Source organism: Rhinopithecus roxellana, chromosome 12 (genome assembly GCF_007565055.1).
Source record: "Rhinopithecus roxellana isolate Shanxi Qingling chromosome 12, ASM756505v1, whole genome shotgun sequence".
Taxonomy (NCBI): domain Eukaryota; kingdom Metazoa; phylum Chordata; class Mammalia; order Primates; family Cercopithecidae; genus Rhinopithecus; species Rhinopithecus roxellana.
In genome coordinates this window covers 4536101-4824458 of record NC_044560.1, presented here as the reverse complement: position 1 = coordinate 4824458, position 288358 = coordinate 4536101, and the positions used below count along the sequence as shown (strand labels likewise).

At 43.6% G+C, this 288358-nt stretch overlaps 2 protein-coding genes and 1 non-coding gene across 12 annotated transcripts in view; all 3 read left to right on the top strand.

The window, feature by feature from the left end:
* UBE4B (ubiquitination factor E4B) overlaps positions 1–74000 on the top strand; it is a 150915-nt gene extending 76915 nt beyond the window's left edge. For 2 of the 4 annotated variants that reach the window (XM_030942311.1, XM_030942309.1), the window contains 21 exons: positions 7453–7594; positions 9486–9586; positions 11956–12070; positions 16933–17016; positions 19541–19597; positions 20659–20775; positions 20873–20971; positions 22540–22653; positions 25112–25310; positions 27474–27612; positions 35971–36070; positions 37983–38110; positions 40647–40745; positions 42478–42713; positions 50619–50745; positions 53426–53570; positions 61034–61168; positions 64266–64457; positions 71410–71584; positions 72179–72325; positions 72658–74000. In XM_030942311.1, coding sequence (XP_030798171.1) covers positions 7453–7594; positions 9486–9586; positions 11956–12070; positions 16933–17016; positions 19541–19597; positions 20659–20775; positions 20873–20971; positions 22540–22653; positions 25112–25310; positions 27474–27612; positions 35971–36070; positions 37983–38110; positions 40647–40745; positions 42478–42713; positions 50619–50745; positions 53426–53570; positions 61034–61168; positions 64266–64457; positions 71410–71584; positions 72179–72325; positions 72658–72719 — 2713 coding nt within the window. In that variant the 3' untranslated portion in view covers positions 72720–74000. The remainder of the gene's footprint in view (positions 1–7452; positions 7595–9485; positions 9587–11955; positions 12071–16932; positions 17017–19540; positions 19598–20658; positions 20776–20872; positions 20972–22539; positions 22654–25111; positions 25311–27473; positions 27613–35970; positions 36071–37982; positions 38111–40646; positions 40746–42477; positions 42714–50618; positions 50746–53425; positions 53571–61033; positions 61169–64265; positions 64458–71409; positions 71585–72178; positions 72326–72657) is intronic. The other 2 variants (XM_030942312.1, XM_030942310.1) reach the window with 2 other exon arrangements.
* LOC115892483 lies at positions 55841–55947 on the top strand. The gene has a single exon (XR_004052363.1). It is a non-coding gene; the product is annotated as a U6 spliceosomal RNA (small nuclear RNA).
* Positions 74001–107109: 33109 nt separating the features above from the next.
* KIF1B (kinesin family member 1B) lies at positions 107110–287491 on the top strand. 7 transcript variants are annotated; one of them, XM_030912835.1, is made up of 47 exons: positions 107110–107442; positions 130776–130956; positions 155754–155830; positions 157990–158169; positions 161078–161143; positions 166809–166987; positions 167578–167689; positions 170945–171022; positions 171717–171782; positions 175103–175178; positions 176003–176081; positions 177700–177842; positions 178798–178839; positions 181996–182207; positions 192912–192991; positions 193712–193787; positions 196731–196810; positions 197308–197414; positions 198229–198312; positions 198849–199029; positions 199151–199223; positions 222546–222639; positions 224572–224720; positions 226888–227066; positions 228106–228243; positions 236892–237010; positions 239028–239113; positions 239442–239571; positions 239739–239901; positions 242781–242871; positions 245056–245174; positions 246819–246874; positions 249757–249865; positions 251695–251761; positions 252603–252687; positions 256032–256137; positions 265217–265331; positions 266319–266452; positions 268266–268327; positions 271625–271770; positions 271934–272173; positions 275497–275568; positions 277318–277439; positions 280236–280385; positions 280750–280942; positions 281154–281272; positions 282435–287491. In XM_030912835.1, exons 2-47 carry the CDS (start codon positions 130851–130853, stop codon positions 282475–282477), a joined length of 5184 nt encoding a protein of 1727 aa, XP_030768695.1. In that variant the 5' UTR covers positions 107110–107442; positions 130776–130850; the 3' UTR covers positions 282478–287491. The 7 variants fall into 7 exon arrangements, with proteins under 7 accessions (XP_030768695.1, XP_030768697.1, XP_030768698.1 ...); XM_030912837.1 differs by having other exon boundaries at positions 107270–107442; positions 182074–182207; XM_010364168.2 differs by lacking the exon at positions 107110–107442 and adding an exon at positions 229758–230006 and having other exon boundaries at positions 130822–130956.
* The last annotated feature ends 867 nt before the right edge of the window (positions 287492–288358 follow it).

Below are 288358 nucleotides of genomic sequence, written 5' to 3'. Positions count from 1 at the left end.
CCCTGCTAGGAGGAATAAAATTTACCAAGTGTATAAAAATAGCTGCAAATAGCTTATGGAGCAGTGTGAGCCAGATATGGTGTCAGCACTGGCCATGCATCAGCCCCTTTACTCCTCGCTATAGCCTGCTGTGAGGAAGTGGCGGGGGGTGGGGGGGATGGGGGATGGGCAGGGGAGAATGGGCGGTGTGGGTGGGGACGGACAAGAGGGTCAGAGTCACAGAAATACATTCAGACTTGAGCATCCTGAATCCAGACTCACGTTCTGCACCACCACACCGTGCTGACACCCACTTTTCCATTTTCACCCAAACACATCTTGTTTGTTCTTGTTCCTTACTACTGTTTTTGCTTCCGAGAGTCTGTGCATCTACTCGGTTCCCTTGGCGAGGAAGTGTCGGCATTTCGCTCCTTAATTACAAAATGCCATCCCAGTCAGTTGGTATGTCCCTTGTTGGCTGTTACAATGAACTGTGATCATCCAGATTTTGGCAACTTACTGGTTCTTAGTTGATATAAAAAAGAATGCCAAAGCATGGGTAAAAATACGTAACAACTATGTAAACAAATAGAAGAACTTAGGGTTCTTCTAAGTAGGAGCAGAGCCAAGGAGAGCTAGTAAAAAACCTTGTTACTTTTTTTTTTTTTTTTTTGAGACAGAATCTCGCTTTGTCACCCAAACTGGAGTGCAGTGGAGCGATCTCGGCTCACTGCAGCCTCCACCTCCTGGATTTAAGCGATTCTCCTGTCTCAGCCTCCCGAGTAGCTGGGATTACAGGCACATGCCACCACACCTGGCTAATTTTTGTATTTTTAGTAGAGACAGGGTTTTACCATGTTGGCCAGGGTGGTCTCAAACTCCAGACCTCAGGTTAAACTGCCCACCTCGGCCTCCCAAAGTCTCCAACTCCTGACTTCAGGTGATCTGCCTGCCTCGGCCTCCCAAAGTGCTGGGATTACAGGCGTGAGCCACTGCGTCCGGCCAAAACCATGTTACTTTGAGCAGTCAGCAAATAAATAGTATTTTCCTTCCCCCTTTCTAATTGATCTTCCCAGAATTTTGTTTACTCTGAAGTAAGCAATTTTAACACTCCCTTCTTGCCTGGTAAGACTGATGTCACAGAAGAAAGAATCATCAGGGGTTGGATCACTCTCTCCATCCACTGGCCCAGTGCATTCGATGTCTTACAAATGTTTTTGGAAGTAGTTGGGACATACACTTATATGTTAAGTATTTATAAGGGTGATGATAAGGATTAATTTTAAAAAGGTAAAACATTCCTTCTGTAATGTTTTGCAGACTTCTGAGAAAAGAACTGTTTGAGTTATAAGGAACTGCTTTTTGCGGGAGTGGCATAAGGGAGTGAAGTGAGAATTACCGTCTGTGAAGAGATAACTGTTGGGCGCTGGGCTTAATGCATGGGTGATGAAATAATCTGTACAGCAAGCCTCCTTAACAGGAATTTAACTGTGTAACAAACCTTCATATGTACCCCCAAACCTAAAATGAAAGTTAATAAAAATCAATAAACAAAACCTGGAAGTTGATCTGAAAAAAAAAAAAAAAAAGAATTTCCCTGTGATAAAGATACCATAGAAGTTATCCTGAGGAAAATGTTTCTAATTGTTTCTTAGGAAGTTGATGACTAGAAAGAAATTTGGTGGTTTTGTGTTTGTTTTTTAACTGTAGATATTTCAGTGAAGGAGGTCAAATCTTGAATGTCATGAGCCTTATATGAGCAGAGAAAGGGAAAATTAGTGAATAGCGAAAAACGTTGACATTCACCCTCCTGTTTTTGCTGATCGTCACTGCTTGGGGTTGAAACATAGAAACAGTGGAAAAGAAATCTTTCTGGCTGGGCACAGTGGCAAGCACAGGTAATCCTATCACTTTGGAGGCTGAGGTGGGAGGCTTGCCTGAGCCCAGGAGTTAGAGGCTGCAGTGAGTAATGATCATGCCACTGCACTCCAGCCTGGGTGATAAGAGTGAAACCCTATCTCTCTCTTTCTTTCTCTCTCTCTCTCACACACACACACACACGATCTTTCCACCATGTCTATCCCTAAGATCCCCCAGTGATTTCCCTTCTCACACAGAGTAAAATCCAAAGCCTCTGACCATGGTCTACAAAGCCCTGCATCTCATGTACACTCCACATACTACACACACACACACACACACAACACACTACACACACACCCCCACATCTAGCACACATGCACATACATGCCCCATTCTAACTTAATCTCCCTCTACTCACCTACTTCCCCTAGTTCGTATACTGGACTCCTGTTTTTTGCACATAATACTCCCTCCTGCCTTAGGCTTTTGTACTTGTTTCTCCCCTTCGGACCACTCTCCTGCTAGATAGCTGTATGGCCAGTTCCCTCACTCTCCTCAGGTCTATAGGGGGTGGCCACTGACCTCATTGTCTCAAACATTATATAGAACACACACGCACCCACGCACGCATGCCATCGCTCTTCATCTGCCTGGTTCCATGCGCTATTCCAGGACCTACAGCAGTGCGTAGAACACAGGACGTCCATTAGCAACATTTGTTAAATGAATTTATGGTGCTTAAATTTGCACAACTCTGACTTTGCCTTGCTACTAGAAAATGCAAGGCTAGGCATGGTGGCTCACACCTGTAATCCCAGCACTTTGGGGGGCCGAGGTGGGTGGATCACTTGAGGTCAGGAGGCTAGAGAGGCTGAGGCAGGAGAATTCACTTGAACCCGGGAGGCAGAGGTTGCAGTGAGCCAAGATCACACCACTGCACTCCAGCCTGGGTGACAGAGCAAGACTCTGTCTCAAAAAAAAAAAAAAAAGAAAGAAAATGCAAATTCCAAAGCCCGCATTTGAGAAGTCAGTAAATGGGAGGGTAATTATAGAAGAAACTGAAACAAAGTCCCTTTAAGAGCAAGTTTTATTGGTGCATTTAAAATGGGATTCAGTCTACACAGATCTGATGCACGTGTAATCCCTAGGCACATTTTCATTGTGTTTTCAGAAGGATGCAGCTCTGTTTCTATTATGTGAAGTAATTACTTGGTTACATTGGACTGCTAATGTAGTTATCAGAAAATGGTTTGCATATTCTCCCAGAGGGAAGTATAATTTTCTAGATGCTCTTAGGACTTAAATATGACATATTTCCAAGATTTTAGGATGTCACAGTTGTAAAAGCATCATGAATTTTGTAACAGCTGAGGGAAAATATGAAATACTACTTTAAACATTTAGAAATATTTATTTTTTGTTTTGTTTTGTTTTAGACAGAGTCTCACTCTGTCTCCCAGGCTGGAGTGCAGTGGCGTGATCTCAGCTCATTGCAACCTCTATCTCCTGGGTTCAAGTGATTCACCTGCCTCAGCCTCCCAAGTAGCTGGGATTATAGGCACCTGCCACCACGCCCAGCTAATTTTTGCATTTTTAGTAGAGATGGGGTTTCACCACATTGGCCAGGCTGGTCTCGAACTCCTGACCTCAAGTGGTCTGCCTACCTGAGCCTCCCAAAGTATAGAAATATTTCTTCATAGCATAAATTTATGCATGTACGATATACTGCTTTCTCCTTCAATGTCACACTCAAAATATGAATCTACCTCTTTCAGTTTGAATCTAAAAATTCTTGTAAATCAGTTTTTGACCATTGATACTTATGCTTGTGTTAGTGAAACTGGCCAGTTTTTCTTGTGATCATGATTTACTCTGGCACCTTTAGGATTAATATTATAATTGTGACACATATTGACAAATACTGAGGTTGATGCTACATTTCCTGTTTGGTTGAAGCTTTGTTTCACTCCCCTCCCCCCTCCCTGCCGCCGCCACACCTCTCCTCTTGAAAGTCAGCTTGTTTGGTGCCTGGCTGGTGATCACTGTGTTAGTCCGTTTGCATTGCCATATAGAAAGGGTAATTTATAACGAAAAGAGGTTTAATTGGCTCACGATACCTCAGGCTGTTCAAGAAGCATGACACCAGCATTGGCTTCTTGTGAGGGTCTCAGAAAGCTTTCACTCACGGCAGGAGGTGAAAGGGGAGGAGGCAGGTCACATGGCGAAAACAGGAACAACAGAGAGGAGGAGGAGGATGTCCCAGACTCTTAAACAACCAGATCTCATGTGAACTCACTGAGTGAGAACTCACTCATCACCAAGGGGATGGTGCTAAGCCATTCGTGAGGGATCTGCCCCCATGATCCAGTCACCTCCCCCTAGGCCCTGCTCCAACACTGGGGACTACATTTCAACATGAGATTTGGAGGGGACAGACATCCCAACCATATCAATCACCAAAACCAGTCACCTCCCCCTAGGCCCTGCCCCAACACTGGGGACTACATTTCAACATGAGATTTGGAGGGGACAGACATCGCAACCATATCAATCACCAAAACCAGTCACCTCCCGCTAGGCCCTGCCCCAACACTGGGGACTGCGTTTCAGCATGAGATTTGGAGGGGACAGACATCCCAACCATATCAATCACCAAAACACACTGACCTCTTTTGAAAATTCTCTGATATATCCTGAGTGCCTTTCCTTGCATTGCCTGGCACAAGAAAAGCAATCGTCTACATAGTCTTCTACATACATTGTCACTTTTCATGTGTTAGTGAACGGTTTGTGAAAATATTTCAAGTGGCAGTGAGGGTTTCACATTTAAGTTAAAATGAAGTAGGACGTATTGCCAGGAATGGGAATAATTTCAGTGGCAGTTACATGAGCCAGCACCATCTAAGCATACTGAGTTCACGTGCACGCTCACATGCTGGCTGTGGGTGCTGCATCAGACTGAGGCCTGGCAGCTGGTAAGGACCTATTGACATCAAACATAAGATGCTTTGCAGCCGGATATGGTGGTTCTTGCCTGTAATCCCAGCACTTTGGGAGGCCAAAGTGGGTGGATCACGAGGTAGGAGATTGAGACCATCTTGGCCAACATGGTGAAACCCTGTCTCTATTAAAAATACAAAAATTAGCCAGGCATGGTGGCAGGCGCCTGCAGTCCCAGCTACTTGGGAGGCTGAGGCAGGAGAATGGCGGGAACCTGGGAGGCGGAGCTTGCAGTGAGCCAAGATGGCGCCACTACACTCCAGCCTGGGCGACAGACTGAGACTCCATTTCAAAAAAAAAAAAAAAAAGTGCTGGGATTACAGGCATGAGCCACCATGCCCAGCCAATGTCATAGTTGCTCTCTTGCCCAGGCTGGAGTGCAGTGGTGCGATCTCAGCTTACTACAGCCTCCGCCTCCCGGGTTCAAGAGATTCTCCTGCCTCAGCCTCCCAAGTAGCTGAAATTACAGGCACGCGCCACCACGCCCGGCTAAGTTTTTTGTATTTTTAGTAGAGATAGGGTTTCACCATGTTGGTCAGGCTGGTCTTGAACTCCTGTACCTCAAGTGATCCACCTGCCTCAGCCTCCCAAAGTGCTGGGATTACAGGCATCAGCCACCATGCTTGGCCAATAGCATGCCTTTATTCCAAGGTCAATTATGTATATCTTTCCAAAAGTCTAAGGACAATGATGTCCATATAGACATGTGTCCCTTAATGACAGGAATACATTCTGAGAAATGCATCATTAGGCGGATTGGTCATTGTGTGAACAGCATAGAATATACTTACACAAACCTAGATCACACAGCCTACTACACACCTAGGCATTATATATAGCCTGTTTCTCTTAGGCCATAAACCTGTACAGCATGTTAGTGTACTGAACACTGTAGGCAATTCGATGATTATGCCAATTATGGTGAGTATTTGTGTATCTAAGCATATCTAAACATAGAAAAGATACAGTCAAAATATGGCATTATAACCTTGTGGGACCACTATGGTATATTTGGTCCATGATAGAGTGAAATGTTGTTATGTGGCGCTAGTGTTCCAAATATGTTCCAAAATTAGTTATGCATATCTATCTGTCTGTAAAACGTATCAATTCCTCTTGGTCCTGTTAGTTTCTAGACATTAATTGTGTGTCCTGGGTTTAAGTAGGGATGTGTCTCTCACATTCCTGATGTTCCCATACTTTTCTTCTTTTTTTTTTTTAGGATAGCGTCTCTCTCTGTCACCCAGGCAGGAGTGCAGTGGCATGATCTTGGATCACTGCAACAGCCTTCACCCACGTTCAAGTGATTCTTGTGCCTCAGTCTCCTAAGTGACTGGGATTATAGACATGTGCCACCACGCCCAACAAATTTTTGTATTTTTAGTAGAAACAGGGTTTCGCCCTGTTGGTCAGGCTGGTCTTGAACTCCTGGCCTCAAGTGATCCACCTGCCTTGGCCTCTGAAAGTGCTGGGATTACAGGCATGAGTCACCATGCCCGGCCATATTCTCATCCTTTATCATCTTCTGTGTGTAGTTTTTTTGCTCAGTTTATGTTTCCTCATTTTCTTCATTTCAGTACTCCTTACTTTTTCCTGTCGTAATTAATCCCTGTGTGTCTTTTATGTATATCAAATCAGTTTGTGAATTAAACACCAGATTTGTTATGTGGCCTGTCAATGGTTGATTTTAACTTTGTTTAATTTCCTCAAATTTAACTCTTGTGATTATGTTTGTTTTTTGTCTCAGAGGATAGTTATTACTAACATAACAGTGCTTCACAGTGTATACTGCTGATATTTTACAGAGTACCTCCACTTTATTTCATTAAAACCCCACTGCAAAAGAGATAGAGGTTCTAGGTTCAGGTAACAAGTAAGCAGTGGGGTTGAGACTGGAACCTACGTATGGTTACTCCTAATACAATATTTTTGTTTTGTCTTTTATTCTGCTACTTTACCTTTTTCACTGATAGTTTTGGAGTTTTTATGTTGATAGCAAATATGTTCATGTCTCCTCCTAACTGGAGAGTTTTTTAACCTCTGGTTCTGTTGCCAAATGTTAGGTGAGGGCTTTTGAGATCCACGGTGGAAGTCACAAAGAGGAGGGCTGTTTTGTTAGTCCCTTATAACTTCTCCCTGAAAGAGTTCGATTACAGCAGTAGCATAGTCTGGCTTTACCTACAGGTCTCTGAGTGATGCCATTCTTTTTGGTTAAAGGACCTGTGATGTCCCTTCCAATGTTCAACATTTGGTACCAGTTCTTAGTGCTTCTGGTTTTATAAGTTGCCACCCCCTAACACTTGGTACCAGTTCTTAGTGCTTCTGGTTTTATAAGTTAACACTTGGTACCAGTTCTTAGTGCTTCTGGTTTTATAATTGCCACCTGCAGTAAGAAGCAACCCTTCTTAGGTCCCTAAAATGTTACTAAAACTTACTGTTGTTGGCTTTGGAGCAGGTAAAACGAGCAGTCAGGGTGGATCTTGGCAGCATGGGTGTTTGTGCTTTGTTATGTGTGCAGGGATCCTAACAGGCTTTCTGCTGCAGAAATGCAAACCGTGCCAAAAATATTCAAGAGATAAGAATCATAATTTCTTTTTATCTTCTCTAAAGTTTGGGAGCCTCTGGTGGAGCAAGTAATTGGGATTCCTACAGTGACCATTTCACCATTGAAACCTGCAAAGAGACAGATATGCTGAACTACCTCATCGAGTGTTTCGACCGAGTTGGAATAGAGGAAAAAAAAGCACCAAAGGTAATATGAAATGCATTAACTTAAAAAAAAAAAAAAAAAAAAAAAGCCTAGTTATTTGTTTATCCCCACGCCTGGAGCATTCATTCATTTATTCAATCAGTAAAGTAATTATCGAGCATTTGCCATGTGCCAGGCACAGTACTAGGAACTTAGGATGTGTCAATGAACAAAACAGAGCTTCCTGCCCTCGTGGAACTCACATTCTAGTGGAGACAGGGCCAAGGTGTGAATCTAGATGGCCTGGCTTCAGAGTCCTCTCTTGACCACACTGTAGCTGGGTACCGCCAGTGACTCATATGGCCCTGATAATTCTGCTGGTTGGTTATAATAACCAACATTATGGCGTCTCTGTAGATTGCCAAGGACTGTGCCAGGTCAACATTAGCTTGTATCCTCACAGTTGCTCTGTTAGTGCAGTGGAACCCAGTATGACATAGGCATTCTTTTTCCAAGGTATGACTAAGCAAATAACTCTCAGAGAGATTAAATACTTGTCCAGAATCACATAAATAATAAGTTGCAAGGCTGGGCCTAAACTCAGTAAGCTACCCTTTTCCCATCATTTCTCTTGACTGGCTTCATTGTTTTATCATTTTATTCCTATTTCATTTTCTGATTTTAGTTTTACATTAGAAACGAACCTGTTGTCCACTGGTTAGTTTCATATTTGTAAAGGGCCTTCTTTGGGCTTTGCTGTACTTAACCTTAGCGGAAGCAAAATGAGTGGGCATGTCTTCAAGGTTTTTTGTTTTTTTGTGTTTTGAGAGGGAGTCTTGCTCTGTCACCCAGGCTGGAGTGCAGTGGCGTTATCTCAGCTCACTCATCCTCCACCTCCTGGGTTCAAGCAGTTCTCCTGCCTCCCCTCCCCGGTAGCTGGGATTACAGGCACCTGCCACCACCCCCAGCTAATTTTTTTTTTTTTTTTTTGAGACAGAGTTTCACTCTTGCTGCCCAGCCTGGAGTACAATGGTACAATCTTGGCTCACTGCAACCTCCACCTCCCAGGTTCAAGCGATTCTCCTGCCTCAAGCCTCCCGAGTAGCTGGGATTACAGGCATGAGCCACCATGCCCGGCTAATTTTGTATTTTTAGTAGAGATGGGGTTTCTCCATGTTAGTGAGGCTGGTCTCGAACTCCTGACCTCAAGTGATCCTCCCACCTTGGCCTCTCAAAGTGCTGTGATTACAAGCGTGAACCACCCCGCCCGGCACACCTAGCTAATTGTTATATTTTTTTAGTAGAGATGGGGTTTTACCATGTTGGCCAGGTTGTGTTTTTTTTTGAGATGGAGCCTTGCTCTGTCGCCAGGCTGGAGTGCAGTGTCACAATCTCAGCTCACTGCAATCTCTGCCTCCTGGGTTCAAGTGATTCCCCTCCCTCAGCCTCTCAAGTAGCTGGGACTATAGGCGTGCATCACCATGTCTGGCTAATTTTTTGTCTTTTAGTAGAGACGAGGTTTCACCATGTTGGCCAGGATGACGTCGATCTCCTGACCTCGTGATCTGCCTGTCTCGGCCTCTCAAAGTGCCGGGATTACAGGCGTGAGCCACACGCCTGGCCCAGGCTAGTCTTACACTTCTGACATCAAGTGATCTGCTCGCCTTGGCCTCCAAAGTGCTGGAATTACAGGTGTGAGACACCGCGCCCGGCCTCCAAGCTTCTTAAGTATAAATTTGATCACCTCAAACTTACACTTCTTTCTTCTCTGACATCAATTTCTGCAGAGGCAGTACACTTGGAAGGTACAGTTACTGTAGTTCGTTCACTAAGAATAAAGGAAGAGGAAAGCATGCTGTTTACTGATGGTCCCTCCCTTTTAACTCTTGTTTTTAATAGCATGAAATTGTATTGTTTGTTTCTTGTTGTCCTCACTTCCACCTTTCCTTTTCAGATGTGCAGCCAGCCAGCAGTCAGCCAGCTTCTGAGCAACATCCGCTCACAGTGCATATCCCATACTGCTTTAGTACTACAAGGCTCCCTAACACAGCCCAGGTATGAAGACCCGTGACGTGCTTGACATTAGCTGGCAGAAGGCCCTAGCCATCAGTGGACATCAGGCTCTCCGGCCATTCTTGCACCACCTTGGATAACTCCCTTCCTCACCTGTAAAATGAAGATCCCTTTCCTTCTCTAAAATACCATGAAAATAAACGCTCCTTTTTTCCTCATCTTCTAAAGTAGTACAAAGCATATTTTAAAAAGAAATGAGTTATGTTTTAAGAATTCTGCCTGCTTTTTGAAATAGACCATTGTTGAAATATGTGGACAAACAAGGCAGAAAATTAGTAACTGACTGTACAGCAACTGCCTGAAGTTGGTGGAAGTATTTGATAAATGTGTGGATCATCACCTTCCATGTATAACATGGTCAATTTCTGTTATTGAGTGATAAAGGATAGTAATGGATTGGATAGTTTAGGAATCAACCGAAGTGCTACATTGTTTGTTTCTGAGGAGTCTATAAAGGTTGCAAATTTTTTGTTTTTATTTGGTTTTTTAAAATTTTTTTCTTTGTCTCTCATTCTTCTAAAGGTAGCAAGTTTTTAAAAAGGATGTATATTTCATTTCTTTTATATAAAAAAAATCTAAAGGAAAAAGTTTACATTTAAAAGTTTTGGCCAGGTGTGGTGACTCACACCTGTAATCCCAGCACTTTGGGAGGCCGAGGCCGGCGGATCACCTGAGATCAGGAATTTGAGACTGGCCTGGCCAACATGGTGAAGTTCCGTCTCTACTAAATATACAAAAACCTTAGCTGGGTGTTGTGGCGCATGCTTGTAATCCCAGCTACCTGGGAGGCTGAGGCCAGAGAATCGTTTGAACCCAGAAGGTGGAGGTTGCAGTAAGCCGAGATCATGCCACTACACTGCAGCCTGAGTGATAGAACAGAACTCTGTCTCAAAAAATAAAAATTAAAAAAAAAAGAAATTAAAAGTTTACACTGCAGGCTCACGCCTGTAATCCTAGCACTTTGGGAGGCTGAGGCAGACAGATTGCCTGAGCTCAGGACTTCAGGACCAGCCTGGGCAACATGATGAAACCCTGTCTCTACTAAAAATACAAAAAATTATCTGGGCATGGTGGCACGCACCTGTAATCCCAACTACTGGGGAGGCTCAGGCACGAGAATCACTTGAACCTGGGAGGTGGAGCTTGCAGTGAGCCGAGATTGTGCCACTTAACTCCAGCCTGGGTAACAGAGCAAGACTGTCTCAAAAACTAATAATAATAATAAATAAAATAAAAGTTCACAAACACAGCGTTACATTTTATTTATACTAGGTGTTCTTAATGTTGTTTTGTACACCATAACCATATATTTTTGAAACTTTTCAAAAAGAGGGAAAATTATATACATGTACCAAAACTTTAAAAAATGTTCCTTGATTAAAATTAATAAGTCCTCAGCCACTACTAATCTTTTTTCCCCCAATTTAGATGAGGCATAAAGAAGTAAAAGAAACATATAATGCGGCCAGGTGTGGGGGCTCATACCTGTAATCCCAGCACTTTGGGAGGCTGAGGCAGGTGGATCACCTGAGGTCAGGAGTTTGGGACGAACACGGTGAAACCCCTTCTCTACTAAAAATACAAAAATTAGCTGGGTGTGGTGGCGGGCACCTGTAGTCCCAGCTACTCGGGAGGCTGAGGCAGGAGATCACTTGAACCTGGGAGGTGGAGGTTGCAGTGAGCCAAGATCACACCACTGCACTGCAGCCTGGGCAGCAGAGCGAGACTCTGTCTCTTAAAAAAAACCAACAACAACAAAAAAAGGTATAAAACTTATTTTTTATTTATTTATTTTTATGATGATTATTATTTTTTTAAGAGACAGGACCTCACTCTCTTGCCTAGACTGGAGTGTTCACTATAACCTCAAACTCCTGGGCTCAGGCAGTCCTCCTGCCTCAGCCTTCCAAGTCGCCAGGACTCCAGGCACACACCATCTTGTTCAGTTGATATTTTCATTTTTTGTAGAGACAGAGTCTTCCTGTGTTGCCCAGACTGGTCTTCAACTCCGGGCCTCAAGTGATCCTCCCACCTCGGCCTCCCAAAGTGCTGGGATTGCAGGCATGAGCCACCGTGCCTGGCCATGCTTCCTTTTTTGAGTGCTTCATTTTTAAAGGGCTCTGTGTAGGAAAAGATGAATTCTTTGAAACTTCCCATAGTTTCTCATGAAAAAGACCAAAAAGTGATTACTATTGGTAAGAAGGGTTAGCTTTTGCCTGAAACTATTTTGCAGAATATATGGGAGATGTTAAGTTTGACTTTTGACTGGGCAGTTGTTGCTGACATGACATTTCACGTGCCTCTGTAGTGAGTTGACTTCATCACCGTCCCTAATGTTCATGGGTCCACAGGTCCTTGCAGCAGCCGTCCTTCCTAGTGCCGTATATGCTGTGTAGGAATCTCCCATATGGCTTCATTCAGGAACTGGTGAGAACCACTCACCAGGATGAAGAAGTGTTCAAGCAGGTACGGTCGTATGAGTTTGCTCTTGCAAATTTTAGCCTGAGAGCCTCTATGCCGAGGCTAATTTCTGAATACACCATACATTGAAAATTCTTGCCTGAATTCGAATATCCATGTGTTACTTGCTTAGAGAGAAGGCCTACCCCATAGTCTTTTGAGGAAATCGGATTGACAGCTGCATTGTTCAAATCATGTGCCCGTTTCAACACATCAGTCAAACATCTATCTTTTAAACAAGGTCTATGCTAGGTGCTTCGGGCAATATGAAAAAAATATTTAAGGCCCCATTCCTGATTTCAAGGAGCTTTTGAAACAAGAATACCCAGAGACAGCATAAGGCATGATGTGCTTTGCCAGATAAGTAGTGTCAAAAATTCGTTCTCTGAGTTTGTAAGGTTTACAACTTAGTGACCATATTAGCTCATTGGCAGCCTGCACGCCATATAGAATCTTTGTCTTCTTCCCACTAGGAAAGATGTCTCATATCTTCCTAATTGTTTCATTTAGTGTTTATACATTGTTTTGGTATCTCATTGTGTAAAGCCAAGTGAAAATGCGGGTATGTAGTGCTTAAAAATAAAGCTGTGTGCGTAGTCTTGAAGGTTTCTTCCGAGGTGAAACTTTGTCGTTAACATTACTGTTGGAAGGACCTGTTTGGGAAAGTAAGCCCTTTGCCTTGGCAGCTTTCACACAAGTTTTTTCCCCGATGAAAGGGTTTCTATCAAATTTTCTTACAGTTTGCTGTATCATCACTTCCTTTTTTGTGACTACAGAGAATAACAGAGGCAATAGCTATAATTGGTATGATTCCTTTCACTCTGTTTTATACCTTAGATTATTTATAACGGTTAATTTTAAAACCTTTGAATTCTTGAGAATTGTGTTTTCAGCAGGGTTCAAAATATTTGTAAAAGAAGCAGCCAGGATCCAAGAATAAAAATTCCAATTAGTGTTGTGTACTCTGTCTGGAATTCACTGACTGTTTATCTTAAATGATAATGTTACTGACTAATGGAAATATGAATGGCAGCATAGTGAGCTTTTCTTCTCTAGAAGGATAAGTGAACTCTAAGGAAAATAAATCACTGTCAACCGGGCACGGTGGCTCATGCCTGTAATCCCAGCACTTTGGGAGGCTGAGGCAGGTGGATCGCCTGAGGTCAGGAGTTCAAGACCAGCCTGGCCAATGTGGTGAAACCCTGTCCCTACTAAAAATGCAAAAATTAGCTGGGCATGGTGACAGGCTCCTGTAATCCCAGCTACTTGGGAGGCTGAGGTGGGAGAATTGCTTGAACCCAGGAGACGAGGTTACAGTGAGCCGAGATGATGCCACTGCTTTCCAGCCTGGGCGACAGAGCAAGACTCTGTCTCCAAAAAAAAAAAAAAATTACTGTCTTGGAAGGTTTAATTGATGCACTACATTAGAGAGGTAATGGGTAGTAATTAGAATACTTTTCCTGTTCAAGAAGCTATCATTTGAGGAATCGAGTAGTTCTCTCTATATAAAATCAGCCCAGTGACCAGCTGAAAGGGGTATATTGAGCCTACTTGATTCTAAACAGACTTACACAAGAGGAGATGACCTCTGTGTGTGAAAGTTTCGTTTGCTTGTTTCCCCATCACCAGCTTTGGGCAGAGAAGTCCCGCGTTTGTGAAATTCATATAACATCAAACCACCTTTTTTTTTTTTGAGACGGAGTTTTGCTCTTGTTGCCCAGGCTGGAGTGCAATGGCGCGATCTCGGCTCACAGCAACCTCCGCCTCCCGGGTTCAAGCGATTCTCCTGCCTCAGCCTCTTGAGTAGCTGGGATTACAGGTACCCGCTACCACATCTGGTTAGTTTTTTGTATTTTTAGTAGAGAGGGGGTTTCACCATGTTGGCCAGACTGGTCTTGAATTCCTGATGTCAGGTGATCTGTCCGCCTCAGCCTCCCAGAGTGCTGGGATTGCAGGTATGAGCCAGCACACCCGGTCTCAAACCACCATTTTGAAGTGTACAATTCAGTGACATTTACTACATTCACAGTGTTATATGACCACCACAGACCTGTTTATTTGATTAAATAATTAATTAATTTTGAGGCAGAGTCTTTCTCTGTTACCCAGGCTGGAGTACAGTAACACAGTTTCAGCTCACTGCAACCTCCGCCTCCTGGGTTCGAGCGATTCTCCTGCCTCAGCCTCCCAAGTAGCTGGGATTACAAGTGTATACCACCATGCCCGGCTAATTTTTGTATTTTTAGTAGAGATGGGATTTTGTCATGTTGGCCAGGCTGGTCTTGAACTCTTGGCCTCAAGTGATCTGCCCATCTTGGCCTCCCAAAGTGCTGGGATTACAAGTGTGAGCCATAGCGCCTGGCCCCAGACCTGTTTATTTTTAATCCCAGAATTCTGCTGACTTTTCAGCCACTCAGTGTTGAAGATGGAGCTGTTGAACTGAAAAACAGCAACTTACCTTTTTGTCTTAAAAGAGTGGCAAATGTGAATTATTAAATCTTTGACTGAAATATCTACCTCCTTTTAATATTTGAGAAATATTCACAGATAAACAGCCGCTGGAATTTAGGACTGGAGGTGGACACTTAACAGTATTTTTAAATCAGTGCTGGGAAGTATTCATTTGAAAATTAAAGAATTATTTATAATATCTGGGTCAGGCCAGGCATGGTGGCTCACGCCTGTAATCCTAGCACTTTGGGAGGCTGAGGCAGGTGGATTGCCTGAGCTCAGGAGTTCGAGACCAGGTTGATGCAACATGGCAAAACCCCATCTCTATTCAAAATATAAAAAATTAGCTGGGCACAGTAGTGCATGCCTGTAGTCCCGGCTACTTGAGAGGCTGAGGCGGGAGAATCTCTTGAACCCGGGTAGTGGAGGCTACATTTAGCCGAGATCATGCCACTGGACTCCAGCCTGTGCAACAGAGTGAAACTATCTGGAAAAAAAGAAAAAGATTATGCATAGTAATATTTTGCCTATCATATTTGTTTTTGTTTTTTTGTTTTTTGAGATGGAGTCTCTCTCTGTTGCCCAGGCTGGAGTGCAGTGGTGCAATCTCGGCTCACTGCAAGCTCCCCCTCCCAGGTTCACACCATTCTCCTTCCTCAGCCTCCCGAGTAGCTGGGACTAGAGGCGCCTGCCACCACGCTCGACTAATTTTTTTTTTTTTTTTGTATTTTTAGTAGAGACGGGGTTTCACAGTGTTAGCCAGGATGGTCTCGATCTCCTGACCTCGTGATCTGCCTGCCTCGGCCTCCCAAAGCGCTGTGATTACAGGCGTGAGCCGCCGCGCCTGGCTATTTTGCCTATTGTAAATGAAGCCCTGATTGTACAAAAGGATAACTATACGAGAAAGTATAATTATATTTTACTTGTAGCCTTCCTGAAAAAATTTTGGAGATTTTTCAGGATGACCAATTATGAAGCTAATTTTTGGTGATTCTGGAACTTCTGTTTGTCTTTTCTTCTTGATTACAATGTTGGCATTCCCCAGTGACACACCTGAGTGTTACTTCTCCATTTTTATCTGGCTTATGAGAGCGAGTTACTTCTACCCTGATTGTTGGAATTACAAAAACCATAGTATGATCTCTTCCAGAGCTGTGTTGATATCTCACAACACTCCACAGACACTTTGTCATCCAGGGCACCTGTTTTTTATACTGTGCTCTTTAAACTATTAAGGTGCTCAGTATCATGGAATGAAATTAGTACGAAAGGGAATTTTTCACGTTTTCTAGTGGCTACATAGTATACTCCTATTACAACTTGTTGGCATTCAGATTGTCAGCTGCTGTTTACAACATTTTCTCTTTAATGTTACTAGCCTTGAATCCCAACCAGCTTACTAAATGTGTTGATCACTGAGTGCATTGTGAAATATGAAGATGAGCTAGGCTGAGTAAATCTTGCATGGTGCTACCCGGTATTAATCATAAATGTATAAAGGCAGATTTGAGTTCCTTTAAGTGCCAATAGCAGGTTAATGTACTAATTACACTATATGAAGAAGTAAGGCTTTTTAACTAAAGCTTTCTTTGTCAGTTTCAACCTTCACCAACTAGCTCTTTGCTCTAACTTAATTAAGTTTAATGTAATAATAATATTCGTTGTTGGCCTGTTTATCTTGTTTTCCTCAAAATAAATGGGGAAAGGCTTTTAAAAAATATTGGTAGAGGGCTGGGTGCGGTGGCTCCCGCCTGTAATCCCAGCACTTTGGGAGGCTGAGGCGGGTGGATCACGAGGTCAGGAGTTCAAAACCAGCGTGGCCAACAAAGTGAAACTCCGTCTCTACTAAAAATGCAAAAATTAGGTGGGTGTGGTGGCAGGCACCTGTAATCCCAGCTACTCGGGAGGCTGAGGCAGGAGAATCACTTGAACCCCAGAGGCAGAGGTTGTAGTGAGCTGAGACTGTACCATTGCACTCCAGTCTGGACAACAGAGCGAGACTCTGTCTCAAAAAACATAGATAGATAGATAGATAGATAGATAGATAGATAGATAGAGGAACATATTAGTTGCCGAGATATGCAGCATTTAATTGAGTAGAGCAACGACCCCTGGGGAGTCCTTCAACAGGCTCCAAATGTATGGGTTTTGTTGAATTACGGGGGTCCTATCAGAGTATCAGAGTTCACCAAAATCCTCTTACTTCTGGAGAATTCAGCTGTATTACTTTATGGTTAGCCTTGTCAAAGAACAGGTCAACACTCTGGCTGGATTCTAGACTTTTATATGCAAAAAACCTTTTCCCTGGGGAAGGAAGGAAATTGCCTGGACACTCAGTTCTAGCACCTTATTTGACATACTTCCCATTCTTAGATTCTCTTAAACTTATATTTCTGATTTTGTTTTTTTTCTTATAGATATTTATCCCCATTTTACAAGGCCTGGCTCTTGCTGCCAAAGAGTGCTCCCTCGATAGTGACTACTTTAAATACCCCCTCATGGTAAAAATTTGTTCTTTTTCTTTAACTCATTCAATAGATGTTTTTCTTTCAGATTATTTTGACATATACTTTTCTTTCAGGTCCATGAGATCAACCTTGTTTTCAGATTTAAAACATGAAATCACTGTGTTGGCCATGCAGAGTGTTTGGTGTGCAGTGAGATGCATCAGTGAAGACAGTTAGCAGCCTGGTACATCTTCCACCTGTCCAAGTCCTAGACAGGAGTTACTGATGCACTTATTACAATGTACTTTGTATAGCTTATGAAAAAGATAACTGTCTCCTAGCAATGAGCATACCATAGTTGGGATGAAATTTTGTTACTTAAAAACTATTAAAAATGCAAATAAAAAAGGCAAAGCTGTACATGCTAAGAAAATGAATACAATTTTATCTTTATGTGTTTACTTTGTGCAGAAAATCTTAGGGTAGCTCTCTTGTTTACGCCACCCCCCCCCCCCCCCACCCCGTTTCCTAAGGTCATACACTTCATCTGCAGGCTTTACTTGGGAAGCAGACATCTGCTTAGCTCTTTAGGGCACTCACAGCAGGCATACATAGTGGACAGAAGCTTCAGCTAGATTCCCATGGGGAGTCTTGAATGTTGTAAAAATACTGAAACTAGAATGAAAATTAGAAGCTCTTTTCTGTTCTGAATTCGCTTATTTGAAATTTTGGGAGAAAAATATTTTGAAGCATTACTGAATATTTTCATTGCAGAAGTATAAAGGAAAAAATATCAAAATGAAATTCACTTGTTCTGTGTATAAATTAAGTCTTATGTAAATTGAGACCATGGTTGTTTTTCTTACTGTATTTATTTCTTTTACTCATTCCACTGATTGGATTCCATTATACCATGAATTCATTACTGACGATCTGTTCTGTGCTAGACACTGGGGATACAGCAGCTAGGAAGACAAGGTCCCTCTCCTCAAGGCACTTATAATCTGCGAAAATAAGAGCTGCAGCACAACAGTTGAACAGATACTGTGATAAATGTTAAAACAGAGCTGTACACAAAGGGTGCATTTATCTATTAAAAAAATTCAAACCTATCATGACACTAAAAGGCTACAAGAATGCTGGGAAATTAGAAGGTGAAACAGAATTCCTACTTTAAAAAATAATTTTAAGTGGATTTATGCCAGAGCTCTTTCCATTGTACGTGTTATTAGGGCTCCTGATAAAATTCTTTGAATCTTTATGTGTTGTTCTGCCTTAGGCAGGTAAAAGGAAGTGAAATAATCTGATTGTTTGAGTTCAGTGATGAAATATTTTAGTGAACACTAATTATCACTGTATTATGTAGATGTTCCTTCATGGGATTGTTGGCTTTTGGGTTGTGATGTGAATTAGCTTGATGTTTCAGTGAGGAGCTTTTAGCATCTGATATCAACAAAATGTCCTTTTGGTCAAAAGACAGAGGCCTCCATTGTGGTAGACAGTGATTTCATTTTGTGCCATTATTGATGCTTGTATAATAACGAGGGTGCAGTGAGTGAGAGGGTACAATAATGAGAGGCAGGAAGAGGAAGACTGTTGAAGCTGAAATCAGAAATAATTGTGATCATTCTCTAGGTCAGTGGATGCTGCTGTGCCATACCTTGGAGTCAGCTGGGGATCTTTAAAGGTGTTTCTGCCTGGCTCCCCGCCTCAGACCTCGTGATTTAATTCACCAGCGGTGTGGCATGGCATTGGGGTTTCCAAAGGCTTCCCATGTGATCCTAATATGCAGCCAGGTTTGTGAACTCCTGCCCTAGGCAGTGAGAATGCTTCCTTCTGAGTCGGCTGCCTGAACCTCAGAGGCATCTCAACGTTGTGTCAGTGCCTAAATGGACTCTTCGGCTTGTAGCAACTTCTAGAGCTGTGTCCGAATCACAGAGGAAATTAACTGTTTAAAATAAAGTTTGATTGAGTTACCGTGGGTCTGTTAAATTATGTTTATGTCCCTAAAAAGTGTTTTTCATCGTTCTCTAATGTTAGGATGGTTGGAGCTCTGAAGGAAAGTGTTGGAATTCTTAAAAGTACTAGATATCTTGAAACCAAGTTATTAAACCAAAACATATTAAAACCAAGCTTTTAAATATGTTTTGAATTTGATAGCTTACTAAATTGTAATTATTTATAGTCATGTTTAACACTGGCAAGAGGAGCCATCTAAAGTTTATGAAATAAATATTTTTGACATGGAAAGATATGAAGTGGAAAACCTTTTTTTTGTAAAAAATATAGATAGATACAGTACACAAAAATATATCTGGAAAACTGTTGCTCAAAATATCAGTAGAGGTTATCTTTGAGGGTAAAGCTTGAGTAATTTTGAGTTTCATTTTATATTTCTGTTTTATTTCCAGTTTTTCACATTGCATGTGTATTAGTTTATTAATCAGAAAAGGTAGTAAAGCTGCTGCCATTTTAGAGGGAATGCATTTATAGCAGCAGTTAAAGCTGTTTCTTGATGCTACAAATGACAGTCAGTTTAAGATGAAATGCATTCAAATGACTCTGATCTTATTTCTAGGCACTAGGTGAGCTCTGTGAAACCAAGTTTGGAAAGACACACCCTGTGTGCAATTTGGTAAGCACTCACCTGATGGGCTTGCACGTTTTCAGTGAATATATCGTAACCCAGAAGGCATTCCTCCAGTGAGATGACCTGGAAAACTCTTGAAGGACATTTAGGTGTAGGCGGAGGTCACGTGTCTGGGAGGCTCTCAACTGTTACATTGTTGTTAGACACGTTATTTCCTGCCTTACCGTGTTCGTTTCTATGATTTTTTTCCGTTTTTTTCCCCCAAGAATCTTGCTCTATCACCCAGGCTGGATGGAGTGCAATGGTGCGATCTTGGCCCACTGCAGCCTCCACCTCCTGGGTTCAAGTGAGTCTCGTGCCTCAGCCTCCCAAGTAGTTGGGAATACAGGCACGCATCACCATGCCAGGCTAATTTTTTTGTATTTTTAGTAGAGATGGGGTTTTACCATGTTGGCCAGGCTGGTCTCGAACTACTGACCTCAGGTGATCCCCCCTGCCTCGGCCTCCCAAATTATTGGGTTACAGGCGTGAGCCACTGCACCGGGCCTGTTTTTTTTCCTTGACAAGTATTGTACAACTAAAGTAACAAGTGCTATGGAAAAGTTATTCTAGTCCTTTGGTGGTATAAGTAAGAAGAGTTCATTTGAACTTCATCAAATAGTATCCTGAAACTTTAAAATTCTTTTTTTTTTTTTCTGTCACCCAGGCTGGAGTGCAGTGGCACAATCTTAGCCCACTGCAACCTCTGCCTCCTGGGTTCAAGCAATTCTCTTGCCTTAGCCTCCCTAGTAGCTGGGAATACAGGAGCACACCACCATGCCCCGCTAATTTTTGTATTTTTCGTAGAGATGGGGTTTCTCCATATTGGCCAGGGTTTCTCCATATTGGCCAGGATTGTCTCGGACTCCTGACCTCAGGTGACCCACTCCCACCCGCATTGGCCTCCCAAAGTGCTGGGATTACAGGTGTGAGCCACCGTGCCTGGCTGAAACATAAAAGTTTTAATAATATCTTGTGAAAATATAGAGGAGCTGGAGGGTTTTCATTACATTTTTACTTCATCGGCCTGTTGAGTGGCTGACTGGCCTCTTCCATCTTCTGCCTAGGTTGCTTCTTTGCCGTTGTGGTTGCCGAAATCCTTAAGTCCTGGCTGTGGGCGGGAGCTGCAGAGACTCTCTTACTTGGGGGCTTTCTTTAGCTTCTCAGTCTTTGCAGAAGATGATGTAAGTATAGTGGCTACTTGCACTTTGCCGCCCTTCTATTCAGATTCCTTCCCAAATGTACATTATATGTTGATTGCATTTTTCCTTCTCTTTCCAGGTTAAAGTGGTTGAAAAATACTTCTCAGGGCCTGCCATTACCCTGGAAAACACTCGTGTGGTTAGCCAATCATTGCAGCATTACTTAGAGCTCGGAAGGGTAAGCGTTCAGAGAACAAACCCAGAGGAAGTAGCAAAGATGAACTCCAGATAGGGAGCTTTTATTTTGTAGACTGGACGATGCCCAGTAGACAAACGGCTAACAAAAGCCAATTCAATCTTACATAAAAAAGATAAACTATAAGTAAATAACCTATGTCTTGAATAACAGGTTGTAACAACAGCAGTATGCTGCCTTTGTATGTAGCATCACTGGGAACTGGTCCTAAGCTTAGTGACCCGGCTCTTCCTCCAGCTGGCCCTTAGGCATTTGCACTGTGAGGGTGAGCAAGGGCTGTTAGTTTGCACACACCTTCACTGACTTGCTTATCCCAAATCCTGATTAATATGTCTTCAGTTCTCAAACTTAAAGGCAGAGAAGGGCCGGGTGTGATGGCTCACACCTGTAATCCCAACACTTTGGGAGGCTGAGGTGGGTGGATCACCTGAGGTCAGGAGTTTGAGACCAGCCTGGCCAACATGATGAAACCCATCTCTACTAACAATACAAAAATTAGCCAGGTGTGGCAGCACGTGCCTGTAATCCCAGCTACCCAGCTACTCGGGAGGCTGAGGCACAATGATCGCTTGAACCCAGGAGGTGGGGGTTGCAGTGAGCCGAGATCATGCCACTGCATGCTGTCAGCCTGGGCGACAGAGCAAGACTCCATCTCAAAAAAAGAAAAAAGGCAAAGAAGTTACAGGCTTGGGTATCTAAGGTAATTTTGATCATGGGAAGGAAGTAACAAAGGCTATTTTATTAAAACTCTAACTGCCGGCTGGGTTCGTTGGCTCACGCCTATAATCCCAACACTTTGGGAGGCCAATGTGGGTGGATCTCGAGGTCAGGAGGTAGAGACTATCATGGCCAACACGGTGAAACCTCGTCACTACTAAAAATACAAAAATTGGCCGAGGTAGGTGGATCACGAGGTCAGCAGTTCAAGACCAGCCTTACCAACATGGTGAAACCCCATCTCTACTAAAATACAAAAAAAAAATTAGCTGGGCATGGTGGCAGGTGCCTATAATCCCAGCAACTTGGGAGGCTAAGGCAGGAGAATCGCTTGAAACCGGAAGGCAGAGGTTGCAATGAGCCGAGATGTGCCACTGCACTCTAGCCTGGGCAATAAGAGCAAAACTCTGTCTCAAAAAAAAAAAAAAAAAAAAAAAATTAGCTGGGCATGGCAGCATGTGCCTGTAATCCCAGCTACTCGGGAGGCTGAGGCAGGAGAATCGCTTGAACCTGGAAGGGGCAGGTTGCAGTGAGCCGAGATTGCACCTCTGCACTCCAGCCTGGCAACAGAGCTAGACTCAGTCTCAAAAAAAAAAAAACAAAAAACTGTAACTGCCTACCTCCCCCACTCCATATTCTGCTTTCATGCTGATTACCTTGACATAGTTGAATATGGATGTTTCTTATATTCTTCTTTCACTCAGTATTGTCTGAAATGAGTAGAAGTGGGAGAGGAGAGAACGTGGGAAGTAGGCTAGCTGTTCGTGAAGTCAAAAAGGAATCGTGTGCAAAATAGTTTTAATTTGTTTCTTCTTTTTAAAAATAAATTTCAGCAAGAGCTTTTTAAGATTCTGCATAGTATTTTGTTAAATGGCGAAACCCGTGAGGCTGCTCTCAGTTACATGGCGGCTGTCGTCAATGCCAATATGAAGAAAGCACAGATGCAGGTAGGATTCCTACAGACTGCTTTTCACTGTTCGTCACATTCATTCATCTGACCCAGATTTAGTCAGCACCTACCAGGCACTGTTCTAGGAATGGGGGAACAGTATTGAACAAGGTAGACAAGCTTCCTGCTTTTGTGGAGCCCATGTTCCACAGGGTAAACAAGTACACATATAAATACATGATTTTAGACAGTCGTATAATCAATGAAGAAAACAGAGCAAAGTAAATGACATGAGAAGAACTGTAGTTACCAGAAGGAAGGTCTGAAGGTGATTTGTGATTGGGTGGCAGGAAAGGCCTCCCTGTGGAGGTGAGGTTTGTTTCATAGGAAGGAGCCAGCCGTTGTAGTGGCTGAGAAAAGAGCTGTCCAAGGTGGAAACGAAGCAGCTTTGTTACAAGCCCAGCATGCAGGCTTTTGTGGCTGGAGAAGAGTGAACAGGAGGGAATGGCAGGTCCTGGAGTTAGTGGGTAGACAGGGCTCCATCAGGTTGGGTTTACAGGATCGGAACTGTCATGGGAGGGTTTTTAGCAGGGAAATCACAAAAGCTGCATGTAAATGGACCAAAGCAGAAGGGGGCAGCCAAGAACAGACCCAAGGAGGCGGCTGCAAGGGCGTGAGTGCTTCGGTCCAGGTGAGACAGGCCAGTGGCTGTGGCTGCTTTGCCAGAGGAGAAAAGGGCATACTTCCTTGATTAGTAATGAATAATGAATGAATGACGTGATGCGTATACTCAGAAGCAAAAAACGTAGAGAGAAGAGCATAGATCTGGTGGTTTCTGATCGTGGTTCCACCGTGTACTAACTGCAGGACCTTAGACAGTTACTCCTCTGTGCCTCCGTTTCCTCATCTGCTAAGTGGGGGTACTACTAGTACTGGGTTTATTATATATAAAGCTGTTAGGATGGTGCCCGGTACACAGTGATCACTCAACCAGTATTAACTATCATTCTTATCATTGTTGTATTATTATTTTTTTCTTAACAGAGGTAATCAAGTTACATTGTTATATTGTTAATGCAAGAGTGTGCTGATGCTGTCACCTAGAGAAACAATGTCCCATGATAACAAGTGGAACTACTTGTTTTGATGCTCTTGAGGGAAATAAAGAGGAGAAAGAGGCCGGGCATGGTGGCTCAGGCCTGTAATCTCAACACTTTGGGAGGCCGAGGTGGGAGGATCGCTTGAGCCCAGTCATTTGAGACCAGCCCTGGCAACATAACGAAACCCCATCTCTACAAAAAATACAGAAATTATCTGGGCATGGTGGCTGGCGCATACCCAAAGTTTCAGCTACTTGGGAGGCTGAGGCGAGAGAATCACTTGAGCCAAGGAGGTTGAGATCAGCCTGGGCAACATAGGGAGACCCCGTCTCTACAAAAAAATAAAAAATTAGCTCAGTGTAGTGGCATACACCTGTAGACCCAGTTATTCAGGAGGCTAAAGTGCGAGGATCGCTTAAGCCCAGGAGGTTGAGGCTGTAGTGAGCTATGTTTGCACCACTGTACTACAGCCTGGGCAACAGAGTAAAACCCTATCTCAAAAAAAAAGAAAAGAAAAGAAAGAAAGCAACATTTATTGTGTTTCTGCTTACTAATTTTGAGGCTCAGGCAAATCACTTCAGGGTCTCTGAGTCTTTATTTCCTCCTGTATAAAATGTTAACAGCAGTATTACTGACCTGTAAGAATTATTGTGATGGTTCAGTAAAAGAATGTATAAAATGGCTGGGCGCGGTGGCTCACGCCTGTAATCAAGCACTTTGGGAGGCCGAGGCGGGCGGATCACCTGAGGTCAGGAGTTCGAGACCAGCCTGGCCGACATGGTGAAACCCCGTCTCTACTAAAAATACAAAAAATTAGCCGGGCATGGTGGTGGGTACCTGTAATCCCAGCTACTGGGGAGGCTGAGGCAGGAGAATCACTTGAACCTGGAAGCGGGGATCGCGCCACTGCATTCTAGCCTGGGCAACAAGAGCAGAACTCTGTCTCAAAAAAATAAAAAAAAAAAGAAATTTATAAAATGCCTCTTGCATAAATAATAATTATGTAATAGGTGGTAGTCAACAAGTAGCACCTGCTAATACAGAATTAATGGAATGACAGTGGTGATGATATGTATGTCTTCTCATTGACTTTAGGATACAGTTATGCTTGAAAGTTCAGTCTGCTTTCTTATAAAGGCCAAAATTTCTATTCATGTTATTATTTTAAATACTTTTTCTTGGCTGGGCACAGTGGCTCGCCCCTGTAATCCCAGCACTTTGGGAGGCCGAGGTAGGCGGATCACTTTAGGTCCCAGCTACTTGGGAGGCTGAAGTGGGAGGATTGCTTGAGCCTGGGAGGCAGAGGTTGCAGCCGAAATCACACCCCTTCACTCCAGCCTGGGCAACAGAGTGAGACCCTATCTCAAAAAAATTTTTTTAATGTTTAAAAATACTTTTTCTTTTCATCTTTCATAGACAGATGATAGATTAGTATCTACAGATGGATTTATGCTGAATTTCCTTTGGGTACTGCAGCAGCTAAGTACAAAAATCAAGTTAGAAACAGTTGATCCCACGTATATTTTTCACCCAAGATGTCGGATTACTCTTCCAAATGATGAGACGCGTGTGAATGCCACGATGGAAGATGTGAATGACTGGCTGACTGAACTCTGTGAGTACTGTGTTCACGACTCGGTCATTAAAACACTGCTAGTGTTTTATCTTACCTACATGCTAGTAATTCCTCACAAATTGTTACTACCTCACTGTAAAATGAACTTATGAGATAGAGAAACATAATAAAAATTAATACAGTAGGCCCAGCATGGTGGCTCATATGTGTAATCCCAGCACTTTGGGAGGCCGAGGCAGGTGGGTCACAAGGTCAGGAGTTCAAGACCAGCCTGACTAACATGGTGAAACCCCGTCTTTACTAAAAATACCAAAGTTAGCTGGACATGGTGGTGCGCCTGTAATCCGAGCACTTTGGGAGGCTGAGGTGGGCAGATCATGAGGTCCGGAGTTCATGACCAGCCTGACCACCATGGTGAAACCATGTCTCTAGTAAAGATACAAAAATTAGCAGGTGTGGTGGTACGCTCCTGTAATCCCAGCTACTCAGGAGGCTGAGGCAGGAGAATCGTTTGAACCCAGGAGGCAGAGGTTGCAGTGAGCCACAGTCATGCCACTGCACTCCAGCCTGGGCAACAGAGTGAGACTCTGTCTCAAAAAAAAAAAAAAAAAAAAAACAGGCGAGGCACGGTGGCCTCATGCCTGTAATCCCAGCACTTTGGGGAGGCCGAGGTGGGCGGATCACGAGATCAGGAGATGGAGACCATCTTGGCTAACACGGTGAAACCCGTCTCTACTAAAAATATAAAAAAAAAAATTAGCCAGGCGTGGTGGCGGGTGCCTGTAGTCCCAGCTACTCGGGAGGGTGAGGCAGGAGAATGGCATGAACCTGGGAGGCGGAGCTTGCAGTGAGCAGAGATTGAGCTACTGCACTCCAGCCTGGGCGACAGAGCAAGACTCCGTCTCAAAAAAACAAAAAAGAAAAAAAAGACACAAATTGAAAAAACATTTGAGCTATCATAATATATCTATAAACAAGCCGAAACCAAAGTAATGAAATAGAATGTAAGTTTTCGAAGAAGTAGATGACATTTCACCAATTTATTTAACCTGTCTAAAGTGAATTCTGGTGATTCATAGAAAAAATTATAATACTGTTGTTCTTAATAATTCTACTTTTCAGGATATATTCCCAAAGTTGGAGGAAAAAGGGATAATTTTGTTTACATAAATCCTCCCAGTAGTACTATTACTTATAGTAGAAAAAAATTAGAAAAAGGAAATATGCAGGGAAATGGCTCTAGAATCAGTAGTTTATTAACATAATTTAATACCATTTCGAGATTTAAATATTTCTGTATTGTATTGAAAAACGGAGATTTTATACATCAGTAAGAAACATCACCAAAGATTGCTGATGGGCTGGGAATGGTGGCTCACATCCATAATCCCAGAACTTTTGGAGGCTGAGGTGGGAGGATAGCTTGAGTCCAGGAGTTCAAGACCAGCCTGGGCAAAATAGGGAAACCCCATCTCTACAAAGAAAAAAATTAGCCCAGCATGGTGGCACATGCCTGTGTTCCCAGCCACCCAGGAGACTGAGGCAGGAGGATTGCCCGAGCCCAGGAAATCAAGGCTGCGGTGAGCTGTGAGCTTACCACTGCCCTGCAGCCTAGGTGACAGAGTAAGACCCTCTCTCAAAAAAAAAAAAAGATTGTAATGGACATCTATGTACACATTTAATGAGGTAGGACAGAATACCTGATCCTTGAATGGAGCTAACAGAATTCTCTTCTTCTTGTAGCATTGTTTAAGTTTATAATTGCAAAAGTATCCTTAAACGTCTGGCCAGGCATGGTGGCTCATGCCTGTAATCCCAGCACTTTGAGAGGCCAAGGAGGGTGGATTACCTGAGGTCAGGAGTTCGAGACCAGCCTGGCCAACATGGTGAAACCTCGTCTGTCCTAAAAATGCAAAAGTAGCCAGGTGTGGTGGCACATGCCTGTAATCCCAGCTACTAGGGAGGCTGAGGCAGGATAATCACTTGAACCTGGGAGGCAGAATTTGCAGTAAGCCAAGACTGCGCCATTGCACTTCTGCCTGGGTGACAAGTGGGCAAAACTCCAGCTCAAATAAATAAATAAATAAATGTGTCTTTAAACTTCATAAAAATTCAAATGTAATTTTCTCTTCTGAATTGAGCTTTTTCTCTGATTGAGACATGTAATAGATTTTATTTAGGGAATGATGTTCTTTTTCCTAGATGGTGATCAGCCTCCATTTTCTGAGCCGAAATTCCCTACGGAGTGCTTCTTTCTCACCCTGCATGCTCACCACCTGTCTATTCTGCCTAGTTGCCGTCGCTATATCCGCAGACTCCGGGCTATCCGGGAGCTCAATAGGTATGTGCCATGATGCCGTGTCCTGGGTTTGCCTGAGTTACCATTTTTTTGTCAGGGGCAAGCAATTCCATTGTGAACAGTAGTTTTGAATGTTGGGGGAAATACGTACGTTATATAGTGTTCTATCTGCCTCCACCACCACATCCACGTTCCTCAGTTGTCCAGAGTTCTTTACCTGGTGAAGTGATCCAAACCTTGATTTCTGAGAGTTCTGAACCCTGGGTATTTCACTCTGTTTATGGTTGCTACAGACTTCCATTAACTTTTCCAGCTGGGCATACATTACCAGCAGGCACTTTAAACTTTAAAAGTTTAAAGGGTCCCCTGGGTTTCAGACATACGCCTTCTTCCCTGGACTGTGAAAAAGTAACCATGGTTTCCCTTGATAACCAAGATCATTTACTCCTGCCCACGTGTAATTCTCTTTTTGGCTTGTTCTGTGCCATGAGGAGTCCAAAATGGCCAAATAGCAGCCTCAGATTTCCAATTCATTAACATCATTGTTATGTTTCTTACTCTAAGCATTTTTTGCTGTGTACTAACACCAACAAATAGAAGTCACAGGAACACAGAGCAAATATTCTTGAGCAGGTCATCTGGAATAATGAAACCACTTCTGCTTTTTGGTCTAGAACCTGTGTAGTCTGGCTATGAGAGAAACTGAATCATATTTATATCTCTGTATCTACCTTGCTTAAATCACTTACTAATTCTTTTTTATTTATTTATTTTTTTGAGATGGAGTCTCGCTCTGTTGCCCAGGCTGGAGTGCAGTGGTACGATCCCAGCTCACTGCAACCTGTGCCTCCCAGGTTCAAGCAATTCTCCTGCTTCAGCTTTCCGAGTAGCTGGGATTACAGACGCGCACCACCATGCCCAATTTTTTTTTTTTTTGATGTAGTCTGCTCCATACAGGATGGAATCAAATTGCAGATCTCGGATCACTGCAAACTAACCATGCATGGGTTCAAAGCAATTCTCCTGTCTCAGCCTTGTGAGTAGCTGGGAATACAGCTGTACACCGCCATGCCGGCTAATTTTCTGTTTTTTTGTAGAGACAGTGTTTCAACTGGACTAGGTGTCACCCACTGGCCTCCCAAGTGCTAGATTACGATGTGGGCACTGGGGCCAATTTTTTTTTTTTTTTTTTTTTTTTTTTTGAGCGGATCTCGTGGTGCCGGGGAGGCGTGGCGAATCTCATGCAAGCTCACTGGGTTCTTTCTGAGCCTCCGGTACTGGATACCGCCCGCCACCACCCTGGCTAGTTTTTGGTTTTTAGTAAGACGGGGTTCACCGTGTAAGATGCTCGGATCTACGACCTGTGATCGCCGTCGGCCTCCAAGTGCGGGATTCACTTGCCACCGGCCCAGGCATTTTTTGTATTTTTTGTAGAGACGGAGTTTCGCCACGTTGGTCAGGCTGGTCTCAAATTCCTGACCTCAGGTGATCCAACCACCTCTGCCTCCCAAAGCGCTGAAATTACAGATGTGAGCCATCACGCCTGGCCTAAAATCACTTACTAATTCTAATGTTACCCTGCAGATTCTTTATGATTTACTTTCTACACATGATCATGTCTATAAATGATGACAATTTTATTTCTTACGCTTTTTTTTTCATGCCTTAGTGCCTGGGCTGTAATTTTTAGTACAATGTTGAATAGAAATAACCTCGAAATTTCCATGTTGTTTCAGTTAGTGGAGGAAAGCTTTCTGTGTATCCTCAGTTACCAGATTAAGAAAATTTCCTTTTATTTCAATAGTTAATTTCCTTAGCACTAGTTGAATTTTATTAAATGCTTTGCCATATCCGTTGAGGAGACTAGACTCTTTTTCTCCTCTATTCTGTTAATATGGTTGAATTATATCAGTTGGTTTTCTGTTATTAAACCAGTCTTTCACTCCTCAAGTAAACTTAACTTTTATATTAATGTTTTTATATCTAATAGGATATACAATTTGCTAATATTCTGTTTAGGATTTTTGCATGTGTTCAAAAGAAAGCCTGACCTATAATTTTCATTTCTTGTTAAGTGCATCTCAAATTTTGGTATCAAGGTTATGCTGCCTCATAGAAGAAACTGGGGGCTGGGCGCAGTGGCTTACGCCTGTCATCCCAGCACTTTGGGAGGCCAAGGTGGACGGATCACCTGAGGTCAGGAGTTGGAGGCTAGCCTGGCCAACATAGTGAAAACCTGTCTCTACTAAAAATACAAAACTTAGTCGGGCATGGTTGGCGCACGCCTGTAATCTCAGCTACTCGGGAGGCTATAGCGGGAAAATTGCTTGAACCTGGGAGGCGTAGGTTGTAGTGAGCCAAGACCGAGCCACTGCACTCCACCCTGAGCAAGAGAGTGAGACTCCATGTCAACAAAAGAAAAAAAATAAAAAGGGACTGGAGAATATTTTCCTGTTTTTTATGTTCCCTGAAAGTTTATTGTATAAGAATTATGTTGTTTCTTCCTTAAATGTCAGAAAAAATTCAGTGATGAAGCTGTCAGGGCTTAAGAGTTTTCTGTGTGGGGATGTTTTTAATTATGGATTTAAGTCAGTTAACATATATAGGACTATTTAGATTTTCATTACATTTTGTGTCAGTTTTTCTAAAGTTTGAAAATGTTTTGGCATGAAGTTGTTCATAATATCCTTTTATCATTTTAATGTCTGTGAGATCCTTATTATTTCTGCTTTTATTTATTTTATTTTTTGAGAGGAGTTTTGCTCTTGTTGTCTAGGCTTTTTGCCCAGGCTGGAGTGCAGTGGTGCAATCTTGGCTCACCGCAACCTCCACCTCCTGGGTTCAAGCAATTCTCCTGCCTCAGCCTCCTGAGTAGCTGGGATTACAGGCATGTGCCACCACGCCCAGCTAGTTTTGTATTTTTAGTAGAGACAGGGTTTCTCCATGTTGGTCAGGCTGGTCTTGAACTCCTGACCTCAGGTGATCCGCCTGCCTAGCTAGGCCTTGCTGGGATTACAGGCCTGAGCCACCGCACCCAGCCCATTTTAATTTGCTTTCTGCTGCCTCTTAAGATGGATATTTAGATCATCCCTTTCAACTCTTTCACTTATGTGTGTATTTAAGAGTATTTTATTTCCCTCTTAGTGTGACCTTAGCTTCATCCCTCATTTTTGGTTTATCATATCTTATTACTCAGTTCAAAATGTTTTCTAATTTTTGTTTTTTCTTCTATAACCTGTGGGTTATTTCAAAATATATTATTTAAATTCTAGGTTCTTAGGGTATTTGTCTATGTATCTTTTGTTGATTGTTTTCTAGCTAAATTCCATTATGGTAAGAAAACATAATATATTATATATATAAAATATAATATATGTGATTTGTGTCTTTTGAAGTTTATTGAGACTTACTTTGTAGCCTTTTACATTAGTAGACCTGAAAAGACTGCTATCTGTGTTGTTTTTACAGTGTTCCACGTATATTATTTAGGTCAAGTTTGTTAATTTTCTGTTCAAGTTTTCCTTATATCTAATGATTTTATCAGCTTATAATATCAATTACTGGGAGAAGCTTATAAAAATTTCAAACTATGATTGTGGATTTATCTGTTTCTTTATCCTCCGATGGATTACCTCCTGGAATACCATCACTCCCACTGGCTTTAGAGGGTCCTATTTCAATGGAACCATCTAGAACCTTTGCTCCTGGCTTGCAACAGATAGCCTTTATTGTGCTTTGCAGAGACATTCATGTTCACCTCATGTGTATATTTTTCAATGCTGTGATACAAGAAGTATCTTCTAGGACATAGTTGGGGTGTGTGTATGTGTATTGGAAAGAGGATTATCTGAGCAAATCACATATGGTAAATCCAATAATTAATTTTCCAAGCTCTTTAAGTTTTGAATCATTTCCTCTGAATTAGATCAAAGAATATTTGGCAACACAGCTTCATTCAGTATAGGTCATTGTCAATTCAAAGTTTCGGTCAACTAGTTGGTTGCACAATATGAACCTCTCCCTACTCAGAATAATACTGAATCCAGGGTCTCTGGTAGGTATAATCATGTCAGTGATTTTAGCCATACATAGAAGTATATCAGCATTTTCTTCTCTTGTTGATCAAGCATCCTCAGAACCCATTCCCATACATAACCCGACATAACCGTCGCGTTTCTGCAGTACACATGTGGTAGGTAGAATAATGATGTCTCAAAGGTGCCCACATCCTGGTCTCGCGACCTGTGAATATGTTACCTAAGTTGAACTTTGCAGTTGCGGTATCAGGTTCATGATCTTGAGCTGGGGAGATTATCCTGGATTATCTGGGTAGGTCCAGTGTCATTGCAAAGGTCTTCATAAGAGGGAATCAGGAGGGTCAGAGGGAGAGACGGAATGTGATGGGGAAGCAGAGGTTGGAGTGGTTTGGAGTCATGAGCCAATCGGTAACTTCTGTAAGCTGGAAAAGGCGAGGAAACTTGTTTTCCCCTAGAGCCTCCAGAAAGAATCATCCCTCCTGACCCCTTTTAGACTTCCAGAACTCTAAGATTATAATTGTGTGGTTTGGAGCCACTGAGGTTATGGTAACTTCTTACAGCAGCAATAGAAAACTAGCATAACTCATGAACAAATCTTGCCATTTTTTTTCTTCAAATGTGTGCTTCTCCTGCATCCAATTTTGTAATAAGGCCATAAGGACAGTCCTTGATCTGATTCTAGTTGTGGTTCTGGAAGCAATGAAAGATGATGGGATAGAACCTAGGGGAAAATAGTATTCCTGCAAGATGACTACCTCCAATGAGGTCATGATAGAAACTGCTTCTGCCAGCAAGCAAGGCTCAGGGAATTTAAAGATTTAGGTTGGAGTCAGCTCGTTCTCCCAGACTCCTCCATTTGAACTCTTTGGGTCCCAGTCTTTGCCTCAACTTTGAGATAAGAGGTCCAGTAAAGTTAGTAATTTCTTCTGTGCTGTAATTTGTAGAACTGGAGCTGCTCCTTGACAGTGGTCTTAGAAACTTCCTGGTTCATTCACATTTCCTTGAGATGAGAATTTAAAATCGGAAGCCTGTCATTTTTTTTTTTTTTCTATAAACTCTGCAACATAATTAGAGGTAGCCACTCCACCTCCTCATTCCAGATCACCAGTGATCATTTATATAGCTGTTTCTCTACTCAGAGCCTTGGGCTACCAGTGTTCCATCCTCAAATAATAATTGTATCTTCACCATCCAGCCCAATTAAACAACTGATCCCAGAGACCCATTTTTTTCGTGAAGGCCTGTTACCTATAAACTCTTGTGATACCAGTAACCATATAGGTCAATATCTTAGTTTCCTATGACTGCAGCAACAAATTACCACAACTTTAGTCACTTAAAACAACACATACTACTATCTTACAGTTCTGAAGGTCAGGAGTCCTAAAATCGGCCAGGCAGAGTGGCAACACTTTGGGGGGCCAAGGTGGGCAGATCACATGAGGTCAAGAGTTCGAGACTAGCCCGGCCAACATGGTGAAACCTCCTCTGTACTAAAAATACAAAAATTAGCAGGGCATGGTAATACATGCCTATAGTCCCAGCTCAAGAGACTGAGGCAAGAATTTCTTGAACCTGGGAGACAGAGGTTGCAGTGAACCGACATTGCGCCACTGCACTCCAGCCTGGGCTACAGAGTGAGACTCCGTCTCAAAAACAGAAGTCTTAAGATCAAGGTTGCATTCCCTCCGGAGGCTCTAGGGGAGAATCTCCTTTGCCTTTTCCATCTTCTAAAAGCTGCCTATGTTCCTCTGCTCATCACCACCACCTGCCACCCCACCCCCACACTGCCTTACTGTATTTTCCAAGCTAGCAACATAGTATCTTTAGATCTCCTTCTCTTGCCTGGTATATACCAGCACTTTGGGAGGCTGAGGTGGGTGGATCATTTGAAGTCAGGAGTTTGAGACCAGCCTGGTCAACATGGTGAAACCCTTTTCTACCAGAAAATACAAAAATTAGCCAGGCATGGTAACACACCCTCGTAGTCCCTGCTACTCAGGAGGCTGAGGTGCAAGAATTGCTTGAACCCGGGAAGCAAAGGTTGCAATGAGCTGAGATCATGCCACTGCACTCCAGGGCGACAGAGTGAGAGACCTTGTCTCAAAAAAGCAAAAAACAAGGCCAGGCACAGTGGCTCATGCCTGTAATCCCAGCACTTTGGGAGGCCGAGGCAGGCAGATCATTTGAGATCAGAAGTTCGAGATCAGCCTGGCCAACATGTTGAAACCCCATCTCTACTAAAAATACAAAAATTAGCCAGGCCTGGTGGCAGGTGCCTATAATCCCAGCTACTTGGGAGGCTGTGGCAGGAGAATCGCTTGAACCTGGGAGGCAGAGGCTGCAGTGAGTCAGATGATGCCACTTCACTCCAGCCTGGGCAATAAAGTGAGACTCGGTCTTAAAACAAAAAAAAAGGGCCAGGCGCGGTGGCCTGCGGTGGCCTGTAATCCCAACACTTTGGGAGGCCGAGGCAGGCGGATCATGAGGTCAGGAGATCAAGACCATCCTGGCTAACACGGTGAAACCTCGTCTCTACTAAAAATACAAAAAGTTAGCCGGGCTTGGTGGCGTGTGCCTGTAGTCCCAGCTACTCTGGAGGCTGAGGCAGGAGAATGGCGTGAACCCGGGAGGCGGAGCTTGCAGTGAGCCAAGATTGTGCCACTGCACTCCAGCCTGGGTGACAGAGCGAGACTCCATCTCAAAAAAAAAAAAAAAAAAAAAAAAAAAAAAAAAAAAAAAGACAGCAACAAGATCTCCATCTCTCTCTGACCTTTGCTTCCATTGTCCCATTGTCACATCTCCTTCTCTGTCTCTGAGTCCTTTTTTCTCTTAGAAGGACGTTTGTGATTATATTGGGCCGTCCCAAATCATCCAAGATAATCTTCCCATCTCAAAGCCCATACATACCCTTAATCACATCTACAACGTCCCTTTTGCCGTGTGAGATCATATGTTCACAGGTTCCCTCAAAGGATTCAGATGTGACAACTTTGGAGGAGCCATTCTTTTGTCTACCATACTCATGTTTCAGTTGTAGACAAAAGAATCCAATTCTTCTGGGATAAGCAGAAAGGGGAACTAGTTGGATTATTGAATCATTGGAATGGCTATAATAGAAGATTCCCAGAGCTATACTTTGAACAAGGAAGCTGCTTCGGAGGTCAGCTTGACAGCACAGCCTCTGCCACTGCTTCAGCCGAAACCCCACTACCACTGTACTTGCAGAAGGATCATGCAATCACGCAGTCACTTCACAGTACTCACCCTGCCTTCAGTGAGGGTTCATCTCGGTGAAAACTCGGTCTTACAGAAATGCTGGCAGGAGGGGAGTCTAGGAAATGTAACTTTTGGAGATTTAGCAAACTCTAGTATTACACACAACTAGATATGTGTAATACTCTAGATATTACACACAACTAGTCATGATAGAAAGGGGTTGAAATAATGTTGAGTCAGTCTTTAAAATATGCAGCATATTAGGTGATGGGGAAGCCTTTACTGCAGAGACAGGTGGTGTTGGAGCAGACACCTGGAGGGAGTGAAGGAGCCAAGCCAGAGATAACCTCAGAGAAGAGCATTCCAAGCAGAGGGAACAGTTGTAAAGGATGATGCCGTTAGTAAAATAGCCGTTTGTTTTGGGTAATTGAATAGGCAAAGTAACCTTGAATTTTCATAAGAGACTTCTTTTTTTCCCTCCCAGAAAAATAAGGGAACAATGTACTTTCTTGCAGCAAAAAAGATTATATTTCACCAAATCTGTAGTGCCATCCATTTGAAGACACATCATTGTTTTAGGAACCAATAAAAAAGAAAAATATGCCCAGACGCGGCAGCTCACGCCTGTAATCCCAGCACTTTGGGAGGCCGGGCAGGCAGACCACAAGGTCAGGAGTTTGAGACCAGCCTGGCCAACAGAGTGAAACCCCGTCTCTACTACAAATACAAAAAATTAGCTGGGCGTGGTGATGGGCACCTGTAATCCCAGCTACTTGTGAGGTTGAGGCAGGAGAACCACTTGAACCCAGGAGGCGGAGGTTGCAGTGTGTGGAGATTGCGCCACCGCACTCCAGCCTGGTGACAGAGCAAGACTCAGGAAGGAAGGAAGGAAGGAAGAAAGGAAGGAAGGAAGGAAGGAAGGGAGGGAGGGAGGGAGAGAGAGAGAGAGAGAGAGAGAGAGAGAAAGAAACAAAGATGCTGCCAATTAAATTATAACTTGCCATTGGTTGTAAGATATACTCCGATTTTTAAGATGTTACAATGCGAAAACAACTGCGTGTGAGAGTCAGTGAAATGGGCGAGATGAATGGATAAGATGGATCCAGCTGTTTTCTTTCGTTTGACTGTTAGTCTTTGATTTCAGAACTGTAGAAGATTTGAAAAATAATGAAAGCCAATGGAAAGATTCCCCACTGGCAACTAGACACCGCGAAATGCTGAAGCGCTGTAAAACTCAGCTTAAGGTTTGTATAGTTAAGTGGAGTAATTATAGACCAGCCTCGTCATGATCATTTTCCCAGCAGAATATGTGCCTTGAGTGAGCAGTTTAGTGCCCTTACTTTTTCTTTGTTATTCTTTTCCCTTCCGATAAAATAGTACATTTTAAAACTTGTTGATAATCTTACTTATATCTGTATATAATGATTTCAATCTTAGGACAGAATATGGATAGATATGCTTCTGCTGTGACTATAAATTCTTAATGGGTTTTATGATTCTTAGTTTAACGTCACCTCCCCTTCCCTGCCTTATGCAAGGCCCTCCTCACCTGCTGTCTCCCACCCGCCGCCCCAACACTCACGCACACTCCAGTGTATCCAGCCATGCATTTTCAGGGTATTTGACAAAGCGCATCTGTGGTAGTGGAAAGATCTCTTTCCTTTGCCCCCCATTCTTCCTTTTTAATTGAAAATGATTCATCACACAAAACCTAACTATAGAAGGGAATATTCTTGCTGGTGAGACATAGCTAAAAACATATGCCAGCTGACATTGTACAAATAAAGCATAGATAGCAAATTTATTCATTTTTCTTCTATTCATGTTCCACTTATAAACCTGAATGTTAGCTGGTCATGCATTCTGTTGAATAGTAGGATAATATGTGGAAAGTTTACCTGACATAGCTTTCTAGTACAAGTTAAGATTTCAGTTTTATTTACTAATAGACTAGACTTCTTCAAGATACACAGTTAACCAGGGGCCCTTATCTGGGGTCTGTGGGTCCCCCTAAGCAGTCCACAGATGTGTTTCAAGGGGGTCTATAAACTGCTTAAATTGCCAGGCATGGCCGGGCGCGGTGGCTGAAGCCTGTAATCCCAGCACTTTGGGAGGCCGAGACGGGCGGATCACGAGGTCAGGAGATCGAGACCATCCTGGCGAACACGGTGAAACCCCGTCTCTACTAAAAAAATACAAAAAACTAGCCGGGCGAGGTGGCGGGCGCCTGTAGTCCCAGCTACTCGGGAGGCTGAGGCAGGAGAATGGCGTAAGTCCGGGAGGCGGAGCTTGCAGTGAGCTGAGATCCGGCCACTGCACTCCAGCCCGGGCGACAGAGCAAGACTCCGTCTCCCAAAAAAAAAAAAAAAATTGCCAGGCATGGTGGCTCACACCTGTAATCACTTTGGGAGGCCGAGGCGGGCAGATCACCTGAGGTCAGGAGTTCGAGACCAGCCTGGCTGACATGGTGAAACCCCATCCCTCCTAAAAATACAATAAATTAGCCAGGCATGATGGTGGGCACCTGTAATCCCAGCTACTTGGGAGGCTGAGGCAGGAGAATTGCTTGAACCTGGCAGGCGGAGGTTGCAGTCAGCCGAGATCGCGCCACTAAACTTCAGCCTGGGCAACAGAGCAAGACTCTGTCTCAAAAAACAAAAACAAAAACAAAAAAACTGTTTAAATGTATACGTCAGTGTGTGTATGCATGTGTGTGTAATTCTATCAACAGGCCTCTAGGTAGGAATTCCATCCTTAGTGGACAGCATTTTGCCCAAGGGCAGCTCGTAAGAGGTGGCGCTGGAATTCAAACACAGATTGTTTGGCTTTTTCCCACTAACCGCCCTGACAAAAGGACCTCCCCTGTCACCACCCTCTCCTGATCAAGTTATTTGCTTGTGACCCTTGTAACTCACCATTTTGAGCTTTAACTGTGTGCTAGACCTGGTGGTCCCCAGTGGTTTGCTTGCCATGCCTTTGTTTTTCTCAGGAAAAAGATCTTGAGACACAACCAGCATCTTATAGCTAGTTAGAGATGAAGCTCTAGATGCTCTGGAACCCAAACTTCCCATCTCCGGACCCCAGTCCCTGCCCAGTCCCCCTGCAGGGACTTAGCTACTGACTGATCTTTGGGTGGGGGCATCCCTGCTTCCACAGAAACTGGTACGGTGCAAGGCCTGTGCTGATGCTGGCCTACTTGACGAGAGCTTCCTGAGAAGATGTCTGAATTTTTATGGCCTTCTCATTCAGCTGCTGCTCCGCATCCTGGACCCCGCATATCCCGAGTGAGTGTGCTTCTTCCTGTTTCCCTCGTCCCTCCTTGGCTGGGCTATGTTGTCTTTATTGTCCTTCAAAGTTGATAACTAAAACCAAAACCCTTTCTTTATCAAGAATTCACTTCTCGGCAAGGCGTGGTGGCTCACGCCTATAATCCCAGCACTTTGGGAGGCTGAGGCGGACGGATAACTTGAGGTCAGAAGTTCAAGACCAGCCTGGCCAATATGGCAAAACCCTGTCTCTACTAAAAATACAAAAATTAGCCGGGCTTGGTGGCAGATGCCTGTAGTCACAGCTACTCAGGAGGCTGAAGCATGAGAATCGTTTGAACCCGGGAGGCGGAGGTTGCAGTGAGCCACGATCATGCTACTGCACTCCAGCCTGGGCAACAGAGCAAGACTCAAAAAAAAAGAGAATTCACCTCTCAATTTCCAGATTTCATTTATATGGATTATGTAGTTATATTGATAGGTGTTTTCCCTGTGATTAGTTACAATAGTAGGTGAATGTCAACACCTGTTATTTTAATTTTGACAAGTTTTCTTTAAAATTTGCTATAAAGTCTTTGATTGATTGATAGAGAAATCTATAAATTGGAAGCCAAAAGCTGGAGATAATATTAGGCCCTCCTAAGCACTGGGTCCAGGAATACCCAGCTAATTCAGAGAGTGAGCTAAGAACATTGTTGATCACTTGGTGATCAACACCAAGATCAACTGGTCATCTCCTCCAGTCGACCATTTTTCTTTTATTTATTATTATTATTTTACTGTTATGAAGTCTCTGGTTCACTGATGTTGGTGAGATTGGCCCAAGATCTGTGAAGATATGGAAAATATTGTTTAAAATATGTGTGTAAGCCGGGTGCGGTGGCTTGTGCCTGTAATCCCAGCACTTTGGGAGGCCGAGGCAGGTGGATCACATGGTCAGGAGATCGAGACCATCCTGGCTAACACCGTGAAACCCTGTCTCTACTAAAAATACAAAAAATTAGCCGGGCGCAGTGGCGGGTGCCTGCGGTCCCAGCTACTCGGGAGGCGGAGGCAGAAGAATGGTGTGAACCTGGGAGGCAGAGCTTGCAGTGAGCTGAGATCACGCCACTGCTCTCCAGCCTGGGTGACAGAGCAAGACTCTGTCTCAAAAAAAAAAAGAAAAAAGAAAACGTGTAGCTCGTTGTCTCAGACAGTTTGGGTTGCACAAAACGACCAAATATGACCATTTTATTTCCTTCCCATTTTACTTATTGCATTAACCTTAACAAGAAATCAAGAAGGCCGGGCGCTGTAGCTCACGTCTGTAATCCCAGCACTTTGGGAGGCCAAGGCAGGTGGATCACTTGATGTCAGGAGTCTGAGACCAGCCTGGCCAACATGGCGAAACCCCATCTCTACTAAAAATACAAAAATTAGCCAGGTGTGGTGGCAGACACCTGTAATCCCAGCTATTCAGGAGGCTGAGGCGCAAGAATTGCTTGAACCCAGGAGGCAGAGGTTGCAGTGAGCCAAGATTGCACCACTGCACTCCAGCCTGGGCAACAGAGCAAGACTCCGTCTCAAAGAAAAAAACAAAAACAAAAACAAAAAACATGTGTAGCTCGGTTGTCTCAGATAGTTTGAGTTGCACAAAATGACCAAATATGACCTTTTTATTTCCTTCCCATTTTATTTATTGCATGAACCTTAACGAGAAATCAAGAAGGCCGGGCGTGGTGGCTCACATCTGTAATCCCAGCACTTTGGGAGGCCAAGGCGGGCAGATCACTTGAGGTCAGGAGTTCGAGACCAGCCTGACCAACATGGTGAAACCCCGTCTCTACTAAAAATACAAAAATTAGCCAGGTGTGGTGGCAAGTGCCTGTAATCCCAGCTACTCGGGAGCCTGAGGCACAAAAGTTGCTTGAACCCTGGAGGCAGAGGTTGCAGTGAGCTGAGATCGCGTCACTGCACTCCAACCTGGGTGACAGGGTGAGACTCCGTCTAAAAAAAAAAGAAATCAAGAGAAGGGCTGGGTGTGGTGGCTCACACCTGTAAACCCAGCACTTTGGGAAGCCAAGGCAGGTGGATCAGTTGAGGTCAGGAGTTTGAGACCAGCCTGGCCAACATGGTGAAACCTTGTTTCTATTGCAAATACAAAAATTAGCCAGGTATGGTGGCGCGCACATGCCTATAATCTCTGTAATCTCAGCTATTCAGGAGGCTGAGACATGAGAATCTATTGAATCTGGGAGGCGGAGGTTGCAGTGAGCTGAGATTGCGCCACTGCACTCCAGCCTGGGTGCCAGAGTGAGACTCCGTCTCAGGGGAGAAAAAAAAGAAATCAAGAAAAGGAAAACATTTCACGTATACCCTTGCATATGTACTGTCTTCATTATTCCCTGTTCACTTCTGGTTGTAGTTTCTTTGCCTGTGTATTTATTACATAGTTATATTACAGAATGAATTTTTTCTCCAAATGAAATACTGATTTGACGGTAATGTAATACTCTTTGTAGTTTAATGTACCATAATTTCATTTTATAAATTGTGTTTTTTTTCTCTTTGACAGTATAACGCTGCCTTTAAATTCAGATGTCCCCAAGGTATTTGCAGCATTGCCTGAGTTTTATGTAGAAGATGTTGCAGAATTTTTATTTTTTATTGTACAGTAAGTGCCTTTAATATTTTATATAGTTATAATATGTTTTTATGCATAATACTATAGTATTCTGAGCTGTGTTGCAAACCTCCATTTCATGCCTGAAATTTGATGTAACTGTTGCTACTGAATGCTACCTAGAGACTGCAAAAAATAAATCCAACTGTGGCACCAGTCCAATTCGAATAATATCTCAAAGTCAGAGGCAGGATGAACAGTGCAGATAATGTATTCTGTGAAAATTGAGTTGAATTTCTAATAGTTGAATATGTGTTTCTGAGCAACAGAAGGAGCAGTTTATAAATGCCTGAATGAACATCCCAAACCCAGAAATATCCACATCTATATTTTGTACTAAAATTTGTCTCAATTGTAAAATTGGAGAATGCTTACCAAAAGTTGGTTTGAATTTACAACTGATACTGTAGGGTTTTAATTTTTTTTTTTCAAATCCTTATTTGGTTTATCAAATTAACATTTTCTTTCTAAAACATTACAGGTTAGAAGAATTACAATTTCAATCCCTTGGCACCTATGGCTAGCTGAGGGAGTGGTATGTGAAGTCTACTGTGAAAAGTCAGAGTCACGCTGGGCACTGTGGCTCATGCTTGTAGTCCCAGACATGCGGGAGGATTGCTTGAGCCTAGTTCAAGACCAGTCTGGGCAATGTAGCAAATCTGCATCTCTTTAAAAATAAATAAATAAATAGTATAGGTCCCCAGTCACAGAATACAAATTGTGAAAGTTTTGTAACAAACAATGGAAAAAAACAAAATTAGTATAAATGATTTTAAAATAAGAGCCAAAACTAAATGGAGCAAGTTATATTGCTGTCAAAAAAGCTACCTTTAAGAAAATGCCCAAATAGAGGCAGAAGTTGCAGTGAGTGGAGATCATGCCACTACACTCCAGACTGGGCAACACACAAAAAAAACCCAAATCATTGGTGACACGTGATTTTAATTGGTACAAAATTTTAAAAGTGACTCAAAAGCATGGTTTATTTGTTAAAAAAAACCAACCTCGGAATTTAAGCAACTCAAGTCACATTTTAAAATTTGTTCTACGCGCAGTGATACAAAAGACACCTATTTGAAAAATTTCATTTATTCTCATTTTCAACAGAGATTAAACAAATAACTATCAAAATTTTTATGATGTTTTGGTAGTGATGATCTTTTGTGAAGCTTATCTGATTTAATCATAAGTTACATTTGTCATTAATATAACATGCTACAGCCAAGTAACCACGTTTGGTTTTAAATCTGTCTTGTTACAGTATAAATAGTCACTATAGGCTGGATGCAATGGCTCATGTCTGTAATCCCAGCACTTTGGGAGGCCAAGGCGAGTGAATCACAAGGTCAAAAGATCGAGACCATCCTGGCCAACATGGTGAAACCCCGTCTGTACTAAAAATATAAAAATCAGCTGGGCATGGTGGCGGGCACCTGTAGTCCCAGCTACTCAGGAGGCTGAGGCAGGAGAATCGCTTGAACTTGGGAGGGTGAGCTTGCAGTGAGCCGAAATCGTGCCACTGCACTCCAGCCTGGGTGACAGAGCGAGGCTCCATCTCAAAAAAAAAAAATAAAATAAAAGAAAGTCACTGTAAACTGAACGAGTTCAAGGGCACTCCTAAACCTATTTATCCTGCCTTCCCCTCCTCACTCAGCTGACACCAGCCCTCACCCAAGGTGAGTTTCTCAGTAGTCTCTTTCTTGCTCTTCTTGCCTCTATTCAGATACTCTCCCCAGGCGCTTTATGAGCCCTGTACTCAGGATATTGTGATGTTCCTTGTTGTGATGTTGTGCAACCAGAACTACATCCGAAACCCATATTTGGTGGCCAAACTGGTAGAAGTCATGTTTATGACCAACCCTGCTGTTCAGCCGCGAACCCAGAAGTTTTTTGAAATGATTGAGAACCATCCTCTCTCCACCAAGTTGTTGGTACCTTCCCTGATGAAGTTTTATACAGGTAGGTTGCTGGAACACACATGGCCTGCCATGTGCTACACTTAGGCAAGGTCATCTAAAGCTAGTGGACGACGTTGCCCTAAGTCTGTTACCTAATATCCTGCTACCTCTGTCTATAACCAACTAACCTGTGACCTGCAGAGGATGTACTTTCGTTTCGTCTTGCCCTGAGTACTTGGGAATAGGACAACCATTTCACCTACTGGTCTCTGATGATTCAGCAGGAACCATCGAAAGTCAGATGATTAACACCAAGACCCAGTTGGTATCAACAGTACAAGTTGGTAGTGTTATCTGAATGGAATTATCTGGTTCATTTTACCTTTGAACTGAAAGCATTTGTTTTTTAACACTATCCTATAACCCAGTTTCCAAAGTGTGGGTATAACAGGGAGCTTGTTAAAAATGCATATTCTTGGGCCGGGTACGGTGGCTGACTCCTGTAATCCCAGCACTTTGGGAGGCCGAGGCGGGCAGATCACAAGGTCAGGAGTTCAAGACCAGCCTGGCCAGTATGGTGAAACCCCGTCTCTACTAAAAATACAAAAAAAAATTAGCCAGGCGTCGTGGCGGGCACCTGTAGTTCCAGGGAGGTTGAGTGAGGAGAATCGCTTGAACCCGGGAGGCGGAGGTTGCAGTGAGCCGAATTCCTGCCACTGTACTCCAGCCTGAGTGAGCGAATGAGACTCCGTCTCAAAAAAAAAAAAAAAAAAAAAAAACCACTTTTCATCTGTCAAATTTATTTCTTAAGTGGAAAATTTCTGGTGCAAACATGGTCGTAGAGAAGTAAGCTAACCTGCAAAAAACCTGCTTAATCTACCCTATACCAGTGTGCAGATTTCGTGCTATGAAACTCCCATGAGAATGTAAATTTAAAGCCTTTCTAAAAGGCAATTTAGCAGCCCACACCAAGAGCCTTAAAAATGCTTTTACGGCCGGGCGCGGTGGCTCACGCCTGTAATCCCAGCACTTTGGAGGGTGGATGACCTGAGATCGGGAATTTGAGACCAGCCTGGCCAACATGGAGAAGCCCCATCTCTACTAAAAATACAAAAATTAGCTGGGCGTGGTGGCGACACCTGTCTTCCCAGCTACTCAGGAGGCTGAGGCACGAGAATCGCTTGAACCTAGGAGGCAGAGATTGCAGTGGGCCGAGATCATGCCAGTGCGTTCCAGCCTAGGAGACAGGGCAAGACTCCGTCTCAGGAAAAAAAAAAAAAAAAAAAAAAAAAAAAATATATATATATATATATATATATATATATATAGACTGAAGCAGCAAAAAAAAGAAGAACACTGGGGTAACAGATAAAAGGTGCAAGAAGTAGCCATCCTCTACATCTATCCCTCAGTCTGGGGACCCAAGGGAAGAGCCTGGGGATGTCAGAACCCAGCTGCCCTGATGAGGGCTTGGACAGAGCTAGGACCCAGTCCTCTGTGGAAGGCCCTTGGCCAGTTGGTGCTGTTGTCTCGGTGTGCACAGTTGCTAGCTCTGGGGGTACGAGACAAAGCTGAAAACTGGAACCAACTGCTACCACTGACAGTAAGTACAAGGTCCTAAATCCCTTGTTTCTCCTTCAGTTTTCCAGTTCTCCTGCAGCACCTCCTATTGGCAACCCTAGAGAGAGCAGGCTGCCAAAGGAAAGATTCTGCAGTGCCAGCCCCAGAATCACAAAGCCAACTGCAAAGAGTGCATGTGGGCCACGCATGGTGGCTCCAGTGAATAATCCCAGCACTTTAGGAGGCCAAGGTGGGAGGAATGCTTGAGCCCAGGAGTTGTAGACCAGCCTGGGCAACATGACGAGACCCCATCTCTATGAAAAATTTAAAAGTTAGATGCCTGTTGTCCCAGCTACTAAGGAGGCTGAGGTGGGAGGAAGGCTTGAGCCCAGGAGTTAAAGGCTGCAGTGAGCTGTGATCTTGCTGCTGCATTCCAGCCTGGGAAACAGGGCAAGACCCTGTCTCTAAAAAAAATAAATAAATAAAATACAAAGACTGGGTTTCGGCCGGGCACGGTAGTTCACACTTATAATCCCAGCACTTTGGGAGGCCAAGGCCGGGGGATCACCTGAGGTCAGGAGTTGGAGACCAGTCTAGCCAACATGGTGAATCCTAGTATCTACTAAAAATAAAAAGGCCAGGTGCGGTGGTTCACGCCGGTAATCCCAGCATTTTGGGAGACTGAGGTGGGCGGATCGCAAGGTCAAGAGATTGAGACAATCCTCGCCAACTTCACATGGTGAAACCCTGTCTCTACTAAAAATACAAAAATTAGGCCTGGCATGGTGGCTCATGCTGTAATCCCAGCACTTTTGGAGGCCGAGGCAGGTGAATCACCTGAGGTCGGGATTTCGAAACCAGCCTGACCAACATGGTGAAACCCTGTCTCTACTAAAAATACAAAATTAGCCTGGCATGGTGGCACATGCCTATAATCCCAGCTACTCAGGAGGCTGAGGCAGGAGAATCACTTGAACCCACGAGGCAGAGGTTGTGGTGAGCCAAGACTGAGCCATTGTAATCCAGCCTGGGCAACAAGAGCGAAACTCCATCCTAAAAGCAAAAATTAGCTGGACGTGGTGGCGCACACCTGTAGTCCCAGCTACTCAGGAGGCTAAGGCAAGAGAATCTCTTGAACCTGGGAGGCGGAGGTTGCAGTGAGCCGAGATCACACCACTGCACTTCAGCCTGGTGACAGAGCAAGACTTCATCTCAAAAAAAAAAAACAATTAGCCAGGTGTGGTGGTGCATACGTGTAATCCCAGCAACTTGGGAAGCTGAGGCAGGAGAATCACTTGAACTCGGGAGGCGGAGGTTGCAGTTAGCCGGGATCTAAAAAACTAAAAGAGTGGGTTTGGAGCTATGGGACAACAGCTGACTAGCTATACTGTGACATAAGAATTTAATTTCTAGAAATTTATTCTGTGGAAATAATTATGAATATTTGTAAGTGATGTTCTCCACAACATTATTTATAATGCAGTGTAGTGAAAACAATAAAAACAACTGGCCGGGCTTGGTGGCTCAATCCTGTAATCCCAGCACTTTGGGAGGCCAAGGTGGGCAGATCACTTGAGGTCAGGAGTTCAAGACTAGCCTGGCCAACATGGTAAAACCCCGTTTCTACTAAAAATACAAAAATTAGTTGGGTATGGTGGCAAGCACCTGTAATCCCAGCAGAGGTTGCAATGAGCCGAGATGGCACCACTGCACTCCAGCCTGGGCAACAGAGTGAGACTCCGTCTTGAAAAAAAAAAAAAATCATGACTGAAATTTCTGCCAGTTGTACATAAAAAGTTGTACGTTATCCATAAAGTGGACCTATGTGAGTCATAAAAAATAATGTGTTATTTATGTTAAGTGGTTTAGCAACAAAAAGTCAAGAAAATGAAACACTGTGTTCACATTTACATTAGAAAAAAGTAAAAAAGAAAAGAAAAAAAAAAGGCCAGGCTTGGTGGTTCTCATCTGTAATCCCAGCACTTTGGGAGGCTGAGGCAGGAGGATCACCTGAGGTCAGGAGATGGAGACTGAGCCTGGCCAAAACGGTGAAACTCTGTCTCTACTAAAAATACAAAAAAATTTAGCCAGTCATAGTGGTGCACACCTGTAGTCCCAACTTCTCTGGAGTCTAAGGCAGAAGAATCGCTTGAATCAGGGAGGAAGAGGTTGCAGTGAGCCACGATCATGCCATTGCAATTGCACTCCAGCCTGGGTGACAAGAGCAAATCTCTGTCTCAAAAAAAAAAAAAAAAAAAAGAGAATGTAGGGAAGGACATATACCAAAATATTAACAGTACATTGGTTATTTTTGAATGGTAGCATTATAAATAGTTTTTATTTTTATTTTATTATCTGAACTTCTTTTTTTTTTTTTTTTTTTTTTTTGAAACGGAGTCTTGCTCTGCCACCCAGGCTGGAGTGCAGTGGCCGGATCTCAGCTCACTGCAAGCTCCGCCTCCCGGGTTTACTCCATTCTCCCGCCTCAGCCTCCCGAGTAGCTGGGACTACAGGCGCCCGCCTCGTCGCCCGGCTAGTTTTTTGTATTCTTTAGTAGAGACGGGGTTTCACCGTATTAGCCAGGATGGTCTCGATCTCCTGACCTTGTGATCCGCCCGTCTCGGCCTCCCAAAGTGCTGGGATTACAGGCTTGAGCCACCGCGCCCGGCCTGAACTTCTTAATTTTTCTACAGTAAACGTGTGTTGTTAGTAGTAAAGATAAAACAATTTTAGTTAAATTTAGTTTGTAGTCAGTGTTCTGGGCCTGTCAGTGTGGCTTCAGGATAAAGAGAGAATGAGAGAGAGAGAGAGAGAGAGAGAGAGAGAGAGTGTGTGTGTGTGTGTGTGTGTGTGTGTGTGTGTGTGTGTGTGTGTACACACAACAGAACTGGGCCTGTTGCCTATGAGACCCGTGCTGGGCCTAGTGGAGGCCTGCTGGGAATGTTCCAGAAGGTGATGGGTGGGGGTTGTTCTCTCTTTCGTCTTTGCCATCCATGTGTGCCCTCTGGCCTGGACCACCTCTGTAGTCATGGATGGATGACATCTGTACTAACAATAGCCACCACTCATTGAATGCTTACTAATCCTTTCACTTAATCCCCACAGCAGCCCTAAAGATAGTACTATAAATACCTCCACTTTACAAATGAGGAAACTGAAGCTTAAAAGGGTCAAGAAGCTTTGCTGAAGGTCAGTGGCTAGCAAGTGGCAGCAACCTTGCAGATGCCCTTTAGCACAGGTGCCCCTGACCACTACAGCTACTAAGGGACTGGTGTGAGGGTACCCCCGAGGGAGGAATCACAGACATAGTCCCCAGTGCTCATCGCCTCCATGTGAAGACCTGGCTGATTAGGTCCTGGTCCCGAAGCAGATGGGACTCTCAGATATAAATTAGAGTTGCCACACATAAGATCAGTAGGTGGAACAAGCTCCTCTTACACCACACAGATAGTATTTTAGCTTAGAAAATGCTCAAGTTAGGCTGGGCGTGGTGGCTCACACCTGTAATCCTAGCACTTTGGGAGTCCGAGATGGGTGAATCACTTGAGGCCAGGAGTTAGAGACCAGCCTGGCCAACATGGTGAAACCCCGTCTCTACTAAAAATACAAAAGATTATCTGGGTGTGGTGGCGGAGACCTGTAATGCCAGCTACTTGGGAGGCTGAGGCAGGGGAATTGCTTGAACCAGGACCTGGGAGGTGGAGGTAGTGAGCCAAGATCTTGCCACTGTACTCCAGCCTGGGCTACAGGGACTCCATCTCAAAAAAATAAAAAAAAGAAAGAAGGCAGCAAGAATACCTGGGGGGAGGAGAGAGAGGTTTAACACAAGTCTAGTCCACTTATGGCCTTCTGGAACAAGGACCTGGGAATTAGAACTTGGGCTGGTATGATTTTGATGGAACAGTACAAGTAAATAAGAAGAAAAGAAAATGTTAGGAGAAATGTATATTGTTTCATTTCCTTTCCTTTTTTTTTTTTTTTTTTTTTGAGGTAGGGTCTTGCTCTGTCATCCACGCTAGAGTGCAGTGGCACAATTACAGCTCCATGCACTCTTGACCTCCCGGGCTCAAGTGATCCTCCTATCTCAGCCTCCCAAGCAGCTGGGACTACAGGCATGTGCCACCACACCTGGCTAATTTTTGTAGTTTTTGTAGAGACGGGGTTTCACCATGTTCACCAGGCTGGTCCCAAACTCCTGAGCTCAAGTGATCTGCCCACCTGGGCCTCCCAAAGTGCTGGAAATACAGATGTGGGGCCCTGCTGAGATACATATTGTTACATAATAAATTAACAACATTTACTTAGTCTCTACTATATTCAGAATTTGGTGCAGATATTAGGGGCATGTTAGATGATGTGAGGCATTGGGTTGGTCCTCCGGGATCTTCCTCTTGTAGGCTGTCCTTATGTCAGCACACCACACTGTAGCTCACACTTTTATACAATTAATAAATGACATTTCGTTTATTTTAAGGAAAGGTTGACTTAATGAATATACATAAGTACTTTCAGATCTTAATATGATAGGTGTTAATTATCTTATTCTTTTGTTTTTAAATAGCTGTTTTCTTTTTTGGTCACACACACAAAAGTATGTTCTTTGGAAAATATAGAAAATATGAAAGACAAGGTATAGTGGCTCACACCTGTAATCTCAGTACTTTGGAAGGACGAGGTGGGAGGATCACTTGAGGCCAGGAATTTGGAACCAACCTGGGCAACATAGAACCTATCTGTAAAAAAAATAAAAATGAAAAAAAATGTTTTTGAGATGGAGTCTTGCTCTGTCGCCCAGGCTGGAGTGCAGTGGCATGACCTTGGCTCACTGCATCCTCTGTATCTGGATCTCTGTATCTGGATTCAAGCAATTCTCCTGCTTCACCCTCCCGAGTAGCTGGAATTATGGGCACACACCACCATGCCCACCTAGTTTTTGTATTTTTATCAATAGTAGAGGCAGGGTTTTGCTATGTTGGCCAGGCTGGTTTTGAACTCCTGGCCTCAAGTGATCTGCCTGCCTCAGCCTCCCAAAGTGCTGGGATTATAGGCGTGAGCCACCACACCTGGCCATAAAAAATAAGCCGGGCGTGGTGGATGCACCTCCAGTCCCACCTACTTGGGAAGCTGAGGTGGGAGGATCACTTGAGCCTGAGAGGTTGAGGCTGTAGTGAGCCATGATCACACCACTGCACTTCACCCTGGGCAACAGAGCAAGACTCTGTCTCCTAAAAAATAATAATAAAATAATCGGGCATGGTGGCTCACGCCTGTAATCCCAGCACTTTGGGAGGCCAAGGTGGGAGGATCATGAGGCCAAGAGATGAGACCATCTTGGCCAATATGGTGAAACCGCATCTCTATTAAAAATACAAAAATTAGTTGGGCATGGTGGCTCATGCCTATAGTCCCAGCTACTCAGGAGGCTGAGACAGGAGAATTGCTTGAACCCAGAGGCAGAGGTTGCAGTAAGCTGAGATCGTGCCACTGCACTCCAGCCTGGCGACAGCGAGACTCGTCTCAAAAAATAATAATAATAATAATAAATTAAAATTTGCCATGAATTCTGAAATTTCTCATGCCTAAGCTTTTGCCATTTGGACAAACAAGTTTGATTTTCATCCCTCTTTAGTAGGTATAGGGATGGTAGACACATTGGTTTTTTTTCAACACAAAAAATGGTCAGGCCGGGTGTGGTGCCTCAAGCCTGTAATCCCAGCACTTTGGGAGGCCGAGACGGGCGGATCACGAGGTCAGGAGATCGAGACCATCCTGGCTAACACGGTGAAACCCCGTTCTACTAAAAAAATACAAAAACCTAGCTGGGCGACGGTGGCGGGCGCCTGTAGTCCCAGCTACTCGGGAGGCTGAGGCAGGAGAATGGCATAAACCCGGGAGGTGGAGCTTGCAGTGAGCTGAGATCCGGCCACTGTACTCCAGCCTGGGCCACAGAGCGAGACTCCGTCTAAAAAAAAAAAAAAAAATGGTCAATACATACACACATTTAAGAAGTACGTGGCCCTCAATAAAATCAAACCTAACTTTTCATCTGCTGAAGGATGTCCATTTGAGGTGCCATAGATTTTCTGTAAATTAATGACTTAAAATTAGGTGGGGGAGTATGATAATTCAACTTTTGGTCGTTGGTAAGTTGACGCTGTCCTAATGATGGGAGTTTTCCTAGCCCCGTTCCATTCGGTGGTGTGTCATTGTCATATCTTCATTGTGAAACTTTTGTCTTTAAAAGCAATTTATAATTTCTGTCCTGCCTTACATGCAGGGGTGCAAAATTTCACCGACTCTCTGATTTTGCAGATTTACCTTCACTCACTGTCATTGTTGGGGCAATAACTGGATTTGGAAAGTAAGAAAGTACATATCCCTCAGTCCCTTTGTCTTTCTTCTTTAGATGTTGAGCATACCGGAGCCACCAGCGAGTTTTATGACAAGTTCACAATTCGCTATCACATTAGCACCATTTTTAAAAGCCTTTGGCAAAACATAGCTCACCATGGCACCTTTATGGAGGAGTTCAAGTGAGTATGGGGCCCCTTGTGTCACAGCTTGCTTTCTTGCAAATCGCAGGTAGGATTGCAGCTTAAAAGCTGGCACAGCTGGGTTCTGGTGGACTGTTTGCTTGGTGGTCTCAGACTCCTTTTGAGTTTACGACAAGGTGCCACTAAATGTGGGCAGGATTTTTAAAATGGCTTTGCTTGCAAGATATTGCTGAATTTTAGATTTGTCAAGATACCTGGGAGGTGGTACACAAGCAAAGATCCTATAGGGCAGAGAGTGGTGGCTCACGCCTGTAATCCCAGCACTTTGGGAAGGGCAGAGGAGGGCGGATCACTTGAGGTCAGGAGTTCAAGACCAGCCTGGCCAACATGGTGAAACCTCATCTCTATTAAAAATACAAAATATTAGCTGAGTGTGGTGGCACACGCCTGTTATCCCAGCTACTTGGGAAGCTGAGGCAGGAGAATTGCTTGAACCCGGGAGGCAGAGGTTGCAGTGAGCTGAGATTGTGCCAGTGCTCTCCAGCCTGGGCCACAGAGCAAGACTCCGTCTCAGAAAAAAAAAAAAAAAAGAAAAGAAAAGATCCTATAAATATGCTGAGATGTTGGGTTAAGTGTTTTTTTGGTGTTTCTATGATGACAGTGTTAAATGAAGTTGTCAAAATGAGTGAAATGAAATCTTAGTTCTTGAACGTTGGAAGGACTTTAGATTTTGCAACAATTAGGTCAGAGCTGTCATTTAAAGTATCATTCTTTGTGGTAAGGCCCTAAACCTTAATTAAAGACTTTTCATATACCTACCTGAAATCTGAGTGACTGCTTAAACCTGGACATTAGTAATCCCATCTAAATTATCTGTCAGTGTCTAAAAACAAAAGGGAGATGAAGATGCTGAACTCTTGGATTATTCTTCAAAAATTTTATCCCATCTAAGGGCCGGGCGCGGTGGCTCATGCCTGTAATCCCAGCACTTTGGGAGGCTGAGGCAGGCGGATCACGAGGTCAGGAGATCGAGACCATCCTGGCTAACATGGTGAAACCCCATCTCTACTAAAAATACAAAAAAAATTAGCCAGGCGTGGTGGCAGGCGCCTGTAGTCCCAGCTACTCGGGAAGCTGAGGCAGGAGAATGGTGTGAACCCGGGAGGTAGAGCTTGCAGTGAGCCAAGATCACGCCACTACACCCCAGCCTGGGTGACAGAGCGAGACTCTCTCAAAAAAAAAATGAGTAAATAAATAAATAATAATTTCATCCCATCTACTTGGATCTTTTGCAACCCATGTTAGATCTTTGATCAAATCTAGCTATACTTGTTAACTGAATTACTAATCAATAATATACATATTACCAGTGGAATAACTATTTGCTAGATAGATTTCTGCGGAGCAAATTCTTTAACTTTTTGTTTCCATAAACTGCTCTTGTGATCAGAATTGTGTTCCAGCTAAAGCCTGGCACAAGCTTAGGACACGAGGCAGGCCCATGGCTTGGTCTGAATGGTGCTGATTGGAGCACTTGTCCTGAACTTGCCATGTTCCTGAGATTGAGGCCTCCTGTCCCTGTTCACAGGAACTTCTCTTCCCCAGGCATGGCTTACCACCTCCCAATTGCACAGTTGTAGACTCTGAAATGTAGCTTCTTTTTCCTCTACGAATCTGGCAGCTCCAGAGTCTAACAGAGGTAGGCCAAGCTATTTCAGTTCACCGACAAATTCTCATTATAACATGATTTGCAGAACAGTTCCTTAGATTGGAAGCTTCTGGTTCTAAAGTAAGTTAATATCCCACTTTATCAATATTACAGGTTCCAATTTTTCTTCAGTGTGTCAGTCTTTGTGATAAGGAATAACTATATCAGTAGTTTTATCTGTTATATGTGGTTAATTATTTGCCTTTTCTTGGTATATTGGTGAGTATCTGCGTATTTCCTGTTCTAGTCTGAAGAAAGTGTTTTCTCTCCTTAAAAACACTGAGGGAGTGAACTGGGTAAGCTAGGTAAGCTAGGTAAGCCTGCTCTGGGAAGCGGGGTGGGGGAGTCAGCATTTGCTGGTTTTCCATGGTGTGACTATTTCCTCCATTGCCCAATTTAAGGTGCCAGGGGAATCTGGTTATCAAATTCTGGAATATTTAGCACTTGACTGTCATCAACCATGCAAGATGGCTCCAAACACCACTGGAATGAGCTTATCATAAACAATTTAAAAGAATAACAAAAATCCAGGCCAAGTGCGGTGGCTCATCTCTGTAATCCCAACACTTTGGGAGGCTGAGATGGGAAGAACGCTTGAGCCCAGGAGTTTGAGACCAGTCCTGGCACCATAATAAGTCCCTGTCTCTACAACAAATACAAAAGTTAGCTGGGCGTGGTGGCGTGTGTCTGTAGTTCCAGCTACTTAGGAGGCTGAGGCAGGAAGATTGCTTGAGCCCTGGAGGTTGAGGATACAGTGAGCTGTGATCGTGCCACTGCATTCCAGGCTGGGAGACAGAGCAAGACCCTGTCTCAAAAAGAAACAAGATTAACAAAATCTAAAGAGAAGCTTGGTAGTCCTTGAATTCCACAGTGCCTGACGTGTGCCAGGGTGGGCAGGCTTTTAGGGTGAGACAGTTGCAGTGTGGGTGGAGGCGCCTGTTCCCTGGGATTTGCAGTGGTGTTTTGCTTCAGGGAGATGTATGACCATGCACAATGTAATTGCCTTTCCAGCTCCGGGAAGCAGTTTGTTCGCTATATAAACATGTTGATAAACGACACGACGTTTTTGCTTGATGAAAGTCTGGAGTCTCTGAAGCGAATCCATGAAGTGCAGGAAGAGATGAAGAACAAAGAACAGTGGGACCAGTTGCCCCGGGTGAGGACGTGGTCCAGAGGCTTGGACAGCTTTGCAGGCTGTCTGCCTCCGGACACGGGCAGAGCTGCTTTGGGGCTGCATTTGTGGGTCTGATGATATGCGAGCTGACTTGCTGGGATTTTCCTTCCATGAAATCATATTGCAGGGTTGGAATAGGAAAAATCTGAAACACCTTATCTGAAGCTAAGAAATGGGTTGAGAAGTCTTTGAAAATGTACACTGAAAACTTTCTCTGCCTTTTTAATTTTAAAGGACTTTTTTGGAGAAGAGCTTTTATTGTCTGAATATATTAAGATTCATGAACATAATCAGGAAAGAAATCTCTAGAATGATGTCTGCTGGACCAGAATTTGATTTGTGCCTATGGGCTTCTCCAGGCAACTGTGTGAATCACTCAGGATCCTGGTGGGGTGTTTTTTCCTTTCAGTTGATCTTGGGTTTTAAATTCAGTTATTAATAGAACAGAGGCCTGGCTTGCCAGGTTCCATGGAAAACACGTGCTGTGCCAGTGCCAGTGCTCTTTCCTGACGTGCGTAGCAGCAGCTGAGATACATCCTTGGTTGCTTATGAGGCCCTTGACAGTTGCTGGTGACTCCTTAGATTGGCTTAGGTTTATTGATTCTGTTCTTGGAATTGTCAGGCTCAGAATCAGAACTGATTTCCATAAGGGGTTCTCATGTCAAAGTGGGGAGGACTGCTTTTTCTTCACTTTTTCTTTTCTTTTCTTTTTTTTTCTGAGACAGGTTCACTCTTGTTGCCCAGGCAGGAGTGCAGTGGTGCAATCTCGGCTCACTGCAGTCCCTGCTTCTCCACTTCAAGTGATTCTCCTGCCTCAGTCTCCCGAATAGCTGGGATTACAGGCGCCTGCCACCACGCCCAGCTAATTTTTGTATTTTGTTTGTTTGTTTATTTGGTTTTGAGATGGAATCTAGCTCTCTCACCCATGCTAGAGTGCAGTGGCGCGATCTTGGCTCACTGCAACCTCTGCTTCCCGGGTACAAGCGATTCTCCTGCCTCAGCTTTCCGAGTAGCTGGGACTACAGGCACCCGCCACCACACCTGGCTAATTTTTTGTATTTTTAGTTTCACCATGTTAGCCAGGATGGTCTCGATCTCCTGACCTCATGATCCGCCCTCCTCGGCCGCCCAAAGTGCTGGGATTACAGGCGTGAGCCATTGCGCCCGGCCAACTTTTGTATTTTTAGTAGAGACGGGGTTTCATCATGTTGGCCAGGCCGGTCTTGAACTCCTAACCTCAGGTGATCCATCCGCCTCAGCCTCCCAAAGTGCTAGGACTACAGGCATGAGTCACTGTGCCCAGCCATTTTTTTTTCTTTTTTAATTTCAACTTTTATTTTAGATTCAGGGGATGGGGTACATGTGCAGGTTTGTTATATGGGTGTATCATGTGATACTGAGGTTTTTTGTTTTTTTTTTTTTTTGAGACGGAGTCTCGCTCTGTCGCCCAGGCTGGAGTGCAGTGGCCGGATCTCAGCTCACTGCAAGCTCCGCCTCCCGGGTTCCCGCCATTCTCCTGCCTCAGCCTCCCAAGTAGCTGGGACTACAGGCGCCCGCCACCTCGCCCGGCTAGTTTTTTGTATTTTTTAGTAGAGACGGGGTTTCACCGGGTTAGCCAGGATGGTCTCGATCTCCTGACCTCGTGATCCGCCCGTCTCAGCCTCCCAAAGTGCTGGGATTACAGGCTTGAGCCACCGCGCCTGGCAATGCTGAGGTTTTATGATTCAACGTGTCCCCCAGGGAGTGAGCATAATGCCTAATAGGTAGTTTTTCAACCCCTGCTCCTCCCTCACTCCCCTGTCCCCAGTGTCTATTGTTCCCATCTCTGTCCGTGTGTTTAGCTCCCATTTATACCTGCTTTTCTTCTTATGTATTAAAGTTCTACCCATTCTCTGAGTAAGGTCCTATCCAAATACTCACTCAGGTTTGTCTTCGCCAATCAGCATAGCTGAAAATTCTCACGTTTCTCCTTACTTCTGTAACACCCACTTTATACCATTCGCAGTGCTTGGTATGCCCAGCTTATATTTTATTTACTTATTTGTTTTTTTATTATTATTAATAAATGGAGACAGAGTCTTGATCTGTTGCCTTGGCTGGAGTGCAGTGGCAGGATCATAGCACACCACAGCCTCAACCTCCTGGGCTCAAGTGGTCCTCCTGCCTCAGCCTCCCAAATAGCTGGATCTAAAAGCATGCACCCCCACGCTTGGCTAATTAAAAAATGTTTTTTTACAGAGACAAGGTCTTGCATGCTTGCTTCAGCAGCATGTATACTAACATTGGAAAAATACAGAGAAGATTACCTTGGCCCCTGCTTGAGGATGACATGCAAATTCATAAAGCATTCCATCCTTTAAAAATAAATATTAGGCCGGGCGCAGTGGCTCATGCCTATAATCCCAGCACTTTGGGAGGCCAAGGCAGGTGGATCACAAGGTCAAGAGATCAAGACCATTCTGGCCAACATGATGAAATCCCATCTTTACTAAAAATACAAAAATTAGCTGGACGTGGTGGCACACACCTGTAGTCCCAGCTATTCAGGAGGCTGAGGCAGGAGAATTGCTTGAACCCAGGAGGTGGAGGTTGCAGTAAGCCAAGATTGTGCCACTGCACTCCAGCCTGGGTGACAGAGCGAGACTCCGTCTCAAATAAATAAATATTAAAATATAATATTTTAATATTTAATTGCTAGTTTTCCCAAGCTGGTCATATATTTTATTTACTTATTATTTTGATTATTAAATTGTTATTTTTTATTTTGTTTTGTTTTATTTTTTGAGAGAGTCTTACTCTGTCACCCAGGCTGGAGTACAGTGCCGCAATCTTGGCTCAATTTCTGCCTGCTGGGATTATAGGCATGCACCACCACGCCTGGCTGATTTTTGTATTTTTAGTAGAGATGGGGTTTTGCCATGTTGACCAGGCTGGTCTTGAACTCCTGGCCTCAAGCGATCCACCCACCTCAGCCTCCCAAAATGTGGGGATTACAGACATGAGCCACCGTGCCCGGCCTTATTATTATTATTTTTTAATAGAAACAGAGTCTTGACTGGGCACGGTGGCTCATACCTGTAATCTCAGCACTTTGGGAAGCCGAGGCTGGCAGATCACCTGAGGTCAGGAGTTTGAGACCAACCTGGCCAACATGGCAAAACCCAGTGTCTACTAAAAATACAAAAATTAGCCAAGCATGGTGGCAGGCACCTGTAATCCCAGCTACTTGGGAGGCTGAGGTGAGAGAATCACTTGAACCCAGGAGGTGGAGGTTGCAGTGAGCTGATACCATGCCACTACATTTCACATTTCAGCCTGGGCAACAGTGCGAGACTCTGTCTCAAAAAAAAAAAAAAAAAAAAAAAAGAGAAGAGAGTCTTGCTCTGTCGCCCAGGCTGGAGTGCAATGGCAGATCTTAGCTCACTTCAGCCTACAACCTCCTGGCCTGAGGCAGTCCTCCCATCTCAGCCTCCCAAAATGCTGGGATTATAGTTGTGAGCCACCATGGCCGGCCAGCATATATTTTAGATGTTGGAATGCAGGTCTATAGCACAGTCGTAGTCAGTACTTAATAGCATTTGTTTATGAGCCAACTGAACAAATAATACTGATTTTTCCTATGTTAATGGATGAAAAATGCACAAATAGTTCCAACAATTGCTATTTCAGAAATAATTTTTATTTGGCTTTGAAGTTGCTTTCTCCCTCCCACTGCCCTGGCTGTTCCTGCTCATCTCCCTGACGTCTGAGCTTGGTGAGCTCCGGCACTTGGCCCTCAGGCTTCAATTTCTTTCCCACTAGTGCTCTCTAGGTTAGTGATCCTCAGCGAGGGCACTAGTTGGAATTTTGAGCCTAGTGGAATTTGGTATAATAAGAACTCATGATGAGAAACCATCCCATATATTGCAGGACATACAGAATCTCTATTTCCTGCCATTTAATGCCAGGGACGTACCCTCCTACCCCTAGCCATCAGGCAACGAGAAATACTCCCACGCATAACCCGACGTCCCCTGGTGAAAATCACTGCTTGGTGAGCTCAGGTATTCCAAGTCGTTAAATACCTGTATTCTAAAGACTCCAGAATGGATCTCCCCAGCTCAGATTTCACCTGACTACAGACTTGTAGACCAAGTATTTGTCTAATAGGTGTCTCAAACTCACCACGTCCAAAACGGAACCTTGATGTTGTCCACATCTCCTGCCTGAGTCTGCCCAATCTCAGTACATGGCGCCTTCATTCTACCAGCTGCTCAGGCTCAATACTTTGGAGTTGTTCTTGATTTCTCTGCGTCTCTCAGCAAATGCCTCTAGGCTCTGTCTTAAAGCATGTCCATTATCTAACCTCTTCTCACCACCTCCAGACCGTTGGCATCTCTTACCTGGATTATTGCAGTAGCCCACTGCTTGGTCTTCAGCCTCCACTCTTGAGCATGTCCATATCAGGGATGGTGTTAAAAATCTCAGTCTGGGCCGGGCGCAGTGGCTCAAGCCTCTAATCCCAGCACTTTGGGAGGCCAAGACGGGCGGATCACGAGGTCAGGAGATCGAGACCATCCTGGCGAACACGGTGAAACCCCGTCTCTACTAAAAAATACAAAAAAACCAGTTGGGCGAGGTGGCGGGCGCCTGTAGTCCCAGCTACTTGGGAGGCTGAGGCAGGAGAATGGCGTAAACCCGGGAGGCAGAGCTTGCAGTGAACCGAGATCGCCGCCACTGCACTCCAGCCTGGGCCATAGAGCAAGACTCTGTCTCGAAAAAAAAAAAACAAAATCTCAGTCTGATCAATATCGCCACTCAGCTCAGCCATTTTGGGCATCCCTTCTCACTCAGAGCCAAATCCTATGATGAGAGCAGCCTACAGCATGCAGCAGGACCTGGCCCCACAATGTATTTCTGCTCTCAGCTTCGGACAGTCTCTCCTCCACTCACTCTACCCCAGCCAGGCTCACCTCCTGGCCCTTCCACTGACACGTGAGGGCTCTTCCCCCTACCTGGAATGCTCTTCCCCCAGATTTTCCTGACTCCTTCAGATATGCACTCCCTCAAGGAGACCTTCCCTGACCACCCTTTCCAGAGTAGCATTCCCTGACCCCTGACCCTGCTTCATTTTCCTCATCACTGTCAGACTTACTGTATCTGTTTGGGTATTTGTTTCTATGAAGCGATCCTCCCTAATGGAATCTAAGCTGCATGAGGGTTTGGGAGCCTTAATATTCTATGTCCAGTACCCAAAGGCTGTGGAAAGGCCTGTTGAGACACCCAGGTACACATTTAGGTAGTTCACGCCTGGCTGTTCTTGTGTCTCTCCTGGCGCTGCCTTTCTTTCAGTGGACTCATTCTTGACCAGGGAACGGCAGGTCCCCCAATATCCCTGCAGAATGTCCATCAAGCATGGACTGGAGCACTTACCCAGAGGGCACTCGCCAGCCAGCTTCAGCTACTCCAGCTGTGTTCCTTTCCCAACAAGAAAAGGCCTCTGAACAGATGTAAGAATTGAGGCTTTTCCTGGTGGGTCTGTGTTTGATCCATTTCAGAGCCTGCAGTGCAGTACCTGATTGTATCCATTTCAGAGCCTGCAGTGCAGTACCTGATTGTATCCATGAGTCAAACAGCTCTTATCATCTCCTCCCCAGTCCATGGCAGAGTTGAAGGAGGAGACTGCGCCAGAGGCAAGCATGCTGACAGTTCTGTGGTGTGACAGCCTCACAGTGTGGAAAGACAAAATTTAAAAAGCTTAGTAGTACACAGACACTTATAGAGGCAGAGAGGCAGACCCCATAGGCCTCAATACTGTGGCACACTGCATCTCATAGTTTTAAAATAATGAAGACTGGCCGAGCATGGTGGCTAACACCTGTAATCCCAGCACTCTGGGAAGCCTAGGTGGGTAGATCACTTGAGGTCAGGAGTTTGAGACCAGCCTGACCAACATAGTGAAACCCCATCTCTACTAAAAATACAAAAATGAGACCAGTCGCAGTGGCTCATGCCTGTAATCCCAGCACTTTGGGAGGCCGAGATGGATGGATCACCTGAGGTCAGGAGTTCAAGACCAGCCTGCAAAACCCAATCTTTACCAAAAATACAAAAATTAGCCAAGCATGGTGGCATGCACCTGTAATCCCAGCTACTCAGGAGGCTGAGGCAGGAGAATGGCTTGAACCCAGGAGGCGGAGATTGCAGTGAGCCAAGATCCTACCACTGCACTCCAGCCTGGGCAACAGAGTGAGACCCTGTCTCAAGATAAATAAATAAATAACAACAACAACAACAAAAAAGAATTAGCCAGGCATGGTGGTGCACTCCTGTAATCCCAGCTACTTGGAAGGCTGAGGCATGAGAATCACTCGAACCCTGGAGGCAGAGGTTACAGTGAGCCAAGAGTGTGCCACTGCACTCCAGCCTGGGTGACAGAGCAAGACTCTGTCTCCAAAATAATAATAATAATAATAATAATAGAAGGCCGGGTACCGTGGTTTACGCCTGTAATCCCAACACTTCAGGAGGGAGATCACCTGACAGCAGGAGTTCGAGACCAACCTGACCAACATGGAGAAACTCCATCTCTACTAAAAATATAAAATTAGCCGGACACGGTGACATGTGCCTGTAGTCCCACCTACTCGGGAAGCTGAGGCAGGAGAATTGCTTGAACCTGGGAGGTGAAGGTTGTGGTGAGCCGAGATCGCGCCATTGCACCCCAACCTGGGCAACAAGAGCGAAACTCCGTCTCAAAAAATAATGATGATGATGACTAAGTAAAAGTTATTATTAAGAGAAATAAACTGCCCTTTCTTAGTACCATGATGTGTGTCAGATACTATATTCGATTCTCTTATTTCATCCTGCATAGAAGTTGATGGTGACTTTCTTTTTTTGAGAAGGAGTCTGGCTCTGTCACCAGGCTGGAATGCAGTGGTGTGATCTCAGCTCACTGCAGCCTCCGCCTCCCGGGTTCAAGCAGTTCTCCTGCCTTAGCCTCCTGAGTAGCTGGGACTACAGCTGTGAGCCACCATCCCCAGCTAATTTTTGTATTTTTAGTAGAGATGGGGTTTCACCATGTTGGCCAGGATGGTCTTGATCTCTTGACCTTGTGATCCGCTCACCTCGGCTTCGCAAAGTGCTGAGATTACATGCATGAGCCACCGCACCCGGTAGATGGTGACTTCTTTTATCATTGAGGAAGCGGAGGCTCATGGGAGTTAAATAAGGCACCAACGTCACCTGGCTGGAAGTCTCAAAGAGCTCTGAGGCTTGAAAGGATGAAACTTCAGTTATCTGGGATGAAACTTCAGTTATCTGAGAAATTTGCTGTGGTGGGTGGTTCCATCATTCCCTAAGCATGTTGGATTTATCGCGCACTTTCCAGTTACGCGCTTGGCACTTTGCTGAGCTGATGACCGGGACCGAGCCTTACTTGGCGATTGTTCGATGTGTCCTAGGATCAGCAGCAGGCCCGTCAGTCTCAGCTTGCTCAGGATGAGCGCGTGTCCCGCTCTTACCTCGCCCTGGCCACCGAAACTGTGGACATGTTCCACATCCTCACAAAGCAGGTCCAGAAGCCCTTCCTCAGACCGGTGAGTAGAAACCAGGGGCTCTGTTTGGTGGTTTGGACTCCACATTCAGACTCCCTCACTTATAACTTCAGCAGTTGTTGAAGTCCTGGAAATTTTAGTATCACAGTCACCAATAAGTGAAATTCTGTTACTGATTTTGTTCCCAGTTATGCTAGTTGATACTAGACTCTGTTGATGGACTGAAGAGTAGATGTCTGACGTCACCACATAGTCTACAGCTACTTCCAAATGCCTTAGTGCACTTTCTGCTTAGATAGTACATTGGATTATTCATGTTGATGTCATGACATATTTTTACCATTATTGATTCCTATATTTTATTCATAGAAAAAGCATAAGGTAACAGCCATTGACAATGGAAGGATATTAAGTAGAATAATTGAAACCGTGTAAGATCTTTGGCTCTCTCAGTTGTACCTTTGTTACACTCAAGAAGCCAAAGGTTAATGAGAGCCGGCTATCACTAAGGTTTATGGTGGATTGCAAATAGTCAAAATGTTTGTCCTCAACTAACGAGACCTGGTTCCTGTTACTAAAATTGAAACTGAGCAGCATCACTGAAGATCTCTGCCCTGCTTCAGCCACCCCCACCACAAAGTTGAGAAGTTTTATGGTGTGGCCAGGACAAGTGTAATGAGGAAGGCAAGACGGGGATCTAAGATTTGGTAGCCATTTGCCTGTGTGGAGACATGTTTACTTTGCAATGGAATACGATATATACTGTGTATTTCTCCTGATTTTCTGTATTTGCTCTTACCTCCATTATGTGACTCCTGTTATCTCCAGCAGAGGCACTATTGCCACTCCCTGGCCTGGGGACAACTCTTTTCCACTCTTTCCACTTTCCACCTCATGTCTCTTCATAAACAGATTTCAGTTCAAGACCCATGGAACACGAAACAAAACAGCTCACTGCCCAGACACTGGCGTCCCTTCAAGGTTTGCAGAATTCTGTGAAAGCCAGATAGTAAATAGTTGATTAATTCCTCTTTAACAAAGTCAACACTCGCCTGTTTTGTAGACTTGTTGGGAAGATTAAGCGAAAACACACATAGAAGTACCTGACCTAAGGCTGGCATGGTGGCTCATGCCTGTAATCCCAGCACTTTGGGAGGCCAAGAAGGGTGGATCACCTGAGGTCAGGAGTTCGAGACCAGCCTGGCCAACATGACAAAACCCCATCTTTACTAAAAATACAAAAATTAGCCAGGCATGGTGGGGCGTGCCTATAATCCCAGCTGCTTGGGAGGCTGAGGCAGGATAATCACTTGAACCCAGGAGACCCAGGTTGCAGTGAGCCAAGATCACGCTACTCCAACCTGGGTAACAGAGCAAGACTCTTCTCAAAAATAAATAAATAGGCTGGGCACGGTGGCTCAAGCCTGTAATCCCAACACTTTGGGAGGCCGAGACGGGCGGATCACAAGGTCAGGAGATCGAGACCATCCTGGCTAACATGGTGAAACCCTGTCTCTACTAAAAAATACAAAAAACTAGCCGGGCAAGGTGGCGGGCACCTGTAGTCCCAGCTACTCGGGAGGATGAGGCAGGAGAATGGCGTAAACCCGGGAGGCAGAGCTTGCAGTGAACTGAGATCCGGCCATTGCATTCCAGCCTGGGTGACAGAGTGAGACTCCTTCTCAAAAATAAATAAATAAATTAATTAATTAATTAATTTTAAACCTGCTCATAGACCTGAGCCATCTGTACACCATAGCCCTGTTCTTTTGGCTCCAGCCTTGTGCCCGTGCCTGCTGTGATACTTTCATTTCTTTTGCTGCACTGTTTACTATCTGGCCTTCGCAGACAAAGTATAAAGGCATTTCACTTTGCAAACCTTTAAGGTTTGCATTTTCACCTTCTTCGCTGACTAGCTCAGATCTCTCCTACTTCAAACAAAATGACCAACTCTGTCCTGTTCTGACTCCTTTATTTTACAACTTCTCAACAATGAAATACAGGAGTACTCTGTGCAAAAGCAAATTCTTGAAAAGCTAAGTATATGTCAAATTTGAATAAATCCAGTTATTACATTTAATGAAAACCTTGTGACTGAAAGGAACACTTTCATGACTCCCTTTTATGGCCAGTGTTTAATGCTCTCTAAGCCACATCTTCCTGTTTCAGGTTTGCTTAAAACCATTTATGGGCCGGGCGCGGTGGCTCAAGCCTGTAATCCCAGCACTTTGGGAGGCCGAGACGGGTGGATCACGAGGTCAGGAGATTGAGACCATCCTGGCTAACACGGTGAAACCCCGTCTCTACTAAAAATACAAAAAAAAACTAGCCGGGCGAGGTGGTGGGCGCCTGTAGTCCCAGCTACTCGGGAGGCTGAGGCAGGAGAATGGTGTGAACCCGGGAGGTGGAGTTTGCAGTGAGCTGAGATCCGGCCACTGCACTCTGCACTCCAGCCTGGGCGACAGAGCAAGACTCCGTCTCAAAAAAAAAAAAAAAAAAACCATTTATGCCCTACCGTAGTGAGTACTGAGTCACCTTGTGAGATTCCTGCATAGATTATTATTATTTTCCAGGTGTTTCATTTTACTCTGTCTCATTGACTAGATTTAAAACTATTCAAGACATAACTTCTATCTTCTTTCCTTGCTTTACTTTGTTATCTGTATCTGATAAGTACATAAGAATGGCACAGACTGAACTGCCAGGGGCTTTTAACATTTAAGGGGGAAAAAGTTGATGAAATATTGGCTGGAAGAACTGACTCAAAACTTTTTTGGCTCAGATAATGGTAAGATTTGTATAATTTTCTCTCTTTTACTTGTTTCTCAATGAATTTGGAGTGACACTTTTTTAAATTAAAAGCATAAATTTAAAGAAAAGTTTGGCTTCTGTTGGTATTTATAAATAAATATTTCATCAGCCTGCAACATTCCATTAAGTATTAGAATTATCAGATCGGAAATGGGGAGTAAAGTTGGAATATAGTGTTGTCTTTCTTCAGCTTATGATACACAACACCTGTACGGATTCTTTGGAGACTAATCCAACCAATTCCTGTTCCTCCACTGAAATGGGAGGTTTTGGTCCTTTTCACTTGTCTCAACAGCATGAATTGTCCTATTATCCTGTGATTTCCTAGGAACTTGGACCCCGATTGGCTGCAATGCTGAACTTTAATCTTCAGCAACTCTGTGGCCCCAAGTGCCGTGACCTGAAAGTTGAAAACCCTGAGAAGTATGGCTTTGAACCAAAGAAGCTGTTGGACCAACTGACGGATATTTACTTACAGCTGGACTGTGCCCGGTTCGCGAAAGCCATTGCTGACGACCAGGTCAGTGAGTTGAGCTGGTCTCTCTGTGAGTTTACTGGCAGATTTGGAGATAATAACCACAGTGGCCAGGGAACTTGTCTGGTATCAGTGAAGATGAATGGGTTGTTTTCCTCTGAGTGTGAAGAGTAGATTTGGGCTGGGCACGGTGGCTCAGGCCTATAATCCCAACACTCTGGGAGGCCAAGGCAGGAGGATTGCTTGAGGCCAGACTGCAGTGAGCCATGATTGCACCACCACACTCCAGAATGGGCGAGAGAGTGAGATTCGGTCTCAAAAACGCAGTGGCTTATACCTGTATTCCCAACACTTTGGGAGGTCGAGGAGGGCAGATCACGAGGTCAGGAGTTCAAGACCAGCCTGGCCAACATGGTGAAACCCCATCTCTACTAAAGATACAGAAAATTACCCGGGTGTGGTGGTGCATGCCTGTAATCTCAGCTACTCGGGAGGCTGAGGCAGGAGAATCGCTTGAACCCAGGAGGCAGAGGTTTCAGTGAGCCGAGATTGTGCCACTGCACTCCAGCCTGGGCAACAGGGCGAGACTGTCTCAAAATAAGTAAGTAAGTAAAAAACAAAAGTAAATAGCAGATTGGGTGCTCTGATCCCTTTCCAGTTGAGTTCTTACCCCATCTTTTTAAGGGCCTTCTTGACAAATCTGTTACATTTCTAAAAAGAGCCCGATTTCTCAAGGGATCAGAATCTTCCTCCCTAGTCTCCTGCTAGAGTGCTGTTATTTTTGGGGTTGTCCGGATTGAAAACCTCGTGTGGTTATCTTTACATTCTTCCCTCTCCTTTATTCCATGGCTCTCCTGTGAGCAGATCTGTCTGTGTGTGCTTCATTTCCACAGCCACCAATTTAGGCTAAGCTGTCCCTGTGTGATCTTCTAGTCATCTCATAAAGGGCTGGCCCCCTCCATGGTCCGTTCTGCCTCATTTTCAACGTCCTCACAACTAATGTTTATTAACTGTACACCACATTTCACCCCCTTTTCATATCTCTACCCATTTAGTCCTCACAAAATTCTTTGATGTAGGTTCTGTTAAAGTCTTTGTTTTAAAGTGAGGAAAGAGGCACAGAGATGTTAAATAGCTTGCTCAAGGTCAGAGAGTTAGTGTGGGACAGAGGCATGATTGATGTCCAGGCAGCCTGGCCTTGAACCCATATCCTCAGTCTCTCTGCTGTCCACTTAAAAAGCCCACAAAGAACCGTGCTTGTTTCTTTGTCTCTGTCTTTGTTCACACTACTTACCCAAATACTATTCATGGCTCAGGTTAATCATCAGTAGGCGTTCTAGAAGGTTCTTTACCCATATCTCATCCAAAGGAATAATGTTACAATAGAAGCATTGTAGGTACTTTTTTTTAGTGACAGCTTTATGGAGCTATAACTCACATATATAGGTGCTTTCTGATGTAGCAGGGGAAGTGGTCTTAACAAAGGATTTGCAGTGGAAAAAAATACATAGTCATGTGCTGTTTCTGTCAATGATGGACCACAAAGACCATGTGGCCCCATCATATTATAATATCGTATTTTCACTGTACCTTTTCTATGTTTAGAATACTCACCATTGTGTTACAACTGCCGACAGGATTCAGTACAGTCCCACACTGTACAGGTTTGTAGCCCAGGAGCAATAGGCTGTACCATAGAGCCTCGACGTGGTGTAGGCCACGCCATCTAGGTTTATGTAAGTAAATTCTATGATGTTTACACAACAACGAAATCGCCTAACAAGACATTTCTCAGAGCGACACAGGACTGTATGTCTAAAGCAGTTTTTTCATACAAAGTAGTGGTCTGTAAGAGGGTTAGGAAATTGTAGTTACTTGTAGGAGATGTTAAAATATATACTGCTTTACTAGCCCCCGCCTATATAATACTGCACTGATTTAGAAACCGAAGGCAAGTCATAGCCTGCAGTGAGGGAAAGAAAAGGGAAGCACTTAGCCATTGAGGTGGGGTCCACACCTGACTGTAGCTGGAGCCTCCAGCCAAGCCAGAGGTCAGTGTGGAAAGCCCCTGGGGCTCTTCCATCATTACTGTAGAGAGGCTTGGAAGAGCTGTTCAGTGTGTGCCCTCTCCAGGGTGGTTGTGCTGTGACTGCCACATCACAGGCACTTAACGTAACACACAGAAGGTTTCAGTGTGGATGGGCACAGCACGCCCAGTGAGGTGATGGAAAGCAAGTGAGTGACAAAGGAGTGCTTTGAGCGGCCTGTCCTCGGTGACCAACAACACATTTCATTGCCTGGTCATGCCTTGGATTATGGTGCTGGCCTCTGGTGGCACCTGGCTTGAGTCGTAGACGGCAGTTTCTGGCACAGTGGCACACGGGGATCCTTGAATGTCTAAATAGTCCTGTTCTTCCAGAGCGGTGAAACAAGCACACACTTGCCAGTGACGCATGGAGAGAAAAGCATATTTTAAGAAGTGTTGGGGCTGGGCACAGTGGTTCACACCTGTAATCCCAGCACTTTGGGAGACCAAGGTGGGTGGATCACAAGGTCAGGAGTTCGAGACTAGCCTGGCCAAGATGATGAAACCCTATCTCTACTAAAAATACAAAAATTAGCCGGGCACAGTGGAAGGCGGCTGTAATTCCAGCTACTCAGAGGCTGAGGCAAGAGAATAGCTTGAACCCGGGAGCCAGAGGTTGCAGTGAGCTGAGATCACACCGCTGCACTCTAGCCTGGGCGACACAACAAGACTCCATCTCAAAAAACAAAACAAAAAAAAGTGTTGGGCTGGGTGCGGTGGCTCACACCTGTAATCCCAGCACTTTGGGGAGCCGAGGTGGGCAGATCACTTGAGGTCAGGAGTTTGAGACCAGCCTGGCTAACGTGGTGAAACCCTGTTTCTACTAAAAATACAAAAAAATTAGCCAGGCATGGTGGTGCGCGCTTGCAATCCCAGCTACTCGGGAGGCTGAGGTAGGAGAATCGCTTGAACCCGGGAGGTGGAGGTTGCAGTGAACCGAGATTGCGCCACTGCACTCCAGCTTGGGCAACAAGAGCAAAACTCTGTCTCGGAAAAAAAAAAAAAGTGTTTTTGCTTCCTTTCACAGTGTGGTGTTTATGCTGATTATTGGGTATTTTCTGTTTATATTGGCCATAAGCTAATTAGGGGCCTGCTTACTTGATTGTTGTAGAAGAGAGCTTTGGTGGAGCAGGGGCGGTAAGTGCAGAAGGATGGACGACGGCTGGCAAGCACTGGGGAAGAGGTTGTAGAATTGCATTTTCTCCTTTGGAAGCAGCAGTATCTTAGTTGGCTTTGGTTTGGTTTGGTATGTCTTGTTTTCCTGGGAAGACAAAGGAAGAAAAAAATGACAGCTTTGCAGGTGCAGGTAAAGAAACTGAGAGGCTTCTCTCCCTCTATACCAAGAGTAGGCTGAAGACTCATGTCCAGAAGGCTGACAAAAAGGTGCCTGGATGGGCCAGGCGCCAAGGTTCACGCCTGTAATCCAAGCACTTTGGGAGGCCGAGGCAGGCAGATCATGAGGTCAGGAGATCGAGACCATGCTGGCAAATACGGTGAAACCCCATCTCTACTAAAAATACAAAAAAATTAGCCGGGCATGGTGGCGGATGCCTGTGGTCCCAGCTACTCGGGAGACTGAGGCAGGAGAATGGTGTGAACCTGGGAGGCGGAGCTTGCAGTGAGCCGAGATCGTGCCACTGCACTCCAGCCTGGGCAACAGAGCGAGATTCCATCTCACAAAAAAAAAAAGGTGCCTGGATGAAGAGCCACTGAGCTTGATGCTCAGGAATCTGAGGTCAGAGCTCCACGCCAGAGAAGTGGGATATCACATTGGTCCCAGGAGCCAAGAGGACCAGGATAGGGAGATGTTAAAGTGGCCTAGACTGTGCCTTTATGGGCAGATGCCAGTTCCGTGGACAGACTGCATATCTGTTGTCCATGAAGCATTGTCTGTTAACACCATTTTCCATTAAAAAAGGAAAAAGATTCAGCATCTACTTAGAAAATTAAAAAAATAAAAATCCCATCGAGGTCACGCTTCCCCCCATGCAGTCAGTCTTTCCTAAGTTAATTGCTCCCTCCACTAACCTACCACAATATGAGTCTGCATCTCACAAATTTAATGCTTCATTTTCTTGTTAATTTTTTCTTCTTTATTGAGGTAAAATTCATATGTAACATAAAAGTAACCATTTAAAAGTGTACCATTTGGTGGCATGTAGTGCAGTCACAGCATTGCACAGCCACCACCTCTACCTAGTTCCACAACTTGTATCACCCTGAAAGGAAAACCTTAAAGCAGTCACTGTCTAGACCTCTTGCCCCAGCCCCTGACAATCACAAATCTGCTTTCTGTCTCTCTTTTCCTATTTTTGGATTTACTTATTCACCTATCCTGGATATTTCATATAAATGGACTTATACAGTGTATAACCTTTGATGTCTGGCTTATTTCACTTAGCATCATGTCTCAAGGTTCATTTGTGTTGTAGAATGTATCAGTATTTCATTCCTTTTCATGGCTGAATAATATTTTGTTGTATGGGTATACCACCATCTGTTTATCCTCATCCATTGATAGACATTTGGGTTGTCTCCAACCTTTGGCTGTTGTAAACAGTGCTGCTGTGAACATTCGTGTACAAGTATTTAAACACCTGTTTTCAGTTATTTTGGGAATACACTTGGGAGTGGGATTGTTGGGTCATGTGGTAATTCCATGTTTAACTTTTTGAGGGATGCCAGAGTGTTTTCTACAGCTGCTGCCCATTTGACATTCCCACTGGCAATGTATAAGGTTTAAGTTTCCTTTTGTTTGCTTTATATTCTTTCCATCATGAAGTTTAAATTAAACATGTTAATTTGTTTTTGTTTCTTAAATACTCATGCTAGTAGAAGTGACATGGTATTTCATTGTGGTTTTGATTTGTATTTCCCTAATTACAAATACCATTGGACACCTTTTCATGTGCTTGCTGGCCATTTTTATATTTTCTTGGGAGTAATGTCTATTCATGTTCTTTGACCATTTTTTAATTGGGTTGTTTGTGTTTTTGTTGTTGAGTTGGAAGAGTCTTTTTTTTTTTTTTTTTTTTTTTGAGACGGGGTCTCCCTCTGTTGTCCAGTCTGGAGTGCAGTGGTATGATCTCAGCATACTGCAACCTCTACCTCCCAGATTCAAGCAATTGTCTTGCCCCAGCCTCCCAAGTAGCTGGGACTACAGGTGCACACACACACGCCTGGCTAATTTTTTTTTGTATTTTTAGTAGAGATGGGGTTTCACCATGTTAACCAGGATGGTCTCAATCTCCTGACCTCATGATCCGCCTGCCTCGGCCTCCCAAAGTGCTGGGATGACAGGCGTGAGCCACCGCGCCCAACCAGAAGAGTTCTTTATGTATTCTGGATGCTAGGTGATGCCATATCATTGGATATATGATTTGCAGATATTCTTGTGTTAGTCCATTGCATCACTATACAGAAATACCCAAGGCTGGGTACTTTATAAAGAAAAGAGGTTTAGGCCGGGCACAGTGGCTCACGCCTGTAATCCCAGCACTTTGGGAGGCCAAGGTGGGCAGATCACCTGAGGCCAGGAGTTCCAGACCAGCCTGGCCAACATGGCAAAACCCTGTCTCTACTAAAAATACAAAAAAAATTAGCCAGCCATGGTGGCGCACACCTGTAATCCCAGCTACTCAGGAGGCTGAGGCAGGAAAATCGCTTGAACCCAGGAGGTGGAGGCTTCAGCGAGCTGAGATTGTGCCACTGCACTCCAGCCTGGGTGATAAAGTGAGACTCCGTCTCAAAAATTAAAATTAAAATGAACTGGGCATAGTGGCTTGCACCTGTAGTCGCAGCTACTTGGGTGGCTAAGGTGAGAGGATTGCTTGAGCCCAGGAGTTTGAGGCTGCAGTGAGCCATGATTGTACCCCTGCACTCCAGCCTGAGCGACAGAATGAAACTCTGTCTCAAAATATATATATATATTTATAGTAAAACATATGTGGCAGAAACACTGGCCACTTGTTTCGCGATGGTGATACAAATACAAATATATGTCATCACTAAGCTAGTGGCCAGTGCTTTTGCCACATATGTTTTACTATAAATACAAACTACAACATACTTTGCTATTTGGCATGGCAGTCATTTTTGTGAATTAGACATTTGTGAGACAGATGTTACTCTGCCCATTTTACACTCAAAGAACCTGGGCTCAGGAGGGTTCAGATTTGCCTGTGACCGCACAGCTGGTAGGTGGTAGGACCAGAATTCAAGTTCAGATTTGTCTGGGTCCATGGTGGGCGCCCGTCCTCCACTCCACATCTTCCTTTCCTGGGGACATAAATTGTGTCTGTTCCCGGTCCTGTTCATCAGTTCACCGGGGTGGTCTCACGTCCATGGAGCCTCTGGAGACATGTGCTAGTGCTGAACAAAATGAGCTTGAAGGAGGCTTGAAAGTGAACAGGAGAAAGCTCATCTAGAGTATGAACAATAGTGGATTGTTTTTACCATGCTTACCTTTGTGGAAGAGAGCTGAAATTTTCACCTCTTCTTACAGGCTACCAGGGCACAGTGCCCCCCCAAGGACTGAAATAGACTAGGTTTCCTTCTCTTTTTACTGTTGAAACTTTAAAAGAAATGCATGCCAGCTGTAAAAATTCAAAAAAAAAAAAAAAAAAAACCCATCTGCCTCAGGCCTGCAGCCCTCTCCAGAGGGAGTGACCTTGTACAGTTTGGCACACATTATTCCAGTCCTTATCCATTTGTAAGCATAAAAAGTGCATACTTTTATGTGGCTATAAATGCATAAAGACTGGGATATATAAAATATATAATACATATAATTTTAGGGCTTCTTTAGGGGGGAAAAATCCACAAATGGATTATACTTTGGATATTTTCTGCAGCTCGCTTTGTTCCACCTCACATACCTTTACGTCTCACGTTGCCATTCCTCCTTTGCAGAGATCCTACAGTAAGGAGTTGTTTGAAGAAGTAATTTCAAAGATGCGGAAGGCAGGGATCAAATCCACAATAGCGATAGAAAAATTTAAGCTGCTTGCGGAGAAAGTGGAGGAGATAGTGGCCAAGAACGCACGTGCAGAAATTGACTACAGTGACGCTCCTGATGAGTTCAGAGGCAAGTGGACTCGTCGTTTTTATGCTGATTTCTTTTGAGTTAACTGGAAATCGATAACATTACAAGAGGACATCCTGTGCTATTAATTTTTTAATGGTGCGCTAGAGCTGCTTTTTGAGGCAATCTGTCTTAAATTACATTTGCCTATTTTTAGCTCATATTGTAAATTGAGAGGAAGAAACATCCTTAGCCTGACTTAAAGCCAGAGAACAGCCCTGAAGATTCTAAGGGCAGGGCTGCCTTTGCGAGTGGGAATTCACATTTTCAAAGAAGAATTCCCAGAAGTCCTAAGGCAAAGGATTCCAGCCTGCCGTCCTTGCCACAGAGCCTGTGGGGCCTGCTGCTGGGTCTGTCCCAGGCTCTTTCTTCTCTGTTCCCTCCCCCAGCAGTAGCTGACAAAGGAGTGCCTTCCCCTCTACAAAAGGCAATGTATATGCCCTTATTGAAGGCTGATTTCCTTCTAAACCTGGGGGCCTCTCAGGGGCGCTTTGATTGCTGTTCCTTTGGATAGATTTTTCGCCAGTAGAAGGGGCTTTGTTTTCTTTTTCAGTCTTGGGCTCTCTTATTAGAGTTTGCTTTGCTTTGTCCCTGCAGACCCTCTGATGGACACCCTCATGACTGACCCCGTGCGGCTGCCCTCCGGCACCATCATGGACCGCTCCATTATCCTGCGGCACCTGCTCAACTCCCCCACGGACCCCTTCAACCGGCAGACGCTGACAGAGAGCATGCTGGAACCAGGTAGAGGAAGGTGCAGTTTGAGGCGCAGCGCTGGCATCAGTGCCAAGAGACAATGCCCAAGTCACATATCGGAGATGAAACAGAAGGGAAATTTATCAAATGCAGAAACTACCTAGTTTATGACACTCTGTAGCAAAGACCCAAAACACTCTTAGCCCCTTTTCCCTGTCGACGTGCAGTCCCTCCCTCTCATGTCCCAGTCCTTCTGCAGTCTTCGGCTCATTGAGGGCATGAATGGCCTTTTCTTCCCATTTATACAGAGTGACAAGCATCCTCTCTCAGGAAGAGCCCTCCCATCTGGGGCATTAATCCTCCTTTTTTTCTTTTCTCAGTGCCAGAACTGAAAGAGCAGATTCAGGCATGGATGAGAGAGAAACAGAGCAGCGATCACTAAACCGTTCCGCTGCCCACCCTCTGCTAGACACAGCCAAGGCCAACGAGGCAAGCAGAAGCAGCGGCCGCAGCAAAGCTGCCGTTCACGTGTTGGAGGCCAAATGTGGCAAACCACCCCAGGCCAGCCAGAGCGAGCGAATGCTGAGACCTGAGAGGACATGGATGAGAAGAGGAGCCCGGTTCCTGTACATATATTTAAGTGACAAACACGCTCAAAAGCTTAAAGGACAGGTTTTATGGTTGCTTGTGTAATAAAGCACGTCCTTCGTATGTCACAGTTTGGGGCAACGGAAGTCTTTAGTGATGGCTAATGGGCCTGGGCAGCATCCCTTCATGAATTTTTTTAATCCCATATCCGTTGATCTGATTGTGATTAGAGAACCTTGGACATTTTGCTGCTAAAGAATCTTTTCTCCCCTCTCCCCCTTCCTGACCCTACTTGCACTGCTGTGGATTTTTTTAAGAGAAGCAAAAACAAAAATAAACTCCTCTCCCTGGCCCACCAAGCATATATTCTGCGAGATAACTGTGCCTGCTACCAAGTGTTAATCCTGGGATCGTATTTTTATATCATATTCACATATTTGTTTTTTTAATTGGTGTTAGATGACATGATTAATAAAAAAGGCAAGATATTTTCAGAATTTGAATTTCAGTTTTTTTTCTTTTGAAATGTCCCTTTAAGATTTTTTTATTCTAAACAAAGTAAAGAAAATCTTGCTGCTCTGGTCCTTGTAATAAGCCTCTATTAGGCACCTGAGGAGCAACTGCAGCAAAATCTAGGGGTGTAAGTGTATCAGGACTTATGTGACTTACCGTGTTTTGGGAAGATGAGGGTTGGGTTTGTTTTGTTTTGTTTTGTTTTAATGCTATGTGACAGTTCGAAACCTTCACAGTTATCCTCTGGGGTAAATCAGTTCCTCAACCCTTGGGTGTGCGAGTTTGAGGCAGGTCATTTGTATGATGTGTCTGGCCTTACCAAAGCTAAAGAGGGTGCAAGAATGTGGGAGGATGTCTGCCGGTTTCAACACACAGACAAACAGCCACACGCGCACACAAGGATCAGACTTTTTGTATTACCGCTCCCTACTTAACATACTTGAATTCTTGAATTTCCTTTGGGGTAAAAAAGGATTTGAAACCATAAAGTGTTCTGAAGAAATTAAGTCTATAAAAAAACATACTTTCTTTTTTCTTTTCCTTTTTTCCCCTCCACAGACAATGTCCTCTGTTCAATTCCTGACGCAAACTACAATAAATGGTGATACACATTCAGAAGAAATCTTGAGTCTCTTCTTTTTTTGTGGAAAAAAAAAAAAAAGGGCAGGGCGGGTGGGTAAATAAGAGCCAAATGACTGCGTGTGGTGAATGATCTTTCCTGGATCCAATTAGGAGCTGCTATTTTTATTTTTATTTATTTATTTTTTTGAGACGGAGTCTGGCTCTGTCGCCCAGGCTGGAGTGCAGTGGCCGGATCTCAGCTCACTGCAAGCTCCGCCTCCCGGGTTTACGCCATTCTCCTGCCTCAGCCTCCCGAGTAGCTGGGACTACAGGTGCCCGCCACCTCGCCCGGCTAGTTTTTTTGTATTTTTTAGTAGAGACGGGGTTTCGCCGTGTTAGCCAGGATGGTCTCGATCTCCTGACCTCGTGATTCGCCCGTCTCGGCCTCCCAAAGTGCTGGGATTACAGGCTTGAGCCACCGCGCCCGGCGGAGCTGCTATTTTTTGTTTTGTTTTTGTTTTTTTTTTTGAGACGGAGTCTCGCTCTGTCGCCCGGGCTGCAGTGCAGTGGCCGGATCTCAGCTCACTGCAAGCTCCGCCTCCCGGGTTTACGCCATTCTCCTGCCTCAGCCTCCCAAGTAGCTGGGACTACAGGCGCCCGCCACCTCGCCCGGCTAGTTTTTTGTATTTTTTAGTAGAGACGGGGTTTCACCGTGTTAGCCAGGATGGTCTCGATCTCCTGACCTCGTGATCCGCCCGTCTCGGCCTCCCAAAGTGCTGGGATTACAGGCTTGAGCCACCGCGCCCGGCCCGGAGCTGCTATTTTTAAAAGAAAACTTTCTTATTCATGTCAGTCTCGATGCGACATTTGGTTCTCATTTCAGTGTTTGCTGATTTCAGGGGGTAAGCTTTGTCATATTCAGTTTTCCTCCTTTCTCGAGTTTCTTCTGCCTTATCTCAAGTATCTTCCCAGACCTTCAAGATTCTTCCTCAGGCCGCGCACGGTGGCTCACGTCTGTAATCCCAGCACTTTGGGAGGCTGAGGTGGGTGGATCACCTGAGGTCAGGAGTTCGAGACCAGCCTGGCCAGGATGGTGAAACCCCATCTCTGCTAAAAATACAAAAAATTAAGCATGGTGGCAGCGCCTGTAGTCCCATCTACTCGGGAGGCTGAGACAGGAGAATTGCTTGAACCTGGGAGGTGGAGGTTGCCGTGAGCCAAGATTGTGCCACTGCACTCCAGCCTGGGTGACAGAGGGAGATTCCATCTTTAAAAAAAAAAAAAAAGGCCGGGCGCGGTGGCTCAAGCCTGTAATCCCAGCACTTTGGGAGGCCGAGACGGGCGGATCACGAGGTCAGGAGATCGAGACCATCCTGGCTAACACGGCGAAACCCCGTCTCTACTAAAAAAATGCAAAAAACTAGCCGGGCGAGGTGGCGGGCGCCTGTAGTCCCAGCTACTCGGGAGGCTGAGGCAGGAGAATGGCGGGAACCCGGAAGGCGGAGCTTGCAGTGAGCTGAGATCTGGCCACTGCACTCCAGCCTGGGTGACAGAGCGAGACTCCGTCTCAACAACAACAACAAAAAAAAGGTTCTTCTTCAAATCCAACTCATTTTATTAGCATTTTTCTTAGGCTCTTCAGTTTAGGCAACCATTTCTATCAGCTCATGTAATAACAGCAAATAGCAATAATAATAGCAAGCACTTAGCCAGCATCCCCTACATGCCAGGCACTTCGAGGCCTCAACATTTAGGGCTTCATCCTCTAGGAAGACAAGACTATTATTCTAGGGTTCTTTTTTTCCTTCTTATTTATTATTTATTTATTTATGTATGTATTTTGAGACTGAATATGGCTTTGTTGCCCAGGCTGGAGTGCAGTGGTGCAATCTCGGCTCACTGCAAGCTCCGCCTCCCAGGTTCACGCCATTCTCCTGCCTCAGCCTCCTGAGTAGCTGGGACTACAGGCGCCCACCACCATGCCCGGCTAATTTTTATTTTTAGTAGAGACAGAGTTTGACCATGTTGGCCAGGATGGTCTTGATCTGACCTGACCTCCTGGTCCGCCTGCTTCGGCCTCCCAAAGTGCTAGGATTACAGGTGTAAGCCACCGTGCCCAGCCTCCTCTTTTTTAAAAAATAGAGACAGGGTCTCACTATATTGCCCAGGCTGGTCTTGAACTCCAGGGCTCAGGCACTCCTCCTGCCTCAGCCTCACAAAGTGCTGGGATTACACACATGAGCCACCACTCCCGGCCTATCTCTGTTTTTTAAGAACAGATCAGTGTGTGGAATGTAGAGAGGGTAGGTAACTTGCCTGATATCACCTGGCTGCTTGGCTAAGAACCGGGTGTCTGGGCTCTAGAGCCCAGGCCTTCAGTCTCTATGTCTGCTTCTCTTGCGCACATTTGAACTAAACAACTTGGCCAGGTGTGGTGGCACATGCCGGCAATCCCAGCACTTTGAAAGGCCAGGGTGAAGAATCACTTGAACCAAGGAATTCAAGACCAGCCTGGGCAACATAGTGAGACCCTGTGTCTGTTTTTAAAAATACATATATTAGGCCGTGTGCGGTGGCTCATGCCTGTAATCCCAGCACTTTGGGAGGCCGAGGCAAGCAGATCATGAGGTCAGGAGATTGAGACCATCCTGGCTAACATGGTGAAACCCCGTCTCTACTAAAAATACAAAAACAAAAATTAGGCCTGGTGGCAGGCAACTGTAGTCTCAGCTACTTGGAAGGCTGAGGCAGGAGAATAGTGTGAACCTGGGAGGCGGAGCTTGCAGTGCACCGAGATTGCACTGCTGCACTCCAGCCTGGGCAACAGAGCAAGACTCTACCTCAAAAAATAAAATATATATATATATATTATATGTATACACACACATATATAGGCCGGGCACGGTGGCTCACGCCTGGAATCCCAGCACTTTGGGAGGTTGAGGTGGGTGGATCACCTGAGGTCAGGAGTTCTAGACCAGCCTGACCAACATGGTGAAACCCCATCTCAACTAAAAATACAAAAATTAGCCAGGTGTGGTGGCAGGCACCTGTAATCCCAGCTACTTGGGCAGCTGAGGCAGGAGAATCACTTGAACCCAAGAGGCAAAGCTTGCAGTAAGCCAAGATCATGTCACCACACTCCAGCCTGCGGGACAAGAGCAAGACTTCGTCTCAAAGAAAAAAAAAAAAAATATATATATATATATATATATGTGTGTGTGTATGTATGTATCAAATAAATAAGGAAAAAGTTCATGATAGTAAAAATTTTAGACAATATAAGCAAAAAGAAAAAATAATCCGTATTCTCACCATGCAGATGATTCTGTTTAATTGGGTTTACTTTTTACTAAACTTACATATCTAAGCTTAGTGCCTCTAGAATTAGGATACTGACTGGCATCTTGCCTAATTTTGTTTGTGTTATCTCACTAGTGTGTACTGCTTGTCTCCTCTCCATCCCAGATTCCAAACACTTATTTTAATCCTCCAGTTGTCCCCATGAATGTAATAAAATACTCCTTTATACTGCCATATGCACTTGTCATTTTCAATAATTCAGAGGTTTCAAGGACCTGCCGGATAGGACAGAGATACAGTCAGTCTCCTGCCTGTGCTATCTCTAGGGCGAAGATGGTTTGGGTTTCCATTTTTAGAGTCTCCAGAGTTGCTGTTTTGTGTTTGTCTGCAGTCTGTTAATTGTGGATATTGAAATAAATCCCAAAATATATTAAAAGTAGGTCTTGGCTAAAAGGAAGATTGTCAAGTAAGAGAATCAGATTGGCAGAAGAGAAATGATCCTTGAGAGAAAGATGATTAAAATAACTTCTGCCTTGTGTTGTGACTCACTGTTGTGTAGGTTTTAAAAAGATGTTGATCGAATATCTTTTGAAAAAAAAGCCGAGTGCACCGTTCAGTTTTTGTAACCTCTGGGTTTGGTACATCAAGTAGTGAATTTCAAAGCAATTTGGTTGGGGTGCTAAACTGACATGAATAGACCTCATCTGACTGGTACATTTTTTTATTTGTTCTTGGTTTTTGGTTTTTTTCAGATGGAGTCTCTCTCTGACACCCAGGCTGGAGTGCAGTGGCACGATTTTGGCTCATTGCAACCTCCACCTTCCAGGTTCAAGCGATTCTCCTGCCTTAGCCTCCCAAGTAGCTGGGACTACAGGCACATGCCACCATGTCCAGCTAATTTGTTTGTTTGTTTGTTTTTGTTTTTGTTTTTGTTTGTAGAGATTGGATTTCGCCATGTTGGCCAGGCTGGTCTTGAACTCCTGACCTCAAGTGATCTGCCTCAGCCTCCCAAAGTGCTGGGATTACAGGTGTGAGCCACCACTCCGGGCCTCAAGGTATGTTTTTGATTGAAGGAAACAGAGTAGCCTGTGAGCTTGATGCTGGTGTCAGAGAGTGCTGGTGAAGAAAGTCATTCTGAGTTGCTGATGATCATTTGCATTTCATGAGCATATTCTATGTGCAAGCCACTCTTACATGTATTAATTAATTTAACCCTCCACAACCATAATGTAGTGGAACTGGCACATGAATCTAGGCCATCTGGCCTTTCTAGCCTCATCTCTTCCCGTCTCCTGCTGTATGGCAGAGTTCCAGAATGCTATAAGTTCAGAATAGCTCAGAAGGCCCAAGGAGAAGGAGCATAGCGTTCTGGAAGGGACTTCGGCCTTCAGGTCAGCTCTAGACCTAACCCCCATCTTAAAGGATTAGATAACGTCAGTCTCACAGCTTTCATTCATTACTAGCCCCTCATGTCGACCCCAAATGTATACCTCAGACCCCCACTTCTCTCCCGTACTGCACGCAATGGGCATCTCAGATGACTAAAAGGTCGTCAGACTTACATATCCCAACCTGAACTCCACACACTTCACCCCACGCCCTCTCCTCTTACTCTCCTCATCACAGTAAATGACAACTCCATCCTTCCAAGTTGCTCAGGCCACAAACCTTCGAGTCATCCTTGACTCCGCTGTTGTGCTCTCCTCCTATGTCCAATCTGTCCAGAAATCTCTCTGCTCAGCTGGGCTCAGTGGCTCATGCCTGCAATCCCAGCACTTTGGGAGACCAGGGCGGGTGGATCACCTGACGTCAGGAGTTCAAGACCAGCCTGGTCAACATGGTGAAACCCAGTCTCTACTAAAAATACAAAATTAGCCGAGCATGGTGTCGCGTGCCTGTAGTGCCAGCTACTTGGGGGGCTGAGGCAGAATAGCTTGAATCCAGGAGGCAGAGGTTGCAGTGACCTGAGATCGCATGCCATTGCACTCCAGCCTGAGCAAAAAAGAGCAAAAATTCTGTCTCAAAAAGGAAAAAAAAAAAAAAGAAAAAAGAAAAGGAAAGAAAGGGATTGGAAAAAACCCTAAAGCCAGGTGTGGCGGTGTGCGCCTGCAGTCCCAGCGCTTCCAGAGGTTGAGGTGGGAGGATCACCTGAGCCCAGAAATTCAAGGCTGCTGGAGCAGGAACTCCAGCAAATGCAAGGAGCTATGATCTAGCCACTGCACTCCAGCCTGGATGACAGGGTGACAGAGTGAGACTCCATCTCAAAAAAAAAAAAAAAAAAAAAAAAAAGAAAGAAAGAAAAAGAAAAAAGAAAAAGGAAAGAAATCCTTACAATAACTTGGAAGGCACTGGGCGCGGTGGCTTATGCCTGTAATCCCAGCACTTTGGGAGGCTGAGGCAGACGGATAACCTGAGGTCAGGAGTTTGAGACCATCCTGGCTCATAGGGTGAAACCCTGTCTCTACTAAAAATACAAAAAATTAGCTGGGCATGGTGGCGGGCACCTGTAATCCTAGCTACTTGGGAGGCTGAGGCAGGAGAATTGCTTGAACCCAGGAGGCAGAGGTTGCAGTGAGCTGAGATCGTGCCACTGCACTCCAGCCTGGGAGACAGAGCGAAACTCCGTCTCAAAAAAAAAAAAAAAAAAAAACTTGGAAGGCAAAATGCTCACCCGACATTCTCTCTGATCTCATCTCCTACAACTCTTTCCTCACTCCAACAACTGAGCCATCCTGGCCTCATTGCTCTCTGCCCCTGCTAGGGGACGAGACTACTTCCTCTATGAAGAATCCTCTTCCCACAGATATACATGGGAGTCAGTCACTCCCTTATTTGCTTTAGATCTTTACTCAAATACAACCTTGGTGACCCCTTCCCTGTCCACCCTATTTAAAAATGTAATGTATTCACCTAACCTTGCCACCCCTTGCTATTCCCTTTCTTTGCATTTTCTCCTTGGCATTTATCACTCTCTGACATGCTATATCTATTATTTACTTGTTTACAGTCTGCTACCCCCCACTGGAATGTAAGCCCAGGGAGGGCAGAGATTTTTTTCTGTATCCTCAGCACCTTTAAGTGTGCCTGGCAAATATATTTGTTGAATGAATTCATCTCTTCATATATTGGTTATTCTAGTTGTATCAGTTATTTATTGCTGCATAACAAAATCACCCCAAAATGGAGTGGCTTGGTTCAACAGCAGCGATTTTATTCCCCACGGTTCTGGAAGATCCAAGAGCAAGCTTCCAAGAGGACCTGACAGAAGCTGTGCATTGCCCTTTTACAGGCTAGACTTGGAAGTCACATAGTGTCACTTCAGCAGCAGTCACAAGCCTGCCTGCATTGAAGGGGAAGAAATGCAGAACCCGCCGGGCGCGGTGGCTCAAGCCTGTAATCCCAGCACTTTGGGAGGCTGAGACGGGCGGATCACGAGGTCAGGAGATCGAGACCATCCTGGCTAACATGGTGAAACCCCGTCTCTACTAAAAAATACAAAAAACTAGCCGGGCGAGGTGGCGGGCGCCTGTAGTCCCAGCTACTCGGGAGGCTGAGGCAGGAGAATGGTGTGAACCCGGGAGGCGGAGCTTGCAGTGAGCTGAGATCCGGCCACTGCACTCCAGCCTGGGTAACAGAGCGAGACTCCGTCTCAAAAAAAAAAAAAAAAAAAAAAAAAATTCTGAAATCCAGCCAGGCACATGTCACCAGTTCCTTGTTCAGGGTTCAGTCCTACAGCCCAGGAATTGTTCACCAAGCCTCTCAACTCCGCCCTCTTGGCTCTTTTTTTTAATCTTTGAATCTCTTCTTCCTTTTCCATAAAACAAAAAACAAAACTGAGCTTGCAACTAAGCCTCCTCAATACATTTTCTGCTTACCAAAAATAAAAAATCTGTCTATCTATCTAACTATCTATCTATATGTTGGAGTAAGACCAGGCGTGGTGGCTCACACCTGTAATCCCAGCACTTTGGGAGGCTGAGGCGGGTGGATCACAAGGTCGGGAGTTCAAGACCAGCCTGGCCAAGATGGTAAAAGCCCGTTTCTACTAAAAATATTAAAAATTAGCCAGACATGGTGGCAGGCACCTGTAATCCCAGCTACTTTTCTTTTTTTTTTTTTTTTTTTTTTTTGAGACAGAATCTCGCTCTGCCGCCCAGGCTGGAGTGCAGTGGCCGGGTCTCAGCTCACTGCAAGCTCCGCCTCCTGGGTTTACGCCATTCTCCTGCCTCAGCCTCCCAAGCAGCTGGGACTACAGGCGCCCGCCACCTCGCCCGGCTAGTTTTTTGTATTTTTTAGTAGAGACGGGGTTTCAGCATGTTAGCCAGGATGGTCTCGATCTCCTGACCTCGTGATCCGCCCGTCTCGGCCTCCCAAAGTGCTGGGATTACAGGCTTGAGCCACCGCGCCCGGCCACAGCTACTTTTCATGTTGTACTTTCTCTGTCCTGTCCCTTTTCATTTAAGCTGGAGGCACTTTGACCAGACCAATTATCTTAAAATGTTGTTGGTTTTCTATGAATCTTCCCGGAGTTTGCTCTATTAGGCAGAAATCACAGCCACACAAGTCTCTTCCGGATAAACTTTTCTCTATTTTGGATTCCTAATGTAACTCTTAAATCTTTCTGAGGTTTTTTTTTTTTTTTTTTTGAGACGGAGTCTTGCTCTGTCACCCAGGCTGGAGTGCAGTGGCCAGATCTCAGCTCACTGCAAGCTCCTCCTCTTGGGTTCACGCCATTCTCCTGCCTCAGCCTCCCAAGTAGCTGGGACTACAGGCGCCCGCCACCTCGCCTGGCTAGTTTTTTGTATTTTTTAGCAGAGACGGGGTTTCACCGTGTTAGCCAGGATAGTCTCGATCTCCTGACCTCGTGATCCGCCCGTCTTGGCCTCCCAAAGTGCTGGGATTATAGGCTTGAGCCACCGCACCCGGCCTCTGAGGTCTTAACAAAGGATTCCGAAGTCACTTCTTTTTTCAAGACTGAGTCTCACTCTGTTGCCTAGGCTGGAGTGCAGTGGCGTGATCTCAGCTCACATCAACCTCCACCTCCCAGGTTCAAGTGATTCTCTTGCCTCAGCCTCCCAAGTAGCTGGAATTACAGGCACACACCATCATGCCCAGCTAACTGTTGTATTGTTAGTAGAGACGGGGTTTCGCCATGTTGGCCAGACTGGTCTTGAACTCCTGACCTCAGGTGATCCACCTGCCTCAGGCTCCCAAAGTCCTGAGATTACAGGAGTGAGCCCCCGCGCCTGGCCTGTGGTCACATTTTTGACCTCATCTTTAGATATCTTCCTGAAAGTTCACTGTTTTTGATTTCTGACCAGAAATTGCTGTATTGCGGGCAACATAGTGAAACTCCATCTCCACAAAAAATACACTTGGTGTTCGCAGAGGCCTCAGGGAACTTTTATTCACAGCGGGAGGTGAAGGGGGAGCAAGCACTTCACAGAGCAACAGCAGGAGCAAGGTGCGGGGAGGTGCCACTTACTTTCAAACAACCATATCTGGTAAGAACTCACTCACTGTCATGAGTAGAGACAGCACCGAGCCACCAAAGCCACCAGAGATCCCTCCACGGCCCAACACCTCCCACCAAGCCTTACCTCCAACACTGGAGATCACATTTCAATATGAGATTTCGGTGGGGGCAAATATCCAAACTATTTCAACACTTATTCAGCAAAATGAATGAAACATAATTTACTGAATATACAATTCAGTAAATTATTATACGCGAGGCACAGCGGCTTATGCCTGTAATCCCAGCACTTTGGGAGGCTGAGGCGGGTGCACCACTTGAGGTCAGGAGTTCGAGATCAGCCTGGCCAACATGGTGAAACCCCATCTCTACTAAAAACAAAAAAATTTGCAGGGTGTGGTGGTGCCCCTGTAATCCCAGCTACTCCAGAGGCTGAGACAAGAGAATTGCTTGAACCCGGGAAGTGGAGGTTGCAGTAAGCTGAGATTGCGCCATTGCACTCCAGCCTGGGTGACAGAGTAAGACCCTGTCTCAAAAACAAAACAAAACAAAACAAAAAAATGGCTTATACTTGGGTAATAACCACTCCGGCAAAGAAACGGAACCCTCCCAGTGTCCCAGAAGCCCACTGTGTGCTTGCTCCTATCGTGACACTCGTAACCTCCACACCCAGGGGTGTGCCATCTGCTTTCTATGGTCACCACTTCCTTACTCTTCTTCAGGTCTTTGTCATATAGATATACATCCCTAACCACTATCGACCACTATCATTTATTTATTTATTTATTTATTTTTGAGACGGAGTCTCCCTCTGTCGCCCAGGCTGGAATCCAGTGGCGTGATCTCGGCTCACTGCAAGCTCCGCCTCCCAGGTTCACACCATTCTCCTGCCTCAGCCTCCCGAGTAGCTGGGACTACAGGCGCCCGCCACCATGCCCGGCTAATTTTTTGTATTCTTAGTAGAGACGGGGTTTCACCGTGTTAGCCAGGGTGGTCTTGATCTCCTGACCTCGTGATCCGCCTGCCTCGGCCCCCCAAAATGCTGGGATTACAGGCATGAGCCACCATGCCTGGCCTATTTTTGCCTGTTTTATAAATTTTATTAATATATTTAAATTCATTTTATTTTCTTCTTTTTAGAAACAGGCAGTGTCTCTGGCACCCAAGCTGGAGTGCAGTGGTACGATCCTAGCTCACTGCAGCTTTAAACTCTAGGCTCAACCGATCCTCCCACCTCAGCCTCCCGAGTAGCTAGGACTACAGGCATGCACCACCACACCCAGCTAAATTTTTAATTTTTTGTAGAGACAGGCATCTCCTGCCTCAGTCTCCTAAATTGCTGTAATTACAAGGATGAGCCATCATGCCTGGCTTACTTTTTTAATATTAGTTTTAATTGACATAATAATTGTACATATTTATGGGGTGCAGTGTGAAATTTCAATACATGTCTACAATGCAGTGTGTAATGGCTGGGAGAGGTGGCTCACACCTGTAATCCCAGCACTTTGGGAGGCCAAGGCGGGCGGATCACCTGAGGTTGGGAGTTTGAGACCAGCCTGACCAACATGGAGAAACCACGTCTCTACTAAAAATACAAAAATTAGCCAGGTATAGTGGCAGGCACCTGTAATCCCAGCTACTCAGGAGGCCGAGGCAGGAGAATTGCTTGAAACCGGGAGGCGGAGGTTGCAGTGAGCCGAGATCGCGCCACTGCATTCCAGCCTGGGTGACAAGAGCAAAACTCCACATCCAAAAAAAAAAAAAAAAAAAAGCCGGGCACGGTGGCTCAAGCCTGTAATATCAGCACTTTGGGAGGCCGAGACGGGCGGATCACGAGGTCAGGAGATCGAGACCATCCTGGCTAACACAGTGAAACCCCGTCTCTACTTAAAAATACAAAAAACTAGCCAGGCTTGGTGGCGGGCGCCTGTAGTCCTAGCTACTCAGGAGGCTGAGGCAGGAGAATGGCGTAAACCCGGGAGGCGGAGCTTGCAGTGAGCCGAGATCCAGTCACTGGACTCCAGCCTGGGAGACAGTGAGACTCCGCCTCAAAAAAAAAAAAAAAAAAAAGTCTTATTCTATTACTTGTTACCAATAGCATCTCTTATCTCTTTGAAGATATTTATGCTTATTTAAAACTTCTGTTGTGTCCAGTCCATTCATTCTGCTTCCCCTGATACAAGCTGCTCAGTTTATCATCTCCGATTTCTGGCCATTTGCTCCTCGGATGTCTGGCGATTTTCCCGGGGCTGCGTAACCCCCTGGGTGTTGGAAGCCACCTGGATGGTAACAGCAGTGTGTACTGAGCAAGGTCAAGGCCAGGCCCTAGGCTGTGCCCTCCTGGTGAGCATGTGTGTGGGGGAGGTGGACAGACTTTGTGGCATTAAATTATAGGCCTCATCAGTCCCCATTTGCCATCCCCGCACGTCACCCTGCCCTTGAAGAAACCCTCCTGTACCTCTCCCCCAGCACTGCTCTTTTCCAAGAGCCTTTTACATTTATTTTATTATTTTATCTATTTATTTATTTTTGAGGCAGCATCTCACTCTGTTGCCAGGCTGGTGTGCAGTGGCACAATCATAGCTCACTGCAGCCTTGACCTCTGGAGCTCAAGTGATCCTCCCACTTCAGCCCCCTGAGTAGCTGGGACCACAGACACACGCCATCATGCCCAGCTAATATTTTTTTTAGGCTGGAGTGCAGTGGTGTGATTTGGAGTGCAGGCTGGAGTGCAGTGGCATGATCTCAGCTCATTGCAGTCTCCACCTCCCAGGTTCAAGCGATTTTTCTGTCTCAGCCTCCTGAGTAGCTGGGACTACAGGCTTTTGCCACCACACTTGGCTAATTTTGTATTTTTAGTAGGGACGGGGTTTCACCATATTGGCCAGGGTGGTCTCAAACTCCTGACCTCAGGTGATCCACCCTTCTTGGCCTTCCAAAGTGCTGGGATTACAGGCGTAAGCCACTGTGCCAGGCCTAATTTTTGTATTTGTTTGTAGAGACGGGATTTCACTACGTTGCCCAGGCTGGTCTCCAACTCCTGGACTCAAGTGATCTGCCCGCCTTTGCCTCCCAAAGTGCTGGGTTTACAGGTGTGAGCCACCGCTCCCGGCCTTACATTTGTTTAATCAGCTGGTCCTTAGGGAATGGAGAGAAGGGGACACTTTGGGTCAGCCTATCTACTGATGTTGGCCATCTCTCTGCTCCTCTCAACACATCTGTGCCTCCCTGAAGCTCCTCCTGCACCCTGAGTTACTTGTGAGAGATGCAGGACTATAGGGTGATAGGGGCAGGCAGAAGACACGACAGCCTCTCCCAGCTTCCATTCCACCCAAAGCTGCACCCATTCTTCTCCAAGCTGCTACCACCTCCTCTCCCAGAACCCAAATGCCTCTTTCTCCTCAGGATCTCTCAGTTTCGATGTGATTTCTCAGTTCCATCTGCCTCCCTCTCTGTTCTGATCTCTCCACTTCAGTGGTATAGATTACAACTCCATCTGGCCGGGCTTGGAGGCTCACGCCTGTAATCCCAGCACTTTGGGAGGCCGAGGTGGGCAGATCACTTGAGGTCAGGAGTTTGACACCAGCCTGGCCAACATGGTGAAACCCCATTTCTACTAAAAATACAAAAATTAGCCAGGCATGGTGGCATGTGCCTGTAATCCCAGCTACTCAGGAGGCTGAGGCAGGAGAATTGCTTGAACCTGGGAGGCGGAGGTTGCAGTGAGCCAAGATGACGCCACTGCACTCCACTCTGGGTGACAGAGTGAGACTCCATCTCAAAACAAAACAAAACAAAAAAAAAAAACAAAAAAAAAAACCCTCCATCTAATAATCCCTAGAACCTTGTGGTAGATACTCACTCTACAGATGAAGAAACCAAAATTCAAAGAGGTTATGTTACTTGCCTGCGACCACATAGCCTCCCAATGAAATCACTGCAGCTCAGCCTTTTCTCCCTGCCCCCAAATGCTATAAGCCACTCTTGGGAGAATAAAGAAATACCAGCGAGAGCTTTGCTTCCATCTTTCCAACCCCTGTGGGATCCCAGGATGAATAAAGAAACTGTTGTGTTGCTGGTTTCCAGCAGGCAGTCTCTAAATCTTCCGTCCTTCTGTATCGCGTATTGCTTTTTATGATGGTTTAAATTATTTATGCTGTTTTGTTGAAAGCTAAGCACGTTGGGGAAATGGCCAGTAACAGAAAAGTAAAAAGGGAATAGGCAGACTGGATTGTGATTGAACATGCTATCTCCAACCTTGTGAGACCTCGAAAGTGTGTTGGTGGAGAGAGAGAGAGAGAGAGGAGTGTGTGTGTGTGTGCATGTGTGTGTGAGAGAGAGAGAGAAAACGAAAGAGAGAGAGCTCGTTGATCGTCAGGGCTTATCTGGTCACTAGGTCTCTGGTCTCTGTTCCCTGCACTGATGGGTTTGCAGACTCTTTGGAGATTATTTGTCTACTTTTCAGTCTTTTTGTAAAATGAGCATGTTACCTGTCAAGATCACAGGTGTAGAAGGAAATTGCTGATGTCATCGCTTTTTTAAAAACTTTGAGCTCTTGTAAGGAAAAGCCTGCTATAAATAAGCAGGGTTGGCCGGGCGCGGTGGCTCAAGCCTGTAATCCCAGCACTTTGGGAGGCCTAGACGGGCGGATCACGAGGTCAGGAGATCGAGACCATCCTGGCTAACACGGTGAAACCTACTAAAAAATACAAAAAACTAGCCAGGTGAGGTGGCAGGCGCCTGTAGTCCCAGCTACTCTGGAGGCTGAGGCAGGAGAATGGCGTGAACTCGGGAGGCGGAGCTTGCAGTGAGCTGAGATCCAGCCACGGCACTCCAGCCTGGGTGACAGAGCAAGACTCCGTCTCAAAAAATAAAATAAAATAAAATAAAAAATAAGCAGGGTTAATTTTTAGTTATAAACACAGTCAATTGTTTATATAAATATTATAGATCTAAATGCTTAGGCTGGGTGCAGTGGCTCATGCCTGTAATCCCAGCACTTTGGGAGGCTGAGGCAGGCAGATCAACTTGAGGTAAGGAATTCGAGACCAGCCTGGCCAACATGGTGAAACCCCATCTCTACTAAAAATACAAAAATTAGCCAGGCGTGGTTGCACTGCCTGTAATCCCAGCTACTCGGGAGGCCGAGGCAGGAGAATCGCTTGAACCTGGGAGCCAGAGGTTGCATGAGCCAAGATCACGCCACTGCACTGCAGCCTGGGCAACAGAGGAAGACTCCATCTCAAAAAAAAAAAAAAAAAAATTAATTAATTAAATTAAAAATAAATAAATGCTTAGCTTCTTCCTTAGAGTTGCCTTGTCTTACAGGGCTGTGCTTTACTGTCTTTGCGTACAATCTAGTGATGCACAAACGTTTTTCTTTTTATTTGAGAGTCTCACTCTGTCACCCAGGCTGGTCTCAAACTCCTGGGCTCAAGTGATTCTTCCTCCTCAGCCTCCCAAAGTGCTGGGATTACAGGTGTGAGTCACAGTGCCCTGCCAGGGTTTTTTTGTTGTTGTTGTTTTGAGACAGGGTCTCTGTTGCCCAGGCTGGAGTGCAGTGGTGCAATCATGGCTCACTGCAGCCTTGACCTGCTGGCCTCAAGCGATTCTCCCACCACGCCGGCTAAATTTAAATTTTTTGTAGAGACACGTTCTCTCTATGTTGCCCAGGCTGGTCTCAAACACCTGGGATCAAGCAATCCCCCTGCCTTGGCCTCCAAAAGTGTTAGGATTACAGACGTGAGCCACCGTGCCTGACACATTTTTCTTTACCACGGGCTAGAAGTGCAATGACGCCATCATGGCTCATTACAGCCTGGACCTCCCAGGATCAGACAATTCTCGCACCTTAGCCTCCTGAGTAAATGGGACTACAGGTGCACTTCACTATGCCTGGCTAATTTTTTTTTTTTTTTTTTTTTTTTTTTGAGACGAAGTCTCGCTCTGTTGCCAGGCTGGAGTGCAGTGGTGCAATCTGGACTCACTGCAACCTCTGCCTCTGGGTTCAAGTGATTCTCCTGCTTCAGCCTCCCAAGTAGCTGGGACTACAGGTGCGCACCACCACGCCCAGCTAATTTTTTTGTATTTTTAGTAGAGACAGGGTTTCACCATGTTGACCAGGATGGTCTTGATCTCTTGACCTCATGATCTGCCTGCCTCAGCCTCCCAAAGTGCTGGGATTACAGCATGAACCACCATGCCCGGCCACGCCCGGCTAATTTTTAAAATTATTTTCATAGATACGGGGGTCTCCCTATGTTGCCCAGGCTGGTCTCGAACTCCTGGACTCCAAGTGATTTGCCTGACTCAGCCTCCAAAGTGCTGGGATTACAGGTGTGAATGACTGTGCTCAGCACCAGTTGATTTCTTTAGGATGATTGATAAATCCTATGGCAGCCAAAGGAGCCTCATCTGCAGGTCTCTCCATGCTTATTGCTTTATGTCCTATAAATTTAGGGTGCAAACAATATTTCACCTAGAGCATTGCAGGCTGGCCTGAGGTTATGACCGTTTATCTCAAATTTTTGTGGCTGGATGCAGTGGCTCACGACTGTAATCCCAGCACTTTGGGAGGCCAAGGGAGGTGGATCACCTGAGGTCAGGAGTTCGAGACCAGCCTGGCCAACATGGTGAAACCTCATCTCTGCCAAAAATACAAAAATTAGCTGGGTGAGGTAGCACATACCTGTAATTCCAGCTACTTGGAGGCTGAGGCAGGGGAATCGCTTGAACCTGAGAGGCGATGGTTGCAGTGAGTGGAGATTGTGCCATTACACTCCAGCCTGGGAAACAAGAGTGAAACTCTATCTCAAAAAGAAAGAAAGAAAGGAAGGAAGGAAGGAAGGAAGGAAGGAAGGAAGGAAGGAAGGAAGGAAGGAAGGAAGGGTGCATATCATTTAAATGGCAAAAAAGGGGATGGAGGGAGATGAGATGAATCAAATTGGTGGATTAGGAGCCATGCACTGATGAAAATAAGAGACTTCTAGTAAAAACTGGACGATTTTAATGTGTGCGCAGAGTTGGAACTGAGGGTCCATTCCCACAGAGAAAAATGTAGGCTCATTATAAACCCGGATCAAATTCAAACCCCAAATCTCAACTTTCCTATTAATTGATTTGCTTGGGAACTCAGACAGTCAGGAAGGTAGCAAGTGAGGGGAATAAAAATCAAGTTTCTTAGTTCTCACCAATTTTCCTTTTGACAAAATTAAGGACAGAGTCCCAGTTGAAGGGGAAAAAGGAAACAAATATTTAAAAAAAGATAAGCAATTTCTGTTTCTCTTTGCCAGGAGTGGACTAAGAGCCTGAAATTACTGCCAAGTAACCTCTTTAGCCATAAATATTTCATCTTTTTTCTTTTTACAAACTATATCCTTTTGTTCAAGTGCACTCATTCTTGGCCATTCTTGGCGGGGATGCAGGTATGACCTAATTTTGATGTAAAGTGTGCAGGAGAATTAACTTTTAAAGTAACACATCTGAAGCTGGGATGTTTGCAGCAGAGAGGATGAATGTGGTTGAATCAGCCACTTAGAATGTTACCTTGCTATGGATAGAATTTCAGCTTTTTTTTTCTCCTTCTTTTATTTATTTATTTATTTATTTATTTATTTATTTATTTTTTGAGATGGAATCTCGCTCTGTCGCCCAGGCTGGAGTGCAGTGGCGCCATCTCAGCTCACTGCAAGCTCCGCCTCCCGGGTTCCCGCCATTCTCCCGCCTCAGCCTCCAGAGTAGCTGGGACTACAGGCGCCCGCCACTGCGCCCGGCTAATTTTTTGTATTTTTAGTAGAGACAGGGTTTCACCGTGTTAGCCAGGATGGTCTCGACCTCCTGACCTTGTGATCTCCTGCCTCGGCCTCCCAAAGTGTTGGGATTACAGGCGTGAGCCACTGCACCTGGCCCCTCCTTCTTTCTTTATTTTTGTTAGTTAATACTTAGTCAATCTCTGTTTGTTTCACGTATTCTTTTTCTGTTTTTTGTTTGTTTGTTTTTTTTGAGATGGAGTTATGCTCTTGTCACCCAGGCTGGAGTGCACTGACTTGATCTTGGCTCACTCCAACCTCCGCCTCAAGGGTTCAAGTGATTCTCCTGCCTCAGCCTCCTAAATAGCTGGGATTACAGGCACGTGCTACCACATCCAGCTAATGTTGTATTTGTAGTAGAGATGGGGTTGCATCATGTTGGCCAGGCTGGTCTCGAACTCCTGACTTCAAGTGATCCGCCCACCTCAGCCTCCCGAAGTGCTGGGATTACAGGTGTGAGTCACTGCACTTGGCCTCTTTTTTTTTTTTTGAAACAGAGTCTTGCTCTGTTGCCAGGCTGGTGTGCAGTGGCCCAATCTTGGCTCACTGCAACCTCTGACTCCTGGGTTCAAGCAATTCCCCTGCTTCAGCCTCCCGAGTAGCTGGGATTACAGGTGCCTGCCACCACGCCCAGCTAATTTTTTTTGTATTTTAGTAGATACAGGGTTTCACCATGTTGGTCAGGCTGGTCTCATACTCCTGACATCAAGTGCTGGGATTACAGGCGTGAGCCACCGCGCCCGGCCCTCTTTTTTTTTTTTTTTTTTTTTTAGACGGAGTTTTTGCTTTTGTCTCCCAGGTTGGAGTGCAGTGGCGCTATCTTGACTCACTGCAACCTCTGAGTCCTGGGTTCAGGCGATTCTCCTGCCTCAGCCTCCCTAGTACCTGGGATTACAGGCAAGCGCCACCACACCCAGCTCATTTCGTTAGTATTTTTAGTGGAGAAGGGGTTTCTCCGTGTTTGTCAGGCTGGTCTCAAATTCCTGACCTCAAGTGATCCACCCACTGAGGCCTCACAAAGTGTTGGGATTACGGGTGTGAGCCACTGTGCCTGGCTGTTTCATATGTTCTAAGGGGAAATCCAGTGTTGTGCTTTAGAGTCTGAGGTTTGGAGCCAGGGTTCCTGGATTTGAATCCTGTCTCCACCACTGTTGACTGTGACTATAAATAAATTACTAACCTCTGTGTTAGTTTCCTGTGGCTGCTGTAACAAATTACCAGAAATTCGGTGATTTGAAACAATAGGATTTTATTCTCTCATAGTTCTTGAGGCCAGATGTCCAAAATCAGTATTTTGGGTTAAAATCGAGGTGCTGGCAGGGCCATGCCCCTGGAGGCTCTAGGGGAGAATCTGTTTCTCACCCCTCCAGTTTCTGGTGGCTGCCAGAGTTACTTGACTTGTGACCTCATCTCTCCAATTTCTCCCTCCATGTTCACACCACCATGTGTAGTAAAATCTCCCTCTGCCTCCTTTTTTTTTTTTTTTTTTCTGAGACAGAGTCTCTCTCTATTGCCCAGGCTGGACTGCAGTGGCCCGATTTCGGCTCACCGCAACCTCCGCCTCCAAGGTTCAAGTGATTCTCTTGCTTCAGCCTCCCGAGTAGCTGGGATTACAGGCATGCACCACCACGCCTGACTAATTTTTGTATTTTTAGTAAAGACAGGGTTTCACCATGTTGGTCAGGCTGGTCTCAAACTCCTGACCTCAGGTGATACCCCCAAAGTGCTGGGATTACAGGCGTGAGCCACCTCGCCCGGCCCTTTTTTTCTTTTTCTTTTTTTTTTTTAAGACAAGGTCTCACTTTATTGTCCAGGCTGGAGTGCAGTGCCATGATCATGATCCTAGCTCACTGTGACCTTGAATTTCTGGGCTCAAGCGATCCTTCTGCCTCAGCCTCCCAAATAGCAGGGACTACATGAGTGCGCCACCATGCCTGGTTAATTTTTGAAAATTTTTTGTAGAGACAAGGTCTTGCCATCTTGCCCAGGCTGGTCTTAAACTCCTGGGCTCAAGTGATCCTCCCACCTCAGCCTCCGGAGTAGCTGGGATTACAGGGGCGAGCCCCCACACGCAGCCTTTTTTAGTAGAGATGAGGTCTCACTATGTTGCCCAGGCTAGTCTCAAACTCCTGGAGTCAAGCAATCCTCCTGCCTTGGCCTCCCAAAATGTGGGTTTATAGACATGAGCCACCATGCCTGGCCTCCAGTGCCTGCCTCCCCCTTATAAGGTTACATGTGATTGCATTTAGGGCTCATTTTGATAATCTCAGTTAATCTCGCCATGTCAAAACTTTAATTTACTCACATCTACGAAGATCCTAATTTATATACAGTAATATACAAGTTCCAGGGATTAGGACCTGGTATCTTTGGTAGGTTGTAGGGAAGGACATTTTTCAGTCTCCATAATTCTGTTTTTGTTGTAGTTTGTAGAGATGGGTTTCACCATGTTGCCCAGGCTGGTCTTGAACTCCTGGGCTCAAGAAATCTGCCTCCTCAGCCTCCCAATGTGCTCAGATTACTGGCATGAGCCACTGTGCCCAACCATGGTTCCATAACCTTTACTGAGTTCCCTTTTATGGGAATTTGCCGCAATAAGAGGATCTATTTTGTAGGGCTGCTGTAAAGATTATAAAAGATCATTAAGGCCAGGCGCGGTGGCTCATGCCTGTAATTTCAGCACTTTGGCAGGCCAAGGCGGGCAGATCACAAGGTTGGGAGATCGAGACCATCCTGGGTAACAGGGTGAAACCCCATCTGTACTAAAAATACAAAAAATTAGCTGGGCGTGGTGGTGCATGCCTGTAGTCCCAGCTACTTGGGAGGCTGAGGCAGGAGAATCGCTTGAACCCGGGAGGTGGAGGTTGCAGTGAGCCGAGATCACGCCACTGCACTCCAGCCTGGGTGACAGAGCAAGCCGCCGTCTCAAAAAAAAAAAAGATAATTAATGTGAAGTGCTTAATACAGTTCTTGGTGTATAGCCAATGCTCAATAAATACCAGCCATTGTCATTACTGTCATCAGCATCAACTTAAATCCTTCCCCTCTATGGACAGGGAGAAAAAAAAATACAGTCAGTACAGAGTGCTAAGATATTAGAGTCTGAATATACTTTAGAATTCAATTCATCTACTCAATTGCCTTATTTTATAGATCAAAGACTGAAGTCCAGGGATGTTGACCTGCCCATGACTCCACAGCTAGGAGGTAGCAGGTTCATTTCCTTATAACATTTTAGATACTGTGATTCTGTAATCCGTAGATAGGAAAGCTCTTCACAGGAGTGATAAGGGATGAGAGAGAGACAAAGAGACAGACAGAGAGACACGCAGAGAGAGGGTTTACTGAGTTCCCGTCTCTTGACTTGAAGGAGACGATGGCTCTCTAGTTATGAAGATGAGAAGGCAGTGCGTTTTACAGTCACACTCTCCTTTGATTCTCATGTGAGGGTGAGGTGGGTGTTATCTTCATTCCCATTTTAGAGACCAGGAAACAGGATGATGGAAGCGATGCAATTACTCCACAGCACACAGCAAGTGACAGAATTAGAATCCAAACAGTCCAGCTGAAACGACCAGGTGCTCTCAAGCCCTCTCTAATGCCCTCTTTCTAGTAGATGCTTTCTGTCAGCATGAATTACATACTCATCTCTAAGCAAGAGAAATATAAAGTTCAGACCAGCCTGACCAACATGGCGAAACCCCGTCTCTACTAAAAATACAAAAATTAGCCAGGTGTGGTGGCACGTGCCTGTAATCCCAGCTACTCAGGAGGCTGAGGCAGGAGAATCACTGGAACCCAGGGGGCAGAGGCTGCAGTGAGCCGAGATTGCGTCACTGCATTCCAGCCTGGGCGACAGAGCAAGACTCCGTCTCAATATATATACATATATATAGTTGAGTTCCTGTGAGGGACTGGGGGCTGGAGCCCGAATAGGGTTAGTGATGTCATTGGGATCATCTCCCTGGATGGGAGATTTGGAGAACAGAGGAGTCGATATGGTCACCTGAGACACCATGACTCTGCTGTGTGTTTTCAGCTGTAGGCGTCGTGCTCCAAGCTCTGTTTTGCCTAGAATGTCCCTATTCTTATGTTCTGGGATCCTTCCTGGCAACTGAACTCACTCTGATGCTGTAGGGAGCCCATTTCAGGCTTTGTGTCCTGCCCAAGTGTTCCAGGGCCATCTGTCACTGGCACAACAATTTCAGTAAACAACAATTTGGTTTCCTTAATCATGGCTTTAAGACCAAAGTTAATTGATATGAGCTTGTTCTTAATTAGTAAAAATGCCTGTTACAGAAAAATGATGCACGAACTGCAATTCACAAGAAGGAAATCTATACAGAGTATTCTTAACCTAGCCCAAATGATAGCTTCCCAGTCAGGACCAGGGAAAACAGCAAGACATGCTGATTACAGGGCTGACCGTGTGTGCAAAGAGCCCACAGCTGATGAAAACAAAATCTCAAATTTATCATTGGGAATTAAGAGAACACACCAAATTAAAATTTCCCAGCTGGGTGCGTGAGCTTGTAATCCTAGCACTTTGGGAGGCCAAGGGGGGCAGATCATGAGGTCAGGAGATAGAGACCATCCTGGTCAACATGGTGAAAACCTGTCTCTACTAAAAATACAAAAATTAGCTGGCGTAATGGTGCGTGCCTATAATCCCAGCTACTCAGGAGGCTGAGGCAGGAGAATTGCTTGAACCACGGAATCAGAGGTTGCAGTGAGTTGAGTGAGACTCCGTCAAAAACAATAACAACAACAACAAAAAAACAAAAAATAATTCCCACTCTTTAAGTCTTTAAAAAAATAAGACTCTTTGGTCCTTGGTTTGTTTTTTTCTGTCCAGATTGTTTGGTATTTACTATGTGGTCCTTAGGGTCATGGTGATCTCTGCGATTGACTAACCTGAAGTGTGATGAATATACTACTTGGTAAAATGACATTCATTTAAATATAATTGAGCACTGGAGGAAAAGAGAAAAAAAATGACACCAGATGATTTTGCTACTGCCTGTAGGGATGTAGAAATTTATTTTCTTTCTTTCTCTTTCTCTCTCCCTCCTTCCCTCCCTCCCTCCTTCCCTTCCTTCCTTCCTTCTTTCCTTCCTTCTTTCTTTCTATTTCTCTCTCTTTCTCTCTCTCTTTCTTTCTCCCTTCCTTCCTTTCTTTCTTTTCCTTCTTTTTTTTTTTTTTTTTTTTTTTTTTGACTGTGTCTTGCTCTGTCACCCAAACTGGAGTGCAGTGGTGCAATCTCTCCTCACTGCAGCCTCCGCCTCCCAGGTTTAAGCAATTCTCCTGCCTCAGCCTCCTGAGTAGCTGGGATTATGGGATTACAGGCATGTGCCAGCACGCTGAGCTATTTTTTTTTTTTTTTTTTTTGAGGCAGAGTCTCGCTCTGTCGCCCAGGCTGGAGTGCAGTGGCCAGATCTCAGCTCACTGCAAGCTCCGCCTCCCGGATTTACGCCATTCTCCTGCCTCAGCCTCCCGAGTAGCTGGGACTACAGGCGCCCGCCACCTCGCCCGGCTAGTTTTTGTATTTTTAGTAGAGACGAGGTTTCACCGTGTTAGCCAGGATGGTCTCGATCTCCTGACCTCGTGATCTGCCCGTCTCGGCCTCCCAAAGTACTGGGATTACAGGCTTGAGCCACCGTGCCCGGCCCTTTTTTTGTATTTTTAGTACAGATGGGGTTTTACCATGTTGGCCAAGCTGGTCGACTTCAGGTGATCCTCCTGCCTTGGTATACCAAAGTGCTGGGATTACACATGTGAGCCGCCACGCCTGGCCTAATTTAAAAATAGCCGGGCCGGGCGCGGTGGCTCAAGCCTGTAATCCCAGCACTTTGGGAGGCCGAGACGGGCAGATCACGAGGTCAGGAGATCGAGACCATCCTGGCTAACACGGTGAAACCCCGTCTCTACTAAAAAAATACAAAAACTAGCCGGGCGAGGTGGCGGGCGCCTGTAGTCCCAGCTCCTCGGGAGGCTGAGGCAGGAGAATGGCGTAAACCCGGAAGGCGGAGCTTGCAGTGAGCTTAGATCCGGCCACTGCACTCCAGTCCGGGCGACAGAGCGAGACTCTACCTCAAAAAAAAAAAAAAATAAATAAATAAATAAATAAAAAATAAAAATAGCCAAAAGTTGCCGGGCGCGGTGGCTCAAGCCTGTAATCCCAGCACTTTGGGAGGCCGAGACGGGCGGATCACAAGGTCAGGAGATCGAGACCATCCTGGCAAACACGGTGAAACCCCGTCTCTACTAAAAAAAAAAAAAAAGAAAAAAGAAAAATAGCCAAAAGTCGGCCAGGTGTGGTGGCTCATGCCTGTAATCCCAGGACTTTTGGAGGCTGAGGCAGGCGGATCGTGAGGTCAGGAGTTCGAGACCAGACTGACCAACCTGGTGAAACTCCATCTCTACTAAAAATACAAAAATTAGCTGGGTGTGGTGGTGTGTGCCTGTAATCCCAGCTACTTGGTAGGCTGAGGCAGGAGAATCGCTTGAACCTGGCAGGCAGAGGTTGCAGTGAGCTGAGGTGGCATAACTGCACTCCAGCCTGGGCGACAGAGAGAGACTCTATCTCAAAAGAAAAAAAAAAAAAAAAAAAAGCCAGACCTCCTTTGGATTCACATATCGTCAAATAGCTATGTTTTCTGAAATTTTACATATGCTTTAAAAATTTTAATCTTTGTTGGAGTAAGACTTCTTCCAGCATTGCCCCCACCCCCATTTCCGTTTTGCCCTATCAATCTGGTTAGCTAAGATTTCCAGCAATGCAGCACGTTAGAATTAGTGGTAAAATATCAATAAAGAGACATTCAACGCAGGTTGAGGAACTTTCCAGTGAAGAAGGTACATGAGCTTTGTAATCTCTTGGGCTAATTTTCTTTTCCTTCCTTCTGGATTCTAGGCAGTTGAAGCCACCATATAAAAATTGGCCCTAGGCCGGGCGTGGTGTCTCACACCTGTAATGCCAGCACTTTGGGAGGCTGAGGCAGGCAGATCACCTGAGGTCAGGAGTTCGTGACCAGCCTGACCAATATGCTGAAACCCCGTCTCTGCTAAAAATACAAAAATTAGCCAGGTGTGGTGGTGGGCAGCTGTAGTCCCAGCTACTCGGGCGGCTGAGACAGAATTGCTTGAACCTGGGAGGTGGAGGTTGCAGTGAGCCAAGATCACACCACTGCACTCCAGCCTGGGTGACACAGCGAGACTCCATCAAAAAAAAAAAAAAAAAAAAAAGAAAAGAAAAAAAAATCAGTCCTAGGCCAGCCATGATGGCTCACACCTGTAACCCCAGTACTTTTAGAGGCCAAAGCAGGTGTATCACTGAGATTTAGATCGGCCTGACCAACATGGTGAAACCCCATCTCTACTAAAAAAATAAGAAAATTAGTCAGGCGTGGTGGCAGGTGCCTGTAGTCCCAGCTACTAGGGAGGCTGAGGCATGAGAATTGCTTGAACCCGGTAGGCAGAAGTTGCAGTGAATCGAGATTGTGCCACTGCACTCCAATCTGGGCAACATAGCCAGACTCAGTCTCAGAGAAAAAAAAAATTCGGTCCTCAGAAAACTAGAGACTTGCGTGCTTATTTCCTGACTAGGTAGCACACCAGTTCTAAAGCATCTTCCAGTTTTGATTTTCTGATTCTAAATAACCCTGGCATAAGTGGTGCCACTGTACATTAATATTAATGAGTTAAACCAGATTGCATCCTGTTTGTTAAAGGATTCACTGGAAAAAAAAAACCAGAAAATGTGTTGATTTGTCTTGAACTCCTTATTGTCATTATTTAATACAGTGTTTAATAGATACATCCTTACATAAAATAGACATTAATAAATATTTATAAGGACTTCGTATAGGAAAGCATGTATTTTCTAGATTTAATGGGGTAGAGAACTGCCTAGGCTCTTAAGTCCAAAAATATAAGCAGTTTCTATTTTCACTCATGCAACATGATCTAGGACTCAAGTACACGTGTTACCTGACCTTGGTTAAAATAACTGGAAAGTAATTCTCTTTATGGTCATGGATGGTCCTGTAGAGGATTTTGCCAGAAATGAAACTGGGCTCTTCCCACATTTCCATCAGTGCAAGAGTCGGCATGCAGAAGTTTTGAGTGAATACGGACGCCATCAGGAAGGGATTTCCACAACACATTTACCAAATGTGTGGCCGAGACGCGGTGGCCTTTTGCAGTGCAGGCTGTGAGACTAGGGCATCTGAAAACCAGGTCAGAGAGAGAGGATTATGACTTGCTGTCTCCCACCCGCTCGGCTCCTCACACATGGCTCAGCTGCTGGGGATCGGTCCCTTGCCCTCTGATGTAGCTGCTGACCTAGTCTGCAGAGGATTACTGGTGGCATCACAGCTGGGATGCCTCTGGACTAATATCTTTTTTTTTCTTTGAGACGGAATTTCGCTCTTGTCGCCCAGGCTGCGGTGAATTGGCTTGATCTCAGCTCACTGCAACCTCTGCCTCCTGGGTTCAAGTGATTCTCTTGCCTCAGCCTCCCGAGAAGCTAGGAGTATAGAAATGTGCCACCATGCCCAGCTAATTTTGTATTTTTAGTAGAGATGAGGTTTCACCATGTTGGTAGGGCTGGTCTCAAACTCTTGACCTCAGGTGATCCACCTGCCTCAGCCCCTCCAAGTGTTGGGATTACAGGTGTGAGCCACTGAGCCCGGGCTATCATTTTTTAAGTTATGAAGTTATTTACTTTTTTACAGATGGGGTCTTGCTGTGTTGCCTGGGCTGGAGGGCAGTGGCTATTCACAGGTACAATAAAAGTGCACTGCAGCCTAGAACTCCTGGGCCCAAGACATCCACCCACCTCAGGTAACTGGGACTACAGGTGCATCCCACCTTGCCCAGCATAAATTACATACATTTTTTTTTTTTTTTTTTTTTGAGGCGGAGTCTCGCTCTGTCTCCCGGGCTGGAGTGCAGTGGCCGGATCTCAGCTCACTGCAAGTTCCGCCTCCCGGGTTTATGCCATTCTCCTCCCTCAGCCTCCCGAGTAGCTGGGACTACAGGTGCCCGCCACCTCGCCTGGCTAGTTTTTGTATTTTTAGTAGAGACGGGGTTTCACCGTGTTAGCCAGGATGGTCTCGATCTCCTGACCTCGTGATCCGCCCGTCTCGGCCTCCCAAAGTGCTGGGATTACAGGCTTGAGCCACCGCGCCCGGCCACATATTTTTTAAATAGGCAGTAAAGTATAAAAACTAACATGATGGCCAGGCACAGTGGCTTACGCCTGTAATCCCAGCACTTTGGGAGGCCGAGGCGGGCGGATCGTGAGGTCAGGAGTTTGAGACCAGTCTGGCCAACATAGTGAAACCCCGTCTCTACTCAAAATACACAAAAAATTAGCTGGGCGTGGTGGTGGGCACCTGTAGTCCCAGCTACTCTGCAGGCTGAGGCAGGAGAATCCCTGTGAACCCAGGAGGTGGAGCTTGCAGTGAGCTGAGATCGAGCCACTGCACTCCAGCCTGGGTGACACAGCGAGACTCCGTCTCAAAAAACAAAACAAAACAAAACAGAACAAAACAAAACAAAACAAAACAAACTCACATGATACCTACCCACATACACTGTATCAAATAATGGCAATAGGGTGGGCGCGGTGGCTCATGCATATAATCCCAGCACTTTGGGAGGCCAAGGCCGAGGTGGGTGGATCCCTTGAGGTTAGGAGTTCAAGACCAGCCTGGCCAACATGGTGAAACCCTGTCTCTACTAAAATTTTTTTTTTTTTGAGACGGAGTTTTGCTCTTGTTGCCTAGGCTGGATTGCAATGGCGTGATCTTGGCTCACTGCAGCATCTGCCTCCTGGGTTCAAGCGATTCTCCTGCCTCAGCTTCCCGAGCAGCTGGGATTACAGGCATGTGCCACCATGCCCAACTAATTTTGTATTTTTAGTAGACACGGAGTTTCTCCATGTTAGTCAGGCTGGTCTTGAACTCCTGACCTCATGTGATCCGCCCGCCTCAGCCTCCCAAAGTGCTGGGATTACAGGCGTGACCCACTGTGCCCTGCTGTCTCTACTAAAATTACAAAAATTAGCCGGGTGTGGTGGCACATGCCTGTAATCCCAGCTAAATCAGGAGGCTGAGGCACGAAAATTGCTTGAACCCAGCAGGCAGAAGTTGCAATGAGCCAAGATCGCATTACTGCATTCCAGCCTGAGCATCAGAGTGAGACTCTTTCCCAACGAAACAAAGCAAAACAAAAAAGACAATAATCATAATGACAGGGCTGGGCGTGGTGGTTCACGCCTGTAATCCCAGCACTTTGGGAGGTCCAAGGGGTTGGATCACCTCAGGTGAGGAGTTCGAGACCAGCCTGGCCAACACGGTGAAACCCCGTGTCTACTAAAAACACAAAAATTAGCTGGGCGTGGTGGTGGGCACCTGTAATCCCAGCTACTCGGGAGGCTGAGACAGGAGAATTGCTCCGTTGAACCCAGGAGGCAAAGGTTGCAGTGAGCCGAGGTCGAACCATTGCACTCCAGCCTGGGTGAGAAAGGGAGACTCTGAGACTCTGTCTCTAAATCAATCAATAGGTCAATCAATCAATCAACAATAGACATTTCCAGATAAGAAAATGGAAGGCAGATAATCATTAATGGCAGAAATAGCGCCTCCGAACTCCAGCCTGGGCGACAGAACGAGACTCCATCTCAAAAAACAAACAAAAAATAATGATAATGAAATGACAATAAGGAGTTCAAGACAAATCAATAAATTCTCTGGTTTTTCCACCCAACTCAACATTTCCATCTTCCTGTTATTTTGTTTTTCAAGAAATAAAATATTACAGATTCAGTTGCAGATTCTCATGTCACGCTCCCTTTTTATGTTTGTTTTGTTTTCCTCTGTTTCTCTCGTGGGTTAATCTCATCCTGAATTTGATGATTGTAATTGTCATCCATGTTTCCACACTTGACTATACATAAATTTAGTCCTAAACAGTATAGTGCTCATATGGATGCTTCAGACGTTATGTATAAATGCCACTGTCCTGCACCTATTATCCTGCACTTTAAAAATTTGTATTTATTTATTTATTTAAGTATTTACCCATGTATGTGTGTATGTATGTATGTATTCATTCATTTATTTATTTATTTATTTTCATTTATTTATTTTTTGAGGCAGAGTCTCACTCTGTCACCCAGGCTATAGTGTCATAATCTCTGCTCACTGTAATCTCCGCCTCCCCACAGTTAAGGTGATCCTCCTGCCTCAGCCTCCTGAGTAGCTGGGACCGCAGGCATGCCACTACACTCAGCTAGTTTGTTGTTGTTGTTGTTGTTGTTGTATTTTTTGTAGAGACAAGGTTTCAACATGTTGCCCGAGTGTCAAACTACTGCCTTCAAGTGATTCTACTGCCTCAGCCTCCCAAAGTGCTGGAATTACAGGCATGAGTCCCCACACCCAGCCAGGACTTTTTTTTTTTTTTTTAACCATGTAGTTAAGCAATCATTTCAGTGCTACCTATCATTTATATTTTCCATTTCCCCACACTAATTTGTAATGCCAATGCAGTCATGTTATGATCATTCACCCATGTGGTCTGTTTCTGAACTCTCTTCTGTTCTTTTCTATTCAATTTTTTTAGAGACAAGGTCTGTCTCTGTTGCTAGGTTGGAGTGCAGTGGTGTGATCATTGCACACTGCAGCCTTGAACTCCTGGGCTCAAGCAATTCTCCCACCTCAGCCTCCTGAGTAGCCAGGATGTTCCATTTTTATATTTCTTTTCTTTTTTTTTTTTTTTTGTTTGAGGCGGAGTCTCGCTCTGTCGCCCGGACTGGAGTGCAGTGGCCGATCTCAGCTCACTGCAAGCTCCGCCTCCCGGGTTTACGCCATTCTCCTGCCTCAGCCTCCCGAGTAGCTGGGACTACAGGCGCCGCCACCTCGCCCGGCTAGTTTTTTTTTTTTTTGTATTTTTTAGTAGAGACGGGGTTTCACCGTGTTAGCCAGGATGGTCTCGATCTCCTGACCTCGTGATCCGCCCGTCTCGGCCTCCCAAAGTGCTGGGATTACAGGCTTGAGCTACTGCGCCCGGCCCCATTTTTATATTTCTATATTCTTGTCAATACAACAGAGCACTAATCTGCACAATGTTACTGAGACTCTTGCTTGCTTATGGGCAAGTCCCTATACCTCGTTCTTCAAAATTGCCATGGGCAGCTTTGTTATACGACTTTTTTTTTTTTTTTTTTTTTTTTTTTTGAGGTGGAGTCTCACTCTGTCGCCCGGACTGGAGTGCAGTGGCCGGATCTCAGCTCACTGCAAGCTCCGCCTCCCGGGTTTACGCCATTCTCCTGCCTCAGCCTCCCGAGTAGCTGGGACTACAGGCGCCCGCTACCTCGCCCGGCTAGTTTTTTTGTATTTTTAGTAGAGACGGTGTTTCATCGTGTTAGCCAGGATGGTCTCCATCTCCTGACCTCGTGATCCGCCCGTCTCGGCCTCCCAAAGTGCTGGGATTACAGGCTTGAGCTACCGCGCCCGGCCCCATTTTTGTATTTCTATATTCTTGTCAATACAACAGAGCACTAATCTGCACAATGTTACTGAGACTCTTGCTTGCTTATGGGCGAGTCCCTATACCTCGTTCTTCAAAATTGCCATGGGCAGCTTTGTTATATGATTTTTTTTTTTTTTTTTGAGGCGGAGTCTCGCTCTGTCGCCCAGGCTGGAGTGCAGTGGCCGGATCTCAGCTCACTGCAAGCTCCGCCTCCCGGGTTTAGGCCATTCTCCTGCCTCAGCCTCCCGAGTAGCTGGGACTACAGGCGCCCGCTACCTCGCCCGGCTAGTTTTTTTGTATTTTTAGTAGAGACGGTGTTTCATCGTGTTAGCCAGGATGGTCTCCATCCCCTGACCTCTTGATCCGCCCGTCTCGGCCTCCCAAAGTGCTGGGATTACAGGCTTGAGCCACCGTGCCCGGCCAAGACTTGATTTTTAAAAAAGATCCCATTGGCCGGGCGCGGTGACTCACACGTGTAATCCCAGTACTCTGGGAGGCCGAGGCGGGCAGATCACAAGGTCAGGAGATCGAGATCACCCTGGCTAACATGGTGAAACCCCGTCTCTATTAAAAAATACAAAAAATTAGCTGGGCTTGGTGGCGGGCGCCTGTAGTCCCAGCTACTTGGGAGGCTGAGGCAGGAGAACAGCGTGAACCCGGCGGCGGAGCCTGCAGTGAGCCGATATCGCGCCCCTGCACTTCAGCCTGGGCAACAGAGCGAGACTCTGCCTCAAAAAAAAAAAAAAAAAAAAAAAAAAGATCCCATTAAAAATAGCAATAAAGACTAGGCTCAGTGGCTTATACCTGTAGTCCCAGCACTTTGGGAGGCTGAGGTTGATGGATCACTTGAGTCCAGGGGTTGGATACCAGCCGTCTCTACAAAATATAGAAAAATTAGCTGGGCGTGGTAGCATGTGCCTATAGTCCCAGCTGCTCTGGAGGCTGAAGTGGGAGAAGGGATTAAACCAGGGGGCAAGGGTTGAGGCTGTAGTAAGCTGTGATCACAGCATTGCACTCCAGCCTGGGTGATGGAGTGACACCCTGTTTAAAATAATAATAATAATAATAATAATAATAATAATAATAATAATAAAATCTTCTTATAAAAATGGAAAACTCAGATTTTTGTGTATTGATTTTGTATCCAGGAACCTGGTTGTGATTGTGATTGTGATGGGAGTGTGGTAGTGCACCACATGGCTAGACCTTCTGATGTTCTTGTATCCTTGCATTCCAGAGACAGCCCTACCAGATCATGGCTACATTCAGATTTCTAGTAATTTATTTATGATTTTAAAGAGATGCTTTTATACAGAATGTGTAATCTGAGAAACTGGCTGGGCAGAGTGACTTCTTCTGTCAGAGAGGCAAAAGGCTTACAGAGTGGGCTGCTTGGCCTTGGATCCTGGAGCAGCCTTCTTTGCCTTTCTTGAGCCTTCTCTGTGCGCTTCGGCTGGCTTCTTCTCCTGCCAATCACTATCACACCCTCTTCACTATGTTTTAATTTAATTTAATTTAATTTAATTTTTTGTTGAGACTGAGTCTCTTTCTATCTCCCAGGCTGGAGTGCAGTGGTGCGATCTCAGGTCACTGCAACCGCCGCCTTGTCCACCTCCCAGGTTCAAGTGATTCTCCTGCCTCAGGTTCCCAAGTAGCTGGGATTACAGGCGTGCCCACCAGTCCTGGCTAATTTTTGTATTTTTTTAGTAGAGACGGGGTTTTGTCATGTTGATCACGCTGGTCTCGAACTCCTGACCTCAAGTGATCCGCCAGCCTCAGCCTCCCAAAGTGCTGGGATTACTGTCGTGAGCCACCGCGCTCGGTTCTTCACTATGTTTTAGATTCTTTTTAGATTGTGCTCCACTGAGAGCTGAAACAATACAGCCACCCAGGTTTTTGTAACTCTCCATGGTGCTCATCACAGTACTTGTGCAAGGAGGTCCATGCTAGGATGAAGTGGTGTCTACTGTTGAATTGATGAGCTCCTGTTTATTAACCTATATAGGCCGGGCGCGGTGGCTCAAGCCTGTAATCCCAGCACTTTGGGAGGCCGAGACGGGTGGATCACGAGGGCAGGAGATCGAGACCATCCTGGCTAACACCGTGAAACCCCGTCTCTACTAAAAAATACAAAAAACTAGCCGGGCGAGGTGGCGGGCGCCTATAGTCCCAGCTACTCGGGAGGCTGAGGCAGGAGAATGGCATAAACCTGGGAGGCAGAGCTTGCAGTGAGCTGAGATCCGGCCACTGCACTCCAGCCTGGGTGATAGAGCGAGACTCCGTCTCAAAAAAAAAAAAAAAAAAAAAAAAAAAAATTAACCTATATAGTTTCATTTTACCCTTAGCCTTCAGGAAGCTAAGAGCTGAGTTCTGTGCTCAGTGGTAACATATTTATTTCCTTGACTCTGGTTTTAAAAAATATTATTTATCTGGCCAGGCGAGGTGTCTCATGCCTGTAATCCCAGCACTTTGGGAGGCTGAGACGGGTGGATCACCTGAGGTCAGGAGTTCAAGACCAACCTGACCAACATGGTGAAACCCTGTCTCTACGAAAAATACAAAAATTAGACAGGCATGGTGGCGGGTGCCTGTGATCCCAGCTACTTGGGAGGCTGAGGCAGGAGAATCGCTTGAACCCAGGAGGTGGAGGTTGCAGTGATTTGAGATCGTGCCACTGCTCTCAGCCAGGGCGAGAGTAAAACTCCGTCTCAAAACAAAACAAAACAAAAATTTATTTCTAGGCATGCCTCTTATTCAAACAGCTTTTTAAAATAGTCTCGTTTCTTTTATTATTATGAATTTTACACCTATTTTAATCCTATACGATTTCACTGATGTATGCTTTAGTGTAAGCTATGTCAAATCCTTTTGCCGGCAGGTGGAGTTTAAATTCTAAATAAAATGAGAAGTGATCAACAAAAGCGGATGAAGTGTCTGAGGACTTGAGTGGTGGTGATTTTCCAGAATTATTAGTGTAGAAAATTAATTTCGATGTTTTAGTGCAGATGCTTGTACATAATACCTTTTACTCACAATAATGCTGTATTTAATTCCAGGGAAGAAATGTGATTTTACTTTCAATGTCTGCTAGTAAGTAAAAAACAATTTCACAACCTTATAAAGTAATAGTGCTCGGCCTGGGCCTGATAATTGAATATATTATCACTGAAGATTATATTTTATTAAGTACTGAATTGAATTGTTTCTGAACAGTGAGATTTTTCTTTCGAGTTGAACCTAAATCTGATTTAAAAAAAAAATCACTGCTCCTGCTTTTGTGTCCTCTGGGTTTCTGATTTCCACTCTCCCTCCTTCAAGGGCATCTCCCAGAAGGGGGCTGGGCTCATTAACTCAGGGACGGTGCAAAGCGTTTGTTCCTCTCCTCACAGCCCTTCTGCGGTCTCCCAAGGAGACAAGTGGAATGCCCACCCCAAGTCATGCTTTTCCATTACTCATTCCGCCTTCTCTCCCGAGGTGGCGCGTGGGAGGTGTTGTGCTCGGGTTCGGTAAGAATAGGCCAGGCAGCTTCCCGCGGGATGCGCTCATCCCTTCGCGGGGTTCCGCTTCCACCGCGCCGCGTTCGGCCGGTTCCGCCTGCGCGATGTTTTCCGACGGACAATGACTCCACTCTCGGCGCCTCCCATGTTGATCCCAGCTCCTCTGCGGGCGTCAGGCCCCCTGGGCCCCGCCCCGCTCCACTCAGTCAATCTTTTGTCCCCGTACAAGGCGGATTATCGGGGTGGCTGGGGGCGGCTGATGCCGGCGAACGCCCTTGGGGGTCACCCGGGAGGGAACTCCGGGCTCCGGCTTTGGCCAACCCAGCACCCCCTCACCGCGCGGGTCCCAGGGCCACCAGAGGGCGCTCGGTGTCCCTGCAGCCCCCCCCACCCCCGGCAGAAGCCCCGGCTCCCCCCTGCAATTGGCTGGCCGCCCTGAGCTCTGTGCTTTGATTGGTCACAGCCCGCGTCCGTCGCGGGCGCCGGGGCGGGCTGAGGTGACGCGCAGCGGCCCCGCTTGGGGCGGTGTCCCGCGCCGGCGACTGCAGGCGGAGTTTCGCTAGGACCTACGCGGGGCAGTCTGACCGCAGCGGTCCTGGGAGGCGCCCGCGCACGTTGGAGCGGCTCCCCGTCCTCCGCAGCCGTCACCGCTGGCCGTCGCCGCGCCCTGGCCTCCCGCGCTCGCGCACTCCTGCCCGCCGCCCACCTCCCACCTCGATGCGGTGCCAGGCTGCTGCGTGATGGGGCTGCGGAGAGGCGCCCTGCGGCTCGCGGCGGCAGCTGCTCGCGCTGAGGTGCGTCGGTGCCCGGCTCCTCGCGCCGCCGCGCGCCGCGGCTCCTGTTGATCCGGTCCGCCCTTCGGTCTGCAGCGCGGCTGAGGTAAGGCGGCGGGGCGGTCAGCGGTTGACGCCGCGGCCGCCGGGCCGGGGAGGGGGCCGCTCCCGCGGGGAGGAGCGGCCGGGCCGGGGTCCGGGCGGGGTCTGAGGGGAGGTAGCGCGGGGCGGGCGCCGGGTGCGGGAGCCTCGCCCTCGGGGGAGGGGACCCCTCCCTAGCCAGCCGTGAGTCCCGGGCTGGCGTCCAGCGGCCGGCGGGGGCCCCCGCAGTGCCCCGCACCGGCCCTCCGTTTCCCCCGCGCTGCCAGGCCCCGGCTGTGTCCAGCGCTCGCCAGATCCGCCGCTGCCTGGCTCTTTCCTGGGCTCCGCGCACGTTGCAGCCCAGGGGGACGTCTCTGCTCCGTTTGAAGCCATCGTTTCTCTTTTCCCCTCTCCCCTTTTCCCCTTTATGGTGGGCATCGGGCTTCGGCTGGGAATGTGGCTATGCCCTTTTGCCAGATGGAGATAGGAAAGGTCATCGCTTGACGCTGGGGGAGCCGAAGGCTAGAGGCCTGGTGAGAGGGGTGCGATGGGAAGGGAGGGGGCTTGTTGGATGCTGGCCAGGTGTGAGGAAGGCTGGTGTGGTCTCGGCGTTCAGCCGATTGGGATTACTCGGGCAGCCATATTGGGAGGATGATCTGACAAATCCTTTAGGAGCCAAGTCCAGTTGCTGGAAGGCACCAAGTGACAGCCCTGGCAGCTTTCAGGGTGACTGGCCAGACCAGAAGCCAAGTTGTGGGGGTTGGGAGGCTGCTTGAGCAAGCTAGTCATTGTTCGTGCAACACAAAACATTCCCGCCCCTAACGCCAGAATAGAGCTTCCAGATCACTTTTTTTTTTTCCTTGATTGCTAAATGAGCTTCCAAGGTAAACTGCCCTCAAGATTCCATTCTCGTTGGGGTGAAATTCCGTTTTCTCTGTTCATCTTCTGCGTCCAGTGCGGGGGCTGTGGAAGGCCCGCTGATTCTTTACATGTGCATAGGCCGATCTGAGGATTGCTAAGGCCGCTGTATCAGTATGGAGACCTCAGTAGACGTGGAGCATTGGATGGATAGATTTTCAGAGTCGCTCAACTTGCACAGAAGAAGTAAACCAGAGTATTCTGATAGCGGGCGAGGCTAGTGGCGGCATTTCTGAGGATGCAGGCTGTCATCTTTGTGGAATCTCGAGGTAGCTGAAATTAGATTGTCAACATATCCCTTGCTCATATCTCTTACTGCTCTGGGCAGCTGTTCTGCCACCATTGAACATTCTGCTTTGTGTCTTGATGCGCCTGTCTGAGCCTGATGACAGTGTGCTGATGAGATTTGAATAACTCTTAAGAGGTGATATCATGGTGGATATTTTATTTAAAGGCTGGCATTTTGTCTCCTGAGTTTAGTCATAACAAAATCTAGTTATTGTGTTCCTCTAAGAAGTGAGGTGGTGCTCTCTGATTAAGTTGGTGTGGTTGTTGGATTATAGAGCAAATGGAGCTGTGAATGTACCGTTTGAGGGTGGAATATGAGAATTGCACATAGGTTGGTATTGTAAAGCAGGTCTGGAGACCATCAATAACTGGGTTCAGCATGAGTCTGTAGATCTGTTCTTTCCTACATCCTAGATGTGGACAGGACCTGAGAGATGGCATGCCTGCTTTCTTCTTTGTGGCCTTTGCTTTCATTCAAGTTCAACTTGTTAATAAATTCTCATAACTTCTCAGGTTGAACTATGTAAAAAATTTGGGCTGGGTGCGGCGGCTCATGGCTTGTAATCCCAACACTTTGGGAGGCTGAGACAGGAGGATCCCTTGAGCTCAGGAGTTCGAGATCACCCTGGATAACACAGTGGGACTCTGTCTCTACAAAAATAAATGAATAAATAAATACCTGGGCATGGTGGCTCATGCGTGTATTCCCAGCTATTTGGGAGGCTGAGGTGGGAGGATTGCTTGAGGCCAGCCTGGGCAACAGCAAGACCCTGGCTCAAAAAAAAAAAAAAAATTATATATATTCACACACACACACATATGTATATACATACACACATATATATGTATATATATAAATTTTAAAAATTTGGATAGGTTTTACTAAGCAAAGTCTTAACACTATTTTTTTATTTTTGTTATCAAGCTTTACTTTTAAAACTTGTTGAATCAAATGTAACTTCAACAGAAACTAATGTTTTTTGCATTACACTAATATGAGAGAAATACAGAATGTTTTGAAATTCCATACCCTAAGTTAGAAATATTTCTAAGTTTTTAATTTTTCGAGTTACTTTATTAGTATAAAGAGCTGAACATTTTTGATTAACAATAAGTTCAGCATTTGGTAAAATCAGACCTGATTGTGAATCTGATACGGAGGCTAGATTTTGTGAGTATGTGTAGCTCTGCTCTGATGAGTGTTTTTCCAAAATGTATCCAATTAAGTACAGCTTTTAAGGCTTAGAACAGACTGTTTTTCCTTTTCAAGACCAGATATGAATGCACTTTTCCTTTTTTCTCTCTTCTTTCCCATTTTGATTTTGTGCAGGGAATAAGTGTCCAGGAAAGTCTGCCAACGGAGTCTTTCTTAAGACCAAAGCTTTTTAGCCCGTTTTCCCACTGTGGTCTTGTCCTGGGTACAAAGTAAAGGACAGTGGGCCCCCTGCCTTCCTGTTTGTAATCCCCTTCCCACGCTGCTAATCATAGTAGATCTTTTCCAGGAGGAAGCATATCCTTTTGGTCTTGTAAACTAACATGATATAATTTCATAATGCTCTAAAGTTAAAGATATTTTATGTCTATTTCGTGTATTTCTCTTTGAAAGATGGCCTCGTTTGAACAGATACTGGTGAATATCTGGATTCCGTGAAAGAGTGTGAATAAATATGTACACTTCTTGAACTTTTTTTGTGCAGCTTATCAGGATAGAAGTGAAATTAAGCAGAGGTGACTGTGGTAGGAAAAACCTGCAAAAGGTGCCTTGGGCCGGATGCAGTGGCTCACATCTGTTATCCCAGTGCTTTGGGAGGCTGAGGCGGGAGGATTGCTTCACATCAAGAGTTTGAGACAAGCCTTGGACAACATAGCAGGACCCCCATCTCTACCAAAAAAAAAAAAAAAAAAAAGCTGCGTGTGGGTGGTGTGTGTTTGTAGTCCTAGCGCCTCAGGGGCTGAGTTGGGAGGATGGCTTGAGTTGAGATTACAGTGAGCTGTGACGGCGTCATTGCACTTCACTCTGGGCTCAGACCTTGCTTGCTGAAAATAAAAAGTTGCCTTGGACTTCTCGGAGTTGAACTGTTTGGTTAATGGGCCACTGATTCATTGATGCTCTTTTACTGTAGGCATTACCCATTAACTGAGGGTGCATGTAGAGATTTAGTTCGTTACCTTCAAGGAACTCACACTTTACCATTTCTTTCCTTTTTTTTTTTTTTTTTTTTTAAAGACAGAGTCTCGCCCGGTTGCCCAGGCTGGAGTGCAATGGCATGATCTCAGCCCACTGCAACCTCTGTCTCCCGGGTTCAAATGATTCTCCTGCCTCAGCCTCTCGAGTAGCTTGGATTACAGGCACCCGCCACCATGCCCAGCTAATTTTTGTATTTTTCGTACAGATGGGGTTTCACCATGTTGGCCAGGCAGGTCTCGAACTCCTGACCTTGTGATCCGCCTGCCTCGGCCTCCCAAAGTGCTAGGATTACAGGCATGAGCCACCATACCCTGCCTTTTTTTTTTTTGTTGGGGGGATGGAGTCTTGCTCTGTCGCCCAAGCTGGAGTGCCATGGTGCCATCTTGACTCACTGCAACCTCCGCCTCCCAGGTGCAAGCGATTCTCCTGACTCAGCCTCCTGAGCAGCTGGGACTACATGCATGTACCAACACGCCCAGCTAATTTTTGTATTTTTAGTAGAGATGGGGTTTCACCATATTGGCCAGGCTGATCTTGAACTCCTGACCTTGTGATCCACCTGCCTCTGCCTCCCAAAGTGTTGGGATTACAGGCGTGAGCCACCGTGCGCGGGCTACCATTTCTATATAGAAACGGTGAGATAAAGTTAACTCCAACTCCTTTTCATTTTCATACAATTTAGTGTCCTGATATGGTTTCCGTGATTTCTAGTCAGAGCATTTTCAAAATTCTTTGTAATGTTGTATATACATAATATTGTAGTTATTATCTAATACTCGGTTAGTACTTAATGATTGTCTTGTGGTTTTTTGGTGTATGTATTTTAAGTCACAAGATTGTAAATGTTTGATGGATTTAAAAATTTTTTTATATGGAATATCATATTGTTTATACCAAAGCATGTCATTCAACCATACTATCCTCTACCATTGCCCTTTTTTCTCCCCTTGAGACAGAGTCTTACTGTATTGCCCAGGCTGGAGTGCAGTGGCGCAGTCATGGCTCACTGCAGCCTTGACCTCCTGGGCTCAAGTGATCCTCCTGTCTCAGACTCCTGAGTAGCTGGGACTATAGGCATGCGCTACTATGCCCAGCTAATTTTTAAATTTTTGTAGAGATAGGGGTCTTACTATATTGCCCAACCTGGTCTTGAACTCCTGAGCTCAAGTGATCCACCTCAGCCTTCCAAAGTGGTGGGATTACAGGCATGAGCCACTGTGCCCAGCCCCATTGCTCTTTTTGATTACCGTATTATTGACTGAGTTCTCTCTTTCATCCAGATTTTTGACATCATCTTGGCAGATGTCAATGACTATATAAACAATAACAGAAACAACAATAGTGATAAAATAGCTTACTCATATTGAACACTTTCTGTGTGCCAGGCTTTTTTCTAAGTACTTTACATTTATTAACTAATTTAATCCTAATAGCCGTATGAAATAGATACTATTATTATTCCCATTTTACAATGAAATTAAAACAGGCCAAGCGACTTCCCCAGGATCTTTAGTACTACTAAGTAGCCACTATGCTAAGTTTCCTTTGTAACTACCCTTAACTGTAAAATTTCTTGAATTCAGCTCAAGCAAACATTGGCTTCATTCTGTTCCACTTGTTTAGTATTATGGCCACATCTTTTAACTTGTCATCATGTTAAGTCTCAAATTCACCTTCAGGTCTTAAACTGTGATAATTGATAGCTTTCACTTTCTAATCACTTTATGCGTGTTCTCCCACCCTAAGCCTCCTAATCCATCAGTCTCTTCCAGATTTTACTTCTTTTACTTCCTTTTCTATACTACAACCTCTGGGTTGCATTGCTTGCAGTTTTTATTCTTTCTTATTATTCTTCAGGACTTACTATGCAGAAGCCAGCCTCACATCATCCCTACCATCCATATCCTCCATTCTTACTCTGTGTCATGGGGAAATCTATATAGTGCTGGGAATTAGTTCCACAATTAATGTGTACTCTGAGGTCTCCCTTAAATCTGTCTTTGGTCCCCGCCGGAGCAGTTCTGCTTAGTTCCCTCCCCATTTCTCCACAGTTGCTATTATAAAATCTGCACTCCTTGACTCAAACCTCTCACTGCCCCATGCTTGGCAGAATACCTTGCCTGCCACCTCATAGGAAAAAAGGGCACGAACTCCCTGAGCTTTCCCTTCCTCTACTTACAAACTTCTCTGCCCTCCTTCTTCCATTCTTTCCCCCAGTGTGAGACAGAGGTTACTCTGTCTTGGCCTCTGTCAGGGATAGCACTCTTCTAATCTCTAGGAACTTGCAGTATTGGTTGCTTTTCTTTTCCCTGCAGTACTTCCCCACTGTTCTATTTTTTTTTTTTCTTTTTGAGACAGTCTTGTTCTGTCACCCAGACTAGAATGCCTGATCTTGGCTCACTGCAACCTCCGCCTCCTGGATTCAAGCAATTCTTCTGCCTCAGTCTCCTGAGTAGGTGGGATTACAAATGTGTGCCACCATGCCCGGCTAATTTTTGTATTTTTTAGTAGGGATGGGGTTTCACCATGTTGGCCAGGCCTGCTCCCGAACTCCTGACCTCAGGTGATCCGCCCGCCTCGGCCTTCCAAAATGTTGGGATTACAGGTGTGAGCCATTGTGCCCTGCCTTTTCCACTGTTCTTGAACACATCAGGCACAGTCCTACCATAGGGCCCTTGCTCTTACTCTTCCTTTTTCTTTCTTTTTTTTTTGAGACAGAGACTTGCTGGGTCTCCCAGGCTGGGGTGCAGAGGCGCCATCTCGGCTTACCGCAACCTCTGCCTCCTGGGTTCAAGCAATTCTCCTGCCTCAGCCTCCTGAGCGACTGGGATGCTAGGCACCTGCCACCACACTTGGCTAATTTTGTATTTTCAGTAGAGGCAGCGTTTCACCATGTTGGCCAGGCAGGTCTCAGGTGATCTGCCTGCCTTAGCCTCCCAGAGTGCTGACATTACAGGCGTGAGCCACCGCACCCGGCCGCTCTTACTCTTTCTTCTGCCTGGAATACTTTTTCCCTGAAATCTGCTTGGCTAACTCCTTCACCTCTTTCAAGTCTGGTTAAATCTCAGCATGTCAGCAGGCCCACCCTAACCTCATTTATGTACCTACACAGCACTCCTTCCCACCATACTCTTGATCCCCCCGACTTTGCTATACTCCTCCATCATGCTGATTACATTCTTGATTCTCTATAGGGATTTATTATTTTTAATTCCTCCCTTTCCCTACTAGAATGTACATTCCTCCATGGCAAGGAGGTTTATCTTTTTTGTTCACTGATTATTTTTCCCAGGAACAGCCTGTTGCATTGTAGGCACCCAGTAAATAGCTATTGAATAAAGTATAGAAATGTGCAGTCTTTCCTATTATAAATAAAGGGCTGGGGGGAGGAAAAGCCCTCCTTTGTTTCTGTGCCTTCCAGTAAAATCCTTCATTCCTATTTGCTCTCTCCTGCTCATCATAACCAGGCTCTGACAGTATTATGGATACTGGCATTTCCCACTTCCGCACCAACCCACTACAGACTGGCTTCAGTGTCCCTCCTGCCCCCCACTTCATGGATACTGCCCTTGCTCTGGTTTCCAGCCTTTATTGCCGAAACCAGGAGGCACACTTCATACTTTCGCAGTACTAAGTATGTTACTCATTTCCTTTTTTCCTTCCTTGAACTTTTGGCTACTCTGTTTGTGGGCTGGTTTCAGCCTTCTGAACCTGCTGTTTTTCTGGCCACTCACATGGCTATTAAATTCATTCAACACAAATCTTTGTGCAGCTTTTTTTTTTGAAGCAGAGTCTCGCTCTGTTGTCCAGGCTGGAGTGCAGTGGTGTGACCTCGGCTCACTGCAACCTTCATCTCCCTGGTTCAGTTGATTTCTCCTGCCTCAGCCTCCTGAGTAGCTGGGATTATAGGCATGCGCCACCACACCCAGCTAATTTTTGTATTTTTAGTAGAGATGGGGTTTCACATGTTGGCCAGACTGGTCTCGAACTCCTGACCTCAAGTGATCCACCTGCTTTGGCCTCCCAAAGTGCTGGGATTACAGGCGTGAGCCACGATGCCCAGCCGATCTTTGTGTAACTTTTAAAAGCTTGCTGTGTTGTTTGGTTTTATTTGTTTTTAGGAACTAGAACTTTGACTACATGACATATTTACAGTGTTAAATATAGCAGAATAGGCTATTACAGTAAGTATTTATTTATTTATTTATTTATTTTTAATTTTAATTTTTTTTTTGAGACGGAGTTTTGCTCTGTCGCCCGGGCTGGAGTGCAGTGGCCGGATCTCAGCTCACTGCAAGCTCCGCCTCCCGGGTTTACGCCATTCTCCTGCCTCAGCCTCCGGAGTAGCTGGGACTACAGGCGCCTGCCACCTCGCCCGGCTCATTTTTTGTATTTTTAGTAGAGACGGGGTTTCACCTGTTAGCCAGGATGGTCTCGATCTCCTGACCTCGTGATCCACCCGTCTCAGCCTCCCAAAGTGCTGGGATTACAGGCTTGAGCCACCGCGCCCGGCTCAGTAAGTATTTATTTATAATTTATATCAGTTACTACTAGAAAGGATTTGAGCAGCTTACCACAAATATATACAGTGAGGCTATTAAAATATAAATAAGAAGTAAAAATTTATGTAACAAGAAAAAGTAAATGTATAGCTTGCCTAGGCTAATGTGGTTATTGTAATTTAATTTGGAAGCATGGAATGTAATGCAAAAAGGGAAAGATAAATTGTACAATTTTCATTCTGGTAAATGAAAGCCTAATAGTTTGTCAAGAGAAACATTTTTTCTTAGTATTAAGTTCTAAAGAGAAAGCGTTCTAAGAGAAAGTTGTTATAAACATCCTGATATAAAGAGATATGTACGGCCGGGCACGGTGGCTCACACCTGTAATCCCAGCACTTACGGAGGCTGAGGCTGGTGCATCACTGAGGTTAGGAGTTCGAGACCAGCCTGACCAACATGGAGAAACCCCGTTTCTACTAAAAATATAAAATTAGCTGGACTTGGTGGTGCATGCCTATCATCCCAGCTACTTGGGAGACTGAGGCAGGAGAATCGCTTGAACCCAGGAGGTGGAGGTTGCAGTGAGCCGAGATCGTGCCATTGCACTCCAGCCTGGGCAACAAGAGCAAGACTCCATCTTAAAAATAAAAAGTAAAGAGATACGTACTAGGGCTGGGGACAGTGGCTCACACCTGTAATCCCAGCACTTTGGGAGGCCGAGGTGAGAGGATCGCTTGCGCCTAGTAGTTCGAGATCAGCTTGGGCAGTAAAGCAAGATCTCACCTCTATTAAAAATATATTCAGTGACTGGGTGCGGTGGCTCATGCCTATAATCCCAGCACTTTGGGAGGCTGAGGCAGGTGGATCACCTGAGGTCAGGAGTTCGAGACCAGCCTGACCAACATGGAGAAACTCCATCTCTACTAAAAATACAAAATTAACTGGGTGTGGTGGCACATGCCTGTAATCCCAGCTACTGGGGAGGCTGAGGCAGGAGAAACATTTGAACCCGGGAGGCAGAGGTTGTGGTCAGTCGAGATCACGAGCCATTGCACTCCAGCCTGGGCAACAAGAATGAAACTCTATCTCAAAAACAGTGGTGGCATGTGCCTGTAGTCCCAATAACTCCAGAGGCTGAAGGAGGAGGATTGCTTGAGCCTGGGAGATTGAGGCTGCAGTGAACTGTGATTGTTCCACTGTATTCCAGCCTGGGCAACAGAGTGAGACCCCATCTCAATAAATAAATAGATAGATAGATAGATAGATAGATAGATAGATAGATAGATAGAGGCTGCAGTGCACTGTGATTGTTCCACTGTATTCCAGCCTGGGCAACAGAGTGAGACCCCTAGATAGATAGATAGATAGATAGATAGATAGATAGATAGATAGATAGATAGATAGATAGATTAGAGAGATAGATATGTACTAAATGTTTTCAATAGCTTCTGTAAGTAAAAGAAAGAAATGTTCTTCAAATACCTTTAAAAAATAAGTAAAAAATAAACAGGGCAGTGATGCATGCCTGTCGTACCCAGCTACTCCTGAAGCTGAGGTGGGAGGGTTGCTTGAACCAAGGAGTTTGAGGCTGCCATGAGCTACGATCACAACACTGCACTCCAACCTGGGCAGTGAAAAAGTGAGACCCCTTTTGTTTCTTTTTTTCTTTTTTGAGATGGAGTTTCACTCTTGTCGCCCAGGCTGTAGTGCGGTGGTACCGTCTTGGCTCACTGCAACCTCTACCTTCCAGGTTCAAGCGATTCTCCTGCCTCAGCTTCCCGAGTAGCTGGGATTACAGGTGCCTGCCACCAAGCCTAGCTAATTTTTGTACTTTTAGTAGAGATGGAGTTTCACCATATTGGCCAGGATGGTCTCGAACTCCTGACCTCAAGTGATCCACCTGCCTCAGCCTCCCAGAGTGCTGAGGTTATAGGCATGAGCCACTGTGCCTGGCCAGATAGTAGTTAAAACATTTGGGGAGCGTGACTGAGCCTGTTTAGCCATATTGGAGATTGAAAATCTGATGTGTCAGGAGACTATTCTTGTATAGTCTGATCCTTGGATTGGGTTAGAATACAGAAAGAAGGTTTTTTTTTTTTTTTTTTTTTTTTGAGATGAAGGCTCACTCTGTCACTCAGACTGGAGTGTAATGGTACAATCTTGGCTCACTGCAACCTCCACCGCCGAGGTTCAAGCAATTCTCCTGCCTCAGCCTTCTGAGTAGCTGGGATTACAGGCATGTGCCACCTCGCCCAGCTGATTTTTGTATTTTTAGCAGAGATGGGATTTCACCATATTGGCCAGGCTGGTCTCAAACTCCTGACCTCAAATGATCCATCCACTTCAGCCTCCCAAAGGACTGGAATTACAGGCATGAGCTATCGCACCCTGGCCTGCTTTTCTAATATATGATTCATTTTGAACTTCCACAGCATGGCCCATGGTTAACTTTTATCCATAGAGTCAAAAATCAAGAATAAATAGTGACTACACACAGACACACACACACACACACCCCCCCACACACACCCCAATTGTTAAAATGTGGGGGGCCATTTTCTCAGTATATCCATTGTCAGCCAGCACAGTGTTTGGTACGAAAACCTGCTTGGTCTTCATGGAAAGTATTGGACTGAGAGATGCAAAATGTGATATAAGGAGGAATTCATCATAGCATCTCAAAAGGAGATCTCTAGCTACAAAAATTTATTTTGGGGTGCCTATTCATTCTTTGAATTATAATTCACACTTTAAAATGTAATTCAGAGGAAGAGATTATCTTTTAAATAGCTACTTGTTACAAATTGGTTTTTGTATGACAAACTGTGCTAATATTGAATTAATTAATTAATTTATTTAGACAGTGTCTCGTTCTGTCACCCAGGTTGGAGTGCAGTGGTGCAATCTTGGCTCCCTGTAACCTCCGCCTCCCAGGTTCAAGCGATTCTCATGCCTCAGCCTCCTGAGTAGCTGGGATTACAGGCATGCACCACCATGCCTGGCTAATTCTTTTTTTTTTTTTTTTTGAGATGGAGTCTCACTCTGTCGCCGGGACTGGAGTGCAGAGGCCAGATCTCAGCTCACTGCAAGCTCCGCCTCCCGGGTTCACGCCATTCTCCTGCCTCAGCCTCCTGAGTAGCTGGGACTACAGGCGCCCGCCACCTCGCCCGGCTAGTTTTTTGTATTTTTTTAGTAGAACGGGGTTTCACCGTGTTAGCCAGGATGGTCTCGATCTCCTGACCTCGTGATCCGCCCGTCTCGGCCTCCCAAAGTGCTGGGGTTACAGGCTTGAGCCACCGCGCCCGGCCCCTCCCTGGCTAATTCTAATATGGAATTTAAAAGACTGCATTTCTGCTTAATTCTAACAAACGTACTGAATTAAAGTGTCAGTATATGAGAGGTAAGAGAACTACTGACTGCAACATAGGGGCAGAATGAAATAATTGGAAAAGTGAGGAATCAGTAGAGCAGTTTTATGGAGCAAAGGAAAAAAAGGTATTCCTTTTTACTCAGAAAAGCAGATGGATGTTAAGAAATGAATGAATGCTTCCTGCGCCATGGTCTCATTTGACCTTGTCCTTGAAAGATGTGGACTTGTAATAGGTTGAGAAGGGAGATTGGGCTTCTAGGAATCCATGTGTGTAGTGTAGGAAGGTGGTGGCTAGTGGAGAAGAAGGCTTAGAGTTAGGCAGGGAAAGCTGAGACAGGGGAAGTAGGTTGGATTGTGAAGGCCCTTGAATTTTTAGGTTATGCGCTGAGGCTGTGGTGTCCAACTGAAGGGTTTTAAGGAGAGGCAATGGCATGAACTGATCTTTTTTTTTTTTTTTTTTTTGAGACGGAGTCTTGCTCTGTCGCCCAGGCTGGAGTGCAGTGACCCATCAGCTCACTGCAAGCTCCGCCTCCCGGATTTATGCCATTCTCCTGCCTCAGCCTCCCGAGTAGCTGGGACTACAGGCGCCCGCCAACACGCCTGGCTAGTTTTTTGTATTTTTATTTTTTTTTTAGTAGAGACAGGGTTTCACCGTGTTAGCCAGGATGGTCTCGATCTCCTGACCTCGTGATCCGCCCGTCTCGGCCTCCTAAAGTGCTGGGATTCCAGGCTTGAGCCACCGCGCCGGGCCGAACTGATCATTTTTTAAGGAATATAATCCTGGCTGCTTTCTATAGAAAAGGGATGTTATGGCCGGGCGCGGTGGCTCAAGCCTGTAATCCCTAGCACTTTGGGAGGCCGAGATGGGCGGATCGCGAGGTCGGGAGATCGAGACCATCCTGGCTAACACGGTGAAACCCCGTCTTTACTAAAAAATACAAAAAACTAGCCGGGCGAGGTGGCGGGCGCCTGTAGTCCCAGCTACTCGGGAGGCTGAGAGGCAGGAGAATGGCGTAAACCCGGGAGGCGGAGCTTGCAGTGAGCTGAGATCCGGCCACTGCACTCCAGCCCGGGCGACAGAGCGAGACTCCCGTCTCAAAAAAAAAAAAAAAAAAAGAAAAGGGATGTTACAAACACAAACCAACCAAAAAACTATTATTATTTCATTCTTGTTTATCACTTTGCTGAAAGATCGATTTGAGTCTTCTCCTTAGATTCCTTATAATCCAAAATACCTTTGAGGGCAAATGGGAATTCTATAAGATCAAAATTAAGCAATTGGGCAAAAATTGAGAAAAATTCAAATGAATTAGACCTAAATGTTTTATTGTCTCTTTAATGTTAGTGAATGCTTCTGGAATTTTTGCTCCATTCCACTTTCCTAATGCTTCCAATTGTATGTCATAAGGAAAAGTGGTCAGAGGAGCAGTTTAGAACTCAGGCTGTGTAAGTGATTTAGAGTATGTATGGTTACCTTTTCTACCTGTCTTTCTGCTCTGGTTTTCAAAACTTGGAAGATGTATTGTTTTGCTAATTATTGAGAAGTGTTGTTTTCCTTTAACTTCTTAAAAATACTCTGTAGGCCGGGTGCGGTGGCTCACGCCTGTAATCTCAGCACTTTGGGAGGCCGTGGTGGGCGGATCACGAGGTTAGGAGTTTGAGACCAGCCTGGCCAACATAGTGAAACCCTGTCTCTACTAAAAATACAAAAATTAGCCAGGTGTGGTGAAACATACCTGTAGTCCCAGCTACTTGGGAGACTGAGGCAGGAGAATCGCTTGAACCTGGGAGGTAGAGGTTTCAGTGAGCTGAGATGGCTGTTGCACTCCATCTAGCCTGGGTGACAGAGCAAGACTCTGTCTCAAAAACAAAACAAAACCACAAAACAAAAAACACCTCTGTAAAATTATTGTTTCTCGCTGGGTTTTAAACTTGATTTCAGACTTACATAAGTAATTCTTTAAAGGAGCAAGGAGTTTTAAAGCTGTAAGTCTTTAATGGATGTCTATTATAATAGAGATACTGTTTATAGTAGTAGAGAAGTAACAGGATAACTTTCTGTAGTCCACTTAACTGTAGCTTCCAATGACTGGATAAATTTTTCACTAAATTTTGAAGATGGTTGTAAGGTTTTTTTTTTTTTTTAGATGTCGTCTCGCTCTGTTGCCAGGCTGGAGTGCAGTGGTGTGATCTCAGCTCACTGCAACCTTTGCCTCCCAGGTTTAAGCAATTCTCCTGCCTCAGCTTCCCAAGTTTCTAGGACTACAGGCATGTGCCACCACACCCAGCTAATTTTTGTATTTCTAGTAGAGATGGGGTTTCACCACATTGGCCAGGATGGTCTTGATCTCTTGACCTCGTGATCCGCCCACCTCGGCCTCCCAAAGTGCTGGGATTACAGGTGTGAGCCACTGTGCCTGGCCTGAAGGTTTTACCATGAGAAAGTAAAATCAGAAAAAATATTTAGGTTTAGGTTGTTTTGGGAAAGTAATTAGATATAAACTTCTAAAAAGGATAGATGTTATTACTACACCACAATGCCTGGCTAATTTTTCAGTTTTTTTTTTTTTTTTTTTTTTTTTGTAGAAATAGGGTTTCACGTGTTGCCTAGGCTGATCTTGAACTCCTGGGCTCAAGCCATCTGCTGCCTTGGCCTCTGAAAGTTGCCAGAATTACAGCAGGTGTGAGCCATAGTGTACAGCCCTAACCATGGTTTTTGTTTGTTTCTTTGTTTGTTTGAGAGAGAGTCTCGCTCTGTCACCCAGACTGGAGTGCAGTGGTGCGATAGCTCACTGCAACCTCTACCTCCTGGGTTCAGACGGTTCTCCTGCCTCAGCCTCCCGAGAAGCTGGGTTTACAGGTACGTGTCACCACGCCTGGCTAATTTTTTGTATTTTTAGGAGAGATGGGGTTTCACCGTGTTAGCCAGGATGGTCTTGATTTCCTGACCTTGTGGTCCGCCTGCCTTGGCCTCCAAAAGTGCTGGGATTACAGGCGTGAGCCACCGCGCCCAGCTTATTTTGTGTTTTTTAAGAGATGTTGTTGGCTCTGTTGTCCAAACTGGAGTGCAGTGCTGGAATCATGGCTAATTGCTGCCTCCAACTCCTAGGCTCAAGTGATCTATCCACTTCAGCCTCTCAAGTAGCTGAGATTACCGGTGCATGCCACTACACCCAGCTAATTGAAACAAAAATGTTTTTTGGTAGAGAGTATCTCTCAATATGTTGCCCAAGCTGGTCTTGAACTTCTGGCCTCAAGCGATTCTTTCACTTCAGCCTCCCAAAGTGTTGGAATTATAGGCGTGAGGCACCATGCTTGACCCCAATTTATGTTTTTTATTTAATGCTGTTTAAATGTTAGTTTGTTGGCATCGAATAAATAGGAATTCAACCAAAAAGATTAACTATTGTATTCAAGACCCATCCTGTGTTGTAGGGCAGCTGTCCCCATTATTTTCGGCCCCAGGGACTGGTTTTGTGGAAGGCAGTTTTTCCACGGATGGGTTGGGGGGATGGTCGCAGGATGAAACTGTTCCGCCTCAGATCATCAGGCATTAGTTAGATTCTCATAAGGAGCGTGCAACCTAAATCCCTCACATGCACATTTCACAGTAAGGTTTGCATTTCTATGAGACTTTGATGCCACCACTGATCTCACAGGAGGAGGAGCTCAGGCAATAATGCTCACTTGCCTACTGCTCACCTCCTGCTGTGTGGCCTGGTTTTTAATAGGCCATAGACCTGTACCACTCTGTGGCCTGGGGGTTGAGGACCCCTCTTGAAGGGGATTAGAAACTTGACTAAGGCCTGGTGTGGTGGGACGTGCCTTGTAGTCCCAGCTACTCGAGGCTGAGGCTGCAGTGAGCTGAGATGATTCCACTGCACTCCAGTCTGGGTGGACAGAGTGAGGTCTTGTCTCAAACAAACAAAAAATTAGCCGGGCATGGTGGTGCACGCCTGTAGCTCCAGCTGCTCGGGAAACTGAGGCAAGAGAGTCGCTTGAGCCTGGGAGGTTGAGGCTGCAGTGAGCCATGATTCCCTTGATAGAGCAAGACCCTGTCTGAAAAAAACAACAAAGCAACAAAAAAAGTAATTTATTCTCCCTTGAGTAAGGTCAATGATTTGAAAAGTATTAAATAGAGAAGCAATTGTATTTGGTTTTGGGATGGGGAGAATCTATCAAGACTTTATACAGGAGCAAGTGAGAAGGTCCTGGAAGAATAAATTGGAATTTGAAAAGAACAAGACGAAGGACACAGTGGGGAAAGGGAAAGTTGGAGCAAAAACACAGGGGCAGAAAAACTTGGGATGCATTCTGGAAGCCCTCTGGTGGGTGGTTGTAAAAGAATGTGGCTGGAAGGCAGTGTTCATGTGGGCTTGTAAAAATAGGTGGTTTATGTTGCAGAACACTTTGAATGCCATTGTGGGGAGTTCAGTCATTGCTTGGTAGACAGGAGGGGAACTTGGAGGATTTTGAAGTGGACAGTGATGGAAATAGGTCCGTACTTCAGGAAGGTGAATCTTGGCAGTATTGTGTGGTACAGATAGGGCAGATGAAAAGGGATAATTCACCTAATTGGGTAACTGTGGTAAAGATAATAAAAAAGATTTTAAAAAAAGAAAATGGGGATATTGTGTAGTATGGATAGGGTAGGAAGAAGAGAGAGAAAGCTGGTTAAGAAGGCCTTGGGTGAGAAGTATTGAAAGCCTAAGAGGTAATGGTGGTGGTAGAAATGGAGAGATTTTATAGATATGTCATGTAATTTAGTGACTGATTAGATGGATAGACAAAGCAAGCTTTTAGCCAGTGTGAGAACAGCAGAATGGTGAGAACATTAAAAAGAAATAGAAAGGAGGTCAAAGCGCTGGTATTGTTTTGGGGGAGAGAGGTTTTGGCTTCAGTTGTGTGAGACTGAATGAAATGCTGGAAGGCTAGCTAGGTAGAGGAGTCAGTCTGTAGAAAAATGTATGTATGGGGACATTCGTTATTAGAGATGTTAATGTTTTGGTTCATAGTTACAAATACATAGTACTTTATATCTAAAGCCCACCAAGGAGGTTTCAGCACTTTGGTAGGTCCTAGGTAGAATACAAAAGAAAAAAGTTTTGTTTTGTTTTTTAAAATTTAAATATCTATGGTATTCAACAACTATCAACATTTTGGCAATCTTGTTCTGTCATCCCCTAACAAATTCCTTAATATCATCTAATACCCAGCCTGTCTTCAGACTACCCTGATTATCTAAAAAATGTATTTTTAGGTAGGGTGTGGTGGTTCACACCTGTAATACCAGCACTCGAAGGCCGAGGCTGGAAGATTGCATGAGTCCAGGAGTTCGAGACCAGCCTGGGCAACATAGCAAAACCCTGTCCCTATTAAAATACAAAAAGCTAGCCAGGCATGGTGGCATGTGCCTGTAATCCCAGCTACTCGGGAGGCTGAGGTGGGAGAATCACCTGAGCCCAGGAGGTCAAGGCTGCAGTGAGCTGAGATCATACCCCTGCACTCCCTCCCCAGCCTGGCCAACCAGAGTGAGACCCTGTCTCAAAAACAAACAAACAAACAAACAAAAACATTGTACTTGGTTGATAAATAATACAAGTGTCTTTTTTTTTTTTTTTGAGACAGTCTTGCTCTCTCACCAGGCTAGAGTGCAGTGTTGCGATCTCAGCTCACTGCAACCTCTGCCTCCTGGGTTCAAACAATTCTCCTGCCTCAGCTCCCAAGTAGCTGGGATTACAGGTGCATGTCACCACGCTTGGCTAATTTTTGTGCTTTAGTAGAGACGGGGTTTCACCATGTGGACCAGGATGGTCTCAATCTCTTTTTTTTTTTTTTTTTTGAGGCGGAGTCTCGCTCTGTCACCCGGACTGGAGTGCAGTGGCCGGATCTCAGCTCACTGCAAGCTCCTCCTCCCGGGTTTGCGCCATTCTCCCGCCTCAGCCTCCCGAGTAGCTGGGACTACAGGCGCCCGCCACCTCACCCGGCTAGTTTTTGTATTTTTAGTAGAGACAGGGTTTCACTGTGTTAGCCAGGATGGTCTCGATCTCCTGACCTCGTGATCCGCCCGTCTCGGCCTCCCAAAGTGCTGGGATTACAGGCTTGAGCCACCGCGCCCGGCCCGGTCTCGATCTCTTGACCCCGTGATCCACCCATCTCAGCCTCCCAAAGTGCCAGGATGACAAGCATGAGCCACCATGCCTGGCCAACAAGCCCAGGGTTATAAAACCCTGTGTCCCCGATTATGCTGTTTGAAGAAACTGGTTGATTTGTTCTGGAGATTGTTTCATATACTGAATTTGCCTGTTAACATCTTTGATGTGCCATCTAAGTTGCTTCTTTCCTCCCTATATGTCTTCTAAACTGGTAGTCAGATCTAAAGCTTGATTTTATTCAGGGTTTGGTTTTTTAAAAAGTTTTTATTTTAAGAGGAGTGGGGCAAGAATACTTACTAAGCTGTGTATTTCCTTTGTTCGAGACCAGCCTGGCCAACATGATGAAACCCCATCTCTACTAAAAACACACAAATTAGCCCGGTGTTGTGTTGGGCACCTGTAATCCCAGCTGCTTGGGAGGCTGAGGCAGGAGAATCGCTTGAACCCGTGAGGTTGAGACTGCACTGAGCTAAGATCGTGCCACTGCACTTCAGCCTGGGTAATAAATAAGAGCGAGACTTCGTCTCAAAAAAAAAAAAAAAAAAAAAAAGAGTTGGGAAAAGGTAACATTCTGTAATTCTTTCATTTCTTCTGCATTTATTAGCTAGAATTTTTCTGTAAAGAACTTACCCTCGGCCAGGTGCGGTGGCTGACACCTGTAATCCTAGCACTTTGGGAGACGGAGGCAGGCAGATCACCTGAGGTCAGGAGTTTGAGATCAGCCTGGCCAGCATCGTGAAATCCCGTCTCTACTAAAACTACAAAAATTACCTGGGCGTGGTGGTGGGCTTCTGTAATCCCAGCTACTCAGGAGACTAAGGCAGGAGAATTGCTTGAATCCAGGAGAAGGAGGTTGCAGTGAACCAAGATCATGTCATTGCACTCCAGCCTGACCTGGGTGACAGAGTGAGACTCCATCTCAAAAAAAAGAAAAGAAAAGAAAAGAAAAAAAAAAAAAAAAAAAAAAGAACTTACCCTCATTGACTATTTGCTTATCCTGGAATATTTTATACAGGCGCTACAGACTAAATGTATGCTTACTTCTGTTTTATTTGCTGTTTTCAGGATAATGCGTCTTTTTCTCTCTGTAACCATTGATATATTAATGAATTTTTTTTTTTTTTTTGAGACGGAGTCTCGCTCTGTCACCTGGGCTGGAGTGCAGTGGCCGGATCTCAGCTCACTGCAAGCTCCGCCTCCCGGGTTTACGCCATTCTCCTGCCTCAGCCTCCCGAGTAGCTGGGACTACAGGCGCCCGCCACCTCGCCCGGCTAGTTTTTTGTATTTTTTAGTAGAGACGGGGGTTTCACCATGTTAGCCAGGATGGTCTCGATCTCCTGACCTCTTGATCCGCCCGTCTCGGCCTCCCAAAGTGCTGGGATTACAGGCTTGAGCCACCGCGCCCGGCCATGAATTTTTTTTTTTTTTAAAGTATCATAAACTTACGAATGTATAGATTTGGTTTTTAAAAATCAATTTGCAGTCATTTTTTTACATGTTAGGAACAACAAAACGTTCTTGCTATTGGAAGTGACGTTGAAAGTCACGCTTTAGAGGGGTTGATCTTACAACAGGGTTGAGCAGTGGTTTAAAGCAGTGCTTCTTAGCTGGGTATTTGTGACATCATCTTTGAAAATTAACCCAAATCAACAAATCCATATCTGGGGCCCATCTGGAAACTGTTGAATACCAGACTAGGAGAGTCTAGACGCTTTTGTTTTTCAAAAGACCCCCGTGTCATTCTGTTTCATACAACTCTGTTTAAGGACTATTGGATCAAAGATTAAAAGCTCAAACAACAGTCCAGCTATTATAAGTATCCTAGGTATGTGGTAGTAAGGACATGGATTGAGGTAATGTCAGTGGGAATGAGAGGAAGGAAGGGATAAAATAAAGCAACTTTATATCTTAAAAGTTTCCATATGGTATTTTGTGAATAATGTTGGTAATAATACAAGGTTTCAAAGAGTAGTGACAAAGATGACTCCAACATTTATGGTATTGGGGCTTGGGAGAGTATTGTTGATAGACAAGGGTAGCTTGGCAGAGATTGCTAGTTTAAGGGAGAAGATAATGGGTTTTTGGACAAGAGGAGAGTTAAGATGATGGCTGTATTTCAAAGGGAACTCTGGGAGGTTGGAATGTGTTTTATGTCTTGCTTTTTCTGAATGCATCATTCATTCTCTCGGCATAGTACTCAACTAGTGAATATAAGTCATGCTATATTTATTGGGAAGGTTAATAAATACTAAGTTCTCATTTGATGCATGTAATCATAAAAATATTTGATATTTAAATAAAGAACCATCAGTTTAATGTAAAATAAAATGGGAAACAGACTAGAAAAAACACTGTAGCAAATAGAAAAAGATTAATATAAAAATATGTAAACATTTGAAAAAATAATCAGTAAACTGGGCAAAGGACTTAAACAGATAATTCTCACAACTGGGAAATATATTTCATTAATTCATTTCATCAACATTTACTGAACTCTTATGTCAGGTACTGTTGTAAGTGCTAGCCAGCAAGACAGGAGATCTCCGAGCATTCTGGTGGTAGAGTGAGAGACTGTGAGAGATGGACAATAGACATGCTCCAAAAAACAAGAATTTCAAATAGCGATGATGCTATTAAGAAAATTAGGGGCCAGACATGGTGGCTCACACCTGTAATCCCAGCACTTTGGAAGCCTGAGGCAGGAGTTTGAGAACAGACTGGGCAACATAACAAGACTTTGTCTCTACAAATAAAATAAAATATTAGTTGGGTGTGTTGGTGTGTGCCTATAGTCGCAGCTATTTGGGAGGTTGAGGTGAGAGGATCACTTGAGCCCAGGAGTTCAAGGTTACAGTGAGCTATGATTGTGCCACTGTACGGTAGCCTGGACAGGTAGCATTGAGGTAGAGAGTGACTTTGGTTTTTATTTTATTTATTTTTCCTTTTCTTGGGAACACATCGGTTATAGTGTTGTGTAGTTGGAGGTTAGCATTCCTAATTATCTGGAAAAAATATTGGTCAGATTTAAGTTCTGTAATGGTTCCTGTTAATTGGATTCGTAATTACTTTTCTTTTTTAGATTTTTCCTTTGTTTGGTTATTCTTGAAAAAGATTCTATATTGGATACAGTGTAGAGTTTTTTCTGACTAGAAAAATTGGTTGTTTCTTTTCTTTTTTTTTTTTTGAGACTGAGTCTCGCTGTGTCACCCAGGCTGGAGTGCAGTGGCGCGATCTCGGCTCACTGCAAGCTCCGCCTCCCGGGTTCCTTCCATTCTCCCGCCTCAGCCTCCGAGTAGCTGGGACTACAGGCGCCCGCCACCGCGCCCGGCTAGTTTTTTGTATTTTTAGTAGAGACGGGGTTTCACCGTGTTAGCCAGGAGAGTCTCGATCTCCTGACCTCGTGATCCACCCGCCTCGGCCTCCCAAAGTGCTGGGATTACAGGCTTGAGCCACCGCGCCCGGCCGGTTGTTTCTTTTCTTTCTTTCTTTTTTTTTTTTTTTTTTTGAGACGGTGTCTCACTCTGTGGCCCAGGCTGGAGTGCAGTGGGGCGATCTCAGCTCATTGCAACCTCTACCTCCTGGGTTCAAGCGATTCTCCTGCCTCAGCCTCCTGAGTAGCTGGGATTACAGGTGCGTGCCACCACACCTGGCTAATTTTTGTGTTTTTAGTAGAGACGGGGGTTTTACAATGTTGGCCAGGCTGGTCTTGAACTCCTGACCTCAAGTAATCCACCTGCCTTGGCCTCCTAAAGTGCTGGGATTACAGGTGTGAGCCACCGCACCCTGCCGGTTGTTTCTTACAGGAGTTACTTATTTGGATTCTTTTCACACAGTAGTGTTGGCTTTCTTCTGTTGGGAGGGAAACTAGTCCTCTAAAAAATGTTCACGTTTTTCCTATTACTTCATTCAGTAGTGAAATGTAATGATTTGACTCTGCCATGAGTCAGTGATATATCTGAGGGATCTTCGAAGTTAAAGGAAATTGGCTGGGCGCAGTGGCTCACGCTTGTAATCCCAGCACTTCGGGAGCCCGAGGCAGGTGAATGTGAGGTGAGGAGTTCGAAACTGGCCTGGTTGACATGGTGAAACCCCCATCTCTACTAAAAATACAAAAATTAGCTGGGTGTGGTGGCGCACGCTGGTAATCTAATCCCAGCTACTCGGGAGGCTGAGGCAGGAGAATTGTTGAATCCGGGAGGCAGAGGTTGCAGTGAGCCAAGGTTGTGACATTGCACTCCAGCCTGGGCAACAGGAGCAAAACTCCGTCTTAAAAAAACACAAAACAAAAGAAAACCTAGAAGTTAGAAGAAATCACTGCATAGTTAAAGGAATTGAGTAGAAAGTGTCTTTGTCCTTTGCTGTTTAATTACACAGTATATACATCATGTAACCAAATGTTTCAAACTATAATTACCGTATAGAGAGTTCAGTGCACTTTTTTTTTTTTTGAGATGGTGTCTTGCCTTGTTGCCCAGGCTGGAGTGCCGTGGTACGATCTCAGGCTCATTGCAGCCTCCACCTCCCGGGTTCAAGCGATTCTTCTGCCTCAGCCTCCCCAGTAGCTGGGATCACAGGCGCACACCACCATGCCTGGCTAATTTTTGTATTTTTAGTGGAGATGAGGTTTTACCATGTTGGCCAGGCTGGTCTTGAACTCCTGACCTCAGGTGATCCACCAAGCTTGACTTCCCAAAGTGCTGGGATTAGAGGCATGAGCCACCACATCTGGCCCAACGCCCTTCTTTAAAGAGAAGTAGTAAGTGATTTGCCCATGGAAAGTTATCTGTTTAAGGAACTTCTTCAGCAAATAAACATTTTGTGTTTTCATTTATTATTGAAGATTGATCCAGAAACAGAGAGAGAGAGAGAGAGATACGTGTTACTTTGTAGTTACATTTTTTATTAATAAGTAGGGACTTTTTAGGTATAAGAAGGAGATAATAGAAAAGGAAAACAAATTTTGGTCTTCAATTTTCTATTTAATAATTTACTGTTGGGAATATAAGATTTGTAGGGGAGGCCAGGCACAGTGGTGTGTGCCTGTAGTCCGAGCTACTTAGAAGACTGAGGCAGGAGGATCACTTGAACCCTGGAGTTCAAACACCAACATAACAAGACCCCGTCTCTTGAAAAACAAAACAAAACAAACAAAAAAGGATTTGTGGCCGGGCGCGGTGGCTCAAGCCTGTAATCCCAGCACTTTGGGAGGCCGAGACGGGCGGATCACGAGGTCAGGAGATCGAGACCATCCTGTCTAACCCAGTGAAACCCCGTCTCTACTAAACAAAAATACAAAAAAACTAACCGAGCGAGGTGGCGGGCGCCTGTAGTCCCAGCTACTCGGGAGGCTGAGGCAGGAGAATGGTGTGAACCCGGGAGGCGGAGTTTGCAGTGAGCCGAGATCGCGCCACTGCACTCCAACCTGGGCGACAGAGCGAGACTCCATCTCAAAAAAAATAAAATAAAATAAATTAAAAAAAAAAAGATTTGCATGGGAGAAATGGGATGAACATCGTTTTTTTTTTTTTTTTTTTTTTGAGACGGAGTCTTGCTCTGTCGCCCAGGCTGGAGTGCAGTGGCCCGATCTCAGCTCACTGCAAGCTCCGCCTCCCGGGTTCACGCCATTCTCCTGCCTCAGCCTCCCAAGTAGCTGGGACTACAGGCGCCCGCCACGTCGCCCGGCTAGTTTTTTGTATTTTTAGTAGAGACGGGGTTTCACCATGTTAGCCAGGATGGTCTCGATCTCCTGACCTCGTAATCCGCCCGTCTCGGCCTCCCAAAGTGCTGGGATTATAGGCTTGAGCCACCGCGCCCGGCCGAACATCGTTTTTATAAATGGAAACAGAAATAGAACTAAGATAGTAGTTGTTATGCTTAAGTTAGCCCATGCTTGCTTTAATTCTGACTACCTCATATGGAATTTTTTTCTTTTCAAAGGAAACTTGGCTATAACTTCAAAAGAAGATTTGGTTCTTTATTTCTGGACTGCATATATATAACAAGGCCATTAAAATGTCGGGAGCCTCAGTGAAGGTGGCTGTCCGGGTAAGGCCCTTCAATTCTCGAGAGACCAGCAAGGAATCCAAATGCATCATTCAGATGCAAGGCAACTCGACCAGTGAGTACATGTTGTTTTCTCTCAGCTGTGTATCTTACTTTCCTTTCTTCCTTTCCCTGTCTTCTTGCTGTGTTCAGAATAGATGAACATTTGTATGTTAACACTTTGAACTTTGCTATTGTGAATGATCCATTGAATGTTTTCCCCTCTGTGGTGTTTGCTGTAGTATATTTAAATATGGACTATTTATTTTATCCCGTACATTTGAGAAACCCTGAATAACTGAACTAATTTAGCAAGTGTTTATGCTTATTAAATTGAAATTTTAATGATAATAAAGGTATAGACAGTGCTTTTTGCTGAGTCCTAATGTGAAATATACCTATTGAGGCTGCAAGATTCATTGTTTTTCTTTCTAGATTTTAAATGATACTTGATTTTGCCAAGATGATCTGAGAACTTTTCAGTGATTTTGAGCTGGGCAATGGATATAATATATAGTAAACTTACACATTATTACTAAAATTATCAGTAATTGCTTCATAGTTTGTTTCTCTGTAGAATTGCTGTAGAATTGCTTAGGGAAAAAATGAATTGTTTTTTTTATACCTGCACTACCAAATTTCTTGATATGGGTTCATAGGCAAATTATTAATTAAAATAGAGGTAGGCTCTACTGACTTTAAATCTGTAATTTTGTGATACAGAAGAATCATCACCCTTTCAGACACAAGTTAATGCTGAAGTACACATTCTAACCTCATTAGCTTATGCTCCATTTGCCAATGTTCTGTGTAGAGGATTTCACTGGTGGAAATGTTTGTTCCACCAAAATCTAGCTAGATATTGCAGCCCACATTTCAGGTAGTTCACATACAACTTTGAATGTTCCATTGCTTATACTCTTCTCTGAACTTGACAGATAAGGGCTTGTAACAATCTTTTTTTAAAAAAATATTTGAAGGCTGGGTGTGGTGGCTAATGCCTGTAATCCCAGCACTTTGGGAGGCCGGGGCAGGAGGATTACTTGAGTCTAGGAGTTGAGGCTGCAGTGAGCTGTGTTCTTGTCACTGCACTTCAGACTGGGCAATAGAGCAAGACCCTGCTTCAAAAAAAAGAGTCTGTTTTTGAGACACCCCATATATATATTTTAAAAAACTTAAAAGTGGAAGGCTAAATAATTGTACCATTGTAGTTCACTCTTCCATGTCAATATTGCCAACAGTTCTGTGAATTATATCCTATGAAAAATTGTCAAAGAAAAAGAGATGCAAAAGTCAACATTGAATCGGATACTTTAAACCGGTGAACTTTATGGTATATAAATTGTATCTCAATAAAGCTGTTTTTTTTTCTCTTTTTTGAGATGGAGTCTCACTCTGTCACCCAGGCTGGAGTGCAGGCATGATCTCAGGGGCCTGCCACCACACCTGGCTAATTTTTGTATTTTCAGTAGAGACAGGGTTTCACCATGTTGGCCAGGCTGGTCTCAAACTCCTGATCTCAGGTGATCCACCCACCTCAGCCTTGCAACGTGCTGGGATTACAGGCGTGACCCACCGCGCCTGGCCAAGTTTTGGTTTCCTCAACTATAAACTGGAGGTAATATTACATATTTTACTTATATATGGCTACCAAAGAGGGTTGTTTTCAGTACAATGCTGAATGCCTACTGGCTTTTCCACCATACTTTGTCCAAAACCTTTCTAGACAATAGGCTGAGTGGCTCTGCTCTGCCTTGAGTATCCTTCCAACCCTTCTATCCGATTTGCAAGTTTGCTATAATGTTAGGCTGTAGGGATCACAGAGTTATACCATGGGACCCTGCTCTTAAGGAACTTTTTTTTTTTTTTTGAGATAGAATCTCACATTGTCATCCAGGCTGGAGTGCAGTTGTGTGATCTGGCTCACGGCAACCTCTGTCTCCTGGGTTCAAGCAATTCTCCTGCCTCAGTGTCTTGAGTAGTTGGGATTACAGGCACCTGCCACTATGCCTGGCTCATTTTTATGTTTTTAGTGGAGATGTAGTTTCACCATGTTGGCCAGGCTCATTGCAAACTCCTGCCTTCAAGTGATCCATCTGCCTTGGCCCCCCAGAGTGCTGGGATTATAGGCATGAACTGTCGCGCCTGGCTGTTTTTTTGGTTTTTCTTTTTTTGTTTTTGAGACAAGGTCTCGCTCTGTCACGCAGGCTGGAGTGCAGTGGTGCAATCATGGCTCACCACAGCCTTGACCTTCTAGGTTCAATCAATCCTCCTGTCTCAGCCTCCCAAGTAGCTGGGACTACAGGCATGTGCCACTATGCCCAGCTAGTTTTTTTCTATTTTCTATAGAGACGAGGGCTCACTGTATTGTGTAGGCTGGTCTTGAATTCCTGGGCTCGAGCGATCCTCGCCTTGGCCTCCCAAAGTCTTGGGATTGCAGGTATGAGCCACTGTACCCAGCCTCCCTTAAATAGTTTTTAAAATTTGTGGTTGGAGAGACTAGACATATTAAAATAAGTTCTTTTTTTTTCCTTTTTTTTTTTTTTTTTTTTGAAACGGAGTTTTGCTCTGTCACCCAGGCTGAAGTGCAGTGGTGTGGTCTCTGGGAGACCAGCGGCTGGTCTCCCACTCCTGATCTGAAACCTCTGCCTCTCAGGTTCAAGTGATTCTTCTGCCTCAGACTCCCGAGTAGCTGGAATTACAGGTACCTGCCACCACACCTGGCTAATTTTTGTATTTTTTTTTTTTTGAGACGGAGTCTCGCTCTGTCGCCCAGGCTGGAGTGCAGTGGCTGGATCTCAGCTCACTGCAAGCTCCACCTCCCAGGTTTACGCCATTCTCCTGCCTCAGTCTCCCAAGTAGCTGGGACTACAGGTGCCCGCCACCTCACCTGGCTAGTTTTTTGTATTTTTTAATAGAGATGGGGTTTCACCGTGTTAGCCAGGATGGTCTCGATCTCCTGACCTCGTGATCCGCCCGTCTCGGCCTCCCAAAGTGCTGGGATTACAGGCTTGAGCCACTGCGCCCGGCCAATGTTTGTATTTTTAATAGAGATAGGGTCTCACCATGTTGGCCAGGCTGGTCTTGAACTCCTGACCTCAGGTCGTCCGCCTGCCTCAGCCTCCCAAAGTGCTGGGATTACAGGTGTGAGCCACTGTGCTCGGCCAAGATAATTTCAATACAGGATAAAAAGTGATCAAAGTGGTAGTTGTCATAACAAAGGATGATTATTTTATTTTATTTTTTGAAACAGGATCTCACTCTTGTTACCCAGGCTGGAGTACAGTGGCACCATCTCGGCTCACTGCAACTTCCTTCTCCTGGGCTCAAGAGATCCTCCCACCTCAGCCTCTGGAGTAATTGGGACCACAGGTGTGCAGCACTATGCCTGGCAAATTTTTGTAGTTTTGGTAGAGATGGGGTCTCACCATGTTGAGCTCAGGTGGACTCCTGAGCTCAAGCAGTCCACCTGCCTTGGCCTCCCAAAGTGCTGGGATTATGGGCATGAGCCACTGCACCCAGACAAAAAAAAAAAAAAAAAAAAAAAAGGATTATTAGAAAGTATAGGCCAGGTGCAGTGACCCCATGCTTGTAATCCCTGCAGTTTGGGAGGCCGAGGTGAGTGGATCACCCAAGGTCAGGAGTTTGAGAACAGCCTGACCAACATGATGAAACCTTGCCTCTACTAAAAATACAAAAAATTAGCTGGGCATGGTGGAGTGTGCCTGTAATCCCAGCTGCTCAGGAGGCTGAGGCAGGAGAATCACTTGATTCACTTGAGCCACTGCACTCCAGCCTGGGCAACAAGACCAAAACACTGTCTCAAAAAAAAAGGTGTAAATGTGAATTTGGCAAAGAGCAAATGTAAGGATTTATTGATGATAGATATTCCATTTAAACTGGACCTTGGGATGTAAGATTTAAACTAAACATATAGTATATTTGGGCCGAGCATGGTGGCTCAAGCCTGTAATCCCAGCACTTTGGGAGGCCGAGGCAGGTGGATCACGAGGTCAGGAGTTTTGAGACCAGCCTGGCCAATATGGTGAAACCCCATCTCTACTAAAAATACAAAAATTAGCCTGGCATGGTGATGCGCGCCTGTAGTCCCAGCTGCTCGGGAGGCTGAGGCAGAAGAATCACTTAAACCCTGGAGGTAGAGGTTGCAGAGAGCCAAGATTGTGCCACTGCATTCCAGCCTGAGTGGCAGAGCAAGACTCTATCTCAAAATAAACAAAAAAACAAACAAAACCATATGGTATATTTGGGAAAAATTTCAGAATTGTAGCTTATTAGAGCTTATTAGTTGTAGTGTTAGGACTGGATAATGGTACTCCTACCCTCAGCTGATTATAACACATTGTTTCCCTGCATGTACAATTTCGGCAGGAGTAATTTGTGACTTTTAAATTAGCATTAGTCTACTGAAACAAAAATCCTCAGTAGGTTAATCAGTCTTGCAAAAATGGCGGTTAGTTTTCTAGCTAAATACGTTGTCCTGGCTCGGAGATTTACAGTCAGTTTGGTTCCTTTGAAAGGTATCTGTTCTTCGAAAGCAATTAATCATATGAAAACCATTATGTCTATTGTGTGAGGAACTTTTTTCTGTAGAATATTTGCATTTTCCGTTTTCTACTTGTTTTCTGTTTCTGTTTTCAGCCTTCTATGGCATTTTCTTAGTAATTTGACTAATATGTATGCCAAATAATTTTTAAGTGAGAGATTTTTAACATTTGTGTGAAAGATGCTATGTTTAGAAAGTATTATTGATTTTTTTTTTTTTTTTAACACCATTGGGCTTAGATTGGAAGTGGGCATGCATTTTGAACATAGACTTGTTGGAAATGAATATGCTATACACATGTGTTAGCTGCATTAAAAAGGCTGCTTTGCTGGCAAACTGGCCTGGACTGCTGCTCGCAAGGATTATAACTGATTGCAGATGGAATGCACTAGAATGTTTCTGCCATAGACTCTTATGAAAAAGTCGAAGAGTATGAAGAGTACTTTAGGGAATGTGCTAAATCTGAAAACTGAGAAGTAGCTATTTTATTTAAGCACTTTCTGGTCTTGGAGGAAATACTTTCCATGGCAAAAATAAATGTTACTGCCTTGACATTTGGAGTCCCAAGCACATACAAATAGCTCTGTTCAATAATATCCCATTATATTCCAAGGTTCTCCCACTTTAGAAGCATTTCTTATTGTCTGATTACTTGGTAAAAAGGGAAATAAGCCAAAGTGAACGATCTAACCACGTACATTTATGGTTAGGTTATTTGTGTAAATCTGGAGACATTAAACCTATATAAATGCACTCAAAAACAGGAGGTAGATGAAATTGGTTTTCACATATAATATGAGGTACACTCCATCAAGTGACTGAACTGTGCTATTTTACTTTATTTTTACCCACAAATTGTCTCTTGCCCTTTGGTGAATTTCATTCATATATTTAACAACCTTCCTTTGCCAGGATCTTTTTTTTCCCCAGCGCCCAATCTTGGTTGGGATAGAAGTAGCTCTGACTCTTTTTTCCTGTTTATATATGTCTTACTGGCTTTTTCATTCACACATACATTTCTAAACCAAATGCCTCACAGCGTAACTGATAGAAATAATGATTTCACGTCCACTATTGAAAATCTGGGGCTGGGTGCAGTGACTCAATGCCTGTAATCCCAGCACTTTGGGAGGCTGAGGCAGGTGGATTGCTTGAGTCCAGGAGTTTGAGACTAGCTAGGCAACATGGCGAAACCCTGTCTCTACAAAAAATACAAATAAGTTAGCTGGGCGTGGTGGTACGCACCTGTAGTCCTAGCTACTAGGGAGGCTGAGGTGGGAGGATCACTTGATCCCTGGAGGTCAAGGCTGCAGTGAGCTGTGATCACGCCACTGTGCTCTAGCCTAGGCAATGGAGTGAGACACTGTTTCAGGAAAAAAGAAAGAAAGAAAGAAAATTTGGGATGGAGGAAGGGCAAAATGGAGATTTGGAAAGAGAGTTTAGAAAGTAATGCATTTAGGTTGGGCACAGTGGCTCATGCCTATAATCCTAGCACTTTGGGAGGCCAAGGCTGGTAGATCACCTCAGGTCAGGATTTCGAGACCAGCCTGGGCAGCATGGTGAAATCTCATCTGTACTAAAAATACAAAAATTAGCCAGGTGTGGTGGTGGGCACCTGTAATCCCAGCTACTTGCACTCCATCCTGGGCGACAAGAGCAAAACTTTGTCTCAAATAAATAAATAAATAAATAAAAATACAGAAAGGAATGCATTTAGGCCAGGTGTGGTGACTCATGCCTGTAATCTCAGCACTTTGGGAGCCTGAGATGCGCAGATTGCTTGAGCTCAGGAGTTGGAGACCAGCCTGGGCAACATGGCAAAACCCTGTCTCTACCAAAAACACAAAAAGTTAGCTGGGCATGGTGGTGCGCGCCTGTGGTTGCAGCTACTCGGTGGGAAGATTTCTTGAGCCCGGAAGGTGGAGGTTGCAGTGAGCCAAGCTTGTGTCGCTGCACTCCAGCCTGGGTGAGACAGTAAGACCCCATCCAAAAAAAAAAAAAAAACGAAAAGAAAGTAATGCATTTAAGTTTGTATACTTTTTCTAGTATAAATTACTATAACCACATGAAAATAAATGTAAATGCATGTAAATTATGAACATTGTGAATAATAAAGAAATGAGAAAGAAAAGTCATCTGTATTCTTACCTCCTTAACCACAGCGTACTGCTGCTTTGGATGGATTTTTTTTTGGTACTTTTTTCTTTCAGTTTTTTTGTTTTTGGTTTTTTTGAGACAGGGTCTATCACCCATGCTGGAGTGCAGTGGCATGATCTTGGCTCACTGTAGCTTTGCCCTCCCTGGCTCAAGCAGTACTCTCACCTCAGCCTCTCCAGTAGCTGGGACCACAGTCGTGTGGCACCACACCTGGCTAATTTTAGTATTTTTTGTAGAGAGAGTTTCTACAAAAAACCATGTTGCCCATGCTGGTCCCAACTCTTGGGCTCAAGTGATCTGCCCGTTCTTTCAGTTTTGATGGATACTGACACAAGCAAAATTATTTCTAATGTCACCATGCAGAGAGAACTACCATTAACATCTGGATCTATAGTCCTCTAATCTTTTCCTTGCACTTTACACATATTAAGAGTTTTACGTAATTGGATTATATGTACTGTTTTTTAGTTTGCTTTTTCTATCTTCTAATTTTTTTTATTGCTGCTGAACAAATTATTTCTAATATTTTTAGTGTTACTATTTTTCTATACAACTTTTGAAATTTTGTAATACGGGTATATTACAACTAGTTTTGTTGGTTTTTTAAAAGTGTAATTATATGCTTTAATATTCAGGACAAATGTTAGAACACAAATGTGTTCCTAGATATTGAACCGTTTTCATTTTTATGTTTTATTTTATTATTATTATTTTTTTGAGACACAGTCTTGCTCTGTCACCCAGGCTGGAGTGCAGTGGCACAGTCTCGGCTCACTGCAACCTCTGCCTCCCAGGTTCAAGGGATTCTCCTGCCTCAGACTCCTGAGTAGCGGGGACTATAGGCGCCCACCACCATGCCTGGCTTATTTATTTTATTTATTTATTTTTTGAGACAGAGTCTTGCTCTATCGCCCAGGCTGGAGTGCAGTGGCGCAATCTCGGCTCACTGCAAGCTCTGCCTCCTGGGTTCATGCCATTCTCCTGCCAAGCCTCCTGAGTACCTGGGACTACAGGCACCTGCCACTATACCCGGCTAATTTTTTTGTATTTTTAGTAGAGATGGGGTTTCACCATGTTAGCCAGGATAGTCTTGGTCTCCTGACCTTGTGATCCGCCTGCCTCGGCCTCCCAATGTGCTGGGATTACAGGCGTGAGCCACCATGCCCGGCTGCTCATTTTTGTATTTTTAGTAGAGATGGGGTTTCACCATGTTGGCCAGGCTGGTCTTGAACTCCTGGCCTCGTGATCCGCCCGCCTCAGCCTCCCAAATTGCTGAGATTATAGGTATGAGCCACCGCACCCTGCCGAACCTTATTTATTTATTTATTTTTGAGGCGGAGTCTCACTTTGTCACCCGGACTGGAGTGCGGTGGTACGATCTCAGCTCACTGCAACCTCTGCTTCCTGGGTTCAAACGATTCTCCTGCCTCAGCCTCCCAAGTAGCTGGGACTACAGGTGGGCGCTACCATACCTGGCTAATTTTGTATGTTTAGTAGAGACGGGGTTTCACCATGTTCGCCAGTCTGGTCTCAAACTCCTGACCTCAAGTAATCTGCCTGCCTTGTCCTCCCAAAGTGCTGGGATTAAAGCCATGAGCCACCACACCCGGCCTGAACCATTTTTAATTCCATAGTGATCTAGAAGTGCCATCTCTAATAGCACTCAGAGTGCAGAAAGGGGATTGCATAGAGTTGGATGGCTAGAAGGTGTTATGGAAATTACCTTAAATATTGTTTTCTTTTTATGATATATCCATTACTTTCAATAACATGAAAAACCAATATAAAGATGGATTGAATGTATTTAAGAATTTATGGGTAGTTTTGTGTTTTGTTTTTGGTAGACACAGGGTTCTCACTTTGTTGCCCAGGCTGGTCTTGAATTCCTGGCCCCAAGTAATCCTCCTACCTTGGCCTTCTAAAATGCTGGTATTACAGGTGTGAACCACCACACCTGGCCCTCATTTCTTAAATATTCCTCAAGAACATGATTTCAGTAGCTTCTTAATATTCCATTCTATTTATGAACCATACTTCATTTATATTCATCCTCTGTTATCAGACATTTGAGCCTTCGGTTCTTCATTTATTGAGTGGAAATATGGCTGATGCCTTCCCAGTCTGCTGTCTTAGGTTGCGAGGATCAAATGAAATCATGTATACTATATAGCATACTATTTGAAAAATTATGTAAGTTGTTTTTGTGGTTAGTTTTGTGTGTGTGTGTGTGTGAGACAAGGTCTTGCTCTGTTGAGCAGACTGAATGCAGTGGCACAGTCATGGCCCACTGCAGCCTCAACCTCCTGGGGCCAAGTGATCCACCTACCTCACTCCCCTAGTAGCTGGGACTACAGCCACCACACCCAGCTAACTTTTAATTTTTTTGTAGAGATGGGGTCTCACTATATTGCCCGGGCTGGTCTTGAACTCCTGGGCTGAAGGGATCTTCCTGCCTCAGCCTCCCAAAGTGCTAGTATTACATGCATGAGCCACCATGCCAAGCCTGTGGTTAATTTTAATGACTAAATTTTCAGTGGGAATATAAGTTTAAAGGCAGAAATAATTGAACCTATCACTGAGTTGGAGGGAGTTTTTACTATTGTGTATTTGGAGTTTCTTTTTATTGCATGATATAATTTAATAAGCTTCTTTAGCTAAATAAATATCTTTCACATCAAAATGGCTAAGAGAGATACTGGGTAAAATCATCTTGGTGGCAGCATCCTCTTTCTTTGCTGCTTGAATGTTGTTGTTGTAGTCTTTGACATTGTCATAATTAAAATCCAAAGTAAACTTTGTGCTGCCTTCATATGTGTATTTGTTGGTTTCTCATCGGAGAAAGCAACCATGCCCAATTTTTTTTTTTTTTTAATGCCTTCTTGGCAACTCTCAAGAGGTGTTTTGGAGTTCATTTTAAAAAGTCTAGCCAATATCGTGGTGGTGATTGCTTTTGGTAATTGCCTAGTGAAGTGTGAAGTGGTGTAATGGCAGCTAGCAAAGTCTGGAATGCAGTTCACAAGACTGTGAAAGGGATGCTACTTCTGGCTCTCTGTTAGACAAAGCAGGCATTCATAGTTCAGTTTTAGGTAGTTTATCAAGGAATGTGCACTGTATAGGTGAAAGCTGTTCTTAGTTGTGTTGTTTAGTGATGAATGCCTTGTACATACATACAGGTGATAAGAATAAGAAATATGAAGTTAGGTTTTTGAGAGCACCTATAGGAAATTAGGTTTTTGTTATTCAGCAAGCCTAGGTGTAAAAGCTTTCAGAGAGATTTTAGTATTGTCTTAGATAGAGATAAATAATCAAAGCAATGTGATGACTATTAGGAAAGCACCGAGAAAGGGCGTCTAAATACAGTCATGTGTTGAGAAATGTGTCGGTAGGTGATTTTGTTGTGCGAACAGCATAGAGTATACTTACACAACCTATGGGTGTAGCCTACTCCATACCTAGGCTCTGTGGTAGAGCCTATTGCTCCTAGGATACAAACCTGAATAGTATGTTACTGTACTGAACACTGTAGGGAATTTTAACACAGTGGTGGTATTTGTGGATCTAAACATATCTGACCATAGAAAGGTACAAATATGATAGTAAAAATATGATATTATTAATATAATCTTTTTTTTTTTCTTTTTAAGACAGAGTCTTACCCTGTCACCCAGGCTAGAGTGTAGTGGTGCAATCTTGACTCATTGCAACCTCCGCCACCCGGGTTCAAACGATTCTCCTGCCTAAGCCTCCCAAGTAGCTGGGATTACAGGTGCCCACCACCACGCTCAGCTAAGTTTTGTATTTAGTAGTGATGGGGTTTCACCATGTTGGCCAGTCTGGTCTCAAACTCCTGACCTTGTGATCTGCCCGCCTCAGCCTCCCAAAGTGCTGGGATTACAGGGGTGAGCCACTGCGCCCGGCCCATTAATATAATCTTATGGGACCACTCATATATGCGGACCTTCATGTGTTCAGCCCGCTGACAGGTCATTATGTGGTACATGACTTGTAATTGAGAGGGATGACAGGAAAAGGTAAGTCATGTCTGAGAAGCCCTTTTGGTTTTGGCTTATCAGAAAACTGTAGGGCCAGAAGTATCAGAAGCAACTCAATGAGGAAATGATTTAACTACACTTACTCTTTCCATACCACATTGTTCTGGTCTGTTACTGAAGAATTCCTTTAGCTGTGAATAAACTTGAGGAGGCAAAATGGGAGATTTTAAAATTGCCTTTTAGGCCAGGTGCAGTGGCTCACACCTGTAATCCCTGCACTTTGGGAGGCCGAGGCGGATGAATCACTTGAGCTCAGGAGTTCGAGACCAGACTGGCCAACATGGTGAAACCCGGTCTCTACTAAAAATACAAAAAAATGAGCTGGGCCCGGTGGCACGTGCCTGTGATCCTAGCTACTCGGGAGGCTGAGGTGGGAAGAACGCTTGAACCTGGGAGGCGGAGGTTGCAGTGAGCCAAGCTCATGCCACTGCACTCCAGCCTGGGTGACAGAGCAAGACTCCATCTCAAAAAACAATTGCCTTTTAGTGTGGGAAAAAAATACCATAGTTAGTAATTAACAACAACAAACACTTACGTTGTGCCAGGCACAATTAGGCAGATTTTAACTTACTGAATCCTTGCAATAATTATATGGCAGGTACTCTTTCCCCATTTCACAGATGAAGGAATTGAGACAAAGAGGTATTACTGGCTGTCTTGCCTGGGCTCACATATCTATTAATTGAGGGAAGTAGAAAATGAAGTTGAGCTGTCTCCAGAACCCTTACTATTGGAGAGCATATCACCTCTCAAAATATTTATTAAGTAAGTTTTACTATTCTGTGCAGTAATGCTGAATATCTATGCTTAATTTGAACTTAACTGTTAGATTAAAATTTATTTTGATTTATTTTCTTGATGGAGGGAAATTACGAGGAAAAAGCTGGGAGGAAGGGGTAGATGGTAATCAGTTTACATGTCTTTGGGCATCTTAGGTTGAGATCTAGGCCTTCCAAATCATCTCTGTTTATAATCATTCAAATTTTGCTTAGGAAGAACAGAATTGTTAACTGAGAGTTTATTCAATGTGTACGCTAAGTAGCGTGTTTATAGAAGAGTTATAATTGTTTTTCCTATTTTCCTATTGTATATTTTTTAATACTCTGGGATTGAGTAGACAGTGAACATATATAGTACATTTATCCTTGTTTTATGAAGAATAGGAAACTAAATTTGTTGTAAATGATTAAGGAACTTTATGATTGTAGATCTTTTGCGTAAATCTTCTTTATGGCCGTAGGTTTTACTATATTTCCTATATTGTGAGGAGGGGACGATGGGAAGGAGTTGCCTATGGGTTTTGGTTTTATAAGCAGTATATAAAATATTTTTATTGTGTGCCACTTTTCTTTTTTTTTTTTTTTTCTTTTTATTTTTTGAGACGGAGTCTCGCTCTGTCGCCCAGGCTGGAGTGCAGTGGCGCCATGTCGGCTCACTGCAAGCTCCTCCTCCCAGGTTCATGCCGTTCTCCTGCCTCAGCCTCCCGAGTAGCTGGGACTACAGGCGCCCGCCACCATGCCTGGCTGATTTTTTGTATTTTTAGTAGAGATGGGGTTTCACCGTGTTAGCCAGGATGGTGTCAATCTCCTGACTTCGTGATCCACCCGCCTCGGCCTCCCAAAGTGCTGGGATTACAGGCGTGAACCACCGCGCCCAGCTGCCACTTTTCTTAATTGTTGCTGTAGGAAGCTTTTAGGGCAGAAGATTGTGCTGAAGATATCACTGGGATTTTTAACAAGCCCTAAACATGCTTGGTTACTAAACTTAATATAAAGTTACAGTGTTGCCACACAGATACGTTAATTATAGTTGTAGGCAAAATTGTTAGTAGGTTGCCAACAACAGTATAATTACTAGAGACTGAGATATTAAATTTATTCTGGAGAATTAAAAGGCGTTTAAATACTAATCTTGTTTTGACTGCCTTATTTTCTAGGGCTCAGTAATTAAAATGTTATTTCTGCATCTTTATGCTAAAGTAGCAAAGTTGTGAATAAGGTAGGGAGAAAAGGGGGTTGAATTAGGGAATTTAGTAGACTGTCTACGTCTTGACTTGAAGCTTCTCCAAGAAAGAGAAGATAGTTGTGGTTCATTAGTAAACTAAGACCTTTGAAATATTTTGTGATAGTCATTTTGAAGGCATTTACGTTTATCTTGGATAAAAGTATCTTGTTCAAGTCAGCCTTTATGGAAATTATAGTGTCCTGCCCTTCTCCAGATCTCCTAAGGTTTGTATTGGCTACACCATTAGGAATAAAAAAGCCTGAAGACAAAAGGGAAAAGGTACAAAAGTTGTATGGAGAGGATAAAGGAAGGACCATCTTTTCTTTGGTCTTGGGAAAAGATACTTTCAGGTCTTAGATGTTAAAGCTGCCTTTCAGATTTATGAAGGAGGATTTAGGAAAACAACCTTGAAACCAGATGGGATTTGGATGGTAACCTAGAGGCAAGGCCCAGAGGTGAGAGTGAGTAGAGCAAGTTATTGGGGAAATCAGGAGACAGTCTGAACTCATTCTTCTAGAGAGTCCTGCAAGTGGTTATGATGATAATCATTGTAATAATGGTAGGGAACATAGCGTGACTGCCTACTTCAAACAGTTCATTTTCTGGGCTCTTAGTACCCCATACTCTCCTAATTGCCTTCCTTCCTCCCAGGTTGGTTATTCTTTACCTCCTTAGGTTAAAAGTCTACCAGGCTTTTGTCCTCAGATCTCTCTCTCCAGAAAAGAGAGACCCCCTAGATGATTTCTTCTACTTCTTGGGGCTTAAATGTCATTGAGATGATAACTCCCAGATTCACTTCTGTAGCCTGTACCTCTCTCTAGAAGTATAGACTTCTCCACCTAGCTGCCAACTGAATTCTACTTGAAGGCCACAGAAGCATCTCAAACTCAACATGTCCCAAACTCAACATGTCCTAAACAGAACTATTGTTGTTTCCCTTCCTGACCACCCAAAGTGGCCCCTCCTTTATTTTTATCAATTCTTTTAGTTGCCCAGACCAAAAATATTGGAGTCATTCTTACCTTTTCCGTTTTTCTCATAGGCTGCATACATCAATTAGTAAGTCTTGCCATCTTTGCCTTCACAATGTATCTTGAATCAGTTACTTTTTGCTCTTTCTACCCTAGTCCAGATCAGTACTGCAATAGCCTCCTGTCTCTCTGCTTTTGCCCTTGTTCCCATGCAGTAGCTAGTCATATTTTAGAAATATACATCAGGGCTGGGTGCAGTGGCTCACACCTGTAATCCCAGCACTTTGGGAGGCTGAGGTGGCGGATCACGAGGTCAAGAGTTTGAGACCAGCCTGGCCAACATGGTGAAACCCCGTCTCTACTAAAAGTACAAAAATTAGCTGGGCATGGTGGTGCATGCTTGTAGTCCCAGCTACTCAGGAGGGTGAGGCAGGAGGATCGCTTGAACCTGGAAGGCGGAGTTTGCAGTGAGCTGAGATCAGTGCCACTGCACTCTAGCTTGCTGGGCAACAAAGTGAGACTTCGTCTCAAAAAAAAAAAAAAAAATATATATATATATATATATATATATATATATATATATGTCAGATTATGTCATCCCCTTGCTATCAGATCATGTCACCCCTCTGCTTAAAATTCTTCACTGGTTTTCTGTCACATTTATTTTAATTAATTTTAATTTTAATTTTTTTTTTGGAGACAGAGTCTTGCTCTGTCGCCCAGGCTGGAGTGCAGTGGCACGATCTTGGCTCACTTGCAGCCTCTGCCTCCCAGGTTCAAGCGATTCTCATGCCTCAACCTCCTGAGTAGCTGGGACTTACAGTTGTGTGCGACCACACCCAGCTAATTTTTGTATTTTTAGTAGACACAGGGTTTTGCCATGTTGGCCAGGCTGGTATCGAACTCCTGAGCTCAAGCAATATGGCCGCTTTGGCCTCCCAAAGTGCTGGGATTACAGGTGTGAACCACTGTGACCAGTCCTTATCACTTTTAGAATAAAACTAAAAATCCTCACTGTGGCCACACAACCTTACAGAATTTGGCCTCTGGCTGGCTATCTGATTGCACATTTGATCATTGTTTGCCCACCTGGCTACACTGCTGGTTTTGTTGTTCCTTAAACTTCATTCAGGTTCCTGCTCAAATATCTCCTCAGAGGTGGCAGCTTGCTTGCTTTTAAATAAAATAGCCCCCTCTACCACTTACACTGTCATCTTTTATCTCCTAACCTGGCTTTATTTTTCTTTCCAACATTATGCTATTTCTATTAGTTAATTGTCTGATGCCATTATTAGAATGTAAGCTCCATGTGGGCACGGACTTGTTTTCACTAGGTATTTATAGGTCTGGGCCGTGGTAGACATGCAAGTATTTGTTAAATGAAAGAATATTTTGAACATTTACTTTATGCTAGACCTTGAGCCAAAATATAAGAATTAATGACAGTTCTGTATAGTTAGGCACTATTATTATTATGCCCATATTACAGATAAGAAAATTTAAAATTAAGGCTTACAGAGTTTATTCATGCTTATAGATGAACCTAGGGTGACATTAGATACTTAGAGTGGGACCACATTAAAGCCTCTACAGCAGTGGTCCCCAGCGTTTTTGGCACCAGGGACCAGTTTTGTGGAAGACAATTTTTCTACAGATAGGGGTGAGGGCATATGGTTTCGGGATGAAACCGTTCCATCTCAGATCATCAGGCATTAGATTCTCATAAGGAGCGGGCAACCTAGATCACTCACATGCGCAGTTCACAATAGGATTCGTGCTGGTATGAGAATGTGATGCCACCACTTATCTGACAGCTGCTCACCTGCTGCTCACCTCCTGCTGTGTGGCCTGGTTCCTAATAGGCCATGGACAGTACCGTTCTGTGGCCCAGGGGTCAGGACCTCTGCTCTACAGCATTCTACTTCATTGGTAAAATCTTTGAAAATGTCTTCTAGAAATATTTTTTAGGTCACTTTACCTTTTGATCATTGAATATTGGGTCAATTTTGTTGTTGTTGTTCTTGTTGAGACAGGGTCTCGTTATGTTGCCCAGGCTGGATGGAATGTGGTGGTGCAGTATGGGCTCACTGTAGCTTCAACTTCTTGGGTGCAAGTGATCTTTCTGCCTCAGCTTCCTCAGTAACTGGGACTACAGGTGCATGCTACCATGCTTGGCTAATTTTTTTGTGTTTTTAGTAGAGGTAAGATCTCACTATGTTGCCCAGGCTGGTCTCAAACTCCTGGGCTCAAGTGATCCTCCTACCTCAGCCTCCCAAAGCACTGGGATTACAAGTGTGAGCCACTGTGCTCAGCTGACATAATGCTTTTGATGTAGGAATGGACTCATCTGTCTTGCTTCCCCTGCAACACCAGATACTGGGACTCATGGATTTCTGATGATGAAAGATGTAGTTCTCATGGGAGTCTTTATGTTATACAAATGGAAAGCAAAGTTCCCAAACATGTTGCAGTGGTTGATGTATTCTGTCATCTGGGCTCTGCACTTCCACTCATGCCTTCCATCAGTTTAGCCGCCATACTCCAGTTAGGAGTTATTACAGTCATCCAAGTGAGAGAGGTGGTGGTTGAACCAGGGTGGTCACGATGGTGGTGGGGAGAAGCCATATTTGGAAAGTAGAACTGATAGGATACATCAGATGTGGAGGATGAAAGAAAAAAGCCAAAGATGGCTCCTAGGTCATCTGTGGAAAGTTGCTTGTAGGGTCCAGGTCGGGAGTATGCTATGTGTCCAGAGCAACCTAGATTGAAGAAAAGACCTCAGGCACAGAAGCTGTAAAAGAGGCCTTGAAAAGCAGCTTGAAAAGGTGGATTATAGGAGGTAAAACAATATGAAGTCTGTAATACTTATAAAAGAGTTATGTTCTGACTCTAGTCCTTAAAAATATTCCTGTAGTCTATTCTTTTAGGAAAAGTGGTGACTTGTCCTAGACAAAGCCTACATGCTGATTCCATGTAACCCTGGGAGTGGGTACTAAATTCATAACAGCCTGTGGGTGAAAATATTGTTTATATGTTGAATGTGTTTGTTAATTACTATAATTCCATTTTTTTTCTTTAAATTTTTATTTATTTTTTTGAGACAGGATCTTGCTGTGTCCCCCAGGCTGGAGTGCAGTGGCGCGATCTTGGCTCACTGCAAGCTCCGCCTCCCGGGTTCACGCCATCCTCCTGCCTCAGCCTTCCGAGTAGCTGGGACTACAGGTGCCCTGCCACCACGCCTGGCTAATTGTTTTGTATTTTTAGTAGAGATGGGGTTTCACCGTGTTAGCCAGGATGGTCTCGATCTCCTGACCTTGTGATCCACCCGCCTCGGCCTCCCAAAGTACTGGGATTACAGGCTTGAGCCACAGCGCCCGGCCTATTTTTTGTATTTTTTAGTAGAGACTGGGTTCACTGTGTTAGCCAGGATGGTCTCGATCTCCTGATCTCGTGATCCCAAAGTGCTGGGATTACAGGCGTGAGCCACTGTGCCTGGCCTATAATTCCATTTTTATGTGCATGCTTTCTGTGAAACAAATTAGAAGTCCAACATACTATTTTAGCTCAGTTGACCTTGATACAAGAACTACTGTGTTAATTATGCCCAGTCTTTCAGTAATACAATCCTCTCTATTTTTTTCTGTGAATGTTGGTAAAATCTACTAGTATTTTATGTATATATTGCACAGCCATACACTGTTTTTCTTTTTATGCTCTTGAAAATGGTATGGAATTTAATCAGAATTGTACATGACACATGGAGGGCATTCATCTGAGTCCTTGGTATAGGGCAGTGTAGAGGATCCATAAGACATGGTCCAAGCACTTTCAAGATACATGATGTCGGGGGAGCACCAGAGATTTGTGGACACATTTAAGTAAGGTCTTGAGTGTCGTATTTTGACTCTTGCCAAGAAATAGGCTCTTGGCTGGCTATGGTGGCTCATACTTGTAATCCTAGCACTTTGGGAGGCCAAAACAGGAGAATTACTTCAGCCCAGTAGTTTGAGACCAGCTGGAGCAACCTAGGGAGACCCTGTCTCTACCAAAAAAAAAAACAGATTAGCCGTGCATGGTGGCACATGCATATGCTCCCAGTTACTCAGGAGGCTGAGGTGGGAGGATCACTTGAGCCCAGGAGGTCAATGACTTCGTGAGCTGTGATCTTGCCACTGTACTCCAGCCTAGGGTGACAGAGCAAGACCCTCTCTCTAAAAGAGAAAAGAAATAGAATCCTTACATTGTGCTTTAGTTTATCAATTGTGAACTTTTCTTTTTTTGTTGTTTTTTATGTTTTGTAGAGATGGGGTCTCACTGTGTTGCCCAGGCTGGTCTCGAACTCATGGGCTCAGATGATCCTCCCACCTTGGCCTCCTAAAGTGTTGAGATTACAGGCATGAGCCACTGAACCTGGGCCTAGTCAGTTTTTCTTACCTTGGTTTAAAGATCAAATGGAATACTATCATACCTACTGAATATTGAGAGTTTAAAACAAGGTAAAATACCTATTTAAGAAAAATTAACGTATGTGTAAGTGTTTCACTCATTTAATTCTGTAAACTAGGTATTACCTCAATTTTAGAGAGGACACAAGTGCAGTCATACCCAAGGTCACAAAAAACACCTAAATACAATATTTCTTAAATTTTTTTTTTTTTTTTTTGAAACCGAGCCTCACTCTCTTGCCCAGGCTGGGGTGCAGTGGTGCAGTCTCGGGTTACTGCAACCTCTACCTTCTGGGTTCAAGCAGTTCTCCTGCCGCAGCCTCCCAAGTAGCTGGGGTTACAGGCGCCTGCCGCTATGCCCAGCTAATTTTTGTAAATATAATACAGTATTTTTAAATTGTTCTTTCATATGTTTAGAATATTAGGCCAGGCATGGTAGCTCATGTCTATAGTTCAAGCACTTTGGGAGGGCAAGGAAAGAGCATTGCTTGAGCCAAGAGTTTCAGTCCAGCCCAGGCAACATGGCAGAGCCCCATCTCTACAAAAAAATTTGAAAATTGGCTTGGCATGGTAGCACACGCCTGTAGGCCCAGCTGCTTGGGAGGCTGAGGTGAGAGATTCACTTGAGCCCAGGAGTTGCAGGCTGCAGTAAGCCGTGGTTGAGCCACTGCACTCCAGCCTGGTTGACAGACTATGACACTGTCTGGGGGAAAAAAATTGGATTTGTTGTTGATAGAAGCAGTTTTTTTAAAGCAGCCTGGGGGCAGGTGCAGTGGCTCACACCTGTAATCCTAGCACTTTGGGATGCCGAGGCAGGTGGATCATCTGAGGTAAGGATTTCACGACCAGCCTGGTCAACATGGTAAAACCCTGTCTCTAGTAAAATACAAAAATTAGCCAGGCATGATGGTGGCTGCCTGTATCCTAACTACTCGGGAGGCTGAGAGGGGAGAATCACTTGAACCTAGGAGGCAGAGGTTGCAGTGAGCCGAGATCGTGCCGTTGTACTCCAGCCTGGGCAGCTGAGCTAGACTGTCTCAAAAAATAAATAAATAAAAATAAATAAATAAAATCAACTTGGCTTTGAAGATGTAAGTTAGGAAAATCTATTAGTTTCAGAAGCTTCAAAAGTCTGGGAGAAAGGAATATTGAGGAAGAGGAAAAGGATTTCCTGTGAATTGAGGAAGTTAGCTCATTGGTGTAATTTTTCTTTCTTTTTTACTGAGGAGAAGAGAACAAAGGGATAAAATCTGAGTAGTCTTTCAGTCATTCTTGGTAGAATTGGTAGCTAAAAGGCTGAGTGAAATATGGCTTAAAAGCTTTATTGGCTGGGCACGGTGGCTCATACCTGTAATCCCAGCACTTTCGGAGGCCAAGGTGGGTGCATCACCTGAGGTCAGGAATTTGAGAATAGCCTGACCAACATGGTGAAAGAAACCCTGTCTCTCTTTTTTTTTTTTTTTTTTTGAGACGGAGTCTCGCTCTGTCACCTAGGCTGGAGTGCTGTGGCCGGATCTCAGCTCACTGCAAGCTCCGCCTCCCGGGTTCACGCCATTCTCCTGTCTCAGCCTCCCGGGTAGCTGGGACTACAGGCGCCCGCCACCTCGCCCGGCTAGTTTTTTGTAGTTTTTAGTAGAGATGGGGTTTCACCGTGTTAGCCAGGATGGTCTCGATCTCCTGACCTCGTGATCCGCCCGTCTCGGCCTCCCAAAGTGCTGGGATTACAGGCTTGAGCCACCGCGCCCAGCCTAAGAAACCCTGTCTCTACTAAACGTACAAAATTAGCCGGGTGTGGTGGTACACGCCTGTAATCCTAGATACGTGGCAGGCTGAGGCAGGAGAATTACTTGAACCCAGGAGATGGAGGTTGTAGTGAGCCGAGATCCTACCATTGCACTCCAGCCTGGGCAACAAGAGCAAAACTCCGTCTCAAAAAAAAAAAAAAAAGCTTTATCATTTATTTTTTGGCCCTGTCTTATGGTGCAGAGGCCTAAAAGTTTTTTGACAGCAAATTTTCTAGAGCCTAGGAGTGTTTATTATAACCATGTTTTTGAGCGGTGAGGACTATCTCAGAAGGCATGCCTTGTCTCATCATTGTTCTTATTGCTGAGCCACTGAAACCTAGAATCTGACTCACACAATATGACACTCATTTCCGTTTTCTTGGTAGAGTTTGTGTGGTCATTCATCTTTTGGGAACTATAGTCCTCCTAGTTCCCACTTTTATTTTTATTTATTTTTGAGATGGAATCTTGCTGTGTTGCCCAGGCTGGAGTGCAGCGGTGCAATCTCAGCTCACTGCAACTTCCACCTCCCAGGTTCAAGCAATTCTCCTGCCTCAGTCTCCCAAGTAGCTGGGATTACCTGTGCGTGCCACCATGCCTCCCTAACTTTTGTATTTTTTGTAGAGATGGTGTTTCACCATGTTGGCCAGGCTGGTCTCAAACTCCTGACCTCAAGTGATCCATCCTCCTCGGCCCCCCAAAGTGCTGGGATTACAGGCGTGAGTCACCGTGCCCAGCCATCAGTTTCCACTTTTAAATGAGAATTTTTTTGTTTTTGTGTTTTGTTTTTTTTTGTTGTTGTTGTTGTTACTTGAGACAGGGTCTTAGTCTGTCACCCAGGATGGAGTGCAGTGTCACTATCTTGGCTAACTGCATCCTGGACCTCCCTGGGCTCAGGTGATCTTCCTGCCTAAGCCCCCTGAGTAGCTGGGAGTATGGGCACACACCACCATGCCTAGCTGACTTTTGTATTCTTTGTGGAGATGAGATTTCACCATGTTGCCCAGGCTGGTCTCAAATTCCTATACTCCAGTGATCCTCCTGCCTGAGCTTCCCAAAGTGCTGGGATTATAAGTGTGAGTCACCGAGCCAGGCCATAAAGACAGTTTTTTTTTGTTATTTTTTTTTTTTTGATATAGAGTTTTGCTCTTTTTGCCCAGACTGGAATATGGTGGCATGATCTTGGCTCGCTGCAACCTCCATCTCTCGGGTTCAAGTGATTCTCCTGTCTTAGCCTCCTGAGTGGCTGGGATTACAGGCGTGCCTCACTACGCCTCACTGATTTTTTATATTTTTAGCAGAGATGGAGTTTCACCATGTTGGCCAGGCTGGTCTGCAACTCCTGACCTCAGGTGATCTGCCCACCTCAGCCTCCCAAAGTGCTGGGATTGCAGGTATGAGCCACTGTGCCCGGCCCATAGAGTTTTTTTTTTTTTTTTGAGACGGAGTCTCGCTCTGTCACCCAGGCTGGAGTGCAGTGGCCAGATCCTGGCTCACTGCAAGCTCTGCCTCCCGGGTTCACGCCATTCTCCTGTCTCAGCCTCCCGAGTAGCTGGGACTACAGGCACCCGCCACCTCGCCCGGCTAGTTTTTTGTATTTTTTAGTAGAGACGGGGTTTCACCATGTTAGCCAGGATGGTCTCAATCTCCTGACCTTGTGATCCGCCTGTCTCGGCCTCCCAAAGTGCTGGGATTACAGGCTTGAGCCACCGCGCCCGGCTCCATAGAGTTTTAAACAATGCCTATAGTATGATTTTAGTGGGGTGGCCACGTACACGTACGTGTGCACATGTATTTCCATGAAAATGCCTTTCTGCCTTTAGCCTTGACAATGCCGCATGTAGGGAATAAGCATTTAAATGATGGTGTCTTGGCTAAGAGTGTGAACTCTGGAGCCAAACTCTCCAAAATTGCATCCTGAATCCGCCACTAGCTAGCTCTGGAGCCATGAATAACTTATTTAACCTCTCTATGATGGTTTATTTATCTGTAAAATGGGGGTAATGAAACATCTGCCTCATTGAGTGCTTGGGAGCATCAAATAGGTTAGTAGATCTGGTGTGGTGGCTCATATCTGTAATCCCAGAACTTTGGGAAGCTAAGGCATGAGGGTGGCTTGAGCCCAGGAGTTCGAGACCAGCCTGGGCAGCACAGTGAGACTCCCATCTCTACAAAAAATAAAAACAGCCAGGTGTAGTGGCATGAACCTGTGGTCCTATCTACTCCAGAGGCTGTGTGGGACACAGAATATCACCGGAGCCCAGGAGATTGAGTCTGTAGTGAGTTGTGGTCGTTCCACTGTACTCCAGTCTGGGCCACAGAGTGAGACCCTGTCTCAGAAAAAAAAAGGTTGGTAGACATAAAGTACTTATGGCTCAGAGTAAGTGTTCTGTGAATGTTAGCTGGTTTTTAAATCTTGTATTTAATACCTCTTTGGTTAGAAGTACACTTCTTTGCTTGGATTACCATTTGCATGTGGAGAGATGTTCTTTCTAGAACCATGTCTCCTTGTCACATGATTATGTACAGTGTGAGCTTTATTAATACTCTGTCAGCATTTGAAGTTGGAACATAAGTGCGTGGCTATGCCCAGTGGAATCCAGCAAGAGAGAGAACTAAGCACCGTAGCAACTGTTGCTATTTGTGTACTGAGCAACAGCTGTCTAAGACAGATTTATTTTTTAATCCTGATCTCACTAATAGCCTGGGATGTGGCCTTCACTCAAAGGAGTGGATTGGTTGAGATGTCCAGTCTTTGAGGAGATTTCGTGACCACATGCCATAAAGATTCTGTTTCATGTGAAATCTGAGGAGCTAAAGCTTTGTGTATATGAGTGAGGGAGAAAGATTAAGCTTTAGCATTCATAGTCAGTTCCTGAAATATAGTGTGACTGGATTAATGACACGAGAAATCACTTTTAATATGGGTGGTGAGATTTCATGCATTTCAGTCAAAAAAGTAATTTTGCTGTAATGTGGTTCATTTCCAATTTTTGGCTGCTAACTTACCTGGGATGGATAAACATTATCACGGAATATTTACTGAGCATGTACTAAGGATCTTTTCTGAATACTGGTAACACGCAGTTAATTACACTCCAAAATTACTTAGTCTGTGATTCCACTATATACTACATTACATACGTACACACACATTAATTATTTACATACTCATCAACCTTAGATTTCAGAAATAACACTGTATTTATAATAAATGCTTCATTACCAAATGCTTTTCTGAAGTACATAGTAAGATCTTTAAAAAGAGCTTTCATGGCCAGGCGCGGCAGCTCACACCTGTTATCCTGGCACTTTGGGAGGCCGAGGTGGGCGGATCATAAGGTCAGGAGATCGAGACCATCCTGGCTAACACGGTGAAACCCCGTCTTTACTAAAAATACAAAAAAATTAGCCAGGCGTGGTGGTGGGTGCCTGTAGTCTCAGCCACTCGGGAGGCTGAGGCAGGGTAATGGTGTGAACCTGGGAGGCGGAGCTTGCAGTGAGCCGAGATCGTGCCCCTGCCCTTCAGCGTGGGCGACAGAGCGAGACTCTGTCTCAACAAAAAAAGCTTCTTTCAAGTAGTGGTTGGATTCATTCACTTTTTTTTTTTGAGATGAAGTCTTACTCTGTCACCCAGGCTGGAGTGCAGTACCTTGATATCAGCTCACTACAACCTCTGCTGCAATCTCTGCCTCCTGGGTTCAAGTGATTCTCCTGCCTCAGCCTCCCCAGTAGCTGGGATTATAGGCACACACCACTATTCCTGGATAATTTTTGTGTTTTTGGTAGTGACGAGATTTCACCATGTTTGTCAGGCCAGTCTCGAACTCCTGACCTCAAGTGATCCACCTGCCTTGGCCTCCCAAAGTACTGGGATTACAGGTGTGAGCCACCGCACCCAGCCCCATTTCTGATGTTTTCCAATATTTCAAGGCTTAACAGGTGCGTTGAAATAGTAATGTGGGCCAGGTGCAGTGGCTCATGCCTATAATCCCAGCACTTAGGGAGGCCGAGACATGCAGATCACCTGAGATCAGGAGTTCGAGACCAGCCTGGCCAACATGGTGAACTCCTGTCTCTACTAAAAATACAAAAATTAGCCGGTTGTAGTGGTGGGTGCCAGTAATCTCAGCTACTTGGGAGGCTGAGGCAGGATAATTTCTTGAACCCAGGAGATGGAGGTTGCAGTGAGCCGAGATCGCACCACTGCACTCCAGCCTAGGGAATAGAGCAAGATTCTGTCTTCAGAAAGAAAAGAAATAGAAATGTGGTTCATTTCCAAATTTTGGCTGCTAACTTATCTCAGGAGGATAAACATTGTCACAGAATATTTACTGAGCATCTACTTTATAGCAGGGTCTGTTCTGAATACTGGTAACACGCAGTTAATGCTGTTGGTCTGGTTTTTCAAGTTCCATGTATAAATTACCTCTTAAAACTATGATTATTTTCATTCATTCATTCATTTTTGAGACAGGGTCTCAAAATAGGCTGGAGTGCAGTGGCTTGATAACAGCTAACTACATCCTCAAACCTCCAGGCTCAAGCCATCCTCCCACCTCAGCTTCTTAAGTAGCTGGGACTGCAGGCGTGTGCCACCATGCTCAGCTAGTTTTTTTTTTTTTTTTGGTATTTTTTTGTAGAGACAGGGTTTCACCATATTGCCCAGGGTGGTCTTGAACTCCTGATTTCTAGTGATCCGCCCAACTCGGACTCCCAAAATGCTGAGATTACAGGCATGAGTCACTGAGCCAAGCCTATTAATTTTTGGTTGCCCTATTCAGATTTAGTGGTATGAATTTACTGATTGGGATATTTTGAACACACAAAATAACGTGTTTAACTAAAGAACTAGTAATTGAGTGACTTATACGATGAAACATTTTTATCTTCTAGGTATTATTAACCCAAAGAATCCAAAGGAAGCTCCAAAGTCCTTCAGCTTCGATTATTCCTACTGGTCTCATACCTCGGTGAGTACCCTCATGCCACAGCGCTTCCAGCTCCTGCCTCCTTTCCTCTTTCCTTGCCAATTTGTCTTTTCTCTTGGCTGAGCGGTTCCAAATTTTGCCTCTTAAGTGTTGTCTAGCATGAGTTCATTCTTTGATATAGTGATATAGTATTTTCATTCATAAAGTATTTGGGTTGATGGAAAGTTTATGCACACATTTATACATAAATATATACACATATATACATATAGAACATATTTAGTTTGCACCAAATTTATACTGAATGTACACTAAATTTATACTGATTTAGACATTTCTCAAAGATTTATTTATCAGTATCTTAGGAAATGCCAAATGATAATAATAATTATTATTATTATTTTTCCTTTGAGATGGAATTTCACTCTGTCACCCAGGCTGGAGTACAGTGGAGCCATCTCAGCTCACTGCAACCTCCGCCTCCCAGGTTCAAGTGATTCTGCCACCTCAGCCTCCCGAGTAGCTGGGATTACAGGCGCGCAGCACTATGCCCAGCTAATTTTTGTATTTTTAGTAGAGACAGGGTTTGACCATTTTGGCCAGGCTGGTCTCAAGCTTCTGACCTTAAGTGATCTGCCCGTGTCTGCCTCCGAAAGTGCTGGGATTACAGGTGTGAGCCACTGCTCTTGGCCGGAAATGCCAAATTAAAATTGCTTAGAGTACTGTTAATTTTAAGTTGAATTTTGAGGGAATGGCCAGCAAGATTGGAATGACCACAGAGAAATTGTTTTTTGTTGTTGTTGTTGTTGGCCAGGCTGGTCTTGAACTCCTGACCTCCTGATCCACCTGTCTTGGCCTCCCAAAGTGTTGGGATTGAAGGCGTGAGCCACCACGCCTGGCCAATTTTTTTTTTTAAATTGTGGTAGAGCAATGCGGGTTTTGAACATTTTGAAAGATGAAACCCTGCCTCTACTAAAAATTCCAAAAAAAAGAAAAAAATTAGGTGGGCTTGGTGGTGGGTGCTTGTAATCTCAGCTACTTGGGAGGCTGAGGCAGGTGAATTGCTTGAACCCAGGAGGTGGAGGTTGCAGTGAGCTGAGATCGCACCACTGTACTCCAGCCTGGGTGACGGGACGTGACTCTGTCTCAAAAAAAAAAAAAAAAAAAAAAAAAAGGGGGCTGCAGATCCACAAGGGAAACAAAAGATTACCAATATTTAGGAAAATGCAGAGTAGGGAGGGCCCTTCCTGGCACCGTTACTCAGTGTGGAACCCCAAATGTTGCTGCTTCTTAGGGATTGTTGATAGAGTTTACTTCTGTATCGTTCATCTCTTTGTTATATGTTTTTGGTTTTGTTTTTCCTGTTTTGTGTTTATTTGTTATTTTTTTTAGACTGAGTCTCACTGCATTGCCTAGGCTGGAGTGCAGTGGCGTGATCTCAGCTCACTGCAACCTACGCCTCCCGGGTTCAAGCAATTCTCCTGCTTTGGCCTCCTGAGTAGCTGGGATTACAGGCGGGTGCCACCACATCCGACTAATTTTTTGAATTTTTAGTAGAGATGGAGTTTCGCCATGTTGGCCAGGCTGGTCTCAAACTCCTGACCTCAAGTGATCTGCCCACCTTGGCCTCCCAGAGTGATGAGATTACAGGCATGAGCCACTTGTGCCTGGCCCTGGGGAATAGATGTCCATAAACTATTCACAAAACCTAATTGTCAAGGGAAGGGACTGAGAAGGGGATTGGAAACGCTGTTTCCTGAAAGCTATGTTTATTGAGAAACAGTCCCAGTAGCTGGAGTGAGTTCAAAGAGTATTTTTATATGTATGTGGACTTGACCTTTGGTCTTTTATTGTCATTTTCCACTTAAGAAAATCTTGGCTCTGCAAATGAAAGAGTGATACTTTTAAGGTTATAGAAAATGAAATGTAATCATGCCAGATAATTTTATATAGATATTTTTATGTATGACTGACCTGGATGACTGTAATAGTGCATGTGTTTGTGAGTGTGTGTGTGTGTGTGTGCGCGCGTGTATTTAATGAGAAAAGTAAACTTGTGTATAGGGGGTTTAAAAAATGTGTAGTGAATTTTAGGTGACTGTTCTGATTCCAGACGCTTTTGTTTATTATGGAAGCAATCAAGTAAGTATAGGAAGAAATATGAATAAAAGGTCATTTATTTCTCCTTTTACTCTTTACAGCCCGAAGATCCCTGTTTTGCATCTCAAAACCGTGTGTACAATGACATTGGCAAGGAAATGCTCTTACATGCCTTTGAGGGATATAATGTCTGTATTTTTGCCTATGGGCAGACTGGTGCTGGAAAATCTTATACAATGATGGGTAAACAAGAAGAAAGCCAGGCTGGCATCATTCCACAGGTGAAAAACAAAACACAAATCTTCTGTTCATTATTACTGTTAGTCTTAAATTCCTTTAACAGTTATTTTTATTTGACGAACATTTATTCGGGGATTATTTTATGTCAGGCACAAAGATGAACAACCCATTATTTTCCCTCAGAAGAGCTTACAGTTGAATGGGAAGGATTGACATGTACACATGTCTGTCATTAAAGGTGGGAAAGTCAGTGTTTTGTAATGATTTTGCCATATATCCAATGCCATATTATTTTATCATTTGAAAAGTGTTACCAGCTTGTTAAAGCTCTGTTCTAAGTCCTGGAGATCCCTGGGGAATATTGTTGATCTGAGTTTTTTCCAAATTCCACCTCTGAAGAATGTGATTATTTTTTGTTTTTTTGATAGCCTTATTTGGAGATACTTTCATTTTATTTTCCTAATTTAATACTATTACTTTAAACGTCAAACACTCTGAGATTCTCCCTCTTTTTTTTTTTAGAGCAGTTAATATTATTGGATTTGATCCTTTATTGTTTGGGAATGAAGAAGAGTTCTGACATAGCTATTTATTTATTTTTATTTTCATTATTTGTTTCACTTAGGATTTAATGGTGAAAGACATAAGTATTTAAAAAGAACTTCATTATTTACTTTTTTATTTGAGACGGGGTCTCACTCTGTTGCTCATGCTGGAGGGCAGTGGTGTGATCATGGCTCACTGAGGCCTTGACCTTCCAGGCTCAAGTGATCCTCCTGCCTTAGCCTCCAGAGTAGTTGGGACTACAGCCATGTGCCACCACACCTAGCTAATTTTTTAATTAAAAAAAAAAAAAAAATTTTTTTTTGAGACGGAGTCTCGCTCTGTTGCCCAGGCTGGAGTGCAGTGGCTCTATCTTGGCTTACTGCAACCTCCGCCTCCTGGGTTCAAGCGATTCTCCTGCCTCAGCCTCCCGAGTAGCTGGGACAATAGGTGCCCACCACCATGCCCAGCTAAGTTTTGTATTTTTAGTAGAGACGGGGTTTCACCATGTTGGTCAGGCTGGTCTGAATCTCCTGACCTCAGGCAATCTGTCCGCTTCAGCCTCCCAAAGTGCAGGGATTACAGGCATGAGCCACCATGCCCAGCCTTTAAAATTTTTTTGTAGAGACAGGGTCTCACCATGTTGTCCAGGCTGGTCTCAAACTCCTGGGCTCAGGATGATCTGCCTACCTTGACTTCTGGAAGTGCTGGGATTACAGACATGAGCCACTGTGCGGGGCCTAAAAACTTAAGAAAAAAAAGATTAAGTGAGAAAATTGTATTTAAAATTTTCCTTTTATAGTCATGCATCACTTAAGGGTGGGGGTACATTTTGAGAAATGCATCATTAGTTGTTAGGTGCTTTTGTCGTTGTACAAACATCATAGAGTGTACTTACACAAACCCTAGAAGGTATAAACTACTCCACACCTAGACCACATTGTATAGCCTGTTGCTCCAAGGCTGTCAACCTGTGTAGCGTGTTACTGTACTGAATAGGCAATTATAATAGAATGGTGAGTATTTGTGTATCTAAACTAGAAAAGTATGGTAAAAATATGATATAAAAGATTTAAAATGGCACACCTGCATAGTGCTCTTACAGTGGAGCTTGCAGGACTAGAAGTTGCTCTGGGTGAGTCAGTGAGTGAGTGGTGAGTGACTGTGAAGGCCTAGGACATTGCTGTACCCTATTGTAGACTTTATAAATGCTGCACACTTAGGCTACACTAAATTTAGTTTTAGAAGCAGTTTTCTTTCAATAATAAATTAACCTTAGTTAAATTACTGTAACCTTTTTACTTTATAAACTTTAAAAATTTTTAAACTTTCTAATCCTTTTATAATAACCTTTAGTTTAAAACACAAACAGGCCCAGCATGGTGGCTCACGCCTGTAATCCCATCACTTTGGGAGGCCAAGGCAGGTGGATACCAGAGGTCAGGAGTTTGAGACCAGCCTGACCAGCATGGCGAACCCCATGTCTACTAAAAATACAAAAAAATGAACCGGGCATGGTGGCGCATGCCTGTAATCCCAGCTTCCTGGGAGGCTGAGGCAGGAGAATTGCTTGAACCCAGGAAACGGAGGTTGCAGTGAGCCGAGATCGCGCCATTATACTTTAGCATGGTCAACAAGAGTGAAACTCCGTCTCAAAAAAAAAAAAAAACCACACACACAAACACATCGTACAGCTGTACAAAAATGTTCTCTTTCTTCATATCCTTATTCTATAAGCTTTTTTGTATTTTTTAATTTTTTTTTTTTCTTGAGAGTCTTGCTTTGTCACCTAGACTGGAGTACAGTGGCGCTGTCTTGCTCACTGCAATCTCCGCTTCCTGGGTTCAGTCAATTCTTGTGCCTCAGCCTCCTGAGAGCTGGGACTAAAGGCACGTACCACCACGTCTGGCTAATGGTTGTATTTTTAGTAGAGACAGAGTTTCACAGTGTTGGCCAGGCTGGTCTTGAACTCTTGGCCTCAAGTGGTCTGCCTGCCTTGGCCTCCCAAAGTGCTGGGATTACAGGCATGAGCCACCACTCCCAGCCCAAATTTTTAATTTTTGAAAAAAAATTTAAACTTTTTTGTTAAAAACTAAGACGCACATTTATTAGCCTAGGCCTACACAGGGTCAGTATCATCAAGATATCACTAGGTGATAGGAATTTTCCAGCTTTCTTATAATCTTAGGGGGATCATCATATATGCAGTCCATCATTGGCCGAATCATGGTTATGCGGTACATGACTGACTTTATTCCAAGCATTAATCATGTCTTGATGTTTATGACATAATATGTTTTGAGACAGAGTGAGAAAGGATGTCTGGCTAATTCATTGAGCATGCATGGATAACTTAGTGCTCCTCTCATTTGGGCTATTCATGCCTCTCTCATTCTGCTTCCCTAGTTATGTGAAGAACTCTTTGAGAAAATCAATGACAACTGTAATGAAGAAATGTCTTACTCTGTAGAGGTGAGTACAGCCGTGGGTTGACACCACAGGCCCTTGTTTTCCATTCTCTCAAGCATCACTTAAATGGCTCCAAATTATGACTGTGGTGCAGATCACTTCACCATTCCTTCATTTTTGTCCTTTTAGGCTATTTCTGGGTTTTGGGTATAATGAATAGTGTCCTGCTTTAATCTTTTTTTGGGGGAGTGCCCGGTGGGGACAGGGTCTCACCCTTGCCCAGGCCCTGGAGTGCAGTGGCGTGATCACAGCTCACTGCAGCCTTGACCTTCTGGGCCCAAGCGATCTTACCCCCTCAGCTTCTCAAGTAGCTGGGACAACAGGTATGTGCCACCACCACCCCTGGATAATTGATTTTTCTGTAGAGATGGAGTTTCCCTATGTTGCCCAGGTTGGTGTTGAACTCTTGGGCTCAAGCAATCTTGCCTCCTCCACCTCTGAAAGTACTAGGGTTACAGTGTGAATCACTGAGCCCAGCCACAGTTAAATCTTTGTGCATAAGTCTGTGCATTTATTTTCAGTTATTATCTTTTGTATGTTTCTTGGTTTTTAAATAATACATTTGAATTGCCAAATGCCTTTGTGGAAAGTAATGCTGTGTAACAGTTTTCAATCACATCAGGAGGCTGTAAGCACCCACTGTGTCCTTGCCAACATTTTTCAGTTTTTTAATCTTTGCTAATTTGATAATGTAAGTATTCTCTTACTTAAATTTGAATTTCTTTGATTATTAGTGTGGTTGAACATCTTGTAAATTGTGCATATTGGCCGGGCGCGGTGGCTCAAGCCTGTAATCCCAGCACTTTGGGAGGCCGAGACGGGCGGATCACGAGGTCAGGAGATCGAGACCATCCTGGCTAACACAGTGAAACCCCGTCTCTACTAAAAAATACAAAAAACTAGCCCGGCGTGGTGGCGGGCGCCTGTAGTCCCAGCTACTCGGGAGGCTGAGGCAGGAGAATGGCATGAACCCGGGAGGTGGAGCTTGCAGTGAGCTGAGATCGGGCCACTGCACTCCAGCCTGGGTGACAGAGCAAGACTCCGTCTCAAAAAAAAAAAAAAAAAAAAAAAAAAAAAAAATTATGCATATGCCTGTTTGTATGCATTGGGTTCACAATGTTTTTCTGATTCATTTGTGGGAACTCTTCTCTTTTAATATTGTTAATAATGGTTTTTGACAGGCATAGGTTTTAAATATATATAATCAAATCTTCCCCTTTCCTACTTTTTAAATTGCTAATAAAAACTTGGAAAGTAATTATCCATCCTGTGTTTACCCTGGCTCTTTCATGAAGTCTATAGAATTACTTTATACACATTTGCTTATTTGATAAATATTCTTTCTGTTTTGTATGTGCTTTAAGAAGCTGTTTTGGGGCTCACACCTGTGATCCCAGCACTTCGGGAGGTGAATGGATCACTTGAGGCTGGGAGTTTGAGACCAGCGTGGCCAACCTGGCCAAACTCCGTCTCTACTAAAAACACGAAAAAATTAGCTGGCTGTGGTGGTGCACACCTGTAATCCCAGCTACTCAGGAGGCTGAGGCAGAAGAATCCCTTGAACCCGGTGAGGCAGAGGTTGCAGTGAGCCGAGATCATGCCAGTACACCCAGCTTGGAGTCTGTCTCAAAAAAAAAAAAAAAAGTAGCTGCTGTTTCTCTCTCTCCCTCACTCTCTCTCTCACCCCCCCGCCACCACACCCTTTTTTGGTATTCACTTTCATAGTAACTGAAATTATTAAAGTGTTCTGTTACCATGAGTCTGTTTTGAAAAAATAGGCTGCCTTTTAAGCAATCTCAAGATTTTTTTTTCTTTTCTTTTTGGCATATGTTGTGATTCTCTGAAGGCTTACAGCATTTCATTCCTGGTTAATTCATTTAATTGCTTTGGAGTTTTTTCTTCACCTGTAAGGTGTTGCATAAATGTGTAAATTCTAAGGAATTCTGTCTTGTGAATGTCATGCACCAAAAAGAGAATGTGCTGCCCTAAGCATATTTTGCATTAAAATGAATTTTCTGAATAGCTTGTCCCATAGTTATACTTTTTTTGAATCAGGTGATATAATTTTTGAGCTTACAGATAATAAAAGAAGATGCTCTTTTCTTTCTTATTCGAGTTCCCAGGCTTAACTTGGAGTGGAGCATAGCTTCCTAATTGACACTGTGGTTTCTTGCTGCATTTGCGGGACCTCTCTACCTGCCTCTTTTACTTCCTTCCCTGTTTACTCTGCTTCACCCATACTGGCTTTTTTGCTGTTTCAAGAACATACCAGAAACATTCCTGCTTCAAGTCCTCTACATTTACTTCTCCTCCTGCCTGAAATGTTGTTCGCTTGTGTGTCATTTTGACTTACGTTTCTCACGTTCTTCAAGTCTGCTTAAAACACACACTCTCAGTGAGGCTTACCTTGACTACCTTATTTAATACTGTGTCTTGCCCTTTACCCCACATCCTGAGCTCTCTTCCCCTGTTCTATTTTCTTTTTTTCATCTTACTCATCATGTTCTAACATGCTTTCTCAGTTACTTATTTTTTATGTTTGTTGTTTATGATCAGTGTCCCTTGCTAGAAGCATAAGCTCACTGGGGGAGGGTTCTTTGTCTGTTTTATTTAGTGATGTATACCAATTGCCTAGTGCCTATAAGAGAACAGTCCTCAGTGAGTTGGATTTGCCAGGTGGCATCTGGAGTGGTTAGTGCAGAAGTAAAAGAAATGATGGCTTTGGATGGATTCACATATCAGAGAATAAGGAATGAAGCACATGAACTTTTACCCAGATTATTTGGGTTCTCTTTGTCTCACATTTGTGTGAAAAGGGACGAGTGTTCCAAAAGATGTAATATATTCCAGGGATTCAGGATTGTATGTACACATTTAAGTACACAGCAATGACTGAAGAATCATCTCACTTTCTAGGATGACTTGCTGTCAGAAAGGAGATTTGTTGTTCTGTTATTTTACTCTCATAATAGATTAATTACTTTAGCTTTCAGGGTTGTCTTTTTTTTTGGAGACAGAGTCTCACTCTCACCCAAGTTGGAGTGCAGTGGCACGGTATTTGCTCACTGCAGCCTCCGCCTCCCGGGTTCAAGTGATTCTCCTGCCTCAGGCTCCTGAGAGGCTGGGATTACAGGCGCCTGCCACCACACTTGGCTAATTTTCTGTATTTTTAGTAGACACAGGGTTTTACCATGTTGTCCAGGCTGGTCTCGAACTCCTGATCTCGTGATCCGCCTGCCTTGGCCTCCCAAAGTGCTGGGATTGTAGGTGTGAGCCGTTGCACCTGACTTTTTTTTCTTTTCTTTTTCTTTTTAAGACAAGGTCTCGCTCTGTTAACCAGACTGGAATGCCATGGTGCAAACAGGGTTCACTGCAGCCTTGACCTCCTGGGCTCAGTGATCTTCCTGCCTCAGTCTGCTGAGTTATTTGCACCACAAGCATCTGCCACAGTGCGTGACTCCCAAAGTGCTAAGATTACAGGAATGAGCTACTGCATCTGGCCAAGTTCTCAATTTTTAAAAATGGATTTTATTATTTTATTTTATTTTTTATTTATTTTTAGAGACAGAATCTCACTGTCACCCAGGCTGGAGTGCAGTGGCATGATCTTGGCTCACTGCATCCCCAGCCTCCTGGGCTTGAGTGATCCTCCCATCTCAGCCTCCCAAGTAGCTGGGACCACAGGCACACACCACCATGCCTGGCTAATTCTTTGTATGTTTGGTAGAGATGAGGTTTTACCATGTTACCCAGGTTGGTCTCGAACTCCTGAGCTGAAGCAATCTGCCCACCTCGACCTCCCAAAGTGCGGGGATTCCAGGTGTGAGCCAACACGTCCGACCTTTAACTGATTTTAAAATACAAAATAAGGCCGGGTGCGGTGGCTCACGCCTGTAATCCCTGCACTTTGGGAGGCTGAGATGGGAGGATTGCTTGAGCCCAGGAGTTCAAGACCAGCCTGGGCAACACGGTGAGACCGTGTCTCTGCAAAAAAAATATTTTTTTTAATTAGCTAGGTGTAGTGTTATGTGCCTGTAGTCCCAGTTACTCCAGTAACTGAGGCAGGAGGATTGCTTAAGCCCAGGAAGTCGAGGCTGCAGTGAGCCGTGTTTGAGCCACTGCACTCTAGCCTGGGTGACAGAGTAAGATACGGTCTCAAAAAATAAATAAAAATAAAATGCAGTAGTTAGAGACTGAATGAAAGAAAACGGCAATAGAAAGGAATTAAGGTTCCATTCCAGATACTCTGAAAATGTGTCCATAGACATTTAAAGTTTAACAATGCAGGCGCTGTAGTGTAATCTTGAATAGCTCCATGATACAGAAGGATCTGTTTCCTGGGTAGCATCATAATGTGGCCTATTGTGATGAATTTACCCTAGTTCAGAGCCTTGTTTGCTTAGAAGTCTGATTTTGTAGATTCATCAAGACAAGGACTCTCCTTAAAAGTTAAGACTTGAGTAAAGCTCATTTGACTGATATTATGAAACCAACTTGTTGGTTTGTTAACTTTCCCATGAGAAATAACTATTACTAAGGCTAGAACACTCAAGCCATTTGCAAGACTATTGAATATCTTTCTGTGGACAGACCTCTCTGTTGGAACCCTGTTGGTTGTTTGGTGTGCATGGAATTAGAGGGAGAGGAGTTGCTTAGATACGTGTTTAATTGCCCCAGGTTAAGAAATGATAGCTTAATGCATTAATCACCATGATCGAATGGTCCTGCCAATGAGACAAGAATTTATGAAGGTGTTATCTGAGGCTTCTTTCTGCCTCACAAATCTTGGATAGGTCCTGCCACCACCAGCTTTCATGCTGGTCAACCCTCATCCCTTCTGGTGGATACGTTGTCCATAGTTAACAGTCTGGTGAGCCTTAAAGAATTAGCATCACCTGTCTGTTTTGTCTTCTCTGCTCTGTAATATTGATACTGTTCCTTGGTTTTAACTCTAATAGAAGTCTTATTTCCAAGTTCTTGGAGTAACCTCAATGCAAATCCCAGTTACTGACAACAGTATACATTTTAAAAAACATTGATAACTGATAAATTGCTACTCAAATATCTTTTAGCAGTCACTACATTCCAAAGATAATCTGTTTACCTCTCCCTTACAGAGAAAGTCTGAAGGCTGCTTCTACCCTATGCAGTGTGACGATCTGTGTATGTTGTTAATAGAATAAAAGGGCCTAGGGTTATGGCATTTAACTTTATAAAGGTTGCTGATCTCTAATTTTAAAACTTTTAATAAAAGTTAAAAAATTTTTTTCTGTATGTGATTTCTTTTGTTTTCTTTTTCTTTTCTTTTCTTTTTTTTTTTTTTTAAGACAGAGTCTCACTCTGTCACCCAGGCTGAAGTGCAGTGGCGTGATCTCAGCTCACTTCAACCTCCACTTCCCAGGTACAGGTGATTTCTCCTGCCTTAGCCTGCTGAGTAGCTGAGACTACAGGCATGCGCCACCACACCTGACTCCTTTTTGTATTTTTAGTAGAGACGGGATTTCACCATGTTGGCCAGGCTGGTCTCGAACTCCTAGTTCGAGTGATCTCAAGTGATCCACCCTCCTTGGCCTCCCAAAGTGTTGGGATTACAGGCGTGAGCCACCGCATCTGGCCTCTGTATGTGATTCCTTTTTCTCTCTAATTCACTTTGCTAATTTGTTCATAGGTGAGCTACATGGAAATTTACTGTGAGAGAGTACGAGATTTGCTGAATCCAAAAAACAAGGGTAATTTGCGTGTGCGTGAACACCCACTTCTTGGACCCTACGTGGAGGATCTGTCCAAGTTGGCAGTTACTTCCTACACAGACATTGCTGACCTCATGGATGCTGGGAACAAAGCCAGGTATGGTGGGAAATAGAGTAATGACTGAAGTCTTTGGCACCTTTTGAGGTCCTTTTTTCCCAGTTAAGGGTTTGAAGCCACACTTATAGCTATGAAAGTTGCTTTTATTGTAGAGTCGTCTGATCCTTTGACTGTGCTGTAACAGTGAGGGCTTCACCGTGTTGGGTTAAGTATCTTTCTTCCATCTAAACAGTGCATTACTGAAACATGTTAGAGCTCTGGTTAAGTTTTACTCTTAGGTTTTCATCAAGTCATGGTAAAATGTTAGTTACCATGTATATATGTGGCTATGGTAGTAATTGATTCTGGAATAAATGAGCACCAATAAAGAATAAAAATTAAATGCTTCATTGGTTTCTAAAGGGATAGCTGGAGTATGAAAAATGATTCTGATGGGGTGCCTTTGGAACTTGATGGGCTCACAAATAAGGCAGTATTGAGAGCAGTTGTGTAAGTGACAGTCTTGCAATCTGTGAATAAGTTTAAGACTGTTGCTTGTGATTGTTATGCTTATAATGTGGAGCCTGCTGTCCATTTCAACTCTCATCTAAGAATTCCATTGTCACGTGGTCACCTTTATGTTTATTTAGGACAGTGGCAGCTACGAACATGAATGAAACAAGTAGCCGTTCCCACGCTGTGTTTACGATTGTTTTCACCCAGAAGAAACACGATAATGAGACCAACCTTTCCACTGAGAAGGTAGGAGAACTTCAGTCTGTAGGCTTGAGTTGTGAAGGATGGAGATTTTGAGAAGTCCCTTTTGTTGCTCTCTGCTTTTTGTGGAAGGCTGAGTGTTGGGGGGTGCTCTTTTACTTGATGGAGGGTGTTTTATAGCCTCTGCTTATCATTTTTCTTCCACCCTACACCAGTTTTCTGTATAGATTCTTAAATGAAGTTGCAAGATAGAGAATAGAGTTAGGAAAAAAACAATACAGGAGTTTGGGTCTCAAAAACTACTCGATACAAGACATTTAAGCAGTCTTATGGGAGAAAGTTCTTTCTTTTCTTCTTCTTGACTGAACCTTTTTATTATTACCATGTTAGTTGCCTTTGGTATGTGTTTTTTTTTTTTTTTTTTGAGCTATGATACTGTTATAGTGGGATTAAATGTTTAAGCAAATTATATGTTTTATTCCTGGAAAGTAACTCCACAACAGTTCTGATGTTCTTCAAATACCTTTCTTGCTTATTGATTTTTCATTTTCTATAGTGGTTAAATGTCACAGACTTTAGAGTTAGATTGTTGCTTTGAATTCTTATTCTGCCACTCTTCAGCTATGTTACTTTGCGCAAACTACTTAACCTCTTTGTTCCTCAGTTTCCCCATCCATAACAGCCTGATAGGATTGTTAAAAGAATTACATGTTAATATAGGTTAAGTGCATACAATAATGTCTGGCACAGAGTAGCCACTCAGTAATATCAATCTTACTGTTATTGTTAGTAGTAAAAAATTTATGTTAAATACTACTCTATCTACGTTCCTAAGAAGGATGCAACTGGATTTTTAAACTTGAAGTTAGGTTTATTGTACTGGCAATTATGAAAGATCCTTTGCCTTATAAAATGAGTACTTTAGATACCACTGTCACCAATTATTAGAATCACCTTTTATTTGTTGACTTATTTCTAGCTGAAAATGATTTTTAAAAATATACTCCTGCTAGGCTGGGCACAGTGGCTCACGCCTGTAATCCCAGCACTTTGGGAGGCCAAGGTGGGCAGATCAGGAGGTCAGGAGTTCAGGTCCAGCCTGGCCAGCATGGTGAAACCTTGTCTCTACTAAAAATACAAAAAAATTGGCTGGGTGTGGTGGTGCATGCCTGTGGTCCCAGCTGTTCAAGAGGCTGAGGCAGGAGAATCGCTTGAACCCGGGAGGCAGAGGTTGCAGTCAGCTGAGATCATGCCATCGCACTCCAGCATGGGTGACAGAGCGAGACTCTGTCTCAAAAAGAAAAACAAAAAAACAAAAAACTCCTGCTGGGCACCGTGGCTCACACTTGTAATCCAAGCACTTCGGGAGTTTGAGGCGGGAGGATCACCTGAGGTCAGGAGTTCAAGACCAGCCTGGTCAACATGGTGAAACCCAGTCTCTACTAAAAATACAAAAAATTAGCTGGTCATGGTGGTGTGTGCCAGTAATCCCAGCTACTCCAGAGGCTGAGGCAGGAGAATCGCTTGAACCTGGGAGGCGGAGAGTGCAGTGAGCTGAGGTCGTGCCATTGCACTTCAGCCTGGGTGATAAGAGCGAAACTTCATCTCAAAAAAAAAAACAACAAAATTCTTATGTAGGTGATCAAATAACTTGCTTAGCCAGAGGTTATAATGTTAGTGCTATTTATTAGTTAGTATTTATCTGAATGCCAGCAAAGAACATTGTATATAAAAATGTTTTTTGCCCTTCTCCCATGATGTCAAATCTACAAAATTAATGTTAATCCCATAATCATAGCTTTCCTGGTAGTCCATTTTGGATACTTTTGTCTAAACTTTCCTGAAGCTTTATTTTTTTACAACTTTATTGAGGTATTATTGAAGTATACAGTAAATGGCACATATTTAAAGTGTAAAATTTGGTCAGTTTTGACATATTTGTGTACCTGTGAAACTAGTGCCACAATCCAGATAATGATAATTTCTATTATTCTCAAAAGTTGCCTCATACCTGTTTGTAGTCTTTCTCTATATCCCTTCTACGGCAATCCCTGGGCAGTTCCGGACCTGCCTTTTGTCAGTGTATATTAGTTTACATTTTCTAGAATTTTATATAAATGGAATCATAGAGTATGTACTGTTTTTTGTTTGGAGTCTTTCACTTAGCATAGTGATTTTGAGATTCATCTATGTTGTTGTGTTTATCAGTAGTTCCTTTTCATTGTTGATGAGTGTTGCATTATACAGATACACCACCGTTTATTAATTCAACTGTTGATGGACTTTTAAACTATTCCCAGTTTTTGATTATTACAAATGAAGCTGCTGTGAACATTTGTGTACAAGTCTTTGTGTGGACATTTGATTTTGTTCTCTTGGTAAATGCTTAGGAACAGGATGATTGAGTCTTATTGTAGCTCCTTAAGAAATGTCAAGTCCGGGCGTGGCGACTCACACCTGTAATCCTAGCACTATGGGAGGCTGAGGCGGGTGGATCATGAGGTCAGGAGTTTGAGACCAGCCTGGTCCACATGGCGAAACCCCGTCTGTACTAAAAATACAAAAAGAAAAAATTAGCTGGACGTGGTGGTGGGCACCTGTAAGCTCAGCTACTCAGGAGGCTGAGGCAAGAGAGTCGTTTGAACCCAGGAGGTGGCGGTTGCAGTGAGCCAAGATCGCTCCATTGCACTCCAGCCTGGGTGGGGGTGACAGAGCGAGACTCTGTCTCAAAAAAAAAAAAAAAAAAAAAAAGGAATATCAAACTGTTTCCAAAGTGATTGTACCATTTTACATTCCCACCAGCAATATGTGAGAGTTCCAGTTGCTTAAAGCTTCATTTTTAGTATGCCATTTAATGAGTTGATGAGTTTTACTTATTTTTATAACATACTCTAGTAAACTATGTCATGTTTATCCTAAAGTTACTTTTTTTGAATCGTGAAAATTGCTATGAATTTTGTGCTTGCTCTTTTTTTTCTAATTAAAAAAAATTTATTTTTTTAAGACACAGGGTCTTCTATGTTGCCAGTCTGGAGTGTAGTAGACAGCTTTGAACTCCTGGGCTCAAAGGAGCTTCCCGAGTAGCTGGGACTTCAGGCGTGTGCCACTGCGCCTGCTGTGTGTGCTGTTTCAACTGACTCTGATAGATGTTGTCTTGATCTTTTTGTGCCATATTTAAAAGCTCTAATACTTTTAGTTTTCTCCATACCTTAATCTTTTAAAAAGCATTCTGCCTCTAAATATTTCCTGCCTCTATCTTGCTTATTTTTGAATTGCCCCCATGTTATTGTTCTTTATCAGGTCAGTAAAATCAGCTTGGTGGATCTAGCAGGAAGTGAACGAGCCGATTCAACTGGTGCCAAAGGGACTCGATTAAAGGTATTTATTTTAGCAAATAAATGGCCTGATCAATAAATGTTCTGTACCATGGGACAGCAAACCATGGCCACCACCTGTTTTTGTAAATAAAATTTTATTGAAACACAGCTACATACATTTGTTTATGTATTGTCTATGGCTGCTTTTGCACTGCAATGGCAGTGTCGTGACAGAGACCATGTGGCCCCCAAAACCTAAAATAATTTGTATCTGTCCTTTTATGGAAAAATTTTGCCGACTCCTGATCTGTAACTTCAATGGAAGGATAAGTTATCTAACTAAATAGTTAGGGAGGACATCATAGTCAGGGTGAGAGTTGAATTGCATTTTAAGGAACAGGCAGAATTTGGCTAGATGGAATTAAGAGATGGCAATGGGAATAGGATATACAGTATTCAGATGTGAGAACAGAAGTTTCATGTTGATGAGTTGAGGGAAGAAGGCTGCACACATCTGTAAACTTTTGGAGCACAAACATCTTGAAGATACTTTAGGACTGTCAGTTAGGCCTGTGGTCTCAGCATGTTATTATCAAGTGGAGAAGAGGACAGATTGAGGACTAAAGGTTGTTTTTAGAACTTGTAATAATAAAGAAATATGCTAGCATATGGCAAATCATGTTTTATGTTGTATATGATATGGCAGTAGTGGAAATTCTTCATCATCATTCTTTCATGTTTGGTATTTATTTTAGGAAGGAGCAAATATTAATAAGTCTCTTACAACTCTGGGCAAAGTCATTTCAGCCTTGGCTGAGGTGGTAAGTTTTATACTTCATTATAAGGGGAGTTGTGTCTGTTCAGCAAATACACTTGATGATATTTTATGATTGTTTATGAAGGCTGCCCTTTTGTGGCCCTTTCTGTAATCTTGCCTTTCTCCTTTTAGAGCTTTTCAGATAAGATGCCAGGTATAAAACAGTTTGACTTTGTACTACAAGTAAAAGAGACTAAGGAGAACAAAAGTAAATACAGATCTGTAAAAACTAGAGCAAACACCTTAAGGTTTGACTGATTTTTTTGAGCCTTGTTTTATGTCTATCACAAAAACCAAGTCGATTTATTGTCTCTTCTTTTCCTGTGTAATGTTTTCTGAGTAGGATGCAGTATCTTTTGGAGTATTTTGAGCAGTTTGGCTTTGGTGAATGCTGTTGATTTGAGAGCCAGTAGTAGGTTTTTTTGTTTTGTTTTTTTTCCCAATAGTTTTGTTCTTTTCCTACTCCTTAATGGTAGAACAGTAAAGCTAAAACAAAAACTCTCTTTTTTTAATTAGGGGCTTCATTGCCTACATTATTTAAATTAGTCATTGTGTGTTCTAGTTTAGTTTAAAACCTCATTTTAATTGCCAAGAATTATGAAATGCTTTCCTGCTTGCCTTGGAGAAGTCGTAATCTATGACATGAAATTTAAACAAAATTTCATTTTCTACTTGGAGGCTTATCCTGTGTTCTTGTTTTCTCTTTTAAATGCTTTCACCTGTAGGATAACTGCACTAGCAAGGTATGGTGGGGATTGGTAGAGATAAACTAGAATTGACTTTTATGTTTTAAATCTTCACCAGGATGTATGGTGACATAAGTGGGAATGGAACCTTCAAAAATCTTTTCATCATTTGTTTTCTGGCTCTGGAATTTAGAGTGGCTGTAAATTTAGAGTGACCACAAATCATGAGATTTCACACCAAAATTAATTTATAGAACATGATATGCTTTGGAGAAGGAATTAAGAATAAAGGAACAATGCCGGGCATGGTGGCTTATGCCTGTAATCCCAGCACTTTGGGGGGCTGAGGCGGGCGGATCATTTGAGGTCAGAAGTTCGAGACCAGTCTGGCCAACATGGTGAAACCCCATCTCTACTAAAAATACAAAAATTAAGTGGGCGCGGTGGCGCATGCCCTTAGTATCCCAACTGTTCACAGGTTTTAAACTGAGGTTTTAGGCCTCAAGGATTACATAGTGGAATGAAAGTTTGTTCCACTAATCTGAATGACCGAAAGGCTTAATTCTCCCTTCAGGTCTGTGCAATCTAAAATTGAACCTGCTATTGGAAATGACTTTCTGATTGGTGGATTATGTGTCTGTGGGTAGAGTGGAATGAGATGATGTGGACATATTTGATAAGAGATGCTTCTTGCCTACTCCCTTACCTCCTCAAAAAAACAAAAAATAAACAAAAAAAAAACCCACAAACCCCACAAGACCAGCCACTAAGAGGCCAGCCACGTAGTACTCGTTTTCTGAATAGAAAAAGTGCTTGTGCAGATAGTAGGATCATCCTTAGCTTAACCTTGGATTATACCAGGACTGGATTTTAAAACTGCTGATTTGCTGGAGCGGTGTTTATCAGTGAGGCCCTGCCTTTCCCCTTAGTAACTTCTTTTTTTTTTTTTTTTTTTGGAGACCGAGTCTCACACTGTTGCCCAGGCGGAGGTACAGTGGCACGATCTCGGCTCACTGCAACCTCCACCTTCTGGGTTCAAGCGATTCTCCTGCCTCAGCCTCCCAAGTAGCTGAGATTACAGGCGCCTGCCACCACCCCTGGCTAATTTTTTGTATTTTTAGTAGAAACGGGGTTTCATCATGTTGGCCAGGCTGGTCTTGAACTCCTGACCTCAAGTGATCCACCCGCCTTGGCCTTCCAAAGTGCTAGGATTGCAGGCATGAGCCACTGTGCCCGGCCTCCCCTTAGTAGCTTCTTAAAGTGTCACAATGCAGTAATCAGGCAGCATATATTTGAATAGCTGTTACCTGTAAAGCATTTGCATTAATTTTTACTTTTAGAAAATATAATTTTTTTTTTCATTTCAGCACTGCCTTTTCATTGGTGCTTTTTGCTTTATCCTGTGGTAATAAGAAGGATCATGAAGAAAGCGGGATAAGTAGACTTAATAGAACATTCACCTTTCTAAATTAGCAAATCATATCACTTTCTTAGACCTTTTTACTTTTAGTCTTTGCTTTAATAATTGGATTATTTTTGGCATAATTTCCTTTCAAAGAGACCAAACGAGTATTATTTTTCAAGAGTTACTAGATTTGGCGAGGCGCCGGGTCTCACACCTGTAATCCTAGCACTTTGGGAGGCCGAGGCGGGCGGATTACAAGGTCAGGAGATTGAGACCACGGTGAAACCCCGTCTCTACTAAAAAATATAAAAAATTAGCCGGGCAGGGTGGCGGGCGCCTGTAGTCCCAGCTACTCAGGAGGCTGAGGTAGGAGAATGGTGTGAACCTGGGAGGTGGAGCTTGCAGTGAGCCGAGGTGGCGCCACTGCACTCCAGAGCAAGATTCCGTCTCAAAAAAAAAAAAAAAAAAGGAGTTGCTAGATTTGCAACAACCCACCCAATGACATGGTGGTTGGCCAAGTAAATTCACTAACTAGATGACTTGTTCCAACACATCCAACCTGGAATGCACAGGATTAGTATTCTCCCCTCTGCAAAAATAAAAATTGAGGATGGAGTATTAGATGATGTTAGGGAATTATTATTTATTTTGGTAAGTGTGATAATGGTCTTGTGGCTTTTTTTTTTTTTTTTTTTTTTTTTTAAATGACCTTTTCCTTCACAGTAAGAAAAAGAAAAAAATGATATGGACAGGATATTAGGTGATAGTATTGTGTTGACGTTAATTTTTTGAACTTGGTCGTTGTTTTCTGTGTAAGACAATGTTCTTATATGCTGAAGTGTTTAGGGGTAAATGGAGATGAGGTCTGCAACTGACTTCAGAATGGGTCAGGAAAATAAAAAGTTGTAGAAAAGTGTTTGGGGGATAATTGAAAGATGATTGGCAGAGTATTGATAATGGTTGAAGCTGCATGTTGGGTATGGTAGCTCATTATGCCGCTCTCTCAGCTGTTGAATATGTTACACAGTTTTCAAAATAAAATGTAAAATGAAAAAATTATCTTATTGCTGAGTTTTTGGTATTGTGAAGAATTGAAACTATGAATGATAAACTTCCACAGTGTTGGGGTTGTACTGTAATTTCATTTACTTGGGAATTTTAGACTGATTTGCCTTTCTTGGGAATTTTTTTCCCTAACAAAAAATGCTAAGACCATTCCTTTCCCTTTAATAGAGTAAAAAGAAGAAGAAAACGGATTTTATTCCCTACAGGGATTCTGTACTTACTTGGCTCCTTCGAGAAAATTTAGGTATGTTGACCACTGGTGAAAAGTAGTTATCTTTTTCACTTTGATTATCTTTTGTGGTTAATTGTCCTATGTCTGTTTTGGAGACAAATAATCTCTAGATATTCATGTTACTACTTGAGTGTTCCTTGCCTGCTTTCATTTTTACTCCTAATTTCAGCTGGTTGGATTCCCTTGGTTTTAAGCCAGGGTGTACTCCCCTATCTCATTTACTTCAGGGCATGAACTGTGTAATTGTCTTCCCAACTCCCCATACCTGCTTCAGATTATTGCTCTTTCTTCAAAGTTATTTCAAAAATCCATGCTCCTCTGAGGTGCACAAAATGAGACATTGCCAACCCTTATTCCTCCTCATTGCTGATGTTTTCAGACCTTCGAATCACTGTTCTTCATTCACTTCTCCTACTTTTTTGTTTGTTTTTTTTTTTTTTTGAGATGGAGTCTCGCTGTCTTGCCCAGGCTGGAATGCAGTGGTGCAATCTTGGCTCACTGCAACCTCCGCCTCCCGGGTTCAAGCAGTTCTCCTGCCTCAGCCTCCCGAGTAGCTGGGATTATAGGCACACACCACCATGCCTAGCTAACTTTTTTGTACTTTTAGTAGAGACAGGATTGCGCCATGTTGGCCAGGCTCGTCTTGAACTCCTGACCTCAGGTGATCCGCCTGCCTGGGTGAAAGAGTGAGACTCCCTCTCAAAAAAAAAAAAAAAAGAAATTTGACATTAAATCTTAGGATTTGAGATCGCAACCTCAGATTTGACACATTCCATGAAATTTTTCTTTCTTTTAAAATGAGTGTGACTTGAGATACTCGTGATTAATCTTTTTAGGTGGCAATTCTCGGACTGCAATGGTTGCTGCTCTGAGCCCCGCGGATATCAACTATGATGAGACTTTGAGCACTCTGAGGTACTTTCTTTTGATCTCAGTAGCAACATAGACTACATTGCCATCAGATGTCATTTTGTGATACCATGGATGTTTTTATGCTGTCTGGGTAGTTATTTATGTAAATAATGTTCCTTTCCTCTCATAACAGGGAAAACTTAGGGAAAAAGTGATTTGTATTATAAATAGAATTTACCTCTTTATGGTTTTCTGTTTCATTGGGAAAGGTATGAACTTTTTATTTTTTTATCCCTTACAGATTCCTAGGTAAGGCAGGAACTTTTTCATAGGAAAGATTTTTAAATTGCTCAAGTGAGATTTTTGGGTAACTTTTAGATAATAGTGACATTTTCTTATAATATTCATTTCTATAAAAAGAAGTGCCACCCTGCTTGTAGTGTTTGTTGTTATAGAAATGCTGAAGTCGGCTGGGCATTGTGGCCCCCACCTGTAATCCCAGCACTTTGGGAGGCCAAGGTGGGTGGATCACTTGAGGTCAGGAGTTTGAGACCAGCCTGGCCAACATGGTGAAACCCTGTCTTTACTAAAAATACAAAAATGAGCTGGGCGTGGTGCCATGCACCTGTAATCCTAACTACTCGGGAGGCTGAGGCAGGAGAATCACTTGAACCTGGGAGGCGGAGGTTGCAGTGAGCCGAGATGGCGCCACTGCACTCTAGCCTGGAGACAGAGCAAGACTCTGTCTCAAAAAAAAAAAAAAAGAAAAAAGAAAAAAGAAAAAAAAGAAATGCTGAAGTCATAATAAGTAATAAAAATTATAGGAATATGTAGCAATATTAAAAAATTACCAACATAGCCAGGTGCAGTGGTGTGTACCTGTAGTCCCAGCTATTTGGAAAGCTGAGGCAGGAGGATCACTTGAGCACAGGAGTTTGAGGCCAGCCTAGGCAACATAGTGAGACTCTGTCTCTTAAAAAAAAAAAAAAAATTACGCAACAGAAGGTTCGTGAGAAGTTTTTTTTGTTTTTTAGTTTTTGTTTTTGAGATGGAATCTTTTGCTGTGTGGCCCAAGCTGGAGTGCAGTGGCAAGATTGTAGCTCACTGCAGCCTCAGACATCTGGGCTCGCGTGATCCTCCTACTTCAGCCTCCCAAGTAGCTAAAACTACAGGCGCATGCCACTAGGCCTGGCTGATTTTTAAAAATTTCTCGTAGGGATCGGGGGTCTTGTTATGTTACTCAGGCTGGTTTCAAATTCCTGACCTCATGTGGTCCTCCCCACTTGACCTCCAAAAGTGTTGGGATTACAGGTGTGAGCTGCCTCCTGAGGCCTATTTTTTATGTATGAGTAGGTTTCATTACTTTAGTCTGGAACTCTCTACCCTTCTTCCATGAAAGACACTTGATATAATGGAGTGAATACTATACAGTCTCATAAGTTGGGTTTAAGTCCTCTCGCTGTTATTTATTTCCATTGTGATCTTGCACAAATCACTTAAATTCATCTGAGCCTTTTTCTTCATCTTTAATAGGTACTATAAAGCTTTATACAGATGTATTATTATCAAGGCTCATAAAATGTAAACACTCAGGATATTTGATTTAGAAATAATAGTATGTTACTTATGAGAAGTAGAACATATGAGAAATGACAAGAATGAATTTTCTTTTTGGATCTAGATATGCAGATCGTGCAAAACAAATTAAATGCAATGCTGTTATCAATGAGGACCCCAATGCCAAACTGGTTCGTGAATTAAAGGAGGAGGTGACACGGCTGAAGGACCTTCTTCGTGCTCAGGGCCTGGGAGATATTATTGATAGTAAGTGAATTAAGGATCATTACAAAATCTAATCCTTTCTTCTTCAAGTTTCTTATTCAGTGTTCTTATATTTAATAAACTTCAAGTTAAGGAACATGATGAAGCTAAATGGTAGTGAAAATGTTTTTTGTTTTTTGTTTTTCTTAAGAAACTCAATGGAAATGATCTCTAGATTCCTTTATATAGCATATACCAGGCTATCCATTTGAACTCATGAAATTAGTTTTTAAATCACAAATATGTCGCTAGTATTTTTGTTAGAATTCTGTTTTAGATCAGCAATGAAGTTTATTTGGAATTTTAAACCTGTTATCACTGAGCAGTTAATTACTTCATAGAAATGTTATTTGAAATTTTGGGTTTTGTTTCATGGGTTACTCTGGATTAGTGTAGTGGCAGTAATACAAGAAATGCACCGTTCAAGCCTACCTTCAGATAAGATTCTCCTTTGAATGGCCCCCTCCTCCTGTAAAATGATGGATTGCCCCCTGTGGTCTATGAACATATGAAGGGGAAAAGTTCAATTCCTATGAAGTTCAAGAACTACACTTCCAGAGAATATTGTTTTACAATGTTGTATGAAAATGTATCTTAAAAAAATCTCATGATGTGCCTATACAATAGCTTATTCAGAAGTTCTCTAAAGTGAGTAAAATGGATTATTCATATATGAATATAGGTTGGTTTTAGTAAAGCATATTTTTATTTTTTGAGTGTAAAATTAATATTATATTCCTTAAAGTTCTAATAAGATTTTCAAGGCCTCTTCTGGTTTAATTCTTCTTATTGATTAGAGTCTGAGTTTAGATGAATACCATTTGTAAAAATGATACCATATTCTAAATATTAACTTTCTCATCTCCCCAAATGCCAAAAAATGCTCTGTTCCCTCTCTGTGTCACTGCTGAACCTGAACTTTGACCCTTCTCGTATTTTCCCTCCTGCTTACCTTCAGTTGATCCATTGATCGATGATTACTCTGGAAGTGGAAGCAAATGTGTGTATTTCACATATTGGTTATTTCCAGTACTCTGACTTGCTAATCTGCCTCTGCTGGATCAGCCTTAAAATGAGCTTTGCATGCCAGCAATCCTTACAGAGAAATCCCAGACAGAGCATAGTATAGAATCAGAAATAATCCTATTTTTGCCCTTCCTCATTTAGCAAACTAATTTTTGCTGAATTTCAGTTTGTGGCTTGAGTGAAGTAGAAAGGCTTGAGAATCTCTTGCTGCTTCTACTCTTCAGTTTTTCCCAGTGTGATTAAATTAAATCCAAAAATCACAGATGATGATAGCAACTGGCACTTACTAATTGTGCATAATATGCCAGGCCCTATTCTAGGCACCTTGAATATAGTCTCTTTTAATTCTGTTAATGGCTCTGAAAATGTTCGTTATGTCCATTTTACCAATAATCATTTTCAGTCCGCAAAACTATCTATGATTGAAGAGCTCTGTAAATGTTGGGCTGAGACTCATGGGAGCTTGTGCTAAGTTGCTTTTCTCCATATCTTGGGCCTCAGATGATTAGATAAATATTTTTTCCTTTTTTTTTTTTGAGACTGTCTGACTCTGTCACCCAAGCTGGAGTGTAATGATGTGATCATGGCCCACTGCAAGCTTGAACTCTTGGGCTCAAGTGATCTTTCCATCTCAGCCTCTTGAGTATCCGAGACTACAGTTGTTCGCCACCACGCCTGGCTGATTTTTTGATTTTTTGTTTGTAGAGATGGGGGTCTCGCTATGTTTCCCAGGCTGGTCTGGAACCCCTGGCCTCAAGCAGTCCTCCTGTCTCGGCTTCCCAAAGTGCTAGGATTACAGATGTGAGCCACCACACCCAGCCTTTCCTCTTTTCATAAGTCACAAATTAAAATAACTTAGGTGTCTAAAATGACTCAAACATTTTTAAAGAATCACATGAACCTTGTTATTGTCTCCATATATATCTTAAGTTGGTGAGGAAATTATTTCTTACCCTTTTAAGGTAATTCATCAAGAAATTGTTATCTTAGAAGAAAAATATCTTGATTTTGGGGTTAATTTTTAGATTCGTACTGAGTTATTTCTTTTTTTTTTTATCTTTTCTTTTTTTTCTTTCTTTCTTTTGAGATGGAGTCTTGCTTTGTCACCAGGCTGGAGTGCGGTGGTGGGCTCTCGGCTCACTGCAACTTCCTCTGCCTGAGTTCAAGCAATTTCTTCTGCCTCAGCCTCCCGAGTAGCTGGGACTACAGGCACACACCACCACGCCCAGCTTATTTTTATATTTTTAATAGAGACGGGATTTCACCATGTCGGCCAGGATGGTCTCGATCTCTTGACCTCGTGATCCTCCTGCCTTGGCCTCCCAAAGTGCTGGGATTATAGGCAAGAGCCACTGAGCCCGGCCACCTGAGTTATTTCTACAGTAAGGCATGTAATGAGGCTTGGCAGACAGTGAGAAAATGCATAGGAGAAACCACATATAGCCCTGGCTGTGGTTATGAGGTTAGGGCTTAAAGACACTATAATGTCCTGATACAGAAGTGACTCTTGGACTGCAGCAGCTCTGTCTGAGATTTCCAAAGCTCAGCGATACTGATGTGGAAAAGGTGCCTTCTTCTTTTTGCTTTTGTGCTCAAGGTGTTGCTGCTGCCAGCTTGTTGCCTACCTCTTAGCAGCTGCGGCATTTCCTGAAACACCATGCATGACTAAGTTTTAATTCTGTATTCCTGAGGGAAAGCAGCCCTGACTACTTCTCAATTTCCATTTTGATTTAATTCTCTTAATTCCTTGTAGGGCTTGCATGTGACCGTTGGACCTAAACTCTGTCCATCCTGGTCTTTTCCCCCGATAGTTAATTTTTTGCTCTAATCCCTATCCCCCCTTTAAAAGATGCCTCTTTGCTTGTTTCCCTGTGTTCTATATTTGCAGATGGTGGTTTTCAAACTGTCTTGAAGCAACCACTGCCTTTAAGGGAGTTAAAAAACTGGCTTTAATTAAATAGTAGAGATGAGTAGGCCCAGGGGAGAACTAACTAGTATTTTTTCCAACTGTGTGTATTGACTCGTCTCCTTTAAGGAAAACTTACTTAGTTTTGATATGAATTTTAATTTCTCAGATTTAAAAATGAGCTAATTTTAAAGTTGGATTGCACCAATACTTATTGTTTACCTTTGGTATCTTTTTGCGAAGGATGACTAATGAAAGAAAGTACAAACAGCAAATCAATGAATTTTGTTGTTTGTGGCTTAAATTTTTTTTTTCTTTTACCAATACTGAGTTTAAAAGCAAAATTAACCATTCTATTAGAGACTTAGTAAATGGAAGTATGTTCCTAAAACTTGCATTTTATACTAGGAAGCAGGCTTAGCAGTGACCCATGGTTGTACTGTTAGGCTAATTAAGGGCCTTAAATTAACAAATAATCGGCCTTATTTTTTGCTTGCTCTGACCGAAGAATGGAACCTACACTAAAACTCATTCATCTGCTAATTGTTCTTCCCTGTTGAGGCAATCAGTTAGTCCTGAATTTTTAACCAGGACTTATACAAAATTCCTCTCATTTCTATAATTACCCTTTTTTATTTAAGACATGTTAAAAATCCTTTTAGCATGTTGAAATGTTGCCATACAAAGCATACTACTCAATGCACAAACTTTGTTTTAACCATAACATTTTCTTGGACATTTTTGCTGAATTACATAAAACACTGAGCCAGACCAGTATGGATTATTATTGATAAATAAATGCTCGTTGTTTTCCCCTTACTGTTACAAACTACTGAAAAAGTGTAAATCTGAAGACATTGTAGACTAGGAGCACTAGAAGGATGAAATGGAAGGTATTTTGGTTTTTTCAGGGAGAGTGCCTAAGCAGTTTCCTTTGAGGCTCTGGTTTATCCCCCTGCAAGATACAGTGTTAACCTACATTGGAATCTTTTAGTTTGTAAATGCAGAAATGATTCTGAACCTCTAGGATACCACTATTAAAGACAGACATGTTTTAGAACTGCCATCTAGAACAGTTGTAACCTGTGTTTGTATTATAGCCTGTCTTTGTCTTGGCGCTTTAATGCTGTCCTTTCTTACAACAATATTCCTTCCTGTCTTTTTTTCTTCTGCTTCTTTCCCTTTTCCCTACTTTTTCTGCCTTCTCTTCTTTCTATCTCCCAGATCTGAAAGATTTTCAGAACAATAAGCATAGGTACTTGCTAGCCTCTGAGAATCAACGCCCTGGCCATTTTTCCACAGCATCCATGGGGTCCCTCACTTCATCCCCATCTTCCTGCTCACTCAATAGTCAGGTGGGCTTGACGTCTGTGACCAGTATTCAAGAGAGGATCATGTCTACACCTGGAGGAGAGGAAGCTATTGAACGTCTAAAGGTAAGTAATAGTTCAGACTGAATGCAAGGTATTCTATATAGCTCCACAAGGAAGAACTAGGAGTAAAAATCACTAAGATTTCGATTCAGCATATGGAGAACTCTCTGACTCTTTGAGGTGTCCTGAAAATTGAATTTTCTGATTTGTAAGTTAATTTCTTTTCACTAGAATGCCTGAGTCTGACATGGTCAGGCAGAGTTGGGAGAGGTGCATGGGCAGGTCATAGGCTGACAAGGCATAGTAATGGATTAATAGATGTGTACATTAATTCTGGGGTAGTTCATCAAGTTACAGTGAAATTGTTTTGTTAGAAATTTATTTGGAAACATTTGGTTTCATTCGAAGATGGAATTCTGTATAGAGCCATGCTTCTGTTAATAAAGATAAAGTTTGGGCCGGGCACGGTGGCTCATGCCTGTAATCCCAGCACTTTGGGAGGCTGAGGCGGGCGGATCACGATGTCAGGAGATTGAGACCATCCTGGCTAACACAATGAGACCCCCATCTCTACTAAAAATACGAAAAATTAGCCAGGTATGTTTGCGGGCGCCTGTAGTCCCAGCTACTCGGGAGGCTGAGGCAGGAGAATGGCGTGAACCTGGGAGGCGGAGCTTGCAGTGAGCCGAGATCGCGCCACTGCACTCCAGCCTGGGTGACAGCAAGACTCTGTCTCAAAAAAAGAAAAAAAAAAAGTTTGAACATTTGAGTAGCTTTTCCAGGTTTATTCAGATACTTATTAAATTATATCTTCTAGAGGTTCACAGAAAACATTGATACCCTATGATTACTGTACAGGAAGGTTATCTCCTCCTACACTGGTATCCATGTGGTCACAGGGCTATAGTGTTGCATGTATGCAGATTTGGCCTATGGCTCTGAGCTTTGCTGTTGGAGGTATTTCCCAGCCTGTTGCTGGCTCTGTGAGGTTCGATCTCACCTCTCTGTATGAATATGAAAGTTAAGAGCAACAGAGCTTTCTGACTCATAACTGCTTCTCTTCCTCCTCAGTTAATTCAATGCACAGACAGTTATCACCAGCAGTGCTGAAAGCTGTGCAGGAATCCTACCACCCATCAGATGGCTGTGACAGTATCGTCTGCTTCGAAGCAAATATTTTTTATTTCCCTACTTGTCACCTCCATGAAGATAGTTTGACCCATACCTTTTAACCATTGTGTTCAAGAGTGCTAGGATAGGGGACACAGGAGGACAAGGAACACTTTTTAAGCGTCTGAGAAGTTGCAGTCATGCTGCCAGCCAGCAGTCCTCTTCACGTTCACTCGGTATTCCCCTTGACTGCCACTCATGCAAGGATGTTAGAGAACAGTGACACATTTAATAGGTAAAAGGCTTGCTTTTTACCTATTAACACTTTAACACTAAAGTGAATTAAGCTTGACAATTGAATATGTCAGATGCTCTCATTTTAATTTTCATGTGAGGCTGGAAAACATTTTATCTGAAGAAAGAGGTTCTGCTTTTTCTTTCTTACAGCCTACCTTTTCCCTTGACATTTTACTCATTTCAAAAGTATAATATGGGCCGGCCATGGTGGCTCACACCTATAAACCCAGTACTTTGGGAGGCTGAGGCAGGAGGATCATTTTAGCCCAGGAATTTAAGGCTGCAGTGAGCTATGATTACACTGCTGCACTCCAGCCTGAGTGACAGAGTGAGATTCTATCTCAAAAAAACATGCTTGGCCGGGCGCAGTGCCTCAAGCCTGTAATCCCAGCACTTTGGGAGGCCAGGATGGGCGGATCACGAGGTCAGGAGATCGAGACCATCCTGGCTAACACGGTGAAACCCCGTCTCTACTAAAAAATACAAAAAACTAGTCAGGCGAGGTGGCGGGCGCCTGTAGTCCCAGCTACTCAGGAGGCTGAGGCAGGAGAATGGCGTAAACCTGGGAGGCGGAGCTTGCAGTGAGCTGAGATCCGGCCACTGCACTCCAGCGTGGACGACAGAGCGAGACTCCGTCCCAAAAAACAAAAACAAAAACAAAAAAAAAGCATGCTTTAGAAACAAAAATAAGGCTGGGCATGGTAGCTCACGCCTGTAATCCCAGCACTTTGGGAGGCCAAGGTGGGCGGATCATCTGAGGTCAGGAATTCAAGAGCGGCCTGGCCAACATAGTGAAACCCTGTCTCTACTAAAAATACAAAAAAATTAAGCCAGGCGCTGTGGCTCATGCCTGTAATGCCAGCACTTTGGGAGGCTGAGGCAGGCAGATCACTTACGGTCAGGAGTTCAAGACCAGCCTGGCCAACATGGTGAAACCCCATCTCTACCAAAAATAAGAAAATTAGTTGAGCACAGTGGCGCATGCCTGTAATCCCAGCTGCTTGGAGGGTGAGCCACAAGAATCACTTGAACCTGAGAGGTGGAGGTTGCAGGGCCTGGAGATCGCGCCATTGCACTCCAGTCTGGGCGGCAGAGTGAGACTCTGTCTCAAAAAATAAATAAATAAAAATAGAAAAATTAGCTGGGCATGGTGGCTTGCATCTGTAGTCCCAGCCACTCGGGAGGCTGAGGCAGGAGAATCCCTTGAACCCAGGAGGCGGAGGTTACAGTGAGCTAAGATTGTGCCACTGCACTCCAGCCTGGGCAATAGAGCGAGACTCCATCTCAAAAAAAAGAAAAAATAAACAAAAATAATGTTCTTGTTTCTTCCTTCAGAACATGTAAGTGGAAAGTGGTGAAGTTCTGCAATATCTAGCAAAGGGAGAAGGAGTGAGAAATCTTTCCATTAAATGTTGTAGGCTGCAGGGTAATTTTTGCTGTTGGTAAAATTGATTTTGAAATTTTACTAAAGACCTTAACGAAGAGGAGTGGTAAGACTCCGCACATTTTCTCACTATAGGCGTCAGTGACCATGTTGGCTTTGCAGAGCTCTTTTTAGAACCAGAGTAAGAAATAGGGAGCTCCTTGGGAATGAGAAGTAAAACCCCACTTACTGAGTCCTTAATATAAAATGTTCTTTTTCTTTGGGGATTTTAAATCGTAACTATTTGCTTATTAAAGCGTTAGTGCATACGCTTGAGATTACCCTTTCCTTTGACGTTCATCTTGATGTAAAGGAGAAATTTCTCCCTAACTGCCAAGTGGGACCAATTGAAAATAATGTCACGTTAGGAGTCCAGACATTAACCAGACTCTTTAAGGATCAGGTTACCCAGTGTCTTCCAGATCATTTCTAGGGAACTCTTCCTCCAACTTCCCTATGTCCCACTACAGCAAGACAAAACAAAACTGTATTACTTCAATCAGAAAACAAATTTCTTTGTTTTAATTATTTCTTACGCCAAAATAAAGAACTCTTTGGTTTTCCCTAGTTTTATTCTAGAAAGAAAAGAGCTTCCTTAGGGCTTTTTGTTGTCTTGGGTTTTTAATGCAGTGTGGTAGTTCACTGAAGCATAAGCGCCTTAGTTCTGCTCTTACTTTGTGAGTGGTGAGAATTCCTTTCGGGTAAACCTGCATGTCAATGCTGCAGGCAGATAACATCTTTCATCCAAAGCTCCAGGGCAATGTTTGTACAATAGAAATGCTTGAGAATATCTAGGAACTGGGTTCCTAAGGCATGGTGCTGCAGGAGAAAAATAGTATACTGGAAAACAGCAATAGAGGAGGTTAATTCATTTTCCTAACATTTTATTTCCCTTTGTTTCTTTTTGACTTTAAAAAGATTAGTTGATTGGATACTGTTTTTACACACGATGTTGCTGTGGCTTTGTTCACTGAATAGCCTTTTTCCATATGTTAGGTATGCACGTCACACCATTGTAAATATCTCTCTTTTTTTTTTTTTTGAGACAGAGTCTTGCTGTGTCGCCCAGGCTGGAGTGCAGAGATGCAATCTTGACTCACTGCAACCTCCGCCTCCTGGGTTCAAGCAATTCTCCTGCCTCAGCCTTCTGAGGAACTGGGATTACAGGTGTATACTACCACACCTGGCTAATTTTTGTATTTTTAGTAGAAACGGGGTTTCGCCATGTTGACCAGGCTGGTCTCAAACTTCTGACCACAGGTGATCTGCCTGCCTCGGCCTCCCAAAGTGCTGGGATTACAGGCGTGAGCCACCATGCCCGGTCTTCCTGTCGAATAAGGTTTTAAACATGCAGCTGTAGCCACAGCTCTCGTGTTTATTAGTCTGGCATCACAGTCAGTACTGTGAGTGCCGTTGCTTAGACTTAGCCTATAAATATCCACAAATATCCATTACAGAAGCAGGCAAGGGCAAATGCGCTAAGCACCCAAGGCCACATTTGGAACCCAATTAGGAAGCATGCTATGTTCAGTACGGTAAAACCTTGGTGATTCAGTGGCTTCAACAAATGTTCTGTGCAGTAAGTGTTTTTCATGGAAATATTTCTGACTTGTCCTGGTGATTTTTCTGTTTCCTTAACTAAATCATCAAGAAGAGATTAAATTGTTTAACTATATGAACGTAATTTATTAACCAGTGCTGTACAAATCGCTAGAGATGCAGACAAATATGATGTGAGACCAAAGAGTGAATGACACCTGAGCCCGGCATTCCTCAGAGCTTAAAGAAGAGTTCCTGGTGTCCCTCTGTTTTTTGGAATTTTTTTTTTTCTCAAAGAAAGGGAGGAGGATTAAAGGTTTATCTCCTCAACCTGTCATTTCTGAACCATGAATCCACATTTCAAGTTCATCTTATATTAGGCCCCTAGAGTGGGGTATGGGAAGCCCTGGATGCCAGAATGCCTACCTGCTGGCAGAATGAGTTCATGCTCCTGAGACTGGATGCTGTTTTGTACTTGGCTTCCCTATTTTATTTATACTAAGTTTGCTACTCAGGCTTGAACAGAATATCCCTCACATTTTCTTAACTTAGGGTGAACTGTTTCATAGAATATTTACTTGAAAGCCTGTTGATCGTGCTTTATTTGAAGAAAGAACAGTGAGTCAGCAAATAGCTCTAGACCTGGCTCAGTGAGTAGTGTGACCTCACTTAGCTTCTCTGGTCTGTTGGAACGCAGTGGCGCCATCTTGGCTCAGGGCAACCTGTGCCTTCTGGGTTGAAGCGATTCTCCTGCTTCAGCCTCCCAAGTAACTGGGGCTACAGGCACATGCCGCTGCGCCCGGCTAATTTTTGTATTTTTGGTAGAGACGGGGTTTCGCCATGTTAGCCAGCTGGTCTTGAACGCCTGTCTTTGGTCCAGTTTTCTTATCTCTAGAATGGTTCCAGAATAAATGATTTCGCAGGCTTTTTTTTGGCCCCGAAGTTGTGCTAATGTGACTCACAGTTAGTATTTTCTCTAAGTTTCCCTCAGAGTTTTTAAAAATAGCTTTCTAGACAACCTCAAAATTGCAGCTGAAAACTGTAATAAAAATAAAAGTTGTACCTTACTCATTAAATCTCTTTTCTACAAAGAGATCATGTTCTGATTTACCCTTCAGATGGTAAGTAAAATTAGATAAGTCATATTAGAGTTGGCTGCAAAATGGTAAGAGGATTCCTAGACAGTAATTTTGCTTTCTTAGAGTGAGTTCTACAGTTGCCCCAAAATAGGGTGGCTTTAATATGACCAGATAATCCTCTACTCTGAAATAACCTTTTTCTGAAGGTAATCAACTAGGAAGAAATATTTTTGAAATATCTCATGTCAGTTTGTATTCCATAATCACCAGTGGTTTGTGGACCACACTGTAATAAGTACTAGTCAAGATACCTTGGTTAGGTTGGGTGTATGCCATTGTCCTGTTTGTTGAAGGTTTTCACTTTGAGAAGACTGTATAGATTTCTACCCAGCTATCTTTAATAGACCTTAAAATTATGTAGGTTATGTCATCAGCTTGTCTTATACTTGCCAATTTAAAATCATATGCAGGGTGGGGCTGGGAGGAAAAGAAAAAGGAAAAAAACAGTCATTGCAAAAGCATTTTTTTTTTTTTGAGTCGGAGTCTCACTCTGTAGCCGAGGCTGGAGTGCAGCAGCGCAATCTCGGCTCACTGCAAGCTCCGCCTCTGGGGTTCACGCCATTCTCCTGCCTCAGCGTCCCGAGTAGCTAGAACTACAGGTACCCACCACCACGCCTGGCTAATTTTTTGTAGTTTTAGTAGAGACGGGTTTTCACCATGTTAGCCAGGATGGTCTCGATCTCCTGACCTCATGATCTGCCCGCTTTGGCCTCCCAAAGTGCTGGGATTACAGGTGTGAGCCACCATATCCAGCCAGCATTTTCTTTTTTTAAAGAGGTGCTTGCTCAGGCTGGAGTGTAGTGGTGCAGTCATAGCTCACTTATGCAGAAGCATTTAACACCACTCTTAGTGATTGTTGAATAACTTTTGTGGTGCTTTATAGATAAACTATTGAAAACTTGGTCCTTGGCCTTCTCATTCCTTGTGGAATTGTGTGGATTTGTCTTGGTCACTGGCCTCTAGCATGACACTTTTGTTCTCCACTTGTGGAGCGGCACGTGCACTGCATGGCAATCATTTCTGCTGAGGACTGTAGAGATGCCATTCAGGTAGCTGTTTAGCCTTTCAGCCTCTGTGTGTGTTCTGAAGCCTAATGAGAGCCATTTCAGGTGTTTTTTGTCACCTTGCCACCCCCAACCACAGACTTGTTCTAGCTTCTTCCACTTTGTAAGTGTAACTCTTTTCTGAAAAAGTACCTCCTACATGGCTGCCTTGATGTAAACCTTACTGATGCCCAGGTTCTTTCTTTAATCTGTTTTGCTCTTTGCCTGCCTTTGCTGCTGGTTGTTGTTATTCATCTTTCTTTTTCTTTTTTTAAATTTTATTTTAAATCATCCCCTCCTATTTGTTCCACCAAACTCATATACTACTTTGCTTTTGCAGCTGCTGCCTTGAATCTTCACTCTTGCTTTTTTCATGTGTTCCTTTGCCTTTAGTATGATTTTTTGTTTTGAGGTGACATCCAATCATGTAATATTCTGGAAGTCCAAGAGATTCAGAAGTCAAACACTAGACAACTTAAGGTTTATTGTATTACTCACAAGTCCTTTCCGTGTAGATATTTATGTTTTGGGGCCACAGACTTCTTTAGTGACCTGTTATATGAATCATACATTGAAGTGTTTGATGAACTATAACATATAACACTTTTCCTTGTTTTTTTTTTTTGAGACGAAGTCTTGCTCTGTCGCCCGGACTGGAGTGCAGTGGCCGGATCTCAGCTCACTACAAGCTCCGCCTCCCGGGTTTACGCCATTCTCCTGCCTCAGCCTCCCGAGTAGCTGGGACTACAGGCGCCCGCCACCTCGCCTGGCTAGTTTTTTGTATTTTTAGTAGAGACGGGGTTTCACCGCGTTAGCCAGGATGGTCTCGATCTCCTGACCTCGTGATCCGCCCATCTCGGCCTCCCAAAGTGCTGGGATTACAGGCTTGAGCCACCATGCCCGGCCGCTTTTCCTTGTTCATCACTATTAGCATCATTACTATCATTTCATTGTCATCATCTGACTTTCTTTTTTTTTTTTTTTTGAGATGGAGTCTCGCTCTGTCCCCCAGGCTGGAGTGCAGTGGCGCAATCTCAGCTCACTGCAAGCTCTGCCTCCCGGGTTCACGCCATTCTCCTGCCTCAGCCTCCCGAGTAGCTGGGACTACAGGTGCCCGCCACCGTGCCCGGCTAATTTTTTGTATTTTCAGTAGAGACGGGGTTTCACCGTGGTCTCGATCTCCTCACCTTGTGATCCGCCTGCCTCGGGCTCCCAAAGTTCTGGGATTACAGGCGTGAGCCACCGCGCCTGGCCTGACTTTCTTACTTCATCTCCATGACCAGCATTTTCACCTGTTTTGGCATATGCTCGTCCCACCTTTTTGTACTCCTTTTCCTTCCATTATTTGTCTAGTTAATTGCTACTTGTCCTTCATTTCTCTGTCTGGACCTCACTCAGCCTTGATTCACCTATGTTACAGAGACCTATGAATACTCCAGTTCTAGCTCTTAGTATACTATTCTCTTATCTCCTACTGTATCCATTCTCAATCCTCAGACATACTGCTCTAGCAACACAATTATTCCTGGAAAACTCCAGGTACTTTCCCACTCCCAGCATACCCTCATGGCAGCTTCTGCTCTTCTTTGATCTCTGCTCACATATCACTGAGTCTGTGAGGCCTGTCTTGACAACCTCACTTCAGATTGCTCCCTCACCTACCCTTCCCCGTGTGTTCTTTCCTTTTGTTGCTTTTTCTCTGGAGCACTTGCCACTATCTGACATACTGTGTACTTATTGATTAAAATGGACTATATTATAGCTGGGCATGGTGGCTCACACCTGTAATCTCAGCACTTTGGGAGGCTGAAGTGGGCGGATCACCTGAGGTCAGGAGTTTAAGACCAGCCTGACCAATTATGGTGAAACCCCGTATCTACTGAAAATACAAAAACTTGCTGGGCATAGTGGTGGGCAGCTGCAGTCCCAGCTACTCGGGAAGCTGGGACAGGAGAATCGCTTGAACCCAGGAGGCGGAAGTTGCAGTGAGCCAAGATCACACCACTGTACTCCAGCCTGTACGACAGAATGAGACTCTGTGTCAAACAGACAGACAAACAAAATAAATAAATAAATAAATAAGATTATGTCAGTCTCCTTACTATGATGTAAATCTTATGAAGGCAGAGATTTTGTTCTCTGCCATATCCATAGGTGCCTTGAACAAGGCTTGATATGTAATGGGGTTATATGTAAGTATTGAATGAATATATCGTCACTTACTTGTCTCTCTAGTATATAGTAACCTCCTTGAGAGCAGGAAACATGTTTTGGTTCTTTTAAAATTTAATTAAATTAAATTAATTAATTTGCTTATTTTTTAAATTTTACTTTATGTTCCAGGATACATGTACAGAATGTGCAGGTTTGTTACGTAGGAATACATGTGCCATGGTGGTTTGCTGCACCTATCAACCTGTTATCTAGGTTTTAAGCCTCGTATGAATTAGGTTCTTATATTTATATAAGTGTAAACACTCAGCTAGTGGTTGGTAAATTGTCACTTCAGTGGCTGTGTGCCTTCAGATGAGATTTAATACTAAACCTTTCTATGTTGACTGTTGAGTTGTGTTCAGGAGGTTATTGTGTCATGGCGAAATTGTAGTGAAACAAAAGCAGGAAATACCTTTTGGGAACTTTATTCTTTTTTTTTTTTTTTGAGACAGAGTCTTGCTCTGTCGCCCAGGCTGGAGTGCAGTGGTGTGATCTCTACTTGCTGCAAGCTCCGCCTCCTGGGTTCACACCATTCTCCTTCCTCATCCTCCTGAGTAGCTGGGATTACAGGTGCCCGCCACCACACCCGGCTAATTTTTTATGTTTTTAGTACAGATGGGGTTTCACTGTGTTAGCCAGGATGGTCTCGATCTCCTAACCTCGTGATCCGCCCACCTTGGCCTCCCAAAGTGCTGGGATTACAGGCGTGAGCCACCATGCCCGGCCTTTATTCTTTTATAGAAGTGGTTGTCAGAAAAAGTATCTTTCATTTTGGAATGTTAATCTTACCCTTCCTCCTCTAACACACACGCATACATACATATAGACAGAGTCACTATTAAGGTGTTTTTTTTTTTGTTTTGTTTTTTTGAGATGGAGTCTCACTATGTCACCCAGGCTGGAGTGCAGTGGTGCGATCTTGGCTCACTGCAACCTCTGCCTCCCAGATTCAAGCGATTCTCCTGCCCTCCTGCCTCAGCCTCCTAAGTAGCTGGAATTACAGGTGCGCACCACCATGCCTTGCTAATTTTTTTTGTATATTTAGTAGAGACGAGGTTTCATTGTGTTGGCCAAGCTGGTCTCGAACTCCTGACCTCGTGATCCGACTGCATTGGCCTCCCAAAGTGCTGGAATTACAGGCGTGAGCCACTGTGCCCAGCCTATTAAGATATTTTTATTAAGACTTGGAGGATTGGTTGGTGCGGTAGCTCACGCCTGTAATCCCAGCACTTCGGGAGGCTGAGGCGGGTGGATCACGAGGTCAAGAGATTGAGATCGGGCCGGGCGCGGTGGCTCAAGCCTGTAATCCCAGCACTTTGGGAAGCCGAGATGGGCGGATCACAAGGTCAGGAGATGGAGACCATCCTGGCTAACACGGTGAAACCCCGTCTCTACTAAAAATGCAAAAACTAGCCGGGCAAGGTGGCGGGCGCCTGTAGTCCCAGCTACATGGGAGGCTGAGGCAGGAGAATGGCATAAACCCGGGAGGTGGAGCTTGCAGTGAGCTGAGATCCGGCCACTGCCCTCCAGTCCGGGTGACAGAGCGAGACTCCGCCTCAAAAAAAAAAAAAAAAAAAAAAAAAAAAAGAGATTGAGACCATCCTGGCCAACATGGTGAAACCCCATCTGTACTAAAAATACAAAAATTGACTGGGCGTGGTGGGACGCACCTGTAGTCCCAGCTACTCGGGTGAGGCAGGAGAATCACTTGAACCTCAGAGGCGGAGGTTGCAGTGAGCCAAGATCACGCCACTGCAGCCTGGTGACAAAGCAAGACTCCGTCTCAAAAAAAAAAAAGACTTAGAGGATTTATTTGTTTAGGGTTGATTCAGTTTTAGGTCTAGTCTTTGTGATTCTTATCTTACATATTAATAACATACACATCTCATTACTTTTAATTCTGGCCCGTTTCCTCAAAGGGCATGATTTGCTTCTTGCTTTTCTAGCAGTTTGTTAAATTATAAGACTCTTTGCCCCTTTAACTGTGCACTTCCTTCCTTAGGAATCAGAGAAGATCATTGCTGAGTTGAATGAAACTTGGGAAGAGAAGCTTCGTAAAACAGAGGCCATCAGAATGGAGAGGTCAGGAGGTTAAAATCTAGAAATGTTTCTAAGTTTTCTAGGGGATGTGGATGACTTTATAGTAAGAAAAGATAAAATGTAAATTAAAATGGAAGAATCTGCCCTTCTAAAACACAAAACGAAACCAAATAAAATGGACAGGGATTTATGGCCAGTTGAATTTATGCTACGTTTTTAAATATTCTCTAGGGGGTCATAGGTTTAATAGTTACCATATTACATGTTGCTAGGGATTCATAGAAAATAGAACATATTGGCCAGGCGCGGTGGCTCATGCCTGTAATCCCAACACTTTGGGAGGCTGAGGCGGGCAGATCATGAGGTCAGGAGATCGAGACCATCCTGGCTATCGGTGAAACCTCATCTCTACTAAAAATGCAAAATTAGCCCGGCGTGGTGGCGGGCGTCTGTAGTCCCAGCCACTCGGGAGGCTGAGGCAGGAGAATGGCGTGACTCCCGGGAGGCGGAGCTTGCAGTGAGCCGAGATGGTGCCACTGCACTCCAGCATGGGAGACAGAGCGAGACTCCGTCTCAAAAAAAAAAAAAAAGAAATAACTTCTCATTAATGATGAGAGATAAGCACATTATTTTATGTTTGCATTATTGACTATAAACATGGCCAGTTGCTTTTGCTTTGCAGGCTTTATTTTCCAATTCATATTAGACTGATTTAATTGACATTTTGGTATTAGTATTCTGATTTACCTGTTTTTTTCCTAGAGAGGCTTTGTTGGCTGAGATGGGAGTTGCCATTCGAGAAGATGGAGGAACTCTAGGGGTTTTCTCACCTAAAAAGGTAGGAAACAATGTTGTGAAACCTAATCAGACAGAGACACTTTTTGTTTGTCTTTGTTACTGGGGCACTTCATGTCCTTCAGGACCTACTCTGTCTCCTCCTTATTATCTTGATACTTGCCTTAATTTCAGATATTTCTGATTTCATCTTAGAGCATGGTCTTATAGTACAAAGGCAGCCTACTTTTAAAATGCCTATCTTGTTTACTATTTACAAAAGAAAAAACCTAAGGCAGTATATCTAACTTTTGGCCATGATTCAGTTTGTTTAGTCATCTTTATTTGTTGCTTTCTCTTCAATTCCCAGCCTCACCTAGCATACTTTCAGTTTTGGCTACTCTTTCATGTAGATTTTCCCACAGAAGTCGTCTACCCTGCTTTATAACTTTTTGGAACCAATTTCAGCTGTACAGGTTTGTGGAGAATAATACTGCTTCCATTTGCCTCTGCAATTTGTATTATAGACAACCCTTGTACTGAGTAAAGCAATTCCTTTCCCTGTCTTTCTAGACTCCTCTGCTTCCTTCTTCATTTTTTAAAAAATGTCTCCAATAGTTACCTTCCTTTTTACATAATCATAGTTATAACGTAGTTAGGTAGCTTTTAGCTAATTAGAATAGTAAGGGTTTTTTTTTTTTTTTTAATTAAACTAAGTTACAACTTATTGTTGGATACTGGAAAATGGCTATCAAATGGTTATTTTGTGTGCTTATGTGTCAGAGAATAGGAGAACATATATTGATGTACAAAAGCATAATTTTATGCTACTAGTAAATTATCCTTTATTTCAAGTGACCTTACATTGGCTATTGGAGACTTAAACATCTTTATGCCTAGGTTCTGATGATGATCTCTCTAAGTTAGGATACAAGGGGTGGTGAGTTTTGAATTGGTACTTTTTTGTGATATGAAATATTCCCATGGTTTTCGCTACAATTCTTCTGGTTAGGTTTTTCTATCGTGGCCACATAACTTTTTGTTTTCAAATTCCAATGTGTTATTTTCAACAGAAAAGACTGATGTAAAGACATTTTAGATGCATATTGTATAATAGAACAGTAAGTGTTTTATATGTTTATATTATGAAAGGTTAGTGGTTTCCACAGTTTTAATAGTTTTCCTTCAGTAAGACATGCATTTATTCAGATATGTTACTTATGATTATATAGATTTTAGCAGTTACAGTTTTCGTGGAATTTAATTGTGCCTATGCATATATCTAAAGGTATTTTATAACATCTTACAGTGTTAAACCTGTGAGGATTTTTTTTTTTTTTTTTTTGAGATGGAGTCTCGCTCTGTCGCCAGGCTGGAGTGCAGTGCTGCGATCTTGGCTCACTGCAACCTCGCCTTGCGGGTTCAAGCGATTCTCCTGGCTCAGCCTCCCAAGTAGCTGGACTGTGGGTGTGTGCCACCACGCCTAGCTAATTTTTGTATTTTTAGTGGAGACAGGGTTTCACCATGTTGACCAGGGTGGTCTCGATCTATTGACTTCGTGATCCGCCCACCTCAGTTTCCCAGAGTGCTGGGATTACAGGCGTGAGCTACCGCCCCTGGCTGGAAAATTTTTATTATAACAACTAGTGAATATATTATGGCATTTAACATAAATCATAAATAACTTGAACAAATGTTGAGATGTAAACTACGTGGAATTCCAAAGTGAGATCTCTGTTTCCAAAGCTTTTTCTTACTTTAATTTTTGTTTTAGCTTTCTAGACTTCTTCATGAAAGGAAGGGATATACCAGTGACCACATCCAAACTCAGTCTTAGGACCTGTTTCTGAGATTCCATTTTTCAAATCATGATGTGCTTTAAGGAATGCTACCCATAAAGGGCTTTGACTTTCTCAAACCAGTCAAGTTCTTCAACTACAAAGGTGGATGCTAGTTGAGAAGATGTGGAGGTTTTTCAAATTTCTCTTTAACCATCTTTTATAGTCCCTTTTCTGACCCCTCATCTGACTCTTCTTTCATTCTTCCGCATTTGCTGGCACTCTCTTGAGTAGATTTTGGCTTCAAGACCATGTGACTTATTTTTGGATTCCAGTGGGGTATTTTCACCGAAGAAGGTTGGTTTTTTTAAAAAGATTTTAGAAATATTAGAGTTAGATGAAGAGGATTGTTAGAAGATGTTTATATTATTGAATATCAGTAATTTTAATTTTTTCTTTAAAGACTAATAAACTAAAGTCTTTTAAGGTAAAGACTAATAAATTAATAACTGGGATCATAGAAGAACTGATAAAAATTATAGTGGGAAGTAGTAGGGGGATATGAGGACATTTTAATAAAAGTAAATATTTCTTGAGATTTTTACCCAGGTATTTACAAAAATTATAATTATTCCATTCAGAGAATTGGCCTGTCCTCATTTTTTCCTTGTGCTTTGATCTTATCAAAAATTGGGTCTTGTTTTTTTATCCCAGAACTCATGTTTTAAAATAGAATGCCAGGCACAGTGGCTCAGTCCTATAGTCCCAACATTTTGGGAGGCCAAGGAGGGTGGATCACTTGAGGTCAGGAGTTCGAGACCAGCCTGGCCAACATGGTGAAACCCTGTCTCCACTAAAAATAGAAAAATTAGCCAGGCGTGGTGGCGAATACCTGTAATCCCAGCTACTTGGGAGGCTGAGACAGTAGAATCACTTGAACCTGGAAGGCGGAGGTTGCAGTGAGCCAAGATCAGGCTGCTGCACTCCAGACAGAATGATACTCTGTCTCTAATTAATTAATTAATTAAAATAGAATGCATTGGTTCCGTTTGGTGAGGCCTAAAGAGAGTGCTTTCTCTTTATTATGGAACCGCAACTAGAGATAAAAAGAAATCCCTCTCTAGGCTCTGTGGAGAGTTGGAGAAGCCTGAACTCCTGTAGGCCCCTGTTGTTACCACAGCTCACTCATGGTGCCCTGCTCCAAACTGATCATCTGTAATCTTTTTCAGACCCCACATCTTGTTAACCTCAATGAAGACCCACTAATGTCTGAGTGCCTACTTTATTACATCAAAGATGGAATTACAAGGTATATTTCTTTCTTGTTTTGGTCACTTCATGTTTTTTCCCCCCTCTTAGATAATTGAATAACTAAAGGGAAGGAGTTGAAAAAATTAATGTAATGATTTGCTGTATTTTTTATCTGAAATAGTTACAAACTATCTTCTCTTTCCAAATAATGTGTTTTTGCCAGTGGAGCCAGTTAACATGTAGTTTTTCTCTGAAGACCCTAAATAAATTTTTTTCCTTTAACAAATATACATTCCTTAGGGATTTTATTTGACTCATGTCTTTTTATAATACTGTATGAGTTACATTGGTGTATCAGTGCTCCTTGTTTCTTATTCTGATGTAGAGAGGTTGATCATATGTGAGGATAGAATTCATAGTTGAAAGCTTCTGATGCAACAAGGCAATACCTTTTTTGTACATACCAAAGGATATTCTTTGGAATAAAGAGGTTCATTGTTTGTAGTGCTTTCTGTGTCTGAATTTCCCTGGGAAACACTTTTCTCTTGTGTTCAGGGTTGGCCAAGCAGATGCTGAGCGGCGCCAGGACATAGTGCTGAGCGGGGCTCACATTAAAGAAGAGCATTGTATCTTCCGGAGTGAGAGAAACAACAGCGGGGAAGGTGAGCATTCCTGGCTGCAGCTTCAGCAACAACCTTTTCATTTTATATCAGGAGAAATCCTTAAGACTTGGTATTCTCTGTCTATCAGTAATTCTTTCTTATACAATCTAATTCTGAAAAATGGAGAGACATAGGCTGCTTATGAATGCAGAGATGGACAAGGCTACTTTACATGAAAATAGCTTGGACAAAAGAAGCCCTTTTGTTACTGCCAAGAACTGAGAAGGACATAGGCAATTAGGCTTGGTCTGGAATGTTAATTATTTAATAGAAAAGTAAGAAAATAGCAAATATCCTGGATAATAGGAGATTTGAAGGACATTAAGTCTTAACCCAGCAGAATTTATTTTTATCTAAAAGGGAAGAAAAACTCAGTCTTGATTTTTGCCTGGGTTATTAACAAAACAACAATTTAATGATATTTTTGTGTTATATAATTCACTCATTCCCTTATCAAAATATTAGCTTTTCAATCTTTAGTTTCTGGATATTACCTATGTCTCATCCTTACAATTTCTGATAGTCTTGAATTTTATTGACTGAACTGTCAGAGATCACTGAAACTAGTATTTCCTATCATCTTCTTAGGTTTATCAAATAGAGTTAAATGTTCCTGTGTTAGCCATAGCCCTAGAGAGCCTCTTCCATTGGAACTGGTTCTGGTACCCCAAAATGAACTACTGTGTAGACAACTTCAGCCACTTGATTGATTGCAGGGATTTATTCTACTTACCACAAATCCTGATAAGCAACTGCTTTCCATTATTTGATTCCAGTGGTTTGTGATGATAACATTAGTTTGTGTTCCTCTTAGTTATCGTGACCTTAGAGCCCTGTGAGCGCTCAGAAACCTACGTAAATGGCAAGAGGGTGTCCCAGCCTGTTCAGCTGCGCTCAGGTGAGACTGGGAGAGTTTTGCCGTCTTCAGCAACGTGCACATGGTTTCTGTGACCACTCTAATTTTTGGCTGTTTAAAGGATAAAGTAATAGTCAGCATTAGGATTTTTGTTCTTGTAAAAACAACAGCTCTGAAAGCTGTCTTTTCACATTAGGGAGGGGTGAGGTTATTAAATATATACTATATATTTAAAAAATTATTTCTTGGCCGGGCACGGTGGCTCAAGCCTGTAATCCCAGCACTTTGGGAGGCCGAGACGGGCGGATCACGAGGTCAGGAGATCGAGACCATCCTGGCTAACACGGTGAAACCCTGTCTCTACTAAAAATACAAAAACTAGCCAGGTGAGGTGGCGGGCGCCTGTAGTCCCAGCTACTCGGGAGGCTGAGGCAGGAGAATGGCGTAAACCCAGGAGGCGGAGCTTGCAGTGAGCTGAGATCTGGCCACTGCACTGCAGCCTGGGTGACAGAGCAAGACTCTGTCTCAAAAAAAAAAAAAAAATTATTTCTTAACCCTATTTTTCTGTTTTGTGCTAGGAAACCGTATCATCATGGGTAAAAACCATGTTTTCCGCTTTAACCACCCGGAACAAGCACGAGCCGAGCGAGAGAAGACTCCTTCTGCTGAGACCCCATCTGAGCCTGTGGACTGGACATTTGCCCAGAGAGAGCTTCTGGAAAAACAAGGAATTGATATGAAACAAGAGATGGAGAAAAGGTAATGCACAGTTACGCAGCCCACATGACTGTTTCTTCTTTTAAACACATAATATTATTAGCATTCTTGAATTTTTTTTTTTTTTTTTTTTTTTTTTTTTTTTTTTTTTTTTTACTTCTAGGCTACAGGAAATGGAGATCTTATACAAAAAGGAGAAGGAAGAAGCAGATCTTCTTTTGGAGCAGCAGAGACTGGTAGGAGTCCTGAATCTGCTAAACTGTTGGGAAAAGGGCAGCTTGTTCCCATACTTTCCCTGTTCCGCAGAGCAGCACTCACCCAAATTGCTTCTCTCAAGGATACCAAGCACTATTCTTTGATTTCCTTAATGGAGAATGAACTTGAATGTCCCGGTAGCCTTAGCCTGAAAAAATAGTCCATAGAGGTACTCTTTTGGGCTTTTTATGTCTTAAAGCCAAATCTTTCTATTACAACCAAGTGCTTTTTAAGGAAATAGAACTTTTCTGGTAGCCTTTGCCTCTTGATAGTGGTTTTGGAATTTGCATCAGTGGTGGTTCTTTAAACGATAATAACTCTGAATATTGAATTTGGTGGGAGTTTGCCTTGGTTTTGTTTCTGATCACTTGATAGTACTAATTCTCTGCTCTTGGGCTGACTTTGGGATTGTTCTTATGCTGGGCAGATTTTTTTTTTTTTTTTAAGTTAAACTGTGTCTAAAAGTGTTGCTGCACAGTTGCATGTGTTACTCCTTTCCTGTTCCCCTGCATGGAGTCTGAATTCTCAATCAGGTTCTCAGTGGCATGTGTGGTAGCGGTGGGAGCAGAGGCTGCATACCCAGCCCGAACAGGACAGAAGGGCTGCTTCCTTTGAGGGAAGGAGGATTTGGGTGAGCAGCTGGAAAAAGTCTGTTTAAGGTCCCAGCTATTGATATAATACTAATGGCTTCAGCATTTTATAATGGTAGTTGATTTCCTAGATTTGATAGAAACTGAATCACATGAATAAATAAGTTGATCCATTAGTTAGATTTTCATTTCTAAAGCCAACCAACCAACCAATTTTGGTTAACAAAGCCGTGGTTATAAGAACCTTTTCAGCATTCATTTGATATGTAAGAATAAAGTATAACTAACCTTTGGATACTGTGGATGCAGTTTAGGAAGTTCTCATTTTTTAAGATTCAGTCGTATCTTTCTTTTAAGGTAAGGGGGTATTAGGGAGAAAGTTCAGGCACTGGCTTCTTACCTTAGTATAAAATATAGCAAGTAAACTACAGCCTTGTAGTCATGCTCTGTGCTTTGGAAAAGAAGGGGCTAGTGCTAAGTGGGCCAGAAAAGCGAAGGACTTGAGCAAAAGCAACCTTTTCCAGAGCACCTCAGTTCTCAGGCATGGGCATGGATTAAACCAGTTAGTTATCTTGTAAATTATAGTAAAGCCCTAAAAAGAATGGATTATAAGAATAAATCAAGGGTTTGGGGCAAGATAATAGCAGTGTTACCGACAGAGGCTCTTTAGGAGGCCTTTTTAGCATTAAGTTTTTAATGAAAACGGAAGGGACTAGCTACAATGTGATTAGTGGCTTGAAAGGTTTGTGACACAAGAAGAAGTCTTTTATCTTAATAATGTAGTACATTCTAATAACATGCCTCTGATGGTCTGTGAGAGATCAAATGAGGACAGGTGTAATTAAACTATTATTAACAATAATGCCTTGTATTTGTATAGTGCTTTATAATTTACAGAGCGTTAACATCCATCAATTTGTCTGATCCTCAAAACAACCCTCTTTGTTTATTTATGCATATGTATAAGTAAAATATGTAATGTTACCTCCAGTTTATAGTTGAGGAAACCAAAACTTGGCTGGACGCGGTGGCTCACGCCTGTAATCCCAGCACTTTGGGAAGCCGAGGCAGGTGGATCACCTGAGGTCAGGAGTTTGAGACCAGCCTGGCCAACATAGTGAAACCCATGTCTACTAAAAATACAAAAAAGTAGCTGGGTGTGGTGGCAAGCACCTGTAATCCCACCTACTCAGGAGGCTGAGGCAGGAGTATCGCTTGAACCCAGGAGGTGGAGGTTGCAGTGAGCCAATATTGCGCCATTGCACTCCAGCCTGGGCAATAAGAGCGTAACTCCATCTCAAAAAAAAAAAAAAAAAAAAAAAAAAAAAAATTTAGATACTGATTGACTAAGTCTGGGTTGGGACCTGAGTGTGCATTTCCAACAAGCTCCTAGGTGATGCCAATGCTGCTGATCCTGGGACCTCACTTAGAGGAACTAGGCACGGCAGAATAAGGATGCCTGGTGCTGTCCCTAACCAAGAGTCGGTGTTCATTCTGTGCCCTAAAATAAAGATGGCCACTAAATAAAGAGAAAGTGAATGTCTAAGATGTATTCCGTTTCTAGGGAATGTATATAGCCTGCAGATAATCAGATTCTGGTTGTTGCTTGCTCTGTGTATCTGAAAGCAAGCCAGGATTTCAAGAGCCCCTCCTTAAAGCAAGGAACTTGCTTTCCTCTCAAAGGTCTGTCTCTTCCACTTTCATTTCTTGACTTAAGGGAGAAGCTGATTTCTAACACTTTAGCCTGAAGAATATCTACCAGTAGTAATACTGAATGTTTTTATATATTACCCTGTATTGGTCAATTGACAGATACATTTCTAATGCACCCTGTGAATAAACATTGAGAGAATGCAAAGGAATTACTAATCAGTAAATATTTATTTAATATTTACCATATGCAGTCATTTTTTGCATAATGTCAGCATTAAACAATGGAAATCAGGCTCATGTGTTTTCTATTCTGATAGTTCCCAAATGCCTCACATTGTTAGGGTGCTGAGCGTTTTCTTCAGTTAGTGCTCTAGGATACCCTGGTCCTTTCTCTGCTTGCTTTTTACACTCAGTTTAGGGATCTTCCCTCTTCTTATTTGCATAAGTTCCTTGCAGAGTCTCTTTAGGAGGCCTGCTTTGCATTTGGCATTTAATGAAAGCCAAAGGATCATTTTGTGACATGTGAATTGACCAGACCTCAGTAGCTTTTCCAACTCCTTAATAAATGAATCTAAATATTTTAAAAATTTGGCCGGGCACGGTGGCTCACGCCTGTAATCCCAGCACTTTGGGAGGCCAGGGCTGGCAGATCACTTAAGGTCAGGAGTTTGAGACCGGTCTGACCAACATAGTGAAACCCTGTCTCTACTGAAAGTACAAAAATTAGCAGGGCGTCGTGGCGGGCGCCTGTAATCCCAGCTACTTGGGAGGCTGAGGCAGGAGAATTGCTTGAACCCAGCAGGCTGAGGTTGCAGTGAGCCAAGATCGTGCAACTGCACTCCAGCCTGGGCGATAAAGCTAGACTCAGTCTCAACAAAAAATAATAATAATAATAATGTAAATAAATATAAACATTTCTTTTTTTGACGTGGAGACAGGATTTATATCACATAAACTTTGCATATAGTTTTTAGTATCACCATCAATATGTGACAGGGTGATACATTTGAACTTTAAAGAGGACGTATTCTACACAGTCAAAATGGCAGCATTTTAAAAAGAAAGAAAATGACGGCTGCTAGATTTAACTTGAGTTCTTTTAGATTTACGTAGACTTATTTATATTTTATTTTAGAGTTTAAAGATAACTTTTGTCTCTTAAACATGATATTAAAACAATTCTTAGAATATTTGTCATTTCCTGAATTAGGTAATATTCATTTCATCCTTAAGCAATTTGAAGAGGAAAAGAAAAACATCCAGGAAAAAAGTGATAGTTGTTGGTTATGTGGGAAAGAATCAGAGAGAATTTGTTTATGTTCTGTAAAGTTCAGTTTATACATATTTGCAAAAAATCCTCTTCAGGAGTCAGACATAGTTTTTTCTTTAATATTTATTAATGTCATATTTATCACAAAATTAGCCATTCTGATTTTTAAAACTAAAAATGAAAAAAATTAATGTAGAATCTGTATAAATTTAGCAAGCTTTTGTTGCTAAGTTATCAAACAGGTGGGAGTTATAAATGGACTTAGTACTCATTTGTAGGTCAATAGAAATGATACAAATCAGGGGCAAGGTTTTTAAATTCAGAGGCCAAATTATTATTATTATTATTGTTGAAAGTTACTTTTTCGTTCCTTAGTAAGTGACTATACAGGCAAATCTTTGGTTTTGTCAGGTGTGCTGATGTGTGCCTGCAGTCCCAGCTCAGGCAAGAAAATCACTTGAGCACAAGTGTTTGAGACCTGTTTGGGTCCCTGTCTCAAAAAACAAAGCAAACAAAGAAACAAACAAAAACAACAAACTTTGGTCTAGGAGGCAAGGTACTATTAGTTTCAAGCAAACAAACTCCTCTAGAGATATTTTTGGTAACCACAGTGAGTAAAAGATTCACTATGAAGTAACTATTTTCATGTACTAGGCTGCCCTGAACTACTCATCTATGAGTTGAGGTTTTTTTTTTTTTTTTTTTTTTAAGTGAAAGCATGTTTATTAAGAAAGTAAAGGAATAGGCTGGGTGTGGTGGCTTACCCCTGTAATCCCAGCACTTTGGGAGGCTGAGGCGGGCGGATCACCTGAGGTCAGGAGTTCAAGACCAGCCGGGCCAACATGGTGAAATCCCATTTCTACCAAAAATGCAAAAATTAGGTGGGCGTGGTGGCAGACGCCTGTAGTCCCAGTTACTTGGGAGGCTGAGGCAGGAGAATCACTTGAACCCGGGAGGTGGAGGTTGCAGTAAGCCAAGATTGGGCATTCCAGTCTGGACGACAGAGCAAGATTCTGTCTCAAAAAAAAAAAAAGTAAAGGAATAAAGAATGGCTACTTCATAGGCAGAGCAGCTGAGTATTTTCTTTTCCCAGCAACTTTTATCTCCCGGATAGAAATTCTTTCTAATCCCACTTATTATTTGGAATTCTAAATCCAACATTGCTTTCATAGAGATCTATATTATCAAGATTTGCTTGTATTAGTTAAGAGCTATTGGTTATTATCCAAACAGCCCTTGAAATTACGTTGTTGTGAAGTCAGGCTGCTGTTTTAGGGCTAGGTAAGGTTTTCTGAAAAAGAGGCAATGGTGCAAAGACAGCTGGAAAGACAGAGTTAAAGGTACCTTTTAAAGTGGATCAATTTTATGTAACCAGAGTATAATCTTTGTGTTTTATGTGTTTATTGGAAGAGTTGTCACTTAAAGTGATACTCCTCAAATAGCTAAAAATGTCCTGGGCTTTCTAAATAGAAAATATCTCCAAGTTGTACTTACTAAAATGTGACTGGGGGAATTTTAAATTATATTCAGTGGAAGTATATTTGCCCATCTTAATTTTTGTTCTGGTAATTTATTTCTCAAAATTTTGGAGGTGAAGTATTTATTGATTTGTGTGTGTGAAAAACAAGACAAAACACACCCGCTATGAGGATCCTTTAAAAAAAAAAAAAAAAAAAACTTTCTGGTTATCCAGATAACACACTTTAATTTTACAATTGAAATGGATAAATTTAACATGACAAAAAATAGCAAATCCTCTGCTCATGGAAAGGTGATTTTCAAACCCTCTTGTCTTACAGAAGAAAACGTTTGGTTGACTAAGAACTGACACGGTCTGCTAATAGGGATTCTTAGCATTTTTAACATCATCCCTGTTTGACTGCTTCTTTTTCTACATTCTCATTTTCTAACTTTTCTCTAGGGCTGCTCTTTTTAGTAAAGCTAAACAAAACCTGGCGTCCTACAGCCTTACTAACCTTTGTTAATCCGCCTGCTCGTCACATCTTTGTATGGCATCTGTGCTCACTCATGGGGGAAAGAGATTCTGGAAGAAGCAACAGCAATAACCAAGGCAAATGTGGGGAAGTGTCTGCATGGGTTGTTAGCATGATGTGTGGGGCCTAGGTTTTACTTCATTTTCTTCAGATAGTGAGGTCGTTAAGGCACGCCATTTGAATAATTTTGAATGACCATAGGGTGACAAACTCACCCCTGTTGTCAATTCTCCTAAGAAATTTGGTGACAAATTTCATCACTTAAGCCAGAAAGTGGAAATTTGGATTAGGGACACCAAATAAGCAAATCTTTATATTAGTAGAAATGTACATAAGCATATGTCTTAATAGACTTCCACATTATTGAGGGGTTTTTTGTTTTGTTTTGTTTTTTAGTTTTTTTGGTTTTATTTTTAAATTTGGTTAAGGCTTTTTTGCTTGCTTTTTCTTCAATTTAATTTTCCTTTTTTACATTTTAATTTTGGTTATTTTGGGGCCATTTTTTGATTTTGTTTTTTCAAAGGACGCGGATTCTGATAGCGGGGACGATTCTGACAAGAGGTCGTGTGAAGAGAGCTGGAAACTGATTACTTCTCTGAGAGAAAAACTACCTCCCAGCAAGTTGCAAACCATTGTTAAAAAATGTGGCCTCCCCAGCAGTGGGAAGAAACGTGAACCAATTAAAATGTATCAGATACCCCAAAGAAGGCGCTTGAGTAAAGATTCCAAGTGGGTCACGATCTCAGATCTTAAAATTCAGGCTGTCAAAGAGATCTGCTATGAGGTTGCTCTCAACGACTTCAGGCACAGTCGGCAGGAGATTGAAGCCCTGGCCATTGTCAAGATGAAGGAGCTTTGTGCCATGTATGGCAAGAAAGACCCCAATGAACGGGACTCCTGGAGGGCAGTGGCCAGGGACGTCTGGGATACCGTCGGTGTTGGGGATGAGAAGATCGAAGATGTCATGGCCACTGGGAAAGGCAGCACTGATGTAGATGACCTCAAGGTTCATATAGACAAGCTGGAAGATATTTTGCAAGAAGTCAAAAAGCAAAATAACATGAAAGATGAGGAGATAAAAGTCTTAAGAAATAAAATGCTCAAAATGGAAAAAGTCTTGCCACTGATTGGATCTCAGGAACAGAAAAGCCCAGGAAACCACAAAGCAAAGGAGCCTGTTGGTGCTGGTGTTAGTAGCAGCTCTGAGAATAATGTAAGTAAAGGAGACAATGGAGAACTTGCAAAAGAAGAACGTGTTTCCCAGCTGATGAATGGGGATCCAGCTTTTAGACGTGGACGTCTGCGTTGGATGAGGCAAGAGCAAATTCGGTTTAAGAACTTGCAACAGCAGGAGATAACAAAGCAGCTTCGTCGGCAGAATGTACCTCATAGGTTCATCCCTCCTGAGAACCGGAAGCCCCGCTTCCCCTTTAAGAGCAACCCTAAACACAGAAACTCTTGGAGTCCTGGGACACATATCATCATAACAGAAGATGAGGTTATAGAGCTTAGGATTCCAAAAGACGATGAAGCAAGGAAAGGGAATAAAGAAGAGAGCCAAGAAAAAGGGGGTAAAGGAGCTTTTAAGGATCCCCAGTTTCCATGGGGCTCTCAAGGAATGAGAAGTCAAGATCATATCCAAGTTAGCAAGCAGCACATTAATAATCAGCAACAGCCACCTCAACTACGTTGGAGAAGCAATTCTCTGAATAATGGCCAGCCGAAAAGTACGCGCTGCCAGGCATCTGCCTCTGCGGAGTCATTAAACTCCCACAGTGGTCACCCCACTGCTGATGTGCAGACTTTCCAGGCAAAGCGCCATATTCATCAACACCGTCAGTCTTACTGTAATTATAACACTGGAGGTCAGTTAGAGGGCAGTGCGGCCACTTCCTGTCAGAGGCAGACTGACAAACCCAGCCACTGTAGCCAGTTTGTGACACCTCCGCGGATGAGGAGACAGTTCTCAGCACCCAATCTCAAAGCTGGTCGAGAAACCACAGTATAAATCAGTTACTGGTCAAACTTGAAATCGTGGTGGAAGAAACAGACAGTGTTAGCTCATGATTTGATTTGGTTCTACCTTTGGCCTTGAGTTCTTATTATTTACATTATAAATATTAACTGGTTTTATATTGTTAAGACAAAACACTGGTAAAAGTTTCAACACCTCCCTTTTGCTTGTATACCATAAATGGGCAGTTTTTGAAATTTTGGATAAAGCATCAAGAACTCCTTTTTCTGAAACGTTCCTCCTTTTTAGTGCCTAATTAATATACTTACTTACACAGACTTGTCCCATCTTGATGTAAGTTTGTTATGTTTTTATAATGCCTATAAATCTGACATCCAGAAAGACCTGCCTCTTAGTTTATGCAGACATTCAAAAGGAGAATTTGATAAGCAGAATTAAATGTCTGTTATTCTTCATAAATGTTAGAAATTGGTTTAAAAATAATAACACGCAACTGGGTGGGCACAGCTTTGGATTTCTCATCCAAGTCTGTTCCCTTTTTAAAATATAATTAGAATTTTTATAAGCCAAAACTAAAGGTCTTCAAACATATCTTGCCATACATAGCTTTGCATCTTCCACAGAACTTCCACATCTTCTTTTATTCTGTATTTTACAAGAAACTCATACAATGTTTTTTTTTTCTTTTGAATGTGTCAGAATATGTATGAAATTTGTCATACCAGAATCTATAAATTGGCACTGTGTCCGGGATTCTGTTTGTGGTTTGCATTTTGAAGTTCAGTGTGTCATTTGACACACATGCACACAAAGTGAACTATTCACCAAAATCATGCCAACAGAAATACCAGCAAAAAACTTGTATAGTTTGTAAGGAGGTTATTTGGCCTAGAGAGGGAAGAGGTGGGACATGGGGACAAAGCTACAGCATATGGCTCTGTGGTGCTGCTTTTTTCCAATAGTTGATGAAATAGTGAGATAAAAGTTAATTTTGGTTCGGCTTGGAATAAAGGAGATGATACATAATAAACTATTCTTTGGTTAGCAGTAGTAATGCTCGTAGACACTCAAACAAGGAAGGCGAAGTCCTGATGATCGATCATTTATTGTATCAATACCTCATTTTATTTGGTTATGGTCTCAGTTTGCTTCACTGGAGAATCCACTAAGAAAGATGGATTTTAATGGGAAGAAAAGAATTATTTTTCTACATCGTTCCTCATCTCTTGAGTTTGTCAAAAACTTTTCTAAGAGGCAGTGTGAAGAGCCAGAGATGTCTGAAATTGCCTGACTTCATGTTCTGGAAGATTCCTAAGTCACATGAAATCATCTATCAAACACTTGTCTTCCAAATGTTGTGAAAAACTACAGCCAAGATAGCAGTTAGCATTCAAGGAAGCCTTAAAGATTGTGATTATGTTTTTTTTTCCTTTGCGTGTGGGCACTGTGCTTTATTAGAACACATTATTTTTAATCATAGTATTTTTTCTTTGCCTCTAAGAAAATACTTTCTTAATGCACAGAAAGTTGCTTCCAATTAATATTTTTTCCCCTTAAAAAGAGAAGCTTTGAGAGATATTTTTGCTTTCATAGCTAGAACAGTTGAAGTCTTCAACTGAGGTTTTATGGCAGATGAGACATGGGTAAATGATGTCTGTAATGGGTTGACTTACTGAGATGACAATCTCCTGTGCCATTTGGTTTGAATGTACTTGAGAGGCTGCTTCAAATCAGTCACTTCAATGCATTTTGTGTAAACCCGGTTATCCTTTTTTATTCCTCTTTAGACATAAATATGCTAACTATTCCTTTCTAGACACAATTTATTTTCTAAGATTAAAAATAATAATTGCTAGGTTTGGTGGCACACGCCTATAGCCCCAGCTACTTGGGAGGCTGAAGCAGGAGGATCCCTAGAGCCCAGGAATTCTGGGCTGTGGTGCACTATGCCGGTTGGGTGTAAGTTTGGCATCAATATGGTGATCTCCCTGAAGCGGGAAACCACAAACTTGCCTAAGGAGGGGTGAACCCAGCCCAGATTGGAAATGGAGCAGGCCAAAACTCCCAGGCTGATCAGTAATGGGATCTTGCCTATGAATAGCCAGTGCACTGCAGCCTGGGCAACACAGTGAGAACCTGTCTTAAAAAATATATATATATATATTTATTATATTATTCAGGTTCCAACTCTGTAGCAAAAATGGGCTCTCATTTCCCTGACTTGAGATAACATAGGGTAGGTCCATATATTTTCATTTCTTATAGAGGTCTTTTCATGGGAGTGAATGAGTTACTCTCCGCTGGTGATTAGGTAACACTGTACAATGAAGAATTATATAATATATTCATTTACAGCTGTGGATTGTGGTAAGGACTATGTCCACAGTGACATTCCAAAGAATTGGGTTTATATTTGTGCTTCATCTGTTAATCCCAGGTGTCCTCATGTTGCTGAAATATTTAGATAGCTAAAGGATCCCTTAATTTCACAGATGACCAGGAAGAAATTAACCAGGACTTTATTGACTGCTATGTATGTCCCATGATGCATTTCTGAGCAAATGCTTATCCTAGAGAATAACTTTGTATGATTAAAATTGAATCTCTTACTAAATAAGTAACTAGTGCCATGCTTTTGTGAGCTCTTGGTATGGCCCATATTACTTTGTTTAGTGACAGTCTTGCTCTTTCGCCCAGGCTGGAGGGCAGTGGCACAATCTCAGCTCACTGCAACCTCTGCCTGCCGAGTTCAAGCAATTCTCCTGTCTCAGCCTGCTGAGTAGCTAGGACTACAGGCACACACCATCACGCTTGGCCAACTTTTGTATTTTTAGTAGAGATGGGGTTTCACCATGTTGGTCAGGCTGGTCTTGAACTCCTAACCTCAGGTGATCCACCTGCCTCGGCTTCCCAAAGTGCTGAGATTACAGGCGTGAGCCACTGCGCCTGGCCTGTTTTTTAAATGTGATTTTTCTCTAAGCTTAAATACCACAAGGCCAAAGAGAAATGGTCATAATTTAAACCATTATTATATTGTTGAGGTATCCCTAGCTATTATTATAGCAAAGTGGGAAAACGGTTTATGCTATTGAAGTTATGTAATGATCTGACGTTAATGGGAATATAGAGGAGTCCTAATTAATTGGTATAATATCACAAAGCAGAATGGTATTCCTTGGAGAGTTAAAGACATTCTCTTTAGTAAGTCTAAACCACCAAAGGGCATTTTCTTTATTCCTGCTTCTTTTTTTTTTTTTTTTTTTTTTTTTTTTTTTATTGAGACGGAGTCTCGCTCTGTCACCCAGGCTGGAGTGCAGTGGCCGGATCTCAGCTCACTGCAAGCTCCGCCTCCCGGGTTTACGCCATTCTCCTGCCTCAGCCTCCCGAGTAGCTGGGACTACAGGCGCCCGCCACCTCGCCCGGCTAGTTTTTTGTATTTTTAGTGGAGACGGGGTTTCACCATATTAGCCAGGATGGTCTCGATCTCCTGACCTCGTGATCCGCCCGTCTCGGCCTCCCAAAGTGCTGGGATTACAGGCTTGAGCCACCGCGCCCGGCCTATTCCTGCTTCTAATTCCTTCTAGCCCAGTGAATTATTTATCTTTTCACTGGTAATGTGGTGAATGGGAATTGTTTCTTACATTGAAGTGACTTGAAGTGACCTTTCGTGCTTTAGGTGCAGGTTGACGCTGAAAAAAAACAAAACACTGAATTTGTCACACCTATGTCTGCATTAAAGGCTGTTTTACTACGGGAAGTTACATAGACTTCCTGCAGTCAGCTGCTGTGCCCCCAGTGCCTTACTGGTCCTTTGTAGACTCGCCTTAATGATTTGTACAAATGACTGGGAGGAGGGGATGCTGCCTGTGTCCTGGTGAACCTTAATGAAGGAGCTGTCTTAGGTGCAGTGCGAAACAAGCATTTGTTCTGTACTGTTAGAGCCAAAATTGTGATGAGCAATACTGATAATTGTCCAGTTTATGTCATCTTTCCCAGATTTTAAAATCTGTTATAGATATTCTTAGCTTGAACCACTTTTGATTGTGAAATGTATTAGTTGTTGTCCCATTATTACTGTAAAATGAAATTTTGAATCTTCTTGTTAATAAACTGTGGATTTCCCCCCTCAATTTCTTAACAACAACAACAAAATGCTTGAAGATTGTCTTTGAGTGTAAGATCTGCCTTTTCAGAAAGGGAGTGTTAGTTTGTAATGTTATAAAATAAAGACCTCATTCAATAAAAGTTGAAGTCATCTTTTAAGAGTGTGATTTCTCTCTATTTGGAAAGAGGGAAAAGGAAAGCAAGGTAATGCTAACTAAACCTGGTTTTGACTTTTTAATATTTTTACGTGGACTTGATTAGTTTTAAAGCTTTTGCTTTAGCTACTCTTTTCTGTTTAACAAAATTCTGTCCTAAACAAGATCTTTCAGCCCTATTTTATGCCACATTTCACTTACATAAAATCTTTTCTTACAAAAGGTGAATAAGGATATTACTTTCTGATTTGAGTTTAACCATGTTTTCAGTTTTTTCTCTACATACTTTTGGTTTGAAGTTCTTTCAAATGAAATTATTTATTTCCCTTTATATAGGTAGAAACTAAATTTCTAAAAAGTTTTGAGTGACTCTGCAGCTTTTCTTTCTCCTTTAACCTCTGCTTTTCTTCACCCAGAGTATCAGTGGTACATTAGAGAGGAAACAGGACAAAGCAGAATATTTTTCTGGAATGGACCACTGGTCTCAATGAAAATTTGTACCTATTGTTTTTTAATGTTTAGAGGCAACGTAATCATGCATCATGGGGTAGAATACAAAATCCACATGAGTTTTTAATGTGAAATCTGGAACTTCAGAGAATTGTTATGCCTGAATTAGTCTGCTTCCGGCCTCATACCTTTTTCCTTCAGGTACTTTGTATTCCTCTGCTGTTGGAGAAACTGATGGAAAAGTTGCAGTGTTCCTACCGTTTATAGGGTGACACAGAAGATTACAGTGTGATATGTGTAGTGACACTGTGCTGATGAGACTGTGACCACACAGTGCTGCTAGTGGTGAGGAGCTAAGTTAAGTGTTGTCAACAACTGGGGTGTCATCTTGGGTGTGGATATTTTCCTTCTGGCTCCTGCTTGCTAATTATAATCTGCCATTAGGAGCCAAGCCTCTAATGTCTAAAACAGCCTAACCGGAAAACTCAGAATGATGATACTGATTTTACCTTAAATATCACCTTCTCAGAGGTGCCTTTATTGTGCCACCATCCTTTCTCATCGAGAGTACTGCAGTACCCTAACTTGTCTCTTTGCTTCTATTCTTGACCCCTGTAATCCATTGTCCACATAGCAACCAACATAATCTTTTAAAAACATAAATCATATCTTATCAGTGTCCTCAGGGGCTTTCCATTGCATGAAAGAATCTTAGTCTTACTGTAGTCTCCAAGGCGTTACATGTTTTGGCTGCTTACCAACCACTCTTAACACTGTCACTCTCACACCACAGATACTCTGTCTGCCCTTTTGTTCCTTGTATATGCCAAGTTTCTTCCCACCTCTGGGCTCTTGTACTTCTCAAGCCTGGAGCCCATTTCCATCATGCTTACCTCCCCTTCCAGACCTGAGCTCCTGAGCTCTTTCTGCGCAGCCCACCACAAGTTGACTCACTGTTTTAATAATGATGGCCTGTAATTATCTTTTCTTTGTACTTGTTTGTTTCTTCCATGAGAATGTAAACTCACCTAGAATAAATGCCGTATCTGTCTTACTCACTTCGCCAGTCATATAAATCCATTACCTGGAAGAGGGGTTCTCAAACTGTTATGTCAATTAGAATTTGGGGTCTTACGAGAACACAGACTATTGGGCCCACCTCCAGAGTTTCTGATTCACTAGGTCTGGGGTGAGACCTGATAAATTTGCATATCTGATAAATTCCCAGGTGATACTGATGCTGCTGGTCCAGTAACCACCTTTGATAACCAGTGATCTGGAATGGGGGCTTGGTAAGCATTTTCTGTAAAATGCTGGATAGTAAATATTTTAGACTTTGTGGACCATGTGGTCTTTTTTGTGAAATTGTTCAACTCTGTTGTTGTAGTAGGAAAGCAGCCATAGACAGTATGGAAACGAACAAGGGTGGCTGTGTTCCAGTCAGACTGTGTTTACAGAAACAGCCAGTAGGCTGGATCTAGCCCGAAGGCCCTAGTTTGCCGACCCCGATCTAGAAGGTAGCTACTTCTGATAAATATTTATCTAAAAGATCAGTATGTGACTGTGTATGTGATCTAGAAGACAGATATATGTCAGTTGCTGGGATAAGTGGTAAGTGACAAATGTGTGGTCCCTGGCCTCATAAAGTCCTCGGAGTTGTGGAGGGAGACAGCTGTAATAACCACACCAGTAGTGAGTCAGTACATTTGTGACAAGTGCCATGATGGAAAAATACAAGGTGCTCTGAAAGGGTTTAACGGGTGCCTTTGGGAATGAAAGGTGGCCTCTTATTGCACTTAGCTGACAATGTTTTTGTTTCACTGAGGAAAAAAAGCAATCAGAAGAAAACTCGGTTTTCTTCCTTTGTCTAGTTTTGCCTGCATACCTGTACTGGGCTTTCCCTCCTGTTAGTGGATGAACTGTCCTTGATCCTCTCCTAGCCCAGCCCTTGCTCCCTGCATTCCATACCCTCTCAAGAACTTGTTGAACATTTACCCACTTCTCTTTTACGTCATCAGTTTCTCTCCTGGATTATTGCTGCCAGCAGGCAAACATGTCACCAGTTGGAAAAGTTTTCTGTACTTGTTAACTTCCCACTTACCCACCTGCCATTCTTTTTTTTTTTTCTTTTTTCTTTTTTTTTTTTTTTTTTTTGAGATAGAGTCTCACTCTGTCACCCAGGCTGGATTGCAGTGGCACAATCTCAGCTCACTGTAACCTCCACCTTCCAGGTTCAAGTGATTCTCCTGCCTCCTGAGTAGCTGGGACTACAGGTGAACGCCACCACACCTAGCTCATTTTAGTATTTTTAGTAGAGACAGGCAGGGTCTCACCAAGTTGGCCACGCTGGTCTTGAACTCCTGATCTTAGGTGATCCACCCATCTCAGCCTCCCAAAGTGCTGGGATTACAGGTGTGAGCCACTGCACCTGGCCCCATTTTTTCTTTTCATTATTTCCTGTCCTCATTCTTACTGGAACTCATCTAGTCAGACTCTTGTTCTCCCCTCACAACCAAAGCTGCTCTTATCAGGGTCATGAAAGCTCTTCTTGATGACAGATTTAGTGCATTTTCTCAGTCCTTCTCTTACTGAATGTCTCTGGCATTTGACACAGTTGCCTACTCTTCATGAGACACTTTCTTCTCTTGGCTTCTTCTTTTCCTTGGACCTTTCTAGCTGCTCCATCATGGTCTCTGGCCACAGACCTTGGCTATTTCTGTATGTTTCTCTGTTCCCCCTTCCATTTTTGTACTGATGATGAAGATAATGAGAACTGGTATATTGAGCATGTATTACGTGTATTAATACACATAAACCTTTTACATGTATTGACTCATTGAGTCCTCACAACACCCCTCTTCTGTGAGGTAGGTATTGCTTATTCCCTTTTCACATACTTTCCCAGTGTAACACGGCTACGCAGCGGGGGAGCCAGAGCCAGTCCCAGGGAGTCATTCTGTCTGCAAACCTCTGCCCCACCTCGCCTTCTGATTTTCAGGAGTCCTGTCTCCAGCCTGGGCCCCTGCCCTGAGCTCTAGATTCTGACATGCAACTACTACCTGACATCCAAATCACTGGCAGGCAGTCACCTTGCATTTGAACCATTTGAACTGGAGCAGCTAGCTTAAGCCAGAAATCCAAGTCATCTTTAGTTTCTGTTTTTCTTCACATCTCATGATCAGATCATCAGTAGATCCTGTTTGCTCTCCCTGTAAAACATATTCTGACTCCATCTCTTTTCACCACCTTTGCTGTTGATACCCTGGTCCAAGCCACCACAATGCTGGGCAGTGCTGTGACAGCCTCGTGACCATTCTTCTTATTTCCATAGTTCCTCCTAAGTCCCACAGAGAATAATGTTTTTAAAACATATCCCAGCTGTAAACCACCCAGCAGTTTCCATTAGAATATATCGCCAGACCTTACCATGGTCTGTAAGGCCATCCATACCCCATTTGCTACCTGATTACATCCGCTGCATCTCTTACCCTTCTCCGTACTCTGCCATTCCATCCACACAAGTTTTCTTGCTTTTCCTGAAGTACATGGTGCCCCTTTCCATTTCAGGACCTTGGCACTTGCTGTTATTATTACTTTGAGTAGAATAACCCCTGCCAAAGACCTCTACATGCTTGCTTAACCCTTCCCAGACCACTCAGTCTAGAAGTCTGTCTCCCATTCTTCTCCCTGGTAGTCTCTAACCCTACCTTTATCTTTCTTCATACTAGTACTCTCCACTAAAATCAGCGTATATTTTGTTTACTGTTTATCATCCCTATCTCCCTTGTCAGTGGAACCCTGTCTTATTGACCACTAGCATCTGGCACATAGTAGGAGCACAAAAGGTATTTGCTGAGTGGATGGATGGATAATGTTTTAAAAAACATGCTCTGGATTGTCTGGGCTCAAGTTCCATTTTTAGCATTTGCTTAACCTCTTTCTCTTTAACATGAAGCTGACTATATAATACCATCTTTATTTTGTTTTTTTGTTTTTTGGTTTTTTATTGAGACACAGAGTCTTGCTCTGTTGCCTAGGCTGGAGTGCAGTGGCACGATCTCGGTTCACTGCAACCTCTGCTGCCCGGGTTCAAGCAATTCTTGTAGCTCATCCTCCCAAGTAGCTGAGACTACAGGCATATGCCACCACGCCCTGCTAATTTTTTTTTGTATTTTTAGTAGAGATGAGTTTTCCCATGTTGGCCAGACTGGTCTCGAATTTCTAACCTCAGGTGATCCGCCCACCTGGGCCTCCCAAAATTCTGGGATTACAGGCATGAGCCACCATGCCTAGCCTAGTACCATCTTTATAAGGTTATTGGGAAGATTGTAATAATTCACGTTTAACATTAAGAACACTTCCTGATACAAAATAAGCTTAAAAACCAGGGTACATAGGTAGGAGAGAACATACTAGTAGAGAGAACAGCCAGTGCTGTGCCTTTATAAATATGGGGCTTATTTTGAACTAGTTAGAATTTTTTTTTTTTTTTTTTTTTTTTTTTTTTTTTTGACATGGAGTCTCTCTCTGTCGCCCAGGCTGGAGTGCAGTGGCGCGATCTTGGGTCACTACAAGCTCTGCCTCCCAGGTTCACACCATTCTCCTGCCTCAGGCTCCGAAGTAGCTGGGACTACAGGCGCCCACCACCATGCCAGGCTAATTTTTTGTACTTTTAGTAGAGACGGGGTTTCACCTTGTTAGCCAGGATGGTCTCAGTCTCCTGACCTGGTGATCCACCTGCTTTGGCCTCCGAAAGTGTTGGCATTACAGGCGTAAGCCACTGCGCCCAGCCATTAGGATTTCTTATAAACATAAATGCCTACGGAAAAAATTACTTTTATCACCACGCCTGGCTAATTTTTGTATTATTAGTAGAGATGGGGTTTCACCAGTCGGCCAGGCTGGTCTCGAACTCCTCACTCAGGTGATCCACCCGCGTCGGCCTCCCAAAGTGCTGGGATTACAGGCATGAGCCACTGTGCCCAGCCAAAATGTGTTATTTTTTAATGTGCCTTCCATAATTAGTTTTTGTCACAAAATGAACAGAACAATAGTATGTGAATCTCATTAACCATTTGTTGGGGGAAATGGTGATGATACAGTGTCGTTTTTAAAAGCTCATAAGTAGCCTGGTTTGGGGAGGGGGCAATTCAGTAGATGATGTTGATATTTTGACTATCAATTGTGGTCAAAATGCAGTTAAAGTTTTATGTTTGTTTGTTTTTGTTGTTGTTTTTGAGATGGGGTCTCACTCTGTCCTCTAGGCTGGAGTGGAGTGGCACAATCTTGGCTCACTGCAACCTCTACTTCCTGGGCTCAAGTGATCCTCCCACCTTAGCCTCCTGAGTAACTGGGACTACATATGCCCTCCACTATGCCCAGCTAAGTTTTGTGTTTTTAGCAGAGACAGGGTCTCACCATGTTGCCCGGACTGGTCTCAAACTCTTGAGCTCAAGTGATCTACCCGCCTCTGCCTCCCAAAGTGCTGGGATTACAGGCATGTGCCACCACACCTGGCCCAGTTAATGTTTTTAGATTCATAGGGCTATGGGAAATCTCTCATGTTAGTTTTGGTTACTAAAGCACGGCCACAGCTATTAGGGAAGGTCATCCTCATTCCTTAACTGTCAGAGTCTGAGAATATTGTGTTCATTGGTAGTTTGGCCAGCCTGTCCACTTATTCTTGAAGAAATCCTCAAGATAAAGTATTAACATTTTTTTCTACGTGATGATTTTTAGGTAAAACAGCGGCATTTCTGTTTTTGCTAAAATAATTCCGTGTAATGTATAGTTTTTCCCCTACTCCCCAGCTTTTTGAGACATTTCAAACAGAGAAGCTGAAATAAATACTATAATGAACTTTTGTATACCTTTCCTGAATTATGTGAAAATTATAGATATCATGACAGTTTACCCCAAATACTTCCATGCTTATCTCCTAAAATCAAGAATTTTTTTTTTTTTTTTTTTTTTTTTGACAGAGTCTTGCTCTGTCACCCAGGCTGGAGTGCAATGGCGCAATCTCAGCTCACTGCAAACTACGCCTCCCAGGTTCAAGTGATTCTCCCACCACAGCCTCCCAAGTAGCTAGGACTACAGGCACTTGCTATCATGCCCAGCTAATTTTGTATTTTTAGTAGAGACGGGGTTTCACCATGTTGGCCAGACTGGTCTTGAACTCCTGGCCTCAGATGATCCGCCTGCCTCGGCCTCCCAAAGTGCTGGGATTACAGGCATGAGCCACCGTGCCCAGCCAGGAATATTCTCCTAATACTATCCCATCTAGGAAATTGAATACAGATCCAATATTGATTCAATATTATATCATGTACAGTCCATTTTCAGATTTCCCTAATTATCTCAAAAATTAGGAGAGTGTTTTAATCCAAGATCCAGTCAAGGTTTATATATTTCATTTGGTTATGATTTTTAAAATTTTTCATAATACTGGTATTTTTGAATTGTCTAGGTCACATTCTGATTTGTCTGATTATTTCCTCAATATTAGATTCAAGTTAAACCTTTTTGTTAAGAATGCTATAAAGGGGCCAGGTGCGGTGGCCCACGCCTCTAATCTCGGCACTTTGGGAGGCCGAGACAGGCAGTCACGTGAGGTCAGGAGTTCGAGACCAGCCTGGCCAAATGGTGAAACCCCCTCTCTATTAAAAATATAAAATTTAGCTGGGCATGGTAGTGCACACCTGTAGTCCCAGCTACTTGGGAGGCTGAGGCAAGAGAATTGCTTGAACCTGAGAGGCAGAGGTTATAGTGAACTGAGATTGTGCCACTACACTCCAGCCTGGGTGACACAGCAAAACTCCATCTCAAAAAAAAAAAAAAAAAAGGAATGCTATAAATATAAAGGGGCCAGGCACGCTGGCTCACTCTTGTAGCCCCAGCTACTTGGGAGGCTGAGGCAGGAGGATCACTTGAGCCTGATAGGTCTAGGTTATAGTGCGCTATGATGGTACCATTGCACACCAGTCTGGGTGACAGAGGGAGACCTTGTCTCCAAAAAAAAAAAGGAAAAAGATAGCTATAATGGTGATGTTGTGTACTTCCCATTGCATCACATCAGTAGACATAAAATGTCAATTTGGTCTGTTATCGATAATGTTAAAGTTTGGTAAATTTGGTTCATGTGATGTTTCCCAGCTCTCTCCATTGTAAATATTTCATTTCTCTTCTTACTGATAGATATCTAGGCATGGACTTTGGATCGTATGCATATTCTGTTTCCCATGCATCTTTTACTCAATTATTTTAGCTTTTTGTTGTTTGTTGTTGTTGTTGTTGTTTTTAAGGTGGGATCTCTTGCTCTGTAGCCCAGGCTGGAGTACAGTGGCATGATCTCAGCTCACTGCACCCTCTGCCTCCCGGGCTCAAGTGATCCTCCTACCTCAGCCCCTCTAGTAGCTGGGACTACAGGTGTGTGCCATCACACCTGGATAATTTTGGTATTCTTTTGTAGATGTGGGGTTTGGCCGTGTTGTCCAGGCCAGTCTGAAACTCCTGGACTCAAGCAGTTTGCCTGCCTCAGCCTCCCAAAGTGCTGGGATTATAGGCATTGAGTCACTGTGCTTGGCCTATTTTAGTGTTTATTAATGATCCTTGCTTGATTCAGTTGTTACTTCTGGGGTTGCAATATGGCAATTTTCCAATTGTCATTTCTTCTGCATTTATTAGCCACCCCCTTTTTTTTTTTTTTTTTTGGTTTTTGTTTTTCAGATGGGATCTTGCTATGCTGCCCAGGCTGGAGTGGCTATTCACAGACCTGATCATAGCACACTGCAGTCTTCAACTCCTGGGCTCCAGGGATCCCAGGGGCTGGACATGGTGGCTCACACCTGTAATCCCAGCACTTTGGGAGGCCAGTAACTGCCTCAGCCTCAGCCTCTTGAGTAGCTGAAATGAACAGGTGCATGTCCCATGCCTGGTAATTAGCTAGCTTTTAAAACATTTTTATTTAAAGAAGAGTTTCCCCTTTTTCTCTCCTTCTTTCAGTATCACCATGGAGTCACGAATTCTTTCTATATTCAATGTACTATGTTATTTTTCTGTTGATTTATTGGCCAGTGGGATCCTGTGTCCATCTGAAATGGCCCTAGTGTTTGAGTTCTTCTGTCCTTTCTGACACAAAATATTTCAGACTCACCTGGTATTTTCCTTGCTTTAGACCTGGAAACAGCTATTTTTTTCAAGGAGCCCTGGTTCCTTTTAGTGGCCGTGGCATTTAGAAACCAAGATCTAGGTGCTAAGAATGCTTAAAAAAATAACCTTTAAAAAAAATTGCCTGAGGCCAGGCGCAGTGGCTCACACCTGTAATCCCAGCACCTTGGGAGGCCGAGGCGGGTGGATCACAAGGTCAGGAGTTTGAGACCAGCCTGGCCAACATAGTGAAACCCTGCCGCTACTAAAAATACAAAAAATTAGCTCGGCATGGTGGCGCACACCTGTAGTCCTAGCTACTCGGGAGGCTGAGGCAGGAGAATCGCTTGAATCGCTTGAACCTGGGAGGGGGAGGTTGTGGTGAGCCGAGATCACATCACTGCACTCCAACCTGGGTGACAGAGCGAGACTCCATCTCAAAAAAAAAAAAAAATTGCCTGACATTTTGATATTGTATTATCATGTCAGAGGGCTTTCACGTGTTTTTAAAATGGTTCATCTCTTGGTCCTTCCTCTAGTACTGTGTGGGTAGGCAAGTCAAATGCTAAAATCTTCATTTAAAGATGAAGAAAGTGAGGGTTAGAGTGGATTTAACTTTCTCAGAATTATAAGGTTAGTAAGAACAAGTGCCAGGACCCCAAACCCAAGCCTTTTACCTGTTTAATTTTTTGTTTCTTTTTTCTTTTTTTTCATAACATGTAGTCTCCTAAAAAGTGTGTTTAGATATCTAATAAAGCTACGTAGTTGGCTGGTGGTCTTGGTCACTGCCTGCCCATCTAAAGAGAACACTTCCTTTGTGAGAATAACTGACAAATGACCAGAACCATAGAGGATATATGCATCCTTGTGAGCATTGCTTTGGGAGCTCCTTTTGTAATGGAGTTTGCTGAATGGCTTTCAGCGGTGCTTTGTGATGCATGGAATGTTTGGTATGGGACTTGGAGAGCTGTGTTTGGAAACAGTGGATGGTCATACTTAAACACCCTTTGTCTCATGACAGCCTGTAATTCGGTCACTGCTAGGGAACCAAAAGAAGTAGCAGGGCTGGGTGTGGTGGCTCATGCCTGTAATCCCAGCACTTTGGGAGGCCAATGGTGGGCAGATCACAAGGTCAGGAGTTCGAGATCAGCCTGGCCAACATGGTGAAACCCCGTCTCTACTAAAATACAAAAATACAAAAATTAGTCGGGCGTGGTGGCGGGTGCCTGTAGTCCCAGCTACTGAGGAGCCTGAGGCAAGAGAATCGCTTGAACCCGGGAGGTGGAGGTTGCAGTGAGCCAAGATCATGCCATTGCACTCCAGCCTGGGCAATAGAGTGAGACTCCGTCTCAAAAAAGAAGGACGAAACCCTGGCAGTCCTTCTTAGAATGCTTATGCTTCTGCCGTAATTTAGTGTGTGCTGTTCGAAGGTCTCTTTCTTAACCCTATGTATTTTATTTTCACTAAAGTTCAAGTTTTTCGAATTAACAACCTAAGGAAACTTTTTAGACATTTGTCCCCTATTTCTCTCCCCACCGTGAGAGTTTAATATCTCAGATTTACTACATTATCTGTATACTGTATGTATTTGTACTTCATATATTAAAAGACCAAGATTTTTTTCGTCCTCTCAGAACCAATTTTTGGCCATTTGGGGTGATATTACCCTTACTGAAAAATGCGTGGGGCCGGGTGCGGTGGCTCAAGCCTGTAATCCCAGCACTTTGGGAGGCCGAGATGGGCGGATCACGAGGTCAGGAGATCGAGACCATCCTGGCTAACACTGTGAAACCCCGTCTCTACTAAAAACTACAAAAAACTAGCTGGGCGACGTGGCGGCGCCTGTAGTCCCAGCTACTCGGGAGGCTGAGACAGGAGAATGGCGTGAACTCGGGAGGCGGAGCTTGCAGTGAGCTGAGATCCGGCCACAGCACTCCAGCCTGGGTGACAGAGCGAGACTCCGTCTCAAAAAAAAAAAAAAAAAAAAAAAAGAAAAAAGAAAAATGCGTGGAGTAGATGAAAAAATGAAGGATAAATCTGATTTGTATTACAATAATCCTTTTTTTTCTTCTGTGACAGAGTGCAGTGGCGCAGTCTCTGTTCACTGCAACCTCTGCCTCCCAGGTTCAAGCAGTTCTCCTGCCTCAGCCTCCCGAGTAGTTGGGATTACAGGCATGTGCCACCATGGCAGCTAATTTTTGTATTTTTAGTAGAGACAGGGTTTCGCCGTGTTGGTTAGGCTCGTCTCGAACTCCTGACCTCAGGTGATCCACCCGCCTCAGCCTCCCAAAGTGCTGGGATTACAGGCGCGAGCCACTGCACCCGGTCAGTAATCCATCTTATAATTGCATATTGAAAATAAAGTGTCTTACTTGAATAACTAATTGCAGTCTATAAATTATTTCAGTCCTAATAGCACTGTGAGCTTTTGGTTATCTGAAGGCTAAACTCATCCTACTGATCAAAGATAGTAATTTTTCACCCATAGGAAGCATCAAAGTCTACAATCTTAATTTTTTTTTCCTTCCAAAGAGTTAGATAATTGAGATTTTTTATGATACTGGTGACTTTAATCTTTTTCAATATTGTTTTTCTCTGGAATTTATTGATATATTACCTGAATAAATTCTAATGCTTAAGGTATACACACATTATTTCACTTAAAAATTCCCACTTTCTCCTACCACTACCCCAGGTAAAGAACTCTTGAGTCTTTGAGGGAGTAGAAACATACTGTAGTGGGTTTTTTCTTTTTCACATTTATCCATTACAGACCATCTTGTGTGATTTGTGGGGTTTTTTCCTGAACATTTCTCTGTATGTCTTTTTATTATTGTTTCCTGCCTTTGTCTCTTTTCTTTGTCCTTTGCTTTCTCTACTTCCCCCAATATTCCTTCCATTTCTCTTTCCCTGCCCTCTTATTTCTTCCCACTCCTACATGTTATCTCCTTTCTTTTCATTCAGGACTATGAGAGTAAATTGCAGGCCTTGCAGAAGCAGGTTGAAACCCGATCCCTGGCTGCAGAAACAACTGAAGAGGAGGAAGAGGAGGAAGAAGGTGAAATCTAGAGACTGAAACTTTCCTGTGTATATCTTTTTGAAGTTATATTATCAAATTAGTCATTTATGCATAATCAAAGCTGAATTCCTCTTAGTTGGACCTATCATTTATCGACATTTTACTGAGCCAGTTTACAGATGATTGAATAGATGTGCAGTGTTGAGAATCCAGGCTGTATTTTATGAGGTGGGAATGGGGGTGATAGTGTTCTTAGACCTTCGCAAGGTTTCTGAACACGTCTTGATTTAAATCCCTCAGAAAGTTTACATGCACTGTCTCTCATATTACTGTAGATACGACTTTTATATATCTATTAAAAATATAGAGCTTAATCTTTGTTAAGACAGTCTGTCCAATTTGAAGCCATTTCTGGCAAATTTCTAGTCATATTGCTTAGTCATGTTTGCCTATCTTAGATTTTCCAGCATTTCTTAGTTGAGTTAGGGCTTTCATTGTTACTTATTGCCTCATAATGCAGTATGAACACTTACCACAGTTCATTTTTCCACCCAACCTCTTGGCAATCTCAAGGCTTCAAACTAACTTTGAAGGAACTCTTAAGTTATGTATTACATTTCTTTTTTTTTTTTTTTTTTTTTTTTTTTTTTTTTTGGTGACGGAGTCTCGCTCTGTCGCCCAGGCTGGAGTGCAGTGGCCGGATCTCAGCTCACTGCAAGCTCCGCTTCCCGGGCTCACGCCATTCTCCTGCCTCAGCCTCCCGAGTAGCTGGGACTACAGGCGCCTGCCACCTCGCCCGGCTAGTTTTTTGTAGTTTTTTTTAGTAGAGACAGGGTTTCACCGTGTTAGCCAGGATGGTCTTGATCTCCTGACCTTGTGATCCGCCCGTCTCGGCCTCCCAAAGTGCTGGGATTACAGGCTTGAGCCACCGCACCCGGCCTACATTTCTTATTTATTTATTTACTTATTTATTTTTGGACAGAGTTTTGCTCTTGTCGCTCAGGCTGGAGTGCAATAAATAGTACAGTCTTGGCTCACCGCAACCTCCACCTCCTGCCTCAGCCTCCTAAGTAGTTGGGATTATAGGGATGCGCCGCCACGCCCGGCTGATTTTGTGTTTTTAGTGGAGACGGGGTTTCACCGTGTTGGTCAGGCTGGTCTCAAACTCCTGACCTCAGGTAGATATGCCTGCCATGGCCTCCCAAAGTTCTGGGATTACAGGCATGAGCCACTGCGCCCAGGCAATTTCTTATTTTTAAATAAGCAAGATGGTACCTTTTTTCTCTTTGTAATAGAAAAAAATAAAAGAAATACATGAAGTCATACAATATAACAGAGGTCAGGAGTTTGTCTTTTTTTGTTTTTTGAGACAGAGTCTCACTTTGTCACCCAGGCTGGAATGCAGTGATGCAGTCTCGCGAGGCTCACTGCAACCTCTGCTTCCTGGGTTCAAGCAATTCTCATGCCTCAGCCTCCTGAGTAGCTGGGACTAGAGGTGCGTGCCACCACGCCTGGCTAATTTTTGTAATTTTAATAGAGATATGGTTTCTCCATGTTGGCCAGGCTGGCCTCAAACCCCTGACAGGTGATCCACCCACCTCCGCCTCCCAAAGTGCTGGGATTATAGACATGAGCCACTGTGCCTAGCCAGGAGTTTTTTTTTTTTTTTATTGTGGCCACATGTTATAATCATACCTTTTTTTAAAAACAGAGAAAAATTTATTTCTCTGTTGTTCTATTTTAAATAAATCCAAAAGTAAGGTTTTTTAAGATTTTCTGAAATGTGTATATTGCTTTCATAGTATCAACAGAATTTGGTAAGCTTTACTAAAAAGAAGAAGAAACAAAAGCAGCTGAATGGAGAGAAACTGGAAAACACCTCACCTTGATAAAAGAGAGAAGCTAGAAGAGAGATGTAATTTTTATATAGTTGTAAGATTGCCTTTAAATATGCATCATTCATTATTTCAGTGCCTTGGACACAGCATGAATTTGAGTTGGCCCAGTGGGCCTTCCGGAAATGGAAGTCTCATCAATTTACTTCATTACGGGACTTACTCTGGGGCAATGCCGTGTACCTAAAGGAGGCCAATGCCATCAGTGTGGAATTGAAAAAGAAGGTATGGAGCAGGAGGACGCAGGAGAGCTGGAGGCGAAGCCGAACCTGCTGTGGGTGCATCTGGGCTCTCACCTTAAATTAACCTTTCCTTTGGGGGAACTCAGCAGCTTCGTGCTATAAAACAGCTTTATATATGTCTTTATTTAATATATGTGCCTGGAACATAGTAGGTACTACTTACATTTTTGTTAAATCAAATTTTTAAAAAACAGATGTTTTCTAGCTTATTTTACAGATAGATTATATTCCTAACAAAAACTGGAGAAACATAATAGTAGAAAAATACTTCTCTTGAGTTTCTGAATAATTTTAATTTTCTTCTGCTTTTCTGTTATTAAGTTTGCACCTCTATGTTTGCTTTGCCTCTTTGCCATTGATCTGCTCCTCCTCTAGGGTCTGCGAGGCACTGTTGTGTAGTGGACAAACACATGCACCCTGGACCCAGACAGTCCAGGTTCCAGTCCCAGCTCCATGAGTGGTGTCGATCCTGCTAGCCCTGTGCCTCCATTCCCCCATCTACATAATGGGGTTGGTAACAGTACCTGGCACCAAGGGATTTTGTGAGGAATGAAAATGGGCATATGCATAAAGCACTTAAAATAGTGCCTGGCATGGTAAAAGGAATAAATGTTATTCATTTTTGTAAGTATTACCAAAACTTCACACCAAACCTTAGATTCAGTCTTCTGTACGCTCCACTGTTTATCAGTTTCTTCACTGCTAAGATTACAGTGGAAGACCATATTGTGTAGTAGGTAAGAGCACGGACCACCTGACTTTGGGGAAATTAATTATCTTCTCCTTCTTCATTCATAATCTTGGCACCCTTTCTCATTTTATAATTATTTATTAGCCACTCCTCTCCTCAAGTAGACTAAATAAAGGTAGTAACTGTCTTTTTTTCTTTTTTCTTTTTTTTTTTTTTGAGACAGAGTCTGGCTTTGTCGCCCAGGCTGGAGTGCAGTGGCGTGATCTCGGCTCACTGCAAGCTCCGCCTCGCGGGTTCACACCATTCTCCTGCCTCAGCCTCCCAAGTAGTTGAGACTACAGGCACCCGCCACTCCGCCCGGCTAATTTTTTGTGTTTTTAGTAGAGACGGGGTTTCACAGTGTTAGCCAGGATGGTCTCAATCTCCTGACCTCGTGATCCGCCCCCCTCGGCCTCCCAAAGTGCTGGCATTATAGGCGTGAGCCACCGTGCCCAGCCATAAACACTTTTTTATGAGATACGATCTGGCTCTGTCACCCAGGCTGGAGTACAGTGGCGCAATTATGGCTCACTACAGCCTCCACCTTCTGGGCTGGGCTCAGTTTGTAGAGACAAGGTCTCACTGTGTTGCCTAGACTGGTCTTGAACTCCTGGGCTCAAGTGATCCTCCCTCCTCAACCTTCCAGAGTGCTGGGATTACAGGTGTGAACTTCCATGCCCAATCAAATAAACGCTTTTAAGAGCAGTAGTTGCAATCCTCTGAATTTAAAACGGGAAACCTTGCTGTATTTTCATCCTCTCTCATTAGTGAGGGACTAGATATGCATTTTGTGGTCCACCTTTTGGTCTCTGGTATAAATTCTATTAAAAGTCTTCATTCAGTCAATCAAAATATATTTATCAAGATTTTATGCCGGGCATGGTGGGTTGTGCCTGTGATCTGAGCCCTTTGTGAGGCCGAGGCGGGTGGATCATTTGAGGTCAGGAGGTCAAGACCAGCCTGGGCAACATGGTAAAACCCCATCTCTACAAAAAATAAAAAAATATTAGCTGGGCTGGTGATGAATGCCTGTAGTCCCAGCTATACAGGAGGCTGAGGTGGTAGGATCACCTGAGCCTAGGAGGTGGAGGCGACAGTGATCTGTGATTGCACCACTGCACCCAGCCTGGGTAACAGAGTGTAACCTTGTCCCCCCCGTGCCTTCCGCCCGAAGAAGATTTTAGTATGTGCAAAAACACTGCCAGGCTAGGAAAACAAAGTCCTTAAATAGCTTAATTTGAAGTTAGGGTTATTCCCTGTGACTGCTAACGGGTGGCCATATTTTTCAGTTAGTCACAAGCTATTTGTTGAGCACATACAGCACATTTGACCTCTTTCCCGTTGGGCATGTTTGCATCGTCTCATCTCTGAAGCTTGCTTGCTGAAAACCATTTGTCAATGGTTTATTCTTTCCATTCAGGTGCAGTTTCAGTTTGTTCTGCTGACTGACACACTGTACTCCCCTCTGCCTCCTGAATTACTTCCCACTGAGATGGAAAAAACTCACGAGGACAGGCCTTTCCCTCGCACAGTGGTAGCAGTAGAAGTCCAGGATTTGAAGAATGGAGCAACACACTATTGGTCTTTGGAGAAACTCAAGTATGAAAACATTCATAAAGGCTTATTGTTTTATTTAGGAAATAACAATGACTTGCTCCAGTGAGCTCCCTCCAACTTTCCTCTCTCTGAGGACACCGTTGCTTCCTTCCCTGTATTTTCTAAACGCTGTTGCTGGCCAATGGTATTACCATCCGTTTTCTTTTAAGTGAATAAATTGCACTCCTCATACACCTCTGACATTTGTAGATATTTAAGTTTACCCTCCATAGACCCTCTTTTAAATTTTAAATTTTCCGGTTTCTTTTTTTTTTTTTTTTTTTTTTTTTTTTTTTTTTTTTTTTTTTGAGGCAGAGTCTCACTCTGTCGCCGGGGCTGGAGTGCAGTGGCCAGATCTCAGCTCACTGCAAGCTCCGCCTCCCGGGTTTACGCCATTCTCCTGCCTCAGCCTCCCGAGTAGCTGGGACTACAGGCGCCCGCCACTTCGCCCGGCTAGTTTTTGTATTTTTAGTAGAGACGGGGTTTCACCGTGTTAGCCAGGATGGTCTCGATCTCCTGACCTCGTGATCCGCCCGTCTCGGCCTCCCAAAGTGCTGGGATTACAGGCTTGAGCCACCGCGCCCGGCCAAATTTTCCGGTTTCATCATATTTCTGTTTCAGATTTGAAACTTATCTTTTCTATCCTGGACCTCAGGATAATCAATAATAAACATGGAAGTTATAATCTAGCTTTTTTTATATTTAGTATGATGAGATACCTCCCCCTGTCTCAGTGTATTTGAGGTGTCACATACAGTTGATCTACAGTATTCCCCCTTATGACTTTTCACCTGGTAGAGGATAGGTGGCCATTCTTGACTTTTGATGGCTTATCTCTAGAATCAAGACACTTTAGATACTGAGTGTTGGTTTCTGTACTTTTGGCCTTCATTCTTTTTAAGTAACATTAAATAGTGGCGCAACTCCTTTTTTTTTTTTTTTTTTTTTTTTTTAGAAAATCTTGAATGGAAGATGCTTCCAAAGTGAAAGTTTAATGCAATTTCATTATATTAACCCAATGTGCTTTGTGTTTACTAAATAGGCAGAGGCTGGATTTGATGCGAGAGATGTATGATAGGGCAGGGGAGATGGCCTCCAGTGCCCAAGACGAAAGCGAGACCACTGTGACTGGCAGCGATCCCTTCTATGATCGGTTCCACTGGTTTAAACTTGTGGGGAGGTATGTGATGATTTTGTTGATATCTTCTTTTAAAATAGTGAATAGTTTTATTCAACAAACCTGAGCAGATAATATAAAAAGTTAAGTGGAAAAAAAAGAGTGTAAAAAGGCCTTGTCTGTAATGTTATCCACTCACAACCACTGCATCATTTGGTATATTTCCCTTCAGTTATATTCAGCAGGCATTTTTGTTTCGAGTCTCAAACTTTCAGCCGAAGTATTTAAATCTTCCCTGACTTTAAACTTACGAAGTGTTCTGTAATTAAGATAAATTTAGAAGGAAAAGAAAACTTATGCCTGTATCCTACACAGTTTAAATTCGTAGTACACTTTGTCAGACACAATCTCTTCATGATCTGATTTGTTCTTCCTTTTTTTAAAAAGCGATTCATCCCACTTGAGTCATTGCAAGGGTGAATTGCACCTTGGTAGTCCCCTTCAGCCTCATTTTTTATATATTATTTCCAGCACTTAATGAAAACACATAGTGCCTCTATGAGTCCATATTGAATCAAGTTCTTAGAGGTTTCGAATTTTCAAAACAGGGAAATTTAAGTTTTGAGCTTATGATTTCAGAATTTGAATTGCTTTTTCAATTGCAGAAAACCCTGTGATGGGCTGGGCGCGGTGGCTCACGCCTGTAATCCCAGCACTTTGGGAGGCTGAGGCGGGTGGATCATGAGGTCAGGAGATCGAGACCATCCTGGCTGATATGGTGAAACCCCGTCTCTACTAAAAATACAAAAAATTAGCAGGGCACAGTGGTGGGCACCTGTAGTCCCAGCTACTCGGGAGGCTGAGGCCGGAGAATGGCGTGAACCCGGGAAGTGGAGCTTGCAGTGAGCCGAGATTGCGCCACTGCACTCCAGCCTGGGCGACAGAGCGAGACTCCCTCTCAAAAAAAAAAAAAGGAAAAGAAAACCCTGTGATGGTTTTTAAAGAGGCTGGGTAAAAAGGAGTTGCTGAAGTTATAGTGTGTTGTGGAAGTGAAGTAAATCTTTTCCACTCTACTCTGATAGCAAAGTAGTTTTTCTAAGAGATGAATTGGCCAAACACATCTTACCCTAGCAAAGCGTGTGCTGCTTTGCCATATACCATTTCATCCATTTTGGTCTCTGCTCCAAGATGACGTGAGCATTTCAGTAAAGATTGAAAACCTTCTTGTTTCAGTTTGATGCTGAGTGGGTCCTTGGAGGCCTGGATGCTGATCTTTTATGTGAACTGGAGAATGTAAACGTGTTATAGTACAGTATTTACCTAGGATGGTCTACTCACGTGTTTCCTTTGCTTTTCTTATTCTAAGGATCAGTCCTTACATAACTTTTTCAACTTGCCCTTGTTCCCTTTCACCTGACCCAAATGATTTATGCTTGTTTTATCCTTTTGCTTTTCCATTTGCTTTTATTGTGTTGATTCCCCAGTGGATTCTGTCCTGTTGGCACCTATTGCTTCCTGTTTAACCAACTATTCCTCTCTCCCTGGCTGTGTTAATTGGCGTCTTACCTGGTGTCTAGCTCCCCCATTTTCCACGGCTGTGTGAATGAGCGCCTTGCCGACCGCACACCCTCCCCCACTTTTTCCACGGCTGATTCCGACATCACTGAGCTGGCTGACGAGCAGCAAGATGAGATGGAGGATTTTGATGATGAGGCATTCGTGGATGACGCCGGCTCTGACGCAGGGACGGAGGAGGGATCAGATCTCTTCAGTGACGGGCATGACCCGTTTTACGACCGATCCCCTTGGTTCATTTTAGTGGGAAGGTTGGTGAGGTTATTGTGAGAAAGGCGAAAAGGGACCAGCTCTTGCTCCGAAGGCCTCCCTGCTTGCGCAGTTTTGGATAACCTTGCATTAGCCAATTCAACTCATGAATGCTCTTTTTCAAGTTCTCTAATACTTCAAGTTCTTTGTCAGTGCTGGTCTGGCTGAGACAGTTCTCAGGCATTGTGTGTGAGGTCCTCAGTCTGCTCAGCACAATACGCAGCAGTATATGAAGACTGCATGGAAGACACCTTGTCTTAAATTGTCCAGTAATTTTGTTCTGAAGAAGGGAACCCCAAAGGAGAAAGTAAAGCTAAGAGTCAAATGTGGTGGGTTCAGTGAATAGTATTATGGTCTAGATGTTTCCTTTTTAAAGGATTGTGATTGAAAAAGCATATGGAGATAACATGAGAGAGGGGCCAGTGCAAGGCCAAGGTTTGGCTGAAGAATTTGTGGTACTGCAGGAGTCAGAGGACAAAAGTAGATTCAGGAGTAGAGTTAAGTTTATTTTTTGCTTAATCTGCTGAGTCCTAAAAAGAATCAGGAAAGTTAAGCTTCTCCTTTACCTAAAATGGATGCCTTTCTTTGGCCAGTTTCACTGAGCCTGTCTACGGATCTTTGGCATCTGCTAAAATTTTAACCTATAGGGTTTATAATGATAAAGCTCAGAAAATCATCTGTTGACCCCATCAACAGTGAATATTGGCCGGGCGCGGTGGCTGACCCTTGTAATCCTAGCACTTTGGGTCACGCCTGTAATCCAGCAGTTTGGGAGGCCAAGGCAGATGGATCACCTGAGGTCAAGAGTTTGAGACCAGCCTGCCCAACATGGTGAAACCCCGTCTCTACTAAAAACAAAAAATTAGCCGGGTATGGTGGTAGGTGCCTGTAATCCCAGCTACTTGGGAGGCTGAGGCGGGAGAATCACTTGAACCCGGGAGGCAGAGGTTGCGGTGAGCCAAGATTGCACCACTGCACTCCAGCCTGGGTGACAAGAGCGAAACTCTGTCTAAAAAAAAAAAAAACAATGAATATTTGTTCGGTGCTATATGAAACTGCTTTGTGTTAAGAGTAGTTCACCAAACTGAGGCATTGTCTCTGGCTCTCAGTTTGTGCATCCATCTGTCAGTGATGCAGAACTCTCTATGTACATGTTCCTAATACTAGTGTCTTTGTTCATCTCCAGTTTTCATGCTGAGGTAATTTAAATTATAAGTTCAACAGTAGAGCACCCATTGGATTAACCAAAAAGTTTCAGGCCATAAACTTTGTCCCAATGCTAATTACACAGTTTCTAAAACTGTTCACTTGTGTTCTATACTATTGCAGTGAAGAGTAGTCAGCTTCATCTTACGTAACATAGTGAGGAGAAGGCTGACCTAATTGTCAGGAGAAGTCTTGGGTCCTAGGCCATCTCTGTCACTAGGACAAGCAACTTAAACTGAAGCCTTTTGGGCTCTCAAGTGTAAAGTGAGTTAACAGGTAGAAATAAAGAGCCATAAAGATCTTTTTCAGCTTTCATATTCTGTCATCTACACTAGCAAAAATGAATATCCTGGTTAAGACTTCTACTAAGAAGCATTTGTATTTTGAGGAAGTTGTATGGAAACTCAAGACAATCCCGCTTAATGTGGAAATTAACTGAGGATACATGTATTGTTTTGTCTCTAGTTTTATAGTTTTATTTCTTTTAATCATATCAGATGTAAGTATAGGTATAAAGCAATCAACTCTATTTGATTTTCACATAAAATACTTATGAGCTGTGGCTTAGGAATTGACTTTTCCATTTGTTTAGATTCCCAGGTTCTAACCTTGTAAGAAAGGACTGGGAGAGAAAGTGAAATAATATAATAACAATCAGTAAAGTGAAGAATAGCTTTCCATTTTTGCCCTTGACTACATTTCTCTTCTACAAACAAAATTTACGTAATGCAACATCACCCAATTGTGTAGTGTCATTGTATGTATAAGGAAAGTAACTAGTTTCCTGTTTTTGTGATTCACAAGATTGGATTTCCCCTATTGGCATGTAATTTCAAATATAATTCACTTGTAAAATTTTTAGTTTGTGGCTGGGTGCGGTGGCTCACACCTGTAATCCCAGCACTTTGGGAGGCCAAGGTGGGCAGATCATGAGGTCAAGAGTTCAAAACCAGCCTGAACAACATGGTGAAACCTCGTCTCTACTAAGAATACAAATATTAGCCAAGCGTGGTGGGTTGTGCCTGTAATCCCAGCCCCTCGGGAGGCTGAGGCAGGACAATTACTTGAACCCGGGAGGCAGAGGTTGCTGTGAGCCGAGATCGCGCCACTGCACTCCAGCCTGGGCAACAGAGCAAAGACTCCGTCTAGGGGGAAAAAAACATTAGTTTCTTGTGAAATTCCATTAGTAAGTTTGTTTTTTAGCCATGACTGCCTCTGCTAAAACGTTATATTGCACATGAAAAGAGCTTGTCCCTTTAGCTATTCTCTTATGGCATGCTGGGATGTTATGAACCATCCATCATAATTTGGGATGAAATGTAAAATATTCAAGCTAGTCTTCTGGGTTAAAAGGGGGTTAAAGATGATTATTCTGTGATCTCTTTAAGTACCTTAACTGACATTCTTTCTATAAGTAGCACCGTAATTTTGCTAATTTTTCTTATCTTTATGTTGACCAGTTCGTTTCCCTTTTTGAAGTAACTTCATTGAACTTTCTACTAATGTATCTTTTACATTTTCCCCTGTCTCATCCCTGTTCTCCTTCAGTCTGCTAGGTCAAAGTATAAGGATTCTCAAAAATGCAGAGTAATTATGAAAATTCTGTTTAAAAAGCTTCAGAATAGAATGTTTATATAGCATTGATTTGGAGCTAAGGGCTATATTCTGGTAACATGACAAGGTGCTGTCTAGTGAATGTGTGATTGTATAGTCATGGAGCTGATGTCCCTGCCATAGAATTACAGAATTATCTAAAAAGGGAAATCTATAATAATGGCCTTCAATGCTCCCACACTTGGACTAGCCTTTGCCATAGGCAGACAGGCAATTTCATCTTTAGTGTGTGTGCAAACAGTGCTTTAATGTAATGTGTGCTTAATATAAGCTTTCTTAAAAAAAAAAAAAAGTGACTCCTGCTTTTGAATAGCTATTTTTTGAAATAAATTAGATATAGTTAGGAATCTAAATGTGTTCTGTGTAGTTAATATCTAGTATGAGGTGGCTCTGAAAAATCAACCTAGTATAAGTTGGATGGCTTTGCTTTTCTGCTTCTGGTATAACCCATTTTTCTGGAAAAGCTTCCACTTCTACTTAAAGATAAGAGAGAAATCATTTTCCTGTTCCCTTATGTACATAGATGTTCACTTACCAAATATTTATAGAGTGGCCCAGCCCTCTGCAGACAGTGGTGAGCAAAACCAGACATGGTTCCTGCCCTCATAGACTTACAGTCTGATGGATGACACAGACATAAATTAAATAATTACACAAATAAATGTAAATTATAGCAATGATGAAACAGTTGTGTGTGTTGCCGGAGATCACATAACATTGGGGGACTTGTTATGAGAAAGTGGTGTTTGAAATAGGACCTGAAGATGTGAAATCAAAGGCATGAGGCTGGGTGTGGTGTCTCACACCTGTAATCCCAGCACTTTGGGAGGCTGAGGTGAGTGGATCACCTGAGATCAGGAGTTTGACACCAGCCTGGCCAAGGTGGTGAAACCCAGTCTCAAAAAAAACACAAAACATCAAAGGCATGAGGTGTAGGCATCAAGTGCAGAGAGGACTCCAGGCAGGGGACATGTGCAATGGCTCTTTAATGGCCCAGGCCTTGAAATGGGCAAGTCTAGCTGGGGTGCCCATAATAGAGGAGAGTGATTTGTGTATGCATTGACTTTGAAAGTGAAATTATCCATTTGATACCTTACACCAAATTCTTAGTCTTTTAAATTCTGTTGCAGTAGTTGTTGTTTGATGGTTTTGTTTAGAACTTTTTAGAACTTTTCATTCTTACATTTTTTTACACCAGAGCTTCAACTCTCTGTTTCTTAGCATTTATCTCTCCTGCTTTGGAGCAGACTGAAAGGGAAGTGGCATTATTTCATCTGATTTAGTGTTCATTTGCAGTTATTTTTGTTATATTTTTCATTTGCATTTCATTTATGCTCTAGTCATATTAACATGTATTTTTCTGTGATGTATTATGTCTGTTTTCATAATTTTCATTACTTTGAGTTAAAATCCCAAATACCCAGTCCGTCCTCCTCCTCTCTTTTTTTAAAATAGATTTCAGAGCAGGAAAAGCATCAGATAAGCATGTGTGTCACTTGGTTTTGTTTGATTTATTGATACAAGTGTCTATCTTTGTCTTTTGTCTTATGTTCGAAGATCAGCATATACCAAATGGGAAGACCAGAATCATACTAGGAACTAGATTCTATTTCCCTTTCACTAATTGGAATGAACACTCTTTAGCTTTGTGACCACCAGTTTTTGTTGCTTTTTAAAAAAGTAATAGCTACAAAATAATGAAAGAAGAAGAAAATACCAAAGATAGGACTTTGCTAGTTTGCTTGAAATATAAAATGTTAGAGCTATAATTTACCTTTTTCTTATGCATTTCTGAATTAGGTTTTGAACTCTAGGAGCAAAAGCAAACCTTTTAGGCATCAACTGTCATCTTCTCCCTTAACGTTTGTCTTTTTTCTTTTTTTTTTTTTTTTGAGACAAAGTCTCACTCTTGTCCTCCAAGCTGGAGTGCAATGGTGCAATCTTGGCTCACTGCAACCTCTGCCTCCCGGGTTCAAACGATTCTCCTGCCTTGGCCCCCGCAAGTAGCTGGGATTATAGGCGCCTGCCACCATGCCTGGCTAATTTTTGTATTTTTAGTAGAGACGGGGTTTCACCATGTTGGGCAGGCTGGTCTCGAATTCCTGACCTCAGGTGACCCATCCACCCGGGCCTCCCAAAGTGCTGGGATTACAGGCATGAGCCACCATGCCTGGCCCTTAACATTTGTCTTGATGCCCATTCAGAGTCTCCTCTAATCTTAGAACTCAAAAACTTCTGGCTGCAGAGCTTCTCTGTCCATATGTGTCTGCTGACCTCACCTTGTCAGTCACCCTGCCTGAAGATAATAGTCATTTTTCTTTTTTTTGAGACAGAGTCTCACCCTGTCACCTAGGCTAGAGTGCAGTGGTGCAATTTCGGCTCACCACAACCTCTGCCTCCCGGGTTCAAGCGATTCTCCTGCCTCAGCCTCTCGAGTAGCTGGGACAACAGGTGCACGCCGCCACGCCCGGCTAATTTTTATATTTTTAGTAGAGATGGTGTTTTGCCGTGTTGGCCAGGCTGGTCTCGAACTCCTGGCCTTAGGTGATCCACCTATTCTGCCTCCCAAAGTGCTGGGATTACAGTCATGAGCCACCATGCCCAGACAATAATAGTCATTTCTGAAAGTAACAATGAATGGCCAGGCATGATGGCTCACGCCTGTAATCCCAGCACTTTGGGAGGCTGAGGTGGGAGGATCACCTAAGGTCAGGAGTTTGAAACCAGCCTGACCAACATGGAGAAATCCTGTCTCTACTAAAAATGTAAAATTAGCCATGCTTGGTGTCACATGCCTGTAATCCCAGCTACTGAGGAGGCTGAGGCAGGAGAATTGCTTGAACCCGGGAGGTGGAGGTTGCAGTCAGCCGAGATTGCGCCACTGCACTCCAGCCTGGGCAATAAGAGCGAAACTCCATCTCAAAATAAATAAATAAATAAATAAGGTAACAATAAAGACCCATAGGCCAGGCGTGGTGGCTCATGCCTGTAATCCCAACACTTTGGGAGAATGTGGCGGGTGGATCGTGAGGTCAGGGGATCAAGACCATCCTGGCTAACACGGTGAAAACCCCTCTCTACTAAAAATACAAAAAAATTAGCCAGGCGTGGTGGTGTGTGCCTGTAGTCCCAGCTACACGGGAGGCTGAAGCAGGAGAATGGTGTGAACCCGGGAGGCGGAGCCTGCAGTGAGCCGAGATCACACCACTGCATTCCAGCCTGGGTGACAGAGTGAGACTCCATCTTAAAAACAAACAAACAAAAAACAATAAAGACCCGTAATGCTGTGATATGGAATTTATTTTAGAGTTATTAACTGTTTTGGCCCATTTTCCTGCATTTTTTGTCTCCTGGTTTCTGTTTTATCTATTGGGAAAAATGAAACAAAACCTCTTTATAATTTCTTAAATTAAAAGGTTAGCCTTGCCTGGGCACGGTGACTCACGCCTGTAATCCCAGCACTTTGGGAGTCTGAGGTGGGCGGATCACGAGGTCAGGAGATTGAGACCAGCCTGGCCTACATGGTGAAACCCCATCTCTACTAAAAATACAAAAATTAGCTGGGCATGGTGGTATGTGCCTGTAATCCCAGCTACTCGGGAGGCTGAGGCAGGAGAATCACTTGAACCAGGGAGTTGGAGGTTGCAGAGAGCTGAGATCATGCCACTGTGCTATAGCCTGGCCATAGAGTAAGACTCTTGGCTCAAAAAAAAAAAAAAAAGTTAAGCTCTTGAATGGGCTTCTCTAACCTGCCCCCAGCAGCATTCATAGAGCAGTATCTTGAAAGTCTGCTTCCAGGTGTGACTCTTCTCCCTACAGTAGTTAAGTTTTAGAGCGTGATTTGGTGTGTGTTGGTCTTCGTCAACAATTCTGCCAAGCATTTGCTTGTTCATGATCTGTGCTGAAAAGGCAGCTGGAGGCAAATCTGAGAGGATAGGACTGAGAAGGGGTCTCAAGACAAGGCCAGAAGTCAGCTCACAGTTGCAGGAAGATGTTCTCAGTGAACCTGAAAGCAGTTTCTCTCTCCATGGATGCTCTGACATTTGTCTCCTGGTTTCTGTCTCCAGGGCATTTGTTTACCTGAGCAATCTGCTGTATCCTGTGCCCCTGATCCACAGGGTGGCCATCGTCAGTGAGAAAGGTGAAGTGCGGGGATTTCTGCGTGTGGCTGTACAGGCCATCGCAGGTAGGTGACCCTCTTCTGAAATGAGAGCTGTGAGTTCTTTGTCTAGAGACAAAGCAGGCCAGTTCCGCGTGGGTCACGCTTATATTACACAAACTGTGGAGAGTTTGTATGTGTAATATACATACACATACTTTGGAGAAAGCCTTTATTTCTCCTTTCTAGCAATTGTTCCCAGGTATCACAAATAGATCCTGCTTAGTCCAGACTACTGCTATTTTGCAATAATGGGGTAAAGAGATTTTCTTAAACATGTTAAAGAACAGCTCTTGCATTAACTATGTAAAAGTCATTGGCCTTTTTTTTTTTTTTTTCGAGACAAGGTCTCACTTTGTCATCCAGGCTGGAATGCAGTGGTGCAATCATATCTCACTGCATCCTTCACCTCCATGCTGAGCCATCCTCCCACCTCAGCCACCTGAATAGCTGGGACTACAGACGCACACCACCTCCCAGCTAATTTTTAAGTTTTTTATTGAGTTGGGGTTTCATTATGTTGCCCAGCATAGTCTTGAACCCCTGAGCTTAAGCGATCTTCCTGCCCTGGCCTCCCAAAATGCTAGGATTGCAGGTGTGGGCCATTGCACCCGGCCAGTCATTGGCCTTTTGTTTTGTTTTGTTTTGTTTTGTTTTGTTTTGTTTTGTTTTGTTTTGAGATGGAGTCTCACTCTGTTACCCAGGCTGGAGCGCAGTGGCACAATCTCAACTCACTGCAATCTCCACCACCACACCCAGGTAATTTTTGTATTTTTAGTAGAGATGAGGTTTCACCATTTTGGCCAGGCTGATCTCAAACTCCTGACCTCAGATGATCCACCCACCTCGGCCTCCCAAAGTGCTGGGATTACAGGCATGAGCCACTGTGCCCAGCCTGGCCTAAATAATGTATCTTAACTGCTTCATTATTAACAAAGGATTGTTAGGCCTTTGACTTCCTTAGTTTTGTTTTTTTTTTCTCAGAGTACTTATAATAGACATTTGTTTGGCTGCTGTTTTGTAATGCATGGGTCAAGCTGATACAAGCTGTTTATGGTGGCTTATGCCTGTAGTCCCAGCTACTTGGGAGGCTGAGGTAGGATTGCTTGAGCCCAGGAGTTTGAGGCCAACTGGGGCAACATAGTGAGACGCCATCTCTTAAAAAACAATTGAAAAAGAAAAGATTTGGGTATTTTCCATTTTTCCATGATCCAGCCTATGTTCTGAGGAAAGAATGTGGTCGTTTTCTGTAATCTTTCTGTCTTAATTGCCAAATTCAGTGCTGTGTCCAGTGACCTTTCAGCCTTTCCCCCATGGAAACTTGTGACACAATCACCAGTATTGAGTATATGGAAGTCTCCTCCACATGTACAATATAATATTTTCAAATACTTGTTGGGTATTATTGACTATTATCTTGCCAGCATGGAGACAGTCAGTATTTCTAGGTGTGACATTTGAACAATCTCAAGAATAAAACAGAATTTTTTGAGACGGAGTCTCGCTCTCTCGCCCAGGCTGAAGTGCAGTGGTGCGATCTCGGCTCATTGCAACCTCCGCCTCCCGGGTTAAAGGGTTTCCCCTGCCTCAGCCTCCTGAGTAGCTGGGATTACAGATGTGTGCCAGCACGCCTGGCTAATTTTTGTATTTTTAGTAGAGACGGGGTTTCACCATATTGGTCAGGCTGGTCTCAAACTCCTGATCTTGTGATCTGCCTGCCTCAGTCCCCCAAAGTGCTGAGATTACAAGCGTGAGCCACCACGCCCAGTCTAAAACCAATTCTTTATTGACTAGTCTCATTTCTTTATTGACTAGTCTCATTTCTTTATTGACTAGTCTCATTTCTTTATTGACTAGTCTCATTTGAGCTGAAGAAGTTGATCAATCTACATGAATAGAGTGCGAAGCAGCCTATGCCATGTTACTACTTTGGTATCATTCTCTTATGCCAAAGGACTTGAGTTTATAATCCAGCAAGAGCCTTTTCCCTTCCTCCCGCTGTGTAGTCTCACTCAATTCTTCCTAATTTTTTTTTCTGCTTTAGCGGATGAAGAAGCTCCTGATTATGGCTCTGGAATTCGACAGTCAGGAACAGCTAAAATATCTTTTGATAATGAATACTTTAATCAGGTGAGAACCCTTCAGGAAGAAGGAAAACCTTGTGGAAAGAAAAAGAACGTTCAGCATTGGAGACCACTTCTGTGAAACTGAAAAACATAGGGTGCTGGTTGTCACAGAGTAGTTCAATAGAATATGGGACATGTCTAACAATTATGAAGGTAAAGGTGTATAGACTCAACATTCCTATTTTATTCATTGCCTTTCCTCAGACAGCCCTCAGTCCATATAATTTTCCAGTCACTGTTATTTGTTGGGCAGATAAACAGAAGTAAGGCAACTGGGGAAAAATATGTTTTTATACTACTTTACCATGTACCTGCCCCTGCCTTTTTTTCAGAGTGACTTTTCGTCTGTTGCAATGACTCGTTCTGGTCTGTCCTTGGAGGAGTTGAGGATTGTGGAAGGACAGGGTCAGAGTTCTGAGGTCATTACTCCTCCAGAAGAAATCAATCGAATGAATGACTTGGGTATGTAGACAGAGTTTACTATGCTTGGGGACATTTTCGACAAAGGGAAAATATTGACTGTTATCAAGGGACATAGTGGCCTTCGTCAACTAGGAATGGAAAGAATGCCCAACTCCCTCCTCTTTGCATTATTTGAACCGTCTGTGTCTTCATTTGACCCTCTTTAGATTTGAAGTCAAGCACTTTGCTGGATGGTAAGATGGTAATGGAAGGGTTTTCTGAAGAGATTGGCAACCACCTGAAACTGGGCAGTGCCTTCACTTTCCGAGTAACAGTGTTGCAGGCCAGTGGAATCCTCCCAGAGTATGCAGATATCTTCTGTCAGTTCAAGTAAGCTGCCCCTTTGCTCTGCCTCCTAGCTAGCTGCTAACCGAGGTGACATCTCTTATGCACTGTAGAGTGCTTTACGTGTGTGAGGGATTAACACTCTTGAGACAAAGACTAACCAGTCTCTGAAGGAAAATGCTTTCATCACTCCTATGGGAGTGAGAACCAGAAACCTGTCCTGGAATGCAACAGGGTTCCCTGGCGGGAGGAGCATGCCGTGCACCCTGCTACAGGGCTCTGCTATGAGCGGTCCCCCTTTACCAGGAATGTAGGGTCTGATCACATAAGCCTGTTGATGAGTCTTTCTAGTTCTCTTCATGTTGAAATGTTTTATTAATAAATCTGGGCCGGGTGCGGTGGCTCAAGCCTGTAATCCCAGCACTTTGGGAGGCCGAGGCGGGTGGATCACGAGGTCAGGAGATCAAGACCATCCTGGCTAACATGGTGAAACCCCGTCTCTACTAAAAATACAAAAAACTAGCCGGGCGTGGTGGTGGGTGCCTGTAGTCCCAGCTACTCGGAGGCTGAGGCGGGAGAATGGTGTGAACCCGGGAGGCGGAGCTTGCAGTGAGCCGAGATCACGCCACTGCACTCTAGCCTGGGTGACAGAGCGAGACTCCGTCTCAAAAAAAAAAAAAAAAAAAACTGAAAGCAGTGGCTTATCTGGCCACCAATTATGCCTATTTAATACTCCGGAAAAGGAAAATTTAAACAATGTAAAGAAGGATAAATTCTACATCAACTGAAAAAAGCTAGTATGAGGCCGGGCGCGGTGGCTCAAGCCTGTAATCCCAGCACTTTGGGAGGCCGAGACGGGTGGATCACGAGGTCAGGAGATCGAGACCATCCTGGCTAACACCGTGAAACCCCGTCTCTACTAAAAATACAAAAAACTAGCCGGGCGAGGTGGCGGGCGCCTGTAGTCCCAGCTATTCGGGAGGCTGAGGCAGGAGAATGGCGTAAACCCAGGAGGCAGAGCTTGCAGTGAGCTGAGATCTGGCCACTGCACTCCAGCCTGGGCGATAGAGCGAGACTCCGTCTCAAAAAAAAAAAAAAAAAAAAAAGCTAGTATGTGGAGAAGATGTGACACTTCTCATTTGTCATCCACATAGGACTTGCTGTTTCCCGCGGCCCTCTCAAACCCTGTGCTCTAGATGCTTTCTTCTCAAGACTGCCCCAGGAAAACACTTTTTTGTGAATCTTCAGTTTTAATACCTCCAAACTTCAATGTGTCTTTTCAGTACTTGGAAAGGGCCACAGTACAAGAGATTGAAGTCTGACCCCTCCATACCTATAGCCCTCAGATTGCTACTGGTGCCACCAAGAGGCTGCTTTGGGTTCTGCCATCCCTCTCCCCTCAGAATGTGCCTTGGCCTTCCCATCGGTCCTAGTGCAGTTTATAAAGCTTTTGTACAGGTTTTATCACAGAAAATTGAGTTAAATGTGATCTAAATTAAATGTGATTACTATATAGTAAGCCACTAATATTATTTGCTACAACTCATAATTGTTGAAATATTACCCATTGAGCATTAATGTCACCTATTTAATGTGTTTTCACTCATACCCTCAAACTTAAGGCAGGATAGTGTTGACCAGATGAATCTGTTTTTTGGAACTGTTGCTATTCTAATCAGGCATGTTTTTCATGGAAAACATCTGTTTGGTTAACTGATGTCTGAAGTGACAATAATAGTGAGTTGACCTTTGTCCTGCAATCTCCTAAAAAGAGCGGCATCTCCACCTGGTGTTAGCTCTGGGGGAAAGGGCATGTTGCTTGTGTTGAAAGCAGTCTCAAAGGCGTCCGTGTTTTTACAGTGGCTCCTCTGGCCTCTGCCGGGAAGGTATGGCTGCAGAGCACTGTGAATGACTTCACCTTTCACCAGGGAACCCCAAGAATGCTGCAGTGCCAGCAATACAGGAATCAGGGTTTGGAGCACTTGGCAAAAACATGCCGGTGTTCTCAGACTGGTGAACTAATTTGGAAGACAACAAGTTCATACTACTGGTCTCTCCCCCGAACTGAAAATGTTTTCTTTTTCTCCATTTTTTTCTTCATGGAAGGGGTGTCCTTCTGATGGATTTTTCTATCTGGCAGTAAATCTTTGTATTGGGTCCACTTTAACTGTGCAGTTATTTTTATTTCAGACTAATAATAGGGAGAGAGAGAAAAAAAAATAACATCTCACTATCTGTGAAGATAACTAAATATAGCCCATTGGTTCAACAGATTTTTCCAGAGTGTCTTCTATGTGTCGAGACCTGTGGGAAAACACTTGCTGTCTGGTGGGGGGAGAGGCATATAAATATATTATTACAGTGAAATCATTGCTGTTAAGGAAAAAAACATTACTAGTAATGTGGGAACACAGAACTGTCAGGGTAAGTCAGGAAAGACTGCCTGGAAGAGGTGACATTTGAATCCACAACAGACTCTTAGGTAACTATGCCAGCCACAGGCTTTCGCACTAACTGTGGAAGCTTGAGTCTGCTAATTTTTTTCTGTACAAAATGACATTGTTTTTATTTTTAGTAAAAAGCTTTTACAAAGGAAGAGGAGTTAATTGAATTCACTTCTTCACTCTCTTTAAAGCATTCTTGCACATACATCCATATAGCTAAGTGATCAGGGTCAGTTAATTTTTCAGTCATTTTTGAAATAAAATCTAAAGTAGGATCAGTTAATTTTTCAGTCATTTTTGAAATAAAATCTGAAATACCCTCTGTGCGATACGGAAAAGGTTCTTGACAAGGAAATGTAAATAAAAGAATCTGCTTAAGTGAAATGCTTCTTTCTATAGGATCCACATTGGGCTCTTGAAACAGATTCTGATAAAACCATTTAATACAGTGTTCACGAGTCTTTTTATTTTTTTATGAAGCTTTTTGCATCGCCATGATGAAGCATTCTCCACGGAGCCCCTCAAAAACAATGGCAGAGGAAGTCCCCTGGGCTTTTATCATGTGCAGAATGTAAGTGACCAGACTTTTTTGCCAAACGTATGTTTTTCTGGTACCTTGGTTTTCTCAGCCAAGGAAGGGTGATAAGAAGAGGTACAAGTCACTGGCTGTGCAGGGGGGGAGTAGACAATAGAGGGCGTGGCTAGAGTGGTGAGGTCATCCACAGTGGCCTGAGCAGCAAGCCTTCTTGTCTGTATTACAATGGGCCTAGTGAGTGGAATGTGGGTTGGTCTGCCAATAAAATCTTCCATCAGTTTGAATGCAATGAGTTGTTTTAGTGTTTCTGTCCTAGAAAAATAAGCATGCTTAATAAGAGTTTTGTTAAAGTGAATGCATTGTCCTTTAAACCCTAAGATACTTACATTGCTCAATTGCAAATAACATAAAAAATATCAAATACCTTCTATAGCTAAATTAAGATTTAGAGTCTGTTTTCCTTGCAACTGATAGTATAATTAACACATTAATGCCCTTTACAACTGTGTTCCTACGTGAAGTAAGAAAACAGATCCTTCCCTCTCTTACATGGAATTTCACTCAAGCTGTGTTCCAGAGTCATTATTCTCATCACAATAGCTAACATTCACTGAGAGTTTATTTTGTGTTAGTCATTGTTCTGAGAGTTTTTGTGTAATTTAGTCTTTCCGTTTATACCATAGATTAAGATAATCCCTGTGTTAACTGAGATGACTGAAGCATAGAGCAATTAAAGTCACTCATCAGGCCAGGCACAGTGGCTCACACCTGTAATCCCAGCACTCTGGGAGGCCGAGGCAGGTGGATCACTTGAGGTCAGGAGTTTGTGACCAACCTGGCCAACATGGTGAAATCCCATCTGAGGCACAAGAAATGCTTGAACCTAGGAGGGGGAGGTTGCAGTGAGTTGAGATTGCGCCACTGCACTCCAGACTGGGCAACAAAGCGAGACTCCATCTTAAAAAAAAAAAAAAGTAGTAATAAAAATAAAGTTACTCATCAGTGTTACAAGAGGCAGAGATAGGACTTAAGCTCAGAGAAATGTAGCTCTGGCATTCAGGATCTTCACTACTACATGAAACTGTCTCTCATTCTCTTGCTAACCATGTCTGCTCTCTAAAGTAAGAGAGGAAAGGAGAACTTCAAAGATGGAAAAAGCAAACACAAAATATGCTATCTTCTTTTTCATGTTCATATAAATATAAGCAAGCATGTATCTGATAAACTTTGATCAGCTGCTTTGCACAAGGATTGTGCCTGACAACTGGGGAATGCGGATGAATCTCAGATGCTCCCAGTGAGCTTCGAATTACGATAGGGGAAATAAAATGCATACATAAACACCAGTCATGCAAAGATGAACATGAGAAAATATTCACTAAATGCAGTGGGAGTGAAGAAAGGGAAAGTTATTTATATGAATGGAAAACTAACTTAAAATAGTTACTTTTTGTTGGGGAGGATAGTTGGGGGGAGAAAGGGGATAGGAAGCTCCCTGAAGGATGTAGTATAAGCAAGAAAAGGTGTGTCAAACTTGGCATTGTGCCTGGCACATAGGCCATAGTCAGTACATGCATGGATGTATGGAAGTGCCTTCCAGGCAGGGTTGCAGCCTGGGCCAGTCCTGGGCACAGCAGAAGAGAGAGCAGGTGAAAGGAGCAGCAGGTGAGTGAGTGAGCCAGAATGGTAAGCGTGGGAAGGGGAACAGGGGCCAAGATCAGTTGAGGCAAATTATGGAAGATCTTGAATACCTGAAGCTTGGAAAAATTACTTTAGAATTAAAAACAACATAGGGGATCCCCTGTTTTTTGTTGCAAGAGGCCCAGCAGATTCTGGACAATCAGCAGTAGTAAAGTTGGGCCAGGCATAGTGGCTCATGCCTGTAATCCAGCACTTCGGGAGCTGAGGCGGAAGGATCAGTTCAGTGCATGAGTTAAAGACCGGTCTGGGAAACATAGTGAGATGCTGTCTCTACAAAAAATTGTTTTAAATTAGCCAAGCATGGTGGTGCATGCCTGTAGTCCTAGCTACTCCGGAGCCTGAGGCAGGAAGATTGCTTGAGCCTGGGAGGGTGAGGCTCCATGAGCCTTGTTCGTGCGCTACAGAGCAAGACCTTGTCTCAAAAACAAACAGACAAAAAAAATCAAAATACCTAAAGTTCTGATTGAAGCAGAAATCTGTAGTTTCTTGTAATCTTTTCCTAATCTTGCTTGGCTGTAGATTGCAGTGGAGATCACTGAATCGTTTGTGGATTACATCAAAACCAAGCCTATTGTATTTGAAGTCTTTGGGCATTATCAGCAGCACCCGCTTCATCTGCAAGGACAGGAGCTTAACAGGTTTGGACCAGATAAGCAAACATTTTTGATGGTATTGTTTTGATTTTTAGTTTCTCAATTGCTGGAAAGGAAGAAATCTTTTGAGGGATTTAGAAACTTCACCATCATCTAGGCCGGGTGCGGTGGCTCAAGCCTGTAATCCCAGCACTTTGGGAGGCCGAGAAGGGCGGATCACGAGGTCAGGAGATCGAGACCATCCTGGCTAACACTGTGAAACCCTGTCTCTACTAAAAAACACAAAAAACTAGCCAGGCGAGATGGCGGGCGCCTGTAGTCCCAGCTACTCGGGAGGCTGAGGCAGGAGAATGGCGTAAACCCGGGAGGCGGAGCTTGCAGTGAGCTGAGATCCGGCCACTGCACTCCAGCCCGGACGACAGAGCGAGACTCCATCTCAAAAAAAAAAAAAAAAAAAAAAAAAAAAAAGAAACTTCACCATCATCTTATAGCTACCTAATCGCTGATTTTAGATAGAACAAATTAAATTTTGACCAGGTGATCTCAAGTACCATCTTTTTATAGGAAGAGACTTTAAATATGGTAGAAATTTGAGGTGATAGGAATGTAACATGAAAATTGTTAAAAATTGTTCCTGGCCCGGCACGGTGGCTCAAGCCTGTAATCCCAGCACTTTGGGAGGCCGAGACGGGCGGATCACGAGGTCAGCAGATCGAGACCATCCTGGCTAACACGTCTCTACTAAAAATACAAAAAATTAGCTGGGTGTGGTGGCAGACGCCTGTAGTCCCAGCTACTCGGGAGGCTGAGGCAGGAGAATGGTGTGAACCTGAGAGGCGGAGCTTGCAGTGATCCGAGATCGCACCACTGTACTCCAGCCTGGGCAACACAGCGAGACTCCGTCTCAAAAAAAAAAAAATTGTTCCTAATGCCCACAGCTTTATGAAATAGAAGCTCTCTAATTACAGTCATCAAAACTGCTGAGGAAGGCAACGAAGGGCCTTTCTGATGATGGCAGAGTGTTGGTGTTGGCAGAAGAGTTTTCTTATTCCACTTATTAGCTAAGACTTAGAAGGAGACATTTTTAAAATGAGATTTAGCCTATTTCACTATCTAGGATTATCTCTATTATCTGGTATTATGCCAGAGTTGAAAATGCAAAAGTCTGCTCCCTTAAAGGGAATTAAAACATGCTGTTGATATCAACATCCAACTCTGTAGTGCTTTTCTTTCTCTTGAAAAAACAGGGTTTATTGATTTCTACACTGCAAATAGTTATTACAAAATTTTTTTTCTTCTAAATACATTCACACAAAGGGAAGTATAAAGCGATGGTAGTGACCAGCAAGAGGAATAATAATTATGTTAATCTTAACATCTGTGTGCCGGTTCTGTTTACGTTAATGTTGGAAAACTCCAACTTGGAATCCAGAACCTCAAATCTGCAAATGGAATGTCTTGAGATAGGCATGTGGAAGTCAAACAGTTTCTCTCTTTTTCCCTGCTTTTAGAAGCTACACATAAAACGTTTTCTTTCTGTACTGTCACAGAACTTTTACATACATTCTCACTCCTAGTTGTGAAATGCCTAAAGAGATGGAAATTCAGTTTGCAGTCCAGCACAAAGGGGAGAATTTCTAAAATAAATAACTCTTTGTAGTCTTGATCTTTGTCTTCCTTTCTTTGCAGTCCGCCTCAGCCATGCCGCCGATTCTTCCCTCCACCCATGCCTCTGTCCAAGCCAGGTGAGCACTCACTCTGCTTTTTGCATGATAATTTCTGTGTGAATATATCTCCTATTCTGAATGACTTCAAATAGAAGTCATGTTTGAATTTCTATCCTTCTATGTATCCACATGTATTCCTGCTCCTCTTGTATATATCTAGTAGGAACTAGAATTCCTAGTTCCTGATTTAAAATAAGAAGTAAAGGCCAGGCCCGGTGCCTCACGCCTGTAATCCCAGCGCTTTGGGAGACCGAGGCAGGTGGATCACCTGAGGTCAGGAGTTCGAGAACAGCCTGACCAACATGGTGAAACTCTCGTCTCTACTAAAAATACAAAATTAGCCGGGCATGGTGGCACACTCCTGTAATCCCAGCTACTTGGGAGGCTGAGGTAGGAGAATCGCTTGAACCAGGGAGGTGGAAGTTGCAGTGAGCTGAAATTGCACCTTTGTACTCCAGCCTGGGCAACAAGAGCGGAATTCCGTCTCAAAACAATATAAAATAAAATAATAAAATAAGACAAGAAGTAAGAAACAGTAGGGGGCCTTATCTACCAACTCTCTGGTCTTCTATTTGCAGATTTTGATAATCACTCTGTTCCTAAATCTTTCTGCTTTGTATGTAACTTCCCATAACTGTCAGGGGACTAGGCATTTCTTTGCATAGTAAATTTATTCTGCATGTTCAGTGATCTTGTTTTGATTTTTCTTTATTTCTGTCCTTTTTCCTCATTGCCCATTCGCCAAATTCCCACCCCACCCTGTGGTCACTCTCCACCCATTGTATTCCCCATCTTCATCTGCCTTCAGACCATGAGAGAAAGATTGAGCTGATTCGGTTTCTCGTGTCTGGCTATGTGAATGTGCATGTCTTGGACACATTTTCTGAGCACGCCAGTGTGCTCGCATCCTCCGCTATTGCCATCTTCCAGGATGAGGCTGACCCATTGCCGCCTTTTCTCTTTCTGCCAGTTCCCAGCTGCCAGAGCGAGAGGGTACCCAAACGAGATGGTTAGTAGCTGAATTAGCTCCACCTTAGATGTAGAACCAACCTCAGGCGCTTGTCCTGAAGCCTGGCTCTCTGCATATGAAACACTGACATTTCCGTTTGCAACTTGAGCTGAATGTAGAGCTCAGCACATTTTCAAGGTCGTATCACATTTTCTTCCTAGAGATTTGGGAAGCATTTTCTCTACATGTGCCCGTTTCACATCACCGTGTCAGTGGGGGAGGCCCTTGCATTTGTTTTTATGGATTCTTTGCAGTAGTATTTTTAATTTGGAAGATTTTACTAGTAGATGGTGTGTTAGAATACTTCTGGTTTTGCTTTCTGACCCCTTAGATGACTGCCAGGATCACTTACCCTATTTTCTTTCTGACTAGCATCACCAACTCATGTGAAACTCAGCTGGGCTGAATACTGGTGATAGGGTACACATGTGAATAGTGCTAAATGATTCATAAAGCCCCTTTTTATACATTATGTTAGTGGATCTTCATGATCACTTTTCAAGATAGTAGGCTAAATATTAGGATCTACAGTTTATAAATGAGGAGACAGACTCCCAGAGGTTAAGCAGCTTAACTAAAGTCACATAGCATCAGTACAGTTAAGAATATGGAGTTTAAATCTGGTCGGGTGTGGTGGCTCGCACCTGTAATCCCAGCACTTTGGGAGGCTGAGTCAGACAGATTGCTTGACCTCAAGAGTTAGAGACCAGCCTGGGCAACATGGCGAAACCCCGTCTCTACAAAAAAATGCAAAAATTAGCCGAGCGCGGTGGTGCACGCCTTTGGTCTCAGCTACTCAGGAGGCTGATGTGGGAGGATGGTTTGAGCCCGGGGGCAGAGGTTGCAGTAAGCCAAGATCACGCCACAAAAAACAAAAAAAAGAATATGGAATTTAAATCTGAAGAAAATGTGTAACATAAGATCATATACAGAATCCTGTATTTATAAATGAGACCTGTGGTACCCAACTTTGTCCTCACGTTGGTATCGCCTGGGAAACTTTACCCCTCATGGAGGAAGAACTGTGTCCTTCCCTTAGAGATTGTGATTTAATTGATCTGGGGTATGTCCTGGACTTTAAGGTCCCCAGGTGCTCCTATGTGCAGGGAGGTTTGGGAACCACTAGGGTGGAGGATGGGTCTTTTCTCCAGGACACCAGCTTTGATTGAGCCCCTGTGACGTGTGAGGCTTTCCAAGCGTTGTCTCTCCCGTGTTTTTTTTTTTTTTTTGTTTGTTTTGTTTTTTTGTTTTTGAGACGGAGTCTCGCTCTGTCTCCCAGGCTGGAGTGCAATGGCCGGATCTCAGCTCACTGCAAGCTCTGCCTCCCGGGTTTACGCCATTCTCCTGCCTCAGCCTCTCGAGTAGTTGGAACTACAGGTGCCCGCCACCTCGCCCGGCTAGTTTTTTTTTTTTATATTTTTAGTAGAGACGGGGTTTCACCGTGTTAGCCAGGATGGTCTCAATCTCCTGACCTCGTGATCCACCCGTCTCGGCCTCCCAAAGTGCTGGGATTACAGGCTTGAGCCGCTGCGCCCGGCCGTCTCTCCCATGTTAGTCCCATGCTCTGCATGCCACACAATTTGAGATTCTGGAATTGGAAGGTTTCATGAGTACATTTATTCTACACAAAAGCCGTTTTCTCATCATTAGAGACAGTTTGTTGAGGAAAAAAATACTGATTTCTTCATTTTCCTTGTTCTCTGAATTTAGAGATAACTAATAACTTGCAAAGTTTATATTGGTGTTTCTCTGGGTCTTTTGCATTGCAATCTTTCCTCTGACTCTTGCTGCCTTTCCCAAGTATGTCTTTAAAGACTGACATTAGAGAAGCTTGTACTTTTGCTGAGTAGTCTTGGACCAGATTTTGACATACTCTAAAAACTTTTCAAAGTTCCAGCCACCAAGTTAAACACGATGAGCAAAACCAGCCTTGGCCAGAGCATGAGCAAGTATGACCTCCTGGTTTGGTTTGAGATCAGTGAACTGGAGCCTACAGGAGAGTAAGTCCAACTTAATAATTTTTTAAATAAGGCAAAATGTTTCAAATTAGGAAATGCGATTTTGAATCTTCTTGTATTTGGGTTCATGAATCATTGTCACTGTCAAATTCCAGGGGTAATTTTGTTTTTGTTTTTGTTTTAATAGAGATGCAGTCTTGTTATGTTGACCAGGTTAGTCTTGACCACTCCTGGCCTCAAGCAGTCCTCCTGCCTCGGCCTCCCAGCATTATAGGCCTCCCTATAATGCTGAGACTATAGGCATGAGCCACCACACCTGGCCGAATTCCAGTTTTGAATTGATTTTTGGTGGTCTTGATATTTGAATCAGATGTTTGTCAAAGAACTGACTGTTCAGCATAATAATTTACCTTCTCGTTAGCAACAGCAAAATCATGGAGACAGGCAAATCTTCTTGTTTTTTGGGTTTTTTTTTTTTTTTTTTTTTGAGATAGAGGCTTGCTCTGTTGCCCAGGCTGGAGTGCAATGGCGTGATCTCGGCTCACTGCAACCTCTGCCTCCCAGGTTCAAGCGATTCTCCTGCCTCAGCCTCCTGTGTAGCTGGGATTACAGGTGCGTGCCACCACACCTGGCTCATTTTTGTATTTTTAGTAAAGGCAGGGTTTCACCATGTTGGCCAGGCTGGTCTCGAACTCCCTACCTCAGGTGATCTGCCCGCCTCGGCCTCCCAAAGTACTGGGATTACAGGCGTGAGCCACTGTGCCAGGCGGTACCTTGTTATAAGGGTTTTATCATAGTGGGTTTTATCAGTAGTAAAGCAAAAGGAGCATATTGCATAGAATATGGTAAAGACTTAACATTACTAATGTCAAGGAGGACATAGAAGGGCAGAATCTTTTCCTAGACCAGGGTTTCTCAACCTCAGCACTATTTGGGGCTAGATAAATCTGTGTTGTGAGGGGCTATCCTGTGCATTTAGAATATTTTGCAGCATCCCTGGCCCCTATCCATAAGATGCCAGTAGCAGCTCCACTCTATTTGTGACAACCAAAAATGTCTTCAGACATTGGCAAATATCCCCCAGAGGGAGAATCCTCAGTTGAGAACCACTGTCCTAGATCAAAATGATACCATCAGTTTACTCTGTCTCGATGAGCTGAGTTAGAGTAAGTGATTAATATAATTGTTGTATATAATCATCTCTAAAATGCTTTTGGAAAAACACAAATGAAAGAGATCTTACTCTTAGGACAGAGGCAAGGGGCTGTATCAGGTAATGTAAAGGGTAAGGGTAAATGTTATCCTAATGTTCTCCTATATGTAATTCTGAGAACCACCATCATGGTCATCATCAGGAAACACTAAGTTCCTACTATGTGTAGGATACTATGTTAAGTATGATTCTGTTAATCTTATATGTAGTTGTCAGTAGTGACAGTGCTTTGAGGAATTTGGCTTTTCATAGACCTATAATGTGATTACAAGTTGCATTATGAGGGAGAGGTAGTTACAGTAATTGTTTCTACTGAATTAATTGCTTTCTGAATCTTAAAAAACTATAGTCTGAAATTATCTGTGTTTCTTATCTCCTGTCAATTGCCATTGCACTTCTACATTATTTATTGAATACTTAATATCAAGGGGCTGAACGCAACCAAAAGATATTACTGTCCTTTGAGTACTCAAGTCTAGAGAGGATTGAGACACAGATGTGTGGAAAGGATTAGTAAATGCAAATGACTGTATGATTAAATGCCAGCATGGGTGAGAAAGACATGGGATCAGAATTTATCAAAACAAAGACCACCAGGGGCGAACCCTTGCAGATGAAGTAGGACTTAGTTGTTTCTTTTGCGTTTCTGATTTTATAGGTATATCCCAGCTGTGGTTGACCATACAGCAGGCTTGCCTTGCCAGGGGACATTTTTGCTTCATCAGGTACTAATGAGGGACCAAAATAGGCCTCGGAGGGAACACTGAAAAGAGTTTAGAATAAGAGATGGAACTCTTTCTTTTTCTCTGTTTCCATCTCTATTTCAAAGGGTGGGCGGGGCATTGTCCTGTTGTCATTTTTTTCCTTTTTTCTATGTCTGTTTTTTGATATTTCTTCCTCAGACTTTGGCTTATATTTACCCCTTGCTTTTATATGTATTTAGAGTAGCTATTTTGAAAAATATTTTATTTCATTTAATTACTCTAATTTGTGTAGCTCCTACGTCACTTTTAATACTTTTCAGGATGTTTGGAAGCTCTGTGCTTTCACACCAAAAGTTCTTAATAGGGGTAGAGGATGAAGGTTTCAATGGACTAAAAATCTGGTTATGAAATATAGGTCATCAAGACCTATATTTCAAGAGTAGGTAAATCAAGAGTAGGTTCAGTCAGTGTTCAAAAGTACTTAAGACCCAAGTGGGCATAGGGACTAGGGATACCGTACACTTGGGACATACAATCAGGGCATGGTTGAATACTTATTATGCAAGGGGCTGGGATGCAGCCACATAATCTCCTGTGACAGATTATGGTTTTATTCTTAAAACCATAGAGAAAAAGAATTTTTAAAAAAAGAAAGAAAAGAAAACCGTATCAGACCTGACTATTCCTTAGTCCCTGACACATCTCCCTTTTTTTTGAATAACAATGTGGATAGCATTTTCCCTCTTTCCACGCCTCTCCTTCCTGCTCATCCCCCATGCCATGCCATACAGCCCAGAAAACAATAGACGAGAGGAGATAATAGATTGCTCCAGCTAAATTGCAACCCTGCTTCATTACCTAGGGCATCCAGCGAAGGATCACAGTGACCATTATCCATGAGAAGGGGAGCGAGCTCCATTGGAAGGATGTTCGTGAACTGGTGGTCGGTGAGTACATTTCATCAGCCAAGGACAGAACCAGGACTTATAGAGAATTTTTTTTTGTTTTTTGAGATAGGGTCTTGCTCTGTCACCCAGGCTGGAGTACAATGATGAGATCATAGCTCTCTGTAGCCTCAAACTCCTGGGCTCAAGCGATCCTCCTGCCTCAGGTTCCCATGTAACTGGGACTACAGGTGTGAGGCACTGTGTCCTGTTAGAGATGTTATTCTTCCCTGTTTGTGGTACAGGGAATGTGTGGAAGACCATATTGGGAAACATAGACTGTGGAGCTGTAGAGGCCTTGAGTTTGAAACTCTGTATTCCTGTTTCTTCGCTCTATCATTAGTGATATGTTATCAAACTAACTCAGTTACCAGAGTATGGTTTTGTGATAGAGGCTGTGAGAGGGCATAAAAGAAATCTCTGCTGACTGGGTGTGGTGGCTCATGCCTGTAATTCCAGCACTTTTGGAGGCTGAGATGGGTGGATTACTTGAGCTCAGGAGTTTGAGTCTGGCCAAGGTAGCAAAATCCCATCTCTACAAAAAAATATGAAAATTAGCTGGGCATGATGGCATGTACCTGTAGTCTCGGCTACTCAGGAGGCTGAGGTGGGAGGATCGCTTAAACTTGGGAGGTGGAGGTTGCAGTGAGCTGAGATGGCACCACTGTATTCAAGCATGGACAACAGAGTGGGACTCTGTCTCAAAAAAAAAAGAAAAGAAAAATCTCTACTAATTGTGAGCTTGCAGTTTAGTTAGGGAGACAGCATATATATATATGCAGAATGCTTTGATGAATAAATACCAAAATAAAGACAAAGGAAGATCTATGCTAAGAGAGTTAACAGTGAAAACAAGCCAGGAGGACTGAATAGATTCAAGAAAAATTAGAGGGGTTTTGTTTTTTTGTTTTCCAGACACAAGCATTTTGAGTAAGAGAGTCAGGAATATGTCTAACATGCAAATGACAAGAAACCCCATGGCCAGAGTGGAGAAATTAAATTAAGGTGTATTGGCTAGAGAGTAGTGTGAACTTTAGAATGACAATCTGAGGCAGGAGTTTGGAACTTTTGTTGCTATGGACCTCTTTGGCAGTGGTGAAGGCTTAGAATTGTTTTCAAATGTGAAAAATATTTAGGGTTACAAAAGAAACCGATAATATTGAAATACGCTTGTTAAAACATTAAGCTCTTCTTTATTGATGCATGAAATAACAAGATTTAGCAGTTATTCTAATTACCATAATTTCAAAGTAGTGATCAATGAAAAAGATACTTTGTGGCCAGGCGCGGTGGCTCACGCCTGTAATCCCAGCACTTTGGGAGGCTGAGGTGGGCGGATCACAAGGTCAAGAGATCAAGACCATCCTGACCAACATGGTGAAACCCCGTCTTTAGTAAAAATACAAAAATTAGCTGGCCGTGGTGGCTCACGCCTGTAGTCCCAGGTACTCGGGAGGCTGAGACAGGAGAATCGTTTGAACCTGGGAGGCAGAGGTTGTAGTGAGCCAAGATTGTATCACTGTACTCCAGCCTGGCAACAGCATGAGACTCTGTCTGAAAATAAATAAATAGATAAGATATTTTGCACATGGAAACATCTGTGGTTTCTACTGGGGACAGAGTCATGGGTACTGGCCAATTCTGTGGTTTATTGCATTCCTTTGTGATTGAAGGAGATGTCAATTTTTAGTTAAAGGTTTGTGAAAATAAAGATGTAATTTTTTTTCCATCCAAGCTCAAGGACCCTCTGAATTCTGTCCACAGAGTGCTTGTGTCTCTCTGGACCAGTTTAAGAACCTTGGGGCCAGGCACAGTGGCTCACGCCTGTAATCCCAGCACTTTGGGAGGCCAAGGTGGGCGGATCGCTTAAGTTCAGGAGTTTGAGACTAGCCTAGACAACATGGCAAAACCCTGTCTCTCTACAAATAAGCTGGGTGTGGTGGCGCGTGCCTGTAGTTTCAACTACTCAGGAGGCTGAGGCTGGAGGATTGTTTGAACCTGAGAAGTCGAGGCTGCAGTGACTCATGATCATGCCACTGCATGACAGAGTGAGACCCTGTCAAAAAAAAAAAAAAAAGAATCCTTGGAAGGGAGATTATGTTCTCTCTTGTCTGTGGCAGCAGTGGTCGTAGCTTTTCAAGATTTTTCATAATAAATTTTTCTTTTTTTAAATTTAGTTTTTTTTAAACTTTATTTACAAAGCACTGAATGTCCTTTGACAAAATTAATGTTTATATGGAACACTAATACCGAAACAGAAGAGATGCTTTTTCTGACCAGAGAAGGAGAGGGAGGACGCAGAGGCAGTGGTTACTATGGCTTCTCTGAAGAACCCGTATTTTTAGTTTATTAACAAACTCTGATGTAGTGTTTACCATGTGCCAGGTGGTTTTCTGAATGCTCCAAAAATACTAGTTTATTTAATCCTCATAACAACATATGGAAGGAATTGTTATTCTCACTTGACATATGAGGGAACTGAGGCTCAGAGAGGTTGAACCTTAGGCCCAAAGCCTCACAGGTGGTAGAGTTGGAACCCAGGCAGTCCAGCACTGGAGGCCAAGTCCTTAACCTCTATGCAATGCTGCATCCCCTAGTGTTAACTTGAAAACAGAGTGTAGGATTTTGAGCAAGAAAGGGGTGTAATAAAGTCAGCATGGCCAGGTGCGGTGGCTCATGCCTATAATTTCAGCACTTTGGGAGGCCAAGGCAGGAGGATCGTTTGAGCCTAGGAGTTCGAGACCCCCCTGAGCAACATAGTGGGGCCCTGTCTCTACAATAAAATGAAATAAAATAGCCGGATGTGGTGCTGCAGGCCTAAACTCCCAGTTACTCAGGTGGCTTACGTGGGAGGATCACTTGAGCCCAGGAATTCAAGGCTGCAGTGAGCTATGGTTGCACCACCGCACTTCAGCCTGGGGGACAGACCAAGACCCTATTTAAAAAAAACAACAAAAAACAGTCAGTCAGTGGCTTAAGAAGTTGCTATTAGGTGAGAGTAGAATGGATTGGAACAGGGGAGGTGTGAATAGCCCGGAGACCAGTTAAATGGCTGTTGCAGGTTCCAGATCAGAGAGGAGGTGGCCTTTTGTGATCAGGGCAATGATATTATAAATAAAAGTTGGGATGAATGTGAGAAACTCTTTGAATAAAGAATCGATATGGTTTCATAGTTAACTCAATGTGGGAAGTAATGGAGTCAGACCATGGAGGACCCTACAGGTAACCAAATGACCCTTCCAGCTCCTGAACTTACACATAGATTTAAAAGTTTCTTTTTGGCTTAATGAATTCATGTTTTGTTTTTAAATGTGTCTGTGCTCTGTTTTCTTTATCCTTTCTTTTAGGTCGTATTCGGAATAAACCTGAGGTGGATGAAGCTGCAGTTGATGCCATCCTCTCCCTAAATATTATTTCTGCCAAGTACCTGAAGTCTTCCCACAACTCTAGCAGGTAGGACACCCAGAGCAGTGTGAAGAGTCCACACTTGCGGACGTTAATTGGTACACCGTTAGGTTCCTTATTCATTGACTCCCAGTTCGGACGAAGAAATTAACTCCCTTCTCCCTTCTAGCTTCAAAAATCTCTTTATTTCTTCACCTGGCTGCTGTGCTGTCCAGAAAGAAAGAAAGTATTGGAGATATTGGTATGTGATCAGTTACTGTTAGAGAGTGGAAGTGATCTGTCCCACGTGAAGTTTGAATAGATGTAACAAGTGATAAAAGAAAATTGGAGAAAGAAAACTCAGTATATTCCCCAAGGATTTAAAAGTACAAATTAATTATTGCCAAGACCAAATGTTTTCCTGTGAAATTGTTGCTGTGGAGAGAAGGGTTTCTCTCACTCCTAAGTATCATGGAAATGTGCCCTCTAAGATAAAATGAAGCCTCTTGTTATTAGTCTTTGCTGCTACTGCTATAGACTCAATTATCCTTAGTATTTGGTTTTCATTTATGCACAAAAGTGATAAATAATACGGACTCTTACGACCAAGATTGGCTGCCATAAATAGTAGATTTTATTTTGTTTTTTATTGTAAATGTTTCACTTAAAATTGTCTTTTATAATCGGGTGATAACAGACAATTCATAAAGTACATAGCCATTCTATTTTCCCTTGTAAAACTTGAACTAAACCAGCTGGGGTCCTCTTACCTCACCCAGGAAAGGAGTTCTCATTGTCTCAGAGACTCTGTCTCTATATCGTAGGGGCTGGGAAACAGGAGCGGCTGTCTCTTCTAATGTGGGCTGAGCACAGTGCCTTCCCACCACAGGACTTTGCTGTGCTTCAGTCTGCTCCTGAAAAACTTGTTTACATCCGTGTTGAGAGGAAGGAGGGAAAGAATAAGACAATAGTCAGAAATGGAGTGAAAGGTTTGGACCAGGATTAATTTCTTTCTGTTGTTCTTTTGTGTTATAGTTTACCATAGGAAAGAGAAAAAGGAAACCTGTGTTTGCTGGCAGGGGCTGTGGAAAAAGAGGGAAGGAGTGAGAGGGCATGTATGTTTGGGGTTTGGGGAGGAGAGTGGAAGAGATCAAGACGGGTGCTTTAACTATCCGTGGGCAAAATCATGAACAATACTATTTCCCTGAAGTCTGCAGTAATTCTGCATAGCTCTCTGTTTTCTGCCAATGTTCAGCTGGGTTTTACCACCACATTTTCTTTGTAGCTATGAAAAATGTATTGTAAATTTCCGTAGGGTACTTAGTAAAATATACAGGGAAAGATGGGCTTTGGTTGAAATACTGGTTATTCTAAGTTTGCCTCCATTAGAGTAGCTTTGAGAAGTCCTTTAATTCATGCCCAACAACAGGTCAGGTGCTATAAGAAATGAATTTGGCTTTGTTAAAAGTAGCTTATCTTGTGAGTTAGAATGAGTTGATCAAAAAAGGCTGAAGTCAAGAATAACAAAAGGAAAAACACCTTAAATATTTCTGTTCTAATTTAAACTATATAAATCTACATTAATTCACCAAGCTTTTGCTGGAAGGCCATGGCCTTTTCTTTAATTATAAGGTCATTTACTGGAATTCTGATTCTTTCTTGCAAAACCACACCCGTAATTCATCATCTGTGACTTTTAGTTTGGTGGAGCAAGAATTAGAAATCTGTGAAGAAAATCTAAGTTCAAAATCCTTTAAACTTTTTACCATTTAATAACATTTTACCATTTAAACATTTTATCATTTTCCCCTTTCTTTTACATTTATCTCACCCAAACTTAACAGTAATTTTTTTTTCTTTTTTTTTTTTTTTTTTTTTTTTTTTGAGACGGAGTCTTGCTCTGTGGCCCAGGCTGGAGTGCAGTGGCTGGATCTCAGCTCACTGCAAGCTCCGCCTCCCAGGTTCCCGCCATTCTCCTGCCTCAGCCTCCTGAGTAGCTGGGACTACAGGCGCCCGCCACCTCGCCCGGTTAGTTTTTTGTATTGTTAGTAGAGACGGGGTTTCACCGTGTTAGCCAGGATGGTCTCGATCTCCTGACCTCGTGATCCACCCATCTCGGCCTCCCAAAGTGCTGGGGTTACAGGCTTGAGCCACCGCGCCCGGCCTTAACAGTAATTTTTCAACAACTCACCATTATCAAACCTTTTGAAAACATTCAACTTAGTTTTCACAGGAACAAAAATTATTTGTTTTCATCTTTCATTGATTTGCCTAATGTTTAATGAAGTTAGATAATAATAACAAGTACAACTGGCAGAAACAGATTTGGGACCAGATACTACTGACATTTGATAAGCACTCAACTTAACTCGTCGGAGTGAAGTGTCTGGGCAAATGAGACATCTTTGTAGTTTAGAATGCTCAAGGAGAACTAGCCATCAATCTATATATTTTAGGGATATAGAAAACATAGGTTAATATGGTAAGTGGCATAATGGAGTTTGGTTAAGAGAACTTTCGTTCCATTTGTCTAAGGTTTAATGTTTAAAGTTGAACTTACCTCCAATTTGGGTATATTATGTATTTATCTTAGAGGGCTTTGCTAATATATTGATAGTAGAGTATAATTGACAAGGGACTATTATTCCTTTTCTTCCCAGTCCTACATTTATGTTAACGCATTGACTTGGTTTTCCCTTAACTCCATAGCAATTTCCTATTATTCTTAATACTAAGTATTAAGTATTAAGGGGTATTGATGGTGGTGGTCTCCACTTTCCCTCCTATGTCTGGCATTTTCCTTAGTTGGAAGTCTCAGGAGAGGGATCCATGTTTTTGTAAGTCCTCTATTGAATTGTGTTCCATGGGATTCTCTGTTAATTGTCCACTTGAATTCACTTTGCTTATCAGCAAATTTGTCTTTTATATATATATTTTTTCTGATTCTCTCTATTTTGTTTTGTTTTTGTTTTTGTTTTTGCTGCACTAACTAAAGCCTTTTCTATGTTTTTGCAGGCTCTTTCTTGATAAGGATATTCCTAGGTATTTTCTGTTTGCTTTTTTGCACATAGGATTCTAGTTTATCAGAATGCTTTCTGTCTTATGTTGCTTTGATTGCTATTTTAATTTTGTAGTCCCCTCCCCATGTAAACCTATTGTACCTAGGATAAAGTAGACCCTATTCTATACCCTAAGAAGCATATAGCTTCTTAAATGATTTTTAGAGTTTCAAATTATTTTCTCATTCCATTTACTAAACTTGTCAATTCTATTCTTAGGCCTTTTCAAGTTTTCCTCTTCTACATTACAAAGTAGAATGTTTCTCCATTTCATACAGAATCTCAGGTTTTGTTTTCTGTTCTCCTCTTTATCTGTCTTCTGTCTGTCAAAAGCTTGAAGAAAGGTTTATTGCTTTATAAAACCTGAGCCCATTGGCCGGGCGCGGTAGCTCAAGCCTGTAATCCCAGCACTTTGGGAGGCCGAGACGGGCAGATCATGAGGTCAGGAGATCGAGACCATCCTGGCTAACATGGTGAAACCCCGTCTCTACTAACAATACAAAAAACTAGCCGGGCGAGGTGGCGGGCGCCTGTAGTCCCAGCTACTCGGGAGGCTGAGGCAGGAGAATGGCGTAAACCCGGGAGGCGGAGCTTGCAGTGAGCCGAGATCCGGCCACTGCACTCCAGCCTGGGCGACAGAGTGAGACTCCGTCTCAAAAAAAAAAAAAAAAAAAAAAACTGAGCCCGTTACAGCCTTGCAAAACTGTTCCCTTTCTTCTCTGTTTTGTCCTGTGCAGTAATAGAGACAAATTTGGCTATTTGGATAGCTGAGTCTGTGAAAAATATTTTATATATGTTTTTAAACATTTATCTTTCTTCTGTCAGGGCTACTTGTTTTATCTGTTTATTTTCTTCTTTTGAAATAGAAAAAAATCCTGGTTTGGTATTAAAGGAAGTTTTTTAAAAATTATCTCATTTAGGGAAGAAAATTGAAGGAAGTGATATATGACAATATAACCTAAAATGTTAAAAGATACATAAATGGGCTGGGCTCAGTGGCTCATGCCTGTAATCCCAGCACTTTGGGAGGCCGAGGCGGGCAGATCATGAGGTCAGGAGATCGAAACCATCCTGGCTAACATGGTGAAACCCTGTCTCTACCAAAAATACAAAAATTAGCCTGGCATGGTGGTGGGCGCCTGGAATCCCAGCTACTCTGGAAGCTGAGGCAGAGGATCGCTTGAACCCTGGAGGCGGAGGTTGCAGTGAGCCAAGATCGTGCCACTGCACTCCAGCCTGGGCGACAGAGCAAGACTCTGTCTCAAAAAAAAGAAAAACCATAAACATATTCATATATTTGACTGATGTTACTGATGTAATGATTATTTCCCTTAATTTGGACTCCATTTAGTTTACATTTCAGAGATTCTCCTAATGAACTCAAGAGGGTTCATCAGATATGACCATAGTGTAAGAAGGTGGTTTCTGTTTTGTTTTCTTGAGACAAGAAAGGTCTTGCTTTGTTGTCCAGGCTAGAGTGTAGTAGCTATACCTGCAGATGGTTTAAAAAAAAAAAAAAAAATTGTGTCCGGGCATGGTGGCTCACCCCTGTAATCCCAGCACTTTGGAAGACCAAGGCGGGTGGATCACGAGGTTAAGAGATCAAGACCATCTTGGCCAATATGGTGAAACCCCATCTCAACTAAAAATAGAAAAATTAGCTGGACATGGCAGCACGTGTCTGTAGTCCCAGCTACTCAGGAGGCTGAGGCAGGAGAATCACTTGAACCTAGGAGGCGGGTTGCAGGGAGCCAAGATCACGCCACTACACTCTAGGCTGGCAAGAGAGCTAGACTCCATCTCTGAATAAATAAATAAATAAATAAATAAATAAAGTGCAGTAGCATGATCATAGCTCACTGCAACCTTGAATTCCTGGGCTCAAGCAGTCCTCCCGCCTAAGCCTCCCGAATAGCTGGGACTCCAGACATGTGCCACCATGCCTAGCTAATGTAAAATTTTTTTGTAGAGACGGATTCTCGCTGTATTGCCCAGGCTGACCTCAAATTCCTGGCCTCAAGTCATCTTCCCACTTTTACCTCCCATAGTGCTGGGATTACAGGTGTAAGCTACCATGACTGACCAGAAGCTGGTTTTTAATTGTTCATAAATAATAAATTCAAAGGAATATATCCTTTAAAGCAGTCACCTTGAAACCTGTTTTTCCTCTGATACTGCTGCTGTTCAGAACATCTTGAGAAATCCATTTGGAATTACTTCTCACCACCTTAGGAAGCATACAGGAAAATATGTCTTGGGATTCAGCCCTGTTTGTAACCCTAAATTCTATTGCTAGCTTAATTAAATTGACATTTCTCCTAGTCTTTGTTGTATTTCTTACAACCACCTCTCAAGAATTGCCACTGTAATGGCTCATACCTGTAATACTAGCACTTTCCTACTAAGGTGGGAAGATCACTTGAACCCAAGAGTTCAAGACCTGCCTGGGCAATGTAGAACTTGTCTCTACAGGAAAAAAAAAAAAAAAAAATTAGCTGGGTGTGGTGACTCGTGCCTGTATTCCCAGCTACTCAGGAGGCTGAGGTGGGAAGATCACTTGAGCCCAGGAGTTAGATTGCACCAGTGTACTCCAGCCTGGGCAACAGAGCAAGATCCTGTCTCTAAAAATAAAGTAGGCCAGGCTCAGTGGCTCACACCTGTAATCCCAGCACTTTGGGAGGCCGGGCGGGTAGATCACCTGAGGTCAGGAGTTTGAGACCAACCTGGCCAACACAGTGAAACCCCATCTCTACTAAAATTTAAAAAATTAACCAGACTTGGTGTTGGGTGCCTATAATCTCAGCTACTTGGGAGGCTTAGGCAGGAGAATTGCTTAAACCCAGGAGGTGGAGGTTGTAGTGAGCCAAGATCGCACCATTGCACTCCAGCCTGGGCGACAAGAGCAAGACTCTGTCTCAAAAAAATAAATTAAAAAAATAATTTTTTTAAAAAAATTGAATTACCACCTTTGGTGGGTGTTCCAACAGAACTTGGTGCAGCAAGTCCAAAGAAAATAAAAAAAAGAAAAGAAACTTTTTTTGACACAAGTAAAAAAAAAATGAGCCAGGCGTGGTGGCTCACGCCTATAATCCCAGCACTTTGGGAGGCCGAGGCGGGTGGATCACGAGGACAGGCGATCGAGACCATCTTGGCTAACACAGTGAAACCCCATCTCTACTAAAAATACAAAAAAATTAGCTGGCCGTGGTGGCGGGCGCCTGTTAGTCCCAGCTACTCGGGATGCTGAGGTAGGAGAATGGCGTGAACCCGAGAGGCGGAGCTTGCAGCGAGCTGAAATCGCTCCACTGCACTCCAGCCTGGGCTACAGAGTGAGACTCTGTCTCAAAAAAAAAAAGAAAATTTTTCCCTTAATACAGGGAGACAGGGAGACTTTAGTGGAGTCAAAATTTCCTATGTGTTAACCAGGTTTCTGCCAGTGAAATTTTCTCTTTACGTTAAGTGAAAGCTTAGTCTGAAAACAGAAATGTGAAGAGGCTTTTTTTTGACAAGTTCAAAACATTTGGCTCAGTTGAAAGAGTCAGTGTCATGAAACCTCAGCAGTGGTCCTGGGAGGTGCCACGTTATGGTTTGGAACTTAAGGCAGCAGCAGTGATAGAAATTTCTGTCAGATGTCACCAAAGTCATAAATGCCCTCACTCTAAGAAGAGGGGTTTGTTTAACTTTAGCATGGATGTATCCAGTCTCTGAAATCGGACAAAGAACCCCCACCCCTTCTAGGTACTTTGACAAAAACAGGGACACAATAAAAGAGCAGACCTCTGGAGGCTGAGGCAGGAGAATCACTTGAACCTGGAATGAGGAGGTTGCAGTGAGCCGAGATTGCGCCACTGCACTCCAGCGAGGGTGACAAAAGTAAGACTCCGTCTCAAAAAAAAAAAAAAAAAAAAAGATATCACAGTGATAGTTCTCAAGTGGCATCTGTTGAAGTAGTGGATATCGTCACCCAATATTAGAATATGTCTTAAACCAAATTAAAAATTTCCTCTACACAGAGGTTTATGGATACCTGAAGGGTTTCCTCCTGTGCCCAGGGAGCCCAGGAACTATAGAAAGGCTTTCATTATCCATCATCTCTGTTCCTGTTTGGGTCACTCGGTGTCTTTGTCTTTGTCTTGTTGCTTCTCTATCTTCTGTGTCTTTGTAGAGAATTTTCTTGACCCATACTCACTGCCTCAAAGGCTAGACATTTGAGAGAGAGTAGTAAGTACTTGAAGAAGACTTAGATCTAGAAGCAGCTATGCTAGATGATCAGACCTCATACGCTGCCACTTGGAAGAGGAGGTGTGGTCATGGGGTTCAGTTTCAGAAATGTATTGTTCTCTCTATTGATCGTTTCTGGAGGAAGAAACATGGGGATGCGTTTAGAGGGAGGACATGCCAGCTACTTGTCACAGGAAGTCTAGAAAAGGCAGCCATAGTGAGGTCACCATTTGAAAAGGAGTAAAAAGGAATGTATTGGGCAGGAAAGAGTGTGCACGGACTCTGCTAGGTGTATCAGGTGAGCTGTGTTCTATCTGCGGAGGACTAGTGGTGGCGGGGCAGACCCGGCATCTTCCCTCCACTTGTCATAGGGGTCTGAGAAGGGAAACATGGGGCAGAGTTGGGAATCGGTCTGTAACACTGCTTTTCAACTGAGTGCCGTGTTTCAGATTAGACTTGCAGAACTGGAAGATTTAATGTCAATTAGAGTTTATGTTGTTTTACCAGTAGAAAAAAAACAATATTAGAACAACAGCAAAACAGTTTGTGAGTATCTATTAAGTTTCCATTTGTTATATAAATGTAAGATTAATTTTTCAAATGGCTTTTTTTTAAAAGCTAACAAATGATATTTGGTTGGCTCTAGTGTTAAAAAATTATTCTCCTTTACTGGAAACATCAGTTAAGAATAACCTTTTGTTCTTTTATTTAAAATAAGGCTCTCGACCGGCACGGTGGCTCACATCTATACTCCCAGCACTTTGGGAGGTCGAGGTGGGCAGATTGCTTGAGGTCAGGAGTTTGAGACCAGCCTGGCCAACATAATGAAACCCTGCCTCTATTAAAAATACAAAAATTAACTGGCATAATGGTGCGTGCCTATAATCCCAGCTACTCAGGAGGCTGAGGCAAGAGAATCACTTGAACCCAGGAGGCAGATGTTGCAGTGAGCTGAGATTGCGCCACTGCACTCCAGCCTGGGTGACAGAGTGAAACTCTGTCTCAAAAATAAAATAACATAAGACTTTCTATACTTAAACCCTTCTACCCAGTTTCTACCATTAATCCCCTCAGATATATCTGTGACGTTTCTGAGGCCCAGCAGCACTGGATTGAATGATGTTTAGCCTTCTTGTGATGTGAAGATCAAAGCTGACAAATTACTGAGCATTCACTTCCTGCTCTCATCATTGACTGACAGGAGAGCTTACTTAGTCTTTATTCTTTCAGTTTCTGTCCATACTCACTTACCATTTCATCTTAATCCTTTTGATTGACCTTACTATTTTTATGTTTATAGGCAGAGGCAGACTTGTCAAAACAAAATTTAAAAAAGCACAACTGGCCAGGCGCAGTGGCTCACGCCTGTAATCCCAGCACTTTGGGAGGCCGAGGCAGGCCGATCATCTGAGGTCAGGAGTTCAAGACCAGCCTGACCAACATGGTGAAACCCTGTCTCTACTAAAAATGACAAAAATTAGCCAGGCATGGTGGTGTGCGCCTATAATCCCAGCTACTCGGAAGGCTGAGGCAGGAGAATCACTTGAACCCAGGAGGCAGAGGTTGCACTGATCCGAGATCGTGCCACTGCACTCTAGCCTGGGTGACAGAGTGAGACTCTGTCTCAAAAAAAAAAAAAAAAAAAAGGCACAACTAAGTGTTCCTTAATGATGGGTAGGGTTGGGGGCAAGATGATGGGGACCTATCTTTTCCTCCTAGGAGATAAGTGTTCCTCTCTGTTATTAGAGTTTGATAAATTGAAAATGTCAGTTGGTTGGCATAGGGTTCTTTAGGATGATTAACAGTGTCAGTACCTGGGCTAAGGTGATTTTAGCTTGGATGACTCCCTCTTGTCTTTCTGACCTTAGGACCTTCTACCGCTTTGAGGCTGTGTGGGATAGCTCTCTACATAACTCCCTTCTTCTGAACCGAGTGACACCTTATGGAGAAAAGATCTACATGACCTTGTCGGCCTACCTAGAGGTGAGGAGACTTGGAGCTTCAGCTGATGCGAACAGTCAGCCCTGAACACTGTGCAGGTTACAGCAGGAAGTGGTCAGCGAAGATTCCACTTGTTTTGTCCTCTTTCTTCCTCCATATCCTTAAGTTTTTCATTTTATTATACTTTGCTAACTCTTCTGATTATATTAGATTCCATTCCTGGGTTCTGTTTACTCAAAAAATCACATGACTTTCATTCCAGCTTCAGCTTTAGTAGCCTAATCACCACTGTTTGAAGAATGTGTGATTTTTAAGAAAGTGTTACCTCTTGTTTTTATAATTGTGGACAGAGTGTAATAGTGGTTAACAGCCCAGACCCAGGACCCAGCCTGTCAGTTCAAATCCCTGTGCTGCCATTTACTTCCTCTTTGTCCTTGGAGAAACTCTCTTTGCCTCAGTTTCCTCACCTATCGGGGAAACAACATTTACCTCAGATAAAAATAAATGAATCGGCCGGGCGCGGTGGCTCAAGCCTGTAATCCCAGCACTTTGGGAGGCCGAGACGGGCGGATCACGAGGTCAGGAGATCGAGACCATCCTGGCTAACACGGTGAAACCCCATCTCTACTAAAAATACAAAAATATTAGCCAGGCGTGGTGGCAGATGCCTGTAGTCCCAACTGCTGGGGAGGCTGAGGCAGGAGAATGGCGTGAACCTGGGAGGCGAAGCTTGCAGTGAGCCGAGATCGCACCACTGCACTCCGGCCTGGGTGACAGAGCAAGACTCCGTCTCAGAAAAAATAAGTAAATAAAGAAATAAAAATAAACAGATAAATAAATAATTGCATCTATAAGGAGTACTACCTACTCTTGCTCATATTATCCATTGGGTGACTGTTGAAATAATTCGTGGAGCTGAAATCCTTCAGTTCTCACAACTGGGACTAGCTTTCCAAATACATTCGTGTATAGACTCTGGTCACAGTACTCTGCCTGCACTTCATCAGCACCTACCCTGTCTGCTTTCAGCTGGATCATTGCATCCAGCCGGCTGTCATCACCAAGGATGTGTGCATGGTCTTCTATTCCCGAGATGCCAAGATCTCACCACCACGCTCTCTGCGTAGCCTCTTTGGCAGTGGCTACTCGAAGTCACCAGATTCGTAAGTTTTTCACACAAGTTAGCTTCCAGTTTGTTTGTTCAGTACAACAGAATCATTAGTCCTTAAGTATTCTTGGCTTACTGTCTCACGGTTAGTTTACAGTTTATGAACCATTTTGGTAACTGGCACCTGGAATGTACTGACTTGCATGCTGACATTTAATAAAATGTTGATGGATGGATGAGTTATGAGGGAAGGAAGGAATATTATATTATGAACACCTCTAAAACAATTTTGCAAAGACTAAATTTGCAAAGACTTTTAAATGTCATCGTTATTATTTCTAACAGAGTACCATTGAAATTTTCTTCTTTTTAAGATTTGTTATGCGTATTTAAGGCGTACAAAATATGTCAGGAATAATACAGTGAAGGCCAGACACAGTGGCTCATGTCTGTAATCCCAGCATGTTGGGAGGCCAAGGACAGAGGATTGCTTAGGCTTAGGAGTTTGAGACCAGCTTGGGCAACATAGTGAGACCCCATCTCCACAGAAAATTTTAAAATTACCCAGGTGTGGTGACACACGCCTATAGTCCCAGCTTCTCAGGAGGCTGAGGTGAGAGGATCACTTGAGCTTGAGAGGTTGAGGCTGCCGTGAGCCATGATAGAGCCACTGCACTCCAGCCTGGGTGAAACAGTGAGACCCTGTCTCAAAATTAAAAAAAAAAAGAAAAGAAAGAAAAAGAAAAGAAAAAGAGAAACAATACATTGAATACTTGGGTATCACCACCCACCCAGCTTGAAAAATGTTACTAATACAATAGAAAGTATTATACCTCCTACTACTCACAGTCCCCAGAAGTTGTTATCATTTCATTCTAGTCATTGTTTCCTCATATCTTCTCTCTTATAGTAAGAAAAGACAAATTTTTAGTTTTCATATTTATATTATAAATTTTCTAGTTTATCATTCAATTTTATTCACCCTATTGAAATAAAGTGTTTAAAAGATAGAGATGAGGTGGGGCATGGTGGCTTATGTCTATAATCTCAGCACTTTTTGATGCCTATAATCTCAGCACTTTTTGATGCCAAGGTGGAAGGATCACTTGAGGCCAGGAGTTCAAGACCAGCCTGGGCAACATAGTGAGACCCTGTCTATACAAAAAAATTTAAAAATTAGCCAGGTATGGTGGTGCATGCCTGAAGTCCCAACCACTCAGGAGGCTGAGGCAAGAGGATCACATGAGTCCAGGAGTTTGAGGCTGCAGTGAGCTGTGATTGTACCACTGCACTCCAGCCTGGGTGACACAGGGAAACCCTATCTCTAAAAAATAAAATTGAGGCCTGGTGTGGTGGCTCCAGCCTGTAATCCTAGCACTTTGGGAGGCCGAGACGGGCAGATCACGAGGTCAGGAGATCGAGACCATCTTGGCTAACACGGTGAAACACTCCGTCTCTACTACAAAATACAAAAAAAACTAGCCAGGCGAGGTGGTGGGCGCCTGTAGTCCCAGCTACTCGGGAGGCTGAGGCAGGAGAATGGCATAAACCCGGGAGGCGGAGCTTGCAGTGAGCTGAGATCCGGCCACTGCACTCCAGCCTGGGCGACAGAGTGAGACTCTGTCTCAAAAAATAAATAAATAAATAAATAAATAAAATTGAGATGAAAGCAGACTCCTCTAGGAAAAGGTATGCTACTTAAGTTCAAAATAGGACAACAGCAGTGACAAATAAGAAATGTCTGTAATTACATTTGAGGATGGGTTGCAGTCCCTGCAGCGAAGACACTATTTTAAGTAGCATGGATTGAAATCTTCCTGTTTTTGTGCTGTAAGAGATTAAACAATTGTTTTATTTTCTTCAAATAGGAATCGAGTCACTGGCATTTACGAACTCAGCTTATGCAAAATGTCAGACACAGGTAGTCCAGGTAAGCTCTTGTGGATTGATGAGGTGATAGTTATCTTTGTGTATGTTTCAAGTATCCTGTGTTTTAGGCTGGGCTTGGGGGCACACACCTGTAATCCCAGCACTGTGGGAGGCCGAGGTGGGCAGATCACTTACGGTCAGGAGTTGGAGACCAGCCTGGCCAACATGGTGAAACCCTGTCTCTACTAAAAATACAAGAATTAGCCAGGTGTGGTGGTGTGTGCCTGTAATCCCAGCTACCTGGGAGGCTGAGGCAGGAGACTTGCTTGAACCCAGGAGGCGGAGGTTGCAGTGAGCCAAGATTGTGCCACTGCACTCCAGCCTGCCTGGGCAACAGAGTGAGACTCTGTCTCAAAAAAAAAAAAATAAGTAAATAAAAAATATACTGTATTTAAAAACTGGAGAGTCGGCTGGGCACGGTGGCTCAAGCCTGTAATCCCAGCACTTTGGGAGGCCGAGACGGGCGGATCACAAGGTCAGGAGATCAAGACCATCCTGGCTAACACGGTGAAACCCCGTCTCTACTAAAAAATACAAAAAACTAGCCGGGCGAGGTGGCGGGCACCTGTAGTCCAAGCTACTCGGGAGGCTGAGGCAGGAGAATGGCGTAAACCCGGGAGGCGGAGCTTGCAGTGAACTGAGATCCGGCCACTGCACTCCAGCCTGAGCGACAGAGCGAGACTCCGCCTCAAAAAAAAAACAAAAACAAAAAGTGGAGAGTCTACCCAAGTAGGATAGATATGAAACCTTTTAGAAACCATGTGTGTTTTACAAGCCAGTTTGATTGAGGAGGGGTGATAGGAGTTACCTTTTTCAGAGTTGCAACATTGTTTGGTTTATAAGTACAATTGTATTAAAATTGTATCACAGTATCACTAGGCTATGAGTAAAATTTGAGTTAAAAAATTCATGGGGGCCAGGCCTAGTGGCTCATGCCTGTCATCCGAACACTGTGGGAGGCCGAGGTGGGCAGATCATGAGGTCAGGAGTTCGAGACCAGCCTGGCCAATATGGTGCAACCCTGTCTCTACTAAAAATACAAAAATTAGCCGGGCATGGTGGTGGGCACCTATGGTCCCAGCTACTCAGGAGGCTGAGGCAGAAGAATCACTTGAGCCGGGGAGGCAGAGTTTGCAGTGAACCAAGTTCGTGCCACTGCACTCCAGCCTAGGTGACAGAGTGAGACTCCGTCTCAAAAAAAAAAAATTAGAATGAATTTGGTTTAGAAAACTTCATAACCATTTCTCTCCCCCCACTTTAGCCCAAAGATGACTTAGCAGTATATAGATGCCATGAGACCGGAATTTAAATTTCCCACATTTTAGAAAGTCAAATTATTGGCCATGCACGGTGGCTCACACCTGTAATCCCAGCACTTTGGGAGACCGAGGCGGGTGGATCACCTGAAGCCAGGAGTTCAAGAGCAGCCTGACCAACATGGTGAAACCCCTCTTTCTACCAAAAATACAAAAAAATTAGCCGGGTGAGGTGACGTGTGCGTGTAATCCCAGCTGCTCAGAAGGCTAAGGCAGGAGAATGGCGTGAACCTGGAAGGCAGAGCTTGCAGTGAGCCAAGATTGCGCCACTGCACTCCAGCCTGGGTGACAGAGTGAGACTCCGTCTCAAAAAAAAACAACAAAAATTTGATTTTTATTTTTTTTAGACAGAGTCTTACTCTGTCACCCAGGCTGGAGTGCGGTGGCACAATCTCGGCTCACTGTAACCTCTGCCTCCCAGGTTCACGCCATTCTTCTGCCTCAGCCTCCCGAGCAGCTGGGATTACACGCACACGTCACCACACCTGGCTAATTTTTTTGTATTTTTAGTAGAGACGGGGTTTCACTGTGTTAGCCAGGATGGTCTCGATCTCCTGACCTCGTGATCCGCCTGCCTCCGCCTCCCAAAGTACTGGGATTACAGGCATGAGCCACCACGCCTGGCAAAAAATCAAATTATTAAGTCAGATTTGTTCTGTATTCTTTTTAATGTGTTTTTAAACTGCTCTTGTTCCTCTAGCTAGGCGAACTTAAGCAGCACTTAGCATTTCTGTGTTTGTAAACTGAAACATGAACAAAAGTTAAGGTTTTCTAATAGCATTTGATTAATGTGAGTTTGAGTCATTTTATAGAATATACATGGAAAACAAGTCAGGGCCCACAGGCAAGACTTAGATAAGTAAAGAAGACTTTGAGTATGAATCCAAGTAGCAGTTAATTATTATAATATCCAGATAGTTCCTTGAGGAATTTTTTAAATTAATATAAATTCATGTGTTTAATATGTAAAACTAGCATAATACTAAAAATTTAACAGGAAATAATAGAGGCTAAAGCTGTCTGTCATCTGTCAGCCAGTGAACTACTGAGTGTGTGTATGTGTGTATGTGCGTGTGTGTGTTCCCTTTGGTCTTTTTAAAATTTTTTATTTTTAGGTACAGGATCTTACTGTTGCCCAGGCTGGAGTGCTGTGGTGTGATGAGAGCTCACTGCAGCCTCCAATTCCTGGGCTCATGCCACTACACCTGGCCAATTTTTTAATTTTTGGTAGAGACAGGGTCTTATTTACTATGTTGCCCAGGCTGGTCTTAACTCCTGGGCCCGAGTGGTTCTCCCACCTTGGCCTCCCAAAGTGCTAAGATTACAGCATGAGCCACTGTGCCTGGCCTTCCCCACTTGTTTCATTTAGGTGTATTTTTATTTATTTGCAATCATAGTGTGTAGACTTTTTTTTTTTTTTTTAAGATGGAATCTTGCTCTGTCGTCCAGGCTGGAGTGCAGTGGCGCCATCTCGGCTCACTGCAACCTCCGCCTCCCAGGTTCAAGCGATTCTCCTGCCTCAGCCTCCTGAGTAGCTGGGATTACAAGCACCCGCCACCACGCCTGGCTAATTTTTATATTTTTAGTAGAGATGGGCTTTCACCGTGTTGGCCAGGCTGGTCTCAAACTCCTGACCTCAGGTGATAGCCCACCTCAGCCTCCCAAAGTGCTGGGAATGAGCCATCGTGCCCGGCCCCATAGTGTATAGACTATTATGGACTATTTAATATTTCTACATTTTCACCTAACATCATAATTTTATCATTTTCTTAAATTGCATCCCAGTCTTCATAATTATCAAAGAATGTAAAACTCAGTTTTTAAAAACGTTCAGAGAGTTGCTTTGGTATTTAAACAAAATCCCATGTATCTTGAGACCAAACTGTCTTAGTTTGCTACGTATAAGAATTATTAATTCGTTTTGACCTAAACTTGGAATTGCATTTTTTTCTGAAACAAAAACTTGTTTCCTCTTGTCTTAGGCATGCAGAGAAGGAGAAGAAAAATCTTAGATACCTCAGTGGCATATGTGCGGGGAGAAGAGAACTTAGCAGGCTGGCGGCCCCGTGGAGACAGTCTCATCCTTGAGCACCAGTGGGAGCTGGAGAAGCTGGAGCTCCTACATGAGGTATCCAGGGGGCAGGTTGCTCAGATGCAAGAACTCTGGGACAAGATTGCCAAAGTATCAGTCTTCCTTCCCTGTGCTGCATGTGATCATAGCTTTTTACTTTTCTCTCCTGAGATCTTAATGAGCTCTGTGTTTGCTATAGCAGTAGTATTGATCTTCTCAGGTGGAAAAAACCCGCCACTTTTTGCTGCTGCGTGAGAGACTTGGTGACAGCATCCCCAAATCCATGAGTGACTCATTATCCCCCAGCCTTAGCAGTGGGACCCTCAGCACCTCCACCAGTATCTCCTCTCAGATCTCAACCACCACCTTTGAAAGCGCCATCACACCCAGCGAGAGCAGTGGCTATGATTCAGCAGACATCGAAAGCCTGGTGGACCGAGAGAAAGAGCTGGCTACCAAGGTGTGAATCCCTTCCTCTTTGCTGAACGTCTTCCCACAAGGCTCCACAAACTAGCCTCTCAGTTTATTCATTTTCAACACCTTTGTTTGAGGTGTTTGAAGGCCTGTGATAATCCTGTGAATGTAGAAATAAAAAGTAAGCCTCAGTTCCTACCCTCAACAAGCTTACAAGGCCAGGCGCACTGCCTCATGCCTGTTACCCCACCACTTTGGGAGGCTGAAGCAAAGGGATTGCTTGAGCCCAGGAGTTCAAGACAAGCCCGGGCTAACATAGTGAGACTTTGTCTCTACAAAAACAAAAATTAGGCCAGGCTCAGTGGCTCACGCCTGTAATCCCAGCACTTTGCAGGGCTGAGGCAGGCAGATTACCTGAGGTCTGGAGTTTGAGAGCAGCCTGGCCAACATGGTGAAACCCTGTCTCTACTAAAAATACAAAAATTAGCCAGGCGTGGTGGTGGGCGCCTGTAATCCCAGCTACTCAAGAGGCCGAAGCAAGAGAATTGCTTGAACCCGGGAGGCAGAGATTGCAGTGAGCCAAGATAGCTCCACTGCACTCCAGCCTGAGCGACAGAGTGACACTCCATCTCAAAAAATAAAATAAAATAATAATAAATTTAAAAATTAAAAAATATAAGGGCTTACAGACTATTAGGTCACAAGCATATAATAGAGGTGTGTGTTTCAAATGCTATGGGAGTCAGAGGAGAAGCATCTGTAGTGGGGGCATTCAAGAGCTGACCTTGGAAGGATGTGCAGGAGGGAGGCAGTGGTGTCCTGCATCATCAGTCTTGGGGAATTCATGTGGGACTGGAACAGGAGTTGTAGAGTGAAGAATCTTGTATATTGCACCGAAGAGTTTAGAGTGGATGATGGGAGCAATGCAGAACTATTTTAAACAGGTACTTGTGTTTTAGAAAGATTTCTGGCCAGCCGCAGTGACTCATGCCTGTAATCCCACCACTTTGAGAGGCCGAGGCGGGTGGATCACAAGGTCAGGAGACCGAGACCATCCTGGCCAACATGGTGAAACCCCGTGTCTACTACTAAAAATACAAAAATCAGCCGAGCGTGGTGGCCTGCGCCTGTAGTCCCAGCTACTAAGGAGGCTGAGGCAGGAGAATCGCTTGAACCCGGAAGGCAGAGGTTGCAGTGAGGCGAGATCGCGCCATTGCACTCCAACCTGGGCGACAGAGTGAGATGCCGTCTCAAAAAAAAAGATTTCTCTAGCAGCAATAAAGAGAATGGATTGATGGTGAAGAGATATGCTGAGGAAAGGAGAATTCTTTATCTTTATTACAGTAATCCGATGAGAAATGATAAAAACTTTAAAAATTTTTTTTTTTTGAGATGCAGTCTCGCTGCCATCACGCAGGCTGGAGTGCAGTGGCACGATCTCGGCTCGCTGCAACCTCCGCTTCCCAGGTTCAAACGATTCTCCTTCCTCAGCCTCCCAAGTAGCTTGGAGTACAGGCATGTGCCACCACACCTGGCTAATTTTTGTATTTTTTGTAGAGACGGAGTTTCACCACGTTGGCTAGGCTGGTCTCCAACTCCTGACCTCAGGTGATCCACCCACCTCGGCCTCCCAAAGTGCTAGAATTACGGATGTGTGGATGCCCGGCCAGATAAAAGCATTTTAAAGAAGGCAGAGGTGGCCGGGCGCAGTGGCGCATGCCTGTAATTCCAGCACTTTGGGAGGCTGAGGCCGGCAGATCACCAGGTCAAGAGATCACCAGAGGTCAGGAGTTTGAGACCAGCCTGACCAACATGGCAAAACCCTGTCTCTACTAAAAATACAAAAATTAGCCAGGCGTGGTGATGGACACCTGTAATCCCAGCTACTCGGGAGGCTTAGGCAGAGAATTGCTTGAACCTAGGAGGCAGAGGTTGCAGTGAGCCGCAATCGCGTCACTGCACTCCAGCCTGGGTGACAGAGTGAGACTCCATCTCAACAACAACATAAATAAATAAATAAAATAAAAAGAAGGCAGAGGTATGTGTTGATAAAGAGGAAGGGGAATCTGGTTGGATACTGCTTTCTTTCTAAAGAAGGCAGAGGTGTGTGGGAAAAGGCAGAGGGATTGTTGAGGATGTCTCCCAGGTTTGGTTTCTGGGCAGTTGAAAAGAAAATACAAAAATGAGAGGAGTTTTATGTTTGGTTTGTTTTAATACTCAAATAGTCTTCTGGTTTATTTAGGAAAATATGTCCATCCAGAAGCCTTCACGCCTTTTAGCACCAGAGTGAATTGAGAATTAAAGGGGTAGCTGGCTGTGGTGTCATGCACCTCTAGTCCCAGCTACTCAGGAGGCTGAGGTGGTAGGATTGCCCAAGCCCACGAGTTCAAGCCCATCCTGGGCAATGTAATGAGACCTTGTGTCTAAAAAAAAAAATTAAAAAAAAAAAAAAAAAAAAGGAAAGAAAAGGAGTGCTATTGACTTTGTTTTGTTTTGTTTTGTTTTTTTGAGACAGAGTATTGCTCTTATTGTCCAGGCTGGAGTGCAATGGCACGATCTCGGCTCACTGCAACCTCCGCCTCCTGGGTTCAAGCAATTCTCCTGCCTCAGCCTCCCAAGTAGCTGGGATTGCAGGCATTTGCCACCATGCCCAGCTAATTTTGTATTTTTAGTAGAGACGGGGTTCTCCATGTTGGTCAGGCTGGTCTCGAACTCCCAGTCTCAGGTGATCCTCCTGCCTCAGCCTCCCAAAGTGCTGGGATTACAGGCATGAGCCACCACGCCAGGCCCATTTTTTGTAGTTTTAATAGAGACAAGGTTTCACCATGTTGGCTAGGCTGGTCTCGAACTCCTGCCTTCAGGTGATCCTTCTGCCTCGGCCTCCCAAAGTACTGGGATTATAGGCATGAGCCATCCACACCCAGCCAAAACTATGGTGTTTTTAGTAATTCACTTTGGTAATCTTGAGAAAGGCTTTTTTAAGCTGCTTGCTTTATCTTTATTAGACATACATAGAACTTCCCTTGCTATATACTTAATTTCCAGAGCTGTTAGGGCAACATCTGTGCTGCACTATGGGTTTAGGACATGTTTTTTCCCCTCTTACCTTGCATCCAGGGCTTCATTTAGTCATTGAGGTTTTTGTTTGTTTGTTTGTTTGTTTGTTTTTACATTTACTGGTTTATTAGAAAGGACAGTGCAAAGGAGACCAATGAACAGCAGATGGACGAATGCATAGGGAGAGATGTGGAGCTTCCGTGCCCTCCCTGGGAACTCAGCCCTCCAGGAGCCTCCATGTGGTCAGCTATCCTGAGGCTCCTGGCTGTTGACATTTTATGTTCAGCTTGCACTTCTCTTTCTCTTCTTTAGTGCCTGCAACTTCTCACCCACACTTTCAACAGAGAATTCAGCCAGGTGCACGGCAGCATCAGTGACTGTAAGGTGAGCACATTGAAGCTGTAATTTTTAGCCAGTGTGTTGTTAACTGATTTTTCCACAGCATCCCAGATTACCTATTCCTGGTTTTTGCTGCTTTTAAGCAACTTGACATGGGCATAGCATTGTATTTGAAAATGTATGACATACTGCTCTGGTAGTCATTCTAACTTTTCAGTGTCCGAACACTGACTTCTGAAGATAAAAGTACTCCTTTGTGTCTCTTAGACTGATTATCAGATGGGAAACATTTTGACTTTTCCATGACTCCTTTGGAGGAGAATATTCTATAGGGAGGTGGTATGTTATTCTATGCCAGGGTACAAGGAAACCCTGAGGTTCTTGGTGGCATAAAGTTTTATTGACTTCAACAAAGAGTGAAGTAAACACTTCAGAGAATTTCTGTGTTATTCACTCAATTCTAGTCAGCTTGACCTTAAACCCTCCCAGCTCATTCCTGCCTTGGGGTCTTTGCACACCTATTTTTTTGCCTGGAATTGCCTTTCTCCAGGTATTCCCATGGTTGGCTCTCTTACCTCTTTCATTTTTCTACTCCATTATCGCCTCCTGTGAGTGGACTCTGTTAACACCTGATAATAAATCTGACAGCTCTCTGAAACTTTCTACCCACCCCTCTTTCCCGCTTTATTTTTTGCTGTAGCGCTAATTACTTCCTGATGCTTTTAAAGTGCTTGGTGAGTGGTTTATTGTCTGTCTTAAACTCCAGGGAGGCAGATCCTCTGCCATATTAGAACAATGCCTAACACATGGAAGGTGCACCACTGTAGTACCACTCATTAACTCAGGGGCTGGGTGTGGTGGTGCGTACCTGTAATCCCAGCACTTGGGAGGCCAAGGTGAGAGGATCGCTTGAGGCCAATAGGTTGAGACCAGCCTGGGCATTATAGCACAAATACACTATCTCTACAAAAAATTTTTTGAAAAATTAGCCAAATGTGGTGGTACATGCCTATAGTCCTAGCTACTCAGGAGGCCAAGGCAGGATTGCCTGAGCCCAGGAGTTTGAGGCTGCAGTGAGATATGATCGTGCCATTGCACCCCAACCTGGATGACAGAGTATTTTTTTATCTCTTAAAATAATAATAATGGACCCAGGGGTCCGGGCGCAGTGGCTCATGCCTGTTATCCCAACACTTTGGGAGGCCAAGGCAGGCAGATCACCTGAGGTCGGGAGTTTGAGACCAGCCTGACCAACATGGAGAAACCCCATCTCTAAAAATACAAAATTAGCCAGGTGTGGTGGCGCATGCCTGTAATCCCAGCTACTCAGGAGGCTGAGGCAGAAGAATCGCTTGAACCTGTGAGGTGGAGGTTGCGGTGAGCCGAGATCACACCATTGCACTCCAGCCTGGGCAACAAGAGTGAAACTCCGCCTCAAAAAAAAAACCCAAAACAAAACAATGGGCCAGGCGTGGTGGCTCACACCTGTAATCCCAGCTACTCAGGAGGCTGAGGCAGGGGAATTGCTTGAACCCGGGAGGTGGAGGTTGCAGTGAGCTGAGATTGCACCACTGCACTCCAGTCTGGGCAACAGAGCAAGGCCTTGTCTCTTAAAATTTTATCTATGTATTTATTTATTGATAAATAATAATTGTACGTATGGGCTTTTTTCTTAAATGACTTTCTGAAACAAGATGTATCAAAGTGAGGCTCTGGTTGTTGAAACTCGCTATTGTTATTGTAGAGGTAGCTTTTTTCAGCTGAATGTAACTTGTAGTTTTGGTTTGCTTCCAGTTGTCTGATATCTCTCCAATTGGACGGGATCCCTCTGAGTCCAGTTTCAGCAGTGCCACCCTCACTCCCTCTTCCACCTGCCCCTCTCTGGTAGACTCTAGGAGCAACTCTTTGGATCAGAAGTAAGTACCCAGATTTCACTGAGAGAAGTCAATCAATCTAAGAACCAAGGTAAATGTCAACCTTCCTTTAGCTCAATGGTTCTTGACTGAAGGCAGCACCTTCTCCCTAGGCAGCATTTGGAAATGTGTGGGAGCCTTTTTGGCTATCATGGTGACTGGAGAGGTGCTAGCTACTGGCAGCTCTTCACATACTGGCTTACTAACCTTCTGCATCATCAACTCATGATGACTATCTTCTTCATCCCTTTCTGCTAGTTTTGTCCTCCATTCCTACCCCTACTTTTCTCCCCAGTCATAATAACAGACATAGGAAGTCCTATCTTGGGAAAAATATTTTGAAACTGTTTTGGAAAAAAATATTTTGATTCCACAGCAAATTATGTAGGTAAGAAAAATAAAGACAAGGCCAGGTGAGGTGGTTCCCAGCACTTTGGGACGCCAAGGCGGGAGGATTGCTTGAGGCTGGGAGTTCAAGACCAGCCTTGGCAACATAGCAAGATGCCATCTCTACAAAAAATAAATAAGAGAGTAAGGTGTAGTGACCTGTGTCTGTGGTCCCAGCTACTTGGGAGGCTGAAGTGGGAGGATTGCTTGAATCCAGGAGTTTAAGGTTGCAGTGAGGTTTTATTATTGCACGACTGCATTCCACCCTGGGCGACACAGCAAGACCCTGTCCCTAAAAAAAAGAGAAAGAAAAAGACAAATTTAGTCTATAGAGTCCATGATTCATCATCATAATCCGTTCTTTGCAACACACCCTCACTCTTGTGCATCTCCATCAATTATTCTCATCTGGTTATCCACCTGTCTATCTTATTGTACCAGCACTGACTCAGGCAAAGGTGACTGGAGAAAATAACACAACCAGGTAATTTCATTAAATTTAGGATGCCACAGACTGTAGGGACTATTCTGTGTCACTAAGAAGAAAAAGCACTGACAACTAACTTCAGCATGCCATCAATTATAAGATGAATCCCAATTTAATAAGTGTTGGCTGAGTGCAATGGCTCATACCTGTAATCCCAGCACTTTGGAGAGCTGAGGTGGGAAGATTGCTTCAGCCCACAAGTGTGAGATCAGCCTGGGCAACATAGGGAGATCCTCATCTCTACAAAAAATAAATAAAATAGTTAGGCATGATGGCATGCACCTGTGGTTCCAGCTACTCAGGAGGCTGAGGTGGGAGGATTGCTTGAGCCTGGGCGGTTGAGCCTGGGCGGTTGAGGCTGCAGTGAGCCTCCAGGCATAGGGGCATGTACCTGTAATCCCAGCTACTAGGGAGGCTGAGGCAGGAAGATTGGGAGGCAGAGGTTGCAGTGAGCCGAGATTGCACCACTGCATGCCAGCTTGGGTGACAGAGTGAGACTCTATTTCTTTTTTTTTTTTTTTTTTGAGAGGGAGTCTTCCTCTGTCACCCAGACTGGAGTGCAGTGGCGTGATCTCAGCTCACTGCAAGCTCCACCTCCTGGGTTCACACCATTCTCCTGCCTCAGCCTCCCAAATAGCTGGGACTACAGGCGCCTGCCACCACGCCCGGCTAATTTTTTGTATTTTTAGTAGAGATGGGGTTTCACCGTGTTAGCCAGGATGGTCTTGGTCTCCTGACCTGGTGATCTGCCTGCCTCGGCCTCCCAAAGTGCTGGGATTACAGGTGTGAGCCACTGTGCCGGCAATTTTTTTTTTTTTTTTTTTTTTTTTTTTTTTTTTTTTTTTTTTTTTTTTTTTTTTTTTTTGAGACAGTCTCACTCTGTCGCCCAGGCTGGAGTACAGTGGTGCGATCTCAGCTCACTGCAATGTCCACCTCCCGGGTTCAAGCAGTTCTCGTGCCTCAGCCTCCTGGGTAGCTGGGATTACAGGCATCCACCACCATGCCCAGCTAATTTTTGTATTTTTAGTAGAGACGGGGTTTCGCCATGTTGGTCAGGCTGGTCTTAAACTCCCGACCTCATGTGATCTGCCCACCTCGGCCTCCCAAAGTGCTGGGATTACAGGCGTGAGCCACTGCACCAGGCCAACTCGATTTCAAAAAAAAATAAATAAATAATAAAGTATAAAAAATGTTAAAATGGGCTTTTTAGAATTAGTGTGATACAATGCTACATTGCTCTACAAAGATACCTAACAATACAGAGTATAGGAATTTATTTCTCACACAGTAGTCATGAGGGCTGGTCCAGGTCCAGGTCAGTGGTGCAGGTCTACTCTGCATGACCGTTCAGGAACCCAGGGTCTTCCCATTTGTTTGCTTTCTCTTCCATTTTCTAAGGCAGTGGCCCTCTGAGACTTCAGTGTACATTATCATCCCCTGGGAGGCTTGTTGAAGCCCCCGTGGCTCAAACCCACCCAGAGTTTCTCGTTCCGTAGGTCTGGCTTGGAGTCTAGGAATTTGAGGTTTTGAACAGTTTTCCAGGTGAAGCTGATGCTTCTGGCTGGGAGCACACTTTGAGAAACATCACTTTTGGTGATGAGACTAAAAAGAAACATATAAAGGAATAGAGTTCATATTCCAGATAATGTGTTCAGATGGCTTTAATATAGGCAGAGAGACTGTGTGACCCAGTGGTCATCAATGATCAGTTTCCTTTCATAACTTCAGAAGGATGATACCAGTTGAATTCAGAGTTAACTTTCTGAAGCCAGCTCGTCTCCTCAGCTGAGCTCTCTGAAACTCAAGTTTGTAGCGGGGGTTTAGGGAGGGGCATTGTATTCCTCCCAGTGAGACAGTACTCAGTATGCCTTGATCATAACTGATACTGTTGTTACCCTTTTCTTTCTAATCTCTCTCTTTTAAAGGACCCCAGAAGCCAATTCCCGGGCCTCTAGTCCCTGCACAGAATTTGAACAGTTTCAGATTGTCCCAGCTGTGGAAACGCCCTATTTGGCCCGAGCAGGAAAAAACGAATTTCTCAATCTTGTTCCAGATATTGAAGAAATGAGACCAGGGTGAGTACTATATTAAGCAGGAATTCCGTCTACAAAAAACACATCCACAGGAAGAACTGACTGGACAGCTCTTCTGTGTGAGGTCTGTACTGTAGTCTAATGCAGGTTCAGTCTGGGGTGAGAGGGCTGGCCCGGGTTTCTCCAGTTGGGTCTCATGATGCATCTGCACCCTGGCACAGCAGGTTGCCATGGCATGGTTTCACTCTTTTGCTGCATTACTTTGGCAGATAAGATTCTAGGCCAAAGAGGTCATTTGCCTGTTTTGTTGAATCTTGGCCTAGGTGTGGCATATTTTGATGGTCCTCAGCACATGATGATTTTCTTTTTGTGAGAGACTAACTTTATGTCATATTGTCCTTTTTAGCTCAGTGGTCTCTAAGAAAGGATACCTTCATTTCAAGGAGCCACTTTACAGTAACTGGGCTAAACATTTTGTTGTCGTCCGTCGGCCTTATGTCTTCATCTATAACAGTGACAAAGACCCTGTGGAGCGTGGAATCATTAACCTGTCCACAGCACAGGTGGAGTACAGTGAGGACCAGCAGGCCATGGTGAAGGTCCGTCCTGCCTATCTTGGTTTCTTATCGCCACATGTGCCCTTCCTTCCCTTTTGAGTTCTGCACTCTCTGTTTTGTGGAGTGAAATTTCCCCTTTCTCTCTGGTCTTGAACTTCCTTTGTGAAGTGCTATATGCCTTGGGAATATGGCAAGGCAATCCCCATCGCTGTCTTTGTAGTAACTTTCTTGTCTACCTGCATTTTTCTTTCAGACACCAAACACCTTTGCTGTCTGCACAAAGCACCGTGGGGTCCTTTTGCAGGCCCTGAATGACAAAGACATGAACGACTGGTTGTATGCCTTCAACCCACTTCTCGCTGGCACAATACGGTAAGAAGTTGTTTTTGTTGGTTTTTTTTTTTTTTTTTTTTGAGACCGAGTCTCACTGTATCTCGCTGAAGTGCAGTGTCTTCATCTTGGCTCACTGCAACCTCTGCCCCTGGTTCAAGCAATTCTTCTGACTCAGCCTCCCCAGTAGCTGAGACTACAGGCACGCGCCACCATGCCTGGCTAATTTTTATATTTTTTGTAGAGATGGGGTTTCACCATAATGGCCAGGCTGGTCTCGAACTCCTGACCTCAAATGATCCACCCAACTTGACCTCCCAAAGTGCTGGGATTATAGGCGTGAGCCACTGCACCCAGTCTAGAAGTTGTTCTGTGTTTTCTTTCTCTCTTTGGCTTTTGGCTTCAGGAATATGAAGATAAATAGGAAAGGAAGTATTTTTCTTTTTTTTTCTTTTTTTTTTTTTCTTTTTTGAGATGGAGTTTCGCTCTTGTGTGGCCCAGGCTGGAGTGCAATGGCACTATATTGGCTCACCACAACCTCCACCTCCCAGGTTCAAGCCATTCTCCTGCCTCAGCCTCCCGAGTAGCTGGGATTACAGGTGCCCACCACCACATCCAGCTAATTTTTTTTGTATTTTTAGTAGAGACGGGGTTTCACCATGTTGGCCAGGCTGGTCTTGAACTCCTGACCTCAGGTGATCTGCCCTCCTTGGCCTCCCAAAGTGCTGGGATTACAGGCGTGAGCCACCACGTCTGGCTTGAAAGGAAGTATTTTTCAAAATAAATTTAAAACAGACGAAGGACAGGTGTGTAAATTGGTTGTGGGGTGGTAATGAGGCCTCTGCATCTTGTAAGACATCGTCATGTTCGGAACCACCAGGGGGACTCTGGTCACACACGTGCACCAATTATTTTTCTTCTTTGTCTGTCTGTTCTCAAGAGGTCTGCATATGGGGCCCAGGGCAGAGAGTAAAGGGAAAACAGTGAGAATCTTAATGGCCTCCCAACCTCCAGCCCTGTGATTCAGCCTCAGGCTCTCTTAAGGGCTTGTGTCACAGGGTCCCGGAGTAGAAAGTTTAGAGGCCTAGGCCTGCGGTGCCAAATAGGAAGATGCTCCAGGAGGGAGCCTCAGAGGGAGAGGACTGTGAGGGGCCAACACTTGTACCCAGACTTCTAATCCTACCTCCCCGTTTGTCCCCCATAGGTCAAAGCTTTCCCGCAGATGCCCGAGCCAGCCGAAATACTAAGTGACTCTGCCGAGTGCCCTCACTCGCCTTCGAGAGATAAAACGTTACCTCTCATTTCTCTTTGTGATTCTTGACGGTGACTCTTGTATGTAATCCTGTGGCTTAACTACTTCTCCCTCCTTGTCCAGCACTTTTCCAGCTCTCCCGTCCCCATCTCCATTGCTCTGTACTCTTTTCTTTTTTCCTGTGCTGAGAATCTTGTTAGTAGCATGTGGCCTAACAAAAGGAAAAAATGTTTTTAAATACACACAAACACACACACACAAACACAAAAGCTCTGAGGGGATCTGGTGAATCTCCAAATAATTGTGGGTGTACTTTGGCTTCCTTTTGTATGATAGGTCCCCATCATGACCACCTCTGATGTCTGTGCTGCTGTCACCAGACACCTTTGTCTGTTTTTGAAGACAACATGATACTTTTTTCTTCTTTTCTCTGTTTGTGATATCACTTTAATTTTTCTTGGGTGGCTTAGAGACTAAGGGAGGAGACATCTGGCCTTTTTAGAACCTGAGAGGAAAAAAACAATCGTTTTTTCCCCTTCTGTCTCTTTTTGCCAAGGCTAATCCCTGCATTTCCATTCGGGGAAAAGGTGGTGGTGAGCATAGAACTGGAACAGTTATATTCTGAGTCAAAGTTGGGGCTTTTTAGAGCATAATTATGGAATTTTTATTTACTGGTAGAGAGAAGAGAGGCTTTTTCAGTGGGCCTGGGACAGTGGCTGCTCTTGACCTCGTGTGAAGGGAAATGCCAAGAATGCTTCAGGTGGACTTCAGGGGACCCCAGGGTTTGGCTGTGGGCCATGACGGCAGCAGGCAGCGGGAGGCTTGTAGCTCCTCACAGCAGAATTCCTGCCCACTGTTTTTTCTCTGCTGGGAGGGAAGCTCTTTTCTAGGAGTGTCTCAGTTCTGATTTTGGCATTAATGATGGTGGTGGCACAGTTGGAATTAGTGCCATGTCATACATAAATGTTCCACAAGGCGGGAGTGTTTCACTTTCTGGTGATAAACTTGATGGTCACTGTTATGATTAAGATAATGCTGGGTAGGCCGGGCACAGTGGCTCACGCCTGTAATCCAAGCACTTTCGGAGGCCGAGGCGGGCAGATCACGAGGTCAGGAATTCAAGACCAGCCTGGCCAATATGGTGAAACCCCGTCTCTACTAAAAATACAAAATTAGTCGGCATGGTGGCACACTCCTGTAATTCCAGCTACTTGGGAGCCTGAGGCAGGAGAATTGCTTGAACCCAGGAGGCGGAGGTTGCAGTGAACCAAGATTGCGCCACTGCACTCCAGCCTGAGTGACAGAACAAGACTCCATCTCAAAAAAAAAAAAAAAAAAGATAATGCTGAATAGTGACCTTGTGATTGTTACAGCTCCCTTTGATCAAAGAAATGTAGCTTTCAGGCATACACTTGGAAGTCGCCCTCTGAATCCAGCAGTCATTTTCACTGATGCTTGTCAAGTGGAAGATGCTTTCAGTGATGCTCTCTATACTCATAAATAAGCAAATGTGGCAGGCTTTGCTTTCTGGATCCCAGGATTAAAACTAACTGTGACCACTACTCCAAACAAAACACAATATGCCTAGGGGCACAGAAGGGCGTCCGGGGAGCCTGGGCCGCAGGGTTTGTTGCGTATTCCCTGCTCGTCTCCATCTGGTGTGGAAACACTGCCCAGGGAGAACGGAGGGTGCTCACTGTGGACAGAGTCTTCTTTCCTTCTGACAGACCAGGTCATCTGGCTTCTGAGACCATCAGAGAAGATAAGTCTGTCTCTTTCAGCTGCCAGTAAGTTTTCCAGGATGAGAGGGGACAAGGAAAGCCTCCAGAGACTTCAGTTGCTTTGCCAGTTGTCTTGGGATTGTTTTACACCATCCTTTACTTCCCTTGCTCAGACCTCTCTGTTTCACCATCGCTCAGGCATTCAGGAAGGTATCTGCTCGCTCCTACTTGGTGAGGTCCTCGGCCTTGAGGTTGCTGACTCTCAGGCGATAGGTAGCTGGATGACTTCTCGCTTCATGCAGCAGAGGCCAGGGCCTCGCACGCCTCTGCAGAGTTGTTGCTAGGGAGACTTGTGTCGTCGTCCACACCTTTATTTCTCACTTCCTGGTTGGGCTCATCTCTGAAGAACAGGTCTCCCAGCTTCGCTCCTTATCACTGCATTGTGAAGAGGAGGAAAAGTGACTCACGGAGAGAGAAAGGAGAGGATAGAATCACAGGCTGTGTCTGTACCTGAAAAGTGACCAGCGGAAACTCTATGGTGGATTTTTTTTTTTAATTTTCTTTCTCCCATTAAAACATGGGTCACTAACTCTGATGTTACTTGTTTTCTAAGTGGTATGTGAGATTTTTTAATGTAGTTAGAAGTTTCATTGTCTGATGGACACCATATGCCCTTCTAGTTCTATTCAAACCAGCAGGATCTGTCGGTGCTTAGAGATGGCTGCCTGGACTGGAATCAAATCTAATTTCAGGGACATGAAGATGGAATTTGAAGGTCACTTTTAAAATTAAGTCATTGATGCTGCTGTTACAAAGTGTGACAGAGGATCCATGTCTGTGACACAGGACAGTGAGAAGCCTGAGAGTTTGAAATGTGATAGATACACTGAAATGACTTTGGTTTTTCTTCTAACTCATACAAAACTGGTTTGGTAAGTCTTTGCTTTGGAAGTATCGGACATTAGAATAGGCCAAACTGGACTGTCTCTTCATAGCGTGCCCGGATAAGAAAGCCTCTTAGGGAGCCAGAAGGAGCAGAGTGGTCGTGTTCTGCATGCTCTCCACCCTCTGGGGAGCCCCTGCTGCGGCTGGCAGGTACAGACAGCCTCTGCTGGCCCCCAGCACGTCCAGGGTGGGTGCTCCTTTGCCCGACAGACCCATCCCCACTCTGAAGCTCTCAGAGAAGGTTTGTGGCAGGAACTGTTTATGAGGCTCTAGTTGTTGCTGTTGTGGCGGGAAAGTTAAGAAACCCAGCCCTTAAGGAAACCACCTTTATTTATTTATTTATTTTCTTAAAGCACGCCTTTAAATAAGCAAAAAATGTAAAAGGCAGGAAAGAGAATTCTTAGGCAAATTCAAAGAAATGAGTGTTAGTTAAAACTAATCACCTCCTCCTCTCTCTCTCATCCTCCTTTCTCCCGTCAAAGCAAAATATGGCCTCACTACCAGCCCCAAATCAGTGCTCAGACCCTCTCTGTGTCTGTGTCCCCTCCTGGGAGTCAGTCAGCGCTCAGGCCAGGACTGTGCAGGGTCGGCCAGCCCATGCGCTAGTCAGGAGCACAGGCAAGGGCTGCCTGTGGCAGTGGCCGGGCACCTGAGCCCCAGCTCGTTGTTAAACGTGCTGACCGCAAGGGGCAATGGAGTGAGTTTCCCAACTAAGAAACCACTATTATTTGATATGTTTTTTTTCCCTTCAGTCATATAGACTTCAGATAACTGCTCCTATTTTTTATGGATTTTTCAGCTCATTTCAGATGAAGGAACTAAGTCATTGTGAACTGTCTCTTGGGATCTAAAAACAAGATGACTTTGCCTGGCACATATTCCAAAGCAAAGACTTTGTTGCCTGCTGCTTATTATCTAATTTACAGGGATATTTAATTTTGTCAGGTCTATGTATATTTATCCAGCTATACTTACTTGCATAGTGGATTGGAGAGAAGAGATCCTCCAGTGTGCACACTCATCGCTACTCTTTCCGCATTTCCCTCATGCTGTGTCCTGCTCGGGTTCCAAGGGACAGTATCAGGGCTTGTTTCACTTGGGTCTTTCAGTTTTTCTTTTGGTTCCCTTTTAAAATGTGATTGTTAACCTGCCCCTTAAAAAGAAAAAATTCAGCTGGGTGTGGTGGCTCACGCCTGTAATCCCAGCACTTTGGGAGGCCAAGGCAGGTGGATCTCCTGAGGTCAGGAGTTCGAGACCAGCCTGGCCAACATGGTGAAACCCCGTCTCTACTAAAAATACAAAAAGTAGCCGGGGGTGGTGGCGGGTGCCTGTAAACCTAGCTACTCGGGAGGCTGAGGCAGGAGAATCGCTTGAACCCGGGAGGTGGAGGCTGCAGTGAGTTGAGATTGCGTCATTGCACTCCAGCCCAGGTGACAAAGCAGGACTCTGTCTCAAAAGAAAAGATTGATTTTGCTGCTGCTCCCAGGTTTGCTGGATGTGTTTACATAGGACTCTAACTTGTGTGCACTACAGTTGTTCACCAGGGCCAGTGATTCACCTGGTGTGTGGCCAGACCATGACTGTGTAGCAGGAATGTTTTAATTTGTGCTTCTTTAGTAAATGGAAATATCAGCTGAGAGATTATTTGCTGCTATTGTTCAAAAGGCCATTTATGAAGTTAGTATTTGAGCCCCATAGGATCTTTAAAAAGCCTCCAATCATTTAAAGGAAGAAATCAGAGTTGCTATAAAATTCATGTAAAAAGCTCACAGCCAAACGGCTGTGCTCGGATGGAAAGTCTGAGCTGAGGTTGGTCTCTTGCCAAATCCTGGCTGTTGTGTGTTGTTCTTCATGTCTTCGAGTTCTTTTTTTTTTCATTCTGCGTATTCTGGCATCAGTTCACCTGAGGAGTCCACCAGCCTTCTTGTATTTAAGGCATCGTCTTAGACTTTGTGGCTCTAAAGTACTTGTCTGTTGAGATTGCAAGTCTCTTGTCACCATCCTCACACATGACAACAAAACCCATAATGCATAAGTGGCCTTTTTGAACCAAGACTTTGCAAACTGATCTCTCCCCAGTGAAGGAGTTGAGCACATTAGCAACAATGTACATTATTAATTTTGGATTTTCATTTTCATGTTTTATTTTGTAAATATTACCTGATGTTTGGAGCTTGAGTATACAGACTGTAAATATAGTTCTTGTATTTGTACTAATTCTGATTCTTTTGCTGTATAGCCTTAGATGTGCAATGCAGACATTATCTAACTGTGTATGGTAACCTTGCATCACGGAACTATTAGTGAACGAGGTAAAAATAATAAAGGTACAGCCAGTGCATCTGAAGGCTCTCAATGTGCATTTATTCTTGCACCCCTTGAAAGGTAATTACACAAAGATTTCTTTTCTTGACTTGCAAAGATAATACCTTTCTAAGACAGAAGTCACGATATCATCACTTAAGTGTTCCTTTCTGATATTCAAAGTGGTGGTTTTTATATAAACAAGAAAGCTAATATGGTGCTGTTTCTTTGAAAGTACTTTTCTCCCAAAGATGTAAGTGGTTGTTTTGGCTGGAAGATTTGTCGTTTTTCTCCTGAAGCCTCCTTGTATGCCTTCCAATAATTCTGTAGTGTTGTGTTGGCTTTTTTTTTTTTGTTTTTCTGAGACAGAGTCTTGCTCTGTCACCAAGACTGGAATGCAGTGACATGATCTCTGCTCACTGCAACCTCTGCCTCCTGGGTTCAAGTGACTGTCTTGCCTAAGCCTCCTGAGTAGCTGGGATTACAGGCGTGCGCCACCACGCCTGGCTAATTTTTATATTTTTATATTTATTATTATTTATTTATTTTTATTTTTTTTGAGATGGAGTCTCACTCTGTCGTCCAGGCTGGAGTGCAGTGGCGTGATCTCAGCTCACTGCAACTTTCCACCTCCCGGGTTCAAGCGATTCTCCCTGCCTCAGCCTCCCAAGTAGCTGGGATTACAGGCGCCCACCACCACATCCTAGCTGATTTTATTTTTAGTAGAGAAGGGTTTCAGCATGTTGGCCAGGCTGGTCTCAAACTCCTGACCTCGTGATCCACCTGCCTCGGCCTCCCAAACTGCTAGGATTACAGGCGTAAACCACCGTGCCCTGCCTATTATTTTTTTGAGACAGAGTTTCACTCTTGTTGCCCAGGCTGGTGTACAATGGCACAATCTCAGCT

Coding starts and splice junctions, on each gene's coding strand:
- KIF1B (XM_010364168.2), top strand. CDS start 130,851: ATGTCGGGAGCCTCAGTGAAGGTGGCTGTCCGGGTAAGGCCCTTCAAT. Junction 265,332..266,318: donor CCTTGTCGGCCTACCTAGAG/GTGAGGAGACTT, acceptor GTCTGCTTTCAG/CTGGATCATTGCATCCAGCC. Junction 277,440..280,235: donor AGCAACTCTTTGGATCAGAA/GTAAGTACCCAG, acceptor TCTCTTTTAAAG/GACCCCAGAAGCCAATTCCC.